Below are 288358 nucleotides of genomic sequence, written 5' to 3'. Positions count from 1 at the left end.
GAAAATGTGCTGCTTTGTGAAAACCTCATTGAGTTTCGGGGACTGTGAGCCGCTCCTAACTGCTTTGAGACGATTGCTTTCTGCACCGATGCACAGATTACCCGATACCTCATGAGGCTGTCATTTTAAAGCTTTAGAGCAGGTTTGTGAGAGAGTTCTTATCTAAAGCCGTTTCATCCCACCAGAACAGAGCGCAGGGAACGCAACGTAATGACTGATAGTCGTCGGAAAACACAAAAATGAAGTTCACAGCAGTGGAGAAATGAGTGCAGCAAAACGAGATAATTGTTTTTATGCACAATGTCTGTTTTCCGAGTAAGATTGAAACAATATAGGAAACGCTACATCATTGCACTATCAATTTATATAAACATATTTATCACATTCCAATAAAGTCAAGCCAAAAGTGGGTCCATGTGGAAACGGCACTTGTTTCTAACATTAGTATATGTACCTAACGTTCCTGGTTAGTATTGACCGTTCTTGAAGTATTTGTGGGCTGTGAACCGCTCTCCGTGTCTCTTTAGTTGAAAACTATATTAAAAGTTCAGCAACTATTAAAGTAATGGTTCTGTTATTTCCCCTCATTGTTTTCTGGCTGCTTCAAACATGACCATAAATGGGGAATAGCCAAAGATATAAGAAAGAAGCGATAACCGGTGTTCCATTCATCGTCTGTGAAATTAACATTTTGAAGCCTGTTCCTTAAAGGGAGTATACGGAGTTTAAAATGTTGTTCCAGCAATGTCCTAATGTGTAGAACAAGCCCAGACCTGTTCACCACAACTGCCTCTAAAATCCTGCACTGTCACTCAAAAAGGTGTTAATTTGGTCCGAAGTGCCGACATGCACGAGCTTAATATAGAAGCTTATTTATGAAATTTATAAGACAATGTCTTCCTCATGCTCCTATTCAGCATTGAATACTTTGCTGTTGCTGTTGTTGTTATTATTGTGTCTGTAATAACGCCATGGCTGAATAAAAAATTTGAACTGAACTGAACTGAACTGAAGTATAGAAGCTGCAGTTAAGCGTAAGACCTGAGGGGGGGAGTAGTGAGTATAAAAATGACCAATCTGTATCTAGTCTCTTTAAAGGAACAGGCCACCGTTTTTACATACTGAGATATGTTCTTAACTGAGCTTAGACGAGTGATGCGTACCAGTCTGGTCTTTGTGCGTGCCCTCAGTCACGCAAAACAACCAAAGATGTTGTTTGCATTTGGCCTCTCCCAATGTATTCCTATAGCTCCAAACGGGGGTGAAGTTGGAAGCGACCACGCTCTTCTACGGGCACAAGGACCAGACAGGTACGTATCAACTCGTCTAAGCTCAGGTAAGAACATATCACAGTATGTAAAGGCGGTGGCCTGTTCCTTTAAAGGGGCAAAGGGAAGCCCCGGCCTTGGGTGGTGGGTGGAGCCTCCACAGTGCCCCAGAGCCTGTCAATCATAGATTTAGGCATCCAGGTTTTATCTCTAATATAACAAAACCAGTGTGGTTATGAATATGACACCTGCCCCAGCGATGTCACATGGGTCATTTGGAGAAAGAAAAACTCTTTGGAGCCAGGCTTTTAAGCAGTGCCAGGGCGGTGAGAAGTCACCATTGGAATCCTGTCAGCTCTCGACCACGAGGACCAAAGAGAAGAGCTTTCCTCACCCATTGGGAAAAACAGACAGCTTTCAATGGACTTATAGTATCTATCCCTAAGTTTGAAATTACATAACTAAACCAAATTGCCTTTTTGCCCTGCAGCACTGATACACACTGAGAGCTTCAAACATTTACACATTATCTTGCAGAACCCCGTGGTCGTGTAATCCCTGTTGCCTCTTTGTGACGGTGGAAATATGAGAAAAGCAGGAGCAGTTAGTAGCTTTGTTATTTCAGTTTAGATTTACATTATTTGGAATATAAACATGATTGAATACGGTGGCGTTTTTGTCATGTGACTCACAAAGCACGATGGAGACATGGAGGACCTAAACTGTGCGGCATTGAAATTTGACTTTTTGGAGTCATTTTCCTGGCGCATATCCTCTCAATGCACCCTGTCTTGAATTCTAATCGGATTGAACCACCTTTGAACAGAAAACCACCATTCAAAAGGTCAGACTCGAGCGCTAAATCAGTCAAGTCTCACTCCGAGCCCCACTGATTCCTGTATTTTCTCCAATCAAAAATCTGTTGATAGGCGGCATCATTCACAGCCACCCTCACTTCATCTTCCTCACAAGGCACGTTTACGGAGAAACCACAGCGCTCACGGGTCTTAAAATCTCTCTCAAGGACAAATATGGCGGCACCAGATGGTCAAACAAATTGAAAAAGCAAAGAGAGCAAGGAAAGAACAAGACTGCACAATTTTAGACCGTTTGCAACAACATACAAACTGCAATGTGTCCCAGAGGAAGCCGAACTCTCTGCTTTCCTTTAGTTGCCCCTTACTGGTGATATTCCACTGTAAATAATCTCAACCAAGGTGTAAACCAATATATCTAAACAAACAGTGTGGGTTTTATAATCAAGCCATAGCAAAGTGTGGTGAAGCATCCACATCTTTAACCCTCGACTGTGTTCCAGTGCTCACCTCTTTGGTCCTGTCCAGCTCGTTGTTCAGGGCCTGTTTGGAGATCTCCACCTCGATGACCCTCTGCCTCAGCTGCTCGTTCTCGTCCTCCGCTCGGCTTCGTTTCTCCTCCACACTCTCCAGCTCGTTATGGAGACGCACCGACACGTCTTTGGCCACCTACCAGCCAGAGAGAGAGACGAGAGAAATGATCAAAATACAAGCCCACAACGGAAAACAGAACGATTTATGTAAACAAGAAACAGCAAACATTTTTTATTTACTGTTCATTATCCATAGATTGTGGATAATGTGGGTTCAAAGCTGAAAATTGGTGGTTCATATTCAATGTAATGCAGTTCATTCTACTACACTGTGGTGGTCAGGGCCGACTTAACCTACCCAAAGGCCCCTGGGCTAACCATGAAATATAGCCTCCTGTAATGTAATTCATAGCCATTCTATGAATTTTACTGTTTTCATGCTCACTTATATTCACAAAGTTGTGTTTCCAATCAGAAAACTACGAAGCCCCTAAAGTTCCCTAAAGGGAGGGAAAAACATTTTGTATGTTTTTTTGGGCGGCTCCTGCCCAGGCAAGCCCAGTGGATCAAGCGGCCCTGGTGGTGGTGAATGGAGGTCCAAGGGTCCAATGGTCCAATGGATTGGTCCATCAGTTGACTTCAAAGGCAGCTGTGGCTACATCTGCTGTGTTCATGTGGACTCGGGAGCTCGTTTTCCCGAGATCTCATGTCATTGTCCTCCGTTGATTTGTGATCATGCGCTTTTTCTGTCGGCAAGCGGGTCTTTTATCACTGATTAAAGTTTAACGGGGCTAACCATTGAAATTTGGCGTTAGCATCTCCAAAGCTAAACTTTGGTTCGTTCATTTTATAAAAAAATCTTTTTTGCTCAAACTAAAGACAAGAAAGTTGTAGAATGTAGCTACAAAGCTCATTTTAGACGGTAAATTATCCCGATCCCGTCGGCTCTCAGAAGCTAAGCAGGAAGGGCCTGGTCGGTACTTGGATGGGAGATACAGTAACACCAGGAAGCCTGGGGTGAATGTAGTGAGTGAGTGGTTGGTGGTGGTCTGAGGGGCCGATGGCACTGACTGTTTGCCTCGCTTCCGTCAGTCTACTCCAGGGCAGCTGTGGCTCCAATCGTAGCTTACCACCACCAAGTATAGAGTGACTCAATAATGCAAGGTAAAGCGTCTGTGAGTGTCCAGAAAAGCGCTATATAAAACCGATGCATTATTAACATTTTTGAACACCTGATTTCTACAGTCAGGTGCGGAAGTCGGGAAGCTTGTTTTGATCCGAGTTTCCCAGTTGTTGTTCATGTGCATTTTCAATTCTCTGGCGATTCAATTTCATGTGGATAAACTGACAATAAAGTGAATAAATACAAATATCTCTAATCTTAATCTATAACAATCTCCATGAGCAAGTGCAGACAACGCCCAGTGAAACCAGACTTCCAAGTGCTTAGTACAGCTGTGGGCAAACCTTTTGACACAAGGCCATATTGGGTTAAACAAGTACAATTCTCACACACTCATTAGGGCTGCACGAAAAAAACCTACCAACTTGCATAACGAAACATCCCAATACAATTTTCTGTGATATATTGCCCTAAGACTCGTCACCTAAACATATACAGAAAACCAAAAAAATAGCTGCTTATATGCTTTACCTTTTATTAAAATATTGCCTTTTTTGACAATGTATTTGGGGCTTGGACTGGTTGAAAGAATTTGAGAATGCTTTTTAATCAATAGAGAAAAGTGGCCATCAGTGCATTAACCAGACCAACCTATCTAAGTACAAATGACTTCAAACAAACCTTGAGGTCCTGTTCGAGGGTCCGGAGCAGCTCCCCGTCCACGTGTCCGGTCTGCGCGGCCCGGAGGCTCTTCTGCTCCGCCTTTCGCAGCCGGTACTGCAGGATGCGGCAGCTCTTGTTGGAGCGGTCGAGCTCGCGCCGCAGCTCCTGGACCTGGTACACCTCCTCCTCCAGGTAGTTGTCCCGGACCTCCTCCATCTCCGCGCGCAGCTCGTCCACTTCATCCTGGAAGAAGACCAAGCTCAGATGAAGCGCGTGGTGGAAAGTAAAGTAAAAAGTACAAATATGTGATAAAAGCTTCATGTCGATGTAGAAAATACAATGGACTCTGTGCCCTTTTGCTGTTATTGGATGGATATGGTCAGGAGGGCGTGAACAGGAGATGCTTTATATGAGCTACTGCAAAACAAAGACTATAAAGAACTGAGGCGAATATTCAACAATCATTATGTGGGTGTTTGCAAACTAACAAAGTACAAGGCAGCACAGATTGAAGATTGAGAGTGTGTTTACACTGAGGAAAACTTGCTAAAGAGTGGGCAGTTTGGATATTTATTGCTGCAGAGATGAAGTAGATTGTTTTATGAAGGCTCTCAGTTATCAAGGAATCAGCCATCGTGGTTTAGATTTTGAAAGAACGTCATCTCGACCAGTGTTAATTTCATCGACTAAAACATTTAGTCAAAATTCTAGTCGTAATATTTTTTGCCAACTAAAATTGGACTAAAACTAAATAAAATGTTTTTCGTGAGACTAAAACTATGACTGAATTGTATTTTCATAGACTAAAATAAGAATAAATAAAAATGAAAAGAAAGAGCAGAATCATCCAAACTTCCAGTGACTCTGAAAGAGCATAATTTTTATTATCTGAATACAATATAAATTTAAATTCAGCCCTCCTGGAACCGCCACCTTAAAGGCCATATACATGATGTCTTCATTTCAAACAATGAATGAGGAAACCACTAAATTGAAATGTTGGTGGGGGTAGAAACTTATCCCTAATCTTCCTAACATATTTGTAGCATCCCAGTTCTTAACAGGGACATGTTCATGGGCACATATCACAACTTGCAGGGTCACTTTCATAAGAATGCTATAAAAAACTATCCTCCAAGTTCATTAAATAGATACAAATGCTTTATAATTAGATCTACAGTGTTTCCCCACAAATGTCTGAGTTTACAATATACTTAAGGAAGACAAAACAAATTTAATTCCAGAACTAGGAAAAAAAAAATCAGGTATAGCTCCTTTAATGTGGAGGGGTTTGAGCACCTGAATGATCCTGGGGTTCTGTTGTCATGGCAAACAGGTCCTATGTGACGGGTCAGACAAAGAGCAGTTGAGAAGCCCCTTATGAGAGACCAACAGGCCCGGTTTGAATCGTGAGGCCGTCCTCCTGTGGACCCACCACCTGCAGGAGGAGGAGCCATAAGGGGCTGGTGCCATGTGAGTTGGGCAACTCCAACAGCTGCCCCCACTGCCCGGAAACGGAAAAGTGGAAGAACATTTTGACTAAATATTGAAACTAAATTAAAACATGTGGTCAAAATGAACGCTGATCTCGACTAAATGAATCACAATAAATCAAATCCGCAAAGAAGCTTCTGAGAATGGAAGCAAAACATTGTCGATCCAACCAACCAGTCCAGTTATTCCAGTTGACAAATGTTCACGACCAAGTGGATTGTTTTCCATCTATTCATGTTCTTCCGTTTTATCCAGGGCCGGGTCACGGAGGCAGCAGCCTGAGCAGAGACGCCAGGACCTCCCTGTCCGCGCACACTTCCTCCATTCATCCATCCCGAGGCGTTCCCACAGAGAGCGTGTCCTGGGGTTTCCCTCGGGGACCTCCTCCCAGTGGGACGCGCCCATAACACCCCTCAAGAGGAGGCAGGAAATACTCAGAATACTGACAGAGGTAAATGCCTTGAGGACAGTAGACAGAAGTTATGCAGCTGCAGACTCCCATCACTTTAAAACTCATTTGTGCTCATTATTAAAAGTTTTTGGCCGGTGAAAAGTGCAAATGCAAATACAAAACCACTTTTTTTTTTTGAATAGTCTGAAACTGATTCATATTATGCTCCATTCTGTCATTATGATCCTCAATGGTGACTCCGGGGGTGCACCGAGCTCCAGACAAAGCGGTGTGACATTTCGGCGGGGGTTACAGGGGGTTAAGTGAGAACCCCAGCTGGCAGACTGATGCCCCGGCAGGAGGAGAGCGAGAGGAGAGGAGAGGGAGCGCACATGGGACGTCCCAGGGCAGGGGTAAAGCTGATTAACCGGCCGTGCCTCGCCGCCCTCACGCACGGGCATGCAAAATCCAGACACTCCAAACTATGAATGTCAAAACGCAAATGACCAGAGAGAGGAGAGGAGAGGGGGGGGGGGGGGCATATACGTTACAGTCTAAGGATGAGTTTGCCGCATTATCAGCGAGCCTCCTCCCCGGGGTAAAGGGGGAGGGGGAGCTGAAAATAAACACCGTATAAACAACAAAGCGCTCGTACTTGCTTTGAAATAGTCGACCGGGCAAAGGCAGAAAAGTGCTTTATTCAGATGAGGCGCCGGTAAAAGTTAAACGCTGCAGGTGCAAGGTGGATGAGCGCGTTTTCTCGGTGCCTCGCTCCACAGGGGGGGGCACTGGCACTGTCCCAAGACAATATGTGTGAGCTATAGGCGGCGCGATGGATTCTAAATAAACAGTTTGAACAGCTGCCATTTGCAAATCACAAAGGACGTGGTTAAATCCTTTATAAACAACAAATGATGGCGTCTTTTATGAGGTTGAATTTGTAAAAACTTGTATATAGACCTCTACAAACATCACATTCTTTTTACTCTTCAGTTCTTGTCTTGATGCGTGATATAAAATGTGCACCGTGAACCTTGATCCTAAAACCTCGATAACAAATCTAATCCCAGTTGCAATGTTTGTTTAAAAAGGTGTGCACCCACAATGTGGCAGTGTACAGCGTGTGAAGGGCAGAGGAGTAAAAGGCACAGAAAGTGAGGAGATGAAAGTGCTGTCAATAAAATTCACTCAAGGAGAGGTCGGATCAGAGGGCAGGAGGGGAAGGGAAGAGTAAAGTGGGTTTGGACAGACAGGAGGACAACATCCTGCCACTGACAATGTGCACCGTCACTGTGCAGGTGATTATCCCTGAGTACAGCACACACTCAGGCTGCACAAGTGGTAAAAGTATAAGGTGGGCTGTAGTAGTAGTAATAGCAGCAGCAGCAGCAGTAGTAGTAGTAGTAAATGTAGTAGCATAGTGGGCCTATTAGCTGTCACCACTTTCTTCCTCCCTGCTGCTGTTCTGCTGATGTCTCGTGTTTACCTTGAGGTAGTCGTTCTCGGAGCGCAGGTCTTCTATCTCCCGCAGCAGCTCCTCCTCTGGAGCCTCTGTGGCGGCTCCGGGCAGTGTTTTGTCGGACTGAGGCGGCGTCTGGGACACGCTGGTTCTGGCACCGGACGGTTCGGCAGGTGCACGTGCCTGTGGATTGTCCCTGTCGCTGGAGCCGGTGCCAGACTCCGGGGCGGAGCAGTCCGACAGGTCCGAGCTGCTCCCCGCTGCTGCTGCTGCTGCTGCTGCGGGCGCGCGGGTGTTATCAGCCCCGGTGGGCACGCGGATAGGGGATCCATGCGCGTGCTTGGCCTTCTGCACTGAGAGCAGGACCGGACTGCTGGGCTCTGGTTTGGGACAGGCCTTGGGGCTCTTCTTGGCCGGGGTTCTGGGGGCAGTCTTTGCGGCAGGAGCCTTGTCTTTGGCCGTTGCCGCGGCGCGTCTCGAGTTGCGGCTCGGGTGCGCGAGCGGCGCCGTAGGGCTCTGTTTGGTCAGTTTGGGAGACTTGGGCACCAGGGAAGATTTGGAGCGTGAGTGAACGTCTTTGATGAACGGTCTGGCCGGGGAGGGGACTCTGTTCAGCCGCTTCTTCTCAAGCTGCGGCCCGTGCGCTCTGTCCGAGCCGCTCGAGCTCTCCATCACACACCGGCACAAGCTCCGGCAGTGACACCGGCCGCGGGGCACGGAGCCGGGCTGTGGGTCCAAACAGGAGACACACGTTTCTTCCGCTTTACCTTCCGCTTCTGTCGCTGTTGCGCGGAGCTCGAGCGCATCCTGTGGCTGCTCTACTCCATCAGGGCGTCAGGCGGAGCGCCGCAGACGGAGGCAGGTGGCACCGGCGCAGTGTCAGTGATCAGCCCGAGCTCAGCGCCATCCTCCGCTCTGCTCCTGCTCCCTGAAGAGCCGCAGTGCGCGGCAGTGCGGGCCGTGTCCTGGTCCTGCTCCCGGGCCGCTCTCCTTCAGACGTGAAGGATCTGCAGTCGCCGCAGACGCTCCGAGGCTCGATGCCTGTGATTTGGCACCATGCGCATGCGCACCTGCCTCACGAGCAGCAGCACACCCCGTGTTTTCCGAGGGACCAGGATTTACACGCTCCGCTGCGCATGTCCAGCCACATCCACGGGTTGCTTTGCGATTCAACTATTGTCAGTTATGAACTCTTCTGCATAGAGTCTGTCTGGAAGCTTCTTCAGGACCGAGTTGTTTTTCTTAGTTTCGGCTGAATCACTGACAGAGCAAATGCACGCTGCAGCATCACTCCTTCAGGGGTTGTGGCTCTCGCGCTGGTTCCCAGACACGCCCCCATACGCTCTGAACTAACCCGTGCGCAGCGTCATCAACACAATCAAAAACAGGTTGTGCGTGAATTAAAGTGTACTTAGCGACGTGTCTGAGAGCCAACCCCCGCAGGGCAGACACACAGACCAGAAACAATAGACTCTTCATGCGCGTGGACTGGCACTTGGCCCATTAGGCTTTACAAAACAGTCATAACACCACACACAACATAGAACTATTAATAAACCAAAACATATGGTCTTTCTTTACGCCATAGCTCTACTTTTGGTGGACAATTTCATGATTATTTCGACTATAATGTCATTCAGCCATCTCATAGAAAACACATATTATTGCATATGTTGTGCCTACATAGCCATTCAGACAGAGACTAAACAAAAAGGCGCAGACACTTTGGTAATAAATATAGACGTCTTTAATTGCATCTCATTAGTCAAAAAATGCCACAGGTTATAAATACCACAACTCTTTTTTTTCACACAAGCCAAACCACTGCGTAACAGGCTTAATACAATGTACAGTTTTTCCGTTTCAAAATAAAAGCGCTTTAAATGTAGATGTATAATAATGAGCAAGAACAATAAGGCTTGGTTATAGACCACAGGGTCACATAAAGAAGACGCGCCTTTTCTGTATATAAATTTATAAGGGAAGACCAGAAGATGACAGTTAGGCTTTTGGGGGAAATTAAAGGCACAATGTGTAGGATTTAGAAGCTAATCACGCTAAAGAAAAAGGTCAAGTGGAAGCGACCTTTGGCCTTTATGAATGAATGAACTTAATAAAATGTGCAAGTCGGAACAGTTTCATCACAAGTCTCCTATTTTACATCTACGAGAGATGGAAGAGCGGTTACAGGGTTTATACAGGAACAAGCAGATCATATTAAATGCTTTAATGCCCTAATACTATATTTTAAAGCAACAAACGCAGGAAAAAAAATCAGCGCTGTCTTGGTGCGTCTCCTCCGTGTGCTCAAGTAACAATTCTCCTTATCTTAATACCGAATTTTGTTGCCTTTCACATCTACAATCTTCATAAACTGTCCAACAAAATGTGCCTTTAACTATTTAAACCAACAATCCTCCTTAAGGCACAACAAAATCCAAAGTCCTCAAAAGGTACGTCAGTGTCAAGTGCTTTGTAACCTCGTCCCACGTCCCTGAATCCACATCGCGACATACAACACAGTAGGTTAGATTGCCTACAAAAAACGAACCAGGAAGTCGACGGGGACGTGCAAGTATACATGCCTTTCAAAGTCATGTGATTTTTGTTGTTATGGCGGCCATTTTGAATACCGAAGTACAATTATGCAGTACTACAACATGTAACAATATCTCTACTCAGGATATAAAAGAACTGATGGACAGTGACATTTTCATGCTCTCATAATCATAATAAGATAACAGTAAAAACACAGCCCCAGAGACGCACGTTTATGTGAAGAAGTGAATCAATGTTTAAGACGCTAGCATGCTACCGGTTAGCATTTAGCTTCAACAGCCCAGCTCTGACCTTGCCAAGAGAAAGCCCTGAACCACAAAAATCTAGCCTTGGATACAACATGTGACAGAGCTAAGCTGTGACTGTAGTATTTTGTCAGTGTTCATAGATGTGAGCCCCATGTGTTTATCGTGTTGAAGCCATTGACATTTGGAGGGCATTTGCTAACCAGTAGCATGCTAGCGTCTTGAGCAGCTTAAACACTCACTCAGAATGAGACTCTATTGACATGACAAACAGTCAAAATCACAAAGAAGGGTTTTCTGTTTTCCTCTTTAATGTGTTAGTTTAGTCTTCAGAGTGAATCCTGTAAATCCTGCTGTAGCTCGACAGACAGAGCTGCTACGTCTGTGCCACATTTGCTGGTTATATCACATAAAAGTGCGTCTCCGGGGCCGTGTTTTTACTCTTATCTTCTTTAGCAATGATTACGAGTCCATAAAAATGCCACTGTCAATCAGTTGTCTTTCATTTTCATCCTGAGATAATGTTGCCTCTTCTAGTACTGCACAATTCTACTTCGGTATTCAAAATGGCCGCCGGAACTATGCGTGATGTCACTGGAAACGCATGTATAGCTAAATGTCCGCGGTTAGTTTTCCAGCTTTGACAAGCTTTTCAAAGCGGATTTCCCCGACGTATTTCAACGCAACAGGAAGCAAAGTTAGTAAAAGCGATCTGATAACATATATATATTTCCAAACTTTCTCAAACCATCCTTTTCTACGCCAGCCTTGCTCATGTTGTCCCCATTTTCTAACTAATCTGTGCACTCGCTAAAACAGCCATTTGAAAGACTACATTACCCCACTGAGACAAGGCAACTCTAATCACAGCTAGTCTCTTTTTCTGTCAGTATTGTGCCGACGTTTCTGCCTCCCAGGAACGTCCGGGAAGTCTGCAAGTTACAACAAGTGCAAAAAACAATAATAGTTAAAAGGATAGAGTTCTGTCCAGATCATTAACACTGAAAGGCAAAAAAACAAAAAAAACAAATAAACAAGCCGTCTCCAGTTCACAGCCTGCTACTGCATGTGTGTCCAGTCATTGTAACAACAGTTGTCCGTTGAAGTCATATTTACATCATTTTTATACATCATGTGCTTTTACTTGTCAACTTGTGGCTGGTTGTTAACAATAAAATGGGTAATCGATGGGGCAGTGGTTCTCAAGCTGAGGTACAAATGTAGATCAAGCTACTATGGAACTTCTAACCGAAAGTAATAGCAAGTTGTACTGCAAAATATATCACAATATTAGGTGGTGCAAAAACCATATCACAAGAAGCCATAAATATATTGCAAAATAACCCTCTGGAGGTAATACTTTAAAATAACAACACCTTATTTAGCCTTAATAAATGATGAATGAACACTTAATTCAACAGGAAGAGTTCTTCACAAACTTCACTATAGAGGTCGTCCGATATGGGTTTTTCAAAGGCCAATGCTGGGGGATATTTTTGGCCGATACTTTCGAAATGTCTTGCCTATAATCCCGCTCCCATACTGTAAACTGTCAGTGTTGGACTGTGACAGTAGGGGGCGCTTTATTGGGGCATTTATGTTAAGTAGGTACTTAAGAGGGAGCTTGTTTGAAAGACAAAAAGCAGATTCCAAAATAAAAAACAGTAAGTCTTCATCTCTCTTCTGGTTCCGAAAGTATAAGCAAAAGTCTGCAACATAAAAATATATAAAATATGTAACCGATATTCACCGCGATGTTTCTCAGCTCGCCCTTTAATCGTTCGATAACTGATATCGGCTGATATTGTAAAATACCCAAATATCGGCCCAATATATTGGTCGCCGTCTACTTCATTTATTCATTGTAGTACTTATAAAGTGTTAGTCACACTTAACCGATCAATTGTTCGTGATGAATTAATGCTGCACTATGCAACTTTTTGATTCTTTGTGTGTATTTGACCTTTTAGTGACTTAGTGGTTATAGGTGCAGCGTGGCACCTTTGCTTTCCCTCACAGTGGCCTCTATGATGCTCCAGAATCAATTGTTTTTGGGTTTCTGGTAGGTTTCTGTTCTGAACCCCTAAACAATTGACCCTGGAGCGTCATAGAGGCCACTGTGAGGGAAAGCAAAGGTTCCAAGCTGCAGCCATAACGCCACTGATTCACTAAAAGGTCAAATATGCACAAATATTAAGGCTTTTCTTTCACTTAAAAAGTTGCATAGCGCACCTTTAAATGTTGACTCATCATTTATTAAGGCTCAATAAGAAGTAGTTGCTATAAAGTAGTTGTTTTAGTGCGGATTTTAGTCGTATCGTGAAATTTTTTGTTTAAATTTAGTGGAATAGGGTGTACAAATTGTTTGGCAAAGCATCACAATAATATATATATTTTTTTTAATCTAATTTTCGATTTCTTTTTCTCTCTTTTTCTACCTCAAAGTCCAATTTGTCAGTGACAATGTGCAACAAAGGCACCTCAGAGTCAGATACTTCTAAATCAGTGGTTTTCAGCCCAAAAGTCCCGGAGTCACACCAGTTGAGAACCACTTTTGAATAGCCAATACTCAAGTCTACTTCATTTCATAGTTTTTTTTTTTTTTTTTCAAATGCAAGCGCCATGAAAAAAGAAAAAAATGTATCTAAACTGTTCCCAAAACTACATCCAGTTAAAACATCTTGGTTTTTGCAGCCCAGTTTGAGAACCACTGAACAAAACTATCACCAGAGCCGTCTACGAACGCTCCTCTACGGTGACGGGCAGGAAGTGGAAGACCAGTCGTTGCGTCGTTTATAAAAAGCGGAACGATAGGATTGGGGCCGTCGAAAATACTTTCTCTTTTAAAATGTGCAACATGTGGCAGAGGGCTCTACCTCAAAGGCACCGGTCCAACGTGTGTGAGGTAGAGAGGGAACAGAGGTGCGGTCGGAAACGGGTCAAAGAGTGTTAGTGTCGCGTATAATCATAGAATTCATCACCACAAATGATAAGATACAGAGTTTAAATGACTTGAATTCAGATATTGTTTTCATTCAGAGTAAATCTGACTGGATTGATTCACTTCCAAGGTCCACATGCTTTGCTTCATTTCATTCAGGCAAAATTAACTGCATGTATGAATGGGAAAAGCAAGGCAGCAGCTTTCGACCTTAGTGAAGCGTTTGCAAAAACAAAATGAAAAGTAGAGTCGCCCATTCACAGAAGAAGAAAATCTCCTAAAATCTCTATTGGTTGGTGTTGGAATTTGTTCCAGTAAAACGCACTATAACAATACAATCTTAAGCTCTAGCCGAGGGGGAAAATAGAATCTTTTGAGAAACACAATTTTCCACTCTTTTTAGCCATTTTCTGGTGGAATATGAACTTATTTATCACATAAATAGAGTGTAAATCGGGCCCATATGGATATTTTCTCACAGCAGATTGTTCAGTAGAAGTGAAGAAACGGCAGTCGTAGCAAGCGCTAGCTGACCGCTAGCATTAGCCCGATGCAAATGTGAAGGATCAGGTTAGCATTCTCCGTTATTTATGTATTTTTGGGCTGTTGAACCACTTTGCTCCTCTCCGTGTCTTTGTATCTTTATTTAGTAGAAAACTATGTTCATAATTCAGCGTTTGTTAAAGTAGTTTTTGAATAATTAGAGAAAGTTTAAATTTTTCTCCAAATTGTTTTCCCCCTTAACTGTTTTTAAAAAAAAGACCATATATGGGCGACTCCAGAGATGCCGTCTGTGTCTATCCCGGATCTGATTTAAAATGAACATTCAATCCCCACACAAATAAATAGGGAAGCCAGGCGCAATACTAACATATGTCGAGGTACGTTTTGTCCTTTTCAAAAAGCAGAAACTTAACTGAATTTGAGTTAGCATTTAGCTCAGAGGACCCTTTTAGACGCCAATTTGTGTCTCAAGTTAAAACTCAAAAGGTCTGTACATTCTTTAATGATTTCTAACTAGGCTTTGACTTCACCTAAATGTGGTCGATGGGTTGACACCTGAAAACATCTGGAACGTTCATAATTTACAATGTTTTTCATGGCTAATGCTAACGGCTAAAGGGATGCTGAAAAGTCAACTGGAATCGCCGACTTGTTTGGATCGAATGCAACTTCTCCTTTTTATTTCTATGGTCGTGAAGCTGAGGTGAGTGTTTTTACTTCACAATGAAAGGATTAGCACAAGAGCAACCACTGGAGAAGATTCTAAGATTATTCAAAGATGTGCTAACGGCTTGAAACACAGCTCCAGGTCTGTTTATGATGGCAGAATAACATTGCAACGTGGAAAATGGCTCTAAAAGTCAGTTTTGCTTAATAACCCCTAGAAAATAAACGTTTTTCATTGGGATTCATTTAGGAAAAATAAATTGCAATAAACCGATATGAAAGATATGACTGGAATAATTTTGATCAAACATAAAACTCGTCAAAACTACTCGAATATAAACTAAACTTCTGAATTCAAGACATTTCCGCTCATGCCTCTTTTTGTGGTGTGATAACAGAACAGTGAAGGAGAAGATAATACTGTTTATGTTTATGGAGTTCATCTGCTGCAGTGTGGCGCCCCCTGCTGGACAAAGGGCAGAGGGGATGATGGGGGATTATGGGAGTGGAAGGGGGATATTTGGGGTCGGCCTCAGCAGCAGCGCATCCGAGGAGGGGGCAGCTCCGGAGGCACGTCTGGTTCGGGCTGAAGGGACAGGACGCTGTTGGAGAGCTCGTTATTGGACATTTCCAACGGCATCTGCGAATACAGGGAAAGAGCAGGAAAAATATTAGTGTATGTTGTACATGAATCTGCACACGCTTATGTAAAAATAACCACAAGAGGAAGATTAAGACTGCACAGTGTGAGAAAGATTTAAGTCGTAAGCATTTTGTTTTTTTCCATCAAATTTGTCAACAATTAAAATAAATAACGTTAAATTTGACTGAAAATGGACAAAACCAAAAAGTCTTTGCTCATTTTCAAGTGAGACTCTGAGTATCTTTTTAATATGTGCTCATAAAAGATGTGTTAATCTCAGATGAAAGACCTCATTGATTTTGAATCTACTGTAGCTTCATACGACAACAATAAATTGGCGATATAATACTGTGCAGCCCTAAAGCCAATTTATCCCCAAATGTAGTTAACTTGGGTTTCTAGGGGTTACTGGACACTTAGCAATGTGAAATTTAAGACTTTTCAAGAGCTTTCTACAACTTGGAATTACAAAATTGAAGAACACAGAACCCTAAATATCACTCACATTTTATGTCAATTGAAAAAATATAACAAACTGAAACAGAACTAATTAATTTGGATAAAATGTATAATTTTGAACAGAAACAAGCAACCAACATAATTTGGGTCAACAAGTGCACCAGGCGCAGACCCTCGGCTCGTTATCAACCAAACATGAAACTCCTGCATTAATTATCATAAATAACTCGTTAGAGGAGTTGGTCTTAGAAACACCGGTTTCAAAGTTAAAGGGATATTTCAGGATTTTTGACATAGGGCCTCATTTCCTAGTTATCCAGAGTGTTGCTGGTTTCTGGAGATGTTTTTTTTTTTGTAATTCATGCAGTTCTTATATTCGAAGAGTTATGCGGTGCTAGGCTAGTGCATTTCTATGGTATCAGCTAGCCTGCATTAAAAACAGTCTGACCCGCTTCACACTCCACTCGAAGCTGGAATCATGTCCGACACGACAGCGCACAGGAACTATCAGCCTTCAGAGTTCAGTTTGCGGAGCGTGCAGGAAAAAGTGTCTCCAAATGCAGCAATACTTCGAACCTCTTGACTCACCTGCGTGACCGTCTCCCACAGCTCTATAGCAGTAAGTTAACGTTGGCGTTTTAGCTGAAATGCTGATGTGGGACTTTGGGTTGAAGGAGAATGTAACGAGTCGCCTCATAGTGCGGCTGCAGCGTCACTGCCAGTACATAAGCCGTGTCCGGATACCTCCGCACGATGGCTCAATGCGTTACGGGGCTCCCGGTGGCAGATTGCGATAGATTCACTCTCGCCGCAGTTTTATGAATTTAATAATGATAGCATTTTCCCCAATCTGCAAAGTGAAAGCTCACTGGAAGGACAACAACAATTTTCCTGATATAGACGGTTTATGTTCGTTTCTGACGCTATAAATAGTCCATGTAATACCCTCGAAACGATCAACAACACATCGTTATAGTTCCCTTACTTTGATGTGAAAAGGCTTTGTCTGTATTTTTTTATGTAGCAAGCACCGTTAAACTTTTTTGAAACGATTTCAGTTTGTGTAGGACTATCAATCCTCTCTGAACATATTAACACACATTTAAAAAAAATACCGCGATAATACTGAAAACCGTGATAATTTTGGTCACAATAACCGTGAGGTAAAATTTTCATACCGTGACAGCCCTAGTACTTGCATTAGCCTAGCGCCACGAAACTCTTCAAATATAAAAACTGCATGAATTACAAAAGAAAATATCTCCAGAAATCACCAACACTCTGGATAAATAACAAATGAGGCCCTATGTCAAAAATCCTGAAATATCGCTTTAGGACCTAAACCTACATCTTATTCCTGTAAAGCTCAGTTCTGGTAGAGTATATTTATTCTTACATCAACAACTGCCTTAAAGGAAATGCATGTGGAAGAAGAAGAAGAGAAATGTTATTTTAGATATTTAAGTTTTGAGACATTGCCATTTTTCTCAGATACTCACTTTGCTAATTATGTCATCAACCAGCTTCAGGAAGATCTCGTCTACATTAAAGTTGTCCTTGGCGCTAGATTCACAAAAACGCATCCCACTTATTCTGGACGCGAACTGAAACAGACACAGAATAACAACAATATGAGATGTGACAGTTTTCCTCAGAGGCCGTGGACTGGAGAAAACCGTCCTAGTGTGGGTCGTACCCGCTCCCCCTGCTGTTTGGAGATGACTCTGTCTGACTCACAGTCCAGTTTGTTCCCGACCAACAGCAGCTCGGCTTCCTCTGAGGCGTACTGTGACAGAGAGCAGAGGGGAAAGGTCAGATCTGGACTTTATGTGTATCATGTTCAGTAGAGCTGCACGATATCAGCCTCTCCACACTCTTTATGAAGGAAATACAAGGATTTTTCCACACGTCAGCATTAAATAAGCTAAATAAAACTGAAATAATAATGAAAACAATTCAGCAACAGTTGAGTTGACTGGCCTAGTGGTCTAATACAATAATCCTTAAAGGAATGAAACTTCACAACTAATTAATTCCGTGATACTTAATACTAGAAAATCAAGGCTAAAACTAGCGCTCGGCAATTAAAGGAACAGGCCACCGTTTTTCCATAATGAGATATATTCTTACCTTAGCTTAGACGCAGAAAAGATATTACTGCACGGACACCGAAGTGCTCCTAAGGTGTTATTACGCCTTACAATATAGTTCCCCCTTTTATCCACTTAGAAAATCTACATGTTTAATTTTGTGTAACTAGACTTGGATCGTGTAACTACTCACGTAACCGTATTTAAAATAGGGGAAACATGGAAGAGCTTGGTCGCTTCTAACTTCACCCCAGTTTGGCCCCATAGAGGAGAGGAGGAGAGGCTAAATGCTAACTGCGTCTTTGGTGTTTTTGCGTGACTCGTCTAAGCTCAGGTAAGAACATATCTCAGTATGGAAAAACGGTGACCTGTTCCTTTAAAGGGGGGGGTATTATGCAAAATCTACTTTTTCAAGCTTTACATCATGTTATTATGTCATTCTCTCATTAAAAACATGCCTGAAGTGTTGCCTTGGCACATTCACGTATTTTTGAGTAATCTGTAAAAACTCTGATGGCAGCCATTTTAGGGCTAGGTTTGCCTGAGTCCTCCTAGGAACGCCCCCACCTCCTGGAGACGCCTCCGAGCTTTCGTCACCAGCCGAGTAACCAACCACTGCTCCTCAGCAGAGCCCCCTCCCCACTGATGCCACAGACAGCGTGTGGAGGGGGCGTGTCGGAAAGAGTCAGAGGTTCTTAAAGAGACAGAGGCCTATTTCAAGACATTCACTACAGCCATTTTGAGAGAGCAATTTTATACAAGGCAGTTATTTTAATTTACTGCATTTACAGACCAACAGAAGGTTTCGTCATCATTGTAGTGTGATATAGACTGGTGCTATGGGATTGAAAAAAGCATAATACCCCCTCTTTAATCAAAACTCAATCAAAATTACAATATCTCAATACCATCTCAATAATCGTTATGGGATTTTATAACTGCCAGGGCTCACATCCATTTCTTTGGCAGAAACAGCGCCTCGTTTTGGAGTTTGTACGAGGCAATGGGAGATTTTTGTGTGTTAAAGGGGCTAGATGCAAGTTGGCCATTTTATACTCACTACTGCCATCTCAGGTCTTACGCGTAACTGCAGCTTCTATATTGAGCCCGTGCATGACGGCACTTCGGACCGAATTAACACCTTTTTGAGTGACAGGATTTTAGAGGCAGTTGTGGTGAACAGGTCTGAGCTCATTCTACACATTAGGACACGGCTGGAACATGTAGGGGGAGGAAAATACATAATTTTGACATTTTTAAACTCCCTATAGTCCCTTTAAATGAACCAGAAGGAAAGCAATTGCTTTTGTTTGAGCTGCTGTTAATATATAAAAGATGTGTCTAAGCCCTTGAATCGGCCACTGTATGTATTTTTTAAAAATTAAATGGAATCAAACAGCAAAATTGATCAGTGTGAGAAAAAAAAAGGCTTGTGCGTGATTTTTCTTTTCTTTGCCACATCGTCCAGCCCTGGCTACAACTGAACATTTGCACATTATTTATCAATACAGGTTCTACGTGCAAGCTGGAAAATTGCCTCTAACTATTTGTGGGCATGTTGCACCTCATTTACCATTTGAAAGTGCATGAGCAACTGCATTAGGACGTCAAATCTGATCTGTAAATGAGAGAACTCTGCGTTCCCTCCCGATATATTGAACACCAAATGCATGAGAGGTTCCTTTGACAGAGTAACATGTTTATTTTCTCTGTCCAACACTCTTTGTTTCTCCTTGTCCCACTTGTGAGCCCGCCCCTACACGATTTTCTACAATTTCGCTGTCCCCATTTCAAGTTGCAAGTCCAATCCAACAGATATCTAAAAACACGAGGATGTCCTACTTTTGAGCAGTCTGGGGTTTTGAATCGCCCCAGTTTCAGCCAATAAACAAACCCCGATGCATTTGCCGGCTCTGTTCATGTTTGATGAGATGCAGTTTTAGAAATAAATGTGTCTAACCTTCTCTACTTGAGGGTCAGCAGTCATGCTCTCTGAGGCTTCAATTCATTATAATAAATAAGTTAGACCCTTGGGCACAACAGTTCTTTTTCTTACATTTTGTCTTCCACTTGGAAACAGATCAAAAGATTCAAGTCAATTTAGATTAAGGACCTAAATGAGTCTCTTAACCTCTTACCCCCCACCTTAACCGAGCACATTTTCTCCAGTTTCGGCTTTACTCAAATCTAAAAGCAACAGTGTAATGCCTCGTTTGAAAGCCAAGACCTACAAAAGTGATCAAAACGTTTTTGTCATGTCGTCACCACGTTTTTATCACATTTTAAAGGGACTAGATGAAAGTTGGTCATTTTATGCTCACTACTGCCACCTCAGGTCTTACGTGTAACTGCAGCCTCTATACTTTTAACTATGCTTTTTTGCCGTGTTTTTGTCTCGTTTTTGTGGCTTTTTTGTTAATTTTTCATCATTTCCATCAAGACCAATTTTGGGAAACAATTGAGGGAAATTGGAAGAATGGCGGGGGAAATATTAGTAATAAAAAATAGGCAGAAGCTAGGGGGAAAAATGGAAAAACAAGAAAGAATATGGGGCTTAAAGGGACTATACAGAGTTTAAAAATGTTAAAATTATGTATTTTCCTTTCCCTACATGTTCCAGCCATGTCCTAATGTGTAGAATGAGCCCAGACCTGTTCACCACAACTGCCTCTAAAATCCTGCACTGTCACACAAAAAGTTCTTACTTTGGGTCGAAGTGCCGTCTTTCACGAGCTTAAAGAGGGGGTATTATGCTTTTTTCAATCACATAGCACCAGTCTATAGCACACTACAATAATGACGAAACCTTCTGTTGGTCTGTAAATGCAGTAAATTAAAATAACTCCCTTGTATAAAATTGCTCTCTCAAAATGGCTGTAGCGAATGTCTTGAAATAGGCCTCTGTCTCTTTAAGAACCTCTGACCCTTTCCAACACGCCCCCTCCACACGCTGTCTGTGGCATCAGTGGGGAGGGGGTTCTGCTGAGGGGCAGTGGTTGGTTACTCGGCTGGTGACGAAAGCTCGGAGGCGTCTCCAGGAGGTGGGGGCGTTCCTAGGAGGACTCAGGCAAACCTGTCCCTAAAATGGCTGCCATCAGAGTTTTTACAGATTACTCAAAAATACGTGAATGTGCCAAGGCAACACTTCAGGCATGTTTTTAATGAGGGAATGACATAACAACATGATGTAAAGTTTGAAAAAGTCAATTTTGCATGATATCCCCACTTTAATATAGAAGCTGCAGTTACATGTATGACCTGAGGTGGCAGTATAAAATGAGAGAGAAAAAATGGGGCAAACATTGGGCAACAAAATTAAAAATATGGGAAAAATTGAGTCCTTAGTCGAGCGAGCTGCAGAAGCTAAATGTACCTTGTCGATCATCTTCATCCATTTGGCGAGGTCTTCGAAAGTCTCCTGTTTGGTGATGTCGTACACGATCACGATCCCCTTGGCTCCTCGGTAATACGCCGACGTGATGCTGTTGAAGCGCTCCTGTCCCGCCGTGTCCCTGAGAGAGGAGATACAACCCAATCAAAATCTCTGAGAGTACTTAATGTTAGTTTTAATCGGAGCTAAAACCAGGAAAAAGGACATGCTACACAGAAAACTACAGAAAAGGCAACAAAGCAATTATTATAACACATCAACAACAGGGGGGAGGTAGTGTAATTAGGACTCGATTTGATCTAAGATTGCTTTTATAGTTTTATTTCACTTCATGTTTAAATCTACTACAGGTAAGTAGAGCAAACAAACCTGAATCCCCAAATTGTATTTAAAGAAGAAAGGATCAAAAATATCTAAAAGCAGCAAGTGGGAACTGAATGTAGAAAGTCTGAGACAGCTGGATCTGGATTTATGAATGTAAATGATTTAAGAAAGTAAAAATAATCGATTAGAACAGTGTTGTTTTCGTCAACAAAGACTAGAACGATATTATGTTGACGCACCTTTTTCAATGACGATAATGAGATAAAAATTGTTCTTTGATGAGACGTTTAGAAGACGAGATGAAAATGGGAGACGTCATGAGACCATTCACAGCTAGGGCTGGGTACCGTTACATTTTGTTTCATACTAGTACTTTAACGATTCTTGGTTTTCGATACCGATACCTGAATGATACTTTTTTCAATACCGGTACGAAAATATTTGTCATCCAGAACCAGAAAACAGAACAAGAATGAGTGGAAGATCTGCAAATTTACAATATCGGGGTCATCTCCAGGTCAAAAAATGAGTGAAAAATGGGGAATAGTTTGGGGAGATATAATTGGGAAACATTGTGGCAAAAATAAGGACAAATTGGCAAAAATAAGGGAACAAATGGGGAATAAATTGGGGGGGGAAATTGAGGGAAATGGGAAGAATGGGGGAAAATATTTGTTATAAAAGGGGAAAAAATGGGAAAACCGAGAAAAAAAATGAGGAAAAAAAGCGAAAAATGGGGCAAACATTGGACAACAAAATAGAAAATATGGGAAAAATTGGGCAAAAAATGATTTGAGCTGAAACAAACAAGTCACTTTCTTTAATGCTGTCCCTGGACCAACAGCATCAAACCTTGGATATAAAGAAGATATGATTTTTTTCAGTATCTGCCTTTGATACTTTTTGATACTTTCATTTTTTTTGATACTGGTAGTACCTAAACCCAGCGGTATTCACAAGCAGCGCCCATCTCTCTCTCTCTCGCCGCACGAAAACTATTTGCATCCAAAAGGACCAAGACTAAAACTAAGAGCTGCCAAAAAACAACACTGCTTCAGGATTGCACAAAAAGGAAAAAGAGCGTTGGATTGGGGGATGACACAGAGGCACGTTGTGATGTTACTGTACCTTGAGTTAGTTTTGTCCCTTCCCAGTGAGTCACAGTCAGGCTTATGATGAGACGCAGCAAACAAAGACATTACAAGGATGAGATTAGGCAAAGCGTGGAGTGATGAGCGGACAAAACGACAGACGAGGCAGGGATTCAGTAGCAGTGTTAGTAGAAGTTGAATTAGTAGTAGTAGTTGGTGATTGGTGAATAATGGAGATGCAGAACGCTGTGATATATTATGTGTGAAAAGCAATGACACACTATTTGATGCAAAGTTAGATCTAGTAGCAGCGTTTGTAAGATAAATCAGTAGCAGCGTTTGTAAGATAAAACTGAGGGAAAGACACACAAGAACCAATGTCAGTGGCAAATTGTTTTCTAATGTAATTGACTGGTGGCTTATTGGAATCACAAGACTGGAATAAAATCATGGATCACATCACTCTTCATACTACAGACAGATACAGAAATTCCTGAGCTAATCTAGTGTGGATGAAAACAGAGATCTGTTCATTTCAAACTGTGTGTCAGTAACATTTAGTGTGGGTTCATTTAAGTCATAAAAGCAAGAACTAGAAAGATTGTCAATAACCTGCCAGTGTGAAATAAAATGATCATGCTTGATTGTCAATTAGGCATTGTTAAAGCAGTACTAAGTCACTCGTTTACCTTAATACATCCTTTCCGTAGTCCCTCTGGGGGTAATACATGTGTTAATAGGACGATTTGGGGGGTCTTTCATCTCCCTATTGTGTCTCTGGCCAGAAAAACACAATTGCAACTTTCCCTGCCACCGAGACGGAGGCGCAATACACACTAATGGAATCACGAAGAAGAAGTTAACAGGCTAACGGACAAGGCTAACTGTGGGCTAGCGCCACTTAAACGGTATTTACAGGCAAGTTTGAGTGAAAAAAAAAAATCTCCATTGTGTAATTGGATGTACAATATCCCTCTGTCCCTTTGTCTTTTCTGTCAGTGTAGTATTTACTCTCACGGACAATTAATGAGTAAAAAAAACAACATGCTACGACACCTGCAGTGGCGCTTATGGCCACTCGGGGCACGAGTTAGTTAGTTCTCCTTTAACCAGTTTTCGAAAAATATACTTTTTTATTTACACCTTTGTATGTACTGACTCCTGAGACAGCTCTACAGAAAGCGCTTATGTATTGTGCACATTTTTGTGCAAACTGTCTTAAGCTTAATATATAAGGTGCAGTTACATGTATGACCTGAGGTGGCAGAGATGAGTATAAAATGGCTAACTTGCATCTAGCCCCTTTAATGACCAAATGCCCGGTGCCCCAAGAGTAATGTCTTGCATGGGATGTCTTGTTTGGACACAATTTGAAGAAAAAATATGTTCCACATCAAATTCGTTTAAATTCAATAGATCGTTCACTGGGTAAAAAACAGTCTGACAAAATGTTGTAATAATATCGTTATTGTTCATGACAGTTATTAAATACTTCAACATCATGCTGCCCTGTATGAAATGTACTTCCTTTTCTTTTTCAGTGAGGTTATGTCTTCAGTTCAGGGCTTGGTTATAGAGGAGCCTTGTTGTGGGACAGACTGAGAAAGTTCAAAGAGCAGAGACTTGTTGATTTTACTCACCATATCTGCAGCCTGATCTTCTTCCCTCGCAGCTCAACCGTCTTGATTTTGAAGTCAACTCCTGTGAGGCAAATAGGAAGAAAGGATGAAAACAAACATGCAAAATGTAATGCAAAGATTTTCTGGATGTGGAGAAATCAGTAGTGCTATCTTTGAATTTTATTTATGCAAGCTTAATTCCAGAGACTTTAAAGTTTAGTTCTATTTGCATTTCCTCCTAGATCTATTGCCTATTTCAGTCCACAATAAAAACTCTTAGACTGTCCTAAACCCCTGTAATAAACTTAGGCTTGTGCCAAATAATTTCTGACATGGTAGCCACTGAAAAGGCTTTAAAATCACGAGTTTCAACATAGTTTAAGACTAGAGGATAAAAACAATGTACACGATATGTTTCCATGCCACACTATGACACACAGGAATGACAGGGCGCAAAGTTTAGCAGCTCAGCTGCCAGACTATTTTGGGACTGAACAACACTATTGGCGCTGCGGTCTCTGGCTGTTTACCCACAAACAGACCATGGGGGTGGTTGTTGTTGTTGTACATATTTTACGTTAAACAAAATACAAGTGATTTTTAAAACGTCAACACACTTATTTCCAAAGGTCAAGTAGTTAGGTTTTAATATTTTTTTATTTGTTTTATTAAAAGGGACACTGTGTAACATTTTGGACTATACTGTTGCCATTAGTGCAAAACATGATCCTACTGACCATCTCGACACAGAAGAAAACTATTACTGCAGGGAATAATCAAAGAATGGATTTGGATGAGAACCTAACCTGTTTCAATCTCAAATTCTACTGCCTTTAGTCACATCTCCATGGAGACGAGCTGGAGACGTACCCACTCCCGGTAAAGATACAGTCATGTCTTAGGAGAGCTGGGCTGCTCACCATAAACACACGTTTGTTTGTGCATTTATGAGGTATTTTTCAATGATGAAATGATCCATCATAAAATAAATGCTAGTATTTTAATTATATTTAAAAGTAAAATTCTACGCGGTGTGCCTTTAACTAAGGCAGCACAATATATCACCAAAATATTGTTATCTCTGTATTAGGTGTTGCAATATTCATATAGCTGTAGACGCAGCTTAAAAATAAATTCATAAAAAACGCTTAGCAACAATGTTCAAAAGTTCAGTTTGAAATTCTTTAGCAAAATATCGCACAATATCGTCATCACAATATTCACGACAGTTATCGAATATCGCAAGTTTGTCCTCATATCGTACAGCGAGTGAATAAGAAAAACAATAATATTACAGTATATGTCCCTCTTTTGACTCACTAAATACGGGATTAGTTTTATAGGTAAATGGATGTGTTATGTTGTAGCATTTGAAACAAGCGGGGTGTCTCTCCGCTAATAATAAACAGGCCGATCCAGGCTAAAAGTGTCAACAAAGTTACCACAACAAACCGGCGCTGGAGCTCACCTACGGTGGACTTGCAGGCTTCACAGAAAGTGTCGTCGGTAAACCTTTCCATGAGACTAGTTTTACCCACTCCACGGGCGCCTATGATGATAATCTGCAGTTTGAAGTCAGCGGGTCTCGGAGGGACCTTCCTGCGGCGGGACTGCGCCCCCAAAGCGGGGGAAGAGTTCCCAGAGCCTCCGCCACCCGCGGCGGCCCTGCGCGCTATGTCATATCTGTGATCCATCAGCAGCGGCACATGGGGACGAAGGAGGAATCAGACACAGGGCGAGCGAACTCCGGCGCGTTTAGAAAATCCAACTTTCTCTTGTCTCCGGGAGAAGTTTGTAAAGTTTGTCACTCACAGATTCTTGTTGTTCAGCCATTACAGACTAACGGCGCCATGACGTCACCGGCCGTACGATAAAACACTTCCGTTTCCGCTCATTTATGACAACCAGCTGTGGGATTTTAGCAACATTTTACTGTCAATATTAAGCATTCTGTGACATCAATATTCATTCCCTTTGTGTATTTCGCATCTTATAAAATATAATGCAAAAAAGACAAAACTATGTCCCACAAATCACATTTTTCCCACCCCCTTTTCTCATATTTACTGTGTGTTGTCCAGTACGACGGCGTATCAGGGCCATCTAGTGACAACAACAAAAAAGAAAGTAAAAAAAAAATAAGAAAGAAAAATCGAGTTTTAACATGCAAATCTATGAGAAAAAAGTAGCAAATTTAAGAGATTTTGAAACATACAAATTTGTGAGAAAAAAAAGCAAATCTGCCTGAAAAAGTCACAAATTGCTAGTACAAAAAAAATGCAAATTCATAAGGAAAGAAGCAGCAAATGTGTTGTTTCCGCTGTGCGCATAAAACTTTGATATCCTCCAAAATAAAAGCAGCTGAATTTTGCTTAGAGCGGTGATGAGGGAAGAGCTGCAGACCTGGGAGACAGATCTACCGTGAAGCGAATCCACCGTGATAGTGCGCCCTCTGCTGGATAAGGCTGATCTAGACCGATCAGCTTTTAGAAAGATTGATGTTGATCTACCTCAGGCATGTGAGGAGTTAGTAGGCTACTTATTTAAATTTCTTCATGAAAACAAAACAAAATTCTTATGAAGATACATGGAAAGTGTAATTAGATTCTGTTGATTGATAAAGATAACATAACTTCGAACAGCATACAAATTGCTTGTTATTTTTGTTCCTAAACGATCCTAATCTTAACCTAACCTAACCCAAATCTTAACCTAACCTTAACAACCCTATCTGCACTATCACGGCTGATCCGCCTCATCTGCAGCTTTCTGTTATTGGCGGTGATACAACAACAACAACAACAACAACAACAACAACAACAACAAAGAAAAGATTTATTTGAGCATGATCATAAACATGAGAAGATGCTTTTTTGTTATTTTTTATTTACCAGACTATAGAGCTCATTTCCTTGCTTGCCTAAGTCAAATGGCAAATTTGCGACTTTCCCTCCACAAATACCTTTTTTTTCTGGCAATTTCCATCACACAAATTTGTGATTTTTTCAGGCAGATTATTATTATTTTTTTCAAAACCTTGCATGTTCCAAAATCTCGTACATTTGCAACCATTTTCTCATAGAATTGCAGGTTTAAAGAGGGGGTATTATACTTTTTTCAATCACATGGCACCAGTCTATATCACACTACAATGATGACGAAACCTTCTGTTGGTCTGTAAATGCAGTAAATTAGAATAACTGCCTTGTATAAAATTGCTCTCTCAAAATGGCTGTAGTGAATGTCTTGAAATAGGCCTCTGTCTCTTTAAGAACCTCTGGCCCTTTCTGACACGCCCACACGCTGTCTGTGGCATCAGTGGGGAGGGGGTTCTGCTGAGGAGCAGTGGTTGGTTACTCGGCTGGTGACGAAAGCTCGGAGGCGTCTCCAGGAGGTGGGGGCGTTCCTAGGAGGACTCAGGCAAACCTATCCCTAAAATGGCTGCCATCAGAGTTTTTACAGATTACTCAAAAATACGTGAATGTGCCAAGGCAACACTTCAGGCATGTTTTCAATGAGGGAATGACATAATAACATGATGTAAAGCTTGAAAAAGTCGATTTTGCGTAATACCCCCCCTTTAAACGCAAAACTCTTTTTTATTGGTTTCCCCCGTCACTAGATGGCCCTAATGCGCCGTCGTAAATAACTGCGCTTTCCGTGCTTTCTGTCCTCCTCGGGCTCCCGCAGTCTGCGACAGGCGGTGACGTTGCAGCAGAGGAGGAGTCTCGTGTTAATCCAAACATCGACAACGTCTAAACACAAAATATCCCGTTTTTACCCGCATTTTCGTGCCGATAGTGTTCCCCGAGTCCCGCTATGGCTGCCCAGAAGATAAACGAAGCCCACGAGCACATCGCTAAAGCCGAAAAATGGTGAGATGATCATTTATTACCCCCCCGATCGCACGTCGATTTGTTTTACTATAAATGCAAGCTAGCTGTGAGGCCGTTTTCATTCAAGGCAATGCGACATTTCAGCAAATTATGTCTGACTTAGCATGAATTGTTGTGCTAGCTGAATATTTAATGAATTGTTGCGTAATCGTGTGACAAAGCTGTATTACGCGTTTGTAAATGAATCGTGTCTCTTTTTGAAGCCTAAAAACCAGCCTGACCAAGTGGAAGCCAGATTTTGACAGTGCTGCATCAGAGTACTCCAAAGCAGGTAAACAAAAATGCACCATAGCCCATTGCCGTGGTTCTGAATTTGACTAAGGGGTTGTTTTATTTTAGCTGTGTGCTTCAAGAATGCCAAGCAGTACGAGCAAGCGAAGGATGCTTACCTGAAGGAGGCAGAGTACCAAACCGAAAACAAGACGTATCCTTAAGTTCACATATGTACGTTTGATTCAACTGATTTTTTTGGGGTGTAGTTTCCTTGACCTTCCCCACAGGCTCTTCCATGCAGCAAAGTAAGTAATTGTCATGCATATTATACTCATTACATGTTTAGTCAGCCTTGGTAAAGTTGATATAAAGGCTTGCTGTTCTGGACACGCAACGCTTATACAGAATAGAAGAGGAACTGATTGCAATCAAATTAAACTGCAACTAGTACTGTATTAAAAACATCACTACTACATAGGGTGAGATAGGTAAACGTTTAGGTACTGCTGGTGTCAAAACATAAAAGTATGGAAATATTACTTCAGGAAAATCCACTGTTACCATGGAGATTCACCATGTTTGTGGCTGTTAGCGTACATTTTCCACAGACTGCATACATTAGCTAAAAACAGTATAGCTAATGTATACAGCAGCTGCTGAGTCACTACTGGTAATCACATCTAATACACTGTAGTTTCCAATAACTCTAGTATTTTCCCTTTTAAAGGAATAGGCCACCGTTTTTACATACTGAGATATGTTCTTACCTTAGCTTTGACGAGTTCTTTAGGACCTGTCTGGTCTTCACCCGTGCCTTCAATCATGTAAACACAGTGTAGACGGCGCAGACGGCGTTAGCATTTAGCCTCTCCCTCTCTCCTCTATAGCTCCAAAACTGGTCAAGATAGAAGCTACCAAGCTCTTCCACGTTTTCCCTATTTAAATATGGTTACGTGAAGTATTCCACTACAAAGTATAATTACACAAAATTAAACAATGTGGATTTTCTAAGCGGATAAAAGGGGAGACTATATTGTAAGGCGTAATAATACCAGGAGTAGTTCGAAATGACATCACAGTCCTGAACTCTCCTGGTGGTGCAGCGGTTAGTGCTCGTGCCTCACGGCTCGAAGGGCCCTGGCTTCGATTCCCACCTGGACGGGGCCTTTCTGTGTGGAGTTTGCATGTTCTCCCCGTGTCTGCGTAGGTTAAAAAACATGTGCAATAGGTGAATCCTCCAGCCCATTCCGGCAGCTCACTGCTCAGCGACATTAAGGATGGGTCAAATGCAGAGGACAAATTTCTCTACAGAGATTAATAAAGTATAACTTAAGTTTTGATGCCTGTTGGGTCCAGGGACAGCGTTAAAGGAAGTCACTTGGTTGCTTTAGTTTATTTAAGGATTAAATAAACATTTTTGATCTGTTTTCTAGTCTAGATGACAAATATTTTAGTATAGGTGTAGAAAAAAAGTATCATTCATGCATTACTACATTTACTACTACATGGTACTCATTTTTTTACTACAACTACTCCTACAGAAAAATTGCATGTGGGTATCCTCCTAAAATCGTGCTGCCTTACAGTAGAAACAGCTTGGAGGGTTAGTGGAACAATTGTGCCTTCCATGAAAGGTTTTCATATATTTTACATGGATTTTTTTTCTCTCATGGGTGTATTCTGTGGTCCTCAACTCATCTATATATTGATTTCTGGAAGGCTAATACAGATTGATGGCTTGTTGCAGCCATCATTCTGCTGCGTAAAGCAATACCTGGAGTACAGGCACTACGTAGGAGCAAACGCTAGAATCCACTGTTGAGAAATGTGGGAAACTTTATACTTAATGAACTCTGATTATGGTGTAAAACATTGTAGTTTCCCTTACTTGATGAAATTACATAGTGTTTCTTTTATTCTCTCCACAGGGCGATAGAACAGGCAGGCATGATGATGAAGGTGAGTTTAGTTTCAGAATCACAATACAAATGTTTTTGAAAGCAGGTCATTTTGGTAACTTGAGCTCGTATTGTCTGCTGTTCAGGAACAAAAGAAGATGCCTGAGGCCATTCAGCTAATCGAGAAAGCCTGTATGATGTACATGGAGAACGGGACTCCAGACACGGCTGCTATGGCTCTGGACCGGGCCGGCAAGTAAGAGCAAATACATGTTTACCATAGGATCCTGCTGTCAGAGGTTACATTAATATAATTACCCAATTACCCATCCTTGAGCAAGACACTTCACCTGTATTAACTGTAGTGTCAGAGTATACACTGTTATGATTATGAAAGATGAGCTTTAAGAACCCCAGGGTGAGACGGGAAACTATTCTTGAACGATTGTGGGATTTTGACACTGATCTTTGTTTTGTGGTGTTTTATGAATGAATTACTCCAGGAAATAGATCAATAATAAATCAACTACTTCCACTAGAGTAAGTCCACTACATTTTGTCACAGGTCTAGAGAGGATTCTTGAAATGAGGGCCAGTCCAAGTCTCGAAACGATGTGGACTTTAACTTTAACTTTTTCAGCTAGAAATGTAATTAAATATTAACACTATATAATATAATATGATCTGGAAATGATGAGTTTAGAAACCAAATTGCATGAAGCTTAACTGGCCTAAGTCGACAAGAGATTATCAAGTTACATAATTATTCAGCCTTTTTGAATCGCATGTCTGCATATTTAAACCATAGACTGGATTACCACACTGATGCTTCGTCCATACATGTTTCTCAGTGACTGACCTGATCATGTTTTAAGCCTTTTGTGCAGAGATTAAGACAAATTAAAATGTGGATCTCAGGGTTTCCGTCTTGGTTGCAGTGAAATTGAGCAGAGGATTGTGGCTTACGTTGTTGCTTCTGCTATTTTTTATTTTATTTTTATTTTTTTACCATTCTGCAACATAACAATACATTTGTTCGCCCTCACAATTCTTCTTCTCCTCCTTCTTATTCTTCGCTTCCTTATTCCTTTTCTTCTCCTTTCTTCTTCTTCTTCTGCTTCTTCTGCTTCTTCTTTCCCCTCCTCCTTTTTCTTCTTCTTCCTTTTCTTCCTCTTCTTCTTCTGCTTCCTCTTCTTTCTCCTTCGCCTTCTCCTCCTCCTCTGTCTTCTTCTTCCTCCTCTGCTCCTTCTTCTGCTCCTTCTTCTGCTTCTTCTTCCTCTTCTTCCTTCTCCTGCTTCTCTCCTTCTTCATCTTCTGTCCTTCTTCTTCTTCATCTTCTGTCCTTCTTCTTCTTCTTTCCTACTTCTTCTCTTCTTCTTCTCTCCCTCTTCTCCTTCTTCTCTCCCTCTTCTCCTTCTTCTCTCCTTCTTCTCTTCTTCTTCTTCTCTCCTTCTCCTCTTCTTCTTCTTCTTCTTCTCTCCTTCTTCTCTCCTTCTTCTTCTCTCCTTCTCTTCTTCTTCTCTCCTTCTCTTCTTCTTCTCTCCTTCTCCTCTTCTTCTTCTCTCCTTCTCCTCTTCTTCTTCTTCTTCTTCTCTCCTTCTTCTCTCCTTCTTCTTCTTCTCTCCTTCTCTTCTTCTTCTCTCCTTCTCCTCTTCTTCTTCTCTCCTTCTCCTCTTCTTCTTCTTCTTCTCTCCTTCTCTTCTTCTTCTCTCCTTCTCCTCTTCTTCTTCTTCTTCTCTCCTTCCTTTTCTCCTTCTCATTTTCCACCTGTCCTCCTTTTCCATATCTTCTCTCCTTCTTCATCTTCTGTCCTCCTTCTTCTTCTCTTCATCTTCTGTCCTCCTTCTTCTTCTCTTCTTCTTCTGTCCTCCTTCTCTTCTTCTTTTACTCTCCTTCTTCTCTTCTTCTTCCTCATATTCTCTTTTCCTTCTCTTCTTCGTCTCTCCTTCCTTTTCTCCTCCTTTTCCACCTCTCCTTCTTCTCCTTTTCCACCTCTCCTTCTTCTCCTTTTCCATTTCTCCCTCTCATTCTCCTCCTTCTTATTTAACCATGAAGTCCCTGTCGCTCATACAGTTTATTGCTTAATAACTGACCTTTCCTAAAATCCATGGTTTATTTTCTAAATCGTTAAACGTTCTTGTCCCAGACTTATAGAGCCCCTAAACCTGGAGAAGGCTGTGGACTTGTATCAGAAAGCGGCGGGAGTTTTCGAGGTGAGTTTCCAAATAAAAAGCAGATGAGAGGCGTCTGCTTTGTATCAGGACTCACACATGTTTCCCTGCAGAACGAGGACAGACTGAGGCAGGCCGTGGAGCTGCTGGGGAAGGCCTCCAGACTCTTGGTGCGGTTGAGAAGGTAACGTTACAGCAAAAAGATGATACAGATTTACATGTTACCGGTTGTTGCACAAACCGTAAACCAGCTAAACCTTCCGATCTCTTGTTTGGTTTTTCAGGCTGGACGAAGCAGCGGTTGCCATACAAAAAGAGAAGAACATGTACAAAGAGATCGAGAACTTCCCCATGTGCTTCAAGGTGAGTCACGCGAGATCAGTCATTTCCGTCAGTGAGCAGCTGTTACTGAAGGAACTTCCTCCTGATTGACAACCAAAAGTAGCTTTGAAATAGGTTGTATTTATATGTAAGAGTGTCAGACAAGAAATATGATGAATAGCTTTCAGGATTGTGTGGTATGTAAGGTTTGTTCTGTAAATATTCCCAAAACACACCAATTTGGCATCTTTTAAAGTGCATATGACACATTAGACATAGTAAACACAATTATATTTAAGATTTTGCTAAAGATTGTACCCAGCTTTCTTTAGTTTGGCCATTTTTGTGATGTTTATACTAGTTTCACTTCCTTATTGGACACTGGCAGGAAGTGACATAGAAAGAGGCAAACAATTTTAAACTGTTGCCGTGCCGACCATGTTAAGTCAATAGAAAATCAGTCAAACTGCTGTGGAGCTTCACCTTTATCTATGTCACTTCCTGTCACTTAAAAATTCAAATAAACATAACTTTGCTGCCCAATATTTCTTCATTTAACTTGCTGCTTCAGTGAGATAGCGTGAGAAATATGCAACTGATGTTATCCTTCTAAATAAGTCATATTTTCAAACGCACTTAAATGAAATACTAGCTTTGTAATGACAGTAATAACTATTGTGTAATGTTGATTTATTTTCAATTGCAAAAACTTTGTGTTTTTGTGCGTTTTTTTTATCATAAGTCAATTGGCTGCATAACATCATATCACAACAACACCGAGATGACTTCCTGTTTCAGTCCAGCACGCCAAGATAAAAGCGGCATCTTATTCATTTGTTCAGCAGTTCATTACTTCAACTTTCTTTCTGCCAAACTATTAACAGACAAAACACTTAAAATGTGTGTATTTAATTATATTCTTGTAATGTTGCAAGTACCAGCTGAACTAATCAATGAGACGAACTGTGTGCTTTTATTTTGGCGTGCTGGATCAAAACAGGAAGTCACTTCTTGGGCGCCGTTGTTGTGATTTGAGGTTATGCACAGAGTCCATTATCCAGTCAGAAATCAGACTGAGCCCCAAACTTAGGGTTGCCAGACACTGTGACAAAAACAAGTCTCGAAATTAACATTAAACGACTTCTTGAGCTCATGCTGTAATGTTGTTCCCTCGTCAAAAACAGACCTGGACTATTTCACTTAATTCATGCTGTTTTGAAATGTATCTTCTATGGTGTCAGCGTTTCGTTCTGTATTTCCTGGATACAATTGTGTCATTGTTAAAACCCAAAACTGTCCTCCACATTTTCAAAACTTGCATTAAGACACATTAAAAAAAAGTCTTAGAATTAATTAAGGCAAAATCAAGGCCTTAAATGTCATTAACAAGCATTGAATTAGATTCTAACTGGCTTTAAATCGATATTTGTTGGAAAATTAAGACATTGCTCAACATTTTTGACTGTTTAAGTTAATAAAAAAATAATAGAATTATGGTCTAAAACATATTTAGGTTGAATTTTGGTTGAAAAGTTGCCAGTTTCATCAAATTCTCTTTCCCTTGTTTGATTAAATGTTTATTTCTGCGTTTGTGGTATTGAAATATAGTATGTGGGCCTTAAAAATAGCATTAATTTTGATTTGCTTCTGTCTGTATTAACCCTGGTCGTAGTTGTTGTGCCTTTTTATTAAATCACAGACTGTATCCTGGTAACATTACCTTCAAGCAGCAAACATCATGTAGGGTTTATTCTAGTGTTGACCAGCAGAGGGCAGCAGTGACTCTGCCGTCTCCACTTTAACAAACTCTTTATTGTTTCAGAAAACCACAGCTCAGGTGCTGATTCACCTTCACAGAGCGGACTTTGTGGCTGCTGACAAATGTGTCCGAGAGAGCTACAGGTCGGTCTATAACACACATGTCCATAACTTCACTTATACTGATCTATTTATTTAGTTTTTTACATTGTCAAATTCTACTTTCCGCCATTATCATATGCATCAGATCATTTAAAGTTTGTATTCTACTGACAATGCATTATTTGTTATTGAAAGAACATTTTTTATTTGAAGTGTCCTGTGGGTTTTGTATCTGGTCACAAAAAGCTGAAAGTTTTGTGACAATCCAGAACTCCAAGATGTAATAACATAATATAATCCACTAAACTCGAAATGAACTCCCCCTTTGATACATTACATCCCACCTCTTCCCCTCTGACGTGCCCTGACCCCCGTCCCGTCCTGGTTTTGACCCGTCTCGTTACCCCTCAGTCTGCCCGGATACAGCGGGAGTGAGGACTGCATCGCCATGGAGACGCTGCTGCAGGGCTACGACGAGCAGGACGAGGACCAGGTTTACCGCGTCTGCAACTCGCCCCTGCTCAAGTACATGGACAACGACGTGAGTCCCCCTTTCGACCCTTTTACTGCAAGCTACGTACTGTGGAAATATATTTTAAATACTGTTTATTAGCTGTTTATTACTCCAAACTGCTCAAGCATGGACAATGACCTAAAGCTAAAAGATTAAAAAACTCACTGCAAAAAAAACCTCACTGATCTGACGACTCGAGACTCGATAAAACTGCATAAGAAGGGGCTCTGTTGGTCCATTTAGACATGTCTTAAAGATGAAAGGAATTTTAACTATACTGAAGACTGCAGTGGCTTTTATGTTTGTTGATTGACTTTCCCAAAGAGCTCCCTTAGTTTTATTAATTTACTCCTTAAAGGTCGAGGAGGCGCTCCTCTATTCCCTTTTTTTAAATGGACCAAGACGTGTGGCTCGACATGGCCTTGAGTGTCCATAGATACAGACGGCATCTCTGGAATCGCCCATATATGGTCATTTTTGAAAACAGTTAAGGGGGAAAACAATTTTGAAAATATGTATATTTTCTCTAATTATTCAAAAACGACTGTAACAAATGCTGAAATATGAATATAGTTTCTACTAAATAAAGAAACAAAGACATGGGGAGGAGCAAAGTGGTTCAACGACCCATAAATACATGAATAACGGAGAATGCTAACTTGATGCTACATGTTAGCATCGGGCTAATGCTAACGGTTAGCTAGCGCTTGCTACAACTGCCGTTTTTCACTTCTACTGAACAATCTGTTGTGAGAAACTATCCATATGGGCCCGATTTACACTGGACTTTATTTTTATGTGATAAATAAGTTCATATTCCACCAGAAAATGGCTAAAAAGAGTGGAAAATTGCGTTTCTCTAAAGATTCTATTTTCCCCCATCGGCGAAGCCACGCCCCCTTCTATGACGAGACGCCGTCTGTATCTACGACCCGGGACTAGACTTGATGCTTCTCCATAAAAAAACATGTTATGAACAGTTTCTCTCTCGCACATTCACACTGGTAAAGCTTCGGTGCTGCAGAGCCGTGTTACCTCAGGGTTTCCGCGGGGCATTAAAAGTCATTAAATGAATTGTGCCAAAATCAAGGCCTTAAAGTATTAAATAGGCTTCAAGCTGGCATTAAATCTGACTTTATTGAAAAATGTTGATATTGCTCAACAAGTTTTACAATTCTTCTTCCTTTCCTTCTTTTCTCTTCTTCTTCTCCTTCTACTCCATTTCTTTTCCCTTTCTTCTTCATCTTCTCCATTTCTACATCTTCTTCTTCTTCTTCTCCATTTCTTCTTCTTCTTCTCCATTTCTTCTTCTTCTCCATTTCTCCTTCTTCTTCTCCAATTCCTCTTCTTCTCCATTTCTTCTTCTCCATTTCTTCTTCTTCTTCTTCTTCTCCATTTCTTCTTCTTCTTCTCCATTTCTTCTCCTCCATTTCTTCTTTTCTTCTTCTCCATTTCGTCTTTTTCTTCTTCTCCATTTCTTCTCCTCCATTTCTTCTTTTTCTTCTTCTCCATTTCTTCTTCTTCTTCTCCATTTCTTCTCCTCCATTTCTTCTTTTTCTTCTTCTCCTCCATTTCTTCTTTTTCTTCTTCTACTTCTACTACTACTACTACTACTACTACTACTACTACTACTACTACTACTACTACTACTACTATTACTACTATTACTACCACTACTACTCACAGGAAGTCCCTTTTGCTCATACAGTTTCTTGCCTAATAACTGACCTTCCCTAAAATGCATTTTTCCCCCAAATTGTTAAACAAAATGACCAAAATCATGTTGTTTTTTGCACTTTCTATTGCCTGTTTACAGCACATGCAATACAAATGAACTTGACATTGATCAATTTAATGAAATATTCCATCCCACTTATATCAGCAACAGCAAAGGAAATGTCCACATCTGAAGTGCAGCGTGTGAATGAGCAGAACGTGAAGTTAGTCGGTGTAAGAGCAGAGGATTCAGAGAGAAAAATAAACCTTTTTTTAATTCTGTATCTCTGCCGCCTCACAGTATGCAAAGCTGGCCATCTCCCTGCGCGTCCCGGGAGGAGGAGGGAAGAAGAAGAAGGCTGCGGCTGCTCCACAGGGGGGCGCCAGCGGTGCTCCGGCAGAGGAAGAGGACGACTACGAGGGTGGGCTGTGTTAACTCTCGGACTGTCCCGCAAACAAAACCACCCGTGTGTTCAACGTGACAAACTTCCAACTACTGTATGATGCCTGTTTTTATTTATTTTTTTGCAAAAACGACAACAGCAAATGGCAGGAGGCGCAACAAAATCCACCTTTTTTATTGAGTTTTGTTTATTTTGATGTAATGAAAATGATTCTTTATTGTTAATAATGCTCAGTGATGTGAGTATGAACGGCTCTTGCTGTAAAGGGAGTCTGGTGTTTTGTAAAAGCGGCTCTGAGGTCTTTGGAAACAGCTTAGGCTAAGTTATAATGAATTTGAAGGTCCCGGGTTGGATATTCACACCAGATAAGCCTTTCACAATGGAGCTTTAGAGCGTAATGACAAGATTACTTTGTCCATGAGCTTTATTTAAGACAAAGGAAGAAAACACATTGATGTTTCTTCTTAATAATCAACTATATGTCTGTCATAAGTTAATACATTCAAAATAAAGTGGGTGTATTATGCAAAATCAACTTTTTAGGGCATTTCAAAGTTGTTCTCTCATCAAAAACAGACCTGGAGCTGGGTTTTGAGTCACTAGCGCATCATTGAGGGATCTTTGAATCTTCCCCAGAGGCTGTTCTTATCTCCATGAACAAACGCAGCAAAAACACAACTTTATCTGAATCTCCTGCTGAAGTAACAACAGATAAAAGGCCAACAACTGTTTGACCTAATTCGAATAATATAGCTCACCATTTCTCCAGGCAAAATGAAGATATTTTTATATATAAATTGACCTTCATTGTGTATAAGGAAAATAATTTGATGATTAATACCAGAAAAGACTTGCTAGAGTAAATGTAATATTTACTCTCAGATGTTTAAAAAGAGCCCTGTTGTCGGCTCTACAGCAGGTTAAAATCAGTAAAATCCCATTATAGTGAATAGGGCCAAAGCTTCATAGTACCCGGAACTATCACTTAACAGACATATAGGCCCGGGGTGGGCAAGTTTGCTCGGTGGAGGGCTCTCCAGTCGAGAAGCTTTTAGATTTGGGTAAAGCCAAACTGGCGATAATGGTTAAAGTGGGGGGTAAGACGTTTTTAAATGGCATTTGATCTCTGATTTGAGTAATAATATTCCTCAAAGTCATTTTGAGGGCCAGAGGCTTCATGATGGGGGGCCGGATTTGACCCCCGGGCCTGGCGTTGCCTATCCCTGGTATAGGCTGTGACCTTTTAGATTTAGGTAAAGCTGAACTGGAGAAAATGTGCTTGGTTAATAAATGTAAAAAGCCTTTGGGAGCTCCTTAGAACGGGCGGTGAACTTGAACTTCACGGTAAAGAGATCCTAGTTGGAGGATAAGCCTATTGTTTTATGTTGTTAGAGAAGCCAAAATATAAAGGGAGAGAATACAAACCCCTGTATGTGCCTCCCTTTAGTTAACTCTGTCTAAGTCACAGTTATAAATGAAGCCCCTGCCTGTTTTCCCAATAGCAATCGAAAGCCTCCACCACTTTTACAAAATACCCCGCTGTCCCTTAATGATATGTAAATGTGCTGTCCGTTTGTGTTCTGCTGTATATTCCGCTGTGTGTGAAAATCGCTATAGATCTATATATATATATATAAGAAATCAAAAGTGCATATCTAAGTGTTGGTTCGTGTATAGACGTTTGTACAAAGTTAATTTATTCAGTATTCACGGCTCTCACGTGGCCCGGCAAAAAAACTAAAATGTTACAGGAGCAATACTACTGGACACTATACAGCCTTGCAAACGCATGTATTCGGATGATAAGTACAACTATCAATCAAGTACTCACATGGGAATGGCGATTATTAACCACATGTAGACTGTTATGATGTTTACCTCGCGCCGCCGCCGTGAACTGCAAATGTCCTTGGAGTCGGTGTAAAAAGGGAACAATGTTTTCATTTGTTAATGTTGTTGTGCATCTGGAACTCTGTAAATTAAACTGGTTGAAATGACTTGAATTCAGAAAATGATTTTAGTGGATTAGATTAAAGTTATACCGAGATATTTGGACTTTTGTTTGGGCACGTTTCTGATTTGGTCTGATTTGTGGAAAAGTAAAAACTTAAGACATGGACAACGTAAACAGGCCAAGTAGAAAATTACAACATTAATTACAAATTAAATAACCTAAAACAGTTCAGCCTTTTTCTGTGGCTGTTGTGTTTAGGACCTAAATACCACAGTCCTCAAAGAAGGTTCTTGAGTCGTCTTCTGTACTCTGTAGTTGAAGTGTTGAACGTTTCGCCTCTTCATCCAAAAGGCTTCGTCAGTGACACTCAAGTTTCAGCTCAGTCCGCAGACTAGACATAGTCCACCCCCCTCTATTAATGGCTACTTTCCCCTACATCTGTGTAGTTCTAAGTCTAAGTCCTAATGACCAAACTCACACCTGTGTTTCAGTCTGAGCGGCCGTTTGGGAAATTCGACATTTACATGGAGATCGGCCATCTTTGCAGTTGTTAGCATACATTTCCATAGACTAACAATAGCTTAAAACAGTATAAAAAGTGGTGAAAAAAATCTGTGGAACAACTCCGTTAGCTGCTGAGTTACAGTGTTAATTTTGTCGACTAAAATATTTAGTCTTAATTTTAGTCAAAGTGTTATTTTTGACGACTAAAATTGGACTAAAACTAAATTAAAGGTTTTTCATGAGACTAAAACTATGACTGTCCAGATATTTTAGTCGACTAAAATAAGACTAAATAAAAATGAAAAGGAGAGACTAAAATCATCCAAACTTCTATTGACAATCTGAAAGAGCCTCAGATCATTTAAATTCACTGCCAAATGAACAGGTCTGAGCTTTGTTCATGTGGAAGCAGCTCCATGAAGTCGAGGACCTGATTAAATATGATTATAATGAACATTATAAATGCAAAGTCCACTAAATTCGTCTTAAATTTAGTCGACTAAATTTACTTGCAATTTTAGTCGACTTAAACTAGGCTGAAATTGAAAAGTTTTTTTAGACTAAATCTCGACTAAAATTAAATTACATTTTAGTCAAAAGACTAAAACTAAAATAAAATATGTTGTCAAAATTAACACTGCTGAGTTACTGCTGGTAAATACATCAATGTCAATGTCAATTTTATGTCTAAAGCACATTTAAAAACAACCATAAACACAATAAAACTTAAACACTGGTAATATATAAAGGCACAAACTGTGTCTGGTCCGTAGAACCGAAAGCCAAAGCAAAAAGATGAGTTTGTAATTTGGTTCTAAACTCCTCTATAGACTGAGCCGAGCGTAGAAGAATGAGTGAGAAGGCTCGGTCACCTCGTCAAATCAAGCACAACATGGTGTTTTAATGTGTGAAAAACAACTCCAGTATTTTAACTTCTAAAATCTCCATAGGTTTATGATTGCTGCTAATCCCATAATGCTTAGCGATATGACATCACATTCCCGAACTCTATTGATGTGTCCTGGGCTGAGTTTCAGCCTCGTTAGCATTAGCGTTAGCATGACAGAGCCCTCCAGGCCGCAAAAATATTTTTCCTAGGATAATTGGTAAATGGTGGTTGCTGCTGTTTGGTTTCTCCAACGTTGTCGTCTTCTACTTTGATTAAATTCAGTCATAAATATCGTCAACGTGTGAAGTCATCTAGATTAGGTCACAAATCTCTCAAAATTGAGGACCTTTTGATATAGGAATTCTCAATAAAATCCATGAAGAGCCAAACTAAGACTATACTCCAGGGGCGGACTGGCCATATGTCCATTCTGGAAGAGCACAGAAGGGCCACTGGCTCAAGGGCCACCGGTCTGGCCTCTCACTTTACCTTACCCCTACCCCCGGGCGAAACCGAGCTTTACCTAAATCTAAAAGCTTAACCTCTTAACTCCCGCCTGAACCGAGAGGATCTTTTTCCTCACGTCATCAGATTTTTTTTCCATCATTTTTTTGTTGGGTATTCAACTCATTTTTGTAACTAATTTTTTTGGGTCATTTTTGTCACATTTTTTGTCATTTTTTCGTTTAATTTTTGTCATTTTTTTGGCAAATTTTTTATCAAATTTTTGTCACATTTTTTTTATTTTTTTTGTCACTTTTTGTGACATTTTTGCCACTTTTTCATCAATTTTTCGTCACTTTTTCGTCAAACTTTTCTCACTTTTTTGTCACATTTTCATAATTGTTTTCGTCTCAGTTTTGTTGCTATTTTCACAGCTTTTTTCCAGAAGCTTTTGGACTGGGGTAAAGCCAAACTGGAGAAAAAGTGCTCGGTTCAGGTGGGAGTTAGGGGCTTAAAAGAAAAGCATCCAAAAACAAAAATGCGCTGGAAAAGCAACAAAAAAGTGACAAAAACACAACAAAATGTGACGAAAACTTGACGACAAAGCAATGAAAAAAAGCGATGAAAAAACAACAATAACATGAAAAAAAAAAGAAAAACAAGAGACGAAAACACAACGAAAAAGTGACGAAAACACGCCAATAAAGCCACAAAAAAGTAATGAAAAAGGAACAAAAACATGACAAAAATGCAGCAACAACGTGCCAAAAAGCTACCATCACTTTTCTAGATTTCTAGAAGCTTTTAGATTTGGGTAAAGCCGAACTGGAGAAAATGCTCTCGGTTAAGGCGGTAAGAGGTCAACATATGTATTTGTGGAAGTGTCGCATTTACGCTAATTTGGGCCAGGCTGACCACACAGTCCAGGGCTGTTTTTCAGTCCCAGTCCGCCCCTGCTATACTCTGAATTCAAGTACTTTTAACAAATACAATCTTATAATCTTTTGCAGTGTTGTGTGATTCCTGAAGGTAACTTAACGAGATTAAATGAAGGGACTTTCCGTTCATTTGCGCGGCTGCTGCTGACCACGTCTTGTTCGCTCCTCGAAGTCCACTCTCTGAAAACTTTGCATCAATAAACATTTCCGTTGCGTGGCGTTCTATGGTCTGTGTACATTTTCTTAAACGAGTTAGCCCGCATCTTTTCCATATCAGCGAGAGCGACTGCAGGTCCAAAAACAGCTCCTGACGGGACGTGCCCCGACTGCGCGGCTTCCTCAGAGCTATTTGTGTTAATGCTTCTCTGCTCTCACGCCGTGTCCGAGACGGACAAAGGCTCTACACACGATTTTCTTTTCTAGTAGTGGAACGAAATTAGTTTTGTCCTCCTTTAGTATATTGCAAAGTCAGACACTTGTGGGAACAACATGATGCATCTAATGATAATGCATTTGTATCAACTGCTCGTAAAATCCTCCTCCTCATCAGCTCAGCGGTCAGTACGAGCTGCTGCCAAACTCCTTTGCACCACACTCCATTATTAAGGGGAGACACTACAGGCAAAACTCAATTTTTTCAGTTTTCAGGTTTTGGGCCAAATTGGTCTCTGAACACATAAGCTTTCACCCGGAAACCAAAAATATACCAAATCTTCACAATAGCATGTTTAAATATTGTGCTGATTCAATGTTCCCCCATAGACTTATGTGGGACAAAGCAATTTCAAGGGCCTTTTTCTCAAAACACATTTGAAACACACTATGTTCACGTCAGTCGGACCTAAAGACTTCAAATTTTCCAGCCTCGGACTGAACAATATTTGGAAGATTTTTTCAGAGGGATTTTTTATTATTTAATCCCTAGCCCCATTTATTGAGCTTTGAATGTCAAAAAATAAGGCGAAAATTACATTTTTATCAATCAATCAATCAATCAATCAATCAAATTTTATTTGTATAGCGCCCAACAACAACCAGAAGGTGCCCAGAGCGCTTTCCAGGATAAAACAAGAATCACAGTAGACAACAATAAATACAAAAACACATAAAAACAGCAGTCGGTGGCTCTGTTTCGAAAGCTTTTCTGAAAAGATGTGTCTTCAACTGTGATTTAAAAACACTCAGCTCTGTGATGTTTCGAAGCTGTACTGGAAGTGCGTTCCATAGCTTTGGGCCTTGCGCGGTAAATGACCGGCCTCCAAACTTTTTGTATTTGAACTTGGGAGTGAGAGGGAGGTGTGTTCAGAGGAGCGCAGAGTTCTGGCTGGTTCGTAGACCGTTACTAATTCAGCGAGGTAGGCCGGGGCCAGACCATTGATGGCCTTAAACACAAACATCAGGACCTTAAAGTCCACCCTAAACGCCACCGGGAGCCAGTGGAGAGAGCGGAGGACTGGGGTGATGTGTGAGCGTCTGGAGGTGTTGGAGAGGAGACGAGCTGCTGCGTTTTGTACCAGTTGAAGCCGATTGAGGAGTGATTGGTTCAGTCCAGTGTAGAGGGCGTTACAGTAGTCTATCCTCGAGCTGATGAAGGCATGGATGGACATTTTTCCCCTCTGAAAAAGTATAGGTAACTCATTTATCAATAAAATTAAAATTTGAATGTAGCTCTATCCATTAGTCAGATTTCGTCGCCGAAAAGATGGGAAATTTGGGGCATTTTTAGGCATAAAACACCATGTTCTTATATGAAAAGATAAAATGACAGAAAACTTGTGATGTATTTTTTTCTCACATTTATGCCAGTGATCTACAGCAAAAGCTTCAAATTGATATTTGTAAATTTAAATTTTTTCCCTATTCACCTGCAGTGTCTCGCCTTAATGAGAACCACTAACATGTGACTGTGTTCAGCCAGGCCACCGCGGAGGTCTTTTTGCAATGTGTTTAAATGGTGTTGTTCAAATGAGGTATCAGCTAAGCCACACATGCCTTCTGTCCCTACTATTGTTCCGGCTAATGGGCGTTCATTGGAGAATAAAACAGGTTAACTGCTAAGATCTCATCCTAGAAGATAATGGAAGACTATTTTGGAACAGAAGGAGCTGCACAGGAGGAAGATGAAGGAGCTGACCAGTGCTTACTTTACTTAGGGCTGGGCGATACATCATCCATCCATCCATCCATCCATTTTCTTCCGCTTTATCCGGGGCCGGGTCGCGGGGGCAGCAGTCTCAGCAGAGATGCCCAAACTTCCCGATCCACACACACCTCCTCCAGCTGTTCTGGGGGGACCCCGAGGCGACACCAGGCCAGCTCGGAGACATAGTCCCACCACCGTGTCCTGGGCCTTCCACGAGGCCTTGTCCCACTAGGACATGCCTGGAACACCTCCCGCGGGAGGCGACCAGGAGGCATCCGAAACAGATGCCCGAGCCACCTCAGCTGGCTCCTTTCGACGTGAAGGAGCAGCGACTCTACTCTGAGCTCCTCCCGGGTAACTGAGCTCCTCACCCGATCTCGGAGGGTGCGCCCAGCCACCCTGCGAAGGAAACTCATTTCGGCCGCTTGTATTCGCGATCTTGTCCTTTCGGTCATTACCCAAATCTCATGACCATAGGTGAGGGTGGGAACGTAGATCGATCGGTAAATCGAGAGCTTTGCCCCCCGACTCAGCTCCCTCTTCACCACGACAGACCGATACAGCGACCGCATCACTGCTGACGCCGCACCGATCCGTCTATCGATCTCACGCTCCATCCGTCCCTCACTCGTGAACAAGACCCCGAGATACTTGAACTCCTCCACTTGAGGCAAGGACTCCCCACCGACCTGCAGAGGGGAAGCCACCTTTTTCCGGTGGAGAACCATGGCCTCGGATTTGGAGGTGCTGATCCTCATCCCGGCCGCTACACACTCGGCTGCAAACCGCCCCAGTGCGTGCTGAAGGTCCTGGTTCGTTGAAGCCATCAGAACAACATCGTCCGCAAACAGCAGAGATGAGACTCTGAGGCTCCCAAACCGGACACCCTCCGGCCCCTGGCTGCGCCTAGAAATTCTGTCCATAAAAGTAATGAACAGAACCGGTGACAAAGGGCAGCCCTGGCGGAGACCAACACGCACCGGGAACAGGTCTGACTTACTGCCGGCAATGCGAACCAAGCTCCTGCTGCGGTCATACAGGGAACGGACAGCCCTTAGCAGAGGGCCCCGGACCCCATACTCCCGGAGCACCCCCCACAGGGCACCACGAGGGACGCGGTCGAACGCTTTCTCCAGATCCACAAAACACATGTGGACTGGTTGGGCGAACTCCCACGAACCCTCGAGTACCCGATGAAGGGTATAGAGTTGGTCCAGTGTGCCACGACCAGGACGAAAACCGCATTGTTCCTCCTGGATCCGAGGTTCAACTATCGGCCGGATCCTCCTCTCCAGCACCCCGGAATAGACCTTACCGGGGAGGCTAAGGAGGGTGATTCCTCTGTAATTGGAACACACCCTCCGATCCCCCTTTTTAAAGAGAGGGACCACCACCCCGGTCTGCCAATCCAGAGGCACTGTCCCCGACCGCCACGCGATGTTGCAGAGACGTGTCAGCCAAGACAGTCCTACAACATCCAGAGACTTAAGGTACTCAGGGCGAATCTCATCCACCCCCGGAGCCTTGCCACCAAGGAGCTTTCTCACCACCTTGGTGACTTCAGCCCCGGTGATGGGCGAGCCCACCCCCGAGTCCTCAGCCTCTGCTTCCTCATTGGAAGACGTGACGACGGGATTGAGGAGGTCCTCGAAGTACTCCTTCCACCGCCCGACGACATCCCCAGTCGAGGTCAGCAGCCCCCCACCCGCACTGTACACAGTGTTGGTGAAGCACTGCTTCCCCCTCCTGAGGCGCCGGATGGTTTGCCAGAATCTCTTCGAGGCCGACCGATAGTCTTCCTCCATGGCCTCCCCGAACTCCTCCCAGACCCGAGTTTTTGCCTCCGCAACCGCACGAGCCGCAGCACGCTTGGCCTGCCGGTACCTCTCAGCTGCCTCAGGAGTCCCACAAGCCAACAAGGCCAGGTAGGACTCCTTCTTCAGCTTGACGGCATCCCTTACTTCCGGGCGCCACCACCGGGTTCGGGGATTGCCGCCGCGACAGGCACCAGAGACCTTACGGCCACAACTACGAGCAGCCGCATCGACAATGGAGGAGGAGAACAGAGTCCACTCTGACTCCATGTCCCCCGCCTCCCCCGGAATCTGGGTGAAGCTCTTCCGGAGGTGGGAGTTGAAGACCCCACTGACAGAGGGATCCACCAGACGTTCCCAGCAGACCCTCACAACACGCTTGGGCCTGCCAGGTCTGACCGGCTTCCTCCCCTGCCAGCGGATCCAGCTCACCACCAGGTGGTGATCGGTTGACAGCTCAGCCCCTCTCTTCACCCGAGTGTCCGAGACACGCGGCCGGAGGTCAGATGACACAACTACAAAGTCGATCATCGACCTCCTGCCTAGGGTGTCCTGGTGCCACGTGCACTTATGGACACCCTTGTGCTCGAACATGGTGTTCGTTATGGACAAACTGTGACTAGCACAGAAGTCCAACAACAGAACACCACTCGGGTTCAGATCGGGGAGGCCGTTCTTCCCAATCACCCCCTCCCAGGTCTCACTGTCGTTACCCACATGGGCGTTGAAGTCCCCCAGCAGAACAATGGAGTCCCCAGTCGGAGCACTATCTAGTACCCCTCCCAGGGACTCCAAGAAGGCCGGGTACTCTGCACCGATGTTGGGCCCGTAGGCCGAAACAACGGTGAGAGACCTGTCCCCGACCCGAAGGCGTAGGGACGCGACCCTCTCGTCCACCGGGGTGAACTCCAACACGTGGCTGCTGAGCTGGGGGGATATGAGCAAACCCACCCCAGCCCGCCGCCTCTCCCCGCGGGCAACTCCAGAAAAATGGAGAGTCCAGCCTCTCTCCAGGAGTTGGGATCCGGAACCCAAGCTGTGCGTGGAGGTGAGCCCGACTATATCTAGTCGGTATCTCTCCACCTCCCGCACAAGCTCAGGCTCCTTCCCCCCCAGCGAGGTGACGTTCCATGTCCCGAACGCCAGAAGCTGTGCATGTGGACCAGGTCGTCGAGGCACCCGGCCTCGACTGCCACCCAGTCCTCTCCGCACCCGACCCCTACGGATCCCTCTGCGGGTGGTGGGTCCACAGGAGGGCGGGCCCACGTCGTCCCTTCGGGCTGGGCCCGGCCGGGCCCCGTGGGCAGAGACCCGGCCACCAGACGCTCGCGTTCGGGCCCCAACCCCAGGTCTGGCTCCAGGGTGGGGCCCCGGCTGCGCCATGCCGGGCGACGTCACGGTCCTTGTATAGTGTACGTCCATGGGGGTCTTTTGAACTGCTCTTCGTCTGACCCGTCACCTCGGACCTGTTTGCCATGGGAGACCCTACCAGGGGCATAAAGCCCCAGACAACATAGCTCCTCGGATCATTCGGGCGCTCAAACAACCCCACCACGTTAAGGTAGCAGTTCATGGGGTTGGCGATACATCAATATTTAAGATATATCTATATATTTTTATATGAGATATGGAATTAGACCATATCACATATATCGGGATATTTCAAATTCAGATAAGCTATTAAGTTAATATAAAGAAACAGGTAATCGCAAGGTGATTTTTAGACAAGTTAATCTCAAACTGAGCACTTTATTTTGCTATCTCTTTATATAAATGCTGCCCTCAGAAAAAGATTGACCAATTTTATTTTATAGGCTATTTTATCCAAGCTATTTTTTTAATTAAATGTGCATCTTATGGAGCTTTGTTATACAGTTTTTATGTTTACATTTTAGAGTGAATTTTCAATAAAACTACTCGTATTTGGCTTTGGCTTTGACTTAACATTTCATTTCACAGCTCTCACTTTGTGGAAACAATATTGCGATAGCAACCTAAATGTATTGGGATATGACTCTTGGTCCATATCGGCCAGCCCTAACTTAACTTACTTTACTTTTACTTACTTACTTACTTTACTTTACTTACTTACTTACTTAATTACTCACATGGGTGCAAATGTGAATGTGGCTTATGTGATATTTATGTAAGTTCACAAAACTAATGGTTTTATAAAGTTGTGTTATATCAAAGCCACATAGTTTTTAAAATGCCCATTTCACAGTCACACTGTCCCGACCAAAAAACAAATATTAAAAATTAAAATCTTAAAGTATATTGATTGTGTCTGGTGAAAGCCAAGGCCTTCTAGTTTCTAAAAATGTGTAAGATCTGTGTGGGTGAAACCCAACTTACATCACATTAGCCGTGCCTCACCCTTATAATAACTCTAAACCCTGACCCTAACCCCCTGATCACGGGGGACGGCAATTAACAGGTTAAAGATACAATGCATAACATTTTGGATTATTCCGTTGCCACCAATACAAAACGTCCAGAAAATGCTTTACCTAGTGTGGAAAGTATTTGGATGAGGGCCTAACCTATTCAAATCACATGTTTGGATGCATTTAATCAACATCTCCATGGAGACTAGATGGGGACGTCCCGCTCCCAGTAAGAGGTGAGCTGAATATCTGAATATATCTGTGTTGTGGCTTTTAAAGGGGTTAGATGCAAGTTAGCCATTTTATACTCACTGCTGCCACCTCAGGTCATACGTATAACTACAGTTTATACACTAAGCTCATGCATGACGCCACTTCGGACCCGAATTAACACCTTTTGGAGTGACAGTGCAGGATTTTAGAGGCAGTTGTGGTGAACAGGTCTGGGCTCATTCTACACATTAGGACATTGTTGGAACATGTAGAGGGAGAAAAATACATAATTTACATTTTTAAACTCTGTATGGTCCCTTTAAGTTGAAGTGTTGCTGTGCAAGGACTAAACCTTCTTGACCTTGGTTATTCCTGACATAAAATTTTGGTTTAATAATTTTATGACTGAACATTTGGAAAAAGAGGCATTGAATTTAAGTTACCAATATAGCAAATGAATTTATGGAATAATAAAAATCTATTTGATAAGGCGTCTTTTCTGAAACATTGGGAATTATCGTCTGATGCAACTTGGCAATGGCTCCTTCAGCTTCGTCGTAGTTGAATGAAAGTGTTGAGTGTAGACAAAAACATTTCACACAAATCAACTTTTAAAACCATCAAATATTTCTTTTTTAATAAATAACATAATAATCACCTTTTGACTCAGTCCACGTCGACCACAAACATCAGATAAATGCAAAGTCAGTACATTTATCAACACAATCCATGACCATCTTTCAAATTTCACATTTCGTTCCCTTTGGACCTTTCTCCTCCGAGTCTATGTACAATGTAACGAAATAACCACGTCTATATCCTTTACCTCTCATGCTACAGTGTCTTCTGATGCATAGTTTGGACCAAAAAGCTTCCGTACTTCAGCCCTTAGAGTTTGTGTGATATAGAATTAAGGATCTTGATAACGGGTCCCTCTAGATTCACTCAGTTTTCTGCTTTGACTTCATTTTGGAAACATTTCTTTAGACGCAACTGACAGTAAAATCCCATGCATCTGAGGACATGTTTGTTTCCCAACCAGGAGGGAATTTTTACTATATTTTCAGTAGAAGGTTTGAGTTTGAGAGTATTTTAGCTTTTATTTAACACTTGACTAATCACTAATAAATCTGAGATTAGTTGATCACTTTGTAAAAATCCTCAAAGTCGGGAGTAAAAATGAATGACTCAAAAAGGAACCAATGGTCAAAACTACAAGGGCTGGGAGTAAATATCATTTTTTGATTCACTACCTTCAATACTTGTATGAAATATTATAAGTTAAAAGGATGAACTAATCTAAATAGTGGTTCTGGAGCAAAATATGGTTTTGCAATGTATTGCGATACTTCTTTGTTGTAATACGTGTATCGTATCGGAAACTATGTATCGAAACACTTTTTATACCCAACTTAGTTATAGACGCTTGAGCTTTTTGCTTTTCTGTGACTTTTGTTATTTTGTGACAAACACATTGCGCAAAAACATCCAGTTTCAAGCAAAGTGAGCTTTCTTGGGCATCACTAAGGCTGTCACGATAATTACTATATCGACTTCAATAAATAACAGATAAACTATACATTTTTGGGTTCAATATTCATCGTCTGCACATTTATTAGCATTTTTCCCCTATTTTTTTCTTTATATAACTTTGATTTTTAACCAAGGGAGTTGGGTTACATTATATTTTAGGATATGATTATCGACTTTTAGAACAAATGTTTACTGTCATTTTTATTCTTTAGAGTTGACAAGCTTTCTTTATCAGTATTGTTTATCGCAATATTTTCCTGCCTCAATGTATCAAACTTCTAATTTGCTATAGTGGCAGGCCCAGGCATCACATTTGTAAATAAAACAGGACACTTGGGATGAATTGTGTAAAACTAGGACAAATTAATGGTTTTGGAGAAATCCACGGGGGACAAAACAGGGATGTCTTTGAGGCGAGAACAGCAAAATGAATGTGTTCTCTGTTTCATTTGCGGGTGTTGAATGTGATGTGTCCCAAAAAGTTACAAAGCTATTAATACAAAATAATACAATCAGATGGAATCAGGGGGAAAAATACATAAAGGCCACTATTACACTGCTGCGGCAAATGCAACTTGTATTTAGTTGATTCGAAACCTACTCAGTCAAAGCCGATGACACATACAGTCCATATCTTCATATAACTTATTTTTCTCACAAAGTCATGCCACGATAATACTCTGTACTTTTACAATCAGTCAAATCTTACGTTAAATACATACTTATTATCCGTACAGTGATATCTGCGCTCCACTCTTCCTGAGAAAGATAGGCGAGTTTGTTTCTCATATAAACGTAAGGCAAGTTCGAGTCTATTGTCCGTTGAGTGGTTTGTGTTGCAGTTTTTAAAAAAAGGGGGGTTTCTCTTGTCTTGTTTTCCCATCTCATCTTTTATTGCACAGCCCCACAATCCTTCGCTTTTTCCAGTTGGACAAAGTCTGCATGTATGAGATTGTGCTCAAGTGATGAACAATTGGTGGGAAGCCCTTATTATTGTTTCGGTCCGTGGAGAAGTCCTTTGGGTGTAAAACTGTACCTTGTGGGGGGGGTAACAAAACAAGCGGCATCTTGAATTGACCGAGTTACCCGTTGAAATCAAAGCAACGATTGTGCTTTTGAGTTACTATTACGACTGTCATTGCATTAAAACATACAAGGCTTCCAAACAAATCCTCGAGGCAGCTCCACCAGCTCTGCGTCTGGTCGTTGGAAACCCGTAGAAACTGGGAGCCATCTTGAACTGACGATTCAATAGACATTCGAGCACCTTTCCGAGCAGCGTTGTGCTTTTAATTTACAACTACAACAGCCGTGTCTGTCATAGCGATGAAGTAGACGGCTTCCAAAGTGAGCCTTAAGAAATCCATCTTGAATTGAAGGTTATCCGTTGAAAACTAAGCAACATTCCAGGCTTCGAAGCTAGCTCTACAATTTTGTCTGTTTTAGTGACTGTAATAAAGTTAACAAGTCTTCCAAAATGGTCAAAATTAGGTGTAGATGAAAGTAGATGGCTTCCAGGCTGTTTTTGCGAGGCTTGCGCTAGTCCTTGATTGACTTTGTGTCTATTATAGTTCTTGCAATAAAGCAGCTGTCTTCAAAAATGTTCAGACTGTCTCCACAAGGCTTGGCCACATGTCTGTAGGAAGCCATCTTGAATTGACCAAGTTTCAAGCACCTTTCGAGCAAGTTACCGTTCTAACTTTTCTCATTGACTGTTTTAGTAGATGGCTTCCCAAAATGGTCTCCACGAGGCTTGGGTTAGTTGACTTGTTTAGCCAGTACCTGTGCTTCTACCATGGCTCACAAACAGGGAGATAACAAAGCCCCTAGTTTTTCATCATTGCGTTTTCTCGCGCGTCCACTTGATCATAGTCTCGGGCGAGCGGTAGAGGAAGATGAGCTTCGAGTACATGTCCTCCTCCAGGTCGAGCTCTCCGGTCTCTCGGACCAGAAAGATGTCGGTGCAGAGCTTGAGGATGCGGTCCACGTTGGGGAGCTCCTCGAACATTATGGTGTGAGAGATTCCGCTGAAGAACTCGCGGACGAACTTCCCGATGACGAGGACCACGGAGGCATACAGGCCCATGATGCTGCAGGGGAAGAGACAAAAGTGTTACACATTGTATGCACAGAATAGATTCATATTGTGGATTATATTGTATTGCCAACTTCACGTTATTGGCACGATATCCATATTGGAAGAAGCTACAATATATCGCAAAAGTAGGTCTTCCTCCTGACTGAGATTAACACATCTTTTGCACAAATCCAGCTGGGAGATTGGTTCCCTGTGCGCTGCAATGAGGTTGCTCTTTTCGGGTTGTCCCAGAAGCATCAAATGCAGTTCGTTTGACAAAAAACTGCCTTGATTTCAATGAGAATGAAAAAGTTATAGAAATGTGTGTCAATGTGTACAATGATACAACATAAGCAGGGATCCCTGTGCCGTGCGAGGAGACATCACCATAAATTGGTCGAATGCAGTCCATACCGACTTGTCTATGCCCGATCACATCAAATCTCGGAGGCTTAGCAGGTAGGACCTGGTCGGCACTTGGATGGGAGACCGTTTGGGAACCAGGAAGCCTGGGTGAATGTAGTGAGTGGTTGTTGGTGGCTGCAGATTGCCAGCTTCACTTCCTAACCTACCTGAGGGTTGACTGAAAGAAAGCAAGGCTGCCAATGGCCACTCCGACCACCGCCATCAACTCTCATTCATTCTGACTTTTTTTCCTAGTTTGGCTGGGGGTGCGTCTTATACTCCGGAGTGACTAATATATATTTTTCTTTTTGTTTAAATTCAGATATATAATTTCACATGCCGTTAGAGGGAACTGCAGGCTAATCTAGGCGGGACTGGCGTAAAGCGGAGGATACTCTTACTGCAATGAAGAAAACAAAAAAAAGCTAATCACAGGCTAAAAGCTACATGGCCACAGCTAGAGGAACGGGTTCGCATATGAGAGCTTGAAAAACGTGCTGCCGGGAGAGGCTCGTCAACGGTGCAGATACGCCTCTGTGTCCAGGTAGTTGCCAAGGCGATTGATTTGGAGTGAGATCGACAGTTTGGTATGTTCTTTATGCTATAGTTATCTGAACTGCTAATGTGACGTTAACATACCGGACTCCAATTTAGTTCGTTGTTTATGCTTCATGTAGCTAACTATCAATGTGCATACCGTACGCCTGTTGTTTTTGTTAGCATACCGTACGCCTGTTGTTTTTGTTAGCATACCGTACGCCTGTTGTTTTTTTCCTCATTAGGCAATTTTTGGTTAGTGCGTCTAATACTCCGGAGCGACTTATAGTCCGGAAAATGTTTTTACTGTTGGGGGAGACGCATGAAAACTCCACACAGAGATGCCCTGTCTGGGGAAAAGACCCAGGACCTTCTTGCTGTGAAGCATGAGCGCCAACTGCTGTACCACCGTGCTGCCCAGGATTGAAAGTCCAAATGAACAGTCATCATTGAAGCAGCAGATGGATCAGACCTTCCTTCAAGCTCAAAATCCAGAGAGAGAAGAGAAACCTTGAGGAGAACCGCATTGAAGGAGAGATCAAACTCCCTTGGACGAACTGGCTCATGGAACTCCATCTGCAGATCGGGTTGAAAACTGTGGCGCTAACATCCAGTCCTTGCTGGTGCTTCAGGATCAACAAGTACAAATAACTACTGCTGCTCACCCGTATCCGGCCAAGAAGCCCAGGCTGGGGGGACTGACTTGGTCGCTGAACACATAGACGTCCAGCCCTGCATCGTCCTTCTTTTTCCGGTCGAGGGGTCCATGTTCAGTCTGATTCACGATCCACCACTCCTGGACCTGTCCCGAGTCGTTGTTTCCGCGCTTCAACCTCACGGACAAGTTAAACATCTTTTCTTCTGCGGAAAAAGAGTGAAACATTTAGACAAACATTAAACCTCGAACTTAAGCTACACTTTATCTCTCGCAAAAAAGGAAAAGACTTAAAATACTTAAAATGAATGTGTTCTTTCAAGCAACACAATCTGACGGTGTTTTTAGTATTCCATGTGTGCTGATCTTGAAACCAGTAAGAAATTGTAATTAAAAATCTGGTTAGCATTTTAGTATAAATTAAAGATGCACTAACTTTTTTGCTTCCTATACCGATACTGGGGGTTTGAGAATCTGCAAGGGAAAATGTTGGTCATCTTTCCCCAACGCAAATATATATATATATATATATTATTATTTTTTTTCAATCAACTGTACTAGAAAAACATTAAACAAAAAAATGACTTTCTACTCGACTTTCTCGTGTCGAGGAAGCTCCCTTAATGTAACCTTTTAGAAGGTGTGATTAATGGTTAATAAAACCATTACAATGTGTGCTGTTTGATCAGTGATTCTTGGACACTTGGACACAGTGGCTGATTTTATTTTATTAGTTCAATATTTTACTAGCTACTTTAGGTTATTACTGTATTTCTGTTAAGTGTCTTTGAGTCTCTTGAAAAGCGCTATACAAATAAAATGTATTATCATTCAATTATTGTTTCTATCCATGCCTTGATAAGTTGATGTTAGCATTAGCAAACCTCCGCTAGCTTTAGCATGCAATTACTAGCTGCGGCATTATGCGCAGATGCGTAGTTAAAACTACCTCGGCGAATAAATTCTCCAGGTTCTTCCCTTTAAAATGAGGTACAGTTTGTCCATATTCACTGAGATTTAGTCGGAGAAAGTTTTGTTTTTAAAGCGTGGAGAGCCAAAACTGGTATCGCTTCAGCATCAGGTATTTGTAGCCAATACCCGATATCGTATGTTTTCGGGTATCTGCTCCTGCTGGGTGCATCCCAAAGTAAACCACACACATGTAATTAAAATGTTATTCCTCATATTATCAAATCTTTGCACATTTAAAGGTAAATTTGCAAATCTATTCACTGAGAAGAGAGAAGAGAATTGTGACTGGGCGGACTTGGAATAAACAAAAGGGTTACTAAATGACGGCTACTTGGCAACATTTGGTAAAATATATGAAAAATAAACCTCTAATATATATTTAGATAAAAATATAATAATAAAACTTTTGCCCAAACCTTCATAAAGATGCTCCACTGCTTTAGAGTCTGAGTCGCTGGGAGCTCTGATGTAACGCGGGAACAGCTCCGGTAGCACCCTGAAAAACAAGAGAACATTACACACACTTTCTGTACATTTACAAATGGATTTATAGTAACTGGGGGTGGGACTTTACCGTTCATTTTGCTAAATTAATTACAAAGATTTTAACGCATACATTTTTTAAACGCAATTAATCGTATTTCCCCCCAACCCGGAACCTTTCTATTTACGTGTTTCTGGTACGCCCGTATATCTGACGCACATCCACCCACAACAGCAATAGACGGAAATGTATATATTTCTATGACGGAGACGCTTCACTCTCAGGCTCAGTTTTGTTTTTAAAAACATCCTGATGGGACGATAAACATCTGTATAGATATAGACGGCATCGCGTCATAGAAGGGGGTGTGGCTTCGCTGAGGGGGAAAATAGAATCTTTTGGGAAACATAATTTTCCGCTATTTTCTGATAGAATATGAACTTATTTATTTCACATAAATAAAGTCAAGTGTAAATCGGGCCCATATGGATATTTTCTCATATCAGATTGTTCCGTAGAAGTGAAAAAACGACAGTCGTAGCTAGCGCTGGCTAGCTGTTCATGTTAGCACAATGCTAACATGAAGCATTGTGTTAGCATTTTCCGTTATTTATGTATTTATGGGCTGTTGAACCACTTTGCTCCACTCCATGTCTTTGTATCTTTATATAGTAGAAAACTATATTCATAATTCAGCATTTGTTAAAGTAGTTTTTTTAATAATTAGAGAAATTTAGATTTTTCTCCAAATTGTTTTCTCCCCTTAACTGTTTTAAAACAAGACCATATATGGGCAATTCTAGAGATGCCGTCTGTGTGCAAGTTGTGCAAAAAAAGAGCTTGCCTTCCACCGCAGTTACTGAAGTCTAAAACACAATCTCAATGCAAAACATGTTGGGGCAAACACAGAGACGTCCTCGATACTAATGTTAGCGTTAGCCTCAAACACAGAGACGTCCTCGATACTAATGTTAGCGTTAGCCTCAAACACAGAGACGTCCTCGATACTAATGTTAGCGTTAGCATCAAACACAAGGACATTATCGATGCTAATGTTAGCGTTAGCCTCAAACACAGGGACGTCCTCGATACTAATGTTAGCGTTAGCCTCAAACACAGAGACGTCCTCGATGCTAATGTTAGCGTTAGCCTCAAACACAAGGACATTATCGATGCTAATGTTAGCGTTAGCCTCAAACACAGGGACGTCCTCGATGCTAATGTTAGCGTTAGCCTCAAACACAGGGACGTCCTCGATGCTAATGTTAGCGTTAGCCTCAAACACAGAGACGTCCTCGATGCTAATGTTAGCGTTAGCCTCAAACACAGAGACGTCCTCGATGCTAATGTTAGCGTTAGCCTCAAACACAGAGACGTTCTCGATGCTAATGTTAGCATCAGCCTCAAACACAGGAACGTCCTCGATACTAATGTTAGCATCAGCCTCAAACACAGGAACGTCCTCGATACTAATGTTAGCGTTAGCCTCAAACACAGAGACGTCCTCGATGCTAATGTTAGCGTTAGCCTCAAACACAGAGACGTCCTCGATGCTAATGTTAGCGTTAGCCTCAAACACAGAGACGTCCTCGATGCTAATGTTAGCGTTAGCCTCAAACACAGAGACGTCCTCAATGCTAATGTTAGCGTTAGCATCAAACACAGAGACGTCCTCGATGCTAAGGTTAGCGTTAGCCTTAAACACAGGGACGTCCTCGATGCTAAGGTTAGCGTTAGCCTCAAACACAGGGACGTCCTCAATGCTAATGTTAGCGTTAGCCTCAAACACAGGGACGTCCTCGATGCTAATGTTAGCGTTAGCCTCAAACACAGAGACGTCCTCGATGCTAATGTTAGCGTTAGCCTCAAACACAGAGACGTCCTCGATGCTAATGTTAGCGTTAGCCTCAAACACAGAGACGTCCTCGATGCTAATGTTAGCGTTAGCCTCAAACACAGAGACGTCCTCGATGCTAATGTTAGCGTTAGCCTCAAACACAGAGACGTCCTCGATGCTAATGTTAGCGTTAGCCTCAAACACAGAGACGTCCTCGATGCTAATGTTAGCGTTAGCATCAAACACAGAGACGTCCTCGATGCTAAGGTTAGCGTTAGCCTTAAACACAGGGACGTCCTCGATGCTAAGGTTAGCGTTAGCCTCAAACACGGGGACGTCCTCGATGCTAATGTTAGCGTTCAGCCTCAAAGAAACGCTCCAGCCACGCCCACTCTGAGCCACAATAACCCTAACCCTTGTCAGGAGATGAAAAAGCCCTTTGATTTCTGTTTACAGCAATTGTTAAACACTTCAAGGTGCTGATTTATGGCCCTTTTGCTTTTATATAAATGTGGCATTATTATTACTTTAATTTACAAGTGACATGAGTGATCAGAGTTTCTTAAAACACTTGAAAGCTAAAAAGCTATAAATGCACTTTGCCTCTGTTACTTGAATAACCATACAGATTAACAATAATAAATACATTTGTTGTTAAACACATGTTTCTATCTAATTATTGAATAATCTTGGTGCAAAAAATTGTTGTTTTTGGTTTTCGATTAAAATGCGATGAATTAATTACAGACCTGTAATTAATTCGATTAAAACATTTTAATCGAGTCCCACCACTAATAATAACGATATTTGATGCCTTAATAATCATTTTCCTTACACATTATTGTCGTCGCTGCCTCTCAGCAACTTAATCAGCTCCTCCTTGGTCTTAGGCTCCAGCGTCTTCACCAGTTTCCCCGACGCTATTTCTGCTTTAGCTCCGAGACTCAGGTTTCTACAGAATCAGTCACAAAAAAAGGAAACATTTGACACTAAAATACGGTAAAAACTTCCAATGAAAGTAGTAGATGTTTGAGAGCGGTGCTGTCGTCACGTGGTGGTTTACCTTTGCACGGACCAGGACACGGTGATGGGGAAGTCCTCGTCTGAGTCCAGCATTTCAATGAGGTTGGTGCGGCTCGGGGGGCTGATGGTCCACAGCGAGTTGGAGCTGCCTTTGAGCTCGGCGATGATCAGGTCCACGGGCATGTAGCCCTCCAGCCACTGCATCGCGTCCTGAACAGAGACAGTAACTATGACTACGGGGACTAGAAAGTTGTTACTTTCAAGCACGGCAAGCAATGTTTATCGAGTCATATATGGGTCGCGGCTCGTCATCCCAGGGTGATTGTGGGTCCTGACGCCATAACAGTTAAGAACCACTGGTTTACGTGGTGTGGGGGCTGGTGAGGGGTGTGGTGGGGGTGCACTGTGAGGAGGGAGGTGCGGAGTTTGTCTTCGCCTCCGTGGGATAAACTTCAGTTTTGAAGGTGCGATGCCATGTGGGAATTGCTGGGTTGCAGGTTCTAGAATATGATGATGTGATCGGACCCAAGGGGTGGCAGGAGCCAGTTTTTCCTATAGAGTTCGGGAATGTGATGTCATATCGCTAAGCATTATGGGATTAGCAGCAATTGTAAACTAATGGAGATTTTAAAAGTTAAAATACTGGAGTTATTGTTCATTGTTAAAACACTTGGACACCACAGTGAGTTAGGTGTATTTACCAGCAGTAACTCAGTAGTTAATGGAGTTGTTCCATGGCTTTTTTCTCCACTTTTTATACTGTTTTAAGCTAATAGTCTATAGAAATGTATGCTAACAGTTGCAAAGATGGCGGATCTCCATGGTAACTGTGGAATTTCCCGAACTCTATTAGCAGCATTACACTTTCACAAGTCGTAGCTAAAAAGAAAATATATGAATTTAGGGCTGTGCAATTAATCGAAATTTGATTGCAATTTCGATTATTACACTAAACGATTACAAAATTGGCATAATCGAGAAAAAAAAGATTAATATTTTTTTTCAATTTTTTATTTATTTAATTTTTTTAATTTATTTTTTTTTCAAAGCAGACTTGCATTATTTCATGGTGCTGGGATTATTTCCCCTTCGCATTTCCCGTGCCGTGGCTCAAACTTTTGCCTGACATAAAAACAAACGGCGCTGTGTGATGATGTCATCAGGCCGCGCTGCTCAGTTTGCTTGCGCAGGTGTGAGGGCTGGCCAGCAGGGGGCAGGTGTGAAACAGAGACCTCTCCTTAATCGAGGCAGACTTGAAATCATTTGTACTTTTATGACTGTTCAGAGAAGAGAAAATATTCAGAATCGTTTTTTTTATTTATAAATATATATATATATACTTTTTGGACAAATGTGACACTAGAGGAAAGTTGTTGTGGTCGAGGAAAAGAGATATTTAACAGCTTTGAAATAGATTTAATTGTTAAGACACCAAAATCAAAGCATGTAGACGTTGCCAAAATACTGTTCAGGGATATTGACGTCATGGTGGATAAAGTGAATGGCTGTAACTGTAATGTTTACTTACATCGTTTCCCAGGTATTTCTTCCCAAACTGTTGAAATTCAGCTGCAGTAACGGTGTGCAGCTGCTTTTGCTGAGCGCTCATGGTGAAAATGGGCTGAAAGAAGAAGTCAAATACAATATGGTATGTTTTAGGGATTAAAATGGAAGCGGTGTGGCCTAAACAGTAGTAGTTTAACCGAGCACAATTACTCCAGTTCAGCTTTACCCAAATCGAAAAGTTCATGAGAGAAGCGTCAATATAGCAGCGAAAACAAGGATGAAAACACAACAAAGAGCGACAAAAATGTGATAAAAAAGCAAAAAGAAAGCCACAAAAAGGACAAAAAAGCAATAAAAATTGACAAAAAAAGAAAAAAACAAAAAAACAAAAAAAACACAAAAAAGTAACACAAAAGCCAACAAAATTGAAACAAAAAATAGTGCAAAAAAGTGACAAAAAAAGCGGAAAAAAAAGAATTTAAATTAACAATAATTAACAAAAATTGACAAAAAGTGACAAAAAAGTGAAAAAATAAACAAAAAGTGACAAAAGAAGCAGCAAAAAAGCAACAAATCGACAAAAGCGTGAAAAACAACAAAAAAGAGGCAAAAAATCAACAATACCACCATACAAAAAAGAACAAAAAAAAAGAAAATTAGTCAAAAAAGTGACAAAAAAACCCCGACAACAAAGCAAAAAAAACAACACAAAAAGCAACAATAAAGTAACAAAAAAGCGAAAAATATTAACAAATAATAATAAAATAAAATAGTCAAAAAAGCAAAAAAAAGTAACAAAACGTAACAATAAGAAAGTAACAATAAATCGACAAAAAGTGACAAAAAATGAAAAAAGAAAAAGTGACAAAAAAATGACGAATACGTCACGAAATCTAGATGAAAATGAGATGAAAACGAGGATAAAAATGCAACAAAAACATTGCACTGAAAAATGGCAAAAATGCAATGCAAAAAAAAAAAAGTCAAAAAAGTAATGACAACGTGAAGAAAAAGATCCATTGAGATCAGTCTTCTAGGCTTTCAAATGAGGCGTAGGGATGCGACCCTCTCGTCCACCGGGGTGAACTCCAACACGTGGCGGCTGAGCTGGGGGGATATGAGCAAACCCACCCCGGCCCGCCGCCTCTCCCCGCGGGCAACTCCAGAAAAATGGAGAGTCCAGCCTCTCTCCAGGAGTTGGGATCCGGAACCCAAGCTGTGCGTGGAGGTGAGCCCGACTATATCTAGTCGGTATCTCTCAACCTCCCGCACAAGCTCAGGCTCCTTCCCCCCCAGCGAGGTGACGTTCCATGTCCCGAACGCCAGAAGCTGTGCATGCGGACCAGGTGGGTCCACAGGAGGGCGGGCCCACGTCGTCCCTTCGGGCTGGGCCCGGCCGGGCCCCGTGGGCAGAGACCCGGCCACCAGACGCTCGCGTTCGGGCCCCAACCCCAGGTCTGGCTCCAGGGTGGGGCCCCGGCTGCGCCTGCCGGGCGACGTCACAGTCCTTGAATGTGTCACGTCCATGGGGTCTTCTGAACTGCTCTTCGTCTGACCCGTCACCTCGGACCTGTTTGCCATGGGAGACCCTACCGGGGGCATAAAGCCCCAGACAACATAGCTCCTCGGATCATTCGGGCACTCAAACAACCCCACCACGTTAAGGTAGCAGTTCACGGGGGTTGCGCAACTTAAATGCAACTTTTAGATTTGGGTAAGGCCGAAACTGGAGGAAATGCACTCGGTTAAGGTGGGGGTTAAGAGGTGAAGTCCTGTATGAACCTGGAATCCGGCCAGTGTGATGGTGAAGGACACGTCTTGGGGCAAGTTGACGACTCCGGCCACAGATTTGACGAGGGACATGAAGAGCAGCGGGAACCACACGATGCAGATGAGCAGCGCCACGATCATGCCCCCCATCCCGTACTTCACCACCTTCTTCTTCTTCTGCCCCCGAGGCTGCGGGTACCTCTGCAGAGAAAACACAGACTTTTTAAGATCCAAGGTTATGGCTCGCCTCAATTTCCAGGTTTTGGGCCTTTTTTGGGAGGACCATGTGACTAAGGGTTACACTGTTACGGCCACAGTGCACATGCTGCTCACAGTGGTCCAAACCTTTTTTCTTCTTCTCAACCTATTCTTTACAAAATACAAAACAACTATTGAAATACGGAATCGTGCGGACCTTCTCGGACTCCCTCCAGCACTTGAGGATGAAGATGTGGGCGTAGATGTCCTCCACACAGATCCAGCTGGACAAGGACAGAGAGGTGTCGGTCCAAACCCAGTCCATCACGGCTCGCAGCTCCGTCAGGAACGGCACCATGCGGAAACTACGGGAAAACACACCCAAACATAATCAAATACACAATATACAAAAAGTCTATTATGTCGACTCTGGCTTCGGATTTTGTCAGATAATCACAAAAACATGGCCAATATTTCAAAGGTCCTATATCATGCAAAATCGACTTTTTGGAGCTTTTAGCCATGTTGTTTTGCTATTTCCTTATCAAAAACACCCCCAGAGTGGTTTTTGGCTTCATTCACGCAGTTCTCAGCAATCCTCCTGAATCCTGCGCCCGGAGCAGCTGCGCCGCCCTCTGCTGGAAAACCACTGAGTTCTGACACTCTGACGTTTTTTACGTCATAGTATAAAACAGGAAGAGCACAACTTCTGTAATGTAATGCCTTACAGCCTGATTTGAATTTATTAAACAGCATTTTTGTTTTGTTTTTTAAAGCGCTTCCAGGTCAGGGCTGAAAACAAACGCACCCCTGAGCGTCTGAACAGATGTCATGTTTGCACTGAAGGATGTGACGATGGAAAGATGGAGCTCTTTCTAAACTATTCTGGACACACCTGTTCTTTATTCTTAGCTAACGATAATATCGCGGATAAAAGCGCGTTTGCCGACGAGGACAGACTTCACTCAACCTTGCTAAACTGTAGACTGTAAAGTAACATGTGCAATAATCTCTGTATCAGCTGCACTTTATTAACTCTGAGTGATCTTCTTGAACGCCGACTGTAACAAGTGTCTCCTTTGTGAGATCAATAAAGGATTATCTTATCGTATCTTATCTTATCTTATCTTAAAGAAGAGGCCACTTGGCAGAAGTTGGAATTTCTTTCCGGGATTCAGCGACTATCAGCCAAAATAGTGTTTTTCTGTGACTGTCTCTGATGGATGTTTGGTGAACCTTTGCCAGAATCAAAGTGGATTAACTTTTATAACCAACGCGAGTCCCCAATGTGATGGAGAGGCCAGGACAGAGCGGTGGTGAGTCAAAACGTGTGTTAGCTTGTGTGTTAGCTATTTATGAAGCTGTGTTGCAGTCCATATAACTGCATCGTGAAGCAACTTACTTTAACACTTATTGCTGTGATATTTATATTTATTTTACTGCTAATATTGCATGGGTAGATCCGCTCGGAGAGAGGGGGCGGAGTTAACTGAATCGAAGCGTCTTCCGGGTTTGCAAAATACCCCCAGAAAACACTTATATTTCTCACAGAAAATAGTTCTCCATAGCAGTAGAGGTACAACATATCATATAAATGCCTATACTTAACTTTGGGATGCCTAAAATAGCATGATACAGATCCTTTAAAGGACTTTTCAGGGCGATTGTCACAGAAACGCTAAACTCGGCTGCAAGTTTATGACATAGAATAAAGCTTTGCAATTGGACAGTGTTTTCCCCACAAATGTATGAGTTGACAAGATTCTAAAGGAGGAGAAAACTAGTGGAATGCATGGAGTAAAAACCAGTGTAAGAAGTGATAACCCCCTTCAGTGTGAGCGTGTTGACCTCTCACCCCTGGAACAGGAAGAGGTTGACGTAGTTGTAGCTCTTGGTGAGGAAGTTCCCCAGGACTCGAGTGGGGTATCCGCAGCGGATCTGGTACGCCGACAGGCCGAAGTAGATGCACTTGACGAAGTACCACATCTGAGCCACGTGGTTCTCACTGAAGCGCCTGAAACAGAGACAGAACGGGAGGAAAAACAGTTACACACTGTAGGAGAGCGGGGACAATGACTACACTTACGGATATTCATTTGAAACGTGTGCTGTGGATTACTGAGGTAAATATGAGAAGAAAATGTATTGCAAGTTTCTGAAATGTATAAAACAAAATAAGTCATTTTATGTAAAAGCGTCAAAACAGCGACAAGAACGAGGAACAAAAAAGCATCAGAAAGTCACAAAAAGAAGTAAAAAAACAATGAAAGTGCAGCAAAAAAGTAACAAAAACGTCACGAAAAAGCAACAAAAGAGAAACAGAAAAATGGTAAAAATGAGAAAGATCTGTCTTAGCTTTCAAATAAGCTAAGACAGACTAGGCCAATGTCACTGGCCTATAGGCTCTAAGCTCCAGTTGAGGAGGAGAAGGGGGAGGAGGAGAAGGAGAAGAAGAACATGGAGAACAAGGAGGAGAAGAAGAAGGAGGAGAACAAGGAGAAGGAGGCGAAGGGGAAGAAGGAGAAGAAGGAGAAGGAGAAGGAGAAGAAGAACAAGGAGAAGGAGGGGGAAAAGGAGGAGGACAAGAAGAAGAAGGAGGAGGAGGAGAAGGAGGAGGACAAGAAGAACCAGGAGAACAAGGAGACAAAGGAGGAGGAGAAGGAGAACAAGGAGAAGGAGGAGGAGAAGAAGAAGAATGAGGAGGAGGAGGGGAAAAGGAGGAGAAGAAGAAGAAGGAGGACAAGAAGGAGAAGGAGGAGAAGGAGCAGAAGGAGAAGAAGAAGAAGAAGAAGAAGAAGAAGGAGGACAAAAAGGAGAAGGAGGAGAAGGAACAGAAGGAGAAGGTGGGGGTGAAAAGGTTAGGAAAACAACCTTACAATTATGCATAAAAAAGGATAAACGTTGAATCGGTGCAATAATAAAACATCTTACTGTAAAGAAGTTATGTATATGTTTCGAGGTGAAAGTTTAAATGTGATTAAGAGCAAACTGGCCCAAAACATACAAATTAGAACAGAACAAAGGAGTTTTGCTTGCAGTGTCTCCAAAGTGTAGCTGTACTTTTGATATTTCAACTAGATGCCTAAATAAATGCTGCAGAACAAAATGGGAGCTTTTATTATGTACAAAACCCGCTATTCCTGTGGTTTTTGGATTTGTTTTTTGCATCAGTTTTTGCATCAGTTTGAATGACTTCTGTTGCTTCATTGGTCTTGATATAAATGCTAAAGTAAGTGGCTCTTACTTGTCGGTGACGCCCGGCAGAATGAAGAACATCCAGAAGTGGATCCCGAACACGAGGATGACCTGGAATATGACCTTCCCCACCACGGACTTCCTGAGGTACAGGGCCCGGTCCACCACCATCGTCCCGAACTGGATCAGCACCATCACCAGGAACGGCCCCGGCACCTGGTCCTCGGACAGAGACGAGGTGATGTCGGCCGCCGAGTGTTTCTGAAAGCATTTACGCCGTGACTTTTACTATTACAGGGAGGGACGGTCAAGAACCACTCATTCAGTTTGTTTGTGCGTGTGCTTTGTTCATTGTAAAAGCCTAAGAAGCCACATCCATGAACAGTAGGTGGCGCTGTGCCGGTGTACTGTCAATGCCACGGACTCACAACAAGGATTTAGGCCCATTTTGTGTGTAGTGGAAGCTACGAACAAATAAGCTAAGACAGACTAGGCCAATGTCACTGGCCTATAGGCTGTAAACTCCAGTCGAGGAGGAGGAGGAAGAAGAGGGAGAGGAAGAAGAAGAGGCAGAAGAGGAAGAAGAAGGAAGAGAAGAAGGAGAAGGATAAAAAGAAGAAGAAGAGGCAGAAGAAGAAGAAGAAAGAGGAGGAGAAGAAGAAGGAAGAGGAGGAGGAGAAGAAGGAGAAGAAAGAGGAGAAGAAGAAGAAGTAGAAGGAAGAGGAGAAGAAGAAGGAGAAGAAGAAGAAGGAGGAGGAGAAGGAGAAGGAAGAGAAGGAGAAGAAGGAGGAGAAAAAGAAGAAGAAGAAGGAGAAGAAGGAGAAGAAGAAGAAGAAGGGGAGGAGGAGGAGAAGAAGAAAGAGAAGGAGAAGAAGGAGAAAAAGAAGAAGAAAGAGGAGAAGAAGAAGAAGTAGAAGGAAGAGGAGGAGAAGAAGAAGAAGGAAGAGGAGAAAAAGAAGAAGAAGGAGAAGAAGAAGGAAGAGGAGAAAAAGAAGAAGGAGAAGAAGAAGGAGGAGGAGGAGAAGAAGGAAGAGAAGGAGAAGAAGGAGAAAAAGAAGAAGAAAGAGGAGAAGAAGAAGAAGTAGAAGGAAGAGGAGGAGAAGAAGAAGGAGAAGAAGGAGAAGAAGAAGTAGAAGGAAGAGGAGGAGAAGAAGAAGGAGAAGAAGAAGAAGAAGAAGGAGGAAAAGGAGAAGAAGGAGACGGAGAGGAAGAAGAAGGAAAAGAAGGAGAAGAATTTGTACTTTCTCATCAGAATACTTATTTATACCAGTACTTTCTTCTTTAGTCTTCATTTGACTGAATAATTGGTTGTTAGCGTTATTGTGACAATGACCCTGACAGATGTAAAACGTGCTCATAAACGTGTGTGAAGAAAGTAGAGTTACAGAGGGATTCTTTACATTGGCCCGTTTGCAGCTAAAATAGTGAAATGCAACAGAACTTACTCCAAAAGCCCAGAACCCAAAGACGATGATGATGAAGTCCACGGTGTCGGCGAGGAACATCATGACGTAGACGTCGGTGACGGCGCTGTACTCCGGGTGGATCAGGTTATAGAAGAACTGCCTGATGGGAAGGTAGATGTCCAAAAGCCTGCGACACAAAACAGGATTAGAGACGTTGGTCAGGGATAAATGAACACCTCAACTACAGGGCATGAGTTACACAGTTCTGCTTTAAGTCTCAGAATGGAAAGTGTGGAGTCGGTAGGAGCCACTAAAGTGAAGATGCGGCTGCAAGAGTGTAAAGAAAACTTCATTTTGAGTAAAAGGGGCACTGTATGTTTCTCAAGTCTTTGCCAATGCTTTACCCACAGCGCTCTCCAAGAAAGGAAATGACCATATTTGGAGTACAGTGCCTTTCATGCTACACGTGGATACCAAACTTGTTAATATTTGTGAATGAAAACCCGAGGGAAAGACAAGGATTTCCTGGAAAACTCGTACCTCCTGATCAAGAAGCCTTTCCCCTTGTAGAACTGCTCCCGGATCTTCTCCAGAATCATCTCTTTGCGAGTTTTCATCTGGACGCTGGCCTCGCTGCCCTCTCTGCCCTCTCTGTGGCTGCTGTGGCTGCTGTGGCGGGACGTTGAGCTTCCTGTGGAAACAATTATCATGACCGAGGCTTAATGACCTGTGAACAGAAGCTAAACGACCGAGCGAGGCCGGAGACGCAAACAGAAGAGCTGCTCAGGGTCAAGCACAAGGAGGAGGAGATTACAGTGTCGTCCATTAGTAAAGAAAACATCAACTTTCACACAAATAAAGAGTGTTTTAACCTCTTAACCCCCACCTGAACCCAGGGCATTTTCTCCAGGTTTACCCAAATCTAAAAGCTTCAAAATGGCAACAAAACCGTGATGAAAAAGTGACAAAAAGCCACCAAAGGACAACAAAACAATAACAAAAAAGTGACCAAAAAGTGACCAAAAACCACCAAAGCGCAACAAAAAAGTGACAAAAAAGTGATTAAAAAAACGGATTAAAAAGTGACAAAGTGATGAAAAAGTGACAAAAAAGGACAAAAAAAGGACAAAAAAGTGACTAAATGACTAAAAAGTGACAAAAAGCCACCAAAGGGCAACAAAACAAAAACAAAAAAGTGACCAAAAACCACCAAGGAGCAATAAAAAAGTGACAAAAAAGTGATAAAAACTGATTAATAAGTGAAAAAAAGTTGGAAAAAAAAGTGACGAAAATATGACAGAAAGCCACCAAAGAGCAACAAAAAATGGCAAAAAGTGACGAAAAAATAATGAAAATTAACAAAAAAGTGATGGAAAAAGTGACAAAAAAGTTACGAAAATGTGACAAAAAGCCACCAAAAGAGCAACAAAAAAGTGACAAAAAGTGATGAAAAAGGGAGAAAAAAGATTTTTTTAAAAGTGATGAAAATGTGACATCAGATGGGAATATTTTTCCCATGTGATGGGAAAAATATTCCAAAATGTGGCGACAACGCAGCAACAACACGAGGAACAAGCTCCTTTTGGATGAGTTTTGTAGGTCTTAGCTTTCGAATTAAGCTTTACAATGGCCTATACTGTAGGCTGTGACCATTTAGATTTGGGTAAAGCTGAACTGTAGAAAATGTACACGGGGGTCAAAATATATATATTTCATTTATCATTTATCATGAGAAAAAAACAAACATCTTTCCAGTAAAATTTAAACGTATTACTTAATTTGAAGAGGAATGGACAGAATTGGGCCTTAAAGTCTCCATCCGTACCTATCTTGGACTGGCCCGAGGAGTGCAATGACTTCTGGGACATGAGGGACCCCCCGGACGTGGAGCTCTTCCTGCGCTGGTAGGTCTGGGGCGGGGGGCACGACACTTGGACCTGTCCCGAGTCGATGGACGTCCCGAAGTTGATGGAGCGCAGCGTGTTCCCGGAGCCCCTGCTCCCCCTGTCGCTGTGCAGGGATCCCGGATTGGACTCGCACTCGCTCTCCTCCGCTTTGGCCTTGCTCTCCTCAACGTCGGACTCCTCCGCGGGGGGAGGAGAGGGCGCGGGCGGGCCCCGCCTCAGCCGAGGGTCGTCGTCGTCCCACAGGCCGTGGCACTAGGAAAGAACCACAGGCTGTTATTAAGAGATGGATGCAGTTCAATTCATTTTGTTACCAGCATTTAAATGAAAAGAGTCGGTAAAATGCACGTTCACATTAATAAACACAGATCTTGGGGGTAGTTCCAATCATCCAATGCATTAAACTCTTTATGGTGTAGAATAATCTCCCTAAAGAAAGCAACAGGGCCAGGTGATCACCAAAATACCTTGAGTATGGATCTGTGGAAGAACAGTGTGAGCAGCTGAACCAGGTCGTAGTGCACGTATCCATCCTTCTTCTCCACTCCGATGATGTTGGGGCCGTAGAAAGGTTTTTTTTGGTCCAGGTTCTGCTGATTGAAGGGGAAGAAGCCGAACTGGAAGAAGTATTTGATGACAATGGTGACCTGCAAAGACAACGGTGACAAGTTCACGGCGAGATCGAGTTATCTCCAGTTCTGCTTTGTTGTCACAAATCACTTTTTCATCGCTTTTGTGTCACTTTTCTGTTTTTTGTTGTGTTTTTTAGTCACTCCTTTGTTGCATTTTCATCCTGTGTTTTGTCTCATTTCTGTTGCTATTTTGACACTGTTTTCAAGAAGCTTTTCGATTTGGGTAAAGCCAAACGGGACAAAATGCACTCGGTTAATGCGGGGGTTAAAGGGATTTTTCAGGATTTTTGACATAGGGCCTCATTTCCTAGTTATCCAGAGTGTTGCTGATTTCTGGAGATTTTTTTTTTTTTGTAATTCATGCAGTTCTTATATTTGAAGAGTTGCGTTGCGCTAGGCTAGTGCAAGGCTAGTGCATTTCTATGGTATCAGCTAGCATGCATTAAAAACAGTCTGACCCGCTCCCCAGAGCACCTGAGGCAAATCACTTATAACGCCAGACTAACCATATAAATGTCTGTCGATAGAATAATTTTTGGAATATAACTGACCCTGCATCACATGAATGATCGCATTTTGAGGGACTATTTTCTAGCAGATCACTCCGCCGCTGCGTAGCTTATACAACCACGAAGCTGATGCTGCTCAAATATAAGTTATTTTAAATGCAAAATGGTTAAAATTACTCTATCGACACAGGCATTTATATGGTTAGTCTGGCGTTATCAGTGATTTGCCTCAGGTGCTCTGTGGAGCGGGTCAGACTGTTTTGAATGCAGGCTAGCTGATACCATAGAAATGCACTAGCATTGCACTAGCCTCTTCAAATATAAGAACTGCATGAATTACAAAAAAAAATATCTCCAGAAATCAGCAACACTCTGGATAACGAGGAAATGAGGCCCTATGTCAAAAATCCTGAAACATCCCTTTCAGAGGTTAAAATCCTGGATAAGAAGCCCATTAGTTCACATTATTGTGCTACTCTGAATAATTTAACATTTTTATCTTTTGAGAACTTCATTAAATTTGCTCAATTGAAGCTAATGTAAATATTTGCATCAGCAGGTCCCACGGGTCCCGAGTGAGTGCATACAGTAGTTCCTCTTAGGGCTAGAGGAGCTCAGAGCGGGAACTGTCCGGTCCAGAGGCGTATCACGTATATTAAACACATTTTGAAAAGAAGAATTAGGCTTAACTTTGACGTTTGCGACTCCAGTTCTGTTTTACCCAAATCTGAAAGCTTCTTGACTGGAGTTTTACGCCTCAGAGTAAAGCCTAGTTTGAAAGCTAAGTCCTAGAAAACTGATAGTGCCTTTTTTGTTGTTGTGTTGTCGTCACGTTTTTGTCACATTTTTGTTGTGTTTTTGTCTCTTTTATTGTCTGTTTTTTGTTGCTTTCTTCATCGCTTTTCCCCCTGCTTTTTGTCGCTCTTTTATTGTGTTATTTTTGCTTTTCTGGCATGTTTTGGTCAGTCTGGCTGTATTTTCTTTCTTTTTTTCAGCTTTTTCATCACTTTTTCATTGCGTTTGTTGCGTTTTTTGTTACTCTTTTGTTGTATTTTTTCATCCTTGTTCTCATCACTGTTTTGACACTTTGTTCTCCAAGCTTTAGATTTGGAAAACTGGAAAAAATGGGGGTTAAGGCGTTAAAATTGTTTGCCTCCATCTTTGTCACTTCCTGTCAGTGTCCAATAAGGAAGTGAAACTATAATCATCACAAAAATGACCAAACTACAGACAGCTGGGTAAAATATTTTGCAAAATGTTAAATATAATTGTGTTAACTATGTGGTAGTAAAAAATTTGTCTAATGTGTCATATGCACTTTAAAGGAGGAGGAAGCAGAAGTACCTCAGTGTAGACAATCGCGGTCATCCAGTAGCGCTTGCTGGGCCGGGGCACGGAGAGCATGGCCCACAGGAAGATGGAGATGGGCAGCACCAGAGTGATGCAGGAGGCGGACACCATGTGGTTCAGGATGATGACCAGGAAACACACCATCTCAGAGTGGGCCACCAGCATGTTGTAGAGGGCGTAGCACAGCTGCAGGATCAGAGGCTGCCCCGAGTAGAACTTTTCCGACTGGTCCAACTCCTCGTCATAGAACATCCTGGAGAGAAACAGAAGTATAAGTGAAACATTAAGAGTTTGAAAATGTCACTTCAAAAATAAAGGTAAGCACGGTTTCCTTGATCCGTTATAGATTTAGGTTTATATTTTAGGGCCTCAAATCGGTAAATGAGAGATTGCTGCGTGAGTTAAAACTGTGCAAATGACTCTGTTGCTGATCTACTTTTGCATATGCTACTCGGTTTTTGCTACTCGAATACACAAACGTTACAACTATTGCATGATTGTCATTATTTGGAGACACAGAGTTAATGAAATTCTTACATACCTCTCCTTTAAAGGAACTATACGGAGTTTAAAAATGTTAAAAGCAAGCATTTTCCTCCCCCTACATGTTCCAGCAATGTCCTAATGTAGCCCAGACCTATTCACCTCAACTGCCTCTAAAATCCTGCACTCAAAAAGGTGTTAATTCTGGGTGGCAGTAATGAGCATAAAAATGACCAACTTGCATCTTGTCCCTTTAAAGGAACAGGCCACCGTTTTTCCATACTGAGATATGTTTTTATCTCAATCAATCAATCAAAACTTTATTTATAAAGCGCTTTTCATACAAGGTTGTAACACAAAGTGCTTTACAGATTAAGAGCAGTTCCCGCCTACCTGAGCTTAGACGAGTTGATGCGCACCTGTCTGGTCTTTGTGTGTGCCTGTAGAAGAGCTTAGTCGCTTCTAACTTCACCCCGTTTGGGGCCATAGGAATACATTGGGAGAGGCCAAATGCTAACAACATCTTTGGTCGTTTTGCATTAGGCCATGCACAAAGACCAGACAGGTACGTATCAACTCGTCTAAGCTCAGGTAAGAACATATATCAGTATGTACAAACGGCGGCCTCTTCTAGACACCGGTTAGTCATTGAAAACCTCTAAAGCTAAAATTAAGCCTTGATTTTAGTGCTTACAAGATGTCACTGCTGCCTCTTGTCAGCTGAGGGACGCACAGCAGAGTTAAGATGTTAAATTGAGACTGAAAACCAGAGCTGCTTGTCAAAGCATACATTTGTGATTGACTGATGGTCAAAGTGACAACCATGCGTCTGTCAGCAGCCAAACCCGCTCAAAAAATACCTCAAAAACCCACCAGAACATGCAGAAATATAGCATGGCTAGATTTTCCAAGGTTTTCTAGAACCACTTTGCAGTAAATCTTAAAAAGCCACTCAACGCCACCATGGGCTTCTGAAGTGCCTCTAAGACTTTGTTTTTGTTTGTGTTTTTGTTTGCTTTTTTGTTGTTCTGATTCTTCACCATAGCTCTCATCTCTCCAACTATTATCGTGGACTTGTTCACAGAGGCAGGACGGGTAAAGTGTCAACAGAAACATGCAGGGTTTGTAGTGTTGAAAGTGTTGAAAGGACTCACTTGTTGAGCAGCAGTTCGCTGGCCGTCAGCTCCGTGGTCATGGACGGCAGGACGAGGTCGGACCGGCTGCAGTCCGATTGGCTGTCGGGCGTCATGATCATCATCCGCTTCCGGTCCATGTCGCTCTCGTCGTCGCTCACCTCCAGACGGTCGAAACTCACGGCTTTGCTGTAGCTCGGAGGCACCTCGACATCGGACGTTTTCGAAGCGTCCGTGTCAGGCGTGTACAGCAGCGCCCCCTGTGTTTGTAAATAGTCCCGCTGTCCCATCCCGTCCTCACTCTCTGTTATAAATCCCTTTTCGTCGGCAGAAGTCACAATCTCCACGTCTTCGAGTTGGAGAGGCGGGACCTATGGGGGATTTGGAAAAAAAACAGATACTAGTATTTACAAATATTCAGCCCTCATATTTTAAATCTCAATTTAGATACAGATTTTATTTTTTCCATAATAAAAAACAAATGCATGTAGCTGATTCAGGAACTTAGACACATCTTTTTAGCTAAAACAAAAACAAACGCTTTCCTCCGGTGTCATTTAACATGCAAAAGTCTTCCGTTGTCCAAACTCCAAAATTATTTGTTTCTGTAAACCTGATGTCTATAAAGTCCCATGACGATTACTGAGATAAAGTTTAGGTGAGTGCTGGAGCTTTCTATGCAGTGCTGGTACATCTTTTTTCTCACACACAACTCTTTCCTAAATAGGTATACATGCTTTTCAGTCATGGGACTTTTGTTGTTATGGTGGCCATTTTGAAAACCGAAGTAGAATTATGCAGTTCTACAAAATGTAGCATTATCTCTACACAAAATTGAAAGACAACTGATTGACAGTGACATTTTTATTTACTCGTAATCATTGCTCCAGAAGATAACAGTTAAATCAAGGCCCCAGAGATCCCACTTTTATGTGAAGAAGCCAGTGAGTCAGTGCTTAAGACGCTAGCATGCTACCGGTTAGCATTTAGCCTCAACAACTCAGCTTTGACCTCTCCAAGAGAAAGCCCTGAACCACACTCCAAACATCTGGCCTTGGATACAACATGTGACAGAGGTCAGAGCTGTTACTGTAGTATTTCCTCAGTGTTCATAGATGTGAGCCACACATGTGTTTATTATGTTGAAGCCATCGACAGTTGATTGATGACAGTTGCTAACCGGTAGCATGCTAATGTATTGAGCAGCTTAAACACTGACTCAGACTGAGCCTATGGTGCCATGACAAACTGTAAAAATCACAGAGAAAGGTTTTCTGTTCCTCTTTGATGTGTTTAGTCTGAGGAGTGAAGCAGATCTTTAGTAAATCCTGCTGCAGCTTGACAGACAGAGCTGCTACATCCGCACATTTGCTGGTTATATCACATAAACGTGCGTCTCTGGGGCCGTGTTTTTACTCCTATCTTCTTGAGCATTGATTACAAGTACATACAAATGCCACTGTCCATCAATTATCTTTCATTTTCATCCTGAGTAGAGATATTGTTACATGTTGTAGTACTGCATAACGCTACTTCGGTATTCAAAATGGCGGCTGGAACTATGTGTGATGTCATTGGAAACAAATGTATAACATAAAATGCTCAGTTCTACCTCACACGTTTCCTCTTCCGTCACTGCAGCATCTGTCTCAGGCACAAAAGGCTCCCATCCCGTCTCCCAGTGTGTCTCGTCCTCCTCCGTCTCCCCGGGATGCTTCGAATCCTCCGGGACGTCGTGCACGTCCGCCTGGGACCCCTCTCTCCCCACATCGCCCCACGGACTCGCCCCCATCTCCGGCTCCACGGTCTGGGACTTGTCTCCGCTGCGGTCCTGCTCGTCCTCCACCTCCTCGATGGTGTCTGTGGTGCCCTGTCTGGAGAACAGGGTGACGCACTGGGTCGCTTCACTGCATGGGACAAAAACAATCAGACAGAGGTTTCTTTTAGCAACCGAATATTGAAATGACGTAACTGACGAGTTGAAAGATATATCTACTGCAAAATCCAAGGGTTCACTTATTTATTCCTCCCTGTCCTGTGAATGTTTACATGTTATGGCCAATAAAAATATGATAACATGTAATTGTTAGGGTGGCATTAGTTTAAGCAGACACTGTTGACTCAATCTTGTGATTTAAATAAAGATCAGACCCATAGATATAACATAATACAGATGAGTGGGTCCCGTTTAGCCCCATTCACGGTCATGGTCCCGAATCCTCCGTGAAACCTTCATGGCTACCTGTACCTTAAAAGGACAAAAAGGCACCTCTACCATAGACTGTAAAAAAATAATAGACAGCTCCTCCTCACTCCTCCCCGTTTGCCACAATGACCACGTTCGAGGGGGATATCATGGCGGATTTACAGACTCCTCCCCTGCTGTGATGTTCCTAAAAAAGGGCATAAGGGTGGGATCTTCACTGTTGACTCGGTACTTGCATGAATTGTAGTTCGCTCACCTCCAATGCTAGCAGTCCAAACCTCATTAGTACGAGATTTCTAAAACGTTTCTTACAAAAAACAGCCTGGTCCCTTTAATTGTAACTAACCCAGCGTTTAACACAGGAGGAATATCTAGCTGTAGAAAATTCCCAAAAATTAGGCACCAGGTTTTGAAGTTATTTTTAACGTGTCTAAAGTGCAATGCTTTCCGATGGGTCACTAGCGGCTGTATGGAGGTACTACAGCAATGGCGGAACAATGGCGGCCTTTAGTGTCGTCGTCATAAAGCAGAGCAGCCAGCGGCCATTGGCCTCCACAGAGCTCCAGAGCTTGATTGACAGGCTCTGGAGTATATATACTGGAAAAATATTTCACCTACCCCAGCGTTGTCACATGGGTCATAGCGACATCTAGAAAAAATAAAACTCTTTGGAGCCAAGCTTTTAAGCCCTTCTTTTTTGATTACAGCAATGTCAACTCCTCGCCCTGAGGATCATAGAGAAACACATTCTTCGCCCATTGATCAGACCACATTTTATGACTAATTTAGGAAGAAATGTGAGAAATTCCAATGGGTTCATATACTTTTCCTCCGAATGTAAATGCATCAGCTTTCAGATTGTCAAACCACATATTCTGGCTCAAATTAGCCCCACATTAGAACAATAAACAATAATCTATGGAATCACATAGCGTCTATCTAAACACTTTAGAATCTGCTTTATGGAAACTCTTTTATCTGATGCAGCTGAACCTCAGATCGCAAGGCTTCACAATTCTGATGAACATCTATCACTCAAATGTCAGAGATAAAAGAAAAAAAAAACCACAGCCTCTTGAGATTAGGTTATTGCAGTAGCTAAACCTCGATTGCTACTTGTTACTTCTTTTGATGAAGAAAGTAGATCTCAGAAACCAGTGAAAAGCTAAGGTTTTGATGCAAATGTAAGTTTTAGGGTAATGCATGAATTATGTTGAAAATCAGAGGTGGGTAGTACACATTTACTCAAGCACATGTAAGTCTTTTTTCAGAAGAATTTGTACTTCAAGATCAAAAAAGCAAGTTAGTGAAGGCTCTCAGAAGTCCATGAATTATCAATCGTGGTTTAGATTTTGAAGGATTGTAGATTGGACTCATTTTTCTGGTTTGTGAGAATTGACTGCCAACAGCTGATGAATATCTTCTGCTTTATTCTTAATCTTTAATCTTTAAGTGCAGGTGTCTAAATCTTGAATTTTGGTCTAGGTAGTTAAGTGAATATGTGGCTACTCTACCCACCTCTGGAGAGAACTTCACGAGACCAAATGTATGAATGAGCAGCGTGGCGTGTGTTCAGTGTGGATGGCAGTGAAGATGACACCTGGACATATAGCTGCTGCCGCTGTCCGCAGACGAGTTGGTCTCATCCAGGACCCGCATCTTCCGGAGTTTGGGCCGGGCGCGCTCGCTGGTTTTGAGGACGCAGTCGGGCATCCCGTCCAGCTCATCCAGAGTGGACTGACGGGAGAACAGCATGGTGGCCTCGGTGTAGGCGCTGCCGGGGCGGTGGAGCGAGGCGGTGAGTGATATGAAACAAACAGGGGATGATCGGGACAGACGTGAGGATGAGGTGGGCTGTATGAAATCACTTTTACTATTTTCATAACAAAGTTGGACAAAGAGAAACATACTATATTTGTACTCTCGTGTTAAGTAAATGATTCCGTTCCTGTCTTGAATGAAGATACATTCTTGGTTTGGTTCTGTTATACTGAGGTGCCACTGCAGGTGTCGTAGCATGTTGCTTTTTTATTTACTCCTTAATTGTCCGTGAGAGTAAATACTACGCTGACAGAAAAGACAAAGGGAGAGAGGGATATTCTACATCCAATTACACAATGGAGATATTTTTTTCACTTAAACTTGTCTGTAAAAACTGTTTAAGTGGCGCTAGCCCGCAGTTAGTTTCGCCCGTTAGCCTGTTAGCTTCTTCTCGGTGATTCCATTAGTGTGTATTGGTCCCTCCGACCCGGCGTAGGAAAGTTGCAATTGTGGTTTTCTGGCCAGAGACACCAAGGGGTGATAAAATCATCACATTAACATTTGTATTACCCCCAGAGGGACTATGAAAAGGATTAATTAAGGTAAACAAGTTACTTAGTTCTTCTTTAAATTAGACTACACTAAATAAAAAGCAGTTCATGAAATAAAAGCCTCCAGATATTTTTGTCAACTCAGAAAAGCTAGATAAAAGTGGAAAGAAGGGACTAAAACAAGTGTAAAGAGCCTCATATCATTTAAACTCACTGCCAAAGGAACAGGTCTGTCCTTTGTTCATGTGGGAGAAGCTCCATGAAGCAGAGAGAATGTGATAAAATATAAATAAATAACTTAAATGTGAAGTTTATTAAAATTGACTAAAACTCGACTAAAGCTAAGAAGAATCACTTGGCACTGGTTTCTCCTCTCCACATAAACACTGATATTCAACAATCTAAGGCCCAGTACCTGGACATACTGTCCCGGGAGGCAGTGGAGTCCTGGCTCTGCATCCTGAACCCTCTCTTCCGTCGGACCCGCCCTGAGCCGGAGGTGGACTCGTCCTCACTCAGCTGGTCCAGGCTGGACTCGCGGGACAGGTTCAGCTTCATGGCCTTCTGGTAATAGACATGAATGCTCTCTCTGGTCGGGACGTTACCCTGAAAGGACAAGGCAAGAGTCAGTCTGTATGAGGTCTATATGGGATTCAACCTGGTGTCTGTAGTCTTCAGTTTTTAGTTGACTTTATGTCCAAAGGCAAAACTCTGTCTAAAAATTGGATGGTAATGGAATAGAATTTAAAACAGCTCCTCTTGTGTACAAGTGTCTTCATGGTTAAGCACCAAAGTACATCTCTGACATGTTAGAGCCATATGAACCGTCTCGAGCCCTGAGAACTTCAGGGAGGGGTCTCCTGGTGGTTCCCAGAGTCAGGACAAAACACGCTGAGGCTAAAGCTAAAATCTGGAAAGTCTTCATGAGGATGTGAGGCAGGCCTCAAATCTGACAATGTTCAAATTGACAAAATATTAAAATTTTCTGAGATATTTTATGTTCACATTCATTCATATTCAAACTCTAATTAATCCAAAACACCGTCCAAGGGTCCCTGAGACTTTAATTCTACAGTGGCTCTGTAGAATTCACCATAATGGGGAAGACTGCTGACCTGACAGTTCTGCAGAAGACCCTAATTGACAAAAGCCTCAAAAGGCAAAAGTAAAAGCAGTTGGATGTTCTCAAAGTGCTGCACATTAATTGAAGCCGCAGGGATGACCGCGGTCTGGAGAGGACTGTCAGGAAAAGGCCATTCAAAAGTGTGGGGGGACTACACAAGGAGGTGGACTGAGGCTGGAGTCAGAGCATCAAGAGCCTCCACGCACAGACAGATCCTGGACATGGGCTTCAAATGTCACATTCCCCGTACCTTTTTGACCTCCCTCGTGAGCATGCACCTCTCGATCCGCAGCACCGTGGAGATGTCGATGTACTCGCGGCACATCTCGTTCATCCACCGAGTGAAGCTGTCCACCGTCGTCTGGAACAGCACCCACGTGAACTTGATGATGTTGAACACTCGCTTTATGATGTTGTCTGTGGGGAGAAAGAATGTTTACGGAAAAAAGTGCTACAAAACAATCTACAAAAAAGTGCCAAAAAACCCAACTCGACCCAACAAAGTGAACTTCTCTGCCCAGCACTGACCTGGTCCGTCCGTCTCCTTGTTCTCTTCGTCACTTTGCTGGTTGTTCAACAGATCGCCCAGGTCTATGGTGACGTGACCCGCTGCAGCGCGAAAACAGAAAGAAAATCATCCAATCAGGACTCGCCGCTTTTAATCCCTATAAGACACGAACGCATCATTTATCCTCGTCTCACGTTCTTTCTTGTTTTTCCGGTTGCGGACCCCTCTGGTGTATCTTTTCCAGAATTTGCGCTTGTCTTTGCTCCGGGCCCTCAGAGCCGCTTTGGGGTCAGTGATCCAGGCGTGGTACAGGAACTGGAGAGGGACAAAAGCAGCCTTTAAAGTGTGTGTTTAAAGTGTCTCATGAGCCTTTTCCACACATGCACTCAACTATTGCAATACCATTTAGGAACATTTAAAAGGTTTGTTAAACAGAATACATTTATGGATGCCAGTCAGAAACATTATATTCCTAGTGGCATTTACATAATAATAATCTAAAACATGCACAATGGGCTGATTTTCCTGCTAGAAACGACTGACCAATATCTCGACTCAGATCCCAGACTGAGAAACAGACATCTTTTGCAAACACGGCCTGAAATAAAAACTATTTGCAACATAAAATTAGCAAATTTTTGTGTCGGGGGAACCCTAATCCGGCTCGAAGGACCAATTTTAAGTATGGACTTGTCGTTTGTTTTATCATGGGAGCACTACAGAAAGATTCCGGCCAGAGACTCCTTTATCAGCTTTATTTCCGACAGCAGGATGTCAATGTACAATTTTGTATGTGTGTGGTTTGTTGTTCATATAACACACGGCAAACAAAGTAAGGAAAGAGGGTCTCCGAGCCTGCTCTCATCATCTCCAAGCACGAACCACTGAGCAGCGCAGTGCATCCTCTGTACAGGCGCAGTTCACATGATGGGGTGTTCAAGTGCACTTAGGAAAACCCAACTTTGAACAAATAGGCTTTCAGACATTGCTCATGACTTTGCATAAATTCAAAGGGTCGTGAGTTGAGATTGTTTGGTAAAATATCTGCAGTTATCGAATATCGCAATCTGTTTTATATTGTGCTGCTCTAATTATTTACGCACACTAACCAACCTCATCTCTTTTGACATTTGGACATAAACTCCTCCGTCCAAACCACCTCAAACTGGAAGCTTTACCAACAAAACATCTAACATGTGTTGTCCCTCTGATATCTGAAAAGCTGAAAGGGATATTTCAGGATTTTATTTGACATAGGGCCTCATTTCCTAGTTATCCAGAGTGTTGTTGATTTCTGGAGATATTTTTGTTTTTTAATTCATGCAATTGAAGAGTTTAGTGGTGCTAGGCTAGTGCTAGGCTAGCACATGTATATGGTAGGCTAACTAGTAGCCTGCATTAAAAACCTCTTCAAAATCATGGGGTCGTCCTCCAAACGTTGCCATATCTGATTTGTAGAAAGCTCCTTTGTGAACTCCACATGTAGTAATGCCGGCCGCAGGTAAACAAACTACCGTAGATCCGGTAACCGAGCAGATCACTCCGCCGCTGCGTAGCTACAACCAGGAAGCTGATGCTGCTCAAATACAAGTTATTTTAAATGCAAAATGCTTAGATAAATGCTTAGAAAAATATTCATAATTTCTGTGTTATAAGTGATTTGCCTCAGGTGCACTGTGCTTGGGTGAGACTGTTTTTAATGCAGGCTACAAGTTACCATAGACATGCGCTAGCCTAGCACTAGCCTAGCACCACTAAACTCTTCAAATATAAGGACTGCATGAATTAAATAATTTAAAAAAATCTCCAGAAATCAACAACAGTCTGGTTAACTAGGAAATGAGGCCCTATGTCAAAAATCCGGAAATATCTCTTTAAAGTGTAAATATCATGCATTTGGCACTATAAAAAAGACTTTAAACATTATTTTGGTGTCTCAGCTTTGGTATGTTATGTTTTATAGTTTGAAATTATGTTTCTGTAAGAAATAAATTGTAATAGCAATAAAAAACAGAGTTGCTGAAGGCTTCACCTGCTGGACACTGTAAGAATAACTATATGTGCTTTTGTTTTGGTCACGTTAAACCAACTACGGCCGCGCGAGTGCCGACCCGCGCCACAGCGACCAGCTGAAGCAACATCTCTTTCTCTCGGGACACAAACATTGTTTAGCTCACAATGAGGTTAAGAAAGTTTTGAGTTTGACCTGTGAGAGCCTATAATGCTTAAGGAGGAACACAAGGCAGCGTGATGTAAAGGAGGAAATGACTGTAAGGCATCGGAGCAACAAGTTTACCGAAAACATGCCCCAGAAAAGGCAGTCTTATCAAAACTGTCAGTGGCATTGATGAAAGAGAAGCTCACAGTGTCTTGCTCGTGCAGAATCTTTTACATCATGCAGAAAGCAAGCACATTAGTGAGTTATTTTTTTTCTAGCATGCATTAGCTCGTTAGCTCGCAGACAGACCATGCAGTTTGGTAAGTGAAGCACTTGTACCTTTCCTATCTTCACTACATACTGCAGCACTGTTTTAGGCAGCTTTATGATAGACCTGGGCAAAGCTACGACAGCGGACACAAACTTCCCGATCGCACGCTTCGGTGAGAGGAGAGAATGAGAAGATTAGTGAAAACACAGTGTTAATTGTAAGAAGAAGATGACAGTGAAGTAAAAGGTTAATTGGTCACATGAGAGTCGTTAGTGTAGTTAATGTAGTGAACAATCTGTAAAAGGAGCAGCAACATTATCCATCATTTCCCACACACAGTAACAGTCCAAATACCTGAAACGCCGACTTCTTTGGTGGCTCGTCGTCCTTTTTCTCCTCCTCCTCTTCCTCCTCTTCACTGTCCGTCTCAAACAAATAATAGTCTCCACTCCTCACCACTGACAGCAGACAGCACAGGTGCAGTCACACACAAAGCAAATCAGCGCTTTTTCAGTAAATAGGCTGCTGTGAGGAAGACACTTTGCTATGAACTATATGATCACAGATTTTACGATTGTAGACGGTGTTAACCTTACACACTGCAAGAAGAGAAATCTACACAAGGAAAACATGACTTGAAATCAGAATATTAACATGTATTTACCTGTCTTGCATTTCAATTGACTTACTGCCTTTTGCTTCTCATTGCTTTTTTTCATCATATTTTCAACTGAAGTGAAGAAGTAGCACTTAAGAGCTTGGTAACAGGATGGAAATAGCACATTAACAAGAGATAATGCATTTTACTGCTCTTTTTCAATATTATTACCAAGAGGCACCTGCCAAATGCGGGTAGACGTTGGCGATTAAATATTCTCCGCCCGAGTGTAGATTGTCCCATTTCATCATTGGGTCTGCGGTCTGTCACATGTTAAATATAAGACATGATAGAACGTTATTGAGCTAGAAATTCAAAGCACGCTGCTTTCGCTCTCTCCTCTTTCTCTCAAGATAAAGGGCCCGATCTTGTGTTTCTAAACGCAGGTGTAGACTAGACTTTCGCGCTGACGAGGGGAGCACTGTGAAATCTTACGCTTCAGACAAAACGGAGTAACTGGGTTGAACAGGGGCTGTACTTGGGCTGGACAGACACATGGCCAATGGCGATGTTACAGTGTGTAAATCAGCAGTCCTTCCCGAGCCTTTTCTTCTTAGGGGTCAATGTTTTGAGGGTGTTGGGGCGGCACATGCTGGTGTTTTGATCACGTTTCTGCTGCATGTAGAGCCTTGTGCTGCACTCTTCAATACCAGAGTCAGCGGTATGTTCTCTTTCTCTCGGGAGATGGCCAATGTTTAACTCACAGTGTTTTTTTCTTGTGAGATCTTGAAAATGCTGAAGGAAGTACATGAGGCAGCGCGATGTTAATGTAAAGATGAGAGTCACACCAGGCCTCAGTGGACCCCTTCTTACCTCCCGCACCCTGGCCACGCAAGCACTGGGTTTGTTTGCACCAATGGGCGAGGAACGCTTCAGTATGGTCCTTATGGTGGGGAGCTGACATTGCTGTAATACCACCCCCTGACTCGAACGACTTGGGCGCATTGATTCTAATGGGACTTCAAACGTCCCAAGAACGGCTTAAAAGCCTGGCTCTTAAGAGTTTTTCTTTTTCTAAAAATCGCTACGACCCATGTGACAACACTGGTGTAGATGAAATATTTTTAACCACGAAATTTAGAAGCATTTTCAGTCCATTGACTGGCTCCAGAGCCTGTCAATCAAGCTCCTTTTTCATTGAATGGGGCTGAATGGAACCCACTCATCTTTATTATATTATATCTATGGTTTGCACGCAAGACGTCGCTCTCTTAGGCGCTAATGCTGTTGTTGCGCCAGGTGGAAGATCAGGCTCAAACTGCAGACAGCAGACAGTTAATGAAGGACTTTAAAACTATGAGGAAAAGAGAGGACACTCTGACGGGAGGAGGAGCTGGTTTCATGATGGACGTGGGATATTCACTTCCAACACTTACCGTTCTAGAGAAAGCTACAAGCTACAAGTTACACTTGACCTAAAGCTCTACAGTTGTGGCTTTAGAAAACTACTAGCAACAGTGGTCAGTGACAAAAAAGTTTATGTCAATGCAAAGTGAATGCTAATCATGCTTCCTTTTGCTCTTTTAGGTGCCATATGATTTCCATCCTATTGCCATGTCTACACTCAGCTGCAAAGCGAAGTGCTTCCTCAAAATTGCACTTTAATTTAACAAATAAACTTGTAGATAATGTCGCTAAACTTACTTATTGTGCTTCTAACCATCCCATACATACTGCTCTCACATGAAAACCCTGGAGTTGTCCATTGTTTCATCCATTTCGAGTATTTCTTCCTCACCCTGAGCTTCACTGAACTCACTCTGATCATTCCATCTCTCAACTTGCCTCCACTACAAACCCTGCTCCCTGCTGTAAACCTTCTCCCTGTCCTCTGTCCTTAAATAATAGGATAACATGTCTATATCCAAAAGTGTCAAATATAAACAGCCCTTTTCCCAAAGCAACTCAAATCCAAAATGTTTTATCATGATTTCAAGCCATATTCACCATTTTGAAAAGTTTTAGAGTGTAACAATGACAAGAAAAGTTAGCAAGTGTGTTAGTGCGTGGCTTGTCAGTGTAGAAATTGTAATGTGCTGCATTTAAACTGTATAGTAAGCTACAGGAGAGCAAGTTAGACCAGTATTCGAGGTGTTGAAGCAATGGGGGCTGGCTTATGTCCTTGAACAGAAGAGCAAAGAGGGGAGGGGGAGCTGGGGGATGGATTTCATGACAAAAATTAGAGAAATCATTTTAAAAAATGTGACTTCGGGGAATGGACCAGAGACATGAGCTCGAACCACACAGATGCCAACAAATTTCCATTCAAATTGTGAGGATTTAGAGTGTAAATTCAACCAGGAAGACTTCATTTAAACCTTGCTCCTATCAGCCTTTCAACTTTGACTTTCAACTCTCAAGACAATTCATAAAAATCACTGTCTCGTCTCTCGTTAAGTCTCTCTACAACTCCCCTCCGTCTGACTCCACCACAGCAGCAAAACCACCGTCTTCTTAAGCCTCTCCATCTCCTCTACTTTAACATCAGTGTCTATATTTTCCCTGTGACAAACCCTCATCATTTTGTCTCTTCAAGTACCAGTATCAGAAAACTCTCTCACTCTGAGTCTATCGAAGTCGCTCCTGGTCGAATAAACAGCGTAGTTTGTCTGGTTTTTGGGGTTGCTCTGTTGGTCGCTCATGTCACAGGCAAAGAATGAATCAAGCCTCTAAACTTCATGAGAGGAAAGTTTAGTCTTATTCATGTCTTTGCGTGATGATAATTTGATGAAAGAGATTCTTGACTGGGGGCTCTTCGGGCAAAGTCAAACAGAAGTCATTTTCCTTTTGGACGTCCGCTCGGGTCTGTTTAAGGCACCTCTGTAGAAAATCGACTCGGTAAATGCATTGTTTCTCGAAAGTGAGTCAGCGTAGTCTTCAATCGAATGCAGCTGAAGTAAAGTTAGGCTCTCTTTGAATCGTTTTACGTCTCTGGTGAGGTCTGTCTATTTCTCACGTTTAACGTTTTGTGATCTTGGCCAGGTCTCTCTTGCAAAGGGAAAGGCACTGTAGCCATTTTTTTCCCATTTTCAAATACATTTTGATACTGTAGAGTGAGATCTGTTTGGATTCCTCGTAGATGGCAACGCATCATACAAGGGGGCGTGGCCTAGTCAAGGGGGAAGAAAACCTCTCATTCGCTACTTGCGCAATACCATAATGCTTTGCGCCTTGGGGGGTTTGCTGCTGTAAACAATATGGCGTTTCGAGCTGTCATGGAAGAGACTAATACCATAAATGCTCTAATATAGGCCGGGGCCTTTATTTACTCAAGGGCATCTAGGACCAGGCCTTTATTGGAACCAGGCCACAATTAGAGACAGGCCTTTATTTCTATTTGACCAGGAAAATGAAGAAAAACGAGATTTGTGTCCATTTTCACCTAAAATATTAGGTTAATTTATTAATAAACATTGCAAACCCTCTCCCAGCAGCTGGAACATTGATGCCTTTTATTTTGTCGGGACAACAGGAAGTGTTTCGTTGCTATTAGCGGAACATTGACATCAATGTCCCTGTAGGTTTCTGTTTCGTTTTGACCGCGGACTGGATTATTTGTTGTTATCTCGTGTAAAAGGCGAGTTTAGACGGAGCGTTTGTGTTTGTGATCGATCATGAAACTGACCCGAGAGAAGACGAGACGCTCGCGCTGATGGGAGGAGTTATTTTGAGGCGTGGGACTGACCTGCACACGGAGCAGCTGGACGTGCTTTGAAGACGCGATGGTGACTTTTCTTAACACCCTGGAGGGTCACACAGCATTTGTTGCCCTGTTTCCAAATATAGTTACAGGAGGTTTGAAAAGTGGCTAAATCTGTGTCAAAGTTACGCTCGGATCAGCTCCTCCGCAGTGTCCCCATCGGCCCGGGTTCCCGTTTGTTTACTTCCTGCACGTGAGTTATCATTTACGAGTATGAGACAAATTCCTAACATGGGGAATATTTCTATCGCTATAGTTTCTAATAATAGCCCCGGCCTGTTTTAGAGACCGGCTTTAATTTGCCTCCGCCAGCCGCGAACCCGGCCACTGTTAGAGACCCGGCCACTAATGGAATACAGGCCAGTAGTAGAGAATTTACGGTATTATTCTTACAAATATGATCAGACCTGTTCACCACAACTGCCTCTAAAATCCTGCATACCTCACATGCATGAGCTTAATATAGAAGCTGCAGTTACACGTATGACCTGAGGTGGCAGTAGTGAGTATAAAATGACCAACTTGAATCTAGTCCCTTTAAGAAAATCTGTACCTTTTTATCTATTGAGTCGATCGGGAAAAAAGCTCTTGTTAACCTCGTGTGCAGAGCTTTGTAGTTCCGGAAACCGTTTTTGATTTGATGATTGAGTTGTTTTTCATCTTTGTTCAAAGGCCTCCAGGTCGTTGCTACCCCCCAAAGTGCAAAGCATTATGGGTTATGTGCAAGTTAGCCGTTTTCTGGCTAGCTTAGTTTAGTTTAGTTTAGTTTATTTATTTATTTGAACAGGGACAGTGTACAATATACATTAACCTCAAAGGCAGAGATGCATTGTACCAGGTTATAGCACTTGTGCTAATTTCCACCTGTAGTCCCTGGGCAGACTGATGTCAACAAAGTCATAAAAATACTAATACAGAATAATACATTTCCCCAAAAACAGCATTAAAATCAACACACACTTCATTCATTCCAAAGCATTAATTTGCACACTGTTGCACACACACCAATTACAGGACATTAGCAATGAACATATTTATCACACACAAATGAGGTCAAGTCAAAATCGGGTCCATATGGGTTTCCTCCGGGTACTCCGGTTTCCCCTACCACTAAAACATGGACAATAGGTTCCCCCCTGGAGCAAGGACTCCCCTGAAAAAGAGATCCTTAATCTCAGTGGGACTATCCTGGTTAAATAAAAGTCAAAAAATGTATAAATTAATAAAAAAAAAAAAAAAATCAGAAGCGAAAAACGGCACTCGTAGCTAACGTTAGCATATGTAGCATGAAACTAACGTTAGCTTCATGGTTAGCATGGTCCGTTTTATACGTGTTAATGGACTGTTGAACCACTTTCCTCCTCTTTATATCTCTGTATCTGAAAAATATATTCATAATCCAGCATTTGTTAAAGTAATGGAGGTGGAGATATGGGAAAAAGTTCATTTTTTTCCCCTTTTTGAAAACTGGGATGCCATTATGAGTGAGCGAAAGGTACGAATGAGCATGGACAACAGCTAGCAACTTAACTACTCCCTTTCTAGGACTTGAAAATGGGTAAAAACTGGGTACAGAGCCTTTAATCTAATTTGGTATTAAAATATAGATAATGTATTTGTTTGGTAAATGCTAATCAAACTACTGCGGAAATAAAATGATTCATATAATTATTTAGCCCACCCTCCGAGGTTGAGCATTCTCTCTCTCGACATTAAACCGATGCATTAGAAGTGCCTTAAACAGAGGCAGAAAATGACTGGAGCCTGTCGCGGTGGTGCCTTCAGAGCCCTAGGCCAGTGTGGGAATCCGTAGCGTTCTGGTCAAGGACACAAGGGCCAATCAGAGAAGAAGAAACCTACTGGACGCATGGTCAACCCACGGCCTCCACCACTGCTTTTTTTTGGTCTTGGCTTTCGCTCGCTGTGCTCCTAAAATTCCACAAATACATCAGTGCAACATTTTCACCACAGAAATAAATCATGTCAACAAATATCTATACAAGTGTAGCACATACAGCTGAACTTCATGACTTCATAAGGCAGAATGTGGAGGATGAGGCTGGAAACGTCAGGCCACTCTTGATTAAACTAGGCAGACATTTGTATAAAAATAAGGCCTAAAAACCTCTTAACCCCCGAGCAGATTTTCTCCAGGATGGCATGAATAAAAACTTGGAAAAAAAGCGACAAAACGAGATGAAAAACTCAAGAAAAGAAAAACAAAAACAAGGATGAACATGAGAATGAAAAGACAACAAAAAGTGTCAACAACACAGCAACAAAGTGAGGAAAAAGATCCATTTCGATCAGTTTTGTGGGTCAAATGAGGCACTGGCGACACTGAAGGCTGTAAGAAGCTTTTAGATTTGGGTAAAGCTGAACTGGAGAAACTGTGCTCGGTTAAGCGGTCTAAATACCTGTAAAATAATGATATTGCTCTACTGTTTTCACTGCACTCAAAAGATAAACTGCAGTTTTGGCTGAGATTGTGCACATCTTCCTACTTGAAAGTTTCATGTTGTGTCCAGTTTGACTTGGAATATTGATTTCCCCTCATTTCTTATTAAAGATTCGCAGAATATGTGTGCAATTGATAAGACATTAAAAAAGCCTAACTGCAGAAACCCAATTCACCACCCTGGGGAAAGCCAGTCAAACACTTTGCCCCATGAGAAGAGATTTGTGTCATTCTCGAAGCGTTGGGTTTCTAAATCCATTCTAAAGTTCAGACCTATTTTTTTTAATGAATAGGGCATTCATGTTGGTTAATTTCAACGTCAGCTTTATTTAAATAGCACATTTTAAAACAACTATTTTTGCGCAAAGTGCTGTACAAGGTGGGTTATAAAGTGAGCAATAACAAAGAAATACCTGCTCAGGCTGTGTCGAAAACCAGTGCAGACAGACATGTTTTTGACTTAAAGGAACAGGCCACCGTTTTTCCATACTGAGCTATGTTCTTACCTGAGCTTAGACGAGTTGATACGTACCTGTCTGGTGTTTGTGTGTGCCCTCAGTCACGCAACACGACTAATGATGTTGTTAGCATTTAGCCTCTTTCAGTGTATTCCTATAGCTCCAAACGGGTTGAAGCGAGTTAGAAGCTCTTCCACGGGCACAGGTACGTATCAACTTGTCTAAGCTCAGGTAAGAACTCAGCATGGAAGAACTGTGGCCTGTTCCTTTAAAAATATTGAGAGACTTCAAGGGCAAACTGTTCGAGAGTCTCGGAGAAACTGCCCGGTCTCCTGTTTGAGCGAAACAATTATCCTTCAGAGCAGTGGCTCCCAACCTAGGGGGCAGGGCTCCCCGGGGGGCACCTGGGATTGCAGCGGGGGGGCCCAGAGCTTTGCCTGGTCAGAGGGTCGGGTCATAAGTGATATTATTTAAGTTATAATAAGTTAAGAAATAAGAAAATATGACTAAAATAAGACGACAGGGTTAATATTCACTCCAAGTTTATTTGTTTAACCTCTTAACCCCAGCACATTTTCTCCAGGTCGACTTTAACCAAATCTAAAAGCTTTTTGGAAAGAAAAAAAAAGACAAAATGGCGACGAAAACAAGATGCAGCAACAAAAACGCAGCAAAACAGGAGACAAAACAGTGATGAAAAAGCAACAAAACAGGAGACAAAAAAGTGACAAAGTAGCACCAAAAATACAATGAGGCGGCGACAACATGAGGAAAAATCTCAGATCATTTGTGCAGATCTTAGCTTTCAAATGAGGCGTTACACTGGCCAATAGGCTGTAAGCTCCAGTCAAGAAGCGTTTAGATTTGGGTAAGACTGAACAGGAGAAAATGCGGTCGGTTATATACTATACTATACATTCATGTTATATTGTTTTTCACAGTGTATTGTTGTATATTGTGTAAATACCAAACAATAAGTAGTTCAGCCATTACTAAATCGAATCCCTCCGGCCGATACATTCCAGCATCATCCTCTTATTATGAACTACATGCTACTTCGTTACACGTTGTTTTCCATCTCAATACTACCATCGTCGTCGTCGTCCTCGGGCTGGACCAGGGTGTGCCCCTCTCCCGACTCCTGGGCGATACTCAGCATCTTCTCCTTGCCCCGTTTGAACTTCTGCTGCCGCACTTTGATGCGCTCCATCCTGATTGCATTAGATCAGACAGAGGCGCAGGAGACGTGAGAGACTGTGCGTAAACAACGGCGGTCAATTACAGGAAAACGCAGCCCGCGCTACACGACTGCGAGGGGGGAGCGAGTTTGAGGAAGAAGAGTTCATTCTGGTTGTAAATACTTTTGTGCTGATCTTTTCGGAAATTGAGGTTCAAATACAAGAAACACACACTTCTGCACTCTAGACAAAGAATATCTAAGTTAGTTTAAATAATATATAATAATACATTGAATTGAACTTGTTTTGACTGCACTTTCAAGTGAGATGACCTCAGTACTGGGCTACTAGATTATTGAAAAGATAATAATCACAATTATTCTTGTCATAATTGAAATCACGATTATTCAAACGTTTATTTGTTGCCTTTAAAAAAAAATCTATCTTTAATTTTATTTATTTATTCATGAATCAAAAAACTATGCTGAATGTTTTCTCTTTTCTGAACATACATAAAAGTACAAATGATTTCAAGTCTGCCTCGATTAAGGAGAGGTCTTTGTTTCACACCTGCCCCCTGCTGGCCGGCCCTCACACCTGCACAAGCAAACTGAGCAGCGCGGCCTGATGACATCATCACACAGAGCTTTTTTTTTTTTTTTTTTTATGTCAGGCAAAAGCATGAGCCACGGCACGGGAAATGCGAAGGGAAAATAATCCCAGCACCATGAAATAATGCAATTATTTATATATTATATATATTATATCGTAATAGAATTTCGATTAAACGCTACCAGTGAAAAATGTCCTCAAACAAGCAACAAGTGAGTAAACTTGGTTCGATCAGAAGAAAAGGACTGCCTTACAAGAGCATTACATATCGGGCTGATATTTGGACATTTTACAACGCAAAATGGACGTTTCCCGGAGATAAAAGCCGCTATCTCCGGGAAACGAGTCCTTCCACAACTTCCTAGGCCTCAGGGAGAGAAACGGGTCAGGCCTATGTTTCCCGGCACCTACGTACGGGGGACCGTCAATAGAAGTGAGGGAATTTAAGATTAGGCACCAGCCCACTCTCCTTAAGGTCAAAGGTCCTTTAGTCAAAGTGATATTTTTGACGACTAAAATTGGACTAAAACTAAATTAAACGTTTTTCATGAGACTAAAACTATGACTAAAATGTCCAGATATTTTAGTCGACTAAAATAAGACTAAATAAAAATGAAAGGGAGAGACTAAAATCATCCAAACTTCTATTGAGCGTCTGAAAGAGCCTCAGATGTAAATTCTCTGTTAAAGGATCAGCTCTGAGCTTTGTTCATGTGGAGCAGCTCCATGAAGCAGAGGAACAAGATTAAATATAATTATAATGAATATTATCAATGCAAAGTCGACTAAATTAGTCTTAAATTTAGTCCACTAAATTGACATGCAATTTTAGTCGACTAAAACTAGACTAAAATTGAAAAGATTTTTTCGACTAAATCTCGACTAAAATTAAACGACATTTTAGTCAAAAGACTAAGACTAAAACTAAATTAATATATGTTGTCAAAATTAACACTGATGCTCAGTAGTACTTCAATCTATCACCTTTGTATATAAGGCTCTAAAGTATCCTCTATTTTCCTTTGTAAAGCCATGAAACCAAACCACATTGATTGCTGTGCCAATGTATGAACAAAATGAACTGTCTCCTCACTGTCTTTTGAGTTGCTCCACAGATTTGCTCTCCTCCTCCAGTCTCGCTCTCACGGCTTTGACGATCGTGGCCTGGAACAGCTCTGCTCCTCTGTCATAAAAGACAACAGGCAAATTTAAAATGGGTAAAGCAACGCTTGCTGTCAGTCCAAATACATCAGCAAACATCTTCAGATTTCATACACTTATCGTGGGAAATACCTGGACGCCAGGATCTGTGAGGCCCTGACGTCCGCCACCACGTGGAGGAAGTAGTAGCTCATGAAGACTCGTCGCTGCAGCAGCAGAAAAGCAAAGCAGATGCTGTCCCAGATGATCCCGGCCTCATCTTGGGGCACGTTGCAACGCTTCTCCACCGCTGCACAGACACGTCAGGAAATGGGTTTAAAACGTGCAACATTCAAAAAGTTCATTATACAAAACTGCATTAATAACAGTCTGACCCGCTCCACAGTGACCCTGAGGCAAATCACTTATAACGCCAGACAAACCATATAAATGTCTGTGTCCATAGAATAATTTAACCATTTTGCATTTAAAATAACTTATATTTGAGCAGCATCAGCTTCGTGGACTAGAACAAAGACTAAACTCGGACTAAACCAGGTCTGAGATAGGACTTAACTCGAACTAAACCAGGTCTGAACTAGGACAAAATCAGGACAAGAAGAAAGACTACACTCGGCCTAAACCAGGTCTGAGCTAGGACTAAATCAGGACTAGAACAAAGACTTAGCTCGGACAAAACCAGGTCTAAACTAGGACTAAATCAGGACTAAATCAAGACTAGACTTTGACTAAACCAGGTCTGAACTAGGACTAAACCAGGACTAGAACAAAGACTACACTCAGACTAAAGCAGGTCTGAACCAGGACTAAATCAGGAACAAACCTGGACTAAGCCAGGTCTAAGCAGCTGGTGAGAAGCCAAATATATTTCATTGAGGAAACAAAAACAAAAATAACAGGATTCATTAAAAGTATGATCCCCATAAAAGCGTGACTTGATCCTGTGAGTTCGGGACCTTTGTTGGGTTTAAGTTCAGGACTCCTGCTCTATCCTCATAACTCACGGACGTCGTCCTGTTTGATGTCGCGATCGTAGTCTTTGATGGTGCAGGCCAAACTGAAGAGCTGGATGACCCAACACTGGTGCTTCATCAGATGCTTTAAGTATCCACAGGCCAGAATCTATGTTGAAATTAAATAAAGTTAGATACAGCCACATGTTTACATACACTTTATAAAAACACACATTTGCATTTTTCCCTTACTGTCTGACATGCTTTTACTTTTTTAGGACAATTAGAGTTTTAAAAAAATATTTATATTTGCTAAGTGCCAGAATAATGAGAGATTTTTTCTTTGTTTGGAATTTTTTTTGTTACTCAGAAGTTACACACTAAGATTATACCTTAAACAATTTGGGAAAGCCCTGATGAAGACGTCATGACCTTGGAAGCACAAGTCTGGTTCATCCTTGTGTAATTTCTAGACACTTGAAGGTCCAGGTTCATTGGTTCAAACAATGATGGAAATGACCAGTCGTCATACAGATCAGAAGGTTCTGTGTCCCAGAGATGAACGTGCTGTGGCTGAAATGTGAATATCAACTGAAGAACAAAAGACCTGGTGAAGATGCTGAACCTGGTAAGAGTTTGTCATTATCCAGAGTGAAACAAGTCCTGTACCGACATGGGCTGAGAGGGAATTCTGCCAGGAAGAAGCTCTTACTCCAAAAGAAACATCAAAAAGACAGATTGGAGTTTGCAAATAAAAAAGGATAGAGATTTTACATATCCTGTGTCTTCTTGGCCATAATGACCATCATCACGTTTTGAGGAAAAAAGTGAATCTTGCAGCCTGAGAACACCGTCCCAACTGTGAAACACAGGGGTGGCAGCATCATGCTGTGGGGTGGTTTTGCTGCGGGAGGGACTAGTGCACTTCACAAAATAGATATCATGAAGAAGAACACTATGTGAAAGTATTGGAGCAACATCTCAAGACATCAGCAGGAAGTTAAAACTTGGGCGCAGGTGGGTCGAAATATACAATGACCCAAAGCAAACTGTGTGTGCAAAAAAGTGTCTTAAAGGGATATTTCTGGATTTTTGACATAGGGCCTCATTTCCTAGTTATCCAGAGTGTTGCTGATTTCTGGAGATATTTTTTTTGTAATTCATGCAGTTCTTATGTTTGAAGATTTACGTGGCGCTAGGCTAGTGCGCATTTCTATGGTATCAGCTAGCCTGCTTTAAAAAACAGTCTGACCCGCTCCACAGAGCACCTGAGGCAAATCACTTATAACGCCAGACTAACCATATAAATGTCTGTGTCGATAGAATAATTCTAACCATTTTGCATTTAAAACAACTTATATTTGAGCAGCATCAGCTGCGTGGTTGTATAAGCTACGCGGCGGCGGAGTGATCTGCTAGAAAATAGTCCCTCAAAATGCGATCATTCATGACCTTGCATCATGTGATGCAAGGTCAGTTATATTCCAAAAATTATTCTGTCGACACAGACATTTATATGGTTAGTCTGGTGTTAAAAGTGATTTGCCTCAGGTGCTCTGTGGAGCGGGTCAGACTGTTTTTAATGCAGGCTAGCTGATACCAAAGTAACTCTTCAAATATAAGAACTGCATGAATTACAAAAAAAAAAACCTCCAGAAATCAGCAACACTCTGGATAACTAGGAAATGAGGCCCTATGTCAAAAATCCTGAAATATCCCTTTAAGGATCACAAAGTCAATGTTTTGAAGTGGTCATCACAAAATATTTAGACAGAGCTGAAAATGCAAGGTGGCCTACAAATGTGGCTCAGTTACCACAGTTCTGTTTGGAGGAATGGACAAAAATTCCTACCAACTATTGTGAGAAGCTTGTGGAAAGAAATCCAAAATGTTTAAAGGCAATGCTACCAAATATTAATGAAATGTATTTAAACTGTTGGTTTTGCAAACAGTAATATAAAACCGTATAGGAAATTCTATCTCTCATTCTTCTGGCTTTTGACAAATAGAAGTCATTTTCAAAATTCAAATTGACCTAAAAAAGTAGTATGTAAACATCTGGTTCCTACTGTAAATACAAAGTTCACACAGCCAGACAGGATATGGAGAGATGTCAAAGTGGCCCCTGGCGAGTCAGTTCCCACAGAGACTCACCGAGAGTATGTTCTTCACGGTGATGACGAAGATGTTGTATGCGATGAGGAAGTCCCAGTAGTGCAGGATCTTCTTGATCGGCTTCAGCAGCAGCTCGCCTCCGAACAGCAGGAAGTAGAAGCAGGCGACCAGGTACCCCATGCAGAAGACGCTGATGCGTGTGGTCCCAGTGATGAAGATGATGGTGAGGACGAACCAGAAGAGATAACTGAACGTGATGACCTTCAGCATGTCCAGGTACGACCTACAGGACAGAGGAGACAGGGAAGACATGACACTTTCCATCAGTGTGTCTTCAAATGAAACTGCAATTGAGATTAAAGATGGGTTGGGTTTTTGGTTCATGTGTGTGGATCATGGCATTCTTTTATCCCGCCTTGAGCCGTCTGTGGGACTCAAAAGCACTGTTCTGAAATGGTTTGACTCATACTTAAAAGATAGAAGTTCTTCAGTTAATGTTGGCTCATGCTTCTCGTCTGTGTCACCCATTCATTGTGCAGTGCCCCAAGGGTTCATTTTAGGCCCTTTGTTATTTTCTCTGTATCTTCTACCCCTTGGTCTGATTTTAGAGAAACACAAAGTTGGTTATCATTTTCATGCTGATAATTTGCAGATCTATTTGCCACTAAAGTCTTGCTGTAAGGGATCATTGAAGCCTTTGTTGGACTGTATACAAGAAGTTAAGATATGGATGGAGGCCAACTTTTTAAGTCTTAACAAAGATAAGACAGAAGTTTTAATATTTGGAAATTCTGATTCCAATGTTCTCGACAATTGTGACACCGCCATTGGTTAGTGCTTTGCTGCTTTTATTTTGTGTTTTGTTTATTATTATCATTATAATATTTTTTTCTGTACTGTACTCTCATCTGGGCTGGCTTAAGGTGAAAGATCAAGCTTTAGGTTCATTGTTATTCTCCACTTGGAAAATATTAAAACTCAATAATGTTTTTATTTAGTCAATTTAAAAACAACAGAGAGTCACATGGTTATAACACTAGACATGCATCACAAGGACGGTTTTTAATTGCCAAATCAAATTTTCTCAGAAGCACTTTTGTCTATACAGCTATGAAGGGATGGAATGTCTTGCCACTAAACCTGGTTCAAATAGACCACAAATCTGTTTTTAAAGATCAATTGAAGAACTATATTGGTGTGGAATATCTTTGAGGATGCAGAATGATGTCAAGTTCACATTGTACTTGTTGTATTTTCTTTTTATAATGTATTTTATGTCGGTTGTCTGTCAAATTGACAATATGGATGCTTTTAACAAGGACCCCAGGAAGACTAGCTGGCTGTAAAGCACAGCTAATGGGGATCCTAATAATAAACTAAACTAAACTAAACTAAACTAAACTAAACTAAACTAAACTAAACTAAACTAAACTAAACTAAACTAAACTAAACTAAACTAAACTAAACTAAACTAAACTAAACTAAACTAAACTAAACTAAACTAAACTGTAGACCTTTTTGTGAAGCACTTTGGTCAACAACAGCTGTTTTAAACGTGCTATATAAATACATTTGATTTGATTTGATGAAAAATATGTATTTCATTTTATTCTCTAACAGTGACTATCGAGTGAATTCTCTTCTGCTCTCGCTATTTCCCCAATAGCTATTTATTTATTTGGACAAGACACTGCGACTAACTCAAAGGGACACAACAAGTCACATGTTGCTTGTGTGCGTATAAATTATAACCCATTAAATCAGTTTGTGGCTTGGTTCGGTCAGTGGTGGTTTTATGTGTCTTTACACTCACATGAGAGGAGACAGAAAACTTTTAACAGCCTACTACACTATTGTAATTGTTTGCAATTGATGCTTCCAAAAACCTATGGGTTTTCTCTGAAATTCTTCTGTATTGTTTTGTTTTGACAGAGTACACACACAGAGTACACTGTCCCGTAAAGCCTCATTGTAACCGGAGTCTCGTCACTCAGCACAGGAAGCCCCCGGCTCTCATTATGTCCCTACATGCGAACAACATGCGTTGAGATCCAGTCTGTTAACGCATAGAAAACAACAATTACTCATTTGATCAAGAGGGAGGATTGGGGATTAGGATTGTAACAATAATTGAAGGCAAGTCTGTTTTATTTATTCATCTATTTCTTTACTTTTTGGTTTTATTTGACAAAACGATTGTTTTGCACAAACCAGAGAGTGCTACAAGCTTACCTGCTGTCCCAGGGCAGATTCATAAAATGCTTACATGGCTTTATTTTTGCAGCAACTCACAAAAAAGTCTGGGAAAACTACAAATACTATGGTCCTGTTCTACTGTACATTCCAGTGCAGCTTACATGAATATATGAGACAGTAACGATAGGACCAAACACTCGTCAGTAATGCCCGATTACTGACGGGCTTTGGGGTTCGATACTGATATGAAGGGGGTTGGCATGGCCGATAACCGATATGTAGGCTGATATTTTAGGTAATTTAATTTGATGTCCTTTTTTTGTTATCTCTCAGATAGCCAATAGTTAAACATTCATTTTATTTTATACATTCTCTTGCAGTCATTATTATAGTAAAGTTTCAATCATAGAAATATACAGAAATATATCTGATAGAGGTCGACCAATGTGGATTTTTCTTAAGCTGATGTCGATATGCACCGCTGATATTTTTTTAAATGTCTCATCTATAATCCTGAGTGTGCATAGACCTAAATAATACAGATCGGCGGGTCCCATTCAGCCACATTCATGATAATGAGGTGTCTGTGAAAGTAACATGGCAGCTCAATGTTCTCCTACGAAGCCTGCTGTTTATCATATTTTATTTTATTGTCTAATTTCACTCTTTAAGTGGAGGAGTTCAAGTATCTCGGGGTCTTGTTCACGAGTGAGGGGCGGATGGAGCGTGAGATCGATAGACGGATCGGTGCGGCGTCAGCAGTGATGCGGTCGCTGTATCGGTCTGTCGTGGTGAAGAGGGAGCTGAGTCGGGGCAAAGCTCTCGATTTACCGATCGATCTACGTTCCCACCCTCACCTATGGTCATGAGATTTGGGTAATGACCGAAAGGACAAGATCGCGAATACAAGCGGCCGAAATGAGTTTCCTTCGCAGGGTGGCTGGGCGCACCCTCCGAGATCGGGTGAGGAGCTCAGTTACCCGGGAGGAGCTCGGAGTAGAGTCGCTGCTCCTTCACGTTGAAAGGAGCCAGCTGAGGTGGCTCGGGCATCTGTTCCGGATACCTCCTGGTCGCCTCCCGCGGGAGGTGTTCCTGGCATGTCCTAGTGGGACAAGGCCTCGTGGAAGGCCCAGGACACGGTGGTGGGACTATGTCTCCGAGCTGGCCTGGTGTCGCCTCGGGGTCCCCCCAGAACAGCTGGAGGAGGTGTGTGTGTGGATCGGGAAGTTTGGGCATCTCTGCTGAGACTGCTGCCCCCGCGACCCGGCCCCGGATAAAGCGGAAGAAAATGGATGGATGGATGGAATTTCACTCTTTAATTTATTCATCTTAATCTTCTTTATGCATGCCCTAATAGCCTTACAGCTTTCAAGTTTTATAGCTTATTTTTAATCTATAGTCTGTGTTATATGTTTCATGTTTCATGTTGCACGATTGTATCGAGAAAAATTCAAACCTGTTCTCAAACAACAGCAATAAATACTATTGTGATTCTGATAGTATTCCGATATTGAAAATATTGGCCCGATATATCACTCGGACCCTACTCGCCAGGGCACTTGAAGAGAAGAAGAAGCTACAATACTGGTGCTCATATTGTTTCATCAAATTAGGATATTAACTTCAGTGTCTCTTATTGCAACAAACATGGCAGATCTAATAAAAAAAAAGAAGAAGAAAAAAAGCCAAAGCAGTTGCCTATAGACAGAATGTTAAAGCCCCTTTTTCATCAATGGTGAGGAAAAAATACCTTTCCCACTTAGCAGCTATTTATTGAGTTTAGAGAACAAGGCCAACGTGTCTGCGCTTTTTGACGGACAGGGCGTTTTTGCGGAGTATGGATTTTTCTCTCCTCTCCACTCCCGGCGTGTAACCCGATCCTGTTGAGGAAGGGGGTGGGGGGGGGGGGTCAAAAGGCTGGGGTGAGTGCGGTGCGGACAGACGGGCCAGAGGCAGCTTTTCCTGCGCGCTCCGCTCTCTCCGGGTCTCGGCTCGGGCGCTTGTTGATGGACGCAGAGTGCGTTAATAAAAGACTTGTCCACTTTGCACATCACAACAGCGCAATGTAAAGAGAGCAGGCGATCGATCGGCAGGTGAGGATGCTGCGCTTGTCCTCTGATAATGCCCCGCTTTGTACAACACGTGCACTACACAAAGGCCTGGATCTTGATATGGAGTCTAGGCATGAGCTTTTATGGACAAGACATTAAAGGGATTTTTCAGGATTTTTGACATAGGGCCTCATTTCCTAGTTATCCAGAGTGTTGTTAATTTCTGGAGATATGTTTTTGTTCTTATATTTGAAGAGCTTTGTGGCGCTAGGCTAGTGCATGTCTATGGTATCAGCTAGCCTGCAATAAAAACAGTCTGACCCGCTCCACAGAGCACCTGAGGCAAATCACTTACAACGCCAGACTAACCATATAAATGTCTGTGTTAATAGAATCACTAAAACTGTTTTGCATTTATATCTGAGCAGCATCAGCTTCGTGTTTGTATAAGCTACACAGAGGCGGAGTGATCTGCTAGAAAATAGTCCCTCAAAATGCAGTAATTCATGTGATGCAAGGTCAGTTATATTCAAAAAATTATTCTATCGACACAGACATCTTGAGCCAGGCTTGGTCAAGAGTATCTAACTGGAGGAAGTCAGGGGTAGGCAATGTCAGGCCCTCCATCATCAAACTCTGGCCCTCGAGATGATCTTGACAGACAGGTTTCTTCCAGATGCTGCAGTTTCCCCAACCTTCAAGGTCATGCGGGTCAGGACTGGCACCTGAACACTATTTCGTTGTACGGTTGTAGAATGACAATAAAGCACTTACTTACTCTATAGGCTAGGCTGAAAGCTCGATGGCCACAGCTAGAGGAACAAGTTCGCAAATGAGAGCTTGAAAAACGTGCTGCCGGGAGAGGCTTGTCAATGGTGCAGTTACGCCTCCGTGCTCAGGTCGTTGCAAAGGTGAGTGTTCAGAAGTGACACAGAGGAGTTTAAAAAGTTAAAAGTAAGTATTTTCCTCCTCCTACATGTTCCAGCAATGTGCTAATGTGTAGAATGACCCCAGAACTATTCACCACAACTGCCTCAAAAATCCTGCACTGTCACTCACTAGAAGCTGCAGCTACACGCATGACCTGAGGTGGCAGTAGTGAGTATAATGTGATCAACTTGCATCTAGACCCTTTAAGTAGTGATTTTACACTTTTGATATCTAGTTTTAATTCAATCTTCTATCTGCAGCTTACAGATGATATAGTCCGGTAAAAGAGTCTATACTCAAACAAACAAATCTAAACAAGTCAAAACTTCTCAAATTAAGAAAGATCTTCTCAATGCTCAGAGCACGGTTGACGTCCAAATGTCCGGCACAGTGACCCAAAAACAACTCACTCCAATCTGCTGATATGAGCAACAGCCATCCATCATCTCTCTGACCTTCATGAGGAAAACAATCTTTGCTGACAGAAGAAGTTTTTTTGCTTCACCACCCATCTAAGATTTCCGCATCGACTGGCTTAAATCAAATGTCCACAGATATTGTTCTTTTTTTATGACCGCTCTTATATTGGCAAATTGCAACGCCACAGAGAATGAGCGCTGTCATCGAAGCCAAAGTGTGACCTCTTTTGGGGAGCGGCGACTTTGGTTTTGGCCCGACTGCTGTATATTTGTTTAGTTGCTTCTTTTATAAGCACAATGCATCCAAGAGGAACCGTTTAGCTGCAGCTCGAATTTTACTAATTCTAATACAAGCAAAAACCATTTTGCTGTGACAGAACCTAAACAAAAGGTGGTTTCATGATGTATAAGATTGAAAACTATACATGTTAACAAAAAAACGCTGAATAATAATCATCTGTAATGGAATGGAACCACTTTAAAGGAACCGGCCACCGTTCTTCCATACTGAGATGTATTCTTACATGAGCAGTTACACGAGCCAATTATAGTTACATAAAATTTAACTATTTTTCGAAGCGGATAAAAAGGGGAACTGTATAGCTAGAGACGGCGTCTCTGGCATCGCCCATATATGGTAATGTTTGAAAACAGTTAATTATTTCTCTAATTATTCAAAAACTACTTTAACAAACGCTGAATTATGAATATAGTTTTCTACTAAATAAAGATACAAAGACATGGAGAGGAGCAAAGTGGTTACACAGACCATAAATACATAAAAAAAACAGAGAATGCTAACATGATGCTACATGTTAGCACCGGGCTAATGCTAACGCTAACTAGCACTTGCTATGACTGCCGTTTTATCACTTCTACTGAACAATCTGCTGTGAGAAAATATCCATATGGACCAGATTTACACTTGACTTTATTTGTGTGTGATAAATAAGTTCATATTCCACCAGAAAAGGGCAAAAAAGGGTGAAAAATTGTGTTTCCCAAAAGATCCTATTTTCCCCCTCGGCAAGGCCACGCCCCCTTCTATGTCGAGATGCCGTCTGTATCTATTATTAGGCACAATAACACATTAGGAGCACTCCAACGTCTGCACAGAGTGAAGAAACAATATAGTTCCCCTTTTTATCCACTTAGAAAATCAACATGTTTTGTGTAGCTACAAAATGTAGCATTTTGTGTAGCTACTCATGAACCGTATTTAAATAAGGAAAACGTGGAAGAGCTTGGTCGCTTCTAACTTCTCCCCGTTTGGGTTCATTGGAATACACTGGGAGAGGCTAAACGCTAACAACATCTTTGGTCTTTTTGCGTGACTGAGCGCACGCGTAAAGACCAGACAGGTACGCATCAACTCGTCTAAGCTCAGGTAAGAACATATCTCAGTATGGAAAAACTGTGGCCTGTTCCTTTAAGGCAAGACACAATAAAGATTTTTTTGTTTGTTTGTTCCCAGGTGAATGTTTATATGTTATGAGACCAATTTAGCCCAAAATCTGAAGAAAAAGAAAAAAAGACAGAGTTTTGCCTGTAGAGTCTCTCCTTACCTGGACTTCCCTGTAGTAAGAGGTTGTGGCAGCAGGATAATGTGAAAGCCAGTACCTGCAGTGTATGAAGTCAGGCACTGGGTTGTGAACGCTGAACGAAGCGGCGTCCAAATCTCTGCAAATCTCCACGTTGTCTCCGGCCATGATCCGCACGGCCGCTTTGTTTTCATCGTCGAAGATGTGCTTTTGGAAGGCGGCGCACAGCAGCAGCATGTAGTCATCTGACAGCAAAAACACACCCTTTTATTAACGTTTGTATTACTATGGTGTCAGTAATGTCTGAAGATGTGACGCACAGATGAGGAAGGAAGGGTTGGGTTGTGTTAGGAAATCGGGGACGTAGAGCCACTTCACCACTTTGGAGTTGGTGCTGGAGTTGGGAAACCTCCACGGATAATCTGAAAAGGAAACGTGGAACATTATTTGACATCAGTGCCTTACTTGAGTAGTGCTTGTGTTGAGAGAACTTTTTACTTTTACTCCACAACATTTAATAGACAAATATAAAACTTTTTACTACACTACATTTTAGGGATGGGCGATAAATCCAATTAATTAAATTAATTCATGCTTTTAAAAACAGACGGTTTGGAAAATGGCTAAATCGTAAAATCGAGTCCGCCGCTCCATGTCCCCCCAATGTGTGGCCAATTTAGCAGCGTTTTAGCAGCGAAATGACACCAGTGGAGAAGCGGCGACTTTCTGACGATCTGCTGCTTCACAAAGGCCTCGTGTTGTGTTTTAAGAGAACACGGTGGAGTTTTCTTCCGCTAAAACAGAGTTTCCCACTTTCCTCTGGCCTGCTCCTGTGCCTTTCTCTCACTCTGCTCTGAGCGGACCATTTAACTCCGCCCCTTTCCCTTGAGTCTCCATGGAGACGGTTGTCAATCACAGCAGAGGCAGGAAGACGATAAAACTAAAACACTTTTGAAAATTCCAAGGCTCATCAAGAGGTTTTACTTTTGAGAGCAGACGAGGAATATCTAAAACAGAAATAACATTTTTTAAATAAAGGATTATGTTATCTTGAAGGGGCAAGTTGACCATTTAATACTCACTCCTGCCACCTCAGGTCATACGTGTAACTACACCCTCTATATTAGGCTTGTGCATGACGGCACTTCGGACCCAAAGTAACAACTTTTTGAGTGACAGTGCAGGATTTTAGAGGCAGTTGTGGTGAACAGGTCTGAGCTCATTCTACACATTAGGACATTGCTGGAACATGGAGGGGGAGGAAAAATACATATATATATTTTTAAACTCTGTATAGCCCCTTTAATGGGCCTAATTCTACATTATGAAATATTAATGAGCAGGACTCTGAGCAGCTTTCTTCATATGAAAGATCAGGAGACTTTAGAGTTTAATAAAAATAAAAGCGATTAAAATCGTAATCGTCCAAACTGAGTGGCCCAGCCCTACTACATTTATATGAAGGTGCCAAAGTAAAGAGTAAAACGTGGCCCAGGTTTAATAAGAGTTTGGTGATTAAAAGAGAGATTTAAGAGTTAAAGAGATTTTCTGTTTTGTTTTGTAATAGGGCACTATAATGTAAGACACAGACAATTTCAAATAAAATAGTCCCAAACATCAATATGCTTGCTATTGTGGACTCTGTGTAATCTTCAGCTACAGACTTGACGAGTAAATGGGTTGATCGGGGGCTGGACAGACACCCATGGCCAATGGCGATATTATGTACAACAGTGAAACTACAAATAAAGTTTGTAGTTTGTCGTCTGAGAGATGAAAAGGGATGGAGCCTAAATGTTGAAGGAAGTGCATGAGGCGACGTGACGATGGAAAACCATGGTGCAACAGTTGCGCACATGCAGGATGACAGATCGGGTCCTGGATCTTTTGGAATTGCTAAAGCAAACAAGGCCAGAGCAAATGCATGCTCTAATCAAAGCTAAAGGCGGCCCAACATGTTACTTTTTTTTTGGTCAGGCAGTGTACAATGAAACAAATCACTAATCAAGTCAGTTTACAGTTACAGTATATAGGCAATTGTGCTATTGTGTATTTCCATTGGTATCGCCCCATAAATCCAATCGCTCGGGCCGTGTACGTGACATTACATAACAGGTGTAGCTCTCCAATGGGAGCCACATGTCTTTTGCCCAGTTAAACCCAGCTGGTGTCTTTAGTTGTCGGTCCGTGTTTACAGGCCTATGAACTGGCTATATTTAGTTTCTGGGTCAGAGTTGGTTGAAGAATGCCGTCTGGAGCGCACCCACCTTTACAGGCTGCAGGTGGGATGCCGATGCAGACGAAGTACTGGAAGGTGAGCATGCAGGCCAGGAAGAAGCAGTACTTGGGCCAGATCTCAGCCATGGCCTTCCTCCGTCTACGGTACATGACTGCGATCAGGGCGACCGCGTGCAGCATGGAGTAGAAGTCCATCCTCTGCCCGATCACGTTCACGCCCAGCAGCAAACAGGTCTGTGAGGGCAGACGGGACACGGTTAGGGCTAGTATAGACTTTACTGCAATGAAGGATTGGTCAGCGTTCATTTTAATCGTCATAGCAGAAGTGTCCTGGCTCTGACCTCCAGTCCAAACTTGTAGAAGAAGTAGTTGACGAAGTATTTGATAAAGTGCACGATGCCGATGTCCAGGTGTTGCCTGGTGACGTCGTGGAAGATGATGTGAGCGGCCGGAGGGCACAGTTTGTTCCTGAGTCTGAAGTACAGCTGGTGTCTGTAGATGGTCACCTCGAACAACAGCACCGCCAGCATTAGCAGATTATTCTGAGGGAAAGCACAACAAAGTGTGTCAAATACATTTCTTACGGCTTGTAAAAGGGATATTTCAGGATTTTTGACATAGGGCCGCATTTCCTAGTTATCCAGAGTGTTGCTGATTTCTGGAGATATTTTTTTTGTAATTCATGCAGTTCTTATATTTGAAGAGTTTCGTGGCGCTAGGCTAGTGCAAGGCTAGCGCATTTCTATGGTATCAGCTAGCCTGCATTAAAAACAGTCTGACCCGCTCCACAGAGCACCTGAGGCAAATCACTTATAACGCCAGACTAACCATATAAATGTTTGTGCGCTAACCTTGAACTAGCCTAGTGGCACGTAACTCTTCAAATATAAGAACTGCATGAATTACAAAAAACAATATCTCCAGGTCTCAGCAACACTCTGGATAACTAGGAAATGAGGCCCTATGTCAAAAATGCTGAAATATCCCTTTAAGTCGAATATTAATTTAGTTGAATATTAGACTCATTCTCAAAGCTCATTCTCACCCGGAGGTAAGCAAGCACGTTGCCGTCTTTCGCCTTCGTCAGACCGACCCAGTTGGCTGGATCCACTGGCGCTCGGTACAAGAGCGAGCCCCGCAGCTCCTCCTCCTGCTCCGCCGAGTAACCGTTGGGCTGAAGAGGAAATCAAAAAGTTACAGCTCAACATCTGAAACATACTGTACATAAAACTATAATCCTTGGCGATTAAAAGTGAGATAATAAGTTAGTTTCCATAGAAACACATTCAAACTCAAGGGAAGTAAGAGGGGCTAACTCATTTGTTGCTCAGAAAATAAATGTGGCTTTCTAAAGAGATATGAAACACGTTGCGCTTTTTCCTGTGTTTTTATTATGCAAATTGTATTTCAGTGTCAAAAAGGTAAAAAAAAAAAAAAAAGGTTTCAGTGAAACTCATGGATGGTTTCGTGTCTCGGGGCTCTATGAATCACTGACATGAATCTCAGAGACCTGGGATGAGTAGTTGTCAGGTTAAGCCCAGTTTAGGGAAAAAACTACTGAAAAAGGACGTTCCACATTATTAAGCAGATCATCATTTTTAAGCAATATAGGAAAGATAAAGGATCTCTCTGCTGATGAAAAGCGTGCAATAGTTGAATGCCTTGGTCTAGGTAAGAAAACCTTCGATATTTCATGAAAGATTAAGCTAAATCATCACACTGATAAGAGATTTGTGGATGATTCAGACACACACAGGTTTGTGCAGATAAAGGCACAACATGGATGGTTTCAGCCAGACAAACACATCAGATGAATAGAACAGCAGCTACAAAGCAGCATACAGGTATTTGAAGCTGCTGGTGCCTCTGGAGTCTCCTGAACATCAAGGTGTAGGACCCTCCAGAGGCTGCAGTTGTGCATAAACCTTCTTTCCGGCCTCCCCTAAACTGTTCATTGAAGCTCATGAACAGAAACGGCTGCAGTGGCTCAGAAATACATGAAGACTCATTTTCAAACAGTCTTGTTCACTGATGAGGCCGTGTAACCCTGGATGTTCAGATGGATGGAATAGTGGATGGTTGGTGAATGGCCTCTATGTCCCAACAAGGCTGTGGCATCAGTAAGGAGGGGGCGGAGTCATGTTTTGGGCCAGAATCAAGCTGGTCGGCCCCTTTAGGCTCCCTGAAGGTGTGAAAATGTGGAGTTTCTGACTGACCACTTTCTTCTATGTTACAAAAAGAAGAGCCGTGCTTTCCCAAAAATTTTAAAAAGCTTTTGGTGCTAAGAATGACACAAAGAAGCAAAACTAATAATGCTTTGATTATGGGTTATAATCAATGCAGCACTGACCATGGAGCAGTTCTGCGAGTAGGACGGCGGGTTGATGGAGTCGAGCTGGTACAACATTTTGCAGATGATGATGACACAGGTCCAGACGGTGCACACGCTCGAGGCCAGGGGGCGGTACTGACTGTAGGGCAGCGCGAAGGCCCAGGACGCCAGGAACACGTAGTTAAACAGGGAGACCTTCAGAGTTCAGGAGGGAACGTCAAACAATCATTAGCACAAGGTCCAAAATGTTACCTTTTCTTCACAACTCAAACAAACATATACCGTATTTTCCAGATTATAAGTCGCACTTTGTTTCATAGTTTTGCAGGGTCTAATACTTCGGAGCGACTAATATGTGATTTTTTCCCCCCTTTTTAAATGCCACTAGACGGCACAACAGGCTAATTGAGCAGCAGAAAGAAAGTTTGGAGTGAGCAAGAAGAGGTTACTCTGAGAGAATAAAACAAAACAAAGCTAATCGCGGGCTAAACGTTAAATGGCCACAGCTAGAAGAACTCGTTCGCAAATGAGAGATTGAAAAACGTGCTGCTGTGATAATACCAGGAGCACTTCGGCGTCTGCACAGTAAAGATATCACTGCACGGATTTCGGACTACTCCTGGTGTTATTACGCCTTACAATATAGTTCCCCTTTTTATCCGATTAGAAAATCCACATTGTTTAACTTTGTGTAATTATACTTTACAGTGTCACACTTCACGTAACCATATTTAAATAGGGAAAACTTGGCAGCTTCCATCTTCATCTCGTTTGGAGCTATAGAGGAGAGGAGGAGAGGCTAAATGCTAACGCCGTCTGCGCTGTGTTTACGTGACTGAGGACACACGCGGAGACCAGACAGGTACACATGAACTCATCTAAGCTCAGGTAAGAACATATCTCAGCATGTAAAAACGGTGGCCTGTTCCTTTAAGGCGGGGAGTAAGAGGTTAATCTCATGAACTGTCAGGCTAGTTTTCTCGCATTTCTGTGTTATTTACCCTGAAAAGTGACTCTGCAATGTGCCTATGAACTCGTCCTCGTGAAGAATCGGGATACAGTGGTCCCTCGCTGTAACGCGGTTCACCTTTCGCGGTCTCGCTGTTTCCGCAAAAATAAACACCGCTAGCGTGTGGCGCTCGCCTCAGCTAAACACTCGCCTTCTGAAGCCTGAGACTGATACCATAAAACTTTGGTCGAAGCAACGATTGTCTCTTAGTTTGAACAATTGCACAGCGGAGACGAGAGCAGCTCACGATGTTTCCATCCCCATGACTGTAATGTGGATCTAAAAATCTTATTTGACAAAAGAAATCACACACTGAACACCAGGCATAAGGGAGAACCTGTGTGAACTAGTGAGAAAAGTGTATAAAGTGTGTGGTGAGGGGTTTTACTGCCTTAAAACATATAAACGAGGGACCAGTGTATTACAAAAATGAAAACTTAGGAATGAGTTTGGACACAGTTATATCATTTAACATCATCAGCTTAAAAACCAAGGGTGAAAACATGTGAAAAGTTGGGTAAATTAAACAGTAAATGGATAAGATAAGCCTTTATTTATCTCACAATTGAGAAATTCATGTGGAGAGAAAGTGGCAAAAAGAGCTTAATGTGCAATGCTATTATCGGACAGTAGGAAAAGCAAAGGCGGGTTACCTCTCTGACTGTGACCAGGATGATGTAGCAGGCCACGATCTTGATGATGTGGATCTCCAGGAGCCACCAGATGAACAGCTGCAGTTTGTGGAAATACTCCAGGAACTTGAGGAAGAGCACAGTGAGACGATCCACCACCAAGTGCCACTTATTCCTCAAATCTGACACAAAACATAGACAAAGAACACAATTAGACAATACAGTCAGAATGTTGATTTTATCAGCACAAACAAAAAAATAAAAGATGAAAGAGTAGCACACAGTCCATAAATATACTCCATCTAGTTCAATTCTGGATTAAATTTATTTGAATTCCTTGTGCGCAGTTTATTATATTTTCATCCAGGACACACCTCATTTTTCTGTGCACGGTTCGGCGAAAGTGGTAGAAAATAGTTTGGACAATCAACAAAGTCAGACAAAGCGCAGACATGTTTTAAAGAGGAGGAGAGTGCTTCCAGGTGTCGGCAGATCACAGCCGTCTGGCCCCGCGATCCCACAGAGCGTCTACGGGAGATACCTCACTGATCTAAACCAGAGCACATTGTTGGTTTAGTCTCCGCAGATGAAAAGGTCAGTATTTGAAGCGGCTGTCTTCCAGGGTGAAAACACAAAGGTAAAAACAATCTGAGTCGAGCTGTGATGCTTTGAAAGAGGCCAGGAGACTGCGGGGCTCGTCTTGTGTCTGGGTGGTTTCCCCCATCAACTTAAAACATGCACAATAGGCCAATCCTGCAGCTAGAAACTCCTGGCTAAAGATGTAGGAAACAAAATTCCTGAACTCTGTCTCCTTCCACGATATTGATGTATTTCTATTATTCCTTTCTCATCTTCTTTATTCCGGGTTGCTTGGAGGATGATGATTTGGTGGATGTTTCCACAATATGGACGTCTTGCTCAGGGACACAATAACAAAAGCATAGAGACTGTCCAAATTAGGGATGCACCGATACCGATACCAGTATCGGGTATCGGGCCAAAACCACATGCTTGTACTCATACTCGTACTCATTCATCAGGTCCCGATACCAGAAACCAATAACACATGACGTGTGGCGGCCGCCCCTACAGGACTCAGCTCTCTGCTGAGGAGAGAAAATAGCAAAAAGCTGGAGAATTCTTTAGTGGAAATACAATATTCCACATAGAGCTGACTTTATTATAGACGACACTCCCTAAATATCTGTGCTGGATTTAACCAGAGCTAAATGTTGTTAGTGCTGCAGCGTGGAGTCTGCAGTGTTTACATGATACAGGCTAATGTTGCTAAACTAGTCGCTAACTCACAGCTGTAAAACTAGCCCAGCGACTATTAGGGCTGCTCAATTGTTGAAAAAATAATAATCACGATTATTTTAGTCATAATTGAAATCGCGATTATTCAAACGATTATTTGTTGCCTTTAAAAAAAGTCTTTATTCTATATATATATATATATATATTTTAAAACGATGCTGAATGCTTTCTGTTTTCTGAACAGTCATAAAAGTACAAATGATTTAAAGTTTGCCTCGATTAAGGAGAGGTCTCTGTTTCACATCTGCCCCCTGCTGGCCAGCCCTCACACCTGCACAAGTAAACTGAGCAGCGCGGCCTGATGACATCATCACACAGCGCTGTTTGTTTTTATGTCAGGCAAAAGCATGAGCCACGGCACGGGAAATGCAAAGGGGAAATAATCCCAGCGCCATGAAATAATGCAAGTCTGCTTTTCAAAAAAGAAATGTAAATTAAAAAAATTATGCTCATTTTGTAATTGTTTAGGTGTAATAATCGAAATTGTAATCGGATTTAGATTAATTGCACAGCCCTAGCGACCATAAAGTCCTCAGAAAATCCAAATTAAAGAGATACAGCATGTCCATATTGAGCGAAAATGAGCTGCAGCAAAACAAATGCTGTACTCGCTGAGTTGCTATAAACACACGGGAAAATCTACACGGAGCTGAAGTAAAGTAATTTAAGTAACATCTCAATACTATTGTTAAATAAAAATAGATACATGAATAAAGCACAGGCATTGAGGAGCTTTTAGACCTGGGCTGTTAATAAGTAAATAAATAAATAAATAAATAAATAAATAAATAAATAAATAAATAAATAAATAAATAAATAAATAAATAAATAAATAATAAAAATGTAAAATAATACTGAATGAAAAATTAAAAAAAAAAAAAAAAATGGCATCTGTCAAATTCTAATATAACTTCTATTAAAAGTGTAGCCTGCAAAAAAAAAAAAAAAAAATAAGTTATGAGGAATACTTTGTAAAAAATGTTTTTAATGTTTATCATTAATGTGTTTCCTCAATAAACAAATTCATAAAAATAAAAAAAAGTGTAGCCTGCTTTACTGTACATGAGTAAATTAACCAATCTGCTGTGAAAAAGTCAGTCTGTTCAATTAAAAAGTTCATGAGAGAAAATGCCTTGTACTCGTATCAGTATTCGGTATCGGCAAGTACTTAAATCAAAGTACTCGTATCGGTGCATCCCTAGTCAGTTTTGCCACGCACGCTCTATATTACTTAACCTCTTAACCCCCACCTGAACCAAGCACATTATCTTCAGTTTGGCATTACCCAAATCTAAAAGCTTCAAACTAGCAACAAAAAAGAGAAGGAAACGCAACAAAAACAGCAAAAATGTGACACAACAACAACAACATGACAAAAAAGTGACAAAAAAAAGCTAATTTTAAACTGAATGATAAAAAAGAAGATGAGATGAAAAGCAAAAGTGAAAGAAGAGACAATAACATGGCAACAATTTTGTAGGTCTTAGCTTTCAAATGAGATGTTACACTGTAAGCTCTAGTAAAGATTAAGAAGCTTTTAGATTTGGGTAAAGCCGAACAGGAGAAAATACATTCTGTTAAGTCGGGTGGCTAGAGGTTAATAGGTTCAATCCACATTATAATAAAATATCACTATCTCAAAATCTAAAGTGGAGCACGGCGGCTAAAACCAGAAAGGAAAGGGCATTTATTCATATCGCGCTTTTCACAGTTACAGGTCACACTCCAGGGATCGTCATTACTCATTCACTCCATAAGCTTCACATACAACATTACAGCTCAAGTTCAAGTTTTGATCCATGTTGGGTGCAGGGACAGCATAGGTATTGAAAAAGTATTGTTCAGTTATCGGTATCATAAACCAAGTATCGTTAAAGTATCGTTAAGTTGTTGTTGAGGCCAGAGCCGCCCTGGGGCAGACTGTCCCTTTACCACGTGGCTATATAATGTGGTGTTCATATCCTGAGCTCTTTTGTCAGTGCCCTCTGCTGGACACATGTGGAACTCTTTCCTTTTTTTACATTTAAGGCCCCCTAGTGGCGAGAATGAGCATTCTGTTTTTTCTTTAAAAAATCATAACTCCGCACAGGAATGGGCTCGAGACTTACTTTTTTTTTTACATACTCTGGAATTTATGCTCTACGGGGCAGGGGCCCGATTAGGCCCGTGGGCCGCATGTTCGACACCCCTGGTTTATGTGACGTTAACATACTAGATGCCGATTTAGTTTGCTGTTTAATGTGTGACGTTAGCATACTGTGTGCCGATTCTGCCTGTTGTTTTTTTCTCATTAGGCATTAGGAACGACTTATAGTCTGGAAAATTCAGTAAATGCACTTAACTCGAGTTACTTAAAGGCACACGAGTAACATTTTGGACTATAGTGATGCGGCAAAACAAAAACATGCCCCTATTGACCAGCTCAACACAGAAAATGCCATTACTGGAGTGTGTCATAAAAAAAGTGGATTTGGATGTGAACCGAACCGGTTTAAATCTGAAATTCTACTGCCTTTCGTCACATCTCCATGGAGACGAGCTGGAGACGTACTCACTCCCGGTAAAGTTTACAGTCATATCTTAGGAGGGATTAGCCTCATAAATGTTTGTTTGTACATTTATGAGGTATTTTTCATTGATGAAGATATCTGTCTTAAAATTTATTATTTGTATTTCAATTTTATTTATTGGGTAAATTTCTACACGGTGTGGCTTTAAATTGTAATTGCTAATATATTGCTGTATTTTGTGTAAAAAATATGTTACATTCCTTGAAAAAAGTAATATATTTCTGTAACTTGTTACTTTTGTAATACGTCACTCCTCACACTGCTTACAACTACATGAAACGCCTCTTTGCCTCTTGCAGATTTGCTGCATAAAGCTGAAATGCAATCACTGACTAACACTGTACATCACTTAGTATTTACTCACATTAACCAGGGCTGACCCTGCGTTACATCAGAGATCTGAGGAGATCGGGTTTGGCTGCTGTGTTGTATTGATAGAACAGACATTAAACCGTGTGTTAGCTTTTGTTTCATGTGGATAGACCGAGCAATTACAGAAATATTAACCAGGTCAAACCACAGAATTCTTACTTAACATCTCCATCATATGCTCTATGTTCTGATGTCACATGAATAACTGGGGAACCCTGCCTCCATCTCAGTTTTTATTATCTCACACATGTATTTTAAAATCAGGCAATAGCTCATACAAAAGCTTTATTATCTGGCATCTAACAGTGGTTCCATTGTTTGGACTAAAGCAGAAGCATATAGTTCATACGGGCAGCAGCTCATTACACACGGAGAGCTCTGGCAGTCGTGTTTTATCACCTATTTCATTTTCTGTGTATATACAACGCTTTAATTTAGGAGCGGCGCGTCTCTCCGCGGAGGAAACTCCGAGGCCCGGCGTTTGTTGGTCGTACAAGGACAGGGAGGAGAACGGGAGCTCTCGAAAAGTGACTTATGGGTTAAACTCGGAGTAAATCAGCCCCCGACCAAAATCTCTCCAGAACGCCGGGATTTTACGGCGGCTGTCTGTGAAGATCTACAGCTGGACGGAGGAGAGGCGTGGGGTCGGTACTTGAACAACACAAGGGAGGAGGGCGGGATCAGGGCCCCGGGGAACACCGCAGAGAGGGGTCTGAAGAGGAATGGCTGCCTTGACAGTGAAAGGTTTAAAACATGCACAATAGGGTGATCCTTCAAGATAATGACTCAAGATCTGGGGGGTCTGTGGGCACTGCCGACCCGTGTGGTATGAAGAATAGGTGACTTTAACAATTTTAAGTTCTTACAATACAGGAAAGTCCATCTCTGTTGGCAAGAACAGGTGATCCCACACACATCTGTCTTTAATACCAGTACTTTAGCGATACTTGTTTCCCGATACCCATACTAAAATATTCGTCGAGTGATAATGTGTGGAAGAGCTGCAAATGTACAATATTGGGTTCATCTCCAGTGTCAAGAAATGTGTAACAAAATGGGGGGAAATAGGGAAAAAAATGGGGGGAGAGAAAATACTACTAATACAAATTTGAGAAAATATTGGGAGAAACGGGGACTAAATTGTTGGGGGGGAATGGGAAAATGAGGCAAAAAATGGTAAAATAGTAGTAATAAAAATAAGGGAAAAAATTGGGACAACAAGAAAAAGTTGGGGCAAAAAAATTGGGAGAAAACTACGGGGGAAAAATAGGGAAATACTTGTTGATTGTGAAAAAAAAGGGGGGAAATAGAGATAATATTAGTAAATTTGGGGAAGTGGGGAATAAATAGTTTGGAAAATGGGGAATACATTTGTGGGGGAAATGGGAAAATGAGGCAAGAAAGGGGAATCAACTTTGTAAAAAAATTCAGTAAATATAGAAAATATTAGTAATAAAAAGGAAGGAAAAAGTTGGGGCAAAAAACAAAAAAACGGTGTAAAAAATTGGGCAAAATGGGGCAAAAATGTAGAAAAAAAGAATAACTTGTGTGAGAAAAAAAAATCCCACAATTTATTCTTGTTTTTTGGGGGGGAAACACAGAAAATATTAGTAATAAAATTGGGAAAACAAGAAAAAATGGGCTAAAAATAAACAAAATGTAAACATTTGATAAAATAGGGGAAATAAATATTATGGGAAAAAACCTGAACCAAACAAGTCAGTTGCTTTAGTGCTGTGCCTGGACCAACAGCATCAAAACTTTTGGTTCCTGCTTTCGATACTTTAACTTGTTCAGTGACAGTTTAACAGTACCCAGCCTTATCACACACATCTGTGTTCAGGGAAGAAACTGTGGAGTTTCTGGGCCAGGTCCAGTTGATGAAAACCAGCTTCAACCATGATACAGACCGTCATTGAGCTGAATAGAGACACGGAAATCCGGTATCATAACGGCCCCCGGGGCCACGTCTGCCAGTCCAGCTGATAAGTGCCAGCCTTCACGGTCCCCTTATCGGTGCTGAGGAGTCGCTCTAATGTCATCCAGCCAAAACACCGTTATAATAAGGCTCTGTCCCCTGTCATAGCACTCCCTGCATCTGATCTGTTCATCCCGGCTACCTGTCCTGACAGTACGCTGAGCTTCCCTTCTCACAGGCCTCTTTGCATACAGAGCACAGCGAAGGAGCAGACCTCACTTGTGTCTTTCTTACCCAAAGGACATCATTTAATGGAATATTTGACCATGTGACTGAGGGCTGTAGCTGTGGACGGTAAGTCTGAAACTGCTTTTCATCATTGTCTGTTTTCTGTGTGGCTTCATATCGTTTCAGTATCTGTGGAGTTAATAAAGCCCTGTTTGTTGAACACAGCAGCAATTTGAAGTCACTCAGAAGATTATGATAATGCGTTTAAAATATAAAGTCAGTGGCAGGCAGGTCGGCTGGTTGTTTTCATCGCTATTTTGACGCTTTTAGATTTGGGTAAAGCAAAACTTTAGAAATGAGGTTAAATAGTGCTCAGTCGTTATCATTTCTATCTCTTCAGTACCTGAACTCTGCTCCGTGCTCTGCTCCGGCTCGGTCTTGGCGCTGCAGTGGTGGCTCTCGGTGCTCGTCTGCCGCCTCAGGTCTTCCGCCGACAGACTTTTAGCCTTAAGTCCGCCGGTCTCGCTCTCGTCCATCACCACCACCAACGTCTGCTCTTTCTCCTTCTCCACCGAGCCCCAGTCCTGCTCCTGCCGGTCCTGCGCCTTCTCCTCCTCGTCTTTAGGGGGCAGCACGGCGTCCAGGGAGGTCGCGCTGAGCATGGTGAGGTCGGCCAGGCTGCCCTCCGGATGCGCCAGTCTGGAAAAACAAGACGCAAGTCAGAATCCCAGATATCTCTATGCAAAGGCTTTTGTATTGATATACTTATGAGGAGCTGTACGTGAAGTGCAGTGGTTCTCAAAGCATGTTTCAGCTCACAATGGCGGCTTTTAGCAGTTAGTAAAATCCAGGAAAGTAGTTTTAGATAAGATACAGCTTATAGATAGTAGATTATAAATTATAGCAAAGGGACCAACAGCAATCCATTTTTTTTCTAGTTAAAGCAGAACTAAGTAACTCATGCCCCTAGAGGCCAAAAGCGCCACTGCAGGTGTTGTAGCATGTTGTGTTTTTTACTCATTAATTGTCCGTGAAAGTTTAGTTTAGTTTAGTTTCATTTTATTTGAGCAACTACATTTTCCTGATTTACAAACACACATTAACCAGTCACAGATGCTCAAAAGGAGTAGGCTGAAGCGAGAAGCTTATGAGTGCCTACCCCACAGAGTAAATACTGCACTGACAGAAAAGACAAAGGGAGAGAGGGATATTGTACATCCAATTACACAATAGAGATATTTTTTTCACTCAAACTTGGCTGTAAATACTGTTTAAGTGGCGCTATCCCCAGTTAGCTTTGCCCGTTAGCCTGTTAGCTTCTTCTTCATGATTCCATTAGAAGAAGTGTGTATTGCTCCTCCAACCCGGAGGCAGCAAAGTTGCAATTGTGGTTTTCTGGCTGGAGACACCAGGGGGAGATGCAAGACCCCCCAATCATCCCATTAACACTTAAGTGCCTTACCCCCAGACGGACTACGGTACAGTTGTCCATGAATAGTTCAGTTTTCGTTTGCAACCTTGCTGTTATTTGCTCCATATGATACACTTCTTTCAGTTTATTTTTCCATTGGGTAATGGTGGGGGCTGAGGTTTGAGCCAAGAGGTCGTAATCATTTTCATTGCAATTAAAAGTTTTAGTATTTTTACTTGAGAAATACTACTCTGGGGTTGCTAGGGAATATTCCCAATATTATGACATTCAGTTCCCATGGAATGTAAACACCTAAACAATTTGATTTCACTTTGTCTTTCCAATAATTAATTAATTTTGGACATTACCATGAGTGTGGTCTCCCATCTGACCACAGCCCCTCCAGCATTTGTCTGAGGTTCTTCCAAACTTGGATGTGACAAAGGGAGTTCTAAAAAAATCAAATTTTAGTTTTCCACTAGCCTGGTTTTACCAGACCCTCGTACTTACTTCGTTTCGTAGAAGGTTCTGGACTTTCTCAATTGAGCTCCGTTATCAGGTGGGAGGGGTGAACTCCTTTGAAATGATTGGATCTGATTTTCGCTAGCGTTTAGTCGTGACTTATGTGATGCGTGTGAGTTAAGCGAGCCATCATAACTCGGATTGAAGAGCTTCCATTACTTTCGTATCCGCCACCATTGCCAAACTACAACCAGCAAATCCGGCACAAATGCTTGACGTCACCTTTAACCCCCGCCTCCCCGCTCACTGAATGGTAGGTAGAAAGTCAACCGATGTAACGCAGCCACTGAGCTCAAGCCCAGACGTACATGCTGGGCAACTATAATTGACCGGAGTTTATGGATGGCTAAGGCCAGGCTAGTTTTCCACTAGATCCACTAGAACTATTAGATATTTCTTTTAAGGTATTTCCACAATCAGTTTAGAATCCATAATTTTCTGTTACAAATTTGGAGGATATAACAGTGAAGCACATTGTGTTTCTAAACTAGACCTTTGCGCTGACGAGGTGCTGCTCCAGACTTGTAAGTGGGTTGAACGGGGGCTGTACGTGGGCTGGACAGACACATGCCTAATAGAAAAGATATGTACAACAGTGATCCCTCTCCAAACCTTTTCTTTCTGCAGACCAGTGTTTTCCGTGGAGCTGGGGGTGGCAGTGTGTATGGAGGGGTGTGGGGAGGGGTGCACATGCTGGTGTTTTGATCACGTTTATACAGCACCGCGATTGCCCTTCAATGACTGAGCCAGCATTATGCTTCTGTCAGGACAAGGCCAATGTTTAAGTCACAGTGGAATAAAGTTTGTAGTGTGTAAAGATGACCCCACTGTTGTTGCCCCAGGCAGAAGAGCGGGCCCTGTTTTGTATTCTCCCTTTCAGGCAGAATTGAACTTCATTATTACCCTTGCATGTTAAGTAGTATTACGCTGTGACGCTATTGCTAATTGTGTTGACTCACTTCTGTTCCACTGTGAAATGCCTTTAGCCAGAAACGAAAATCAATAAATATAACATCTCATCCAAAAAGGAAAACTTTAGTCGTTGTTTTTGACCTAGTTTATTACCTGCCAAGGCGAGGCATTGCATGTTTCCCCATGAGGAACCTACACATTTTGAGAATCACTGCATTAATCTGCAAGTTTTACCCAAATCAGCCCCCATAGATGCTGTTAACTCCACACAAATGTTTAAGAAATAACTCTATAAAGGCTTTATAGTCCTCAGCAGTATAAATACAAGACCGTCCAAACCAAATGTTCTGAAGATGCAAAAGGTAGAAGGGAGTTTTTTTCGTTTCCTCTGTCTAAAAATGCACGAATAGAGCTTTAAATCAGGCATTGTAAAGGTAGTAAGAATAAGCAGTGCACATTCCTTATGCATTCTCTGAGACACATCTCTCTTTGCTGCAGACAGATGCATGGATCAACCTCTCTGAATGAAACGGGGCTCTCAGGCAGTGCTTCGGGCTTTCGCTTTTGGTAGAAGTGACCAATCATCATGTCAAAGCAGGCATTGGTTTTTCCCTGTGACTCATACTTACTTCGACTGCTGGATAGGAATTCTTTTCTTGATGCTGCTCAGGGACAATAGGGTTAAACACACACGAAGAGTGAAGGGAGGGGCTTGACAAGTGTGAATAGTGTACAACATCGTGGAACATTGGAAACAACAAGCTTTACTCGGGTGAGGTGCGTTTTAAGGGGCGCCTGGCCAGCCATATCCGACGTACATTGCTTTTATCTTTCAAAAGGGTAAAGATATACATGCGTTTCCAGTGACATCACGCATTGTTCCGGCGGCCATTTTGAATACAGTAGAAGTAGAACTACACTACAACATGTAACAATATCTGTACTCTACAGCTACAGCCAGTGTTTAAGCTGCTCAAGACGCTAGCATGCTACCGGTTAGCAAATGTCATCAATTAACTTTCAATGTCTTTAACACGATAAACACATGAACACTGAGGAAATACTACAGTAACAGCTCAGCTCTGACCTCTGTCTGTTCTCATTCGACCAGGAAGTATTGATTGTAATGAAGCTTGAAGATTTAAAGGAACAGGCCACCATTTTTCCATACTGAGATATGTTCTTCCCTGAGCTTAGACAAGTTGATGCGTAACTGTTGAACATATCTCAGTATGGAAAAACTGTGGCCTGTTTGTTTAAGCTTAATATACCCCTTTGTACTAGAGCCGGCCCTGTGTCAAGTAAACACTAATGAGCGCTTGTCAAATACCTATCATACATCCAAATTTCTCCTGCATTTCCGTATATAATGGGTTTAATAATACAGCAGAGATCTTGGTCATCACAGTGATCTTCAAAGCTGGTTTTGTTTAACTAACAAGGTCGACTGCAGACGCAAAAGTGCAGTTCTTGACACCTTGTAAACAACAGGTGGACACGTTTAAAGACAAACAGTAAAGCAACATCTTAAGAATGGCTGACCACGCATTTGGGAAGGAATAGAGTGGTGGACAAACTGTATTATTAAAGAACACAAGCTAAAACTATGACTAAAGTTAGTGCTGGAAAGAAGAACTGAAGACTTTGTGGGACAAGAATTGTTTAAAAAAAAAAAAAAGATATACTTGGTTTTTAAGAGATCTGGGGAAAGAAGTAAAGAAGAGAAGGCAACAAGCAAAAAGAAGTTCATTTAGCAGTTTCTATTAAGAAAGTTTAAACAAAATCAGATCGAGGGCGGTGTTGGGGGAGAGATGAGAAGCAGAGAAAGCAAGCAGCGCACCCACCTACTCATGATCATATACACACGCCCATTGACTTTAGCATGGCTGCGAGAGAGAGAGAGAGAGAAATGGCAGCGAGTGATGGAGAAGAGGCGAGCCAAGCAAGCCGACATAACATCAGAACAGTGGCGTCGATGTATGTATTCAGCAGATTAGCCACAATGGAGTCATGGAGGAAAGCGATGTTACAATGGAGTTAGAGCAACAGCGATGTTAGGACAGGTCAAGAATAATGTGAGAGCTCATTAACAGCGTGGATTTGAACACAGGGTTTCTGCAGGTGTAGCATCAGGGCAAAATTTGCTTTTTCAATCTAATTTTAAGTGGCAAAAAAGTGGCAAAAAGGGACAAAAAAGTGATAAAAAAAAGTCACATACAAGTCACAAAAAGGGACATAAAAGTGACATAAAAATGACAAATGTGACATAAAAGTGACAAAAACGTGGCAAAAAAGTGATAAAAATGTCACATAAAAGTCACAAAAAGTAGCATAAAAGCGACAAAAAGTGACAAAAAAGGGACATAAAAGTCACATAAAAGTGACAAAAAGTGGCATAAAAGCGACAAAAAAGTGACATAAAAGTGAAAAAGTGGCATAAAAGGGACAAAAAAGTGACAAAAAAGTGACAAAAAGGGGACATAAAAGTCACATAAAAGTCACAAAAAGTGGCAAAAAAAGTGATAAAAAAGTGACAAAAAAGTAACATAAAAGTCACAAAAAGTGGCATAAAAGCGACAAAAAAGTGACATAAAAGTGAAAAAGTGGCATAAAAGGGACATAAAAGTGTCATAAAAATGACAAATGTGACATAAAAGTGACAAAAAAGTGGCAAAAAAGTGATAAAAAAAAATAACATAAAAGTCACAAAAAGTGGCATAAAAGGGACAAAAAAGGGACAAAAAAGGGACAAAAAGGGGACATAAAAGTCACATAAAAGTCACAAAAAGTGGCAAAAAAGTGATAAAAAAAAGTGACAAAAAAGTGACATAAAAGTGACAAAAAAGTGGCACAAAAGTCCTTTTTATTGTGAGGAAAAATATTGCAATTTTACGATTATCAAAATTAAAGAAGAAAATACTGAGAATTTCTCAAAATCTCTACAATACTGTCTGAATCATCACAAAAAAGAAATAAGACATTAAATGCACATTCTTATACTTCTTTAAGGGTTATTTTAATTGCAAACCTCCTGAACTTTTAGCCTAAGTATTCTTTTATCTTATGCTTAGGCTATACCTTGGCAAAAACAATAAAAAAGAAATAATATTATGATTTTACTGTTGGTTTTAAGTTGTTGTGAATGTTTTCAAAAGAAATTCCTCAGATCTGTGTCTCAAGAATCACTATAATTACAAAAGAGTTCCTAAACAAATGAAGCCCTCAGCTGATTTCCATGCACTGCCTCACACAGTTTCACTTTCGTTTTGACCGACACAAACGCAGCTGCACATGGTTCTTTGGGACTCTTCCCTTGGATCAGATTTGCTCTCTCTGCACTTTGGATTATTGAGCTTTCCGCTGACTTCATGTGTTTTGGGGTGGATTTAACACTGGACGCTGTTTCACCTTTGCCTTTACCTTAAAACTCAAAGAAATTCCTGCAAAATGTTTCTATTTTTACAAAACATGTCAAATGAAAAACCTTACTTTTGGCAGAATGAACTCGTTTTTTAACTTGTATAAATGCCCTGCGGAATCCCTGGAACAAGACTGTGCAGTAAACACAACTAAAGTAAAAAATCCAGTTATCATTTTTCTATAAATCAAATTCAATTGAAATTTCAAGTGTTGCTTTCACAAGGTGACTCCCATTGTAATAAATTTAGCATGATCGCATGTTTAATTAAGACAGATTATTATATAGTGACCAGTAAGTGTTGGTCACTTTTACAATAATTGTGTTAAATATGACTGATTTTTCATTCAAACAGAGACCGTTTGTGGAGCCCGAGTCTCTCTGTACCTGTAAATGGTGCTCTGCTCTTTGGCCACCACCGCCTGCAGGTCCGTGAGCCGCAGGAAGGGCTCGTGGAAGTAGTGCAGGTGCAGGATACACACCAGGAGGAAGGAGGTCGGGATGAAGATGCGAGTGAACAGCTGAGCCAGAGTGAACTGCTCCAGGCCCAGGTCCCTCAGACTGGAACAGAATCAACACATGTGTTAAACTTTACAAGTAAATCAGTCGGACGCAAACAGATCTATGATTACATGAGGATCCCTACAGTCAATGGTCAGTATGAAGGACTGGACGGAAGAATATGTACTTTAAGTGTCAATAATTGCTTTGGCGATGAACTACATGTCATATAAAGGCTGCGATGTGATAATCTCCTGTGGTCGAGCTGATTGTGGGAGGACAGCTGTGTTTTGTCATGCTTTATGAACAGTACACTGTTTTATCAACCAGCCTGATAGTGACAGAAAAATGAATAAAAAGGCGATGGGACTCTGAAAACAAAACTTACAAGCTCTCTGAGACTCCCACAACAAGGCGATTGAATGACGACTGAGGCATTTTTCTGACAGCTAGACGCTTAACATTTCCCAAAATTTCCCCCAACGTCACTGTTGTGAGGGTTGGTCTGGGGGTTCAGGTTGCTTCAGTGTAGATGTTGCTCTTAAGCAAGGCAACCTGAGCAGAAAAATAGTCTCCCTGTCCCCCCAAACAACGACGAATCCCTGACAGTGGGACAGGAGTCTGACAGTGGGACCAGAGTCTGACAATGGGACCAGAGTCTGACAGTGGGACAAGAGTCTGACAATGGGACCAGAGTCTGACAATGGGACAGGACTCTGGCAGTGGGACAGGACTCTGACAGTGGGACAGGAGTCTGACAGTGGGACAGGAGTCTGACAATGGGACAAGAGTCTGACAATGGGACAGGACTCTGGCAGTGGGACAGGACTCTGACAGTGGGACAGGAGTCTGACAGTGGGACAGGAGTCTGACAGTGGGACAGGAGTCTGACAGTGGGACAGGAGTCTGACAGTGGGACAGGAGTCTGACAGTGGGACAAGAGTCTGACAGTTGGACAAGAGTCTGACAGTGGGACAGGAGTCTGACAGTGGGACAGGAGTCTGACAGTTGGACAGGACTCTGAAAATGGGACAGGAGTCTGACAATGGGACAGGAATCTGACAATGGGACAGGAGTCTGACAATGGGACAAGAGTCTGACAATGGGACCAGAGTCTGACAATGGGACCAGAGTCTGACAGTGGGACAAGAGTCTGACAGTGGGACAGGAGTCTGACAGTGGGACAGGAGTCTGACAGTTGGACAGGAGTCTGACAGTGGGACAGGAGTCTGACAGTGGGACAGGAGTCTGAGCGGGCGACAGCCTCTCACCCCTTTACATCCATGTTGAGCATGTTCTTCCAGAAGTCCAGGGAGCTCGTGAACTGGAAGGTGTAGACGAGGGTCAGGACCAACATGGTGTATACCACCACAGACATCCAGAAGTACTTCAAGATCCTCCTCCAATACTCGAAGTGCACCTGCAGAGGACAGGAGGCTCAGATAAGATCGAAATACAAACAACGCTGGGGTTTCAAATGCGGTGCAGGAACCATTGGTGCAGTTTTCTGAACTTGTGAATTTGTCTCGACCCCAATCTAGTCCAGTTTTGATTGTTCCGTCTTGGATAAGTTCTGCGTTAGTCCTAGTTCAGTTTAGTTTCAGCCCAGAATAGTCTTTAGCCCCAAACAGATGGCACATGATGGGAATGGTCTGGTAAAACTTTTGTAGATACAAGTGTTTCATTTAACCATCGCCCTCACAGCTCTCAAGCTGCAATGTTTATATAACATTTTTTTTTTTACGCCACCACAAAATTACAGCTTACCAAGGCTTTATAGGCCGTAATACATAAAGATACGCAGAGCGAGGCGTCCGTTTTAATTTAGAAGGGCCTCGTTTTTACTGTGATCGCGGTTGTAAAACACACCACGGATTATGAGCCTGAGGTACACAAACTTTATGGCACACGTTAAATTGTCTCCGCTCTCTGTTTTTAGGAAAGTTTGTCTGTAACGAGCAGAAAAAGCAGTTAAAGTCCTCACGTGGTCTGTGTCATGGGACAGAAACATGATCATACATAAAACATAAAAAAACCCACATAATATCACAAAATGAAAGTGAGTGACCTGGTAGAGCGCGACGCAGGACAGGAACATCATCATGTAGATGATCTTGTACATGACGATGTGTCCTTCAAAGCTGACGATGAAGAACATGCCTCCGCAGATGTAGATCCAGTATTTGACCAGGATGGCCATGACCATGCTGCCCAGCACCTGCATCGTGTCCGGCTCCGCCCCCTCCTCAGCGGCCTTCTCCTCTGACACACAGAAACACTGACGTTATTCTTTTGTTTGGAGATTAATGGAACACAATGCAGGATAACTCATTATGGTCAATATTTAGGCTCCTTTACCTCACAATGAGGTGTTTAACTCATTGACTGCCAGTCATTTTCAAATCAGAGAGCTTCCCACTGCCAGAGATTTTTCAGGATTTTTACAGTTTTTTCAAGACCCACAGAAAATTTTGGTCTAGGTCTATGTCACGAAACCCACCAAAAGAAGGATTAGACTCTCTTCTTTCATCTAAAAACAAGTTTGTTTGTACCTCTTTCTATTCATTAGTAATCGTTAGTAGAAAATAGGTGAAATCACCCAAAATGCTGTTTTCTGACCAAAAAGCTGAGAAAACGAATGAGCAATGCTGCCACCTAGTGACTAAATAAAATAACTTGTAGTTCTTTTATTGAGTCACTAGGTGGCAGCCTTAGGCAGCACAACTAAGACTTTAACACCAGACATGCTCAAGGCTTTGCTGCAGCTGTTCCCATTGAAAAACCTAATTGACGTCTATAGCCGTCATTGGCAGTCAATGAGTTAAAAATATTTTGACGGTTTCTTCTGAGGGATTTTTCCATGTCTAATTCCTAGCTGGATCTATTGAACTTTGAACCCCAAAAACAAGGCAAAATTCCAAGATTCCACTAGAGCAAATCTTTTAAAATAAAGTAAAACTATTAATTTAAACCTGACTGTATCCATTATTAATATTTGATTGTCTCACATTTTAAGTGTATAAAATGCCTGAATTTGATATGAAAACACTGAAAATTTGCAATACATTTTTTTCTCTTATTTATATCATTGATCTAGCAAAAGTGTCAAACTGATATCTCTAACATTTACTTTTTTCCCTATTCGCCTGCGGGGTCTCGCTTTAAAGGCGAAACATCCTCAACTCAAGCAATCCGGTCCAGTTGGCGACTTTGTAAACTTCTACCACAGATCAGTTTAACATGTGTGTCTAATCCATGTGTCTGTGCCAACACTTAAAGACATTCAAACAAATAGCCAGCGCGTCTCACCAAATTATTGGTGGTATAGACTTAGTGCTTTTAGAGGAACTTAATATCTCAAATAATCCTCTCATGGACGCACCTTTCTTCTTCTGGTCCTCCACGTGGACGTCTGAGAGGCCGGCGCTGTCCTGCTGAGCTTTCTCCTGCCGCTCGGTCAAAGTCTGTCTGAGGAGCAGCCAGAAGGTCAGCAGACACATCGCCTACGAGGGAACAGACACAAACAAACATACATAACATGTGGCTAATAGGGCCTTCATGACAGGGGTTAGTGTTATGGTATGAAGGATGTCAAGTGTTTGGGGCTAAAACATCAAAAGAAACGGTGCATATGGAAGTCTTCATCTAATATAAGCTATAAGAGGGTTTCTACAGGTGGCAGCAAGTCAAATTCAATGCCACTTCAGTGCCCAGATACAATATATTCAATACCACAACCTCAAAAGATGTGTGCATCATGTTTAAAGATTTGACACATTAACACCAGAGGAATTTGATATTTAAAAGCACATTGGACTCAAGATGCAAATTTTCAGCTGAACCTTAAAGGCACACTGCGTAACTTTTTGGACTAAACTGTTGCCACCAACACAGAACATGCTCCCAATGACCAGCACGTCACAGAAAATGCAGTGGGTTATCAAAGAATGGATTTGGATGAGGACCTAACCTGTTTAAATCTCAAATTCTACTGACTTTAGTCACATCTCCATGAGACGTCTCCACTCCGAGTAAAGCTACAGTCATGTCTGAGGAGAGTTGAGCCGCTCACAGCAAAGACACATGTTTGTTTTTACATTTATGAGGTATTTTTCAATGATGAAAATATCTGTCATAAAATAAATGCTTTTATTTAAATATTTTTTATTGGTTCAAATTGTCCACCGTGCATCGGTGAACATTTATGGAAAATGTATATGTAGATATACCTTTTGCGGAGAGTGTCTCTTTTTAATACTTTGGTAAAGTCAAGCAGTGCCACTATTTTCAAAAAAAATGTTAATTTAATGCACGTGGGAATCATATTCAATGCTTTAGGCTTACAGTGATTAATTTCAATAAATTTCAATGCTTTTTCTAGTCCCACAGAAACGGCATATACTGTAATTTCTTTTGTTCGTCCGATCTATGGCTGGGTAAAACAATACCAGTACGGTTTTGAAAAAAAAGTTAAAGGGATTATACAGAGTTTAAAAATATGTATTTTCCTCCCCCTACATGTTCCAGCCATGTCCTAATGTGTAGAATGAACCCAGACTTCGCCACAACTCCCTCTAAAGTCATTCAAAAAGGTGTTAATTCGGGTCCGAAGTGCCGTCATGCACAAGCTTAATATAGAAGGTGCAGTTACACGTATGACCTGAGGTGGCAGTAGTGAGCATAAAACGGCAAACTTGCATCTAGCCCCTTTAAGGTGCTACTGGTATCAACCAAATAAAAGCACTGAAAAGGAAGCAACTTTGTTGTTTTGGTTCAAAAAAGTTATAACTTTATTAACTTTATTGTTCTAATTTATGGTTCTAAATGACAAATATTTGAGCATAAGTATCGGAAAAGGCATCGATGTCGAAAACCAAGTATCGTTAAAGTGCTGGTATCAAAGTAGATGTAACGTCCACAGCCCTCGTCCTATCACATCCCATCACATCACTCAACAACAAAAGAATCCCATCCTCTGATCCAAAAACTGTGCCTCTGATTCTTTAAAACACGTTGTTTGTGTAGAATGATGGATGTAAAATGCGTTTGTGAGTCAAGCGTAGAACAACGTGTCCAGTGGAGCCGCACCTTGGAGGAGAGCGAGTGGAAGGGGTTCTTCTTCTCCACAAACAGCCCCGATATCGGACTCATGCCTTCGAAGCTCCAGATGTACTGCAGCACAATGACCAGGTCCCCGTACGCCACCATGAAGGGCGAGGTCAGCATGGCGTAGCGCCGCCGGTCGCGCACCATCCACAGCATGCACGACCACATCAGGAACACGAAGGTGAGCCAGCTGACGTACGTGATGCTCCAGGCCTGAGGAGGAAGAGCGGCCATCAGTCAGTGTCATGGTTTGGGGCAATTTAAACATGGCTGACTCTCAAATACATGACATCACTATAGATACGACGACATCTCTGGGAACAAAACAAATGGTCACGTTCGAAGCTGCCAGAGGAGAAAGAGGGAAAAGAGGGAAAATAACTGCTTTCACTTGTTACTATACCGTTACATTACTACTTTGCTCAACTACGCTGAATTATGTATTTGTTTTATGTATTTTCTGCCAAATAAAGACATAGAGAAATGGAAAGGAAATAGCATTTATGGATGAAGGCCATGTAGCCCTACATGGGTATTTTCCAATATCAACTATCGGTCAAGAGCATGCTGATAAAAGACCGGAACCAAAAGTGATTGATACTCCTCGTTTTGTTGGAAAAAGCTGTTGTGACCAGTTTAGTTAGTTAGCTAGTTACCACTAAAACTAGTCGCAGTGTGAATAAGCCAAATCAGCATTGTCAGTACGCATGCGTAGCACTCACTCACTCACTCACTCACTCACTCACTCACTCACTCACTCACTCACTCACTCACTCACTCACTCACTCACTCACTCACTCACTCACTCACTCACAGGTAGGCAAAGTGTCTTGCCCAAGGACACAACAACAGCCTGTACCTGCAGAAGCATGGATTTGAACTGCCAACCTTCCGGTTAAAGGACAACCCACTCTATCACCCTAAACTACTGTTATAATTGGGGGTGTAGTCTGGCCTGGGGGGGGGTAGGAAATAGCCTAGGCCATAATATACCCCGGGGTACATTATGACCTTACAGAATCTATTATAGAAAACGCTATCTCAATGGCCGCCGCCTGGGCGCCGCCATGTTTATTTCCCATACCGACTTTGAAGCTAAGCAGGGACGGCCCTGGTTAGGACTGGGATGGGAGACCGTTTGGGAACACCAGGAAGCCTGGCGACAGTAGTGAGTGTGTGCGTGGTTGGTGCTGCTGTGCGTGTGCGCGCATCCAAACAGGGCGGTGTGTGCGTATGTGTGTGTGCGTATGTGTGTGTGCGTGTGTGTGCGCGCATCCAAACAGGGCGGTGTGCGTGCGCGTGCGTGTGCGTGCGTGTGCGCGCATCCAAACAGGGCGATGTGTGTCATCGTCACTCGCCGCTAACCTGCAGACGCTCCGCACAGGTACAGTTACCTCCTCCAAAAGACATCTGCGGGTCTTTGTTTAAGTACACGCAAAACATTGCCCAAAACCTGCTCAAACAGGAGCCTCTAATGAAACGCGCTGCTCCGACTGATTTATCCTCCGTGTGAGTAACAGCGAAAATGAAACTACAACTTAACGAGCGCATGGCCTGCACTGCGTAGTTTTTTTTCTTTCTTTTTTTTTTACTTTGCTGCTGTACCATTTCTTTTCTATTCTGCTTTCACGTATTGTGAGCCCAGAGGTACATTTTATTCTAAAGCAGCTTGGAAAGCATTGCCAATTTTATTGTAAGGTTATAAATACTGTCTAACAACGATCATTAGGCTATTTCAGTTCAAAACCTACTCATTATTTGTTTTATTGTACACTACCGTCATGCACCAAACCACGGGTCCTGCACCGTCACCCAAACCGTTACAGCTGAACCCCTAATATTTATCCATAATTATCCCACTTTCTCTTGAATTCTATTCCCTGAGTTTAGCGAACATATTGTCGTTGTAGTTTATAAGAAAGGAGTACGGGTGCATCAAACACTCCAATTGCAGTTGGTTTGAAAATATTTTTGGCATTCATTATTTTACACATTTGTAGTGGCCATAGTTTTTGGAATGGGTTGGGAACCACTGGTCTACAGCTGAACTGTGTGACGGGTTGGACATTTCTTTGTACTCACTCATAATCTCAGAATATCAAATGTGGAGACTAGCGAGGCCCGGCCCAAGGCCGGGTCTCAGCTAGTTTCTTACAGAATTCTTTTAAAACATTGATTTTAAACGCTCAAAATATTCTATATCTGTGTCACACTCGGTCATGTAAACAGTTTGGGATACGATCTGTGTAGTCCTGACCTTTAACCTGGACCAGCATGCTTTGCGCACGGTGAGATGCCGAATCCGCTTATACACAGTGTCCTGCCGCCTGGTGACCCACCAGTCTTTTAATCAACTGCTGGAGAACACCGGTTTCTTCCTGCATCCCAGACAAGGTCCCTCTCACACCAAAGACAATGCACCAAAAGGCCTGTCCCTTAAACAAAAGGCCTTTCCTGATTGCTTTAACGTCCAGTTGTCTGTCTCCCATGTACTTCGCCTGTATTCACTGTTTCCTGTTGGAGCTTGCCCAGCAGAGCTACCATAGCTGTGACTGTGCTACGTCCTCCGTATGCATATGTAATAAACTTCACACTTGATCGGACATTTCTTCAGTTTTTGCTTTAGATTGGTAAGAAAATCCACAACAGAGCTCAATCAGGGCAACTTTCTCGGCCTCAGGGGATCTGGGAAACATTGCTGTGAAAATCAGTCAGAAGTTTGTACAACTTGGAGGCTCAGATTGTTGTATTTTATGTTGCAGACTTTTGCATATAATTTCGAGACTTAGAATCTGCTGATTTTTGTCTTTCAAACGAGCTCCCTCTGAAGCACCTACTAAACATGAACGTCCTGAATAAATCAGCCCTATGCCTCTAATAAAGCTCCCCCGTCACAGTTTGAAACTGACACATTTTACAGCTTAGACCAGGGGTGTCAAACTCACTTTGGGTCGCGGGCCGAAATTCAGCTCCCACGGTGGGTCACGGGCCGCATATAATAGAGAAAAATGTTCCAATAAATGAATAATGATAAGCTGTGATTTGGTCAAAGCCCCAACTTGACTGTAGAAACATTGAAAACAACGGCTTACACTTGTATTGCACTTTACAAGCCTGTAAAGCCCCTCAAGGTACTACATAGTATTTATTCACTCCACACGTGGCGGTGGTAACCTGTTTTTGAAGCCACAGCCACCCTGGGGCAGACTGTCCATTTGGCTTTATAATGTGTTGTTCATATCCTGAGCTCTTACTATGTCAGTGCCCTCTGCTGGACACGTGTGGAACTCTTTCTTAGCCCCCGAGTGGCTGGAATGAGCATTCTGGTTATTCTTTAATATTTCATAACTCCGCACAGGAATGGGCTAGAGACTTTTTTTTTTTTTTACATACTTTGTAATTTAGGTTCTACAGGGCATGGGCCGGATTAAATCATCTCGCGGCCGGATCATATGTTTGACACCTCTGGTTTAGAAGCTTCATACACAGGAACATAGACAAGACATTTTTACAAATCGGCCAAAAATATCGGCGTCGGTCTTTGCCTTACTGATATCGGTTGACCAGTAAGGCCTACATAAATGCTGGAGAATGCTAGCCATACCGCTAACGTTAGCGTCATGATACATGCTAACAGCTAGCTATGAGTGCTAACAGCTAGCTATGAGTGCACAATATATGCATACCCTATAAACACTGGCAAACATGAATCATAATTGCCTTATTGATTTAAAAAAAAATAAAAACCTATGTATTTATGCTGAAGTCTACTTCTTTTAAAATCACATTTATAATCTTCTTCATAATCTTGTCCGTAATGATGCCTCGTTTACCTATTGCTAAGAAACAAGCAATTCGTTAAATTAATGAAACAATATATAAGCTCTGTGTCATGTCTGATATGTGAATTCTTTCCCTGTTACAGCACACCCGACCTGGGGAACATAGGGTTGACCCCCCTTCATGGAGTCATGTCTCACCATCATGGCGATGAGGGCGCAGATGTAGCTCTGTTTCATGATGAAGTGGAAGACTTTGACCATCGCGCTGAGGCGAATGTGAACCACGCTGTCCGAGTCCTCAGCCTCGTCCTGCTGCTCCTCAGAGTCCGAGCCGGCGTCGTCTGGAGGCAGAGTCACCTCCAGCACACACTCCTTCTTCTTATCTACAGTGATGGAAAGTAATGAGGCAAAAGTAGTTTAAACACAAGTAAAGGCCCTATACCTGATTTTCTTTAATTATTATTATTTATTTACAATACTATGGTAAATGCAATCAATTTACATTATATAATAAAACATAAAAGAAAGTTGATCAAATACATGTGAAGAAGCATTTTTTTCATATCGAAGTCGTACCCTCGCCGTCCGTGATGGGGTCGAGCTTGTACTGAGGGGTGGAGTACATGTCCAAACACACCGGGCCGTTCTCCGTCGGGACAAAGTCAAACGATGTCCCATTCGAGGTGGGCACAACCTGAGGGGATCCAAGAGAGGCTTTAGGAGACGTTTACTGAATAAGAGCTTTGTTTTGAGAATAAATATTAAAAAAGGACCGAAATTATCACTTGTATGAGGCAACATTGAGACTGCAGCTCTCAAAAATAATAAGAAAATTAAAGCCGCAAGCGGCATCGAACGGCCCTCGCGGGCCGTGCCTCCTTTAGCGCCTCTGTTGCCACAACCCTACCAAGGGCGCCAGCGTTGCCACACTGCATTTTATTGCCTTGATGTGCCATTAATCGTTGTCAGTAAACATCAAAACAACATTTTTAGCCTCTCCATGTGAATAATGGCTCCAGCCTGCAGAGGGCGCTAGCGCGCCCGTAATCTTTTTAATTTCACAATTAGCGTCAGACGGCCCTAACGGGCCGTACTTCCATGACCACTGTCCACAAGCTCCTGACAGGGGGCGCTAACGCGCTGTAATGTTGTATAATGTGAAATTTATGTGTCAGCCCCATTGGATAACATGGGGGGCCCCGGGCGTCACCATGGCAACACCGTACAAAATACGATATGGGTCTCATTGGCTTTTTGGATTGGGACGCCATCAACTATTTTTGTACCGACTTTTATCCATTTCTGAGAAACTAATTTTTTTCCCATAATGCATTTTTTCTTCTGCACCTGGAGGGGGCGCTATCGCGCCCAATGTCACTTTTTCACATTTGTTGTGTCCAGGGGTGAAAGGTCAATAAAATGTATATTTCCGATTTTTTATCGGAGTTTGTTTGTGCGAATGGGAGCAATTTTTAGTTTTTGATGAATAGCAAAATTCTTCGTAAAGATTGCGGCTTCGCCGCAAACAAACCGTAAAACATAGGCAAATTATTTGAATAACTTTTGATGCCCCACATCTGGAGATGAGCTGGAGCGATTTTGAGCTAATTTGGTGAAACGCCCTAGGAGGAGTTCGTTAAAATGCGACGTCAGCGAAAACGCTGACTCAGCATTCTCCGGCCTTCCTGTCAAAATGGCGGACTTCCGGTTTGTCAGGGGGCGTGGCCACAATAATATTTTTTGTTTGTCGTCACATGACGAATGTCTGTACCGAATCTCGTCGCTCTACGACAAAGTTTACTTCGGCCCCTCCCCCATTGGCGTAATGTATTTTGATTTTTGTAGGTGGCGCTGTCGCGCCATTTTTTATTTCCCCAAAATAAAACACACATTTAAATTAATTTTTCACCAAACCTGAATTTTGGGCAAAGTTTGGTGAGTTTTCGACAATGTTCAGGGGGTCAAATTCCTGCTCAAAGAGCAGAAGAAGAAGAAGAAGAAAGAAAGAATAATAATTAAAGCCGCAAGCGGCATCGAACGGCCCTCGCGGGCCGTGCCTCCTTTAGCGCCTCTATTGCCGTGCCATAACCATACCAAGGGTGCCACACTGCATTTTATTGCCCTGATGTGCCATTAATCGTTGTCAGTAAACATCAAAACAACATTTTTAGCCTCTCAATGTGAATAATGGCTCCAGCCTGCAGAGGGCGCTAGCGCGCCCATAAACTTTTTAATTTCACAATTAGCATCAGACGGCCCTGACGGGCCGTATTTCAATGACCACTGTCCACACGCTCCTGACAGGGGGCGCTAACGCGCTGTAATGTTGCATAATGTGAGATTCATGTGTCAGCCCCATTACAATAACATGGGGAGCCCCGGGCGTCACCATGGCAACACCGTACAAAATACGATATGGGTCTCATTGGCTTTTTGGATCGGGACGCCATCAACTATTTTTGTGCCAAATTTCATCCATTTCCGAGAAACTAATTTTTTTCCCATAATGCATTTTTTCTTCTGCACCTGGAGGGGGCGCTATCGCGCCCAATGTCACTTTGTTGCATTTGTTTTGTCCAGGGGTGAAAGGTCAATAAAATGTATATTTCCGATTTTTAATCAGAGTTTGTTTGTGCGAATGGGAGCGATTTTTAGTTTTTGATGAATCGCAAAATACTTCGGAAAGATTGCGGCTTCGCCGCAAACAAACCGTAAAACTTAGCCAAAAAATTTGGATAACTTTTGATGCCCCACATCTCGAGATGAGCTGGAGCGATTTTGAGCTCATTTGGTGAAACGCCCTAGGAGGAGTTCGTTAAAATGCGAAGTAAGCAAAAACGCTGACTCAGCATTCCCCGGACTTCCTGTCAAAATGGCGGACTTCCGGTTTGTCAGGGGGCGTGGCCACAATAATGTTTTTTTTTTGTCGTCACATGACGAATATCTGTACCGAATCTCGTCGCTCTACGACAAAGTTTACGTCGGCCCCTCCCCCATTGGCGTAATGTATTTCGATTTTTGTAGGTGGCGCTGTCGCGCCATTTTTTTTTTCCCCAATATTAAACACACATTTTAATTAATTTTTCGCCGGACCTGAATTTTGGGCAAAGTTTGGTGAGTTTTCGACTATGTTCAGGGGGTCAAATTCCTGCTCAAAGAGCAGAAGAAAGAAAGAAAGAAGAAAGAAAGAAAGAATAATAATATTTCCGAGAAAAACAATATCGTCGCTTTCGCGACGATATCATATTATACATTTTTGGAAAGCTCTAAGCGATCCGCACGCACCCGTGTGGTTCCTGGGTGGATGACGAGCGCTTCGCGCTCGTCATCCACTATATACCCCCATTCACACTATATACCCCCATTCATTTTAATGCAATAATAAGTATAAAGGGCCCACACCTCCGGTGTGGGCTTTACTGTTTTACATGGTGAGTTTACGGTTGACATGGGGACAGCGCTTCGCGCTGTTTTTGTGCGCTCCGCGCACTTAGGTTCAGTGCGCTGCGCGCACTGCGCTGTGATTGCGATTACAATAGGCCCTTGCGACGGCAGGCCGCTCGGGCCTAATAATATTTTTTACAAAAACAATATCGTCGCTTTCGTGACGATATCATAATATACATTTTTGGAAAGCTCTCAACGATCCGCACGCAGCCGTGGGGCTCCTGGGTGGATGACGAGCGCTTCGCGCTCGTCATCCACTATATACCCCCATTCACACTATATACCCCCATTCATTTTAATGCAATAATAAGTATAAAGGGCCCACACCTTCGGTGTGGGCTGTCACTGTTTTACACGGTGAGTTTACGGTTGACATGGGGACAGCGCTTCGCGCTGTTTTTGTGCGCTCCGCGCACTTAGGTTCAGTGCGCTGCGCGCACTGCGCTGTGATTGCGATTACAATAGGCCCTTGCGACGGCAGGCCGCTCGGGCCTAATGACACAGCAGCGCTTGAATTGAAAGAATTTATGTTGATGTTGAGTAGATTTGACATTTTCTAAAAGTAAGACTGCCAACGGGACAAGCATATTATTTGCCTTCCACTTTTTTGTCTCAATTCAAGTGTAGCACAAGTCACTTATTTCAAGTGAATTAATGCTTGCACTTCCTAAGCCATTTATCTTATTTAAGACGGCCATTTTTTCCAGCGCAGACTTTATGTGAAGACAGGTTTTTTACTGTTCACATTTAAAAGAGGGCACGATTTGACACAGTGTGAGCCATAGCGATGTGATGTCCGGGACCTAATCGGCTCTTTTAAAGTGGTTTGACCTTGATCTAATTTTTTTAAAAGATTGGAAAGACAATTTCGCACAAATGTTATTGGTCAAACACTAGAAAACAGCACATGAGCAAGAGCAGAAACCATGAGTGAAAGGTTTTTGGGAATTGTAGCCTCTTTTCATTAACTGTGGTACTAAGTTAAAGGGACATTTCAGGATTTTTGACACAACACATATATATATATATATATATATATATATATATACACATATATATATATATACACACATATATATATATATATATATATATGTATAGATATGGGAACGTTTGGAGGACGACTCCATGATTTTGAAGAGGTTTTTAATGCAGGCTACTAGTTACCATGGACATGCGCTAGCCTAGCATTAGCCTAGCACGATGAAACTCTTCAAATATAAGGACTGCATGAATTTAAAAAAAAAAAAAAAAATCACCTATAGCAAAAATTCTCTATTCTTTCTCTATTCTCTAATTCTTTATTTAGCCTTAATCCCTAAATCATAATGATTAGTTCTTCACACACACTTCTCTTATGAGTCACACTTAACTAATGAATTGTTCATGATGAATTACGTGTTCACTCATCATTTATTAAAGGAACAGGCCCCCGTTTTTCCATACAGAGATATGTTCTTACCTGAGCTGAGACGAGTTGATACGTACCTGTCTGGTCTTTGTTCGTGCCTGTGGAAGAGCGTGGTAGCTTAACCCTGTTTGGAGCTATAGGAATACATTGGTAGAGGCCAAATGCTAACAACATGGCCGTTTTGCGTGACTGAGGGCACGCACTAAGACCAGACAGGTACGTAAGCTCAGGTAAGAACACATCTCAGTATGTAAAAATGGTGGCCTGTTCCTTTAAGTGTTTCCAGCTTTCTTTACATGACACACATTTCAAAATAATCAAATAAATCCCACTATAAACAAAATAGATTATCAATCCAAATAGGTCTCATACCACAACAGGACAATATGGGTTTCCTGTCAGGCTTGTTAAAATGTCAATTTGGTATCGTGTGTCCAGGGGTGGGTTTGATTAATGCAACCTGGTCATTCAGCCTGAAGCCAAAATGCATAAACACCTAAAACATGTACGATTTAGGAGCACATATGAAAGAGGCCTGGTTCACACGCACATATATGTTGCTAACACTGATGATACTTGTTGCACATGGGCAAAAACATTGAATCTTGGTCACTTTGGGCTGCAGTCTGAATGTTGCCATAGATTGTTCAAATGAATCATCAAATAAAATCAACAAAGGAAGACTTTAAATGTTAATCCTGGGGCCATTGTGCGCCTTTGTCATGCAGTGAAACAAAGCTTTTCGTCAAGCAGAGAAGTCGCACCTCGTGGGTACTGATGCAGTCCTGTGTGGAGGAGAGCAGCTGAAAGGAGCGCAGAAACAACAGCAGGTTAGTGATGAGAGTCTGAGTAAAAGAGGCCATTGCTCAGTGAAGATAAGAGGAAACAAAGTGAGAGAAAACTCCAGACTCAATCGAGACCATTATTTGTACGTGGCAGGCGATTCTTAAAAGGTTTTACAGCTCAGAGCACTCACAATAGGCCTTAAAATAGGAACGATGTCAGAGTGAGTTTGCTGAGTCAGGGGAGCAGGGGGCGTGGCAGAAAGAAGACGTCGCAGAAGGTTATAGTTTCGATTCACTGATGCTGTGACTTTGGGAAAAAGTCCCCGACCTTGTGTTAGCGAGTGGGCGTCCATTACTACTTGGTTTAAAGTGTTAGTGGGAGAAAAATTAATCCAGTCTTTCTAGATGGAAACACTAACAAATAATGCATTGTTTTTTACACAGCGATTGATTGCTCTAAATTCTGATTGTCCTCAGTTTTGTAGCTTGTACTGGTTTTGCTAATGGACTATTGCATTGCGCCCGTGTTTTCGGGGCGGTTCATAACATTAATTTACATGTTTAGCTCCGTAGGCAGAGCGCCGGGCTCAAAACCACGATATTGTAAGATCAGTCCTGACCCCCACCCACTGGGAAGAACATAAATCGGCGTCTATGGTATGACTGGTTTTATTGAGGGCTGGTCTTGACCTGAAAGTTCCGGACCGATTTTTTCTGCCAGTCCAGCCCTGCCCACACACTACACTCAAACATAGCAAAGGTCAGTGAAGTGTCTTGCCCAAGGACAAAATAATATTTGTTAGCACACACTACACGACTTTTCTAGCCGTAAACGATTTTATATAGAATGGGGGGTCCACACTACACGACTGGATTCAGTGCGATTATAGAATGTCTGGGGGTTCACACTTAACGACTGAGAATCGTAAGAGCGAACACACAACACGATTCTGAACAGCTGATGTTTTATAGCACAGCACGTCTGTCCTCTCCACTCCATCTCCTCCGGCTTGGAAAACTGAACCCAAATCTGCAAATATAGGCCTGTGTTTGTGAGCGTGGGAAAACGTGTGTGTCCCGTTTGGTCAACGGTGTCAACAATGTCACAACACCCCAGCGCTAGGCTACTGCTACTACGAAGCCTTCAACTTGGCTAAAGTTCTGTCAAATGGAGATAAAAGTCAGCGTCACGAAGAAGCGGGATGTATTTCAGTGGATTTAATAAGAAAAGGAGACGAGATGGAGGAGGCGGAGGAGACAGTGGAGAAAGCTGAGAGAGGCTCGCCGCCGTTAGTGGCGGGGGGAAGCTGAACAGTTCGTCTCCAAACTCAGTAAGTGCCGCTAAACTCTGTTTGCGGTTGAAATGTAGCTTGAAAAGGTGGTTCTCGTGAACTTTTGGTGATATAAAGTTGTGCTGTTTTGTGTGGGGCTGTGGCCATGAAATGAGTTGTTTATGCCGCTGGTTTAACAGTGAAATGAAAAAAACGGAGGCACTGCGGCGTTTTTCTCTCTTTATTTCACTCTGTCATTGGCTGCTGCATTCTGTGTGTTCACATTTGGGACAGTAAAATCACCCACGTTTCTCCCGTGCGTCCAAAATCGGGCTTAAAAATCAAACATGTTTGATTTCCTACGACTGGAGTCTAGTCGGGTCTTTCTGCTTCCCACATTACACGATTCGAACGTCAGTCCAGTCGTGACCCCCCCACACTACGCGACTCGATTCCGTGCAACGGTCTTCGCCTAGACGCGACTCGAGAAGACTCGGAGTGACTGAGAATTAGAGCAAAATCGGACAGAAAAGTCATGTAGTGTGTGCTGACCTGTAAATATTTTTCTGCTTATGACACACACTGTACTGCTTAACCCATGGTCACCCCAATAGACCATTTTAATTTCTATTCATTCTAAAGCTGTATTGGTCATTTCCCCCTCTCTCTGCAGCCTTACGTTCTTCTCGTCGGTGCCTTGTGTGGACTTCCACCACAGCTGCCGTTTCCTCTCCGCAGAGTTATTTGTTCCGTTTCCGTGCGTCTCCTCCTCCTCGCACATGTCCTCCTCTTTCTGCTCCTGAAACAACACAGATAGACTCTTCACATGTGGCAGATCTGTCCCGGGGGCTCGGAGGCACAGGACACTATTGTAGCAGACAGGGATGGGACGAGAAGGATCAAAAGTTCAGCTTGTTTTCATTACATTTCATTGACAGTATCTTGAGAGTGAGTGGAAATCAAGCTGTAGCACAAAAGTATTTATTTGTTTAAAGCTTTTCACAGACAATGTCGGTCACAAAGCACTTTGCACGACATCATGGTGAAGCTGACTGGAATACAATGACACTATGCATTATGGGCAAATGCTCAAACCTCTGGGCCACTCTTTCAATATTTATCAACTAAAAAGTAAGAAAACACGGCTTGAGTCTGTACATGACAGGCGTGGCAAGTCGTAGGATCATTATTTCAGGTTTATGAGGTTATTCAATGGTTAATTGTACAAAAATCCATGGAGAAATACGTATTTTTACATTATTTTTAAGACGAAGATACAAACAGTGGGACAATCTTGATCAAAAAGTGCTTGAATTAAAACAATTATTAAAATATCATTGTCAATGGAACAAGCATTTATTGAATTGTGTAGTATTTTACCCAATAAATAAAACTAAAAAATACAAGCATTTATTTTATGACAGATATTTTCATCATTGAATAATTTCTCATAAATGTACTGTGCTTTTGCTGTGAGCGGCTCAGCTCTAAGACATGACTGTAACTTTACCGGGAGTGGGACAGGAGCTCGTCTCCATGGAGATGTGACTGAAGTCAGTAGACAGGTTAAGTCCTCATCCAAATCCATTCTTTGATAACCCACTGCAGAAATAGCATTATCTGTGTTGAGCTGCTCATGAGGAGCATGTTTTGCACTCTTTGTGTATTTTTTCCAGCAAGTATTTTATCATTTAGAATCATTCTGTTTGGTGGGTTTCAGCTTGTTGTCCTGATGTCGTGATGCCACATTGGTTGAGAACCACTGCTAACGCACAGGCAGCCCCGCCCCGTCCGAGGTCCTGAGAGTCGGGGCCTCTACACTTGCTGTTCACAACAATTATGTTGTTGCCTCTACATTGGGGACAGAGAGCGACGATGCCCTTCTACGTGACACACCCCCTGCCATTTAGTGAGTGGGTGAGAAGCTCGAGCCGATGATAGTTGGTCAATAGACTTAAGACCTATTTCACTGCGTGGTGACTAACTGGAGACTAGTTGGAGACTCGAAGACATCCTCTGGAGACAAAGCGATTCTCCAGGTAGTCTCGGTGAAAATAAACATGTTCCATTTCAGCAGAGACTTTTTCAAGTCCCCATGCAGTCTCCATGTGGGTGCGGTCTCAAGCAGTTGTGTCACGAATGCCATTTGTTGAGACGTTTCTGTGACGTCCCTGCAATGTCTCCAATACCTGTCGGATACCAAGAGATCTCAAGGAGTCGTATGGAGTCTCTTTGAGATCTCCTTGGTCTCAGACAGATCTCGGAGACATTGCAGGGATGTCACAGAAACGACTCACAGCTTTAGGACAACAAATAGTGTTTGCAATGAGGCCTCAGCTGCTTAAGACCGCGGAGACCATGCGGAGACTTCGCTGAAACAATCATGAATCGCTGAATCAAACATGTTTGTTTTCACCGAGACCTGGAGACTTGCCTTATTTCCAGGGCCACCTCCATGACCAGCAGCAACTCTAGTCTCCAACTAGTCTCTAGGCTGGTGAGATAGACCCTTTGTGTGGGCGCAATCAGTCCAACCAGTCTTTAGGAGTTTATTTAAAGCCAATGGACGCCTCTACCTCTTAAAATAATCACATCTCGTGTCATTCTTCACCAGAACCACCATCAGCCTCTCCATCTCCTCCCCTTAACCACCAACAGTCTCTCGACCCCAGGAGGAGATGCCGTTTTTTGTCAGTTTTTGTCAATTGTTAATGCCTCTGGACATGTTAAAAGTGCTCACTATATCTCATAATCCCCAAAACCATCCAGCCCTTGTCCCAGTCATAAATATTTAGCGTGTACAGTTTTCACAAGCACAAACAAGCTCAAAATTAGCTGAAACAAACACAGTGGTGCCATCAGCGCTGTGCGATAGTAATGGTTTATTCTTGGCCTCCGCAGTGAGTGCAGGTGAAATGGCAGCGCTCTGTGGTGCGATCGATGAGGCCTACAGACCTGTGGCTTTACAGGGAAGTATTGACCCCTCTATAAAAACTCCAATCCATAAGTCCATTATAACACAGAGCAGCTGGAGCGATGAGGAAGAAGAAGAGGGCGCACAGAGAAGGTACAAAATCACAAAGGGATTCAATCAAACGCAAGAAGTGCAGCGATGTTATCTGTTACATGTGAAGGCGGCTCATTAGGACAACTCCCTTTTCCTTTTCAATATAAATGTAACAAAATGTCGACATAAGGCAAGTCTATTATGCATGATATGTCTCCATTAAGCGATGAATGAGACGTGAATGGGTTCGATGGACACAAAGCGCCTCGTGATTACGATAATAAAAATGGATTTGTGGAGCTTATTGACCGTGCAGAAATCTTTCGACCGTAGGATCACAAAGTGGAGACAACGCAAAGCTGCACATTCTTTTCTTTCCTCGTTTCTACTAATGGGCCACTGTACGATCTTCAGTCTGAGCCACTCCCCTGCATCCTCTTCCTTGACTCTACATATATATTTGACAAACGGACATGGACATTTCGGGCCCGATCTTCCACCTGGCGCAAGAACAGTGCTGCTCAAGGCGAGGTTGGCATCTCGCGTACAATCAGTGGTTTTACCGGTCGCCTGAGGGAGTCGCTTAGAGAAAAAAGGGGTCGGCTGGGGTGTAAACAGGCGTAAACTGCTGCTTCAAACATTTGCGATTCTGACACGTTTATGTGTTGACATGGAGCAAGGGCAGGTGGGGTCGTTGTGGGGGTGAAGCTGTGCAGAACTCGTCTTTGCTTCACTGGGACAAAGTTAACCTCTTACCCCCCACCTTAAAAGAACAGGCCACTGTTTTTCCACACTGAGATATGTTCTTACCTGAGCTTAGGTGAGTTGATATGTACCTGTCTGGTCTTTGTGCCCGTGGAAGAGCTTGGTAGCTTCCAACTTCACCCCCGTTTGGAGCCACAGGAATACATTGGGATAGGCTGAATGCTAACGACATATTTGGGTCGTTTTGTGTGACTGAGGGCATACACAAAGACCAGACAGGTACGCATCCACTTGTCTAAGCTCAACATATCTCAGCATGGAAAAACGGTGGCCTGTTCCTTTAACCAAGGGTGTTTTCTCCAGCTCGGCTTCACCCAAATCAAAAAGCTTCTGGACTGGAGAGCTTATATAAATATATAAATTATATAGGCCAGCATAACGCCTCATATTAAAGCTAAGGCCAGCAAAACAGATCTAAACGGATATTTTTCCTTGTGTTGTTGCTGCCCTGCTGTCACATTTTTCATGTTCTTTTTTTATCTCATTTTTGCCACTTTTTTGTTCGGTTTTTGTCACTTTTTTGTGGCTTTTTATTGTGTTTTTTTTGTCACTTTTCTTGCTGCACTTTCGGCGCTTTTTTGCCACTTTTTTGTTACGATTTGTCAAATTTCCGTAGCATTTTTTTGGTCACTTTTTGACGCTTTTTTTGTGCGTTTCATCCTTGTTTTCTTCTCGTCTTTGTCGCTATTTTGAGGCTTTGTTTCAAGAAGCATTTAGATTTGGGTAAAGCCAAACTGGAGATAATGTGCTCAGTTAAGGTGGGGGTTAAGAGGTTAACTCGCTGTTTCAAAGGTGCAATGTGGGAATGCAGCAATTCTGGGCCGGCAAAATGGAATAGCTGAGTATCTCGTATTCATTCACAAATACTGAAATGTTTGTTATCCATGTGATGATGCCGTAATCCATATATGGCCTTTTCCTTTCTGGGAAACAGCTGGGGGTAAACACCGGAGAAAAATACTATACTGACAGCTCTTATAGACTCCAAAATGACTAAACCAAACTGACTATAGCTACAGCTGATTCAGATATAATGGTGTATACATGTAAAACTGCTCTTATTATTATTGATAATCAGATATTTAATAATTTCTATTGGGTGCATGGTCCTCACCGTCAGCTCCTCGATGGGCTCCTGCAGCCACAGCCGGATGAGCGTGGCCAGGGTGTAGTAGAGGATGAGCAGCATGATGGGGTTCACGAAGTGGAACCAGCGCCGTTCCGGGTGAAGAGACAGCCTCCAGGTGCACGAGCAGTTACTGTGGATGATCGGGGAGATGCCAAACACTCTGCAAGACACAGGGAGCACACGATGAGAAAGAGATAGAGTGACAGCGGTCGTGATAGCAGGACGAGTGCGCACTTTCATTAACGACCGTGTCCCCGATCCCGGTCCAACAATGTCCACTGTTATTCTTACACTTTATAATGACTACAACTTATTCAGCCTGAATAAATGATGAGTTAACCTCTTGACCCAACCTGAACCGACCAGTTTCTCCAGTTTGGCTTTACTCAAATCTAAAATCTTCTTGAAAAAAACTGTGTAAAAATGTGACAAAAAACAGACAAAATGTGGAAAAAAAGCAACAAAAGACAAACAAAAAAGTGAGAGAAACACACTGATGAAGTTACACAAGAGCAACAAAAGCCCCAAAAAAACGTGATGAAAATGTGACAAAAAACGTGACATAAATACAACAAAAAGTGACAAAAAACTGATAAAAAGTAAAAAAAAAGTGACTCAAACACGGAAACATTGTGAGGAAAAAGATCAGTTTAGATCCATTTTGTATCTTTCAAATGAGGCGTTACACTGGCCTATAGGCTGTAAAGTCGAGAAGCTTTTAGCTTTGGGTAAAGCCAAACTGGATGAACTGCACTCAATTAAAGTGGGGATAAAGAGGTTAACTCTTAATTCATCATGAACAATCCATTAGTTAAGTGTGACTACAGTGTAACAGTTAATAACTACTTAAAGCAGTACTAAGTAACTCTTCCCCCTAGAGGCCATAAGAAAAACTGCAGGTGTCGTAGCAAGTTACGATTTTTTAACTTATTAATTGTCTTGAGAGTAAATACTACGCTGACAGAAAAGGCGAAGGGAGAGAGGGTCACTGTGCATCCAATTACACAACGGAAATATTTTTTTTCACTCAAACTTGGCTGTAAATACTGTTTAAAGTGACGTTAGCCCGCAGCTAGCTTTGCCCGTTAGCATGCTAGCTTCTTCTTCGTGATTCCATTAGTGTGTATTGCTTTCTCCGGACCGGTGGCAGTCAAGTTGCAAACATGGTTTTCTGGCCAGAGACACCAGGGGGAGATGAAAGACCCTCCAATCATCCCATAAACACTCGTATTACCCCACAGGGACTACGAAACGGATTTATTAAGGTAAATAAGTTACTTAGTACTGCTTTAACTACTGCAGTTAATGCCTAATTCATAATGCAAAGTTCTTCACATAGTTCACTTATTTATTCCAGTAGATATTAAGTGTTAATCACACTTAACCAATAATTAGTTCAGTGTTATGGAGCTTCTCCCACATGAAAAAATCTTAGGCTTAGGGAGGTCCTTAAAGGAACAGGCCACTGTTTTTACACACTGAGATATGTTCTTTCCTGAGCTTAGAGGAGTTGATACGTACCTGTCTGGTCTCTGTGCGTGACTGAGCGCACGCACAAAGACCAAAGATGTTGTTAGCATTTAGCCTCTCCCAGCATTTTCTTATAGCTCCAAATGTGGTGAAGTTAGAAGCGACCAATGTCCACGGGCACAAAGACCAGACAGGTACGTATCAACTCGTCTAAGCTCAGGTAAGAACATCTGAGTATAGAAAAACAGTGGCCTGTTCTTTAGAAAAAAAAAATACAAGTCTGAACATTTAAGCTCCAGCCCTTGGAATTCATTGAAATAGTCAAGAAAACATTCCTGGTGAATTTTTCTTTCTCAATTGGAGAACAATACCCTGTGGATTCCATAGAGGCGCTTTATATATGAGAATATATAGATTATCATTATATGGATTGAAATAAGAACATTTAAAAAAAAATAAGAAACAATGAAAACGATCTCTGGAGCAATTTATAAAGCACTATACTAAGTTTTCACGACTATTTAAATAAAGCTTCAATGTTCAGAATGGACAGTTTTCCTCTGTGTCGAATCAAAGTGTTTTATAATAAGAGATGGTATTATCAGCCATGAGCCTCTTTTTACAAACCATCGCACTGCCCCTTTAAGAACAATTGGACATTTTTCACCACTGTGCAGCTGGGCCCAGTGGCTCCTGCAGTGTGTTTGTTTCCGGTGAGAAGTCACATGACCTCAGTGAATAATACAGGTCACTCCTGAAGCGGGAAGCGTCGCGTTCCCCAATGACATGTAAAAAGGGATGTAGGAACTTCCTGCACTGCACAAAGTAAATATTTACAATTAGGATGATTTGAATGTGTAACCTCGGGGCGACAGAGGCTCAGGTGAACTCATGCTATTACTTAAAATCAGAATTTAAAAGTGATCTACTCTTCTGTCAGTATTTACAGTGAAGTGACGAATAGATTTATGAGCGTCCTGTCTGAGTTGTTTCTTTGAATTCGTCCGGCTGGAAAAAGAAGAAAGAGCCGCTGGCGGTTTCCAGTCTCCTCCCGAATTACACAGGGCAAGGCCGGCGGTGACATGAATGGAGAGAGTCCATTGTGAGGGCGGGACAACGGGAAACAGTGAGGAAACAAACAGACCCTCTGGGCCAGTGAACCCTGCGCCAAGGCCACAGCGCTGTCAACAAACCCGCGGAAACACAGACGCATGGACATGAAACAGTTATGGACTTGATTTGGATAAAGTTTGGGGTTTATTGACATTTAATAAGGGGAGAAAATGTGATCATATGACGTCGCTCCACTGGCTTCCTGTTGAGTCTAGAATCAAATTTAAAATCCAGGAAGAAAGGAACAGGCCACAGTTTTTCCAAACTGAGATATTTTCCCACCTGAGCTTAGACGAGTTGATACGTACCTGTCTGGTCTTTATATGTGCGCCCAGTCACGCAAAAAGACCAAAGATGTTGTTGCTCTCTTCCTCTCCTCTATGGAGGGAAGTTAAAAGCGACCAAGATCTTCCACGTTTTTGCTTTAAATTTAAATTTAAATTTAAATAACATCTTAGGAGCAATCTGACGTCCGCGCAGTAATAGATACAGACGCTATCTGGAATCGCCCATATATGGTCATATTTGAAAACAGAAACAGGGGGAAAACAATTTGGAGAAAAATCTAAACTTTCTCTAATTATTCAAAAAACTACTTTAACAAATGCTGAATTATGAATCGAGTTTTCTACTAAATAAAGTACAAAGACATGGAGAGGAGCAAAGTTGTTCAACAGCCCATAAATACGGAGAATGCTAACATGATGCTTCATGCTAGCAATGGGCTAATGCTAACGGTTAGCTAGTGCTAGCTACAACTGCCGTTTTTTTTACTTCTACTGAACAATCTGCTGTGAGAAAATATCCATATGGCCCATGATTTACACTTAACTCTATGTGTGATAAATAACGTCATATTCCACCAGAAAATGGCTGAAAAGAGAGGAAAATTGTGTTTCTCTAAAGATTCTATTCTCCCCCTCGGCGAAGTCCCGCCCCCTTCTATGACGAGATGCTGTCTGTATCTATGTCACTTTACAGTGCTCCTAAGGTGTTATTACGCCTTGCAATATAGTACCACTAGCCTGGTTTTACCAGACCCTCGTAGAGGCTAAATGCTAACAACATCTTTGGTCTTTACACGTGCGCTCAGTCATGCAAAAAGACCAGACAGGTATGCATCAACTCGTCTAAGCTCAGGTCAGAACATATCTCAGTATCGAAAAACGGTGGCCTGTTCTTTTAAGCTTAACATATCCCCCAAATGTGTACTGGAGCCGGCACTGCGTCAAGTAAACACTAATGTGCGCTATAAGCTATTTTTCTATCATTATACATCCAAATTTCTCCTGCATTTCCGTATATAATGGGTCCAATAATGCAGCACAGATCATGGTCATCACACTGATCTTCAAAGCTGGTTTTGTTTAGCTAATAAAGTCGACTGCAGACGCAGAAGTGCTTAACACCTTGTAAACAGCAGGTGGACACGTTTGATCATTTAGCCACAAGACAATAATGAGTAAAAAAAACACAACATGCTACAACACCTGCAGTGGCGCTTATGGCCTCTAGGGGCATGAGTTACTTAGTTCTGCTTTAAAATGATTTCACCCAAATAGAAGTAAAAAGCAGTGACCCTGAATAGTTACTTAAGTAAAAGTAACTTGGTAAAAACACAACTTTAGTATTGTGAGTAAATAGTCTGGTTCATGTGTTAGTGTTGATGTATAGGAAAGACAAAATGATGCTTACAAAAAACTAATTTAATTTATTCAAATGTATTCAGTCGTGGTCAAAGTATAGGATGTTCATAATTATGCATTATCGCTGTCTAATAAAAACGATTCAAATTGCATTTCCGCTTGAGCAGCGATTAATATCAGCCCGAGTTCCAAGAATCCTCTTCCCGACGTTAATGCACGGACTTCCCACAGCAGAGTGATATTTGTGTTTGCTGAAGTGTGGCGTCTCGTGGTGATAGATGTCAATGATAATAACTCCTGGACCGCTGCCTGTTTCCTTTTCCTCCGCTCGGCTCCTATTTACAACTATTTTAAGGTCAACACACCTTTAGCTCCCGGTTTAACTTCAACAAACACGTCCTGAAATGATTCTTCTTCTTATTGGTTGAGCAGTTTATAACTCCTTGAAATATAATGTTATAAATGTCAACAAACAGCTTTGAAACTATAAGGATTTATCACTCATTTATCACATAACACTCGGTGACACGACGACTCCTCATTTTTGTTTACTCTACGGCAGCCTCTGTGGGTCAGAACTCAACACATAAATTCCCCCCTGGGTTTACAGAAGAGATTAGCCTCGTCGCTCCTGCATTTTCCATCATGTTGGTCTCACAGGCGAAGATTAACTATTTCTATGGAGCTTTTAAGAAATATAGCAAACATAATGCAATTTTAACATTTGATTTGACATATAACAATAAATACATTTATTAGGGAAGTCTAATGAATGATTATTACACCAAAAACAGCAATAAAAAAAGAAGTAGTGACAAAAAAATATATAAGCAGTTTCCTTCTTTTTTCTCTTGGCTGACCGCATAGTTGTAGTGCACTATACAATTTTGAATATTTTACATACTTTTTCATTTCATTTTCAAAGACTTGATAATACACTAATACAATCTTGGCTTTGACAGCAGAGAATTTGGATTTCAGCTTTTCCAAGCAGGCATTGTGTCTGTGGGTAAAGCCTCCAACTTGCGACGGCGCAAAAACATAATAATCAGCCAAACTTATAAAGATAATAAATGAAATTCATCAGTTAATCAAAACAACTTGAGGATAAAAATGTAAATATAACATACAAATATTTTAAAATGGAGTAAAATCCAATTTACTGCTTCGTCCTTGAGTTCTGCACCTTTTTAAAAGAAGCCACATTTTGAAGCTCATATAACAGTCTGTGCTCCTTTACGGCTGTGTGGTGACGATTCACGGGACTTATTATATTATCTTCACAATGCAAGTAGGACGCTCCATTGACTTCAATGGGATTCTCCAACATTCTGCCGGTCATTATTTTCTGATAGAGGACCTCTAAAAAAAATTATGACCTCTGTAGTAGCGACACTATCTCTGTCCCCGTCCCTGCGAGTGAAGTTGGGGGAATCGATCGTGAAGTTAACGGCAGTCCAACTTTCAACTTACCCCAAGATTCACCACCATTCCTCCAACTGCACCTTCAACTAAGTAGCTAGGCTAGCCACTAGCTTTGCTGCTACTAGCTTAGCCAAACATTGCCAAGCAACGCGCAAACTTTTGGGAACTTGGCGTGGACATCATTAAATAAACCTTTCAGCCTTCATAAAAGTGTATGAACTTTATGTTGTGTGTGTTCAGTTGGCAAATAGTCGTATAATAAGCGGGATAATGTACAGAACACTGGTCATTATCGGGAAAATAAGCACCTTCAGGGCGAAACAAGACCCCTCCACTTCGGTTCGCCCTGTCTGTACTTATTTTCCCAATAATGACCAGCGTTCTATACATTAGAACATATGACACTCATGCACGTGAACATATTTATTATCATGTAGCATGTATGCATAATATTATGGAATAAATACTGGCAGTGACTCCTGTTTGCAGGAACATGTCAAACTTTTCTAAAGTGCATAAAATAAAATGTAAAAAGTCTGGAGCCCTGACTTAAAGGGACATTTCTGGATTTTTGACATAGGGCCACATTTCCTCGTTATCCAGAGTGTTGCTGATTTCTGGAGATTTTTTTTTTGTAATTCATGCAGTTCTTATATTTGAAGAGTGAGTTACGTGGCGCTAGGCTAGTGCAAGGCTAGTGCATTTCTACGATATCAGCTAGCCTGCCTCAAAAACAGTTTGACCCGCTCCACGGTGAACCTGAGGCAAATCACTTATAACGCCAGACTAACCATATAAATGTCTGTGTCGATAGAATAATTTGAACCATTTTGCATTTAAAAGAAGTTAGATTTGAGCAGCATCAGCTTCGTGGTTGTATAAGCTATGCAGCGGCGGAGTGATCTGCTAGAAAATAGTCCCTCAAAATGCGATCATTCATGTGATGCAAGGTCAGTTATATTCCAAAAATGATTGTATCGACACAAACCTTTATATGGTTTGTCTGGTGTTATAAGTGATTTGCCTGAGGTGCTCTGTGGAGCGGGTCAGACCATAGAAATGCACTAGCCTTGCACTAGCCTAGCGCCACGAAACTCTTCAAATATATGAACTGCATGAATTACAAAAAAAAAAATATCTCCAGAAATCAGCAACACTCTGGATAAACTAGGAAATGAGGCCCTATGTCAAAAATCCTGAAATATCCCTTTAAGGACTTCATTTGGCACAATTTCTCTAAGAATTGAATCACAATCAAAATTAATATGATTTGTATTTGTTAACCAAGCAACACATAGCTCTGTCTTCTGAATCCATTCAAAGTGACACAAAAGCCACCGCACATGATGCATCGCTGCGTCTCCGATTGTGCTGCTGCTGCTGATGTGGTGCAACACGACTCCATTAATCCTGATGAGTTTGTTTTTAACCAGAAAAACTGTCAATGCCACGCTGTAATTACGGCTTATCTGATCGGGCCGAGGAGGCGGGGGCGAAGGGAGCGCCGCGGCCTAAACATAGCGGTAAAAAGCCTCGGATACGCGCGCAGCTTAAAATGAGAAACTGCCCGATCGATGAACTCCGCAACATCAAGGGCAACAAAACAACGGGCGCAGCAGCAGCAGTGACTGAGAGGCGAAGGCGGAATCATTACTACTGTGAAGAGAGTTACTGTGGCACTTACGACTGCGATTAATGCCCTGTTAATCCACCGGGGGAGGAGAAACCACCAGCTTTGTTTTGGAGAGCTTTTAGAGCCGGGTGGCAGAGCAAATACCTCAGGAAAGTAAGATCACAGGAGGAGGAATAAATCTAACAAACTACAGTTATTCAGGCCGTACAGCATCCTCTAAAACGGTGTTAATTACCTCGACTAAAATATTTCATCATAATGAAAGTCAAAGTAATATTCTTTCAGTTTATGGCAATACAACGATAACCAGCATCTCCAGATATTACTGTGCGGCGTCCACACAGTAAAGTGAAGATATAGATACAGACGGCATCTCTGCAAATGCCCATATATGGTCATGTTTGAAAACAATTTGGAGAAAAATGTAAACTTTCTCTAATTATTCAAAACCTACTTTAACAAACGCTGAATTATTGATGCTACATGTTAGCATCGGGCTAATGCTAACTGTTAGCTAGTGCTACCTACAACTGCCGTTTTTTTGCTTCTACTGAACAATCTGCTGTGAGAAAATATCCATATGGGCCCGATTTACACTTGACTTTACTTATGTGTGATAAATAAGTTCATATTTCACCAGAAAGTGTCTAAAAAGAGTGGAAAATTGTGTTTCTCTAAAGATTCTATTTTCCCCCTCGGCGAAGCCACGCCCCCTTCTATGACGAGATGCTGCGCAGATTTTGAACAACTCCTGGTATTACTACGCCTTACATTTGAGACTCAATTAAAAAACAGGTCGAAATCCAATCAGCGATGCGCTCATTAGACCCTGGACAGATCTTGGAGCCGAGTGTCAGGATCCTCTGCACAGGTGCTTTCGTGTAAATAATAACTGCACATATTGATCCTTATAATGTCATATGTTTGAACTGTGTGACCTGCCCTTGCACCAAAAATCTCATTCTATTGTGCAGGTCACAGAACGAACATTTCAGATACTATCAATGTATGAATTGTGTCAACATGTGTTATGTAAGTATGTAGCCTCAACTTTTAAATTGTTTTGTTTTTTATAACTGTTGTTGGCATTATAAACCTTGCCCAGGGACAACAGCTGAAAACTAGCTCTGCAGCTAATGCTGACACATTTACAGAAATGTTCATTAATGTGCAATGTGCACTGTCCCTGTCAAATAAACTAATAATGAATAAATTACAATATAGTTCCCCTTTTTATCCGCTTAGAAAATCAACATAGTTTAATTTTGTGTTGTTATACTTTATCGTATAACACTTCATGTAACCATATTTAAATAGGGAAAACGTGGAAGAGCTTGGTCGCTATAGTGGAGAGGAGGAGAGGCTAAATGCTAACGACGTCTGTGCTGTGTTTACATGACTGAGGACACGCGTGAAGACCAGACAGGTACAAATGAACTCGTCTAAGCTCAGGTAAAAACATATCTCAGTATGGAAAAACGGTGGCCTATTCCTTTAAGCCCCGCCTTAACCGAGTGCATTTTCTCCAGTTCAACTTTACCCAAATCCATAAAGTCACAGACTATTTGCCAGTGTAATGCCTCATTTGAAAGCTAAGACCAATAAAACTCATCTCAGTGTCGACACTTTTTAGTTCGGTTTTCATCACAATTTTGCCTTTTTTTATCGCTTTTTCTCACAGTTATGTTGCACTTTTGCTGCTTTTTTGTCACATTTTCTTCACTTTTCGGTTGCTCTTTATTGGCTTTTTGGTAGTGTTTTTTGTGACACATTTTGTGACTTTTTCATAGTTTTTTTTGCCTCGTTTTTGTCTCAATTTTGTTGCTATTTTCACACTTTTTTCAAGAAGCTTTTCGATTCATTTGATAGGGACAAGTGTGAACAGTCAACATGCACCACAACATTTATAGCCAAGGCTAATTTGCAATGTCCGTCCCGAGAAGGGCTTTTCAAATGCACACAAAAAAACAGATTTGAGTAAAGACAAACTGGAGAAAATGTGCTCGGTTAAGGTGTTTAATATTGGAATTTTTCAAAAAATCAATGCAAAAGAATGGGATTTTTACTTCTGGACCCCAGCAGTGACCAGAACTATACTGTTGAGCTCAATCCCTGATTTCTTTTTGTGTTCACTTTATGTGCTTCCTTTGTTTGTGACGTTTCCTTTGATACGTTTTCTTCCTGCTCTCATTCATAATAAAACAGTCGGGAAACATTATCGCACCGAGCATAGATGAGGCCTCCCCTGGTGGAGTCGGCGCATGAGTTACAATTGATGTTTGCCCTGTTCGTAAATGTTTAAAATGACTTAAACAAACGCGTCGCTGCATCATAAACTTCCCCGCTGTGTCGGAAGTGTGGTCATAAAGAGAACACTTAAACAAACGGGACAATAACAACTCTTTTCATTCATTGATTTCACTCTGTCTTGTAAATCTGTAGCATATTTGGCTTTTTTTCGCTGTGGCAATAATTCAGCAACACGACTCCAATATATATACTTACAAGTGAAAGTATGGAAGTAGAAATTACTTCAGTACTCAAAGTAGAAAGCACAAATCTGTTTAAATAGATAAAAAATATTTGCGCTCAAATTCACCCTTTCTACGGCAACACAATGGGGTCAAAATATCTTCCTTGCACATTGAATGAACTTCTCCACAGCGCCACCTTCTGTTCATAGAGTGTTCATTATTTAGCAGAAAACACATGGACACATTTCCTGTTTACTGTGGTGCATCATAGAAATGTAGTGGATTAGAAAGTATTATATTCATCGTAGTAAAGTAAGCCAGGGGTGCCCAAAGTGGGGCCCGCGGGTCAAATTTGGCCCGCCAAAACAATTGTATTGGTCCACCAGAGTAACCTACTTTTGTGCTGCGTGTAGTTAATACTAACTCCCTCCCATTCATTCTCAATGGTGGTAAATATGGATGCAGTACACTGTTTGGCCACCATCTCAAATTGTTGACACTCCTGTTTCACTCCTTTCGCAAAGGAAACACTGCTGTGGTGTCTTGGTATTTATCAATCACAGAGCGTTGTAGCATCAACTTTCACAGTTTTCCAACTTTATTGCAAAGGCTGTTTCAAAATGGTTTCAAAATGATCTAATGTGGCATTTTCTTTGAGTTAACAAATGATTGAGGTAAAGCCACTATAAGTCCTGTAAAGGTGTTGTTGCTTTTTACATTTTGCACTATATTGCTACAATAGTTGATTTTGTAGGATTTATAGTAGGATTTTGCCATAGTTAACATTTGTTTTAATGTAACATGTTATTTGCATAGATAGACTCAAATGCAAATGTATACCAAAAAATAAAATAAAGTCACTTTTATTATTTGCAGTTATATGTATTTCACGCTTGACATCGCTGTGTTTGGCCCGCGACCCACAGACACTTTTTCATTTTGGCCCTCGGAGACAAAAAGTTTGGGCACCCCTGTGGGCACCTCAATAGGTAAAGTGCAGATCCTCAGTCGATAATGCCACTACAGGAAATGCCTCGCACAGATACTCACTTGGTGTAGCTGTCTCCCGCAGGGATGGCCTCCTGGAAGAACTGGAACTGGTAGAGGTAGAGCACGGTGATGTGTCCCGCGCTGAAGATGGCCATGAGGACACACATGCAGCTGAACAGCAGCGTGTCGAACGTCCGGCACAGAGACCACCAGGTGCAGAGGAACAGGAAGATCAGGAAGTACACGGCGGAGGTGAGGGAGGGCAGCATCATACCTGAGGAGAGACGGGAGGGGTGATGGTCTAAGGTCAATGCCACATCCTTTCTACAACCAACCAACACACTAATCCTCCAACCAACCAATCAAATAAGTAAGTAATTTCTAATTTCTTTCAGTTCTGAGCCACTGCGACTGAGCCACTCCACCACTATGGGCCAACCTGAACAGTGTGTTTTTGGAGCTTGGGGAAACTGTAGCACCCGGAGGAAACCTGGCTGGCTGCCTTCAGTTTCCTCTGATCCTCTGAAACGGTTCAGCGCCTCCAGGGTTTGTCCCTGTTTCAGAGCGTGGTGTCCTGCACTGGTCAGCTCCACCCCCTCCTTCCTCTTCCTCCTGCAGCTCCCTCCGCTCCACAACAGTCTCTCACCATCTTCTGGAAAGAGCTTATCAACTAACCAACCAACCAATCTTTCAACCAACCAAACAACCCCAACTAACCAACCAACCAACCAACCAGCGAACCAAACAATCCCAAACACCCACTCACCCAACCAACAGACCACCCCAACTCCCACTCACCCACCAAGGACCGACCAACCAACCAACCCCAACAAACCCCAACAAACCAGGCAACGAACCAAACTCCCACTCACCTAACCAACCAACCAACCAACCAACCAACCAACCAACCAACCAACCAACCAACCAACCAGTGAACCAAACACTCCCCCCCCCCCCAAACACCCACTCACCCAACCAACCAACCACCCCAACTCCCACTCACCCACTAAGGACCGACCGACCGACCAACCAACCAACCTCAACAAACCAGGCAACAACCCCCCCAAACACCCACTCACCCAACCAACCAACCAACCAACCAACCAACCAACCAACCAACCAACCAACCAACCAACCACACCCACTCACCCAACCAACCAACCAACCAACCAACCAACCAACCAACCAAACACCCACTCACCCAACCAACCAACCAACCAACCAAACTCCCACTCACCCACTAAGGACCGACCATCCAACCAACCAACCAACCAACCAACCAACCAACCAACCAACCAACCAACCAACTCCAACAAACCTCAACAAACCAGCCAACCACCCACCCAAACAAACACCCACTCAACCAACCAACCACACACCCAAACACCGACTCACCCAAACAACCAACCAACCAACCAACCAACCAACCAACCAACCAACCAACCAACCAACCAACCAAACAACCAACAAATACCACCCAACCAACCCACTCCACAAACCATCTATAGTATCTATCCATTTATTTCAAATGTCAAATAATATTATATATTATTATTTATTAGTCAAATAAATAATAATATATAGTCAAATATTACTCTAATAAAAGTTAATGTTGCTCTGTCAAATTATTAGTTAAGGGTAAGCAAGTAGAAAGTGCCAATCCATTTAAATAAGTGAAGAAAAAAATGTCCGACAGCACGACGAGGACAAACCTTATTCCTTGATGAGTCAGTGGCATTGACCAAATAACTGCACAGCGACGCCTACTGTTTAGAGAGGGTGCATTGCATGCTTTTAAAATGAACATGTGGACACATTTACTTTTTACTGTAGTGGAATAGAAAGTGTTATATTTATCTTTCAAATGTAGTGGAGTAAAAGTAATTTGTTATCAACATAAATCACTGATGCTTCCAGCTCAAAATATGGTTTGGTGAACTATCCACAAGTTATAAACATTAAGATGTATTCTTTTTGTTTTATTTCACAGAAGCCCCGGAGCATCTGTCAATAAACGTTCTGGCCGTTGCGTAAATGTAATCGATGACTCACGCGTGACGACAGCGGCCTCACCTGTCATGCCCAGGAGAATAGTGACCACCACTTTCCCGGCCGTGGTGATCAGGTTTCCGATGATCTCCTTCACTTTGGAGGCCACTTCAGCCACGAGCCGCAGCGCCCGCAGTTTAGCGCTCTCCTTCTGATCCTCCTCCTCTTCCTCCTCTTCGTCGAACAGCTCCTCGTCATCCTCGTCCTCCTCGTACCCCGCCTCGTATCCCGCCTCGAAGTCGTCCAGCAAGATGTTGTCGTCGTCCAGGCTCAGCTTCTCCTCCTCCTCCTGCAAAGGAATCGACAAGTTATTTTCAGGCCCATATTTCAGCGTTAAATGTAGTACTTTTCCACCAAATACAAAAAAACATCCATTCTATGATTTCTTCAGATTTGTAAACAATCGTCTAGCAGGGGGGAAAAAGGGACATTTCAATTATAATATGGGCATCTTTTGAGCAAACTGACTGACTGAAATTTACAGAATTTTACCAAAGCCTGCAGTAAATATCTGAAAACAAATTAGAGCAAAGCGAATTTTAGATGCCTTCATTTTGGCACAATTCATTTTATGACTGTCCCTGTAAATAGAAAATTGGCTTTTTCAATCATGTTTTTTTTCTCTCAGGGATTTTCTATCATATTTAAAGTTTCAAGTTTAATGGTTTTGTATAGCCCAATATCACAACTGAAGTCGCCTCACAGGGCTGCACCAAACATCAAGGCAATAAAACAGAGCAATAAATATGACAATTAAAAGTTCAGGTAAATATAATGGCAAATATAATGTCCAATAAGAGGTAGCGATGAGCGGCGTGGGCGTCCCCCGTCCTTAGACTCTCCAGCACGGCAAGGAAAAACTTGGGGAAAACCACAGAAGGAGAGATCCATTCCCATGGACGGACAGGCTATAGAGACCCAGGCCGAAGGATCCCTCAGCAGACGGGCCAAGATCACAGACTCTCCAGTCCTCAGATTCCAGAATGTGGACTGGATTGGGCAACCGTTTTCCTGCTGTTCTCATTTATGAAAGCCATATATAGAGGAGAATCAGGGGAATCAAAACGTTTCACTCTTTTTAACCGTTTTGCTGGCAGACCATGAACGTGTTTATCACACACCAATAAAGTCAAGCTAAAATCTGGTCCATATGGATGTTTTTTCACCCAAAAATGTCAGTAAGAAGCAAAAAAAAACAGCACTCATTGCTAACATTAGCATATGTAGCATGAAGCTAACGTTAGTTCCTGGTTAGCATTGTCCGTTTTTATGTGCTGTTGAACCACCTTGCTCCTCTCCATGTCTCTGTGCCTTTATTTACTAGAAACATAGCTGTCAAAGTACTTCATTACTTCATTACTGGAGTAAAAGAACATATACTACAGGTGGCAGTGGAGTATTTGGTGTATTCAAAGTAGAAAGCACAAATCTGTTTTAAAAGCGTTGTGAATGATACATTTGCGTTTTCAAAAATATAAAAACACGGCAACACATTTTTGTCGTGTGTCAGTGGAAATGACAATACATCTGCACAGCGCCACCTACTGTTCAGGAATGTGCATCATGAGGATTTTACCTGTGCGGTCAACTTTACACTTTGTATTCTTTATAGAAAACTAGTGGAGTAGAAAGTATGAAATTTACCCTTCAAATGTAGAGGAGTAAAAGCAGTTTCAGGTCCTAATGTATAGATGGATAAGTGATGTATACATTGAGATAAATATACACATGTAGATCCTAAACCCTACTTAACTACAGGGCTTCTTTAAGTTACTGACCACCTGTGCTTTTATGAAACCCTGGACATAGACAGTGCTTCCCATTCTGCCGCCGTCAAAATGAATAGCTTTCTCGTAATATCATTTTTATTTTACGGATTCACTCGTTTAGTTTTACTGTTCCATTGCTGCCTTTACTCTTCATGTCATTGCATCGGATTCATCCTCCATGACTGTCTTGTATTCTAGACCTCAGGCAGACAACATGGACGACTGCACATTAACCTGCACCCATTAAAACGTACGTACTCTGCAGCGTGAACCATCGCCCGGATTTTGGCCTTCGCTCAAATCCAAATAGAGCTTCGTTGGCAGCTGCGTCTCGTCACTCACTCTATTTGGCGAACGGTGTGAAAACATTAGCAGCTTTGCATTGTTTTATTGCCGTAAGTATGAGAAAACCCGCTCGGCGTTGGTTTAAAATCTCATCTGAGTGCAGTAAAACATTTATATTGGACACTGGTGCTGCTCTGGTCCAGCCTATAGATGGATTTCTGCTTTTTCTCAGCCACGGGGCGAGATCTGCCCATCTGTGCCAACGCGAGCTGCGAAGCTGAGCCGAAGCTGATTTAATTAACAGAGAGTTGTAAAGAGGGAGAGAGAGGGGGGGCGCGAGTGCCAAAGGAAAAGGGCGCCGGTCCAAGTCATCAACACCGAACTCAAACTCCTGCAGCCGGAGGAAATTCATCGGAACAAGGTGGAAAGCATGGGATTCTGGATAAGTCGGACCCGAAAGACCGGGTAATATCTGTTTAATTATCATTTTATCTGGCACTACCGAAGGCGGGTGTGGCTGCTTGAGGACTAAGGGGCCATTCAGTGCCTTATGTCCATTAATTACATCCATCCATCCATCCATCCATTTTCTTCCGCTTTATCCGGGGCCGGGTCGCGGGGGCAGCAGTCTCAGCAGAGATGCCCAAACTTCCCGATCCACACACACCTCCTCCAGCTGTTCTGGGGGGACCCCGAGGCGACACCAGGCCAGCTCGGAGACATAGTCCCACCACCGTGTCCTGGGCCTTCCACGAGGCCTTGTCCCACTAGGACATGCCTGGAACACCTCCCGCGGGAGGCGACCAGGAGGCATCCGAAACAGATGCCCGAGCCACCTCAGCTGGCTCCTTTCGACGTGAAGGAGCAGCGACTCTACTCCAAGCTCCTCCCGGGTAACTGAGCTCCTCACCCGATCTCGGAGGGTGCGCCCAGCCACCCTGCGAAGGAAACTCATTTCGGCCGCTTGTATTCGCGATCTTGTCCTTTCGGTCATGACCCAAATCTCATGACCATAGGTGAGGGTGGGAACGTAGATCGATCGGTAAATCGAGAGCTTTGCCCTCCGACTCAGCTCCCTCTTCACCACGACAGACCGATACAGCGACCGCATCACTGCTGACGCCGCACCGATCCGTCTATCGATCTCACGCTCCATCCGTCCCTCACTCGTGAACAAGACCCCGAGATACTTGAACTCCTCCACTTGAGGCAAGGACTCCCCACCGACCCGAAGAGGGGAAACCACCTTTTTCCGGTGGAGAACCATGGCCTCGGATTTGGAGGTGCTGATCCTCATCCCGGCCGCTACACACTCGGCTGCAAACCGCCCCAGTGCGTGCTGAAGGTCCTGGTTCGTTGAAGCCATCAGAACAACATCGTCCGCAAACAGCAGAGATGAGACTCTGAGGCTCCCAAACCGGACACCCTCCGGCCCCTGGCTGCGCCCATTAATTACAACAAGTAGCAAAGAGTTTTAAGTTTTTTTTTTTCAGCCTAGGATAAGGGGCCAATTCAATGCCAATTCAATGGGCCAGTGCCAGCACAGGCTCTAGTCCTGGGGTAGACTATCCTCCGCCCCCCCAAAAATGTGAATACAAATAAATATCCGTACTACCAGAAACAACTGGATCAATGTTTATGATAATGCTGTTTATCTGTTACATTAACCTCTTAACCCCCGCCTGAACCGAGCACATTTTCTCCAGTTTGTCATTACCCAAATCTTCAAAAGCTTCTTGAAAAAAAAGCATCAAAATAGCGACGAAAACGAGGATGAAAAGCAACAAAAAAGTGTCAAACAAGCCACAAAAGAGCGACAAAAAACTTGACACAAACATGACAAAGAAACTGAAGTACAGTGACGGAACAACTGACGAAAACAAGACAAAAAGCATCAAAAAGGAATGAAAAAAATTGAAGGAAAAGCAACAAAAAGACGATAAAAACTCTGAAAATACAATAGAAAAAAGAGATAAAGAGATGAAAACATGACAAAAACGCTTCAAAAATGTAATAAAAACGTGCCCCGTTGCAGCGCAACAAAAGAAATCAGTTTTGCAGGTCTTAGCTTTCAAATGTGCTGTTACACTATTTAAAGCAGTACTAAGTAACTTGTTTACCTTAATAAATCCTTCCCATTGTCCCTCTGGGGGTAATACACGTGTTGATGGGATGATTGGGGGGTCTTTCATCTCCCCCTGGTGTCTCAGGCCAGAAAACCACAATTGCAACTTCACTGCCACCGGGTCGGAGCCGCCAATACACACTAATAGAATCATGAAGAAGCAGCTAACAGGCTAACGGGCAAAGCTAACTGCGGGCTAAAAAAAATATCCCCATTGTGTAATTGGATGTTCAATATCCCTCTCTCCCTATGTCTTTTCTGTCAGCCTAGTATTTACGCTCACGGACGATTCATGAGTAAAAAAAATGCAACATGCTACGACACCTGCAGTGCCGCTTATGGCCTCTAGGGGCAAGAGTTACTTAGTACTGCTTTAAGGGAGTTTTCACACTGGCTCTGGTCTACATAAAGGAGCTCTCGGCCCAAGAGCAGTGATCTTGTAGGTGATATTTGTAATTAATACGTGCTGCATTACATGACGTTTGGTTTGCTACCCTAATGAGGCAAAATAGAACTTTATATGTATGTTATACAAAATAGAACTTTATATGTTATACAAAATAGAACTTTATATGTATGTTATACAAAATAGAACTTTATATGTTATACAAAATAGAACTTTATATTCTCTCCATGTCCCAATTAAAGTGCATTTCACGCATCAGCCTCACTGCATTTAACCATGAGAGAGAAAAATGAACACAGTAAATACAGTTGAAACTGGAGCGGTCTCGGGTCGGCCCACAAAGCGCTCCAAGTCTGAACAACAGCAGCAGAATCTGACCTGCTCCTCAGGCTCGAAGTCTGCGTTGTACTGGCCCATCTCCTCTGCAGGTCTCTTCTGCACCAGGCTGCGGCACAGGAGCCAGATCCCCAAACCGGCCACGAACATCCCGATGTCCGGGATGAACACGCGGATCCCATTCCCCGCGTCCGCTCCGATCACGCTAAACACCGGGGGAAAGAGGGAAAAGTGTTACTGACAGTGGCTCAGGAAAGAAGTATCTGGTAGTAATCAGTAAAATGCTGCAAGTTGTTTCTTACAGCTTAACAGGTTATATTTCAAATGGACGGGTTTAAAATCGGCAACATATTTTTCCAAACTTTTCAATTAATTTAGGTGGCCCTTCTGCATTCTTCTGGGTTCTGGGAACGACTGACAGAGGGCTGGCTTTAGGCGATATTGTTGTTTGTGGTGTGTGCTGCCCAAGGACGCAATGCCCCATTGGTAGGAGTCACCGTAAGGCAAAACAACCGGCGATATAATCAAAATGGGACAGTTTCAACATGTTACTTTGCATCAATATGTTTGAGTAGACTCTCAGTCATACAGAGGTTTCACATCTAAGAAAAAGGATGACAGAAAACTTAACAAGACTTTACCCCTGCCTTGAGCTTGGTACAAACTGTTCGTTCAGAGATGTTTTTATGTCTTCAGTCAATATGATAAGATTCAGCTTTTTTTGCATAACTGTGAGGAGTTCTGTTCTCGTTTCATGCTGTGAAAGAGCCCAGTGTGGACTAATCGGAGGCAGAAGCTTCTCCCCCTCAAGGGCAGAGCATAAAAACTATTGTTACAAAGCAGCATGAGGGTGAGTTCATCAGTGAGTCGGGTGCTCTTCGAGGACAAGAAACTAATGAGACAGCAGGAAAAGCTCTTGTCAAAGGTGAATCAGAACAGGCATGTTATTGACGGTACATTTTGATCCACCCACAGCTTTTACTGCGGTCTCATTTATAACAAACTAATATAACAACTGTCTCTTTAGTCACATGTCAGACTTAAACTGTGTATTCAATTGATCTTGACCTTCATCTCATTTTTCGATGGGTTCTCAAGGCTTCCTTTGTAGGTTTAGCGTTAAAAAGGAAAAACACGCATATCCAATCTTAATAGTGTGCAGGACCAAAGTCGACTATGAAGATGAAAAAGAGAAAAGTCTGCACAACTAAGTAGCTCCCAGAAAAAGTGTTTATTACTTACACCACATGTAACAAATACACACAGTGTGTATTTGTCCTAGTCCTTCATGTCTGAGGAAGGGCCTAGGCCAGAAATGTTACATGTGGTGTAAGTAATAAACACTTTTTCTGGGAGCTACTTAGTTGTGCGGACTTTTCTCTTTTTCATTTCCTTTGTAGGTTTGCCAACTGAAGAGGATTCAGCAGCAGAAAAAGTTGCCAGCCCAAAAAAATAGATCACACGCTCTAATTCAACCTGGATAGACTCAAACAGACAAAAGCAGTGATTAGGAAGATTTATTAACATGTATATTAGTTTTAGCGAGCAGAACCCGGCGGTATGTCGATGTATGTATGGACACTGGTGGTGGTACAGGAGACCCATGAAGATGCAGCAGGGAGAAGCATGTTTCTGCTGCACTGTTGTCATTATTCATTCTCCACACTGTCCATTAACCACGTGGCTATAATGTGTTGTTTATATCCTGATCTCTTATGTCAGTGCCCTCTGCTGGACATGTGAGGAATTCTTTCCTTTCTTTCTTTAAGCTGCCCCCTAATGGCTGGAGTGAGCATTCTGGTTAGTTATTTAAAACCTCATAACTCCGCACAGGAATGGGCTTGAGACCCACTCTATTTCTTTTGACATACTCAGTAATTTGTGCTCTACAAGTCAGGGGCCGGATTGAATCATCTCCATGTTGGAGACCCCTGCTCTAATACTTCCCTAAACCACCTTTAGCGGTGATAACTACTACTATATCCACTTATAGTTCAATGACGGAGAGATAACCAATACACTTTGGGCACAAAAGTATATTTACAAGCATCTTTTCCCCATTTTTCTAAAGTGATGCATTATTTTTGAAGTAAGTTGTGTCTCATTGTATTTCATGTTCATTGTGGGATATTTTAAGATTAAAAGATTAAGATTAAGATAAGATTTAAAGGGACTATACGGAGCTTAAAAATGTCAAAACTAAATATTTTCCTCCCCCTACATGTTGTAGAATGAGCTCAGACCTGTTCACCGCAACTGCCTCTAAAATCCTGCACTGTCACTCAAAAAGGTGTTACTTCAGTCCGAACTACCGTCATGCACGAGCTTAATATAAAAGCTGCAGTTACGCATAAGACCTGAGGTGGCAGAAGTGAGCATAAAATGACTAACTTGCATCTAGCCCATTTAATGTTAACCGTCATGGTCTGGGCTTTGTCTGCAAAGGAGCCTGAGAAACGTCCTCAATGCCCCAACAAACCAGTATAGATGACGATTTCTGAACCTTTATCTGTATTTGACTCAAGCTGTCGCCCACGCTGCAGCTGGTTTTCGAGAAAGTCACTGCCGAGTCTTTCTAAACTGAGGCTGTGACGCTCTTTACTTGGGAATGGCTCAGCTGCTGCATTACGCGACTAAAAACAGCAGTTCTCCACACCAAACATCTAAACTCTGCACTTTAAGTAATCCCGGGTCATAAAAAAACACTCAACTGGATTAAATCTCTTTTTATCGTGTTTTTGGCCATAATGGCTGTAAACAGGGCCATTCACATGAACTGGTGGGAATCCTGACTTTTCCCTCTGTTCTCCAGAATCGTGTGGAGTTTTATATAGAGTTCCACCCTGTAATGAAATCAGGCAGGTTATAAATGCTGAGCCATTAGGCAGTGAGTAAAATTCCATTCAAACGAAAAGGCAGAGAGAGACTGACAAACATGTTTACCACTGAAAATATGCCGCTCGTAACGGGGAGAGGAAGGCGAGAAGAGACTTTCATAACAAACTTAATACATTTCAGTTTGAGACGGCCGGTCACACTTTCACAACGTCACGAATCCCTATTCATAAATCCTTGTTTCTGCTATGTAAACTTACACAGGCTCCAGAGAACACTGCAGGATACAAACAAAGTCTCCCCCACCCAGGCTCCTCTTCTCTTGGCATTAGTGACATAATGTAAAAACCCAATAGCAACAAACACATTTTCTTCAAAGACCGAGGGCCGTCCCTGCCAATTTTAGCTCAAAGTAAAGCACCACTGTCTACATAAGCCAGTATTGTGCAAAATAAAATACACAGAAGGCTTCATCTTCAACTGGACATTTTTAAAGTTGCCGACGTTTTGAGAATCATCATCATCATCATAGAAGGGGGCGTGGCCTCGCCAAAGGGGAAAACAGAATCTTATGGGAAACACAATTTTTGACTCTTTTAAGCCATTTTCTCTTACTTATCACATACAAATAAAGTCAAGTCTAAATCGGGCCCATATGGATGTTTATTCACAGCAGATTGTTCAGTGGAAGTGGAAAAACAGCAGTCGTAGCTAGCGCTAGTTAACGTTAGCATTAGCATTCTAATTATGAGCTGTTTAACCACTTCTCTCCTCCTCATGTCTTTGTAGCTTTATATTTAGTAGAAAACCATATTCATAATTCACCATTTGTTAAAGTTGTTTTTGAATAATTAGAGAAAGCTTAGATTTTTCTCCTAATTGTGTCCCCCCTTAATGTGTTTACCTTAATAAATCCTTTCCGTAGTCCCTCTGGGGGTAATACAAGTGTTTATGGGATGATTGGAGGGTCTTTCATCTCCCCCTGGTGTTTCTGGCCAGAAAACTATGTTTGCAACTTGACTGCCACCGGACAGGAGCCACCAATACACACTAATGGAATCACGAAGAAGAAGCTAACATGCTAACGGGCAAAGCTAAAGTCACTTTAAACAGTATTTACAGCCAAGTTTGAGTGAAAAAAAAAATTTCCATTGTATAATTGGATGTACAATATCCCTCTCTCCCTTCGCCTTTCCTGTCAGCGCCGTATTTACTCTCCAAGACAATTAATAAGTTTAAAAAAATCATAACTCTAGGGGAAAGAGTTACTTAGTACTGCTTTAACTGTCCAGGCCCTGAGGCAACAGAACAGCCCCAGACCATGATCCTCCTGCTACAGATTTCACAGTGATCATAGAGTAAAGATGTTGATGTGCTGTTCCATTTGTCCTCCACATATGGCGCTGTCTGTTCCTCCCAAACTGTTCAACTTCAACATCTTTACACTATCCTCACTGTGAAGTCTGGAGCAGGAGCATCATGGTGCGGGGCTGTTTTGTTGCCTCAGGGCCTGGACAACCTGCTATCATCAATAGAAGAAGAATAGAAGAATTTATTCACAAGTTTCTCAAGATATTTTGCAGAAAAACCCGAGACATTCACAACATGCATGGGATAAGTAAGTGAACCCCTGTATTAAATATCTGCTGACTCTTCTTTTGCTGCAATATCTGTTTTCCTGTAGTTGCAGATTAGACGCTCACAACGATCAGGATGAATCTTGGATCATTCCTCTTTACAAATCTTGCTGCAGTTCAGTGAGATTTCTGGGGTTCACTTACTTATTCCACGCTGTCCTGTGAATGTTTACATGTTGTGGCCAATAAAAGTCTGATCAAATGTAAATGTTTGGGTGGTATTAGTTCAAGCAGACACTGTTTAATAATTCCTGTGATTTTAATGAAGATCAGACCGCATTAGTGACCAGTTTAAGCAGAAATGTGAGAAATTCCAGACGGTGTACTCACTTTTCTCTACACTGTACACAGTAGTTGTTGAATAAAGGTCACCGGCCCCGCGTGTTGCTTTGTTGTTGGTTCAGTCTGTGCACATTTAATCATCTTTGGATTCTTACTGCTGAGAAAGAACGTGTCTCTTTTTAATATAAGTAATAAAAGTATCTGGCGTTAAGGTTTGGAATGTTTTGTTTGGCTACTCCTTCTTTCATAATGGGAAAAAGTTGCCATAAACGTCAAGGCTTCAAACCCCTCAGCGTGATGCGTTCACTGCCCCTGGGACAACTCCTTTTACGAGGTGTCATGATTGCGCGTCCAATTAAACCAATAAAACGTGTCCTTGAAATGGCTAACAGCTTTTAAAAAACACTTTAATTTTCACAAAACCAAACTTCTATTTTTGTTTTCCCCGCAGCATCCCGTTTCCAGCCCACCAAAGTGTTTCATTATTCCGCTGCTCCGGCCGTCATCGAACTGGTGGGTTAATTTTCGAGTTCAAAGTCCCGTGGTTTTCTCGAGTAATAAACAACTGGCCGCCGCTCGGACGCGCCCGCATTTTTGGGACGTGTGTCAAACGCTCACTTTGAGGAGAGAAGTGCGGTTTTACGGTGAAGATGCAGCTGTGACACTGGACACGAGGGACTTTCCACACGAGGGGAAGGACACGCAACAGGACGTCCTCTGTGGTTTGATGATAATACAGTATCTCATAGCTTCTAATAAGTGCTTCTTTCACTTTACATGATAAATACAATTATCTCATTGTGGATTCAGTGCTTTACATCCCAAACGTTTAAAGGGATATTTCAGGATTTTTGACATAGGGCCTCCTTTCCTCGTTATCCAGAGTGTTGCTGATTTCTGGAGATATTTTTTTTTGTAATTCATGCAGTTCTTATATTTGAAGAGTTTTGTGGCGCTTGGCTAGTGCAAGCTAGTCTGCATTAAAAACAGTCTGACCCGCTCCACAGAGCACCTGAGGCAAGTTACCTATAACAACCAGACTAACCATATAAATGTCTGTGTCGATAGAGTAATTTTAACCATTTTGCATTTAAAAGACCTTATATTTGAGCAGCATCAGCTTCGTAGTTGTAAAAGCTACGCGGCGGCGGAGTGATCTGCTAGAAAATAGTCCCTCAAAATGCGATCATTCATGTGATGCAAGGTCCGTTATATTCCAAAAAATATTCTATCCACACAGACATTTATATGGTTAGTCTGGTGTTATAAGTGATTTGCCTCAGGTGCTCTGTGGAGCGGGTCAGACTGTTTTTAATGCAGGCTAGCTGATACCATAGAAATGCGCTAGCCTTGCACTAGCCTAGCACCAAGTAGCTCTTCAAATATAAGGACTGCATGAATTACAAAAAAATATAATGAGGCCCTATGTCAAAAATCCTGAAATATCCCTTTAAAGCCACGATCACTCAACCAACAACTTGGACCACTTCTGTAAAATGACATTAATAATTTAAGGTACAAAACATTTTACATCTAGTTTAAAGCCAAACCGTGTAAAATGTTACCCAATAAAAAAAATTGAAAAACAAGTATTTATTTTATGACAGATATTTTCATCATTGAAGAATAACTCATAAATGTACAAATAAACTCTCATCTCTCCTAAGACATGACTGTAGCTTTACAGGGAGTCTTCATGGAGATGTGACTAAAGTCAGCAGAATTTGAGATGTAACAGAAGAAGATGATCTTTATTTATACAGGTCAAGTTCTCATCCAGATCTCATCCACCCACTGCAGAAACAGCACTTTCTGTGTTGAGCTGGTCATTAGGAGCATGGTTTGTACTGATGGCAACAGTACAGTCCAAAATGTTACGCGTTTTTATTTGGATGATGTCTGTTGATATTTGGCTTAATTTCACAAAAATATGTGTAAAACTTCAATGAAAAAAATATTACCTCAAAATAATCTTGCCACCCCCACTTCAGGGTCCCGTGACACTTTGGGAACCACTGCTTTAGATGTCCTAAATAGTTTTTTTGTGATTTGCTGACAGATACCAAAACAGATGCTACAACAAAGAGGCGTGAGCACATCACTCCTGTTTTCTGCTCCTTATGACAGCTGTTCACTCTTACAAATTATCCTGAAACGCATGGAAGTATCTTGAATATGGGGTAGGCACTTACATGCTTTCTTGCTTTTCCTACTCCTTTAGAGTTTTTCTTTTTGGTTTCACCTGACAATGTAAATATAAATAATGTAAATAATTGCTCAAATAAATCAAGTGAAATATAAAAAATAAAAAAACAGTTCAAGTCCAGACTGAAAACACTTCTTTTCCCTGGCCTTCAACACTAGCCAGAGTGTACAGTATCTTGGTCTGTTATCTTTTATTTGTATTTTATTTCTATGTGACATGTGGTGGAGGGGTTTGAGCACCCGAATGATCCTGGAGCTCTGTTGTCGGGGGCTTTGTGCCCCTGTAGGGTCTCCCAAGGCAAACAGGTCCTAGGTGACGGGTCAGGCAAAGAGCGGTTCAAAAGCCCCTTATGAGAGACCAACATACCCGGTTAATCGTGAGGCTGTCCTCCTGTGGACCGACCACCTGCAGGAGGAGCCTGCAAACTCCACACAGAAAGGCCCCGTCTTTGGAGGGAATCGAACCCGGACCTTCTAGCTGTGAAGCACCAGCGCTAACCGCTGTACTACTGTGCCGTGGTAGCGCAGTGTCAGATGTCAAGTGTGTTACAGATAAAATGTATTATTAATAAAGCGTTCCATTAGTTATTATTGTCAGATTCGGCCCCTCATGTTTTGACAATGAAGAAAATTGGCCCTACAAAAACCAAACCCGACGACCCCGGCTTTAAGGCGAGGCACTGTAGATGAACTACAAAAGCATTTGTCAAATGAAAAAGGAAGTTGCAAAATCACCATTTCATTGGTGTCAAAGCTGAGTTAATTGTCAGATATTGAGTTGTGTTTCTGTCTCTTCTCCGCGGGGTTTTCTCTGTGTTTGGGTTTTCCCTGCACCTACAAACATCTGTCCCAAACACAACAGGAGCCCCTTTAAACCTCTCAGTGGGAGTTTCCTGATCCAATAAAATGTGTTACAACGACAGCCCTTTGTATTCAGGAAATCATAATCCTCCAATAAAAGTCACTGTAAAACACACATATTCAGTGCTGTTACAAAACAAAAGTATGATCACAGCGCTCTGTAAGAATCCTACAACATCCTGTATAATTTAGCAGTTTTGTAGGAACTATATATAACTATTTTTGTGCCAAGATGATATGATAAGTTAATCAAAAGCACAGAACTTAAGTTTCAAAAGCATAATATACTTTATGTACTCTGCCCCATTGAAACAAAATAGAAACCAATCGACACAGGTGGATGTTTTTATACTAATGTTGCTGATGTTTTGGAAATTCTCTAAAGCATTTTGAGGAAATTACGGAAATTACGGATTTTTTTTTTTTTTTTTACACAACCAATCATAAAACGATGCAGGCTGCACGAATCAGGCTTACTTTATCACAAACTACTTCACTACTTTTATCGGGCTAAATAATGTTTCCCTACAATGAAGCTAAAATTAGGAATTGGGTCTTTAAATTCCATCTGGTGCTTAAGTGGACAAACCACAGTGCACATGTGTTTAAAGTTGCAGAGTCACCAGGGAAAACAAAACAAAACTGGAAAAGGTTTGACTGTTTTCGAAGACTAAAAATGTCCAGCTGTGTTGATTGTGTGGACTTTAAAAATCAATAAAGTTGTTGACGAAACTTCATAAAGGAGATACTCGCTTTTGCCATTGAACTCTTCCATTGTTTGTAGCCAATGTACTATAGCTCCAAGGAGTAGTTCAACATCCGTACGAAAAAGTGAAGTTATAACTGCACGGATGTCGAAGTACTCCTGGTATTATTACGCCTCACAATATAGTTTCCCCTTTTATCCGCTTAGAAAATCCACATTGTTTAATTAGCTTCTATCTTCACCCTTGGAGCTATAGTGGAGGAGAGGAGGCTAAATGCTAACGCCGTCTGTGCTGTGTTTACGTGACTGAGGGCACGCGTGAAGACCAGACAGGCACAAATGAACTCATCTAAGCTCAGGCAAGAGCATATCTCAGTAAAATGTAAAAACGGTGGCCTGTTCCTTTTAAAGGGTCTTTCTCTGAGTGAAAAATGTAATTTACTAATTTCTCCATTTTAAGATCAATAAAGTCATATTTTATTGTCATGATGTTACAGATCAATGATCAATAATTTATCTATTGATAAACTAGTGGATGAACATTAAACAAGGATCACTAGACTTTTGGCCTCTAATTATCCTTGGGTACATGACAGGCTTTAGATTACATTAATATAAACTGATCTCATCGTTACAAATATCATGTCAAATGTCAGATACATTTTTATTAAACTAAAATACAAACACTTGGCTTCAGCAGTGGTTATTTTATTCTACTAGGCTTCTTTAGGTATTTCTATTATAGTTTCTGACTCAGCCTATTAGTTTTCATTGGCATAAGCATGGACCCGCTAGCTTTAGCATGCTATTGCTAGCGCAGCATATTGCGCGGCGATCAAAAATACATCTGCGGAGGTAAAAACTAAATCAGCGATTGAATTCTCCAGGTTCTTAGCTTTAAAATGACACTCATAATGTCCATATTCACTTACATTTAGGTGGCAAAAGTTGTGTTTTTAAGGGGTTGAGAGCCAAAACTGGTATTGGTTCAGTATCGGATATTTGTAGCCAATACCTGATAAGGTATCCTAGTCTTAACCTCTTCATCCTTAACCAAGTATCTTTTCTCCATTTCGACATGACCCAAATATAAAAGCTTCTTAAAAAAAGTGTCAAAATAGCAACAAAAACAGGATGTAAATGAGGATGAAAATGCAGCAAAAAAGAAAGACAAAAAAAAAAGTGACGACAATGCAAGAAAATTTCTTTAGATCCATTTTGAAGTCTTAGCTTTCAAATGAGGCATTACACCTGTAGATGACACACTTTCAGATTCGGGTAAAGCTGGAGAACTGGAGAAAATGTGCTCAGTTCAGGTGGGAGTTATGACCAAAAAAGTTAAAATTCACACAATCACACAATGTACAGTAAATAGTGTTGAAAATAAAGAAAAGCTGATTCATAAAAACTACAACTGAGAGAAGCAGTGGGAGAAGATTCTATACAATACGACAAATCTCAAACACCGTCTTCAAAATCTATTAAATATTTGTCGTTTCAAAGTAACATTTGTGACCGAGATCCATCTCTTTGACAGCGGCAGCAGCTGTGAGATGAGATTTCTCCTATACGCCCGAAACTGAAGGCAAACATCCGGCGTGCGCGTAATATACCATCTGTAAATACTGTATATGCAGCGACTGAGGCTTAACACAAACAGGTAAAAGCCAAACGGGATAAAATGTTTACGGCCGCACTTCCGCCACTTACTCCGCGAGGGCTCTGAGTACTGGAAAATGCACAGGCCCCGCAGCGGACATTCCCGTAGGCTCCAAACCACAGATAATATGATCATACGAGAGAGAAGGGGGGAGAGAGGGGAGGGAGAGAGAGAAAGAGAGGGGGGAGAGATGGAGAAGAACAGGACAGTGAGAAAAGAGAATGTAAGAAAGAGAGAAAGAAAGGAAGGGAGAGGGGAGGAGGCGGGAGAGAGGGAGTGAAAAAGAGGGAAAGAGAAAGAAAGGAAGGGAAGAAAGAGAGGGGAGGCGGGAGAGAGAAAGAGAGGGGGGTGAGAGATGGAGAAAGGGATGGATAAGAACAGGACAGTGAGAAAAGAGAATGCAAGAAAGAGAGAAAGGAAGGAAGAGAGAGAGGGGCAGGTGGGAGAGAGAGAAAGAGGGAGAGAGAAACAAAGGAAGGGAAGAAAGAGAGGGGGAGGCAGGAGAGAGAAAGAGAGGGGGGAGAGGAGAGAGATGGAGAAAGGGATGGACAAGAACAGGACAGTGAGAAAAGAGAATGTAAGAAATAGAGAAAGGAAGGAAGGAAGAGAGAGAGGAAAAGAGGGAGAGAGAAAGAGAGGGGGAGGAAAGAGATGTAGAAAGGGATGGAGAAGAACAGGACAGTGAGAAGAGAGAAAGGGACAAAGGAAGAAAGAGAGAGAAAGAAAGAAAGGAAAGAAAGAAAGAAAGAAAGAAAGAAAGAAAGAAAGAAAGAAAGAAAGAAAGAAAGAAAGAAAGAAAGAAAGAAAGAAAGAAAGAAAGAAAGAAGAAAGAAAGAAAGAAAGAAAGAGGTGAGAGGGAGAGAAAAGAGAGGGGGAGAGGAGAGAGATGGAGAAAGGGATGGAGATGAGAAGGACAGTGAGAAGAGAGAACGTAAGAAAGAGAGAAAGAAATGAAGGAAGAGAATGACAGAGAGGGGGAGAGAGAAAGAAAGGGACAAAGGAAGAAAGAGAAAGAAAGAAAGAAAGAAAGAAAGAAAGAAAGAAAGAAAGAAAGAAAGAAAGAAAGAAAGAGGTGAGGGAGAGAAAAGAGAGGAGAGGAGAGAACAACAGGACAGTGAGAGAAAGAATATAAGAAAGACAGAAAGGAAGGAATGAAGAGAGAGAGAGAGAGGAATGGGTGAGAGGAAGAAAGAAAGAAAGAAAGAAAGAAAGAAAGAAAGAAAGAAAGAAAGAAAGAAAGAAAGAAAGAAAGAAAAAGAAAGAAAGGAAGAAAGAAAGAAAGAAAGAAAGAAAGGGTAAATAGAGAAGAGAGAGAAAGAGTGAGGAAGAGAGAGAGAGAGAGAAAGTGTGGGGAGCCAAAACCATCTGTCCACTCAGCTGTTAAAGATGAGACTGAGCAGACAATAAAGCTTCGATTGAGAAGGCAAAAGAAATTTTATTTGAGCAAATGAAATTGGCAAAAATCATCACATACTGTATGACCAATAAAGGACTCCCAGTGCAAACACTCCAAATGCTGTTTATTTGTTTGAAAGTTAAACTGTCTGACCAAAAAACAAGTCCTGCAAAGCCATTTGATTTTTGATTCACTTTGTCTGCTTTCATTGTCTGTAAAGTCATAGTCGTGTGCAAAGTCATGACTCCGTCTCACATTTCTTCACAGGAATGAGTTCATGTGAGCATTTCACAACTTTCAGGGTCATCCTCCCAACACTGACAAGTTAGTCATTCTAGTTCTTGAGAAAAAGAAAAAAAAACTTTATAATTTAATGCACAGTGTTTTTTTTCGGAACCACTGACACACATGGGGCGACAGTGGCTCAGATAGTAGAGAAGGTCGCCCTATAACACACTGTTTAACTTTAATCTTTTACCACATAGTGACTAAGCAAAGTTGTCCTATGAGTTTTTTCCTACAGCATTTACAAACATTGCTCTAACCTGGTGATAAATATGGCACAAATTCACACCCACGTCCGCACAAACCTCCTCGTGGAGGGAGAAACAAACCAGACTAAATCTTACCTTTCAAATCCGATCTGTCTAATGGACTTTTCCCACGTCGAACCTGGGAAACACAGAAGCACAGATTGAGCTTTTTTGGCACAGACTCTCCCTCACACCTTTAATAAGCCGCATTAACGTGTTTATGAAATCTGTCAAATTCAAAACAGATCCGCGGCTTTGAACCAGCAGCGCGTTTCCACAGCAGTAAAATATTTATCGAAGCTATTAAATATGGGATTACATTTATTACAATAACAGTCCTGAAACTATCAGCCATTATGATTACTAACTACCTGAGAAAGTCTGTATAGTGTACTGTGTAATCCTGTAGTTATCGCTGTATCGGGGCCAGGCACAAAAATAAGGCTGGCAATTAAATCAAACCACAAATGAAATACTTTAGGTAACATGATATCCTGTGCAAACAATAAAATATGAGGTTATGTATAAAACCTGTTAACTCTGAAGTTTAGACCTCAACAAACTTTTTTCTTCCAAATCTGTCTGAATTGGCCGTCTTCTCTCAAATGTTAATGTTTCAATTCCTGATTTTCACACTAAAGCCCCTCCCACAATTTTGCTCCCCTTTGCTCTGCAGCTGTTTCAATAAAGAGGGAAACAAAGTCTGCGTGGCTGTAGTGAAGTTATGGCGAGTATTTTCACTTTACAGTACGATAAGACGATTGAAGAGACTGAGAAGTGAGGGAAGTATTTCCTGGATGCGTAAGAACCGCAGAGCTGTCGACGTGCTGCTAAGAATCACTATTACTGAAGATCCAAAGATTACTCAAAGATGTGCTACAGCAGCTCCAAACACAACTCAGGAATGTTTTTGACAAGAAAACAACATTGTAACATAGTAAAAAGATAAAGAGAAAAAAAAGTAACTAAAATTGTTGTTCTTTCCAAAGTTTTACAGAAACTGAAAGAAATATTTAATATATATACCGTAAATTTCGGGCAATTGAACGCACCTTTCTACTGTATAAGCCGCACCAGCTAAATGTGCGGCCTTGTTCACATACAATATAAGCCGCAGGTTTTTATAATGCTGTGCATCAGACGAGGAGGAAGAGACGCCTCATCCCAGAGAAAGGTGCAGTTGTAGGCAGAGGGAGGACGGCAGTGATAAACGTGCAAAAATGCAGGCCCACTACAAAAAGTACATATCAAGCATTGGCTTAAATGACTTGAATTGAGGAAATGCATGTTGTTTTGAGGGGTTTTCACTCATTAAGACCTTTTTCCTGATCTGACCAAGATTATTTTTGCTAGTTTGAGGACATTTCAGACTGGTTTTATGGTAAATCTCAATTGAAATAAGAAAGTAAAACTGCCAATGGGACAAGACATTTTTTCTTACTCCACTGGTAGAGAAACTTACTTGAAAAAAGGCAAAATATATTGAAACGAGTCAGAAACCTCTCAGAACAAGTGAAATAATCTCGGTCAAATGCCCAACTAAATCTTAACTAGTCAAAACAACTAAAATGTGGATTATTATGCTCAAACTGAGACATCTAAACTAATCTAGTAAATGATGTGGAAGTGCAGGGATGTGACGTGTGACCCGTGAGCCTTCATCATCTTAAAAGTTACTCATCTACTGTTCCTCAGCCAAGAGCAGCATTGGTTAGAAGTTCAGCCATAATCTTTCACAGAGCCCGTCTCACTTTTGGAGACGCCTCTAGCGCCGTCATATTGGCCGCAGGGTTCAAAGCGTGGGAAAAAAGTAGCAGCTTTATGGCTGGAAATTACGGTATATACAGTGTACACTACTGCTCAAAAGTTTGGGGGTCAATCCACTTCTATAGCTTCTCTAATCAGCACAAGTTTTCAGCAGTGCTGCAGTATAATTGTTCAAGGGTTTTAATCGTTTTAATTAGCGAACACAATGTACCATTAGACACTAAAGCATTGGTTGCTAAAAATGGGCCTCTGCACCTATATAGGTTTACCAGTAAAAATCATCAAAAGCTGTGCTTTTCTTTGAATAAATAAGAACATTTTACCTAGAACTTTTGAGCAGTAGTGTATACTATTGATTAATCATTTTGTGGTAAATACAGACTAAAACAATGAAAATGTACTATTTTTGATTAAAAACTACTACTTTTTTTGAAGTCACGGTATGCAGTGTTTTGTTTGTTGTTAATTTCATAAATATCTGTCTGTCTCGTCCAATCAGAAAGCAGAAGAGCCTCCTACAAACTTTAAGTTTACTCCATCAACATGTCCTCAAATGTTAGTAGTTTTATGCGGGGAAAAATATTTTCACAGCCAAGGATTAATCATAAAAATAATCTGTAGATTAATCTATTACCAAAATAATCATTAGTTGCAGCCCTAATTATGTTCTTTGTATTTATTGATTTGTCAATTCCCCGCTCCATCCTCTCAAGACCCTGCCCCAGACTCTCAGTCGGGATCAGGGTCCCGGCTTAAATCTCCTGGATCCATAGTTTCACTGATAGATTGTCATATTGTATCCAAAAACAATGTATGTCCACTTGGCCGTGCCCGACAGAAACCCCCGAGATATGCAGGCACTCTTTCCTTGAATACAATGAAAACAATGAGTAATGTCGACGTATATAATGTCCCTGGGTCAGTGTCTCTCTGGCACATTGTTGCTTTTGAAATGTCACTGCTGAGATTTCCAGGCATTGAATTCGAAGCAGACAGATGTGCGAGGCTTTTGTTTCGAAGCTACAGATAAAGTCATGAGTGGAGTTAGAGAGACAGATATACAGTACGCTACAGTTATTGGAGAAAGACCAATTATTTGAAGTTTGGCAGGTTAGAGCCGCACCAGAACGCAGCCCGGTCAAGGCGGGGGTTAAGAGGTGAAGATCTGGACTCTGATTTGGCCAATATGTATATCACACAAAGTCAGTGCACTATGGCTTATGGGTGGCTGGGCGCACCCTTCGAAATCGGGTGAGGAGCTCAGTTACCCAGGAGGAGCTCGGAGTACAGTCGCTGCTCCTTCACGTTGAAAAGAGCAGCTGAGGTGGCTCGGGCATCTGTTCCGGATACCTCCTGGTCGCCTCCAGGCATGTCCTAGTGGGACATGGTCTCGTGGAAGGACACGCTGGTGGGACTATGTCTCCGAGCTGGCCTGGTGTCGCCTCGGGGTCCCCCCAGAACAGCTGGAGGAGGTGTGTGTGGATCGGGAAGTCTGGGCATCTCTGCTGAGACTGCTGCCCCCGCGACCCGGCCCCGGATAAAGCGGAAGAAAATGGATGGATGGAAGGAAGGAAGGAATAAAAGCCAGTATCGGGATCAGAACAACCCCGGTGAAAATGATGTCTCATGCTCCCTGAATCACTCTTTCACAATGTGAGCCCGATGAATCATTTTGGAATATGCCAGTGCCATCATGGAAGAAGAAACCCATTGATCGAATAACCTGGTCTTTCAGGATATTGAGGTCGTCAGCTGATCTCATCCTTTGGGCAGAAAGTGTTGCTGAACCTCGACCTGACCGACTGCAGCAACCCCAGATCAGAACAACTGGTTAAATCCAGGTGTTAACTTTTTACTTTTTTGGTCAGGCCGCTTACTAAATCGTTTTAGGCGCTTGTTGTGAAGTTGTGTTTTTAGATTTCTCTGTGATTGGCTGAAACAAGGTGCTCTTAATCCAATCAGCCGTAAATTATCCGCTCAAAGTCAATCCTCTTCACGGATGATTTAAACCAGAGCCGTGCAGATTATTACTGTAATATCAATCTGGCTTTACCCAGGTTATACAAGTTCAGAAGTTCATACAGGGCATCAAAGCTGACAATGATGACCGGCATTTCGAAGGCTTTTAGGAAATCAACCTCAACTTACAACGGCAGGAATCTGTTAGACAAGGAGATGTGAGAGGAGGAGGTTTTCCAAGGAATTTAGCAACAAGAAGAACATGCAAACTCCACTCTGCCACCATGCCTCAACATTCCTGCAGCCCCTTAACGTCGCCGTTGTGTAGCTCGTAAGTCTAAGACACGGTGCCAAAAACTATAGGCAAACCTGGCGATGCATGAGCTCTTACACACACTCACAGTGACAAAGTAAAATATACAGGAATCTGCACGTGTGAGGTCAGGCCAGTGCAGCAGCCCAGAGGAGGACAGGCCCGAGTCAGGTAGAGAATCATAAAACCTGTGCTATTTCCTAATCGCTGACGTGTTTTAAAGCAGTTGTTCTGTATCGGTGCAAAGTAAACAATTCTGTCAACTTAACAAATCAACTTGCTATTTTCTTCTTAAACATCGACCCGGAGTAATGTTTTGTTCCGTAAACTGTTCATTAGTGTGTGTTCAAAATGCCAGCCCAGAATCTATGAAGTTCTGGCGTGTTGTATTAACTCCATTTTACGACATCCATAAACCTAGGGGTATTTTCTCGACACAAAACCCATTATTTACAGTCAGATCGCAAAAAAAATACCAAGAGTAATGGGTCTAGAGCAGCTGTCACAGTCAGAATAAAGCAGTATATAAGAGCATTGACATAAGATGATAAGAGGAGAATCAATAACCATCATTCTTGAGAAAAGCCCACGGCAAACATTTTTAGCACAACTTCAATGATTAGAGCAAAACCACTAAAGAGGGGGTGTAATGCTAAACACTATGCACTTTGTTGGTTAGAAAATGCAATATTCTTCGCTGCACGGCTGTTTCTATAAAGAGACACAAAATTAACCTCGCAACCACAACGAAGCTACGACAAGTGTTTTTACTTTGCAATGACAGGATTAATCTTAGAGAGAGATTGAGAGGAGAAGGAGGAGCAGGAGAAGAAGAAGAAAAGGAAGACGGAGAAGAGGAAGAAGAAGAAGGAGGGAGGAGGAGGAGAAGGAAGAAGAAGCAGAAGAAGGAGCAGAAGAGGAAGAAGAAGAAGACAGAGGAGGAGGAGAAGGCGAAGGAGAAAGAAGAAGAAGAAGCAGAAGAAGAAGAAGAGGAAGAAAAGGAAGAAGAAGACGAAGAAGAAGACAGAGGAGAAGGTGAAGGAAGAAGGAGAAGGAAGAAGAAGAAGCAGAAGAAGAAGAAAAGGAAGAAGAAGACAGAGGAGGAGGAGAAGGAGAAAGAAGAAGAAGCAGAAGAAGAAGAAGAGGAAGAGAAGGAAGAAGAAGAGGAAGAAGAAGACAGAGGATGAGGAGAAGGCGAAGGAGAAGGAAGAAGAAGAAGAAAAGGAAGAAGAAGACAGAGGAGCAGAAGCAGATGAAGAAGAAGAAGTTTATTTGTATAGCACCTTTCACCAACATGGTCACAAAGCGCTTTACATGAAACAGTTTTACACTGACTCCTTAATCTGCGCCAACGGTCCCTCTGACCACCATCATTTATTCACACACTCACTCACATCATAGATCTCTATTGTACATGTTTTTAGTGGTAGGGGAAACCTACGCAGGGAGAACATGCAAACTCCACACAGAAAGACCCCGTTCAGGTGGGAATCGAACCCGGGACCTTCTCACTGTGAAGTACAAGCAAAAGGATTGTTTAAACTCCAGGTGTGTTTCTTCATAATGGTTAAAAGCTTTATAAAATGTCCCAGAATCCGCTTGTTTGAGGTAAAGTCAGGCCAGTGCAGCCCATAGTAACAGGACAGGGGCCGATAGATTGTGAATTTAACACGCGGGGCCTCAGGAGGTGATGGGACAGCAAAGGATTCAGGCAGAGAACCAGAAAGTACCTGTGTCAGACTTTATATGGACATAAAAACCCTCCGTACGAGCCGCAGTGAACCTCGCAGCTCTGAGCTCCTCTCATTCGGCGGGTCACTTCAGAGGACGACCCCGGGACATTTTCAACACAAACCAGGGCCATATTTCCACATTACTCGACATGTAATTTCAGAGTTTGAGCGTTTCACTGGACTGAGGCGTGTGAGGGAGGAGATGCTAGAGCAGACCTGGGCAAAGTACGGCCCGCGGGCCACATCCGGCCCGCGAGATGATTCAGTCCGGCCCATAACTTGTAGGGCATAAATTCATAAGCATGTCAAAAAAAAAAGTAAGTCTCTAGCTCATTCCTGTGCGGAGTTATGATTTTTTTTTTTTTTTATTACCAGAATGCTCACTCCAGCCACTAGGGGGCAGATTAAATAAGAATAAAAGTAAAGAATTCCACAGGTGTCCAGCAAAGGGCACTGGCATAATAAGATATAAGGATATAAACAACACATTGTGTGACTTGCAAGTGGGAAATGGACAGTCTGCCCCTGGGCAGCTGTGGCTACAATAGTAGCTTACTACCACGGAGTGCGGAGTGAATGAATATTGACTACAAAGTAGCAGAGACTTGTGACACAGGCTTGTAAAGTGTAAGCCGTTGTTATGAGGCTACAGTCCTGCCAGACTCATCATTATAGATTTATTGAAAAAAAGTCCTCAATGTATTTTCCCAATCAAAACATTTTTTTTATTTTGGAGCTTTTGTTCATGGACCCCGGCGATACACTCCCGATATATTATACTTATATCCCGATATAAGTTTGAGTTATTGTTGGTGCGGCCCTCCGACTCAATTCAGGCTCCTCATGTGGCCCCTTTTGAAAATGAATTGCCCACCCCTGTGCTAGAGTGTATACCAGGGTCCCCAACTAAACCAGCTCCAGGTCCCCAAACTTTTCTTTCGCAACTTTCAACATATGTCCGGACATGTGCAGTCATTGCTCTTGAAAGTCTAGATAATTTTTAATTCAGCCTAAGTATATTGATAGGATGGCTTTGAGGTCCGGACTAAAGCCTCTGGAGGGCCGGATCTGGACCCAGGTCCGCCAGTTGGGGACCCCTGGTCTACACCAAAGTCTATAGTTGGTGAAATTCATAAAAATGTTGATTTAAAACTTGTTACACATGTGATTATATAACTATATGTGTCTTCTTCTTCTTCTTCTTCTTCTTCTTCTTTCTTATCCATCTTCTTCTCCTCCATCTTCTCCTTCCTAATTCTACTACTTCTTATTTCTTCTCCTTCTCTTTCTTCTCCTTCGTCTTCTTCCATTTCTTCTTCTTCTCCTTCTTCCTTTTCATCTCCTTCGTCTTCTTCCATTTCTACTTCTTCTCCTTCCATTTCTTCTTCTCCTTCTTCCATGTCTTCTTCTCCTTCGTCTTCTTCTCCTTCGTCTGCTTCTCCTTCGTCTTCTTCTCCTTCATCTTCTCCTTCGTCTTCTTCTCCTTCGTCTTCTTCTCCTTCGTCTGCTTCTCCTTCGTCTTCTTCTCCTTCATCTTCTCCTTCGTCTTCTTCTCCTTCGTCTTCTTCTCCTTCGTCTCCTTCTCCTTCTCCTTCTCCTCCTTCTTCTTCTTCTCCTCCTTCTCTTCCTTCTCTTCCTTCTCCTCCTCCTTCTCTTTCTTCTCCTTCTAATCATTCTTTCTCATCCTTCTCCTACTCCTTCTTTTCCCTCTCCTCCTTTTCCTTCTCCTTCTCCTTCGTTACTTTCTCTTTCTTGTCCTCCTTTTCTTTCTTCTTCTCCTCCTTCTTCTCCTTCTTGTTCTTCTCCTAATTCTCCTTCATCTCCAGATGGTAGAGCGGGTTGTGACAAAAACACAACAATAAAAGTGACAAAAACATGAAAAAAAAAACGCTTTAAATATGTGACAAAAATCTGACGACAACGCGACAAAAAAAGTTCACTCAAATCACTTTTGTTTTGCTCTCCAGTCGAGAAGCTTCTAGATTTGTCCAAAACCGAACTGGAGAAAATGCACTGGGTTAAAATCAGATCTCGCTGCCTCCTCCAGTCGTCTCTCCGTCGCGTTCATTCCTTTGATTTCGACTTCAAGCTCTTCTGTAAATATCCAGGTTCATTACGTGGGAGTTTGGCTCTATCTGTTCCCGCCCTTTGACTCATTTCACAGGAATGACTCAGGAGCCTGAAGGAGTGACCAGTCCCTGACCCACAGCAGCTGCACCTACTTCTGTGACCCATCTCTCTGATTATTCCTCTACCTGGATGTTTGCTCACTCTTTAAATATAACTTGTCGTTAAATAACAAATTCTCAAACGCATCATTATTTTGCTGCCATCTTTATTCCCTTCTTCGTAGCGACTTCAGCCTCCTCTAATCTCTCTGTTTAGACGCAGCTGACAGCTCAGAGGAAATGGAGTTTATCTGGAGGCGGGGCTTAGAAGGAGGCTCATTGTTTGCAGAGCGACGGCGAAAGGAAAAGAGTGTCACAGACCATCTCAGAAACACTGGACAGAGATAAGACCGGCTGACTGTATTTACAACAAGGCGGCTGCGCAGAGGCACAATGAGTAATGCTTGATTTCCTCTGTTTTAAAAATAACACACGAATTACACAAGAAGCGCTTTGCCTTGGCGTGAACTTGCGAGGAGATTATCCGCCGTGATCATGACAGACCAACCAAGGGAAGATTCAGTAATTATGGTTCAAATCTATTAGGAAACTGGCTGCTATTCTGTGCCGACGGCTTCTCCTCACCAAACAAATTCACAGACAAGACAAAAAAGTATGAATGGAGCTGGCAACAACTGCAGCACTTCCTGAGCAGCTGCCACATCTGACCTGCATCATGGGTCAATATTCTCTAAACCAAAGGAATTCATTTAGTTTCATAGACAAAAATAATCACACTGTGTCTTTAAAGGTGCATTCTGAAACTTCAACCTTCATTTGACTTTTTAGTGACTTTCTGACTTGTTTATAGGAGTTTCTGGTAGGTTTTTGCTGTTGATGGACCTACCAAATCCTGGAGTGTTGAACAGATCACCGTGATGGAAAGTAAAGGCGCCACACTGACCACCAGTACAGCCACTGGGTCACATAAAGGTCAATTACGCACACATATGAAGTTTGTTTTTTCACTTAAAAACTTCTATAATGCACCTTTAATAAGAATCTATAACAGCAACATAATCCCGATATTTTAAAGGATCTCAGGATCAGGAGAAGCTGGTTTCACAAACTCACTAAAATCTATGGCACCTGTTTCAGATACCTCCTGGTCGCCTCCCGCGGGAAGTGTTCCAGACATGTCCTATTGGGAGTCGGCCTCGTGGAAGACCCAGGACACGGTGGTGGGACTATGTCTCCGAGCTGGCCTGGTGTCGCCTCGGGGTCCCCCCAGAACAGCTGGAGGAGGTGTGTGTGGATCGGGAAGTCTGGGCATCTCTGCTGAGACTGCTGCCCCCACGACCCGGCCCCGGATAAAGCGGAAGAAAATGGATGGATGGACAAAAATCCATCTTCTTGTTCACTGATGGTTTTAACCAGTTGCGCAGAAATGTTGTGACGACTTTTACATTCATCAAGAGCAACACGCACTTTTATTGCTAATTGCTAAAAACACGGCACACTAAATCATTTTATGATCCTTCACAGCAGAAAAAATACTTAAAATTTCAGTCGATAATTAAAATATTTGCCAATGGAATGGGTTGGGGTTTTTTGCACTTAAAGGAATAGGCCACTCATCAAACTTGATGATTTGTTGATGCTCCAATAACCCACACTGGGAAGATCACTTGACCCCTGTTCTCTCAGCTTCTGTCCTGTTTGGCAGTATCTGCTCAGTGTTATATGGCAGATCCCATGTGCCATCGCCCTGATCTGACTGGCTTACTCTTATTTGTGACTTCATCACATGCTTTTTTTAAAAACATTTGAAGGCACCTCAGTCAGTCTTTCTTCTCCACTGCCTCGGCATCAGAAAAGCATTAAAATCAAGAAAGTGTCATTAGTTGTATGTAAGGGGATAATTGTATTACAACCCACCCCTGTCAGCCATTGTTTAGCTAGCTGTATTAGCATAATGGCTCGATATTAGGAGGGGAAATGTGCATCACATTATAATGTGAGTCATATGGTTTTATGTGCAATGATATTAGCGCTAAACAACATATAGTCTTGGCGTAAACGCTCATGTAACCGTATTTAAATGGGGGAAACGAGGAAGAGCTTGGTCTCTTCTACCTTCACCCCGTTTGGCCCAAAAGAGGAGAGGAGGAGAGGCTAAATGCTAGCAACATCTTTGGTCTTTTTGCGTGACTTTGACACGTAGACAGGAACGCATCAACTCGTCTAAGGTCGGGTAAGAACATATCACTATGGAAAAACGGTGGCCTGTTCCTTAAATATAATTAAATATCTTATTGCACATGAAAGTTGGACAGTAAATCTCATCTTACTTTAAAAAAAAAAAAAGTTTTAAATGGCATGTCAGAAATACGCAAATTAAGCTAAAATGTTGATAATTTCACAAATTTTGACATATTGCAATAAATATACTGCATATCTTTGCTTGATCAGCGTTTTAGCTTTTGCTGTGATTGGATGAAGCTCATTGTGTTTTGGTCAATCAGCTCCACAGAAAGTCCGTCCTCATCACAAACTATTGACGAAACATAATCTCAGATTAATACGACTGTCCTAATGTGATCCGCACCAACATAAATCTGGCTTCAGCAGGTTACGGCACGTTAACCCTGTCAAACATCAGACATTCTGCTTCCATACTTGGTCATTAGGCTCATTTTTCTCCTGAGGTTCGGCCGTCAGATCGGTTTTATTTAGTTTGGTTTCAGAAAAGTCAGACGGAGATGCCACTGATAACACACGACTTTCATGTCATCATTTATTCCGACTAAAGCTGGAGACAAGCGCTATTTTTGCAAACCAAACATCCATCTGTCTGAAACATTTAAACCGGCAAACTCGATGAGGCCCATAATGATTATTGATTGATGCCACAATGGATGTTATTGACACACTTGACTCGAACCCTTTGACATTTGGTTAAACGTTCGGGCCTTAGTCGCTCAGAGGCGCGACTAAAAACAACAGTCTGGGCAGTGTTAGCGTTTATTAGCAACAGCTGTTTCCGCTTTTCAAGAAGTTTACGTTTTTTGCACATTTTTCTTTGTTAATTGAAACCATCTTCTCTGTGTCACTAATCTGACTGGGCACATACGCAGAATCACTCTCTTCCCCGTAGTCATGTAAAGAAGAAACCTTATACGCCATGAACCATAAAACACTCCTACCAGAAAAAAAAACAATACCAACGAAAGCCAATATCTCCGGGACCTACACAGATCACATTATTGCATTGGAAAGAGCGAAGTCAGGGCTTCAAAACGAGTGATCCCACAACTTCCTCGGCCTCAGGGGAACAGAGAAACATCGTGATGAAAATTGGTTAGCTACAAGTTTGTTAAATACAAGTCTCACAATACCTCAGTCAGTTTGGACGTGCTGCAGGTCATTTAGAAGCACAGAACCAACCAGGAGAATTCAATTACTGGGCTCGTTTGAACCTCAGTATTTGTGATCTCTGTCAAAATGCCGCGGCTAGCAACAGTACGCTATTGCTAACAACAGAATGCTAATGCTAATAGCAGCGAATCAAAGCTGGGACAGAATCAGAATGAATTCAATCACCTGGTATTTATGTTTTTACGGGATAGACCAGACATTTGGAGACAAAATATCGATCAAAAATATCGGCCGCGCATATCGGTCGACCTCTATCTATCTATCTACAGACGGCATTGCGTCATACAAGGGGGCGTGGCCTCGCTGAGGGGGAGGAAAGTATATTTTTGGAAACACATTTTTTTCTTTTTAGACATTTTCTGGCAGAATATATTATTATCACACACAAATAAAGTATAAATCGTGCCCATATGGATGTTGTGGTACCGCAGATTGTTCAGTACAAGCAAAAAAACGGCAATCTTAGCTAGCGTTAGCATGTAGCATCCGTTACTTCTACAACTATGGGCTGCTGAACTACTTGGCTCCTCTCCATGCCTCTGTATCTTTATTGGGTAGAAAACTATATTGATAATTCAGTATTTGTGAAAGTAGGTTTGGAGAAATTATAGAAAGTGTAGATTTCTACTCTTTGTTTTCCTCCCTACCTGCTTCAAACATGACCATATATGGGCGATTCCAGAGGCTGTGTCCAAAACCATCCGATTGTAGCCTCTAAGCACTAACACTAGCAACTAATCCTTAACCTTTCATGGGGTCGACTGTTAGATCTCTATGCAGTTAGTGAACTAGGGCTTCAGAGCTATTTTGCACAATTCGACCGTCCTTACCCAGGGGAAGGGGAAGTGACATCACCAACAGCTGTTTTCTTCTTCTTTAAAGCTATTGGTGGAGTGCAGGCCAAACATAAGTGCACGTCGCCCCCTACTGTGTAGTGTCCAACAGTGTTGTAGGTTAGTTAAGCCTTAAGCTGCCGCAGAGGCCCCGGTACTTACAGTTGAAGTTTGCAGGGATGGAGTTGGAGGCCAGCAGGCTGTGGATGGTGATCTGGTAGATGATGTGCAGAAGCAGGAAGGACAGACTGGTGAAGCACAGGGACTGCAGCAGGCGCCCCGTGTGACCTGAAGAGACAGAGACGGGCCAAGGCAAACAACTCAGTGAGGGCTCATACACGGCACCGGGAAGGAGTGAGAAAACAAACATTCATATCAAAAACAAGCCAGAAAAACATGGTGAGCTTATGATGACTTCAGGAGAAACGATCCCTGTGACAGGCTCAAAACTAGGGCTGCACGATATATCGCGATATTAAGTGATTCAACATCCATATCGCAAGAAGCCACAATATTTCGCAACATCACTAAAGTCTTAAAGGAGTGCATTTTCTCCGGTTCAGCTCAAATCCAAAAGCCTATAAGCCAGTGTAACGCCTCATTTGAAAGCTAAGAAGGATTAGACCAGAAAATATAAGGTATATGAGCATAGAGTTGCATTAACCTCTTAACCCCCACCTGAACCAAGCACATTTCTCCAGTTCAGCTTTACCCAAATGTAAAAACTTCTTGACTGGAGCTCACAGCCTCATTTGAAAGCTGAGACCTACCTCTAGAACAGTGTTTTTCAACCACACTAATGTGTCTTGAGATATTGTCTAAAAAAATTTTTTTAGAAAACAATTAATCATCCGCAAATAACATGCTGTTGTTGAGTCTCTGTGCTGTCTCATTTCTTTGAGCCAAGAGTGATGCATGGATGTGACATTGTGGCATTGTGTTCCTATTCAAGACACTTTGATGAGAACGACTTTATATCGTAAAAATAGTTACATTTTTGAACATTTTCTGCTGGTGCTGTGCCTCGTGATTTTTTATATGAAAAAAAAAGTGCCTCGGCTCAAAAAAGGTTGAAAAACACTGATCTATGTCACTTTGACATATTGTTTTATCGCTTTTTTTGTTGCGTTCTCTGCACATTTTCATCACTTTATTTTCATTTGTCACTTTTTTCATCACTTTTTCATCACTCTTTTGTCACATTTTCAAGGCTTTTTTTTGCTACCTTTTCATCCTCGTTTTGTCTCGTTTTTGTAGCTGTTTTGACGCTTTTTTCAAGAACCTTGCATCACAATATGACGATTTCCCTGAAAACTGTTTCTCGTTCCTAGCCTAGGAGCGCCCAGGCTGCTGTGTGCGCTCGAATCATTTCGAACTTCACAACAGTCTGGGGACCATGGCTCAAATATTTGCATGGATTTGGGGACCAATCACAGAAGAGGAGGGACGGCAAGACGATGATGAGCTATTCAACATACGGAAGCTTGGACTTTGTTTACAGATCCAACATGACAGCAGCTGCCGCCATCTTTGGATCAAGCCTTAGACCGTGTTCTAAATAGTTTAGCTCAAGTTCACAGCGGGTGCGTCATATGTCATCTGTACAATTGATACGATTGGCTATGGCTACATGCACACCTCTCCTACGAGAAAGTGAATTGGTGGTGCCCAGACTAAATATAACTTCCCGCGATCAGCTTACAATTTAATTTTCATCACTCAGCCTTAACTCAAAATCTTTATTTACCTTAGCCCTCAATAAAAATAAAGCTTAATATATTAGCTCTGCCGATGCTTTTGAGCACTGCCTGTTCCTAACAAACGTGAGAACGCCCGGGGGTATTTTCAAACGATCATGATACATTTCCTGGTTAATGTTGGCCGCACTTCCTCTGAGAAAATCTGTTTTGCCACAAGTCAAATAAACATCAGGGTGAAGCAACGTTACACACACCATCACTAAATTAATGACTGCTATTGACTCGCAGGTCCTCAAAACACAAGACTTCCCAAAACACATTCTAAAAATCGCTTTTGCCTTACACTCCGAAAACTCCAAATTAGTTTAAACGTCTCAGGTTGAGTTGTTTTGACGAGTTAAGATTTCGTTGATTTCACTTTTACTGAGATGTTTCTGACTTGATTCAATACATTTCTTCTTCGTCTTTATTTCAGGTTCTTTTATCGGTCAATTGGGTGAGGAAATTGCACTTGTCCCTGTGGCAGTTTTACTTACTCTTATGTCAAGCTAAATGACAGGAAATGTCCTCAAACAAACAAAGTATAATCTTGGTGCCATCCATCCATCCATCCATCCATCCATCCATTGCATTGTGCATTTCGAACACAAGGCAACTCAATGTGCCTTAATATTCTCAATTCAAGTCATTTAAACCCACACTTCATATCTAGTTTTTGTAGTGAACATCGGAACAAATACGCTCTTGAATAAGATGAATGAATGAATGAAGGAACTTGTGTGACAAAGTGGGTTTGTCCCATTATTTATTTTGGACACTTTGTTTCATTTGCGACATCCATCAGTGAACAACAACCCGCTATTTGTTTTGTTAATAATTACACTTCACATTGTCTGTTTTAAACGTTGCTTTATTTGTGAACCTGTCAGGATACAAACTTACCTGCATTACATGGTTGGAACAAAGGGAGGGTGTGGTCTTTGTCGGCCATTTTAAAATCTCAGGCTGAACCATGTGGCAGGGGGGAAACTGGTCTGAACTTTTCAGTGAATTTCCTTTGTGTATGATTTTTGGTTTGTATGGTCTTTATTAGTTTGATTTGAACAGTTATAATTTTGGACCCAACCTATTTGTCTTATGTAAAATGAAAACTTACCAGCTAAACTTATCTCTGGAATTCACCCATCAAGCTAATGGTACTTACCTGTGGGAGGTCTTCCCATTAGGAGAGGTATAAAAGCTAAATGCTGTAGTCAGTAAGGGATGCCATTTTGTTCATGCAAGAGACATTTGTCATTGAAAAGTTGTTTGTTGTGGAGAAAAAAAAGGCTCTAACCACACGAAGACAATGCCCTTATGTTTTCACCACTCGTGACCAGATCCCCCACACCAAGATAAAGTACTTATGCCAAAGGAACAAGCATAAATCCCACCTGAAATCAGACAAATTCACCTGTACATTTGTAAAATAATCTTTTTCACTTGACACAACTCAATTTTTAGATTTAACCTCTTAGTTCAAGCAATTCAATTCAATTCAAAGCACATTTCCTCCAGTTTGGCTTTACCCGAATTGAAAAGCTTCTTGAAAAAAAGCACCAAAATAGCAACGAAAGCCAGGATGAAAACGCAACAAAAATGTGACGGGCGGGGGGAAAAAAACATGTCGGGAAAGCACCAATAACATCTTAGAAAGGTGACAAAAGCGCAACAAAAACGTGACAAAAACGTAATGAAAAAAAAGGCTGCAAAAAAACAATATAGCCGAAACTGAAAAGCGAGAAAAACGTGTCTGAAAAGCAACAATAACACAACAAAAAAGTGACAAAAAAATTGCAAAAATACAACGAAAAAGTGACATAAAAAGAGACGAAAGCAAGATAAAAACTCTTTACACTGTTGCTGTTCAGTCGAGAAGCTTTAAAGGAACAGGCCACCGAGTTTCCACACTGAGATATGTTCTTACCTGAGCTTAGACGAGTTGATACGTACCTGTCTGGTCTTTGTGCGTGCCCTCAGTCACACAAAACGACCAAAGCTGTTGTTAGCATTTGGCCTCTCTCAATGTATTCCTATAGCTCCAAACGGGGTGAAGTTGGAAGCGACCAAGCTCTTCCACGGGCACAAAGACCAGACAGGTACGTATCAACTCGTCTAAGCTCAGGTAAGAACATATCAGTATGGAAACTCGGTGGCCTGTTCCTTTAAGGTTTGGGTAAGGTCGACCTGGAGATAATGGGTTCGGTTCAGGCGGGAGTTAAGAGGTTAAGAGGTTAAGATGTCTTTTTCCAGTGTATAAAAACCCAATTCTGCTACTCTCAGTTCAGAGATTTCTCGATCAGCCTTGTTGATGACGACCTCACACCCTCACCCCCTCTTTTCTCTCCTCAAACAAAACCAAAACAACACATCTCCCCAGTCCCTCCTCCTGCAGACCCTAAATTTAGATGGCCCGTCCCGTAACAGTAAGTCGCCCCAGCTGCTCCGCACATGTGCTCTTTACGGTGCACCTACAGGTATTTGGGATAATTCTGCTGCTGTTGTTGTGGAGATGGTTCCTGGTAATCGGATCACGCTCGCACCTCGTTAACCGCGTTCATTTAAACCGAGCGGACATACTTTTCTAATGACAAGCACTATCTGCCTCTGTGGTCTGGTCCCGGCCCCCAAATGAGACGAGGAAATTACTCAAGTGATGGCTTTTCCAGACGCTACTACTATTACTACTACTACTACTTCTGACTACCGATACAACTACTGCTGCTGCTACTGTTACTACTTTAATATGGCACATGCTAATTCTAAGTGGCTGGCTGAGCAAATCAGGCCCTAAATGTCTCTTGTCATGAATGCAGAGTCTGTGGTCTTCCTCCTTATACACCCAGAATAATATAGTATGATAAGAGTGATGAAGAGTAAATAAATAGGGGCTGAACGCACATGAGATGCCACGTGTGTCCAGTTTGGTTTCACTTTCCTAAGACCAGAGTTTAAAAGAAGTGGCACACGTTGTATTTGATTTGTGGCTTGTGTTGGAATCTTTCAGGACAAATATTCTTTTACTCGGAAACAATGTGTTTACAGTTATTTAGGCTTGTGTGATGAAGCCTAGAGATGGTATTACAGCTAAGGAGAGTCTTTGGGATCTGTTCAATTCAATGAGCCGTTCAAAAGCCACTGAGAAAACTATTTTCGGAGGTCTGATTTGCTGAGAGGCAACTTCTGATTAAAATTACTAATGCTTGCAATATTAATGGATTTTTTCCTTAGAAATCTGTTAGAGATGGACTGATTTGATTGGCACGGGAGGGCAGTGATTAGCGCTCGTGCTTCACAGCTAGAAGGGTTCGATTCCCACCTGGACCTTTCTGTGTGACGTTTACATGTTCTCGTGTCTGTGTAGTTTATTCCTCTGGCTACTCCGGTTTTCCTTCCACTAAAACATGTTCAATAGGCCAGGATGAATGAGAATGTGTTTGAGAGTGTGCATGCCCATGGCTACAGTCCGGTGTGATGTGTTTAATGCATGAGACCCATGTATGTTCATTAAACGGGCTAGATGTAAGTTAGTCATTATATACTCACTACTGCCAACTCAGGTCTTATGTGTAGCTGCAGCTTCTATATAAAGCTTGTGCATGACGGCACTTTGGACTTTTTTGGGGGGGGGATTTTAGAGGCAGTTGTGGTGAACAGGTCTGGGCTCATTCTACACATTAGGACATGGCTGGAACATGTAGCGGGAGGAAATACTTACTTTTAACATTGTTAAACTCTGTATAGTCCCTTTAACAAGCACTGTCCCGACCAAATAAACCAATGAATAAAAGTAAAAAATATCTGACATCGGAGCTGATATTAGAAAATTCAATATAGGGCATCGATTCCAAATATCTGATACTGAACCGATGCCTGTTTTGGCTCTCACCATTTTAAAAACAAAGATTTCACAAAACAAACCTCAGTGAATAATATGGACACGCTGCACCTCACTTTGAAGCCGCACAAAACAGTATGCTAATGCTAGCGGCAACTAATCAAAGCTTGGACAGAAACTACTACTACTACTACTACTACTACTACTACTACTACTACTACTACTACTTCTACTACTACTACTACTACTACTACAACCCCCAGTATCTGTGTGGGTATCGACTGGTGGATCTCTAAAATCTGTGTCATGTAATTAAAACTAAAGGTTGCGTTCACGGGACGTCACAACATTCTAAAGAGCCAATCGTTTAAAATTGAGGTGGAGGGCGACTGAAATCCCATGCTGGTAACCATGGTAACTGTCAAAATGCAGATTCCTACTCTTAGTTTATTGCTAATTTCTCTGTAGTTCCTGGGACAATTCACATGAAGCAAAAACTGTCACAAAGTTCAAACTCCTCTCTTCTAGCACATATGGACTAAGGTCAGATTATTTCCTCATAAAGGCGTCCAAATGTGTGACAATATTCAAAAACATGTGCGTGATGTTGGTCAGTAGAAATAACAGTCATGGTTGTCCTCAGGAGAACCGAAATCTGAGCTGACTTCATGTGTTTATCTGGAATTACAGCTTCTTAATTCTCTGAACCATTCTGTCCATGAAAGCTACCATGTCGTTGCAGGGGGTCGTCTAATTTTTTACGCATTAGGTCACAATGTCCTGGCTTAACCAGGACGCTACTTGGGGCAAACTTCTCTTTTTCACTTTTCAATGCACCTCGACAGGCTCATTAACCACCAGAGTGAACACAATTTGTGCTAATTTCCCAAAACGATCGCAAAAAGAGCGAGGAATGCTTGTTAAGCGAAGTGCAGTGAAGTCCTAGGGCTCGGGACAACTGGCTATAACCTCTGTTTCTTGTCCCGTCCTGGCCGCGTGCGTCAAATGCCACATCTTAAACCGTTTATTTTCCTATAACTGAAAAATAATGCCCCCAGAGAAGAAGAGAAGAAAAACAAAAGGAGTACAGAGTATTTTTTCCGAACATTTTTGTCCAAACAATTGACGACAGCAGCGTATAATGAAGCCGCGTTGTCCGGCCAAGACTCAATCTATGAGACGGGCAGCGTGACAACAAGAACACGATAACTCGGTTTGTTAAACAAGACTCGATGTCCGGGAACAGAGGGGATAAAAGTGATAATGTTTATTATCAGCACTAAAGGAAGGAGCCAAAGCGTTGTCCTTAAAGTGGACTAATCACCCATGACATGAGACAAGGGCAAAGATGATCATAGGCTATACAATACAACGTGGCAACAAAAAGTCCCAGTTTATGTATTTATATAATCAAATATTAACAGTTTGTATTAATATTAATCTGAAAATGAAATGCTGCTCCGACCATCATCCATATTCTAGTCAACCTTATTAGACAACGTCTCTGGTACAAATGGTCCTGTTCGAAGCTGCCAGAGGGAAAACAAAGGAGGAACTACCGGTACTCTTTCACCTATTACTTCATCACTAACAAACACTAAATTATGGATGTATTTCTACCAAATAAAGAGACAGAGACATAGTGTAGAGCAAAGTGTTTCCACAGCCCATAAACACATAAATAACAGTGAATGCTAACCATAATTCTAACGTTAGCTACATGCTAACGGCTAGCTCCGATTCTCAGTTATTTACTTCTATTGGACAATCTGTTTATCATCTAATGCAAGAATGAGACAATAAAAATGGCGGGATCTTCACTGTAGACTCGGCCCTCGCGGGGCGTGTAGTTTGGTCGTAACCGCGCCCACACCATTAGCTCTGATGCTAACGGCCTGTCAATCTTTATGTTCTGTAGCAAAACATGAGTCAGAAGCTTGTTCAGATTTAGTTCAATCAGGACAACATTATTGTAAACCAAGGAAAATAGTTGTTTAAAACGCGTGTAAAGAGCAATGCTTTCCAGGGCAAAACTAGCGAGGAAATGGGGAGGAGATACTATTTTGAGTGACCATTTTTTGTTACATAAATTCATTGAAGTCTACTAGATCTCTGCTGTCACGCTGTTATTTTAGTGAGTTAAAAACCTCTTCTAAACCTAAACCTACCACTACACAGGGTTTCCCGCAGCGCTTTCCTGTTTAGGCGGCCGTCTACACAACACTGGGCTGCCACCTTAACTAACATCCTCGACAGACACCACCTTAATTACCACTTAAAATTTCACCGCAGTTAATTTATCGAAGCTCTCAAGACAGGCCAAAGCATGTGTATCTACCACACAATTCTGCCTGGCTTCTAGGGCTGAGCGATATTGACAAAAACGGAATATCTCATATTTTTGGGGACTTTCTTCGGGAAAATTCACTGTTACCATGGAGGTCCGCCGTTTTTGTGCAAGCATACATTTTCCATAGACTAATATTAGCTAAAAATAGTATAAAAAGTCACAACTGGTCACAACATGTCACTCACACAGTGTCTTGATGTGAGCAATAGCTTCAGTATTGTAAGCAGTACTAAGTAACTCATGCCCCTGGAGGCCAAAAGCGCCACTGCAGGTGTCGTAGCACGTTGCAATTTTTTTTACTTATTAATTGTCCGTGAGAGTAAATACTACGCTGACAGAAAAGACAAAGGGACAGACGGATATTGTACATCCAATTACACAATGGAGATTATTTTTTTCATTCAAACCTGGCTGTAAATACTGTTTAAGTAGCGCTAGCCCCCACAGTTAGCTTTGCCCGTTAGCCTGTTAGCTTCTTCTCTGTGATTCCATTAGTGTGTATTGGTGGCTCCAACACGATGGCACGAAAGTTGCAATTATGATTTTCTGGCCAGAGGCACCAGGGGGAGATGAAAGACCCCCCAGTCATCCCATTAACACTTGTATTACCCCCAGAGGGACTACGGAAAGGATTTATTAAGGTAAACACGTTACTTAGTACTGCTTTAAAATCTCCATTGGTTGATTATTGCTGCAAACCCCATGACGCTTGCAATATGACATCATAACCCTGAACTCTATACTTTTGCTAGTCAGCAAAAAATATTCAAAAATTTGCTGCAAACATAAAAATTGACATTGCTTTGTCGCTCTATAAGATAATTGTCCTGAACAGACCATTGACTAACCTTATTCTGTCAATGGAACAGACTAAAAGACACTTTTCCCCCACATTTTTCCAACCCCCCCCCCCCCCCCAAAACATTTCCCTACCTTTACCTTTCTTGACACTGGAGATTAACGCAATTTCAATATTATCTTGCAGACGATATATTGCCCACACCTGCCTTCAGCTCAACCTTACACCGGCCTCTCCAGACTGTCATAACATCACGTGCACACAACCTATTTGCGTGGCCTAATACTTTCTAATGGGGCCGAGGGACCAGGATGTTTCTAAATGCCTCCAGTGAAGAGACATACAAACAGCATATGCCCAGGAAGTCCGCAATAATCATATATACATTACATGGGCTCACGGCTTTACTAGAAAACTGCACTTAAGTATTTATGAGAAGATAAGTGGCTCTCGCTCGCTGTCTCTCCGTCTGCACCTCTTTACTTCCTGGTTGTTTCTTCAGCTGCAGATGCTTTGATATAGGCCCCATCTATTATTAAAAACGGTCCCGGGGAGAGATTGGTCTGGGATGGAGGTGGTAGGTTTAGGGTTTTGTGGTTTGAAAGAAATCGGCTGTGGTTTTTGAGGCCGCGTTCCCACATTGAAGAGAGGAAAGGAGCAATGCTACCTCAGTCACTGCCCAAAAACCCACAAAGCGTCTGTTTTAATTAGACAAACCCTCTGAGGACGTGGGGTTTTAACTCTCCTTAAAGATAACAATACCAAAAATGCCAAAGTTAACACTTTATGGGAGGGATTTAAGCCAAACTAATACAGAAATACAAAACCAAAACCGATGTATTAACTTCAGCACATTTCCCCACGGGTTGCAGCATTTTTTGGGCCACTAGCAAAAGGATAAATTAATAATGACACTTACAGTTGCACTATTATAGGCCTATAGGCTTTTGCAGGGGTTAGGGCAAATGTTTTTTAAAAGTTGAGGCATAAATAAAGTAACAGAAAAGCTTTTTGTCATGTGAATCTATGAAATAATGATTGAGGTATTGCAATCAGAAAGCACTTTTGCATCATGCTTTTCTTTTATTTATAATAGGCAGATACCATTTGACCTTCATACAACAAAGAAGTGTCCGTGTGAGTAAAAAAAAAATGGACAAAGAGGCAGGTAGGGCAACCAAAAAAATCACAGAAACACCAGAACCTGTGTAAATTTAGATTTCTATCCCCATACAAATGAATAGGGAAGACTTGTCGCTACCTTTAGCATGCTGTTGTTAGCTGCGGCATTTTGCGCGGCAATCAAACATACATTTGTGGAGGTTACATGTATTTTAACAAGCTGAATTCTACAGGTTCTTAACTTCAAAATGATCTACAGCATGCCCATATTCACTTAGATTTAGTTTGGTGAAAGTTGTGTTTTTAAAGCGATGAGAGCCAAAACTGATATTGGGTCAGTATTGGATTTTGTAGCCGATACCCGATATCGTAATTTTTCTAGGATTATCATCGTCATCTTCTGTGCTAGGATTTCCCCTCAACCAGTGCTCCTCCGGGCCGTAACCAAAACAGTGAAGATGGCGGCTGTGACACGATCTTTGACCAGCACCCTTTCTTCTGTTTTAAATGAGCTGGAGTTGTCCTTAAAGCCACAGCAAGAAGCTGCTCTGAGGGCTTTCATCGGAACATTTACTCGACGTATGCCGCTTTGTGTTTGATTGGTTCGCTCTCGTTCAAACAGCGATCGTTAGCCCCGCCTCCAGCTATCTGAGCCTATTCCTGTAAATGCGTACTTCTGTAGCAGCAGACGACTTCCAGAACCTGTGTACCTGTGCACCTGTGTACAATAGGGATGTCAGGCACAATACCAACGTATTGTCTTTTCCATGGCATTTATATGGTGTCCTTATCATTAACATATTATAGGATGATGTTTAGTGGCCATTGGATGTGTATCTGACACCACAAAAAGCAGAAACTTAACTGGATATGTTTTAGCACTTAGCTTAGAGGACACTTTGATAATGCTATTTTGTAACTAAAGTAAAATCTAAAAAGGTCTGTACATTCATTAATGATTTATAACTAGGCTTTGACCTCACCTAAATATGGTCAATGGGTTGACAACGGCTGAAAACATCTGGATTGTTCATAATTTGCGATGTTTGGTGCTAATGCTAATGAGTATAGGAAAAATACATTGAGAAGGCTAATGGACGCTATCCGACCCCACAAAAAGAAAAAACTTAACATTAAGCTAAGAGGACACTTTTAGACGCTAATTTGTATCTACAGTAAAATTCAACAGCTGAAAACATCTGGATCATTCATAATGTTTGATGCTTCATGGCTAAATGCTAACAGATATAGGAAAAATACATTTGTTTCTCAGCCAGATTGCTAACAGTCCGCTTGTGTTAGGATCAAACGCTGCTTTTGAGTTTTTTACAATAGTGTCCCATGTGTAAAAAGTTGAAAGGCTCAAATTAGATGCATTTCATTTGTGTAACTCGGTTTGCAGACAGTAGAGATGTTGCAAGCTCATCATAGAACACACAAACATGTAACACAGTACATTTATGCACATTTCACTGCTTCTCCTACCTTTGATGAAAACATTCCTCCTGCTACTATTTAATTCCTTGATCCTACTTATTCAGTGCACATTAAGCTATAGAAACTACAGCCCAAAGTCCCGTGGCTTTCATACCTAGACCTGCCCAAACCTGATCATTTTTCTTATAATAAACATTTCTATTCCCTGCATGGCTGTGGGATTCCCTATCCCACAGCCATGCACATCCCGGGACGCTGAAATCTGCCGGTTTGTGTTACAGAGAAAAACACGCTCTCAAATTGGAAACAGACTAAACTCATGAGTGTGATGCCGTGTAGTAGCGGCGTGTGGAGGCTTACCCTGCATCGTGACCGCTGTGGGCTCCGCGAACAGAGGGATGAGCAGGAGGTAGATGAGGTAGACGAAGGACAGGCCATTGTACCTGAACGCACAGGCTGCAGAGACACAGGGAGACAGTCGGTCAGTCATTATGTGCAACTATATTTATCACATTCCAGGTTACACTGTATACTATGTTACAATAACTATCCTGGAGAAGGCTTTGCAGGAGCTTATTGAAAGAAGGAAACAGGGAATGAGTGCTGCAATTAAAGCTAAAGGCGGCCCAACAAAATATTAGAGCATGTGAGCTTTTTATGGCAACTTTTTTTTAGGGGGGGGGGGGCAGGAAGTGTATTTTGTAGAGGAATTTTCATTTTGTTCTAGAGATCTAGAGACCGAGCTTTTTGATACCGATACTGTGGGTCTGAGTATTGAGTATGTGCCGATATCCGATGTTAACATAAGTGGCTTCTCTGAGTGAAAAATGGTCCTCTTATCTCCAGTGTGAGATCAGTAAAGTCTTATCTCTTCTTGCCATGGTGTTTCCGATCAATTATCAATTATATAAAGGAATACTAATGGAAAAGCATTTAACATTTCAACACTCTCCTCCGTCTGTTTTGTTATAACCTCTTAACCCTCACCGAGCACATTTTCCCCAGTTTGGCTTTACCAAAATCTAAAAGCTTCTTGAAAAAGTGTCAAACTGCAACAAAAAATTGTCAAAAAGTGACCAAAAAAAAGCGATGAAAGTGCAGCAAAAAAGGAACAAAAATGTGAGGAAAACGCAATGAAAAACGCACAAAAAGGCAACAAAAATGTGACAAAGAAGCGATAAAGTTACAAAAAAGTGGCAAAAATGTGAAGAAAACGCGATCAGTTTTGTAGGTCTTTGCTTGCAAATGAGGCATTACTCTGGCCTATAGGCAGCAAGCTCCAGTCCAGAAGCTTTTAGATTTGGGTAAAGCCGAACAGGAGAAAAAACACTCGGTTAAGGTGGGTGGTAAGGGGTTAATATAAACAGCTCACATAAAGTGATCTGATCACTACAACTTCCATCCATCCATTTCTTCCACTTTTCCGCTGCCGGGTCACATTGCCCCTTATGGCTCCTCCTGCAGGTGGTGGGTCCACGGTGGGTCCATGGTTCTAACCGGGCCTGTCGGTCTCTCATAAGGGGCTTCTGAACTGCTCTTTGTCTGACCCGTCACCTAGGACCTGTTTGCCATGGGAGACCCTACCAGGGACCCGAAGCCCCCGACAATAGCTTCCAGGACCATTCGGGTCCTTAAACCCCTCCACCACGTTAAGGTGGCGGTTCCAGGGGGGGATCTTTACAACTTGTGCATTACAAATATCAGTTATTCTTTAACAGCACTTCATAAAGATTATATTTTCCCCCTCGGCGAGGCCACGCCCCCTTCTATGACGAGATGGCGTCTGTATCTATAGGTGCAAGTTCCTACACATTGTTACAGAGCACATTCCATTGTACTAAATTTAGTTAGGTAGAATGTATCAAGGGTACTGTAAAATATAATATAAATAAAAGTGTTAGTGTCTTTCTACCTGGGGTCACAGCAAAGAAGTAGCCGGGTCTCAAGTAGTGGGCTGATGGTATTTTTCACAAATAAAAACACCTGCCTTGAATTAATGCTTGTATTTTATTCTATTTACAGAGTGAATTGTTGCACAGTTTGGCTTCAAGTTATATTTACTGTTATAAACTGTCTTCGTGGAGGTATTGGTAGCCCCATAAAAACAGAAAAGAAGAAACAACCTGGTTTTAATGAAAAAAATCCCTCTCCTCTCACGATCGGACCGAGTGGTAAATCTGACATCATTTTCAGCAACATTCCAGATAAAATGATTATCATCAATATTTCACTCCTGCATTCAGATTAAAAGTGAGTTGGTTTGGACACAACAATGGTGAAACGATGCTGAAAGTTAAACTGGAGGCCTGGAGGAGATGAAATGTTGTGTCCATAGAGTTTACAAAGTTTGTGGGAAGCGTCTTTTGGTTGTTATAGCTTCCAGTATTACCACTCTACAACATGTGGCTCATCATTAAAGCCATTAAAAGTTTCACGAGTCGGAAACCTGATCTCGCTCGTAAAACATACCACAGAAGAACCACACCGGCAGCTAACCCCGAACGCCGGTCCCGCCCACGCTTCATTATCTTTATCACAAACTCCCTTCACGATGGCGCGCACTCCAACACTCAACTCCAGAGCTGTACGCCAGAGATAAGGCATTTGTACTTAATGTAGTGAAACAATTAACAGTCTGAACAGCTGCATGGTGTGTGAAAGGAGTTAGCAGGAGAGCCGCCATTTTGTTGAGAAGAAAAAGAGATTTCACTTTTTATGTAAATTGGTGGCTTTGATGCACATGGACTGAAAAAGACACAGTACTACAAATAAACAAGTATACTGTGACTAATACTAGTTTTAACCTCTTAACCCGTCACCATTCTTTGATTGCTTTTTTGGGTAACATTTTATTTAACACTATACATTGTACCTGCCATATTAAGAACAATGTAATGTGCTATGTAACAGTGTGTAATAACTTGTACCTACAGGTTACATACACAATGGAATAATGTGTATTAGTATTTTGGTGGTACATAATTAGGGCTGCCACGATAATTACTATATCGACTTATCGTTCAATAAAAAACAAACGATATATTTTGGCCTCGATATTTATCGTCTGTACATTTCATAGCATTTCCCCCTATTTGTTTTTGGTAGAAGCTAATTGAGTTTATTATATTTTGTGTTTATTGCAGCTTGTGTGGTGTTTTAGGAAATGATTATACACTTTTAGAACAAAGGTTTACTGTCATTTCATGCCTGAGAGTTGACAGTATCTAGTATCGTTAGAGTCAATAATATCGTTTATCGCAATGCTTTCCTGCCTCAATATATCAAACTTTAAAATGTTATCATGACCGGCCTATGCATAATCTAATAAGACATAAGACCCAAACTATAACCCTAACCTTAAGTCCTAACCCTTACATCTTGTTCCTCTAAAGTACAAATACACATTATTCCATTGTGTATGTACTGCATAGGTATAAGTTAATATTGGATATTATCCTCTAAACCAGTGTTTCCCAACCAGGGGGTACTTGGAACTATTTCAGACTGAAAAAAGGGGAAAATGTAACATCGTTTTTTATAGGAAAAGCTATATTTTTCCGTGAAATGTGTTGCTTTGGGGAAATTGTAGGTTTGTTTTCACTGCAACATTGTCCTTTTTCTTACAAATACCACTTTTAAGTAAGTACTTTTTAAATAAACTGTAACACTCTTGAGGTAGGGGGTACACGGTTGACCAATGAAAGGCCAAAGGCAAAAGACAAAAAACGTTGGGAACCACTGGTCTAAACGATATATCTCCTACCTCTAAGGTGGAGGGATCAAAGTACACACTGGGTATTATACAGAATTGTCAAAATATCTACCCTTTACAATTCAAACATTATAATCTGAATCACATATGGTTTCCGGTGACAACTCATTTTAGTTTAGTTTGGTTTATTTGAGCAGCTTACACATTTCAAATTTACAAAATACACATTAAAGGGGCTAGATGCAAGTTGGCCATTTTATACTCACTACTGTCACCTCAGGTCTTATGTGTAACTGCAGCTTCTATATTAAGCTCATGCATGACGGCACTTCTGACTCGAAGCAACACCTTTTTGAGTGACAGTGCAGGATTTTAGAGGCAGTTGTGGTGAACAGGTATGGGCTCATTCTACACATTAGGACATGGCTGGAACATGTAGGGGGAGGAAAATAATTAGTTTTTAAACTCTGTATAGTCCCTTTAAACAGTCACAGATGCTCAAAAGGAAGGAGGCTGAAGCAAGAAGCTTATGAGCGCCTATACCGCACATTCAACATAATGAACATTTTACATTTCACACAGGACTGTAATGTGAAATAAGCCAATAACTAATGATTTGTTTCTAAATGTATGGATTGTCTTTTTCGATATTTCTCATCAAAACATGCTCCTGCCGCTCCTGTGTGTAACATCAGAGTCTAAAATCTGAAATTCTGTAAATGTTAGATGCACCAATTGGCTACAACAAAGAGCTGCCTTAAGATTAAACAGACAAACCTTCACTTCCTGTTTGTTTGTTTGCTTCACCAATGAAAAAAGTTTAGTCTTAATGGATGCTGGGACATAAACTAGTTAAACCAACTTTGAAACCTTAACTGATTTACCAGCAAAACCTTTCACCAACCAAACAGCGCTGGAGCCATGTTAACCCATTAGACGCGCAGCTCACACTTTACAAACAACATAATGACAAAAAGAGAACGTCCGTAAAAGGCTTAAAGTGACTTCACAAAAGCATCGACTGTATTGATTTAAAGGTTCCCGTCTGCTCCCGCGGGACGTTCTCACCGTGGACCACTTTAACCAGAGCAGGCCCATCACCTGCTGCATCATTTAACACGTCCCAAACGGAGCGCCGCAAAGCCCCATTTACCGCTGCACCCCGGGGGCCGCACCCACGGGACGCTTTCACTTTTACTGCACAACAACAGTTTGACACATGCTACTCGAAAATACACTTCAGGATTATCTTCTAGCCATGCACAAGACCTTATAGAGGCAATATGATGGTGACTTTTACTACACTAATTATTCACACAAAAAGAAAAGATTTAAAAAGGGTTTAAATCAGGACGTTGGACAGTAATTCTGGTGTTTTAGGGCAGGCCGAGTCTAGATATTGTACATGTCATGTATTTGCCTTTTTTAAAGCAGTGCTAAGTAACGTGTTTACCTTAATAAATCCTTTCCGTAGTCCCTGTGGGGGAAATACAAGTGTTTATGGGATGATTGGCAGAGGTGGGAGACTCGAGTCACATGACTTGACTCGAGTCAGACTTGAGACTTACTTGACCAAAGCTCCAAAAAGACTTGACTTGGGACTTGCTGTTTGTGACTCGAGACTTAACTTGGACTTGAGGCCAATGACTCTCAATGACTTGCTGTGACTTTATAGCTATTATTCATTTGAGTGAAACTGTCGAAAGATCAGGATTAATTTCGTAAAAGCGGTGCATCTATGTTTACATTATGGTAATTAGCCACATGCGTTTTTGATTTCCAGACGGAGCGTCTAATCAATACAGCGCGTAAAGGAGGAAATACGACGTGTTTCTTTGGATGCATTAAAAGTTTTCTAAAGACAGTGAAGGGGTGGAGATTTACGGACAGGAAAACATTTGAAACAATGGACTGAAGCAGCGCAGACGGAGCCTCCAGAACCACGATGCGTAAGAGCTGATTAATCAACAGGAATCTCGGGGCTTTTCGATGTTTCACACAAAGTTTACAGCATTTAGTGACTCCGCACACAGAGCCCAGTGACAGCGGGACTGAAGGCTACGCAGAAGCTATTTTGAGCAGGGGCGAATCCGAGTATACAGGGGCTGGGGCATTACAGGGGAACCACTGACAGAAAAACTGCCAGAAACGAACAAAAATAAAATATTATTTTATATTTATCTTTCAGACTGCAGGAAAAGCAGCTCATGTTTGAAAGACTCTGTTTCATTTTTGTTTTAAGTCGCCCCCCCCGGGCCCCCTTCCTTAAAATGCTGTCCCAGTAATTTTGCACATAGACTGGAGCATTTAAAATATATATAGTTTCAAACTTTATATATTTTAAATGCTCCAGTCTATGTGCAAAAGTATTGACTAACAAACTATTAGTTTGTTAGTCAATAACCCTCTCTCCCTTAGTATTTATTCTCCAAGACAATTAATAAGTTAAAAAATCGTAACTTGCTACGACACCTGCAGTTGCGCTTATGGCCTCTAGGGGCAAGAGTTACTTAGTACTGCTTTAAGAAACAGATTTTGTATTTGTAGTTTGCAAATTGAAAGCAAGTGAACAGAGTCCAGTTCACGGTTTTAATGCACGATGCGTTTATACCATGGTCCCACAAAGTTAAACTTTTAATTTGGGCCAGTTTGCTTTTTTTTAAAGTCCTGGGCAGGAGTTATTTCACTTTTAAGCCGGTTTACCTAAAGCTAGTTCCAGTGCAATTGTTTGTCGTTACTATGGAAACAGCTGCAGTGTAGTGATGTATGGTGCGTTCATGTGGTCCCGGGAACTCGGGCGAATGAATTACCCAGTTGGGAATGCAGGTGAGCGCTCGCTCAGCTGGGAAAACGACTGGAGAACTCAGGTCAAGACGAGCATCCCGACCTCCGCACCCGCCTGCGAAATCAGCTGATTTGTTCTTTTATCGTCTCATGTGAGCGTTTTAGTTAAACATTACTACTTTTTTGAGTTTAGTGTGAGCTGTCGTCATCCTCGTAGTAACAAAACTGCAAGTGAAATGCCCGACGTCAATGTTAACAAAAAGTAAATTTACGTGATATATTTTTTTAAACTAACAAACTAAGGTTTAGCTTTTGAGATGCTAATACATTTAAATGATTAGCTCAGCTAAAAGACCGTTTTTATTTGATAATATCAAAATCTCCACTTTCCCACATAAAACCACATGAACACAAAGTGGGGACAATGACGTCACATTTCGGGAGAACGAGCTCTCGAGTCCACATGAACGCACCGATAGAACGTGATTTAACTGTTGCCGGACTGTTGCGGTTAGCGTTAAAATTCCCACGACATGTTATGGTAAAGACTGCAAGTAGCAGGTGGCTGAACATCTAAATGACCCTTGACCCCGGCCAGAGACTTGGTAATCGTTTCAAAATTAGCCTCGAGCTTAAGTTACAGAAAGTATTCTGTGCTTGAACCTCACTCAAGCCAAACTTGAACTTGGCTTCTGAGATAAAGACCTTCTTTATCTAATAAAATCTGCTTGATTTTATTTTTAGAAATAAATGTATTGAAATAATATATTGAAATAAAAAACAATACAATTAAAGTTTTAGGAGTGGGCTTGGGGGAAGTTTGGGCATCTCTGCTGAGACTGCGCCCCCGCGACCCGGCCCCGGATAAAGCGGAAGAAAATGGATGGATGGATGGATGGATGGAGTGGGCTTTGAATAACAAGTGACAAAAGGCTGACCGATGCCTCTATATTTGTCATTTCACCTGTTAAAACGGTTCACACTGGCCTCTTATAGCAAGAAGGCTGCAGGTTCAAATCTGTGTGTGCACTTCGTGTGTGTTCGCAAAACTCCAGTTTGTTTCTTTAATGAGGTTTTGTTCACTAGCCAGCCGGAGATTTCCCGGGAAAAACTACAACATTGCGGCACATGTACTAGCATGAAAGACGACCAGGATGATGTTGTGATCCAAATATATTGCCATTTCCTTTCTGGGAGAAAGACGGAAAAGAAATATACTCAGACATTGCAAAACTTAAAGGCTGTTTTCTCAAAAATTTGTTTTTCTTTCCACCCTCGCAACAATATGTCGGGTGTACACTGCACGATTTTGGCCGTCTGCAGCAAACGAAAATTGTAAATCGATTGTCGTACAGTGAGACGGGGACAGTGATATAAAATAGAACCGTCGTACAACCAAAGAGGAGCTACGACCGATATCAGGCAGTGTTTGACATTTTGGAGCCAATCGCAGAGCGAGCAAATAGGATCTCAGTCGGTGTCCTGTCAACACGGCACGCCGCCAGAGTCACAAGTAACAGAGCCATGAGTGGGTCTGACTCCACATTTTACAGAACTTTCCCTGCACTTTTCCACAGAAATAAACACATTTATTTATTCAACACACTCGCCTCAGCTAAACACACACCGTCTATAGCCTGATGTTCGCTACAATAAACTTTGGTGGCAGCTACGATTCTCTCTTTAAACTATCACACATTGGAGACGAACTCACGATTTTATGGTAAATGGACTCGCTTTTCTACCATTATCAGGCCCAAAGCGCTTTACAGTAAAGAACCAGTCACACATTCACTCTCTCATTCACACACCAGTGTACGCAGACACTGGAGGCATGTAGGGTGAAGGACACAATGACAGTGTGCATTTGCAGGAGCAGGGATTCGAACCCACGACCTTCTGATCACGTGAGGACCCACTCTACCACCTGCTCCACTGTCGCCCCCACGTCGTACAATGTGACATCTAAAAATCTTACATAAGCCATAAGATGCTCAACAATATTTGGATGTTTTTCTCTGAGGATTTTTTTTTTTAAATATCTTATTCTTACCCTAATTTATTGAGCTCTGACCTGCAAAAATCAAAGCGAAGAGATGTTTTCACTGATCACTATTCAAACATCTTTGTGACTAATATATGAACAAAATAAAACCATACATTTAAATCTGGGTTCCATTATTAATATGATATAATTTAGGACATTTTTATGCATAAAGTGCCTTATTTTTATGTGAAAACATTAACTGACAGAAAACTTTCATTACATTTTTTCCTCATATTCATGTCAGCACACTACAGCAAAAGATTCAAATTGATATCTCTAACTTTAATATTTTTCCCTATTCACCTGCACTGTCTCGCCTTAAAGGAACAGGCCACCATTTTTCTAGACTGATATATGTTCTTGCCTGAGCTTAGACGAGTTGATGTGTATCTGTCTGCCTCAATATGTCAAACTTCAGATTTTGTTTTCGTGACAGGCTAAAGTCGGGAGCGAGCGGTTTGACCCGGAGCGATGAATAAATGAAACTAAATGCTCGTCTAAAAACGCTCTGCGAATCCAAGCACATATTTCAAGCTGCATTCTTGATCGGCGCTCGAAGCCACAGCCGAGTGAGAAGAACATCCTGTCCGGGGGCAAACATGAATTTGACCCCCGACCCCTGTTTCACGGTTAGACAAACACCAAAGTCTTAACGTCGTCCCGCAGATCCACCGACGCGAGCTCCCACGTGGGTCGGGCCGCTGAAAAATGACACTTAACTGCAGAGAGAGAGTGTCTTTTTCTGTATCTGCTCTCAATGGGCTCATTCATGCGCCTGAGCCTCGGCCTCCTCCTCCTCCTCCTCCTCCTCCTCCTCCTCCCGGGTTTGGACGCAGAGCAACGCGAACCCGAATGACAGAGAAAGAAAATATCAAAAATGTGGTTATATCAACGCGAAACATGTGTAGGGTCGAAATCGGACACTTTCTCAAACAGGAGGTTCCGATAAAGGATGTTTTAAAACCGCAGGGCTCACTTATCGCGCTTCGCATTTGGCTTTTTGACTTTTCTCACAAAGATAAGATTAGATTGTCAAAGTTTATTTTACGGATAACTTCTGCGCGGCATATGTTTTGATAGAGTATTATCAGTAATGACGTACGGCCGAGTCCGAACACTCTGCAGTTACGGGGCTGTGAGGGGCCTGTCTGTGTTTGCATGTTCTTCATGTGTCCAGATGCTCTTCCACAAAAACATCTACAATAGGCTCCCCTCTGGAGCCAGGACTCAGCTGAAAAGAGATTCTTGATCTTATTTCAAGATGGCGCTGTCCGAAGAGCTGCACATGACATCGGCTTGTTCACTGTATACATGCCTTGTAATGTAAATGTGACCTTTGTTGTAATGGCGGCCATTTTGAATACCGAAGTAGCATTATGTAGCACTACCACTTGTAACAATAGGCTATTTCTACTCTAGTGTGAAAATGAAAGACAACTGATTGACAGTGGCATTTTTATGTACTCATAAACTTTGCTCAATATAACAGTAAAAACATGGCCCCAGAGACGCACGTTTATGTGAAGAAACCAGTGAGTCAGTGTTTAAGATGTTAGCATGCTGCCAGTTAGCATTTAGCTTCAATAGCTTAGCTCTGACCTTTCCAAGAGAAAGCCCTGAACCAAACTCCAAACGTTTGCTACAACATGTGACAGAGGTCAGAGTTGAGCAGATGCTAACCACTAGCATGCTAGCGTCTTGTGCATCTTAAACACTGACTCAGACTGAGACTCTGTTGACATGACAAACTGTAAAAATCACAGAGAAAGGTTGTCTGTTTCCTCTTCAGTGAGTTAGTTTAGCCTGCATAATACTATTTTGGTATTCAAAATGGCCGCCAGAACTATGCATGATGTCATTGGAAATGCATGTACCGGTATATAAAATAATCCTATTTTATCCCTGATTGTTCTTGAGATCTGATGTATGAATTTCTCCATTATGTGATCAATAAAGTTCTATCTTATCTTATGGAGTCAAATAAATAAGTTAAAATGACTCAAATTAGCACATTGAGTGCCGCGCTGTTTTGGGGATTTAGCTGTAGAGAACCAACAACAATCCTTGTTTGAAAGGGGAGACGCTAAGCTCTCTGTAGGTGAAAACTGTTTAATTCTACGTGCCTCGGTTTGTGAAAAATCAGAAGCTAAACAGAGGCTAGTTTGGTCAGATTTTTTTCTAGAAATGGAGATATTGTGTGTTTTATGAAACACTTTCCTTTCTTATTCACTCCTCTCTCCTCTCTGGACAGACACTTATGTTATGGGAAGAGGCAAATGCCTAAATATCTCAGTTTCAGCCTGGTTCTTGGATTCAAGACTTTAACAGGATGTTTCTCAGTCGTCCTTGGACCAATTTTAACCATTTAAAAACTCAGAAACGTTGAAATCTCAACTGTTTTGATGTGAAGCCGCTCTGCTTTGTCAAAGGAGCTCCAGAGAGCGAGAGGAAAGTGTCGGGTTTACAGCTGTTCACTACACAACACCGCGCCCCCTCGGACTAGAAAAAGAGAAAACAAGAAACACAATGATATGAAATGTCCAGATCGTGACTTTTCACAAGTTTTTAATCGTCATTTATTTCACTTCCTCATCACAGAGCTGCCAAAATCACACATAAGGTGTATTCGAGTGTCTAGTTCCGTAATAAAAAAAATCAACGCATAGGAGCGAGTTTTCCTGTTTATGGCACTCAATGTGTGCAGAATACTTGATCTAGATTTTGAGTTGTCCTGGTTTGCCGAGTATTTTTATTATAAGTATTATAACATTTTAAGTGCAATAAGATGTTTTTTTCATAATTTAAGTGCAAAAGCATTTGTTCCACAGGCAGATTTAGTTTTACTTAGCGACTCAAATCATTTACTTTATTTATTTTTTGGTTTATTTGGTCCAGACAGTGCATGTCAATCATTCGGGCTGTGGTGACAAGATCCTGTTATACCGTGGTCTGGGTGAATACACGACACTGATTGGCTGGAGGGCAACAGTTAAATCACATTATGTATTATTCCATGCAGCTGTTTCCATAGTAACGATAAACAATTGAGCTGGAAATAGCTTCAGGTAAAACAGCTGCCCAGGACCCAGAACAGGCCCAAATGAACAGTTACAGCAGTAAGCGGGATAATGCACTCCGAGGTGTCCATTATCAGAAAAAACTGGACTATCCCTTACTTGTAGCCACAGCTGCCCTGGGGTAGACTGACGGAAGCGAGGCAACCAGTCTGTGCCATCGGCCCCTCAGAACACCACCAACAACTTACTCACATTACATTCATTCTGGCCCATTCTGGCCTATTGTGCATGTTTTTAGTGGTTGGGGAAACCGGAGTACCTGGAGGAAACCTATGCAGACACAGGGAGAACATGCAGAACTCAGTCTGCCGATCAAAGGGTTCTGGACGTGCCCAGGTCCAGTGCAAACAGTGGGGTGATCGCTCCTTTGTGGAACAGTCTGCCTCTTAGTATGGATGTAAAAATGAATGTGAATGACTTTGGTTCTCCTGGTGCTGTTGTAAAGTGCTATAGAAATAAACTTTGATTGATTGATTGATCCTCCAGGAGCCGCCACCTTAACGTGGTGGAGGGGTTTGAGCGCTCGAATGATCCTGGAGCTCTGTTGTCGGGGGCTTCGTGCCCCTGGTAGGGTCTCCCAGGGCAAACAGGTCCTATAGGTGACGGGTCAGACAAAGAGCGGTTCAGAAGCCCCTCATGAGAGACCAACAGGCCCGGTTAGAATCGTGAGGCCGTCCTTCTGTGGACCCACCACCTGCAGGAGGAGCCATAAGGGGCTGGTGCAATGTGATTTGGGCAGCTCCAACAGCTGCCCCCACCACCCGGCAACGGACAAGTGGAAGAAAATGGATGGATGATTGATTGATGCGACACAGAAAGATCCCCTCAAGCCGGGGATGGAACCGGGGCTTAAAGTTGTGAAGCACGAGCGCTAACCGCTGTGCTACCGTGCCGCCCAATACTGAACAACATTCAAGGACTAAAAAATGATGTATTTATTTATCCGTTTCTACAGTTATTGTTTGTTTTTCTCAAAGACATCATGGAAGTCTCTGTGATGCGTTTGGAACAAAGACCTGACAGTCCTGAGTGTCTGTTTTAACTAAATAATCTGCAGGTCTGGCATAAACACAGTGTAAAACACAACCACATGTTAGCAGTGGATTGGGACGTCTTTGTTTGGCACATCTGTTTTAAAACAATGTTGAATTGTTGATGTCGTTTCGAAATCTGCACCTGAATAGACAAATATGAAATAGACGCTGAGCGCAAAACTCTTCAAGTTTAGGGCCAGATTTATTTCTTTTAGAAACGGATAAATTGCCAAATCTTCACAATAGGGTTTTAATTACTGCATTGTTTCATTTTATCTAAGCAGATTAATGTAGAAAAGGGACACTTTCTCAAACGCACCTCTTCATAAAGTAGCAGTCATCAAATATGTTAAATTTAGTCAAAAGATGCAGGTTTTTCTAGCGCCGATGCCGATAAACTGTAACATGTGTCAGGGCTGAACTGTGACAGCAGGTGGCGCTTCATTAGAGGCATAGGGTTGATTCATTCAAGACATTCATGTTCAGGAGGTTCTTCAGAGGGAGCTGGTTTGAAAGACAGAAATCAGCAGATTATTATTTAAAAAAACAGTAAGTCTTTATCTATTTTGGTTCTGAAATGATAAGCAAAAGTCTGCAACATAAAATATCTAAAATACGATCAGAGCTGCACAAACGTAATCAGTTCCCCTGAGGCCGAGGAAGTTGTGGGAGGGCTCATTTTAAAGCTCTGACTGAGCTCTTTTCAAAAAAATCACTTTCGGTTCTAGATTCATCAGCTTTTATCTGCATCAGTGTTGGTTTTGGCAGCCCTTTTAGCTTTAGTCCGAGTCTTTTGGAAGAAAATTACTTTAGTTTTAGTCATTTCCAAATGTGATCGTTTTATAGTCGCGTCTTAGTCAGTTTCATTCTAAAAAGTTATAATAAATTTTGACAAGTTTTGGAAATTGGGATAAAAAATAATAATCTCTTGGCTTTACAGATGACACCACAATAGGCTCTGGCAGAAGTGTCATTGTGAACAGGACTTTCCTCGTCCTCTGATCGTCGCTTCAGCGCCGTCTACACATTCGTTCAACAACATGCTTTCTGTGTTCATACACTACGGCAGGGCTTCCCAAAGTGGGGTCCGGGGCACCCAGGTGGGTCTCAAAGGCAATGCAGGGTGGCCCCCAAAGCTAGTCTACAAAACAAGTTCATTGAAAAAATCTATATTTTTAAAGGAAATGTACATTTATTTGCCACATTATACTACTTTACCTTATTAATTAAACACTTTCCGTAGTCCCTCTGGGGGTAATACAAGTGTTAATGTGAGGATTGGGGGGTCTTACATCTCCCCCTGGTGTCTCTGGCCCGAAAACCACAATTGCCACTGGGTCGCAGGCCCCAATACACACTAATAGAATCACGGAGAAGAAGCTAACAGGCTAACGGGCAAAGCTAACTGCGGGCTAGCGCCACTTAAACAGCATTTACAGCCAAGTTTGGGTGAAAAAAAATATCTCCATTGTGTAATGTGATGTACAATATCCCTCTCCCCCTTCATCTTTTCTGTCAGTGTAGTATTTACTCTCACGGACAATTAATGAGTAAAAAAAACGCAACATGCTACGACACCTGCAGTGGCGCTTATGGCCTCTAGGGGCATGAGTTACTTAGTACTGCTTTAAAACCAGTACATTCGTCTCATTGACGTAAACACATCAACATCTCGTCATGTTTTAGTCCACAAAGAGCTACTTTGAGCTCGTCATCGCTACGTTATCGTCATTTGAAAAAGGTGCATCAACAAAATGATATCGTTATTGTCTTTGTTGAGGAAAACAATACTGATCTGCATTAAATCGGCCAATAACCAATATTGTAAATACCCAAATATCAACCCCGATATATCGACATCTATCGATATCTACATATAGCAAAACTATCAAAACCCACTACCCTGCTCTCAAATGTTCCTATAACTGCACTTTCTCTCCCCTCCCCTGCCGTTTTAGCCACTCTCCCCCTCGTCTCCACCACAGCAGCAAAACAAGCAGACCCTCCACATCTCTTCCTCTTCATCACCATCAGGTTTTGCCCAAGATGGACTTTCAAAAATCTGTCTATAAACCTTTCATCGCACCTCATTTGTCCACGTCTGCTTAAGCCGTTTGTTGTTGGACTTATTTGAAATTTGGCACAAAAGTTCAAGGCGAACGTCTCAGAAAGATAGTGCAGGACAGTTTGTTAAGATGATTTACTGGGAGCTGATTAAACGAGCTTCTGTTTGGACATTTTGTCTTTCGGCACATACATTTTCAAGGGCCTATTGATAACCCGCCTCTGCATATTTGTCTCTCTCTCCCTCCCTCTCCAGAGCCGCGAATCAAAATAAACTCCCGTTGTTTTCGAGGCGTCAAATTACTGCACGGAACATAAACAGCACCACAAGAAAATTAGTTTAATGCTCAGGATTAAGGATGTTTTCAGCAGTTTCAACAAGATTCATTTAATTAACCTAGTTCTCTGTTGTTCATTAGAGACTTTGCTTTAAAACTGCAGTGGATACGAGAGCAAAACTGGCAAAAAATAATATCTCAATACTTTGGGGACTTTCTAACCATGATGATTTTTTGAAAAACATCAGAAATGTGCAAAAATTAGCTGTTTACAATGGTCGCTCTAACAGATAATTGTCCTGAAAAGACTAAAAATACTTTTTTTTTCTTTTCCAAATAATCCCACTTTTTTCAGATTTTTTTTCAGATTTTTGCCCTTTTTTAATTTCCACTTTCTTCATCTCAATTTGCATATCTTCCTATATCTTTCAATTTCAGTATTATGACGATGTATTGCCCATCAGACTTCCCTTAAATGTCAAAATGTATAGGCGGACGTTGACCCCGTTATGGTTAATATCCCTATCCACATGAAACAAAAACTGACACAAAGTTTAACGTCTCCTCTGCCGGGACAAATTAAATGCTGAACTGATTTCCTCACAATTACTGGGCTGCAGGCGACATCACTGCATTCTAAAAATCTATAATATTATATCAAGATAAAATTATTGTGTTTTTGAGGAAATGTTTGGTCTTGTACAGAGAGATCATGGAATGCTAACACCGTCTGTGCTGTGTTTACGTGACTGAACCGACTTATTTCTCAGACTCATTGGCCAAAAAAACTGCTAAAAAAGTAATATTTACTAAAGTCGCTACTTCCGGGGTTAGCGTAGCAGCTGCGCCGTTAGCATTTATCTCCACTGACCCGGATGTAGCGATTTTGGTAAATATTACTTTTACAGCAGTATGTTCAGCATTTTTGGCTAATGGGCTTGATAAATAAGTATGTTCAGTAACTTTCTGTTGAGTTTCAGAAATATTGACTGTGGTATTGAAGAGTGTTTTTTTGTAGTTTCTCGCACATCTGTGGACCCGGAAGTAGAGCTGTGACGTCCCCAAGTAACAAATGTATATCAATGTCACTTCCTGTCAGCGTCCAATAAGGAAATGAAACTATAAACATCACAAAAAATTGAGAAAGCTGGGTTAAACTTTTAGCTAAATCTTAATTATAATCATGTGAGCCACGTTTTAGCAAACACTGTGCTTAATGTGTCATATGCATTTTAAGTATTCAAAGTAGAAAGTACAAATCTGTTGAAACAAGCCCCTGTTGTACATCTTCTTTACTAATTCACATGAACAATCAGAATGTGCAGGAGTATTATAAGAGCTAGAAACAAGTTTAACAGCTAATACTTAACTACCTCCTCTATTCATGGTTTGACAATGATAAAAGTCTTGTCATAAATGATCTTTGGGCAGTTCGTGTTCCTTTTGTGCAGTGTATTCCCCTCACATGGGCGTATCGTCACAAAGGTTGAACAAAGGGCAGAGAAATAAAGTCATAATGCCAGGAGTTCAGAGTTTTAGCCCAAAGAAAAGCGTAAACGTCATGAAAGATGATAAAGTCGAGCGGTGCCAGGACAAACCGAGCACGAGGAGATAACAGAGGAATTCGAACCGCTCCGAGAGGAATAATAACGACCACATCAAGGTCAAATCCACACACAACAGACCAATGTGAGGCTTTCACTGCGAAGAATGCAAATAAAACTACAGCCAACGCTTCAGACGATGGGCTCCCGACTGCAGCCAGCGCCAAAACATCAGTTTAGTGGTTTATACATTACATCTACTATGGCTCTGCTTCATGAAAATGACTGCCAGGCGGAGGGTGAAGCACGATGTTGTGAAATACTGGCTTTATCACGAAAAATATGTTTACATCAAATCCAACGCACGGTATCCACTGGGTAATGGCAGGGCAGGGAACAATAATGCCATCTTATCTATAAAAGGCTGAGAATGTGCTTGAATTAAGACAATTTACAATGATTTTGAGTGGGTTTGGATTGTCTTGAAATAAGATTGCTAAAGGAACAAGCATTGATTCGATTAAAAGAAGAAAAACTAACTTAATAATAATAATAATGATGCATTAGTCTTATATGGGGCTTTTCCAGATGCTCAGTCGCTTTGCAGTTTTGGTTTTGACTGACGGAAGAGAAGCTGCCAATCTGCCCCTCTGACCACCACCAACCACTCACTCACAGTAAACTGGGTGTAAGATTGATGTAAAATAGATCTTAATAGGTATAATTTGTGCCTTTATTGAGTGCAAACCATGTCTTTATCAGCAAATCCCAACTTTAAGGTCTTTTCTACTGGACTGTTCGACTCTTCCCCCTTCAGGGCTAAGGAGGGAACATTACATTTTGTACTTTCTCATCTAATAGTCATCCGGTATTGATTGTATATTTATTAATTGGTGTTTATTAATATACATATATAGGGTAGACCGGGTATGGTTGTTGTATCACTTTTTGCTTCAGCACCTGTAACTCGCTGGATTTTGAGCTAGAGTTCTCAAACTTTTACACAAAGTGCCCACATTTGTTTAATACAGATGGCACCAATTCAAACCTCTGCAAGAAAATCACAAATCACAGACCTCGTGAGTTGATGTCAAATACGTGGTGTTCCTGTGTTACAACATACCCCACTACCTTGTAAGGTTGTCACGGTATGAAAATTTTACCTCACGGTTATTGTGACCAAAATTATCACGGTGTTCGGTATTACCGCAGTATTTTATTTAATGTGTGTTAATATGTTCAGAAAGCATTGATATTCCTACACAAACTGAAATAGTTTCAAAAAACTTTAACAGTGCTAATTACATCTAAAAAAAAAAATACAGACAAAGCCTTATCAAAAGTGCAACTTTTCACATTAAAGTAAAGGAACTATAACGATGTGTTGTTGATCGTTTCGATCGAGGGTATTTACCGAGGTTTACCACTACACCGGTAACCGTGACATCCCTAGTTGTAACACATGCTGGGGTAAGTTGTAACAGTTAGACAAAAAAAGCAAAAACAGAGGCCACGTCATGTGATCGGCTTCAAATAGAGGTTCATTTAAATAAAAAAGAACAATCCAGAACCATGTCTCTCTCTCTCTCTATGCTTAACCTCAGGTGGAGTCAGTCCATAATACAGGTCTGCTGCCTGAGTCAAATAGTCGGTCAACACTTCCTCCTGCACCTCAGAGAAAACATTGTTGATGCTTCAGTGTGACCTGCACTATGTGTATTGGGATAATGGTTTGAAATTATCAAATTACAATTTAATCTCATGTAAGTCATAGTTTAACGTGCAATAGTATAGCACTAAACAAAATATAGTCTTGGTCAAAAAATGTACGTTCCTAAAAATATTGTTTTTCTTATAGAATCTGCATGCACTTTACATGAATGAAGAAAACAGTCTGGATTATTCACCTTTTTGTCCGAGCTAAAGCAGCTTTTTTTCCACCGTAACCATTGTATTCAAGTCGTTTATTCATGAGAAAGATGCCACAATCGACTGAAACAGCTGATTTCATTCAGTCGTTTGATGTTTAGTTCCAAGACCTGTCACTGTCGGCCATCTCAATGCATCTGTATTGACCCGTTTAGTAACCACCGCTGCTCAATACTTTGCAGAATGCATTGTGGGAAATTTTGAGAGCACCACTTTTGTTCTTTCTGGACATTCGGACACCCCTACAAAATGGCGTGACCACTAGTGCACTATATCGGGAATAGTGCGGACATTCGGACACAAATCTTCTTCCTTGTCGTGAGTCGTCGGTGTTGACAGTACATCTGCACAGCGCCACCTACTGTTCTGGAGTGTGCATGATGAAGCTTGAAATCGGACAAAATTTGGGCCCAATTTTTGCTTTTTACTTTGGAGCCTTCATAGAAATGTAGTGGCGAAATTAACTTTCAAATGTAGCAGAGCAAAAGTAATACGTTCTTTTTAAAAACACTACTCAAGTCAAATACATAACAGATCCTGAAAAATCTACAAAAAAGTACAATACTTGAGTCACACCACCTCTGATTCTGAACATTGTGAGATTTAACACCTTTGATGGGACACTCCTGCAAATCCAGTCATTACTGCAACTCTTCTGAGGAAAATCTCAATGAAATTTCCTTCCGAAGTCTTTCAGGCCTCAACGCAAACATCCCCAAAACACGTAAACATGGCGCCCGCTGAGTGAGCTGGGGGAGTGTGCGGTAGCGTGTGCGCGTGGGGCCAGCATGCGTTTAGCCCCAGCCTCTATGTACACAGCGTTTGAATAGAGGCGATGTCAGACGGGTGCAGGAAGCCGCCCCGCAGCCCTTTCACCGCGCCACATGCCGTATATCGCCCTCACACTAGTTACAGTAAAGGAGCAGACAGGCCAAAAGATCCTATTTACTGCCACTGGGCCTATAGTGTTGGTTCAGCGCTGAGAGATCAGAAAATGATAATGTAAAGAGAGAGAAAGGGGAGCGTTGTGACCAGCGTGATGCAGCAGAAATGCACAGTAACCTTAAAGGATCCCAGACAGATCAGAGAGGAGGGAGCAGAGTAGACTTAGCAAGAATATATTTAGGGCTGAAACAATTAATCGCTTATTGAAACTCTTTTAGTAATCCATTCATCGTTTTCCTGTATTCACCAGTGTGAATTCTGACAGATTTACATTTAGTTTTAGTCAAAGAATTCTCTTAAATTTTGTCTAGTTTCAGCCGACTGAAATTGCACTTGAATTTAGTCGACTAAATCGAAAATGAATTTCCATTTATGATGTGTGATATTTGCTCACTGCTAAATGTTTCTTCTCCCACATGAACAAAGCTCAGAGCTGATTCTTTGGCCGTTTGGATGATTTTAGCCTCTTCTTTTCACTGTGTCATTTTCAGTCTGGACACTTTAGATGAAATATTTCAGTCAACGACATTAACACTGGTATTCACAAACGCACTCGTGATGAAATAGTACTTTTGTTTTGTATATTGTAAACTTCATAAATAATAACTGTGTCTCAGGACCATCATCCAATCAAAAGAATGAGCTCCACTTATTGTTGTCAGAGCCAATTGTGTAAAACCAGTTTGGAAATAAACTTCCTCAATCCCAGCTCCTGTCCCAGTCAGTGCCAGGGCAGCTTCTATTCATAAAAGCTCAGAGTCTGAACTCAGTAGGTTCTTAGCCTTCAAATGAGGAATGGCCATTTTTTTTGTGTCCTATTGCAAAGCCACTTCTTGGCTTTAGCTAAACACTTTCCAGCTGGAAACCATTACCCTAAAAAGACCGACCATGAGCCGATCAAGGCTGAAATTGTTCAATTTATGCAGATTTCTTTCCTCAACATTAAAGGGACTAGATGTAAGTTGGTAATTTTTGTACTCACTACTGCCACCTCAGGTCTTACGCGTAACTGCAGGGTCTGTATTAAGCTCATACATGACGGTTCTTCAGACCCGAAGCAAAACCTTTTTGAGTGACAGTGCAGGATTTTAGAGGCAGTTGTGGTGAACAGGTCTGAGCTCATTCTACACATTAGGACATGGCTGGAACATGTAGGGAAGGAAAATAACATAATAATAAATTTTAACATTTTTTAACTACATATAGTCCCTTTAAGCATATTCCGTCAAATGAATTCACAAGGGGAAATTTCAAAATTCAAAAGGGAAACAACAGCAATCATTTGAGTTAAGGCAGAACTAAGTAACTCTTGCCCCTAGAGGCCATAAGCGCCACTGCAGGTGTCATAGCGAGTTGCGTTTTTTTACTCATTAATTAATTGTCCGTGAGAGTAAATACTACGCTGACAGAAAAGACAAAAGGAGAGAGGGATATATTTCACTCACACGTGGCTGTAAATACTGTTTAAGTGGTGCTAGCCCGCTGTTAGCTTTGCCCGTTAGCCTGTTAGCTTCTTCTTCGCTCTATCATTAGTGTGTATTGGTGACTCTGACCCGGTGGCAGTGAAGTTGCAATTGTGGTTTTCTGGCCAGAGACACCAGGGGGAGATGAAAGACCCCCCCAATCATCCCATTAACACATGTATCACCCCAAAAGGGACTACGGAAAAGATGTATTAAGGTAAACAAGTTACTTAGTACTGCGTGTTTTGTATTAAAACTTCAGCTGAATGTGTTTGACCATTATTTCGTTTTTTCAGATGAATTTATGCAGCATATTTAGTCTAGCAATGTCGTTATTTTCAATCAAATTTTGATTTAATCCCAGTTTGAATCAAATTTAATGTGTTTTAATTAAATTTAAGACCTAAATATTGACACAGTTCATTTAATTACTTATACTAAACCCTGATATTGAAAGAAATGTTCCCAGGGAGAGCTTTGCAACCCACTGTAATGTTTCCCCGACGCAATTATTATTAATTCTAAAGTCTCAGCGTGTCAGTCAATCTTAGCCAAGGGAACCTCCACGTCTCCACATCCCAAACCCTTGTCCCGGCCTGATCCCGTGCCTGTAATCCCCTCCTCTCGGCGTTTCCATCCCGCTGTCAGTAACATCCTCGGGCCCTGACTGACAATGGCTCATTTGCACTTTGAAAAAACATAAAATATTAACGGTACGTTTACGATAAAAGGAAAAGCGGCCATCCTTCTGCTCTCTCCTCGCTGCCGCATTATTAATTCATACTGTTAAAACGACTTTCCAACAATTAATGGCAGACAACTCGTGGCGCTGGGCGATTGCTTTTTGGAAATAAAGCGGGCGTCGGTCTGTCAAGCAATGCATTACGGGCCATACGGGCTGGGGCTTATCTATAGAAAGCGTGCTGTTAGCGTTAAAAGTGCAGCCGCGGAGTCTCGCAGTAGCCGGGGGTTTGGAAGTGCGGTCGCGGGCTACCACACGATTACTGAACCAAAACACCAAAGTGAGGCCCATTTAATCGACTGCGCTTTTAAGGTGTCGTCGCAATAAAGCAGGGAAGCCACAACTGCCATGTAAGCATCCGACTGTGGAGAGGGAGATCGGAGCCGCGGGGGCAGGAGGGGAGAGGCGGGGTGTCGGTGTCCGGACGCTACAGCAGATGGATCATTCTTTTTTTATTCGGATTCAAATTTTGAATTCCTGTAATTAGAAAACATCTGTGTGACTGATAATAAAACTACAGTTCGGTTCATGATAGTTAGAGCTGAAGTTTTAGGGCAGGAGGAGGCGACATCAGGCCTTCCAGCCTCGAAGCTCTGGCCCTGAAGATGATTTTAAGAAATAACTTAACACGTATCAGTGATCAAAGGCCTGTTAACCTCCTAATCCCCACCTGAACCAAGCACAATTTCTGCAGTTTGGCTTTACCCAAATCTAAAAGCTTCTTGAAAAAAGCGTCAATATACTGTAGAAACGAAAACAAGGATGAAAATACAACAAACACAAAAAAGAGCGACAAAAAACGAAACCAAGACAAAAAAGCAACGGGAAAAAAAACGAAAAAGCAACAAAAACACACACAAAAAACAGAAAACACGACAAAAGTGTGAAAACACGCGCCAGCAATTCAAATGAGCAAGAAGGACCAGGTTCGATTCCCACCTGCTCGGGGCCTTTCTGGGCCTAAAACATGCACAACTGACCTTTATTTAATCAGGAAAGTCCCACAGAGATTAACAATCTCTTTTTCGGGGGAGTCCAGGCCCCAGAGGGGAATCTATTGTGCATGTTTTAGTGGTAGGGGAAACCGGAGTACCAGGAGGAAACCTACGCAGACACAGGGAGAACATGCAAACTCCACACAGAGGCCCCCGTCCAGGTGGGAATCGAACCTGGGAGCTTCTAGCTGTGAGCGCTAACCGCTGTGCCACCGTCCCACCCAATAAATAAAGGTAAATAAAACATGCACAATAGGTCCCCTCTGGGGCTAAGACTCCCCTGAATAAAGATTCTTAATCTCAGAGGACTTTCCTGGTTAAATAAAGGTAAAGGCCTGACCTATAGGCTGTAAACTCCAGTCCAGAGGCTTTTAGATTTGGGTAAAGCCGAACTGGAGAAAATGCGCTTGGTTAAGGTGGGGGGGCAAGAAGTTAAAGTACTCAAAAATGTGAAATATACAGTCACTTCCTTTAAATTTCTTGCAGAACACCCACTGGGGGCCATGTTTATTTGGGTGCAGCGATTACACTACAAAAAGCTAAACTGAGAATATTAATCTTGTTTTTTCACTCATTTAGTCGGTGTTTTACAAAAAGTGACAAAAACATGACAAAAAAGCAATGGAAACAAGATAAAAACGCAAACAAAAACAACTATAACAAAAACAAGGTAGACACTTAGATGAGTTTTATAGTTCTTAGCTTTCAAATGAGGCGTTACACTGGCCAATGGCCTGTAAGCTCCAGTAAAGATGCTTTAAGATTTGGGTAAAGCCGAACTGGAGAAAATGCTCTGGGTTGAGGCAGAGGGTAAGAGGTTGATGTAAACTATAACTGTTGATGACTTGTATAATATTAATATTTGTTCATTAGAGATGATAAAGCTTGAGTCACTTCTGTGTCGGCCTCGCCAACAGTTACGCTGAATGACCTAATCATCTAAACAGTAAAGGGTCTAATGGCCATTACAGAATAATGTTTACAACGAGCACTTCCAGGTAATTACAATACAATTCATCTGTATGCAAAACTGCATTTTAATATGTTGCATTTTGTTCTATAATGTGTATAATTTTAAACAAACTTCATGAAGGATTTTACTTGCTTCACATTAACATTTTATTTTGGGATAGAGATCTTTCAAAATAAACCTCAATCATTTATTCAAAGCAATTTACAGTTTATTCCTTCAAACTCAAAGCAACTGGTCACAGGACTGAATGTGCTGTTGCACTAAATGTCAGTGTAAGGATGCACCGATACCGATACCAGTATCGGGCCGATACCACATGCTTGTACTCATACGCGTACTCATTAATGAGGTCCCGATACCAGAAACCGATACCACTTGACGGCCGGCGCAGCTCTCCGCTGAGGAGAGAAAATAGCAACAAACTGGAGAATTCTTTAGTGTAAATATAATATTCCACATAGAGCTGACTTTATTACAGACGACACTCCCTAAATCAGAGTCTGTGCTGGATTTAACCAGAGCTAAATGTTGTTAGTGCTGCAGCGTCTGCAGTGTTTACAACATACAGGCTAATGCTGCTAACTAGCCGCTAACTCGCGGCTAACAGTTTTGGTGATTCTTGCGCCGTTTTATAGAGAGATAAGAGAGATACAGCATGTCCATATTGAGCGAAAATGAACTGCAGCAAAACAATCAAAATGCTGTAGCTACTGTTTAAGTTGCTATAAACACTCGAGAAAATCCACACAGAGCAGAAGTAAAGGCGTAAAGAAACCATTTAGCTGCAGTAATAAGCAACATCTCAATACTACTGTTAAATAAAAATACATAAATGAATAAAGCACGAGCATTGAGGAGCTTTTGGACATGGGCTGGTCTGTCTATGATGGACAGTGCAACCAAATAAATACTATATTAAAACAAAAATTTGAAAAAATAAAATGGCATCTGTTCAATTTTGATTTAACTTCTCTTAAAAGTGTAGCCTACTTTACTAAAGGAGATGTAAATGAGTAAATTGACTAATTACTAGCCAATCTGCTGTGAAAAAGTCAATCTATAAACCGTCTATTCAATTCAAAAAGTATGTTGTAAGTATGTTGAAGAAAATGCCTTGTACTCGTATCGGTATTCGGTATCGGCAAGAACTTAAATCAAAGTACTCGTATCGGTTTTAGAAAAAGTGGTATCGGTTCATCCCTAGTACTATGGTATCTGGGGTTGGGGGAGAATTGGTGCCGAAACCCGTTTTTGACAACAGAGAAAAGCACTAGAAGAAAGTTACTTGGTTGCTCCAGCTCAAATAAATGATAAAATAAATACTGTTTTTGGTCCTTTATGGTGTTTTGTGACACTAGATAAAGTTGTATAAGTACATGAAAGGTAAGTAAATGCTGAGCGCTGACAATCCTCACTCTAAAGTTTGACGCTGCGACACACCTATAGTGTGCGTGCTCATGGCAGGACTCAAACACAACTTAAAGGGGCCTATGGAGACTCGCTGTTCTATAATGTCCAGCGCTAATTAACAGTAATGACCGTGTAAGTGCAGGGTTTGTCCCGGTCAGCTCCTCAACAATCGATACAGTCTTAACAGCTTCATCTGAAACCACAACGGCCACAACACAACTCAAATTAACAGCGATGAAGGGACAGAGATTAATACATTCCGGAGAGCGAAGACTGAAGATTCGTAAAGTTCTCTCCACAAGAACCAGAAGGACTGAACGCTGGGTTTAAGCCATGTCTGAAAGGTCGAGACAAGAGGAGAACATGGAGACGTTCTTCCTCGTCAAAGGCCAAGTGGACAAAGCTCCTAATCCTGGCCCAATGTAAAGCACTTATTTTCAGTGAAGCAGCAACTTCAAATTTTCACATGTTGGGCAGAAAAGTACAAATAAAAACAAGGATGAAAAAACAAGTGACCAAAAACCTAATAAAGTAGCAACTAAAGAGCGACAGAAACGCCCATATTTTCAGAAACTTTCTTTGTAAGCACGAAGCAGCTCAGTAAATGTGTGAAACTTTTACACTTTTCATTCCTTTTTTTGTATAAGATATGATTGCATTTTGTTCCCAGGTTACATCAAAACGGAAAAACGGGACATTTTGCAAAACTGGAAACAACAGACAAAAAAAGTGACCTTGTGTGTCGTAGAATTGACAATAAAGCCGATTGAATTGAATACATTTTGGCACAGCGTGTTCAAGAACTTTTAAAGTAGTACTAAGTAACTCTTGCCCCTAGAGGCCATAAGCGTCACTGCAGGTGTCGTAGCATGTTACGGTTTTTTGCTCATTAATTGTCCGTGAGAGTAAATACTACACTGACTGAAAAGACAAAGGGAGAGAGGGATATTGTGCATCCAATTGTTTATTGTTTATTGTTGTTTATTGTTAAGGAACCGCATTAGCTACCACCGTAGTGGTTGCTAGTCTTCCAGGATTAAAAAGCATTTACAATCAAATAACATTAAAATGCATTAAAACAAACAAGGCACAACAGTAATACATGACAAGATATAATTACTAAAACCATACTAAAGATTTTAGTGTATTTTTGAAAACATGTAAATTGGACGAATCTCTGAAATTCACAGGCAGCTTATTCCACAATTGCGACGATCTAAATTCAACAGTTTTTAGCAGCAGACTTGTTCTAGGTCGATTTATTGCCACGTCGTCACTGCAAGCACGCCGCGAATAAGAGCGTGTCTGCTTCACATATAAATATTACACAATGGAGATTTTTTTTTTCACTCAAACTTGGCTGTAAATACTGTTTAAGTGGCGCTAGCCCTCAGTTAGCTTTGCCCGATAGCCTGTTAGCTTCTTCTTCGTGATTCCATTAGTGTGTATTGGTGACTCTGACCCGGAGGCAGCAAAGTTGCAATTGTGGTTTTCTGGCCAGAGACACCAGGGGAGATGAAAGACCCCCCAGAGGGACTACGGAAAGGATTTATTAAGGTACACAAGTTACTTAGTGCTGCTTTAATGCCCCCGACTTATTTTCTTGTAGTATTGAGTTTTCTTTTTGAATGTTTAAAGCAGCAATATCCCTTTGTCTTTCTGTTCTTTTATTATACATTTTCACTCAAATGTGCACTTGAGCGCAGAAGTTGTAGCCAGATATTGTTGCACTAAGTTTCATCCATCCCGTATTTCAAAGTGTTCATAATCCTCTACAGAACTTGTGCCTCTCTGCAATTATTTTTTTTCAGATAATACGATTTATTAGTCTGGGTTTTTAGAATAATAAAATCATCTCCGCGCCCACAGTTCAGCTGACTTTTATCGCGCACAAACATGGGGAAATATGGAGACTGCGGTGGAGCAGTGCTGAGTGGGTTTAAACCTCCTCTTTGTCATTTATAACCAATAACTCTGCGAGTGGAAATGACGCATTCAGTTTTATCTGGGGGCGCTTTGAAACCCCAGACGTCAGCAGAGAGGAGCGGCGACCCGCGAACTCCGGACCACGGGGTCAACGGCCAAACCATGTAACAATAAAAAAATGTATTATTCTATTCATGCAAGTGTACATTTATTTACTCGGGGAAGGGGAAGGAAGGGAATCTGATTTGTATAGTTTCCCCTGGGGCAGACTGACAGAAGCGAGGCTGCTCACATCTGCCCCAACGGTCCCACCAACCACTCACACATAGGCACTGGGAGAAGTGTCTTGCCCAAGGACAGTTCCCAAACCAAATAAAACGTATTCATGAAGACGCCACATATCACAAACCCACTGTCATTCATCCTGGCTATAGGGCTGCATGGGGAACGTTCATTTTTTTCTATACTGGTACTTTAACAATACTTTTTTCATTACCTATTCACCTTTTTCTGCCCCGCCCACTTTTGACACTTTTTGCTTTGTCTCAGCACACACCTCTGGTCCCCCTGTTCATTTAAACAAGGGAAAATATTGATTGATTTGTGTAAAATGGCCAATGTTCATTTGCACCAACATGTCAACACTGCACCGTTTCTCAGCGCAGCCGAAAAACGGCTTAGTTTTCATGTAGTGACTGATTTTATGTGGACTTTTCCAGTCCTATGTTAACAGATTGGAGAAAAGGGGCGGGCACTATTCCGGAATAAGGTGAATACTAAAATATTTGTCATATAGAACCATAAAACAGATTAATAATGTTAACTTATTCCTTTTCCTTGCGGACATTGAGAATTATCTTTTGGCTAAAATGTTGTAGTATGTAACATGAGTTTATGTGACATACTTCAAATAAACTTAAATAAAAAAACAAAAAAAACAAAAAAATGTAATTACTTTTGCATTTGCATCACTTGTTTCAGGTGAAACAAAAAACAAACTTCCTTTAACCACAAAGGGCGAAGAAAAAAAACTTTTTCTTATTTTTCCCCATTTTTAAACTTTTTTTCCCCACATATTTTTCCCAAATTTTCCATGTTTTTTTTCTCTAAATTTCCCAATTGTTTTCCAATTTTTCTATGTGTTTTTTTCCCCCACATTTTTTTTCATTTTTTTTTTTATTTTTCCCACATTTATCCCAATTTTTTTTTTTTTTTTTTTACAAAAAAATGTTCAACTTGTGTTTCACTTTTTTGTTCATTTAAAACTTTGATACCAAAAGAAAAAAAATACCCAAACCATCAAGACTTGAATACAAAGATTTTACATTTCTTTTCAGTACCTGCTTTCGATACTTTTATTTTTTCCAGTCCCACGTGTTCACCTTACACCTGTAGAACCGACACCTTTTTTTTCTTAATACCAGACTGGTATCATTTAACGGTGCCCAGCCCTAATCCTGGCCCCAGAGTAGACCCTATTGTGCATGTTTTCGAGGCAAGGGAAACTGGAGTGACAAGCTTCAAAAACGTCAGCAAAAGTGTAAACTGCCGAGAGAAATAGATCCTTATTGATGAGTAATATAGAAAAACAGGCAAACTGTGACAATGGAATCCCTTACACAATAAATCATAGAGGCTGAATGATGAATGAAAAATGGCTTTAGCTCATATACTTCATGAGGCTCGAGCCTGCAGTATCATGTAAGGGGAGACACACTGCAGGCTAAACTTTTTATTTATTCATTTATTTCAAGCTTTGGGCAAGTTTGGTCTCTATATATATAAACTTTCACCGGAAAACAAAGAGAATCCTACTCTTCACAATAACTTCTTTGAATATTGCACTAAGTCACAAAATAAAAGCATCAATTTAAGCTTTAACCCCCCATGAACAGAGCACATTTTCTCCTACCCAAACCTTAAAGTAAAAAAATAGCAAATGAGCAACAATAACACAATAAAAAGAGACAAAAACACACAACTAAAGAGTAACTAAAGAAAATGAGATGAAAAAGTGACAAAAGCACGACATAAAAGTGATTCAGGAACATCTCCAAAATGGGACAAAAAACGCAGCAAAAGAGCGACAATAACACAACATAAAAAGTGACAAAAACACGATACTGATGAAAAAGCAACAACTAATCAACAAGAAAGCCACAAAGGAGCTACACAAGGGTGACAGAAATGCGACAAAAAAGTGACGATCAGTTTTGTAGGCCTTAGCTTTCAAATGAGGCGTCACACTGGCCTATAGTCAACCAGAAGCTTTTAGATTTGGGTAAAACTGAACTGGAGGCATACATTTGGTTCTCATATTTATGTCATAAATCTACAGCAAAAGTCTCAAAAGTGACGTCTCTAAATGTAAAAGGTTTCCCTGTTCGCCTGCAGCGTAAAACACAAAACCGTTTCCATTTTACTCCCCAAACACTGAGCTGTTTCTGCCACAGGAGACAAAAGCCCCGAGCCAGGGATGACAATGATACGTTTCAATTCATCTCACGGCCATCGTTTTTTCCCATGACTCGCAGAACAACACGTTTGTTTGAAATAGATGCTGGAAACTGAATCACCGGATCATCCTTCTATTCTGACTTACAACATTACAACCCCACAGCACCGGGATTTCAACACCTGCCATGTGCTTTATTATTCTATTATACACACGCATGACCCGATTAGGAAAATAAGAGGCTTATTTTATGTTGCCAAATCCATTCATTGGCATGATTTTACATTTAAAAGGGGGCTGGATGCAAGTTGGCCATTTTATACTCACTACTGCCACCTCAGGTCATACGTGTAACTGCACCTTCTATATTAAGCTCGTGCATGACGGCAATTCGGACCGAAGTGACACCTTTTTGAGTGACAGTGCAGGATTTTAGAGGCAGGTGTGGTGAACAGGTCTGAGCTCATTCTACACATTAGGACATGGCTGGAACATGTAGGGGGAGGAAAATGTGTAATTTTAACATTTTTAAACTCCCTATCGTCCCTTTAACTGTGCTGCACGTAAAGTTCTGATGGTTTGGTGTTGATGAGCAGAGAGAAGGGACTTTAACCTCTTAACCCCCACCTGAACCGAGCGTCTTTTCTCCTGTTTGGCTTTACTCCAAATCGAAAAGCTTCAACAACATAAAAAAAAGCATCAAAATAGCGACGGAAACGATGATGAAAATGCAACAAAAAAGTGACAAAAAAGTGCCAGAAAAAGCAAGAAAGAAGCAATGAATAAAAGAAATGAAAAAGCAACAAGAAAGCCACAAAAGAGCAACACAATCATGCCGGAAATGCAACAAAAATGTGACAAAGAACAATGAAAAAGCCACAAAAATTGACAGAAAAAAAGAACAGTTTCGTACACAGGGCCATCGGGAAGCTGAACTCCCTGCCCTCCCTCCCCCCGCTCCACAATCAAGGCTGAGAGAAACACAATTTCAAATCATTCACATGGTTTGACAAATTAAAAAGATCTTGAATCTTGAGAAACGTGACAAAAAGCAACAAAAAAATAAAAGATAAAGCAACAATAACCGACCAAAAAAACTACAAAAATGTGACTAAAAACTAAAAAGGCACCATCGCTTATGTCGGTCTTAGCTTTCGAATTGCTCTCCAGTCGAGACGCCTGTAGATAAATGGGGTAAGATAGACTGGGGTAAAGCCGATGCTGGGGAAAACGCACCGGGTTTTAGTAATAACGTGAAAATCCACACACAGCTCCTGGCACTCGCGGGCGGCTCCGGCTCCTCGTGCGTGGCTGTTTGGGAGACAAGCAATCGCTATTTTTATCCAAAGGTATGACGAGTGAAGAGCGCCGGCCGCACTGCTGGGAAACGGGCCCAAATGTGCTCACGCTGTCGAACACGGCTCAATCAGGCCTTTACACAGTGTGACAATTACACACTTTCAATGGAACAACACATAGAGCCCTGTTTTCTGCACTTAAAGTTACTGCACAGCCCTTTAAGTACCTGTATTGGTGAAGGAAAAGCTATTCTTAAAGGTTTACTCGTATCTTATAATATAAAGTCTAGACTAGTTGTTGTAGTAGTAGTAGTAGTAGTAGTGGAAGTCATAGTAGAAAAAGGTCATCACCAAATATGAATAAGATGATATAATGTTACAACTTTTATCACTTCAACACAAATTAATTTCAATTATCAGGCTATTACATTAAACACAGTGATGCTACTTCCAAATAAGTCATTTTTTGTCACTCTAAGATTTCTAAATGTCTGTTAAAGCCTATACAATAAAGAACATGCCTAATTGACCTTGTACACTGCAAAAAGTAATTTACTTGATTAGTTTAGATGTCTCAATTTGAGCATAATAATCCAAATTTGAGTTATTCTGACTAGTTAAGATTTAGTTGGGCATTTGACCTGGATTATTTCACTTGTTCTGAGAGGTTTCTGACTCGTTTCTATACATTTCGCCGTTATTTCAAGTACGTTTCTCTGCCAGTGGGGTAAGAAAAATGGTCTTGTCCCATTGGTAGTTTAACTTTCCTATTTCAAGCGAGATTTACCGTAGAACCAGTCTGAAATGTCCTCAAACTAACAAAAATAACCTTGGCCAGATCAGGAAAAAGGTCTAAATGAGTGAAAAAGATACATTTCCTCAATTCAAGTCATTTAAGCCAATGCTTGATATTTGCTTTTTGTAGTGTAATAAAAGAAGAACACATTCTCCAACGCTTTTACACTCATGCCCAAACTATGAAGTTGTTATGACCTTATAACTCACTGTATTGACTGTGTTCTGGCTTGTCTTAACCCCACACTGGAAAAATAATAATCTAAAGGAAGAAATGACATGAAATCACTGAAATAAAGGAGCAAATCTGAAGTGTGAGTAGGTTGTATATAAGATAAAAGCCTCTTATTGCCAATGGAACAAGCACATTTCTTCTTGTTTTGCATCATTTTAAGTGTAAGATAACTCTTTTTAATGCAAAGGTGAATTTGTCTGACTCCATTCGTCTAATTTAAGACCATTTATCCGGTGCTGAAGTTTGTTTATAATAATGGATGCCTTACACTTGTCAGATGAGCCAACTTGTGCCAATTGAATTTGAGTAAACCGATCTACTGCGTGTTCCTCCTTCCCCTTCTCCTCCTTGTTGTTGTTATTTAGTTAACTTACCGGTTGCGAGACACAGCGGCAGGAGCAGCCTAAAGACGAGCCCGCAGACCACCTCCGAGGCCATGGCTCCCCGTTATAAATCCCGGCCAGGAGCGGAAAAGGGATGGAGGAGAAGAAGAAGAAGAAGAAGAGAGATAAAAGTGTCTCTAAAACGGCCCGCGTCGCATCCTCCTCCCGCGATCCCCATTCAGTGGCACAGTGGGTTAGACAGACGCGCCGCCGCTGCTGCTGCTGCTGCTGCTGCTGCTCGTCCGCACGTCCCCACATAGGACCTCCAAACGTCCCGTAACTCTTCGCGACCTCTTCTCCAAATGACGCATGGCACCGGTGTTCACGGGATGGCACCGCGTTAGTTTCGTGCGTGCGTAAAAGTAAAAGTCATGCCTGAGTCTCCTCCGCGCTTGTGCCGCAAAACTCGGAATTTGCCAACAAGTCCTTCAATTTTTGTTTCCAATTAAGAGCGCGTGGGCTGAAATAAAACGCTCACACCGACAGTAGGAGCGCGTGCGCGGCTGGAGAGGCGCGGGGTGATGAGCCAAAAGTAAATGTGAGTTCTTCCCGGTGAGTCCCGTGGCTAGAAATTTTTTGACTTTCTGACTTCTGCTGAGTGGACCGCTTCACCCGACAGGACGCGACCGTGACGGGCTCCCGCTTCAGCCAATCAGAAGTGGCCGATATGAAGGTAGTCCCGCCCGCGTTGGGATAATTGGAACCAAGAGGTGGGCCTTGTTTATCCAAAAAGCCCCTGTTACAGAAGATAAGGCGGCGCGGTGGTGATTGGCGGCTGCTAAGGCGCGCGGAAGAGCGAAGGCAATGCGTAAAATCCTAAAATATGGCGGTAATTTGCGTCTAGGTGCGCCTCTGTAATGATTACACCGACTGGCACTGTTGATTGCGATTGCATCCCGCAGGTTCAGAGGTTTAATAGAAACAAACAGCGACCCCTAAAGGTAGAAAGTCAAGTTGCGCCGTGTCGTTCAGAGTCAAGGAAACGTCTGGCATAAAGTATATTTTTGGATCAGCCAGAATTAGATGAATTGCGCTTGTGTTTCATGTGGTTTGGCTAAAGCGCGGTGATAAATGCCGTTTTCTTCACGAAAGTTAGTTAGAAGACTTTTGTTGTGATTGAACAGTAAATGAGGAAGCGAGTACATTTTATGTCGTTTGTCGTGGTCCAACTTATAACACACTTTATTGACGCATATATCTGAGTTTTTACTATAGTTTATAAGCATGTTTGACAACTAGGTGGTACTATCTCAGTAAACAACAATACTGGAAAAAGAATAATAGTTTTAAGGAAGAAAATACATAAATCTACTTCAATTAAGAGACTAAATCTAAAGTTTGAGCAAATTTGGTCTGGTCTTAAATGAGATAAAACCTCTTATCGCCAATGGAACCAGTGCATGTTTTATTCTTAATTCAGATTATTTTGTATCATTTCAAGTGAAAAATAAATGTGCATTTTTATCTGATCTTAGATTAGGCTCGAATTCAAGCGATTGTTACAGTGAACTAGTCCCTGTACACATGCTTTATAATTGAATAGTACACAAAAGTCTGCATTATACTGAAGGCCAAAACAAATTGTGTTCCATTACTTGAAAATAAAATTCAGTCGAGTGCCGGTGTGACAGGCCAGAGTAGATCCGGACTATCCCCAGGGTTAAAGGGGCCTAGACCATTTGATACCCCGGGGTATGTTATGGCTTAGACTATTTCATACCCCCCAGGCCAGATTATACCCCCAATGATAACAGTTATGTTAAGTGATACAGCAAGAATTATACAATAGCTTTGGGTAATAGAGTGTTGTCCTTTGACCGGAGGTTGGCAGTTCAAATCCATGCTCCTGCAGGCACAGGCTGTTGTTGTGTCCTTGGGCAAGACACTTCACCTACCTGTGCATGTATGAATGCAGTGAGTGAGTGGGTTTGCAGCTGTGACCATATAGTAGTTTACCACCATCAGGTATGGAGTGGATAAATAATGCAATGTGTCTTTCAGTGTCCCAAAAAGCACTAACCAGTGCATCACATTTGTCAATGATTAATTGTTTGATTTAGGTTCACTATCATCAAAATTATGAAATGAAAATGATGATTTCCTGTAGCATTTCAATGGTTCCAAACAGAAATCAGAGTAAATTATTATAGTATATTATCATTAGATGAGATTAGACCTAGCTGGGTCTGCTATTGTATTTAATACTTGCAACACATAATTATAACATCAAATATTTTATTCAATATTTTTGTTCAGATTGTGCAAAGTTAGACAGGTATATTCTGGCCCAGAGGGGTATAGTCTAGTCATAATATACCCCGGCCAAACTATACCCGGGTTTAATCTGGGCGGGGGTTAATTTGGCCTGTTACACCAGTGTCACCAGATGAGATGAGCTACTGCTGCGCCTCAAAAAAAAAAAAAAACATGTAGACTTAAAGGAATAGGCCACCGTTTTTACATACTAAGATATGTTCTACCTCACTTTAGACGTGTTAATATATCCCCGTCTGGTCTTTGTCCGTGCGCTCTGCCAGGCAAACGGAGCACATACGCAGCCTCTCCCATATGTCACATAGCTCCAAAAAAGCTCACGATAGAAGCTACCAAGCTCTTCCACGTGTTCCCTATTTAAATAAAGTTACGTGAAGTGTTTTCATGCGAAGTATATTTACCCAGAAATGTAGCATGTCGATTTTATAAGCAAATAAAAAGGGGGACTATATTGTGAGGCGTAATGATACGAGGAGTAAAACGTCCGCGCAGTAACTCCTAAAGGTTATTGACGGAAGTGAGCGGGGGAAGTCTTTAGGAGTTACTACGCGGACGCTGTGCTCCTCGTATCATTACGCCTCACAATATAGTCCCCCTCTTTATTTGCTTATAAAATCGACATGCTACATTTCTGTGTAAATATACTTCGCATGAAAACACTTCACGTAACTTTATTTAAATAGGGAACACGTGGAAGAGCTTGGTAGCTTCTATCGTGAGCTTTTTCGGAGCTATGTGACATGTGGGAGAGGCTGCGTATGTGCTCCGTTTGCCTGGCAGAGCGCGCGGACAAAGACCAGACGGGGATATATTAACTCGACTAAAGTGAGCTAAGAACATATCTTAGTATGTAAAAACGGTGGCCTATTCCTTTAAGGCTATTTAATTGCAGTATATTAACCAATGAATGTGACAAATAGTGAGGACACTGGGAATGAGGAACATGGGGTTGTTGACTCCTGGAATATCTTTCTCTTACTGATACCTCACAACAATGAAAATAGGGACAGGTTTGTGTACTTCAGAGCCTATTGTACATGTTTTATTACTCATATTATACAATTTTCACTCTCTCGTCAGATCTGGAAGCTAATTATTTGGTATACTTTAAATGCAACCCCAAAGTTTTGAAGAGCCTTTTCTGACTCACAGCCTTAAATGTATTGTTTACTCTGTCCATTGTTTCTTAGGTCACTGTTTTTAACCACAAAACTCCAAAACATCTCCGTCAGAAGAAGTCTCCCCTCGGCCTGGACACGCATTCGAGCAAAACGTCTTGAACTCATTTATAAAAGTCCCTGTTGATTGTGTTTGATGCCTGTGTGTGTTTTGACTTGGACAGTGATGTAAAAACAATTGAAATGGGCAGAGTTTGGACGGCGCGGCTGGAAAAGACATCAGCGTGACCCCAGCTATGCGTGACATTTGAACCCTGACCCCGCCGGCCGAAACACATTACACGGTCTGGGATTGCGGCCACAAGGTTTTCCAAATACCGGGTCAGGCCCCAAAAAGTGTCACACACATCGAGTTTTGGTTATTTGCACTGGGCCTAAGCCGTACCATCGATATTCTCCAAACGCTGCTGCATCTTTAGGAATCTGTATCAGCCAGTTATGAACAGTGTTGGGCAACAAGTAACTTTAAAATTGTAATACATTCTACATTAGTATTCACAGCTTTAAAATTGTAATACATTCTACATTAGTATTCACAGCTTTAAAATTGTTGTATGTTTGTATTATTACTGTTTCAAAAAAGTAGCAGAGTTACACTACTTTGAGTTACTTTTGAGTTACTTTTGGTAAAATATAAACTGAAAATAGTAATAATGCCAGACAAGAAACTTGTGTAGTCAAAGATTTCCATTTCCTTGCTTTTTGTTTTGTTTTGACAACATTAACGTGGTGGAGGGGTTTGAGCGCCCAAATGATCCTGGAGCTCTGTTGTCGGGGCTTTGTGCCCCTGGTAGGGTCTCCCAGGGCAAACAGGTCCTAGGTGACGGGTCAGACAAAGAGCGGTTCAGAAGCCCCTTATGAGAGACCAACAGGCCCGGTTAGAACCATGAGGCCGTCCTTCTGTGGACCCACCACCTGCAGGAGGAGACATAAGAAGCTGGTGCAATGTGATTTGGGCTCCAACAGCTGCCCCCACGACCCGGTAACGGACAAGTGGAAGAAAATGGATGGATGGATTTTATTTGGCCAGTGTTTGACAATTTTTGTTCATCAATACAAATTTAAATGCTCTTAAAGGTCCTATATCATGCAAAATTGACTTTTTGGAGCTTTTAGCCATGTTGTTATGCTATTTCCTTATCAAAAACACCCCCAGAGTGGTTTGTGGCTTCATTCACGCAGCTCTCAGCAATCCTCCTGAATCCTGCTCTCTGAGCAGCTGCTCCTCCATCTCCTGGTGAACGACTGAGTGTTCAGTTGTGTCGTAACAGCGGAACGGAAGTGCTCAGCGCCTGTAATGTAATGTCTTAATTCTATGCTTACGGCCTGATTTTAATTTGTGAAACAGCGTTTTCATTATTTCTGTCGTAAGAGAGAAACAAAGAGGGAAAAAAAATAAAAAAAAGAATAAGAAAAATAAAAAAGGATGTGCCTGAGGTGCTTCCAGGTCAGCTGTGGCCAAAACAAACACATCGCGTCTGAACAGATCAGTCATGTTTGCGCTGCAGCTGTGAAGATGGAGCTCGTTACCTACTCTGGACACACCTGTTCTTATTCTTACCTAACGATAATGTCACGGAGAAAAAGAAGCGCGTTTGGCTACGAGGACGAGGAGTTTATTCAATCTTTTTTCAGGAAGAGGCCACTCAGCTGTTTTTTTCTCCGGGATTCAGCGACTATCACCAAAATATTGTTTTTCTGTGTCTCTGATGGATGTTTGGTGAACCTTCGCCAGAATCAAAGTGGATTAACTTTTATAACCAACGCGTGTCCCACTATGTAAACAGCGATGGACCAGAGCGGTGAGTCAATCCAAACGCGTGTTAGCTTGTGTGTTAGCATATTAGCTTGTGTGTGTTAGCCATTTATGAAGCTGTGTTGCAGATGACAACTCTGTATAACTGCATCGTGAAGTGACTTCACTTATTGCTGTTTATTTATATTACGGTAAAGTATGCGCAGAGAGAGGGGGCGGAGTTAACTGAATCGAAGCGTTGTGTCTTCCGGGTTCGAAAAATACCTCCAGAAAACACTTATATTTATCACAAAAATGAGTGCTCCATAATGGTAGAGGTACAATATATCATATAAATGCCTATACTTAACTTTGGAATGGCTAAAATAGCATGATATAGCTCCTTTAAATTGTAATGACATATGACCATAATTACATATATTTTGTTTAGGTTATATGTTTTGTTCCTTAGTTACTGAAAAAAGTAATAGATTTTGTTATCACTTTATTTTACAGTACCTTGATACATTGTACCTAGCTAAATTTAGTACAATGTAATGTGCTCTGTAACAAGCTGTAATAACTTGTACCTATGGGTTAGATACACAATGTAATAACTTGTATTAGTACTTTGTAGGTACATGATGTAATAGGCCACGAGACCCTTAGGGTTAAGTTAAGTTATACTTTAGAGAAATGTGTTCTCTGCATTTGACCCATCCTCAATGTCGCTGAGCGACCTGTAAGAGCAGTGAGCACATGTTTTTACCACTAACCTACGCAGACACGGGGAGAACATGCAAACTCCACACAGAAAGGCTCCGTCCAGGTGGGAATCGAACCCGGGACCTTCGAGCTGTGAGGCACGAGCGCTAACCGCTGCATATATGCACCGTGTACTCGCTCCCTTTCGAGTATGTAATCAGAAGTCGTGTTTTTTGTCATCTGGAGTTGTTGCATATTCATAATAAATAAAGAAATAATACTGCTGCACCTCCAGCTACCAGGAAAGCTGATCAGGCTTGTGGGCAACACCTCCTCATCCTCATCAGGGACCATCCTGGACAGAGATGCGAACGTAATATCCCGTGTGTATCTATCAATACATTTCGTAAGGCAATGGAAGTGAGTGGAAGTGAGTGAAATGCAGTGTGTAGGGGACAGGTGAGGGTCAGAAATTGGCAGCCACCAAAGCTCCTCCAAAGTTACAGTGTATTACTGAATTAATAATGCAGTGCAAAGGGCTGGGGGTATCTGGAAAGGTGCATTAAAGTGTCAGGCCTCGTAGTTGTCGTATGCCGCACTTTCACTTCCAGCACTTTCTCTCTGTTCTGAACATTTTGTGCAAAAAAAATCAGTATAATGTATTTTCTGGTGTATTTATCAGCCAGCAGGACATGGCATGAGTTCAAAGTGGCCTGCATTGAAAAGGAGGGAAAGTCGGTTTGACCCCATGACAGCGGATGGTACTGGCCTGGTCTAAGAAAACTCCTGTAACAAAAGGAAACTTAGCTTTGCGAAAGGAGCAGCTGTAATGGACTTGTATATGGAAGAAACAGTGTGACTACTAACAATGTATCTTGAATTAAAATTGTCAAATACCACAAGGAATAATTACAAGATGCATACAAAAATACCTCTTTAAAAGCATCACTAACCACTGAAAACGCTGTCTCCTCCTTATCTTGACAAGAATATTGTGTCCTAATGTTTTATCGTTAAAGGAGGGAAAGTCTTTAAGATACCACAAAACATTTCAAGACAATCAGCCCCATCTTTATGAGTCAAACATTCTGAAATTTCATACCAATGGCGCTCGATACTAAGCTAAACCTATTAAACTGTATTGTACAAACTGAAAGGAAAAAATGAAATCACTTTTCACTCCCGCAAAGTTTTGTTTTACTTTGTCTCGGGGCTATTTACGACCATTGTAAGAAAGCATTTTTAAGAGAGACGTGGGGGAAGCGCTGACCTCATGTTTGTTTACAGCAGAAAGAACAGTTTAAGCTAAATCAGTGCCATCTGAATACAAGCAGGAATCAATCATTGTCCATTGTTTTGTTGATTATTGGCGTGTTACCGATATCTTAAGTGCATTAGGAAAGAGTTCTTTAGACGTGACCAGGCCAAAAATATATCGACTTTTAGGAAAGAGGGATGGGGAGAGCTTCTTGGCTCTCCGGGTTAAAAAGTCTGACCAGTTAAGTGCTCTTTGGAAGTGCAAGTGGTTGACTGCATGACTTATATCTACAAAGCCTGACCAAATAAGAGAAGTCAGCACCTGGATTTCACTGACTTTTGGTGGTCAGGTCTAGGTTCAGCAAGATAGAGATCAGCGGACTACCTGAACATGGGTTTCTTCTTCCCTGATGGCACAAGCATATTCCAAGATGACAATGCCAGGATTCATCAGGCTCACATTGTGAAGGAGTGGTTTAGGGACCATGAGACATCATTTAGGCCACACAGAGTCCAGATCTTAAAGGAACAGGCCACCGTTTTTACAAACAGAGATATGTTCTTACCTGAGCTTAGACGAGTTGATGCGTACCTGTCTGGTCTTTGTGTGTACCCTCAGTCACGCAAAACAACCAAAGATGTTGTTAGCATTTGGCCACTCCCTATGTATTCCTATAGCTCCAAACGGGTTGAAGTTGGAAGCACAAGCTTTTCCACGGGCACAAAGACCAGACAGGTACGTATCAACTCGTCCAAGCTCAGGTAAGAACATATCTCAGTGTGGAAAAACGGTGGCCTGTTCCTTCAGCACCATTGAGGCTTTGCGCAGTGCTCACACTATCCCTTCATCAATACAAGATCTTGGTGAAAAATAAATAACTGGATCTTTTGATATCGCAAAAGCTTATTGAAACAATGCCACAGCTGTAATCAAAGATAAAGGCGGACCAATAAAATTGTAGTATAAAGTTGAGGATGTAACCTTTTATGTGACGACTTTGTTTTTAGTCAGTCAGTGTTTAAGACTATTACATCATTGAAACAAGTAAAAGTATAGCAGGTCAGATAGAAGAGCCGGCCCAAAAACTCTCATGCACTCTGAGAAAGCAGAACTGTGTATTTTTTTCCCACAATATCATGATGCATTAACTAATAAAGGCTTAATAAATGTAATCATCAGGAGTCATTTTAAAGGAATAGGCCACCGTTTTTCCAGACTGAGATATTTTCTTACCTGAGCATAGACGAGCTGATACGTACCTGTCTGGTCTTTGTGTGTGCCCTCAGTCACGCAAAACAACCAAAGATGTTGTTAGCATTTGGCCTCTCCCAATGTATTCCTATAGCTCCAAACGGGGGTGAAGTTGAAAGCGGCCAAGCTCTTCCACGGGCACAAAGACCAGACAGGTATATATCAACTCGTCTAAGCTCAGGTAAGAACATATCTCAGTATGGAAAAACTGTGGCCTGTTCCTTTAAGTTGTTTTAATCCACCTTTTCAGTCACTAAGGAGTAATGAACAGATTATTCAGAGTGGGGGAGATGGAGAGGCTGAGGAGGCTTGATTGTTCTGCTGCTTTGGGGCAGAAGAAGGTTACGGTCACGCCTGAAATGCAAGTTGAAGCAGGATTAGAGATTAAACTACAGGCGGCAAGGTTTCTCCGATCTTGGACTAATTTTTCTCCCACTTTTTCAAAGATTAAGCAGAGACTTTGCCCTCGCCATTGAAATACATGTTGTGCACGTTCTCGAATTCGAGCAGCAACAAACCCAACTTTCCGTCTTGTTGAAGTCACGAATGAGTCACAGAACTTCAGTCAGTGAAAATCAATGTACTCCTCACATGGTGGATTTGTTTACACTCCTCTGCAGCGCTCCCCGATGGACGAGATCTGAAGTAACACTTGTCTTTGTTTCATTATTCATCCAGATCCTGAGGAGAGTATTGATGGGCGAGCGGCGTGGTTTGGACACCATTACTCAACACAGAAACCATCCCTTTGCTTTATTTTCAATTGGCAACATGCTGCAGGGCAAGACAGTCACAACGACTCTCTGTGACATGGAAAAGGAATTGCTGCAGATGATTGAAAGGCCATTTTAGTTGTTGTACTGGCTACTGGTTTGAAATACAACGAACGCATTGATAAACTGTATAATAAACCATTTTTCGTCCTTGTGGATTTCTTTCCAAAGTCTGAATTCTGGAAAGAAATGTCAAACCACTTCCTTTCCTACTATTTCACTGCTCGTTTTCTAACTAAACTTGGATAAAAATCATACTTTACAACTAGAGATGCACCGATCCAGCTTTTTTGCTTCCGATACCGATGGGTGACTCCGGGATTGAGTATTAGCCGATATCCGATACTAACCGATAAGAAGAGACTTTCTTAATAATACCTTTCTCTCCGTGAATGGTCCTCTTTTCTCCATTAACAGATAAATAAAGTCTTATCTTTTTTTTGGTCATGATACAGATCAATTATGATGGAAAATTGATAAGCATTTAACAAGGATCACTGTACTTTTCTGCACTATCCTTGAGACAGGCTATTTTATATTGATATAAACGGGGTCAGCCCTATGTTCCCCTGTCAATAGAAGTGGGGGAATTTAAGATTAGGCCCCAGCCCACTATCCTTAAAGGAATAGGCCACCGTTTTTACATACCGAGATATGTTCTTACCTCACTTTAGCCGAGTTAATATATCCCCGTCTGGTCTTTGTCCGTGCGCTCTGCCAGGCAAACGGAGCACATACACAGCCTCTCCCACATGTCACATAGCTCCAAAAAAGCTCACGATAGAAGCTACCAAGCTCTTCCACGTGTTCCCTATTTAAATAAAGTTACGTGAAGTGTTTTCATACGAAGTATATTTACACAGAAATGTAACATGTCCGCGCAGTAACTCCTAAAGACTTCCCCCCGCTCACTTCCGTCAATAACCTTTAGGAGTTACTGCGCGGACATTTTGCTCCTCGTATCATTACGCCTCACAATATAGTCCCCCTTTTTAATTGCTTATAAAATCGACATGCTACATTTCTGTGTAAATATACTTCGCATGAAAACACTTCACGTAACTTTACAGAGCGCACGGACAAAGACCAGACGGGGATATATTAACTCGGCTAAAGTGAGGTAAGAGCATATCTCAGTATGTAAAAACGGTGGCCTATTCCTTTAAGGTTAGTGGCTATTGGGCAGGGTCAGGGTTAAGCTGATTGAAATATATATATGATGGTTCACTCTCATGACTTGTGATTGGTTGATGTACCAATTCACCTACAGAAAAAAAAATCGCACCCGGGGAACATAGGCACGCACCCGATATATAAACAACTCACAGAAAATTCATCTGATCATTACAACTTGTGCATTACAAATATCGTATTGGCTGTCCTTCAGCATTTCATAAACTAAAACAAATACTTGGCCACGTCAGCAGTGCATGGTTATTTATTTTGTTAGGCTAGCCTTGATTAGTTGCCGTTAGCATGTTCCTGCTAGCTTTAGCATGCTGTTGATACCCGCAGCAGTTTATGCAGTGACCAGAAATACATTTGCATAGGTTAAATTAACTAAGCAAATGAATTCTCCAGGTTCTTCAAAATGACATACAGCATGTCCATATTCACGTAGACTTAGGCTATATCCACACGAAGACAAAATGCTTATGTTTTCAGAAACTTTTTGAGCACGAAGCAGCTCAGTAAATGTGTGTGTCCACATGGGTCGACTCAGGTCTGTGAAAACGGCGCAATTCATCTTCCAGGCCTGTGTGAGGCGCTGTGACGCTAACACAGATAATAGAACAATATGTGGAGGCGCAGGCGCAGTAAACTTTTGTGGAATGTAAACAGTGAAAATGAAACTGATTCAAGGATTTAGGATCTAAAGAAGAGACGAGGAGTCGAGTTTATTCTTCAGACGTAACGGGATTAAAGCAGAAAAACCTGTCAGTGACTTTTACTATCAGTCCAAAAACACAGACTGACTCGGCCGTGTTTTTCTACTTGTCACCTGTGGCTTGTGGACGGCAGTGGAGCAAAGAGGAGCGCAGTAAAACCATCATAGATCCATGAGTCAAACTCATTATAAGGTCAGAAGGTTATGGATAACAGACGCCACTCTGGTGCTGTGACGTCATCGTTTTAGTAAAAGTTAGGGAGACGGTGCAACGACGGTGCCACGTAAACAGCGTTTTGAGATCTTTCCACTCTGGGCCCTAGTTTGTAAAATGTTCGTTTACAGACCCCCAAAACACCGAGTTCATATGGACGATACACTGAATTGATCCTCAGCTTGACTTCGTATGGACAGGGCTTTGCATTGTGAAAGTTGTATTTTTAAAACATTGACAGTGTGAAAGGGGGGCTTTCACCCCTCCTCTCACTGTATGTGGGAGTGGTCTGTTATTTTACTTTTTGTATTGTTTGGTCTAATTTAGTTTGTTCTGATTGGTTTAGTGCTGTCAGCTCAGCTGGGTGATCAGTGGTGACACCTGGGGATGTTGGGCTGCAGCACTGGGATTGATTTAAAGGGGGGGATGTTATGTTTCATTTGTTATGTATGGTTTCTTTAAGGTTCCTGTCGTCAAGTATATTGCTTTAATATGATTTGATTATTGTTTGTATAAGTTATGATTGTTTATTGCTTATCTTTGTTTTGGTTAGGTTATGTTAAAGACCACTTGCCCACCTCCCTTCCCTGTGGAGTGGTTGCTACCATACCAGGTGGGTGAGGTGGGGCACTACTAATCTTGGTAGGTTTTGATTGTCAAGGGAAGAGCAGCTTGCCGTGAGGCTGCACCCAGTTTTTTGTGTTTGTCTCCTTTGTTTCTTTAAGTCCTAGGCTTTTTGTTTCGCTTTATTTTGCATGTTTTTTGTAAATAAATCATTTTTTGAGCACGAGTTTGATGCCTCCTTGCCTGCCTTCACGGGACAGCCAGTAACATCCCTACAGACAGCCAAAATGGATATCTGTTCATTATTGGATATTGTAGCCCATACCCGACATCGTATTTTTTCCGGTATCAGCTTTGATATCGGTGCATCCGCATTTACACCTTCATTATATCACCAGAACTTCATCACCAGCTAAAATTATTTCACACTACATTGATGGCAGTTTGTTTTTTAAAGACATCTTCGGACACAAAAGTTCTCTACGTCTCTATTTTCTATAGCCTGAATGTGTTAACATCAATCCAACGCTATGACCCCAAAATATTTTCTGAGATATTCTAATCCATTGCATCCCTCTGTCAGTTTGCTCCAGGAGGAAAACAAAGAGGAATGTGATTAAGCGGCAGATCGCTGTGGTATTGATTGAAATCCACTCTCTCTGTGTTTAGTGGTAACATGGCTGCCTCTCTCGCTCTGTCTTTCAAATCCACTGGAATCCAAATACTGTAAAGCAGCAGTTCTCTATCAGCGGCTCTTTACAAAGGGGCTGGAGTGAAGAGCATAAACGACAAGGCAAGTATATTTGTAGATAACAGTTCATACACAAGGTAAGTCAAAGTGCTCCGCAGTTGCATAAAATTGCAACAAGGCAGATCACATCAATCCATAAAACATCAATCTAGTCATTATATAACAGTGTTAGAAGCAAATAATTTGATAAAATACTTTCACTTGTCATATGCACTGCTAAAAATAACTGTTTTCAGCCTGGACTTGAACATTGTCAGTTCGAGGCCTGTCTCTCGTCTTGCTGAAACTGAAAACCAGTATTGTGTTTAGTTTGGTTTAGTTTATTTATTTATTTGAACAGGGACAGTGTATGATACACATTAACCTCAAAAAGAAGAGATGCATTGTAACAGGTTGTAGTGCTTGTGCTAACTACCACCTGCAGTCCCTGGGCAGTCTTAAAAAATGCACCGGTTTAAGGGACTATACAGAGTTTAAAAATGTTAAAACTAAGTATTTTCCTCCCCTACATGTTCCAGCCATGTCCTAAGGTGTAGAATGAGCTCAGACCTGTTCATCACAACCTGTACTGTCTCTCAAAAAGTTGTTACTTCGGGTCCGAAGTGCCGTCATGCACGAGATTAATATAGAAGCTGCTGTTACACGTATGACCTGAGGTGGCAGTAGTGAGTATAAAATGGCCAACTTGCATCTAGCCCCTTTAATAACGCATTTCCCCTAAAGTCCTGACTCTGGGAACGAATCTCAGGACCCAAGATGGTTCATATAGCTTGAACATATCGGAGATGTATTTTGGTTCTAGACATTGAAGAGACTTGTACACAAGCAGCGCTGTTTTAAAGAGGGGGTATTATGCTTTTTTCAATCACACAGCACCAGTCTATATCACACTACAAAGATGACGAAACCTTCTGTTGGTCTGTAAATGCAGTAAATTAGAATAACTGCCTTGTATAAAATTGCTCTCTCAAAATGGCTGTAGCGAATGTCTTGAAATAGGCCTCTGTCTCTTTAAGAACCTCTGGCCCTTTCCAACACGCCCCCTCCACACGCTGTCTGTGGCATCAGTGAGGAGGGGGTTCTGCTGAGGAGCAGTGGTTGGTTACTCGGCTGGTGACGAAAGCTCGGAGGCGTCTCCAGGAGGTGGGGGCGTTCCTAGGAGGACTCAGGCAAACCTATCCCTAAAATGGCCGCCATCAGAGTTTTTACAGATTACTAAAAAATATGTGAATGTGCCAAGGCAACACTTCAGGCATGTTTTTTTTTTTTGATGATGGAATGACATAATAACACTATGTAAAGCTTGAAAAAGTCAATTTTACCCCCCCTTTAAATTATATACTCTGAGGGACAGGAACCTAGTGCAGAGACCGGAGCACTGGAGTAATATGGTTGTATTTCCTGGTTGTTGTCTGGACTCGAGCAGCAGCGTTCTGGATGTACTGCAGTTGTCTAACAGCTTGTTTAGAGAGGCCAGTGAGCAGGTCATTACAGTCGTCTAACCTGCAGGAGACCATCACATGGATCCGTCGCTTGGTTTACACCAGGAATCTGCAACAGGTTTGGGGTTTTTACAAGCTGTAAGCCAAAAATCATCATGCAAAGTGAGACATACAAGCTGGCTCACAGCTTGTAAAAACACCAATAAAACATTTCAGAAAATTAGACTATTTTGAAAATGGACTGTCTATATTATATATTAGTTTCACATTTTAAATTGTATTACAGAAATAAATTAACTTTTTCCACGACATTCTATTTTCCGAGTATCACCTGTATATGTGGAAAATATAGTTTTACTGCATAACAGACTGCAAATATGAGGTTCTAAAAGATATTTTATTTACAATTAGAGATAAATATACACATGTACAATACTGTGAACAACATGAAGACAAACAGCTATATTTAACACATTTTAAAGTTTCTGATGTAACTATTTTAACATATTTACACTCATTATAAATCTTTATATGAACAAAAAGAACACATTTCAAAGGTTGTTTACATGTTATTTATAAGGGCGAGTTGGAAAAAGTCAAGTTCTCACTTGTAATTCTACAAATCAATTTGGTTCAGAAGACATAGAACAAAAAGTAATTTAATTAGTAAATCATGTACAAACTAAACAGAGAACTATCTTAAAAGTTTCCATCGAGTAGCACGTTACTCTATTTCATATTCAAACAGTCAATCAGTGAATTAAATGATGATTAAATGTGTTCAAGCTCTGTGAGTGTTCATGTGTGTTTTCATATACTATGTTTCAAGGCAAATGTTTCTCTGTTGTGTGTTTTATTATGGTGTTTGAGGTGAGAGAGCTGTGCAAACGGCTTCTTGCAGACGGAACAGCTGTAGGGTTTTCCCCCGTGTGTTCTTCTGTATTGATCGAGATGACCTTTCTGGGCAAATGTTTTATTACAAATTGAACAGATGTGTGTTTTTTCCTCCTATCATACCTAGATCACACTTTTGGGTGAATGTTTTGTCACGGGTTTAACAGTTGTGAGGTTTCTCTCTTGTGTGTGTTCTACTGTGTCTGATTAGATCACACTTTTGGTTGAATGTTTTGTCACAGGTTGAACACTTGTAAGGTTTCTCTCCTGTGTGTGTTCTTCTGTGTGTGTTTAAATGACCCTTTAGGCTGAATGTTTTGTCACAGGTTGAACACTTGTGAGGTTTCTCTCCTGTGTGTGTTCTTCTGTGTCTGATTAGATCACACTTTTGGCTGAATGTTTTGTCACAGGTTGAACACTTGTGATGTTTCTCTCCTGTGTGTGTTCTTCTGTGTGTGTTTAGATTACACTTTAGGGTGAATGTTTTGTCACAGGTTGAACACTTGTGAGGTTTCTCTCCTGTGTGTGTTCTTCTGTGTGTGTCTAGATTACACTTTTGGGTGAATGTTTTGTCACAGGTTGAACACTTGTGAGGTTTCTCTCCTGTGTGCACTCTAGTGTGTATTTTTATACACTTTTTTGTGCTGAATCTTTTGTTACAAACATGACACTGGTACTTCTTCCATTCTTCTCCTCCATCAGCTCCGGATGTCTCTCCGTTGTTGACCGTAGCGCTCGTCTCTGGTTCAGACTTGTTTTGGGTGGAGTCTTTGGTGTTTCTGTCTCTGCTCTGGACCTGGCTGTGATGATCTCCGTCAGCCTCTGTCTCCATCTGTGCCTCTGAGCGGCTGAATGGAGGTTCCCAGACTTCATCGTCGGTGTCAGTCGAGTGCTCAGTTGAGGTCTCAGTGTGTCCCTCTGTCTCTGAGTGGAAATGTGGATCTGAGCTGATGTTCCTGCGCTCAGTTTGTCTTTGTTGAAGCTCTTCTCTATTCACGCATACACCGCTGGAGTCTGGGAAACACCTGGAATATAACTTAGATATAAATATACTGAAGAAATAAAGTGACTTTGAAAGTGCTTGAGCCTACACTGGCATCTGCTCCTCCTCCTCCTGTTTGATCCTGTGTTCCTCTGGCTCGTCTTTAATCCTCGGAGTCTCTCTGATTTCCTGGTTCACTCTAGGGCCAGGACTTGTTGGGGACGCCTGGACCCTCGCTCTGACCAGTATGACTCTCGGGCTCAATATCTGGTCCAGGCGCCGGTGTCTTCTCTGATTCTCCTCTTCGGAGCGACGAAGTTCCTCCTCACACTCCGCTGTCGTCCTTTCAAACAGCGCACGTATCTCTGCAGCCGCCGCAGCCAGCCGCTCGTTCACAAAACCTCTGAACGTTTGGCCTTCACACATTTTTACAAACCGCTTCAGCCCTAAACAGAGACAACAGAGAAACAATGAGGCTTCATCTGATCATTTACATGTTACTCTCCTGTCAAATAAAGCTGGGCCTAGACTTTTAAACTGTCACCAAATGATGGAATGTGAAAAAAGCATAACTAAAATCTTTATTTTAACATATTTGTGTGCAGACTGACCATAAAGATTGCACATAAATGTTACTTTCTCATATTTTTGCTGCTACAGAAACAGTTACTCTCCTGTCGGGTTAACTGCCGATTAGCCGCTAGCTCCTGAGAGATTATAACTTCAACCTCATCGTGATTAAGGCCAACAATAAAGAAAACTAATCCTTAAAGCAGAGTTAAACAACCTTTTAAACCGTCATAAAACAAATTACTCACATTTACCTACCTGTTCTGTGTCTAAAATGAATAAAAATCAGTTGTTAGCTTCACACAACAGCAGCAGACTTTGTGAAAGAGCAGAGGGGAGCTGCGTTGCCGCGGTAACACACTTAAACAAATCAACTGAGCTTTAAAATGCTATGACAGGTTGTTTTTCTTCTCCCTTTGGTGAGATGATACCTGTGGTAAGCGGGGGGTAATGTGTTTAGTTTGGTTTAGTTTATTTATTTATTTGAACAGGGACAGTGTATGATACACATTAACCTCAAAAAGGAGAGATGCATTGTAACAGGTTGTAGTGCTTGTGCTAACTACCACCTGCAGTCCCTGGGCAGTCTTAAAAAATGCACCGGTTTAAGGGACTATACAGAGTTTAAAAATGTTAAAACTAAGTATTTTCCTCCCCTACATTAGTCCATGGGCCAAACCCCAAAATCTGGCATATCGGTACCGAAAAGGTGGCAAAGGCTATCGTTGATTTTTAAGTAGGTCCATGTCTGAGGTTTATATTTTTGTATGATAGCCTTTTCAGAGTTACAGCTTTATCATAGTTTTCAGCTGTTGAAGTGAACCACCCCCATGTCAAAAAAGTCGCTTTTGACACTGGTCCATATTTTGGTTGAGGCCATTTCCAGCCCATTAGATAATGATTTACACCATTGTATTTGGTATCATTGTAAAGAAGACATTTTCATGTTTCATTTGAGCCCAAATGTACTACACTGTGACTATTACCGTGGTAACCATAGCTCCTCAAACTCAAACCTGAGGACATTTTTTCACAATTTTCACAAAAACAGTTTTACTATGTTTAACGCTGTTTCTTCAAGGAACATCACAGAGACAAATGTTTGATACTGGGTAACTCTCTAGACTCTGAGGATTCAGGAAATGTATAACATGTCAGAACTTTCTCAGCTTAAGGCCTCACAGTGAGCCACGAAGTAAAAGAATGTCCACCTCATATGAGCCTCTCCCATTGAAATAAGCCTATATCTGCCATTCTAAGGTTGGAACAGCTGGTGAGACTTTCTGTCCAGGACAGGCCAATGCAACTTTAAATTACATTTATAAAAAATACAATTATTCTGTATAATACTCTGCTCACAAAAACTTAGGGCACACTCAAAAAACACATCCTAGATGTCAATCAATTTGATTTTTTGGATGAAAATCTTTATTCATAGTGTAGGGCAATGTGTTGAGAACAAAATAACATAAGAATGATAAATGGAAATCAAATTCTCAGCCCCTGGAGGTCTGGATCCAAAATTATAGTCAAAATCAAAGTGACAAATCAGGTCACTGGTTGATCCAGATTCTGTAGAAATTCCTCCAAACAAGTCTGTATCATCCTCAGTAGTGTGTGTGGCCTCCACGTGCCTGAATGCACTCCCTACAACTCTTGACACATGTGGCCTGGCATTATCAGGCATCAGAAGGAACCCAGGGCCCACAGCACCAGCATATGGTCTTACAATAGGTCTGAGGATCTCATCCCGGTCCCCAATGCCAGTCAGGGAACCTCTGGCTCGCACATGGAGGGCTGTGCGGCCTCCAATGAAATGCCTCCCCAGACCATCACTGACCCACCACCACACCGGTCATGCTGGATGATGTTGCAGCAGCAGAACGTTCTCCAGGGCGTCTCCAGACTCCGTCACGTCTGTCACATGTGCTCAGGGTGAACCTGCCCTCATCCGTGAAGAGCACAGGGCACCATTGGCCAATCTGCCAATCGCTGTGTTCTCGGGCAAATGCCAATCGGGCTGCACGGTGTTGGGCAGTAAGCACCGGCCCAACCCCCTCATACCCCCCTCATGGAGTCGGTTTCTGACCGTTTGAGGACCAACATGCACATTTGTGGCCCTCTGGAGGTCATTTTGTAGGGCTCGGGCAGTGCTTCTCCTGTTTCTCCGTGCACAAATGAGCAGATAGCGGTCCTGCTGCTGGGTTGTTGACCTCGGTCGGCTTCCCCCAGGTCTCCTGGTGTACTGGCCTGTCTCCTGGTATCTCCTCCATGCTCTGGACACTGCGCTGGGAGACACAGCAAACCTTCTTGCCACAGCACAAATGGACGTGCCATTTTGGATGAGCATCACTCCCTGAGCAGCTTCTGTGGGTTGTAGATGCTCCTCATGATACCTCTAGTGGTGAGAACACTGGACAAATGCAAAAGTGTTCCAAAAATACGGTCCAAAGGATGAAGACAGGGAAATGGTCTGTGGTCACCACCTGCAAAACCATTCCTCTTTTGGAGTGATCTTGCTAATTGCCTCTCATTTCCACCTGTGTCTGTTTAATTTCCACAACACCAAGTGAAATTGATTCACAATAAGCGTGGCTTCCTAACTGGACAGTCTGATATCCCAGAAATTTGACTGACTTGGAGTTACATTGTGTTTTTGTGAGCAGTGTATAAACTGTATCCTAAATTGTAAGGGCGGCACGGTAGTACAGCGGTTAGTGCTTGTGCTTCACAGCAAGAAGGTCCGGGTTCGATTCCCACCAAGGACGGGGCCTTTCTGTGTGGAGTTTGCATGTTCTCCCCGTGTCTGCGTAGGTTTCCTCCGGGTACTCCGGTTTCCCCTACCACTAAAAACATGTACAATAGGCCAGGATGTATGAGAGTGTGTTTGAGAGTGCGCATGGGGGACGACGGATGAAAATTAGCCTAAGGCTACAATCCGGTGTGGCTTGTTCATTAACTTGCACTGTCCCTACCAAATAAACCATAAATAAACCATAAATAAATAAAAAAAATATCCATATGATGTAGCCTACACAATGCACTCACTGACAGTCTCAATCACTTTCACTCATTCACTACTGAAACCACATCATTTTACATTTGTATTTGGTAAATGAATAACATTTCTAGCGATATAACATTGCAGACACCATTATCTTTTGCTTCTAGAGAGTTGTGCAGTCGAATAGCCCTCGGGACAAAGACAAAAGGGGGTTTACTATCGCTAGATTTTGAGTCAAAAGCTAGGTTAGAAGTACCAAGGTGTTCTACCATACTAGAACTGGATTCTACAGAAAATTAACTCAGGGGACATGAAATGAAAAGAACAACATGCAAACTCTGCACAGAAAGGTCCCACATGGCCTGGGATATCGAACCCAGGAACGTCTTGCTGTGAGGTGACAGCTAGACATTCAGTCACTCTTGAATCCCCTTGTACAAAAACCATTATGCTGATAGAAAAGGGCGAAGGGAATACCTTTATGTCCAAGAAGACACACAAACTGCAGTTGGTTAGACGGTTGGTTATCCAAGAACCAAGCTTTTCCTGCAACAGATGACAATGGCGACTCGTGACCAATGGCAATGTTATGTTTTCTTCCAACCAGACTCCGCGACCGGAAAGGGGCGAGGGAGAAAGGTGGTGTAAGAGTGGGGGTGAATTACGGCTGAGTGCAGACTGGAAACATAGCAGGACCGGCTTCACATCTTTTTCTCTCAGACACGGACACTGGTTAACTCAAGTTTTTAGTTTGACCTGATAGAGCTAATAGAAGCCCATAACACTAAAGGAAGAACATGAAGCAGCACGATGTAACCTAGGAAAAGAATGTGGGTCTTGTCTTGTTTGGAGCAGCGCTGTCCTTGCGCCAGGTGGAAGAACTGGCCCAAAAAGTGTTGAATGCGCAGGAGAGATTGCATGCCCCCAGTGGTTAGTCTTAGTGTTTAGCGTTCCCTTGCCTGTCAGCATGAAGCTCAATTTAGGTGTTTTTGTGTGGAGTTTACATCCTCTGTCTGTGTCTGGACAGATTTTTTTGGGGTGCTTTGGTTTCTTCCATCAACGTAAAAGATGCACAGGAGGATAATCCTCTAACTTGGTGATTCTGCACATGAGCATGGCTGTCCACTGCTCCTGACATGTTCCAGGGGCAGATGGATGGGTTAAATGGTTAATTATTGCAAAGGGACAAAGACGTACAGCTTCGATCTGTGGCTCTAATTGAAATGCATCATCTGCAGTTCTACAGTTCACAAACAGTTGTAAAAGTTCGGAATATCCATAAATCTTCACTTCGTTGTCTTCTTCTGGACCTCGATCCCTACTCTGTGCATGTCCAAATCTAGAATCAATCGGCCTCAGACCCTTGTTCTTCTGCATTGTCCTCACCACTTCCCTATGCATACTTGCTGTTTTTCATCTCCTCATACAACATTCATGTGCACCTTGTTGAGTCCAGTCTGAGCATATGAAGTATCTTCAAAAACACAAATTTCAACAAAGGGTCTCTTGTGATACATTCCTTGTGCTGGATAAAGTATTCTCATGCTACAGTTTGCATGTTCTTTTTTCACTCTACACTTGTTGAGGTGTTGAGATAAAATGTGCACAAGAGGCAACAAGAGATAATCCCAAACAGGAATGGTTTCAGAGGTGGAGCCTGCTGAGTTTCCGAGAGACAGTTTTCTAGTTGCATTTGACTGGGCTCGATATAACTATTGTCAGCCTGAGGTGATACTGAACCCTGCAGAGGTGGCACAGTCCAGGAAGACAACTCAATAAGTGCCATCGCCAAAAGATTTGTTCCCAGCATATTCTGAAGAGCATGAAGAATAATTCAGGAAATGGACACAACAAAGCAGCGGCTCTACTCCAAGCTCCTCTTAGTTGACTGAGGAAACCCATTTCAGCCGCCTGTATCTGCGATCTTGTCCTTTTGGTCATTACCCAGATCTTATGACCATAGGTGAGGGTAGAACATACTGTAGATCGATCAGTAAATCAGCTCCCTCTTCACCACAACAGTCCAATACAACGATCACAGCCGATGTCGCACTGATCTGTCTATCGATCTCACGCTCCATCCGTCCCTCACTCGTGAACACGACACTGAGATACTTGAACTCCTCCACTTGAGGTAAGGCCTCTCCACCGACCTGGAGAGGGGAAGCCACCCATGGCCTCGGATATGGAGGTGCTGATCCTCATCCCTGCCGCTTCACACTCGGATGCAAACCGCCCCAGGGCAGCTGAAGGTCCTGATTTGATGAAGCCAACAGAACAACACCTGAGATCCTGGGGTTCCCAAACCGGACACCCTCCGGTTCCTGGCTGTGTCTTTAAGTTCTGTCCATGAAACTAATAAGTAAACTTTTGTTTATTCATTTATACAGCATATTTCATGTGCACAGACTCAATATGCCTGGGAAGAAAATAAATAAATTACACAACATAAAAATTAAACTCAAATACGTTAATACAGCACATACACACAAAAAACAATTTTAAAAAATCCATGTACAAAGAACTTAAAATAACTTCAGAAAAGCTGGAGAAATTGTTTAATCAAATAAAAATATGGACTGTTTTGCTTAGTCGACTGCCTCTGTGATTTAGTTCTGGATGAGGCTAAGCTGTAGTTTTGTGTTGACTCTTCATGTCCTGGTTTTAACAACTCACACCTCACCATCTTTATACTACTATATTTGCTTTATTAGTAATGAAATAAAACAACTTTACTGAAATGACCTTACAAAATTATTTACTTTATTAATTTACTAATCAGTAAAAAAGGGTGTTGTTCAAATGTGTGGTTTATGGCAAATTCAGCTTCAGCTTCAGCTTCATAACCATGTGGTGTCTACAAACACAAACCTTTGGAATTATCTTGGATTATTGAGACATTTTAGACAAATGTACAGGACTACGTATAGTAGTGAAATAAACAGAATGCCATTGTGTGTATGGCATAGTATATGATAAATAGCTATAATATATAAAATATATGAACAACTTTTTGCTGAAAATACAGAACTGTTCTTCTCCACAAATATATTTTCAAGTTGCAGTGGCCTGTCCTGGACAGAAAGTCTCACCAGCTGTTCCAACCTTAGAATGGCAGATATAGGCTTATTTCAATGGGAGAGGCTCATGTGAGGTGGACATTCTTTTACTCCGTGGCTCACTGTGAGGCCTTAAGTTGAGAAAGTATTGACATGTTATACATTTCCTGAATCCTCAGAGTCTAGAGAGTTGCCCAGTATCAAACATTTGTCTCTGTGATGTTCCTTGAAGAAACAGCGTTAAACATAGTAAAACTGTTTTTGTGAAAATGGTAAAAAGGCTATCATACAAAAATATAAACCTCAGACATGGACCTACTTAAAAATCAACGATAGCCTTTGCCACCTTTTCGGTACCGATATTTGGTCTGGCCCATGGACTACATGTTCCAGCCATGTCCTAAGGTGTAGAATGAGCTCAGACCTGTTCACCACAACCTGTACTGTCTCTCAAAAAGTTGTTACTTCGGGTCCGAAGTGCCATCATGCACGAGATTAATATAGAAGCTGCTGTTACACGTATGACCTGAGGTGGCAGGAGTGAGTATAAAATGGCCAACTTGCATCTAGCCCCTTTAATAAGTCATTTCCCCTAAAGTCCTGACTCTGGGAACGAATCTCAGGACCCAAGATGGTTCATATAGCTTGAACATATCGGAGATGTATTTTGGTTCTAGACATTGAAGAGACTTGTACACAAGCAGCGCTGTTTTAAAGAGGGGGTATTATGCTTTTTTCAATCACATAGCACCAGTCTATATCACACTACAATGATGACGAAACCTTCTGTTGGTCTGTAAATGCAGTAAATTAAAATAACTGCCTTGTGTAAAATTGCTCTCTCAAAATGGCTGTAGTGAATGTCTTGAAATAGGCCTCTGTCTCTTTAAGAACCTCTGTCCCTTTCCGACACGCCCCCTCCAAACGCTGTCTGTGGCATCAGTGGGGAGGGGGTTCTGCTGAGGAGCAGTGGTTGGTTACTCGGCTGGTGACGAAAGCTCGGAGGCGTCTCCGGGAGGTGGGGGCGTTCCTGGGAGGAATCAGGCAAACCTATCCCTAAAATGGCTGCCATCAGAGTTTTTACAGATTACTAAAAAATATGTGAATGTGCCAAGGCAACACTTCAGGCATGTTTTTTTTTTTATGAGGGAATGACATAATAACACTATGTAAAGCTTGAAAAAGTCAATTTTACTCCCCCTTTAAATTATATACTCTGAGCGACAGGAACCTAGTGCAGAGACCGGAGCACTGACCAATATGGTCATATTTCCTGGTTGTTGTCTGGACTCGAGCAGCAGCGTTCTGGATGTACTGCAGTTGTCTAACAGCTTGTTTAGAGAGGCCAGTGAGCAGGTCATTACAGTCGTCTAACCTGCAGGAGACCATCACATGGATCCGTCGCTTGGTTTACACCAGGAATCTGCAACAGGGTTGGGGTTTTTACAAGCTGTAAGCCAAAAATCATCATGCAAAGTGAGACATACAAGCTGGCTCACAGCTTGTAAAAACACCAAATAAAACATCTCAGAAAATTAGACTATTTTGAAAATGGACTGTCTATATTATATATTAGTTTCACATTTTAAGTTGTATTACAGAAATAAATTAACTTTTCCCACGATATTCTATTTTCCGAGTATCACCTGCTGTATATGTGGAAAAGATAGTTTTACTGCATAACAGACTGCAAATATGAGGTTCTAAAAGATATTTTATTTACAATTAGAGATAAATATACACATGTACAATACTGTGAACAACATGAAGACAAACAGCTATATTTAACACATTTTAAAGTTTCTGATGTAACTATTTTAACATATTTACACTCATTATAAATCTTAATATGAACAAAAAGAACACATTTCAAAGGTTGTTTACATGTTATTTTTAAAAGCGAGTTGGAAAAAGTCGAACAATTTTCTCCCTTGTAATTCTACAAATCGATTTGGTTCAGAAGACATAGAACAAAAAGTAATTTAATTAGTAAATCATGTACAAACTAAACAGAGAACTATCTTAAAAGTTTGCATCGAGTAGCACTTTACTCTATTTCATATTCAAACAGTCAATCAGTGAATTAAATGATGATTAAATGTGTTCAAGCTCTGTGAGTGTTCATGTGTGTTTTCATATACTATATTTCAAGGCAAATGTTTCTCTGTTGTGTGTTTTATTATGGTGTTTGAGGTGAGAGAGCTGTGCAAACGGCTTCTTACAGACGGAACAGCTGTAGGGTTTTCGCCCGTGTGTTCTTCTGTGTTGATCGAGATGACCTTTCTGGGCAAATGTTTTATTACAAATTGAACAGATGTGTGTTTTTCCTCCTATCACACCTAGATCACACTTTTGGGTGAATGTTTTGTCACAGGTTTAACACTTGTAAGGTTTCTCTCTTGTGTGTGTTCTTCTGTGTGTGTTTAAATGACCCTTTAGGCTGAATGTTTTGTCACAGGTTGCACACTTGTAAGGTTTCTCTCCTGTGTGTGTTCTTCTGTGTCTGATTAGATTACACTTTTGGTTGAATGTTTTGTCACAGGTTGAACACTTGTGAGGTTTCTCTCCTGTGTGTGTTCTTCTGTGTGTGTTTAAATGACACTTTTGGGTGAATGTTTGGTCACAGGTTGAACACTTGTGAGGTTTCTCTCTTGTGTGTGTTCTTCTGTGTCTGATTAGATTACACTTTAGGGTGAATGTTTTGTCACAGGTTGAACACTTGTGAGGTTTCTCTCCTGTGTGCACTCTAGTGTGTATTTTTATACACTTTTTTGTGCTGAATCTTTTGTTACAAACATGACACTGGTACTTCTTCCATTCTTCTCCTCCATCAGCTCCGGATGTCTCTCCGTTGTTGACCGTAGCGCTCGTCTCTGGTTCAGACTTGTTTTGGGTGGAGTCTTTGGTGTTTCTGTCTCTGCTCTGGACCTGGCTGTGATGATCTCCGTCAGCCTCTGTCTCCATCTGTGCCTCTGAGCGGCTGAATGGAGGTTCCCAGACTTCATCGTCGGTGTCAGTCGAGTGCTCAGTCGAGGTCTCAGTGTGTCCCTCTGTCTCTGAGTGGACATGTGGATCTGAGCTGATGTTCCTGCGCTCAGTTTGTCTTTGTTGAAGCTCTTCTCTATTCACGCATGCACCGCTGGAGTCTGGGAAACACCTGGAATATAACTTAGATATAAATATACTGAAGAAATAAAGTGACTTTGAAAGTGCTTGAGCCTACACTGACATCTGCTCCTCCTCCTCCTGTTTGATCCTCTGTTCCTCTGGCTCGTCTTTAATCCTCGGAGTCTCTCTGATTTCCTGGTTCACTCTAGGGCCAGGACTTGTTGGGGACGCCTGGACCCTCGCTCTGACCAGTATGACTCTCGGGCTCAATATCTGGTCCAGGCGCCGGTGTCTTCTCTGATTCTCCTCTTCGGAGCGACGAAGTTCCTCCTCACACTCCGCTGTCGTCCTTTCAAACAGCGCACGTATCTCTGCAGCCGCCGCAGCCAGACGCTCGTTCACAAAAGCTCTGAACGTTTGGCCCTCACACATTTTTACAAACCGCTTCAGCCCTAAACAGAGACAACAGAGAAAACAATGAGGCTTCATCTGATCATTTACATGTTACTCTCCTGTCAAATGATGCTGGGCCTAGACTTTTAAACTGTCACCAAATGATGGAATGTGAAAAAAGCATAACTAAAATCTTTATTTTAACATATTTGTGTGCAGACTGACCATAAAGATTGCACATAAATGTTACTTTCTCATATTTTTGCTGCTACAGAAACAGTTACTCTCCTGTCGAGTTAACTGCTGATTAGCCGCTAGCTCCTGAGAGATTATAACTTCAACCTCATCGTGATGAAGGCCAACAATAAAGAAAACTAATCCTTAAAACAGAGTTAAACAACCTTTTAAACCGTCATAAGACAAATTACTCACATTTACCTACCTGTTCTGTGTCTAAAATGAATAAAAACCAGTTGTTAGCTTCACACAACAGCAGCAGACTTTGTGAAAGAGCAGAGGGGAGCTGCGTTGCCGCGGTAACACACTTAAACAAATCAACTGAGCTTTAAAATGCTATGACAGGTTGTTTTTCTTCTCCCTTTGGTGAGATGATACCTGTGGTAAGGGGGGGGGGGGTGTTGTGTTTAGTTTGGTTTAGTTTATTTATTTATTTGAACAGGGACAGAGTATGATACACATTAACCTCAAAAAGGAGAGATGCATTGTAACAGGTTGTAGTGCTTGTGCTAACTACCACCTGCAGTCCCTGGGCAGTCTTAACAAAGGCACCGGTTTAAGGGACTATACAGAGTTTAAAAATGTTAAAACTAAGTATTTTCCTCCCCTACATGTTCCAGCCATGTCCTAAGGTGTAGAATGAGCTCAGACCTGTTCACCACAACCTGTACTGTCTCTCAAAAAGTTGTTACTTCGGGTCCGAAGTGCCATCATGCACGAGATTAATATAGAAGCTGCTGTTACACGTATGACCTGAGGTGGCAGTAGTGAGTATAAAATGGCCAACTTGCATCTAGCCCCTTTAATAACGCATTTCCCCTAAAGTCCTGACTCTGGGAACGAATCTCAGGACCCAAGATGGTTCATATGGCTTGAACATATCGGAGATGTATTTTGGTTCTAGACATTGAAGAGACTTGTACACAAGCAGCGCTGTTTTAAAGAGGGGGTATTATGCTTTTTTCAATCACATAGCACCAGTCTATATCACACTACAATGATGACGAAACCTTCTGTTGGTCTGTAAATGCAGTAAATTAGAATAACTGCCTTGTATAAAATTGCTCTCTCAAAATGGCTGCAGTGAATGTCTTGAAATAGGCCTCTGTCTCTTTAAGAACCTCTGACCCTTTCCGACACGCCCCCTCCACACGCTGTCTGTGGCATCAGTGGGGAGGGGGTTCTGCTGAGGAGCAATGGTTGGTTACTCGGCTGGTGACGAAAGCTCGGAGGCGTCTCCAGGAGGTGGGGGCGTTCCTAGGAGGGATCAGGCAAACCTATCCCTAAAATGGCTGCCATCAGAGTTTTTACAGATTACTCAAAAATACGTGAATGTGCCAAGGAAACAGTTCAGGCATGTTTTTTTTTATGAGGGAATGACATAATAACACTATGTAAAGCTTGAAAAAGTCAATTTTACCCCCCCTTTAAATTATATACTCTGAGCGACAGGAACCCAGTGCAGAGACCGGAGCACTGGACTAATATGGTCATATTTCCTGGTTGTTGTCTGGACTCGAGCAGCACCGTTCTGGATGTACTGCACTTGTCTAACAGCTTGTTTAGAGAGGCCAGTGAGCAGGTCATTACAGTCGTCTAACCTGCAGGAGACCATCACATGGATCCGTCGCTTGGTTTACACCAGGAATCTGCAACAGGGTTGGGGTTTTTACAAGCTGTAAGCCAAAAATCATCATGCAAAGTGAGACATACAAGCTGGCTCACAGCTTGTAAATACACCAAATAAAACATCTCAGAAAATTAGACTATTTTGAAAATGGACTGTCTATATTATATATTAGTTTCACATTTTAAGTTGTATTACAGAAATAAATTAACTTTTTCCACGATATTCTATTTTCCGAGTATCACCTGTATATGTGGAAAAGATAGTTTTACTTCATAACAGACTGCAAATATGAGGTTCTAAAAGATATTTTATTTACAATTAGAGATAAATATACACATGTACAATACTGTGAACAACATGAAGACAAACAGCTATATTTAACACATTTTAAAGTTTCTGATGTAACTATTTTAACATATTTACACTCATTATAAATCTTTATATGAACAAAAAGAACACATTTCAAAGGTTGTTTACATGTTATTTTTAAAAGCGAGTTGGAAAAAGTCAAGTTCTCACTTGTAATTCTACAAATCAATTTGGTTCAGGAGACATAGAACAAAAAGTAATTTAATTAGTAAATCATGTACAAACTAAACAGAGAACTATCTTAAAACTTTGCATCGAGTAGCACTTTACTCTATTTCATATTCAAACAGTCAATCAGTGAATTAAATGATGATTAAATGTGTTCAAGCTCTGTGAGTGTTCATGTGTGTTTTCATATACTATATTTCAAGGCAAATGTTTCTCTGTTGTGTGTTTTATTGTGCTGTTTGAGGTGAGAGAGCTGTGCAAACGGCTTCTTACAGACGGAACAGCTGTAGGGTTTTCCCCCGTGTGTTCTTCTGTGTTGATCGAGATGACCTTTCTGGGCAAATGTTTTATTACAAATTGAACAGATGTGTGTTTTTTCCTCCTATCATACCTAGATCACACTTTTCAGTGAATGTTTTGTCACGGGTTTAACACTTGTAAGAATTCTGTCCTGTGTGTGTTCTTCTGTGTCTGATTAGATTACACTTTAGGGTGAATGTTTGGTCACAGGTTGAACACTTGTGAGGTTTCTCTCTTGTGTGTGTTCTTCTGTGTGTGTTTAAATGACCCTTTAGGCTGAATGTTTTGTCACGGGTTTAACACTTGTAAGGTTTCTCTCTTGTGTGTGTTCTTCTGTGTCTGATTAGATCACACTTTAGGGTGAATGTTTGGTCACAGGTTGAACACTTGTGAGGTTTCTCTCTTGTGTGTGTTCTTCTGTGTGTGTCTAGATTACCCTTTTGGCTGAATGTTTTGTCACAGGTTGAACAGTTGTGAGGTTTCTCTCTTGTGTGTGTTCTTCTGTGTCTGATTAGATTACACTTTAGGGTGAATGTTTTGTCACAGGTTGAACACTTGTGAGGTTTCTGTCCTGTGTGTGTTCTACTGTGTCTGATTAGATCACACTTTTGGCTGAATGTTTTGTCACAGGTTGAACACTTGTGAGGTTTCTCTCCTGAGTGTGTTCTTCTGTGTGTGTTTAAATGACACTTTTGGTTGAATGTTTTGTCACAGGTTGAACACTTGTGAGGTTTCTCTCCTGTGTGTGTTCTTCTGTGTGTGTCTAGATTACACTTTAGGGTGAATGTTTTGTCACAGGTTGAACACTTGTGAGGTTTCTCTCCTGTGTGTGTTCTTCTGTGTCTGATTATATTACACTTTAGGGTGAATGTTTTGTCACAGGTTGAACACTTGTGAGGTTTCTCTCCTGTGTGCACTCTAGTGTGTATGTTTATACACTGTTTTGTGCTGAATCTTTTGTTACAAACATGACACTGGTACTTCTTCCATTCTTCTCCTCCATCAGCTCCGGATGTCTCTCCGTTGTTGACCGTAGCGCTCGTCTCTGGTTCAGACTTGTTTTGGGTGGAGTCTTTGGTGTTTCTGTCTCTGCTCTGGACCTGGCTGTGATGATCTCCGTCAGCCTCTGTCTCCATCTGTGCCTCTGAGCGGCTGAATGGAGGTTCCCAGACTTCATCGTCGGTGTCAGTCGAGTGCTCAGTCGAGGTCTCAGTGTGTCCCTCTGTCTCTGAGCGGAAATGTGGATCTGAGCTGATGTTCCTGCGCTCAGTTTGTCTTTGTTGAAGCTCTTCTCTATTCACGCATGCACCGCTGGAGTCTGGGAAACACCTGGAATATAACTTAGATATAAATATACTGAAGAAATAAAGTGACTTTTAAAGTGCTTGAGCCTACACTGACATCTGCTCCTCCTCCTCCTGTTTGATCCTGTGTTCCTCTGGCTCGTCTTTAATCCTCGGAGTCTCTCTGATTTCCTGGTTCACTCTAGGGCCAGGACTTGTTGGGGACGCCTGGACCCTCGCTCTGACCAGTATGACTCTCGGGCTCAATATCTGGTCCAGGCGCCGGTGTCTTCTCTGATTCTCCTCTTCGGAGCGACGAAGTTCCTCCTCACACTCCGCTGTCGTCCTTTCAAACAGCGCACGTATCTCTCCAGCCGCCGCAGCCAGACGCTCGTTCACAAAAGCTCTGAACGTTTGGCCTTCACACATTTTTACAAACCGCTTCAGCCCTAAGCAGAGACAACAGAGAAAACAATGAGGCTTCATCTGATCATTTACATGTTACTCTCCTGTCAAATAAAGCTGGGCCTAGACTTTTAAACTGTCACCAAATGATGGAATGTGAAAAAAGCATAACTAAAATCTTTATTTTAATATATTTGTGTGCAGACTGACCATAAAGATTGCACATAAATGTTACTTTCTCATATTTTTGCTGCTACAGAAACAGTTACTCTCCTGTCGAGTTAACTGCCGATTAGCCGCTAGCTCCTGAGAGATTATAACTTCAACCTCATCGTGATTAAGGCCAACAATAAAGAGAACTAATCCTTAAAGCAGAGTTAAACAACCTTTTAAACCGTCATAAAACAAATTACTCACATTTACCTACCTGTTCTGTGTCTAAAATGAATAAAAATCAGTTGTTAGCTTCACACAACAGCAGCAGACTTTGTGAAAGAGCAGAGGGGAGCTGCGTTGCCGCGGTAACACACTTAAACAAATCAACTGAGCTTTAAAATGCTATGACAGGTTGTTTTTCTTCTCCCTTTGGTGAGATGATACCTGTGGTGAGGGGGGGGGGGGGTATTGTGTTTAGTTTGGTTTAGTTTATTTATTTATTTGAACAGGGACAGTGTATGATACACATTAACCTCAAAAAGGAGAGATGCATTGTAACAGGTTGTAGTGCTTGTGCTAACTACCACCTGCAGTCCCTGGGCAGTCTTAACAAATGCACCGGTTTAAGGGACTATACAGAGTTTAAAAATGTTAAAACTAAGTATTTTCCTCCCCTACATGTTCCAGCCATGTCCTAAGGTGTAGAATGAGCTCAGACCTGTTCACCACAACCTGCACTGTCTCTCAAAAAGTTGTTACTTCGGGTCCGAAGTGCCATCATGCACGAGATTAATATAGAAGCTGCTGTTACACGTATGACCTGAGGTGGCAGTAGTGAGTATAAAATGGCCAACTTGTATCTAGCCCCTTTAATAAGGCATTTCCCCTAAAGTCCTGACTCTGGGAACGAATCTCAGGACCCAAGATGGTTCATATGGCTTGAACATGTCTGAGATGTATTTTGGTTCTAGACATTGAAGAGACTTGTACACAAGCAGCGCTGTTTTAAAGAGGGGGTATTATGCTTTTTTCAATCACATAGCACCAGTCTATAGCACACTACAATGATGACGAAACCTTCTGTTGGTCTGTAAATGCAGTAAATTAGAATAACTGCCTTGTATAAAATTGCTCTCTCAAAATGGCTGTAGTGAATGTCTTGAAATAGGCCTCTGTCTCTTTAAGAACCTCTGGCCCTTTCCGACACGCCCCCTCCACACGCTGTCTGTGGCATCAGTGGGGAGGGGGTTCTGCTGAGGAGCAGTGGTTGGTTACTCGGCTGGTGACGAAAGCTCGGAGGCGTCTCCAGGAGGTGGGGGCGTTCCTAGGAGGGATCAGGCAAACCTATCCCTAAGATGGCCGCCATCAGAGTTTTTACAGATTACTCAAAAATATGTGAATGTGCCAAGGCAACACTTCAGGCATGTTTTTTTTTTTTATGAGGGAATGACATAATAACACTATGTAAAGCTTGAAAAAGTCAATTTTACCCCCCCTTTAAATTATATACTCTGAGCGACAGGAACCCAGTGCAGAGACCGGAGCACTGGAGTAATATGGTCATATTTCCTGGTTGTTGTCTGGACTCGAGCAGCAGCGTTCTGGATGTACTGCAGTTGTCTAACAGCTTGTTTAGAGAGGCCAGTGAGCAGGTCATGACAGTCGTCTAACCTGCAGGAGACCATCACATGGATCCGTCGCTTGGTTTACACCAGGAATCTGCAACAGGGTTGGGGTTTTTACAAGCTGTAAGCCAAAAATCATCATGCAAAGTGAGACATACGAGCTGGCTCACAGCTTGTAAATACACCAAATAAAACATCTCAGAAAATTAGACTATTTTGAAAATGGACTGTCTATATTATATATTAGTTTCACATTTTAAGTTGTATTACAGAAATAAATTAACTTTTTCCACGATATTCTATTTTCCGAGTATCACCTGTATATGTGGAAAAGATAGTTTTACTGCATAACAGACTGCAAATATGAGGTTCTAAAAGATATTTTATTTACAATTAGAGATAAATATACACATGTACAATACTGTGAACAACATGAAGACAAACAGCTATATTTAACACATTTTAAAGTTTCTGATGTAACTATTTTAACATATTTACACTCATTATAAATCTTTATATGAACAAAAAGAACACATTTCAAAGGTTGTTTACATGTTATTTTTAAAAGCGAGTTGGAAAAAGTCAAGTTCTCACTTGTAATTCTACAAATCAATTTGGTTCAGAAGACATAGAACAAAAAGTAATTTAATTAGTAAATCATGTACAAACTAAACAGAGAACTATCTTAAAAGTTTGCATCGAGTAGCACTTTACTCTATTTCATATTCAAACAGTCAATCAGTGAATTAAATGATGATTAAATGTGTTCAAGCTCTGTGAGTGTTCATGTGTGTTTTCATATACTATATTTCAAGGCAAATGTTTCTCTGTTGTGTGTTTTATTATGGTGTTTGAGGTGAGAGAGCTGTGCAAACGGCTTCTTGCAGACGGAACAGCTGTAGGGTTTTCCCCCGTGTGTTCTTCTGTGTTGATCGAGATGACCTTTCTGGGCAAATGTTTTATTACAAATTGAACAGATGTGTGTTTTTTCCTCCTATCATACCTAGATCACAATTTTCAGTGAATGTTTTGTCACGGGTTTAACACTTGTAAGAATTCTGTCCTGTGTGTGTTCTTCTGTGTCTGATTAGATTACACTTTAGGGTGAATGTTTTGTCACAGGTTGAACACTTGTAAGGTTTCTCTCCTGTGTGTGTTCTACTGTGTCTGATTAGATCACACTTTTGGGTGAATGTTTTGTCACAGGTTGAACACTTGTAAGGTTTCTCTCCTGTGTGTGTTCTTCTGTGTCTGATTAGATCACACTTTTGGGTGAATGTTTTGTCACAGGTTGAACACTTGTGAGGTTTCTCTCCTGTGTGTGTTCTTCTGTGTCTGATTAGATCACACTTTTGGGTGAATGTTTTGTCACAGGTTGAACACTTGTAAGGTTTCTCTCCTGTGTGTGTTCTTCTGTGTCTGATTAGATCACACTTTTGGCTGAATGTTTTGTCACAGGTTGAACACTTGTGAGGTTTCTCTCCTGTGTGTGTTCTTCTGTGTGTGTTTAAATGACACTTTTGGTTGAATGTTTTGTCACAGGTTGAACACTTGTAAGGTTTCTCTCCTGTGTGCACTCTAGTGTGTATTTTTATACACTGTTTTGTGCTGAATCTTTTGTTACAAACATGACACTGGTACTTCTTCCATTCTTCTCCTCCATCAGCTCCGGATGTCTCTCCGTTGTTGACCGTAGCGCTCGTCTCTGGTTCAGACTTGTTTTGGGTGGAGTCTTTGGTGTTTCTGTCTCTGCTCTGGACCTGGCTGTGATGATCTCCGTCAGCCTCTGTCTCCATCTGTGCCTCTGAGCGGCTGAATGGAGGTTCCCAGACTTCATCGTCGGTGTCAGTCGAGTGCTCAGTCGAGGTCTCAGTGTGTTCCTCTGTCTCTGAGTGGAAATGTGGATCTGAGCTGATGTTCCTGCGCTCAGTTTGTCTTTGTTGAAGCTCTTCTCTGTTCACGCATACACCGCTGGAGTCTGGGAAACACCTGGAATATAACTTAGATATAAATATACTGAAGAAACAAAGTGACTTTGAAAGTGCTTGAGCCTACACTGGCATCTGCTCCTCCTCCTCCTGTTTGATCCTCTGTTCCTCTGGCTCCTCTTTAGTCCTCGGAGTCTCTCTGATTTCCTGGTTCACTCTAGGGCCAGGACTTGTTGGGGACGCCTGGACCCTCGCTCTGACCAGTATGACTCTCGGGCTCAATATCTGGTCCAGGCGCCGGCGTCTTCTATGATTCTCCTCTTCGGAGCGACGAAGTTCCTCCTCACACTCTGCTGTCGTCCTTTCAAACAGCGCACGTATCTCTGCAGCCGCCGCAGCCAGCCGCTCGTTCACAAAACCTCTGAACGTTTGGCCTTCACACATTTTTACAAACCGCTTCAGCCCTAAGCAGAGACAACAGAGAAAACAATGAGGCTTCATCTGATCATTTACATGTTACTCTCCTGTCAAATAAAGCTGGGCCTAGACTTTTAAACTGTCACCAAATGATGGAATGTGAAAAAAGCATAACTAAAATCTTTATTTTAACATATTTGTGTGCAGACTGACCATAAAGATTGCACATAAATGTTACTTTCTCATATTTTTGCTGCTACAGAAACAGTTACTCTCCTGTCGGGTTAACTGCCGATTAGCCGCTAGCTCCTGACAGATTATAACTTCAACTTCATCGTGATTAAGGCCAACAATAAAGAAAACTAATCCTTAAAACAGAGTTAAACAACCTTTTAAACCGTCATAAAACAAATTACTCACATTTACCTACCTGTTCTGTGTCTAAAATGAATAAAAATCAGTTGTTAGCTTCACACAACAGCAGCAGACTTTGTGAAAGAGCAGAGGGGAGCTGCGTTGCCGCGGTAACACACTTAAAACAAATCAACTGAGCTTTAAAATGCTATGACTGGTTGTTTTTTGGTGAGATGATACCTGTGGTGAGGGGGGGGGGAATCATAGTTTTGTATCATTAAAATGCCAGTTTGTGAAGTAAAGTGTAATAGCAAGTTGAAAACTATAGATACAAAGCAGATTGGTCAGTAGAAGTGAAAAACGGCAGTTGTAGCTCGCGCTAGCTAACCGTTAGCATTAGCACAAAACAGACGGCATCTTGTCATAGAAGGGGGCGTGGCTTCACCGAGGGGGAAAATAGAATCTTTAGAGAAACACAGTTTTCCACTCTTTTTAGACATTTTCTGGTAGATTATGAACTTATTTACCACACATATGTAACAGTAAAAGTATTGTATTCCACTTGATACTGGTGTTAATCGTGGGGCAGCGCCCTCTAGTGGCGGCAAATTCTGAGCCCGGCAGGGCCGGCACCATAGGCCCTTTTCACGCTGACGTCACGAATCCGCCATGATACTTCCGTGCAGTGTAAAACGACGCTTGCCGCTCAGAGGAGGTGGCAGTGATCTGCATCGGTCCTTAATGGTCTCAGGTTGATTGATGAGGTTACATGTGTTTGCGCTAAAACTGAATGACTTTATTTTACATGTGGCTGATGCGTTTTGGTCGCTATTTGCTTTGATGCAATGAACTTTTTTTTCCTTCTCCCCCACAATTCTGAGTGTGATTTGGGAAGATTTTGACAACTATTTTAGTTTCACCTCAAGTTTTGTTTTGTGAAGTTTTATATTGAGTTATGGAGAGTTCTCCTGTTGGAAGAGGGAGGGGGCTTCCAGTCTTCACCTCTAAGCCTTTAGCTAGTATAGGCAGAGGTGCTCTTTTATATTATCCAGAAGCATCCACACCAAAGCTGAGCTATGGCTTAAAACAACCTGGTAATGTTTCTTCTGTGAATGTCAGGAGGAGAGGACACATAGCGCGGGGTAGTTTTAATTTTGCTTTTGTATATGCGTTGTTTCTGCATGTTTTGTTTTCCTTACGGGATTTGAAGTGTTTTTAGTTTAACGAACCCCTGCCGAAATGGATTGATCCTCCCGCCCAGCCAATCGGATTACGGCGTAATCAGTGGACAGTGTTTTTAAACGAGGAAGTGGGACTGGAAGAGCAGAGAGTCACCGGTGGACGTGGGGACCGAGGGACAACTCGACGCCGCCGCCCTATCGCAGCAGGACCGTGGATCCAAGGCCAGCAGCAGCAGCAGCAGCAGCAGCAGCAGCAGCAGCAGCAGCAGCAGCAGCAGCAGCAGCAGCAGCAGCAGCAGCAGCAGCAGCAGCAGCAGCAGCAGCAGCAGCAGCAGCAGCAGCAGCAGCAGCAGCAGCAGCAGCAGACAGCATATTGTTGTCAGCCCATTTTCGACAAAGTATTTAAGCGCTTTCTTATTGTTGGTAAATGGTTCACTGTAAATAACAGTATTTATTCATCTTTTCGCTAAATTAAACACTGTCTTTTTATAATGGAAACCGGAAGCGCGTCCATCACGTGACCTTTTGATGCTAGTTTAAAAGAGCTAGGCCCACAGCCTCAGGGCAGAAGCTGTGGCGCAGTAGTCGGGCCGTGGCCTAAGCCTTGTTACATCTGGGACGTGTAAGTGTCGTTTTATCTGTTTATCCATTTTAACTTTATCCATAGTACGCTAAAAACTATTTTATTCTTTGTTCACAGGGGACCTATGTTTACCCTTTTCTTTTCTGTAATATTTGAGCTCGAAATAAACTTTGAAAAGCCGACTGATTCTCCCTGGTGATTTCGAGGGGGCAACAATATGATACGCCCTACAAGAGCTAAGTGAAGGGACGAACCCATGATTATCGCCGTAGGCGTGTGTGTGTGTGTGTGACGGGTTTTGACGAGCGGTTCACTGACGGCTACTGTGTCGCTGTTTCCAGCTGTGCTTCGCCTGGTCGCACGGAGGGGTGTCGCGGACCTGCGAGGGGATCGAACCACGGGACGTATACGGAGCTCCACGCAGCAGAGGCGCAGCGCCTACCCGATTAGTCTGCCGGGACGGCTCCAGGCTGGTGACGCATACCACGGATTATCATTCCCCGGAAATCGTTTTAACCTTAGAGTTTTTAACGAACATTTTATCTGAACAATTATTTTTATCAGAACAATTTTATCCAAAAAGACTTTTATGAGAATAAACTTTCTAAAACTTTCATTTGTGTTGTGTTGTGTTGTGTGGCCCGGGCTCAGAACGAGTTTCAAACTGCGACATGAACCCAAACTATAATGTGCGCCCTGATGCACAAGGAAATGAGGGTGTAAATGAACAGCTGCTAACTGATATAGCATCACATATTGGGCTTTCAATTGGTGAGAGTATTGCATCCTGCATTAAGTCACGTCTGAGCACTGCGCCTAGTGCAGTGGGGGCATCGATAAATGACCCTTCTCTACTGAATGTCATTGTGCGCCAGGACGTTAAAGAGCCTGTGAGTTTTAAAGGGGATGACTCTGTTCAGGAGTGGGAGGTTTTGATGCTGTCATATATGAAGAAAAGGGGCATCCCTGTCAAGTGGATGAGGTGCTGTTGAAGCTCACGGGGAGGGCGCGTGAAGTGGTTAAAGTGGGCATACGTAGTAAGCGCGTGTTGACCCTGACTGACGGCCCGGAGCCCATTTTTGAGATGTTAAAGCAGCACTTCAGTGACACACTGACCTCTCGTTTACCATTAGCTGACTTTTATGCGACAAAACCCCACTCTGGTGAACAACCCCTTGACTACTGGCTAAGACTAAACAGAGCCCTAGAGGTGACTGAGGACTCTTTGAAAAGACAAAGCAAAACATTTGACTATCTATTACGTGATTTGGCTGCCATGTTCATTCAGAACTGTCCTGATACTGAACTGTCACTCATTTTCAAGTGCAGACCACTGCAAGAATGGACTGTCGCTGATATTCATGATAAGTTGGTTGAGCACTGTAGAGACCATAAGCAGGCATCTAAGCAGAAAATAATCACTGTCTTGTGTTCGCAGCGCCAGGAGGTTGCTGCTCCTGCCCAGAGGGCGAATCCCAGTAATGCAAAACCATCACAAGCTGCTGTTGTGTCGCCGCCGTCTGCACAGCAGGCAGAGGGTTCACCTGACCGCCTGGACAGAGAACTTGCCCTGCTCGAACGTGTACTTGCTCAACAATCACAGCAGCCCAGATATGTCAGTAAGTACAATGCACGCGGCCAGCCCTCCAAAGTCAAGCCTCTAGCGCCCTGTGCCGTGTGCAGTGATAATGGCCACACTACTCAGTATCACTGCAGGTCCGAACGTCTGTGCTTCACCTGTTTTGCACCTGACCACACGCGCGCGGAGTGCCCAAATGCTGTCAGTAAGCCCGGTGTTGTTAAGTCCACAGCGCAGCAGCAGGAAAACTAGCTGGCCTGCATGTGGGAGGGGCAAGTGTTAGGCCTAAAAATGATTCCCCTAATGTTAATGTGAGTGATGAAGAGGAGTTTATCTATCAAAGTATTTGCAAACTACACCCGTAGTTCAAAATGTTCAGAGACTTCAGCAGCATGATCAACTATTCTATGAGAATGTAACACTGAGCGGGAAAGTAAAAGTCTCTGCTTTACTAGACAGCGGTTCAATGGCCTGTACTCTAAGTGCTAGTGTAGTCCCCCAGTTGCTGCAGCAAGGTGTTATAGACCCCACCCTTGGTGAAACGGACACTGTATTAATTGGGTGTGGGGGGTCCAGAACTCTACCTGTGAGTCTGTGTGATCTCACAATGGAAATCTATGGCTGCAGTGTAATTGTCCCGACTCTTGTTGTCAATGGCCAGAGCGAAGATCTGATTGTTGGCAGTAACCTGTTACGGTACGTGATCAGTAGACTAAAAAGGGATTTCCAGAGCCAATGCCCTTCAGTGCTCACCTGCGGGAGTGATGCAGAACGGAGACTGTTGAGTTTAATGGCAGGAGTGGAAACTGAGGATGTCTCGGATGTGATCGGAACTCTCAAACTCCTGAAAGCTGTTACTCTGGAGCCTATGACAGAGCACCTAGTGTGGGCAAAGCTGCAGTACGTGGACAAACAGTTGGCTGGTAGTGAAGTTATTGTTGAGCCAACAAGTGCTAAATCCAGTCCGAGAACAGTCATAGTTGGTAGAGCCGTTGCACTTTTAAGAGCTGATGGCTGGCTGCCTCTCAAAGTAATAAACCCGTCCCACAAATATGTCACTCTCAAACGTAATGCTAAGATAGCTGACGTCTCTTTATGTGAATCAGTGGAGAAGTTTGGTGCTCAGTCTGTTCAACAACAGGTACAGATTCAAAGTGCTAGATCAAATGTGCCCAGTCTTGTTTCAGACACCTCCACTTTACCGGACTGTCCCCAATTTAAGTCGCCGTGTCCTGACTCTAGTTCTCTCCCATCTAAGTTAAGTGAGCTGGGTCTGTCAGACATTGATGTTGAGTCATGTCAAGTTTCCCCTGAGTACAAAGCTAAGCTTGCTGAGCTCATTGTGGAGTACGAGTCAATTTTCTCCAGAGACAAACTAGACTGTGGCAAGGCTACTGATTATCTGCACCGTATCAGAGTCCTAGATGAAAAGCCTTTTCGGCTCCCATGCAGGCGCATACCACCAACGCAGTATGAAAAACTAGGACAGGCCTTGGATGAAATGGAGGAGCGTGAGATTATAAGAAAGTCCAGCAGTGAGTTCGCGTCACCCCTCGTGCTAGTCTCAAAGAGATCAGGAGACTTGAGAATATGCAATGATTTCCGCTGGCTCAATGCGTGCACAGTAAAGGATGCGCATCCGCTCCCTCATCCCGCCGACGCCCTAGCCGCTCTAGGTGGTAATGCTTTCTTCTCAACTATGGTCTTGACCTCAGGAAACTACAATGTGGAAGTGCCTGAGGAGGACAAGAAATATACAGCTTTTTCATCACCATTCGGATTGTACGAGTACAATAGGATGCCGCAGGGCCTTTGCAATAGTCCGGCAACGTTCATGAGGATCATGTTGAACATCTTTGGCGACCAGAACTTCATGAGTCTTTTATGCTATCTGGATGATGTTTTAGTGTTCGCCCCAAATGAAGATCTGGCCCTCGAACGTTTGCAAATGGTGTTTGATAGGCTCCAGTCCCACAACCTCAAACTCGCACCAAAGAAATGCAACTTCCTGCGAAGCTCAGTTAAGTTCCTTGGTCACATCATTAGTGCCAATGGTATCCAGTCTGACCATGACAAAGTTGCTGCCATAACCTCCTTAAAAGAGTCAGACCTTATGGAGGATGGCACTTCAGTCCCCTCACAGTGTAAAGTCCGCTCCTTTCTTGGTATGGTTGTATATTACCAGCAGTTTATTGAGAATTGTTCAGCCATAGCCAAGCCGCTGTTCCGACTCACTTCAGGGTCCAAAGGTCCACGTGGAGCTGGTAGAAAACGCCACCGGACTCGTCAAAAGTTAAGAACTGACGACTGGACTGATGAATGTAAGCTGGCTTTTCACAAACTGAAACAGGCCTTATTAGACCATGGGCCAAACCCCCAAATCTGGCATATCGGTACCGAAAAGGTGGCAAAGGCTATCGTTGATTTTTAAGTAGGTCCATGTCTGAGGTTTATATTTTTGTATGACGGTACTTCGGACCCGAATTAACAACTTTTTGAGTGACCAAAAAATAGCCATTTCTACTGTCCCGTGTCAGTGAACAAGTGACACAGGATGGCGATGCTTGCAGTATCTGGGGTGATCGTTAGCTTACAACAGAAGTGCATCATTCAGCAGCGTGTTTCCAAATCTCCGCCAAAACGTCATCTTTAGACCTTTATTTTTGGAGCAATAAAAAGACCAGGCATCAAAACAGTGTCTGGTTACAAGAAATGTGCCAGAAAAGCAACAATAATACAAGAAAAGGGTGACTGAAGAGCGACAAATAAGTGACAAAACCACAACAAAAAAGGCACAAAATAATGAAAAAAAACAGCAAAAAAGTGACAAAAACATGAATAGAAGATTAAAAAAAGCACACAAGCGCAAGTGAATGCTACTTTTAGTGAGTCCACGTCGGAGAGCCACAGTCTGGAGTGTCTGGAGTGATGTCATCATTGTGAAATGTGCGCTCAGGTTTGAAATACTTTATTTAAACCACAAACAGAGACAATCCTGCAATCAATATCGAGGGTGTGGCGGTCAGTCTTCAGTGGTCAGTCTTCAGCGGTCGGTCTTCAGTGCTCTTTAATGATTGTAATTTTTAAATTGGGCTACGCGACAAAAATGTGCCAGAAAAGCAACAGAAAATGACAAAAAAAAGCCACAAAAAAATGATGAAAAAGAGACAAAAACACGACAAGAAAAACAACAAAAAAGTGACAAAAAGAAAAGAAAAGAGCACAAGAGCAAGTGAATGCTAAGTGTTTATTGGCCGTAGCCTGGTCATGTGACTCTATCCCCTGCGGCGGCCTGTCTGCGCCTGCCTGCGGCGGGGACGACGGGGGCGGCGGCCGCGGCGGCGGTTGCCGCCGGTGGCCGTGCCTTCGGGGTGCGTCGCGCGGCCGCGCCTGCGCCTGATTGGGCGCCTGCGTCTGCCTGCGGATCCACCTTGGAGAACCATAGTAACCAGTGCCATGGCAACGGCACATGACAACGCTAGCTGTATCTGGAGTGATGTCATCATCGTGAAATGTGCGCTCAAGTTTGAAACACTTTATTTAAACCACAAACAAACAGAGACAATCCTGCAATCAATGTCAAGGGTGTAGCGGTCAGTCTTCAGTGCTTTAACTGAAACTATTGTGTCAATAAATATTCACTTGTTTATGACATTTTCTGACATTGAGGAGGTGGACAGTTTCCTGGGTGTTCACCTCAACAATGAACTGGACTGGTCCCACAACACCAACTCCCTGTACAAGAAGGGCCAAAGTCGCCTCCACCTTCTGAGGAGACTGAGGTCCTTCGGAGTGAGCAGGCCTCTGCTCAGGACTTTTTAGGACTCTGTGGTGGCCGCTGCTCTCCACTACGCTGCCGTGTGCTGGGCCCCGGGCAGCACAGAGCGGGACAAGAACAGACTGAACAAGCTGGTCAGGAGGGCCAGCTCCGTCCTGGGCTGCCCCCTGGACTCTGTGGAGGAGGTGAGGGACAGGAGGGTGTTTGCCAAGCTCACCTCCATTAGTCCATGGGCCAAACCCCAAAATCTGGCATATCGGTACCGAAAAGGTGGCAAAGGCTATCGTTGATTTTTAAGTAGGTCCATGTCTGAGGTTTATATTTTTGTATGATAGCCTTTTCAGAGTTACAGCTTTATCATAGTTTTCAGCTGTTGAAGTGAACCACCCCCATGTCAAAAAAGTCGCTTTTGACACTGGTCCATATTTTGGTTGAGGCCATTTCCAGCCCATTAGATACTGATTTACACCATTGTATTTGGTATCATTGTAAAGAAGACATTTTCATGTTTCATTTGAGCCCAAATGTACTACACTGTGACTATTACCGTGGTAACCATAGCTCCTCAAACTCAAACCTGAGGACATTTTTTCACAATTTTCATAAAAACAGTTTTACTATGTTTAACGCTGCTTCTTCAAGGAACATCACAGAGACAAATGTTTGATACTGGGCAACTTTCTAGACTCTGGGGATTCAAGAAATGTATAACATGTCAGTACTTTCTCAGCTTAAGGCCTCACTTTGAGCCACGAAGTAAAAGAACGTCCACCTCACATGAGCCTCTCCCATTGAAATGAGCCTATATCTGCCATTCTAAGGTTGGAACAGCTGGTGAGACATTTGTCCAGGACAGGCCAATGCAACTTGAAAATATATTTGTGGAGAAGAACAGTTCTGTATTTTCACCATAAAGTTGTATATCTATTTTATATATTATAGATATCTATCATATTATATGCTATATACACACAATGCCATTCTGTTTCTTTCACTATTATACGTAGTCCTGTACATGTGTCTAAAATGTCTCAATAATCCAAGATTATTTTATTTTATTTTTCACATTCTTTTAATATATTTTTTTTTACACTGATTTTTTATATACACTGAATGGTAAATGGACTCAACTTATATAGCGCTTTTCTACCTTTATCAGGCCTACTTACTTTACAGTAAGCAACCAGTCACCCATTCATACACCAGTGTACGCAGACACTGGAGGCAATAGGGTGAAGTGTCTTGCCCAAGGACACAGCGAGGATTTGAACCTGCGACCCGCTCTACCATCTGCGCCACCGTTGCATTAAATTCAGTGTACGAAAAACGCTTTGACGATAAAAACACAAATCAACCTTCATAGTTCATAGAGAAAGGTCAAGCTTTAAAGATATTTGATAAACATCCTCACGACCTCATGCTTCACAGACAGCTGAGCACTTTTTATAGTCGTGTTTGCGATGTTTGTTGGCATCTGTCGTCTGTTTACGGAGAACGGGCGGACAGCGCACGACAAGGTAAACATGAGTCAGGTTTGGTTTACACTGTTTAGACTGAGCTTTGGGAGTTTGTACACTTGGCTCGGTTCAAATGGTGCTTTTCAGTGTGTTTCCAGGCCGCTTCAGTAAACTGTCTTCACCTTTGTGTTTGTGTTTGTTTCTTGGGCTTCAAAACTGATGATAAAGCTTAGAGAACTGCAGCTCACTCCATAATTATAACACTATATGACACTGTATGTTTTGACTGGTGTGATAAAGTTACATTTTCTTTCATTGTCCTCACTGGGGAATTTGTCTTCTGCATTTTGCCCATCCCTCAAAGCCGCTGGGCCAACCTGCCATGGGTGACCGCAGTGCAGCGCCCGAGGACCCATCTCACAATCGATCCCATCAGGTCTCCAGTTTCATCCCCACCTGTTCCCTGTGTTTGGTCTTCAGTAATGATGAACAAGTCCTCGGCTTCTCTGAATAGATTATGAAAAGGGCAGCACAGTTACAGCTCATGCTCAACTGTGGACGGGGTTTTTCTGTGTGAGGTTTAAATACCACTTGGAAATGCATAGAATAGGCTACTTTATAGGGCACCGTAACTAAACAATGTAGGATAGACGGAACAGTGTTATATGTGTTATATAACGTATAATATTTATGTATGTTCTGTGTTTTGTGGTATGTTTTTACCCCATGTGACTGCGGAGGGAAACTAGCTCTGGCATATTTACTTGTTTCCTATTCATTAATATGCATTGTCCTATTCAAATTAAATGAATATTAATTTGGGAGCTGAGTCGGGGCAAAGCTCTTGATTTACTGATCGATCGATGTTCCCATCATATGGTCATGAGATTTGGGTAATGACCGAAAAGACAAGATCGCGAATACAAGCGGCCGAAATGAATTTCCTTTGCAGGGTGACTGGGCGCTCCCTTCGAGATCGGGTGAGGAGCTCGGAGTAGAGTCGCTGCTCCTTCACGTCGAAAGGAGCAGCTGAGGTGGCTCGGGCATCTGTTCCGGATGCCTCCTTGTCACCTCTCTCGGGAGGTGTTCCCATGGATCTATTATAAACGTTCCAGGCATGGAAGGAGGGACTATGTCTCCGAGCTGGCCTAGTGTCGTCTCGGGGTCCCCCCAGAACAGCTGGAGGAGGTGTGTGTGGATCAGGAAGTCTGGGCATCTCTGCTGAGACTGCTGCCCCCGCGACCCGGCCCTGGATAAAGCGGAAGAAAATGGATGGATGGATGGATGGATGGATGGATGGATGGATGGATGGATGGATGGATGGATGGACGGACATAAAATGACTGCGGAAAGTAGGTCCTGGGTGGAATTACCAGATGGGCCCATATGACCATTTCCGTGGGGAGTTTGCATGATTCTCTCCCCGTGTGTCTGGATGGGTTTCTTCCGAGTTGGATACAGTTGGATTTACATAACAGCTCCCCCATCAACCAAAAACACGCACAACAGGTCAATCCTCCAAACATGTGATTCTGACCATCAGCCTGGCTCCACATCTGGAGATGGGTCCTTGAGTGTGGCACTTCAGTCACCTACTGCTCCTGACCGGCTGCCACAGAGGGTTCGAAGGACAGCTCAAATTCCACCACAGGGCATCTGTGGCTGCAGCTTATACCCCCACAGGCTTGTGAGGAGCAATGTCAGTCATTATTATTATTCATGTGTTGACTTGTTTTACATTGTATGAAGTGTGGCTGAACGATGGCTGTCATTAAAAGTTGACGCCACATTTCTGCGGAGGTCGACTGCTCTCACATACTTGACTTTACATTAGGCCCATGCTGTTAATGCAGGATGTACATAAAGAGACGCAGTATAGTGTCGTTTGCCTGTAGCACCACATTACCCAGAATGCTTTGTGCTCTCAGACTCAGCTGCCTCCTCTGTTCTGGGCACACATGCATTATTTAGGCAAAAGAGCTGCTTTTAGCACAAACCCAGGAGACAAAGGTCAGTGTTGAGTTTTTGAAACAACTTTGTCTTTTCCTTGTTTAGTCAATATTCAATCAATAATAATTTTTCCTGGGGATCGCAACTAACATAATTACTCACAACATGATCTATATATAAACTTTACTAGACATTTTGAATCCATCTCCAGCTCCACTTCCTTCAGTGAGGTCCAGATGCTTCAGCGTCTGTTTGCTGCTTCCAGTTAATAGTGATAAATAGATAAGTGGTGTCATGAATATTTTAAATTCAAATGCTATTGCAGGCATAAAAGTAGAGTTATAATGTGAACCGAATTATAAAAGCACTGACCCGGCTTTATCGTTCCTGCTCGAGTGGCTTGTGCTTTTTTTTTTCTTCACAACAAGAAGGTATCGGGTTCGATTCCTAGACCACGTGAGGCCTTTCTGTGTGGAGTTTGCATGTCCACTAATCCAGATACTAATCCAGATACTAATCCAGATACTATCCACCGGGGAGACGTTGGCATTTTTGGGTCCTGACCCACCAATTGAGAACCACTGGTTTAGAATTTTTGTAGAAGTACCAAGATTATATGGTTTAAATACAGAGGCTACATGGCATTATGTAAAATGTTCATTAAACCTAATATGTGGTTCCCAGCGTTTCAGTCAGAAAAGGTCATGATACAATATGAGAAACATATCAGACCTCTGATAGCCTAACTCAGTGTTTCCCAACCTTTATTGTCCCACTTAACACCCTTGAGGCATTAATTTACCCTCCTAGTACCCCCCTAACTCAAGGATCCTGCATGCCAACATTTTAAAGGAACAGACCACCGTTTTTAAATACTGAGATATGTTCTTACCTTAGCTTAGACGAGTTGATGTGTAGCTGTCTGGTCTTACGCGTGCGCTCAGTCACGTTAACAGAGCACAGACGGCGTTAGCATGTAGCCTCTCCTCTTCTCATCTATGGATCCAAACGGAGGTGAAGTTAGAAGCAACCAAGCTCTTCCACGTTTTTAAATATGGTTACATGTGCACAATCTAAGTATAGTCACGCAAGGCTATATGCTAACGCTGTGCGACTGATCGCACGCGTAAAGACCGGACAGCTACATATCAACTCGTCTAAGCTCAGGTAAGAACATGTCTCAGTATTTAAAAACGGTGGCCTATTCCTTTAACAAAGAGAGCAACTAAACATAGATTATTCATTCAACAAACTGATTTTCTGTGAGCGGCTCACCTCACCGTGTCCAGCTCGGCTCCATGGAGATGTCGACTAAAGACAACCAAAAGTTAGTAATCAACTAGAGCTTACAGACTACAGTTATAGGCCAGTATGCCTATAGCTCATTTGAAAGCTGAGACCTACAAAACTGTAACTTTTTTGTCACATTTTTGAAGTGTTTTTGTCTCTTTTTTGTCTACATCTTTTCGTATTTTTGTTATTTTTTGTTGTTGCTATTTAGTCATGTTTTTGTAGCTTCTTTATCGTGTTTTTGTCACTTTCATCCTCTTTCCCGGCACTATTTTGACGCTTTTTTTCAAGAATGTAGATTTTGGTAAAGCCAAACAGGAGAAAATTCAGATGGGGGGTTAAGAGATGAAACAGATGAATTAGGTCCTCCTCCAAATCCATCCTTTGATTACCCACTTTCTGTGCTGGGCTGGTCATATGTTTTGTTTTAGTTATTTGTTTGGAGTATTTTCAGCTATGGTCTCACAAGAAAGGCTTAAAAATCCGGATCAAATCAGGATGAAAACAAGGATAAGATGGAACTAAGATGGAGCAAAACAGAAAAAAATACTCACGATTTTGCCCAATATCGCCATAACAATAATTTAGCGATATATTGATCCGCCCTAGATTCGATTCTGTTACATGACTAAGAAATAACCGACTCTTGTGTTGCCGCTGACGGACACGGCATCAAGCAGCTTTTGTTTACCCGCTGCTTTTACACTTCCCATTTGAAGTGCGATTATGCAACGAATCTGGAATGATTTATGCGGCCTCCTGCTGGGGGTTCTTTGTTTGGCTAATGCACGGCTAATCACATTCTAGTTTTAGTCATTAAAAATAAATAGCAGCGCGTCCATCGCTAAAAAAACAAGCATCAGTTGGAGTCTCTTTGTTCTAACCTTGTTTGGAGCCGTGCATTATCCGCGTATAAAAACATTAGGCTGGTCATAATGAGATTGTTACTAAGTATGTTATTGAGAAGTTTCCCGCTGACACTGCCGACTCAGCATCACTCCTGTTTTACTAAAGTAGGAAGTTGGGCATCGATCTTACAGAGTTGATTAACCAAACAAGTATTAATATGATTTGGAAGACAGGAAGTTAAATACAGGACCGTGTAAAAGATAAATCACTATTATTCATGTGCTCTTCCAGCCAACTCCAGATGATAACTTTTCAGTTCAGGAAGCTCCATTGTCAATACCTCATTTAAAAGAGAGGAGAGGGGAGAGTTCAGCTTAGATACAGCCTCTTGGGGAAAAAGTGTGATTGTAGAGCTGATCATCCTCATTACTTTTAACAAGCACTTTATTTGTTATGGGAAAAATATCTATAAAAACAAATTTGCTTTCACTCCCAAGCCATGTTTAAACAATACATGTTTTGTCCCAAGTACTCCTTGATGCATTAATTAATACTCCAAGTACTCCCTAACTTCAAGATCCTACCAAAAGTTAAACAAAGTGAGAAACTAAACATAGATTATTCAGTATTAACTCGAATGTTGCGTTCAAAATAGCTAAAAATATGTTCAACGTCAAACCTTTTACTGAAAAACACCAATAAATCTCTTCACCCCCCCTGAACAGAGCACATTTTCTCCAGTTTGGCTTGACCCAAATCTAAAAGCTTCTTTGGAAAGGGACAAAATTGAGATGAGAATGAGGAGGAAAATGCAGCAAAAGAGCAACAGAAACGAGACAAAAAAGTTATGAAAATGTGGCAAAACGCAGCAAAAAAGCCACAAAAGAGCAACAGAAAAGTGGGGAAAAAAACACACAAAAAAAACGCAGAAAAAGTGACAAAAATGCCACAAAAGAGCAATAGAAAAGTGACAAAAAATGTAATGAAAATGTGGCAAAAATGTGACGAAAACACGTACATAAGCATTCATTCATCAATCCATCCATCCATTTTCTTCCACTTTATCCGGGGCACGGATCCAAATAAGCAATAAAAAAAAAAAGGCAAAAGAGCGACGACAATGTGGCAACAACGCATGGATAATGATCTATTTAGCTTCACTGTTTTCTTCTTCTTTTCTTCTTCTCTTTTAATCTGCTCCAGTGCCCCAGGGGTCCCCATACCCCGGTTGGGAAATTCTGCTGTGATGTACTAAAACACAAGACGCCAAACTATCCCTGGTTAAAATTGAATCAACCACCCGAAAGACTGAGAATTTGCACAGCTTTATTATTATTTTATTCATGTTATTGTATCTTGTTGTAGAGCATAGTCCTTTAAATCCCAAACTTAAATGTTTTAAGTTTACATGCTTTTCACACAAAAATTTGCTATTTCACACAACATTAATTTCAATAAAATATGCAGTTATGTCAGTGACTTCACCAAATTGCTTCTAAAATGCCAAATTGATAGCTTTACACGAACTTGCTTAGTACTGAAGTTGTTTGGGTCTTGTCCTCCAGAGGGCGATGTGGTTCTGCGGAGAGAGAGGCCGCGGGAGAAGAAGAAAAACATCCAAGATGGCGGCGTTGTTTACGTTTTGGACGCTGCTGTTTTGTTTATTGTCATGTTTTAAGGAAATTACTTCATTCAAACTTTTATCGGAGCCTTGCTACAAACCTATCCAAGACGACAGACCGGATTTCGTGAGGTTAGTGAATTGTTTTTGCTGCGATGATGAGAAAACGGGTGGCGGCTGCGTCGTGTTATGATTTGTGACGAATCTGCCGCAAAGGTTTTTTTTTTATTTTTTATTATTATTATTATTATTATTATTTTGTTTACACATTGACATTCATATCTGGTAAATATGGCAGTGTGGCATTATTATTATTATTTTTATTATTATTATTATTATATACACTGAGGAAGCGAGGAAGCATAAAGGTGATGTAGGTGGCGGTAATGTGCCGAAATCAACAGAAGAAGAAGGAAGGCGGAAGGCGAGACAGTGTAGTTAGCTCGGTGCTAAAGCTAAAAGCAGTCCGTAAAAATGTCTAAAAGCCACACGCTGAGAGCTTTGGTGAATGAGCGGCTGACTGCGGCTGCGGAAGAGATATTTGCTCTGGTTGAAATGACGATTGTGGAGTACGAAGAGGAGCTTTGTCGGTCCAGAGAGGAAAACATCCGGAAACAGGAGCTTCTGGACAAGGTTCTGAGCCCGCAGGTCCTCGTCAACAGAGTTCAAGCCAGCCCCGAGCCCTGTGAATGGCAGGAAATCTTTGCGACCCCCCAGATTAAAGAGGAGCCAGAGGAGCAGAGCATTGAGCAGCAAGAAGAGCAACTCCCCGAGGTGACTGTCTGTGTTGTGAAAAGCGAAGAAGAGCAGCCCTCCTTCTCTGCGATGACACAAACTGAGCTCAAAGAGGAAGAACAAGCGGAAGCAGACATCAGCTTGTATCTTCATGGACCTATCCTCTCCGAAAATGAGGTGCAGACGGAGGACTCCTCAGACAGTGACCTCGAAGATGATACAGACTGGGAACCTCCACACAGCAGTTCACCAGCTCAGATGGAGACCGACGAAGACCAACGAACATCTGCACACCGCTCTGGCCTCACCAACACACAGTCACCAGAGACTAGTCCCACTGTCGAGGATGGACCCGTGCCTGGTCAAGAAGATGGATGGAAGAAACACGAGTGCTCTGTTTGTAAAAAGAGATTCACGACATGGCGGCGGCTTGAAACGCACAAAACCCTTCACGGTAAAGACAAACCTTACAGCTGCTCAATCTGCAAGAAAAGGTTCTCCCACACGGTTTATCTGGACGTGCACAAGAGGATTCACTCAGGAGAGAAAGTTCACAGCTGTTCATTTTGTTCGAAGACGTTTTACCATAAGGGTAATCTGCTGGTTCATCTGAGAGTCCACACGGGAGAGAAGCCCTTCAGTTGTACAATGTGTGCGAAAACATTTTCCCGAAAGGATTCTTTGGAAGTTCACACCAGGGTTCACACGGGAGAGAAGCCTTACAGATGCACGATATGCGGGAAAGCATATGCTCGAAAGGGTGACTTGGATGTTCATATGAGATCTCTCACCGGGGAGAAAACCTGCAGTGGTGCCGAGCGTGTGAAGAAAGGTGCGGGGGATGAACATGCGGGAGGGAAAACCGGCGGCAAAGCAAAACGTGCAAAAATATCTATGGACGAGCATATGAGATCCCTCGCCGGAGAGAAGCCTTACAAATGTACGATCTGCGCAAAGACGTTTTCCCGAAAAGGCGCCGTGGATGAGCACATGAAGGTTCACACCAGAGAGAAGCCTTACAAATGTTCAGTTTGTGAGAAAGCGTTCGCGAGGAAGGGTCACCTGAACGTGCACATGCGAACCCACACGAAAGAGACGCCCTACAGGTGTGCGGTCTGCTCGAAAACCTTCTCCCAAAACGGCCATCTGACCGTGCACATGCGCATTCACACGAGAGAGAGAGCCTACGCCTGCACCGTCTGTGGGAAAGCGTTCACCCAAAGGAGCCACCTGACGGGACATATGAAAATACACACGAGACCTTTCAGGTGCCCGGTTTGCGCCAAATCGTTTACCCAAAAGTATCAGCTGGATGAGCATATGATCACTCACGCAGCAGAGACCGTGCAGCTGATTCTCCTGTGATGAAAGACTGTCGGAAAGATCGCTCCCACAGACACTAATACAGGAATCTCAAATCTATACTAGAATAAGAGATCTGTGCTATATATTCTACAATAAAGGACTTAAAGACTCGGACCAAAGGATTCCTCTAATGATTTTTCTCGGGTGTTAACATGAGATTTTCCTTCATGGACTAACTTGGTGTGTTATTTACATTGTGTTGTCTTGATATAAGGAAGAATGGCTCTGAATCTTTACTGTATTCTGTTTGGGGTTTTGTTTAATAAACATTAAAGAATGCTGGTTTTGTCTGCAGCCTGTGTTCTACCTACAGGGTCATTGGTGCATTGTGTGTGTACATTTATACTGGGCAGAATATACAATCAAACTGGTTTTTCAACTCAGACATTTGGTCGGCTGCTCCTTTTATGTAGCGTGAATGGAATTTACCACAGACTTAAACGTATGACGGTGTAAGTCTGCAGCATTAAGAGTCATTAAAGGAACTGTGCTAAAGTTAAGATCATTTCCCCTGGCATTAAATCAAAATTCTTTCGAGAGGAGTGACATTGCTCGACTCTTGACTGCTAAAGTCTGTGGGAAATACAGGAATGATGAATGAATATACGAATTGTTTTTTAAATATTGAGATTTCAACAGACCCTCCTGTAACCACCACCTTAACGTGGTGGAGGGGTTTGAGCGCCCGAATGATCCTGGGAGCTCTGTTGTCGGGGGCTTCGTGCCCCTGTAGGGTCTCCCAGGGCAAACAGGTCCTAGGTGACTGGTCAGGCAAAAAGCGGTTCAGAAGCTCCTTATGAGACCAACAGGCCTGGTTAGAATCATGAGGCCGTCCTTCTGTGGACCCACCACCTGCAGGAGGAGCCATAAGGGGCTGGTGCAATGTGATTTGGGCAGCTCCAACGGCTGCCCTCACGACCCGGAAACGGACAAGTGGAAGAAAATGGATGGATGGAGATTTCAACCGACAGATTTGAGGCATTAAAGTGGCATTAGTACGGTACTGATTTGCTGCTATCCTACCTAAACCTTCTTGTAGTAGTATAATGTACTGTGGGTTCTGAATATTATTTTAATTTTCATTTAATATACCAAAGAGAATCAATTAACCGCTTACCTACCGGTTTAATCAAGTGCATTTTCTCCAGTTCGGCTTTACCCAAATCTCAAAGCTTCAGTGTAACGCCTCATTTGAAAGCTAAGGCCTAACTGATCATAATGTTTTTGTTACAATCAGTCACAGTTTTTTTATGTTACATATTTGTAGCGTTTTTCTCCTGTTTTCATCTCTTTTTGTTGTGTTTTAATTTTTTCTTTTTTTGTGTGGTTTTTTGACACTTTTTTGCCATGTTTTCGTCACTTTTTTGTTGTGTTTTTGTCACTTTTTCACTATATTATTGTTGCTCTCCTGACATATTTTTGTCACTCTTTTCTCACTCTTTTGTCGCTCTTTTGTTGCATTTTCCTCACGTTTTTGTCATGTTTTTTGTCACTCTTTTGTGGCTTTTACATCACTTTTTAGTCGTGTTTTTGTCACTTGCTTATTGTGTTATTGTTGCTTTTCCGTTGCTTTTTTGTCGGTCTTTCGTAGCTTTTTTTTGTTGCGTTTTCAATCCTCATTTTTGCCGCTATTGAGACACTTATTTTCATTCAGCTTTTAGATTTGAGTAAAGCCAAACTGGAGAAAATCTGCTCGGTTCAGGTGGAGGTTAAGAGGTTAAGATTTGTTTTATCAACAGACTAAACCACAGCTTAGAATAATGACTTAACACAGATCTAGAACATTCTGAATCCCCAAAGGCAGTGAACTCGTCCTGTGGCCTCGTGTTTCCCTCCAGGACCCGCAGTCGTCCTCATGAGGTCATCGACCCCTCGGACCTGCCCGAGACCTGGGACTGGAGGAACATCAACGGGAAGAACTTTGTAAGCGTGACCAGGAACCAGCACATCCCCCAGTACTGCGGCTCCTGCTGGGCCATGGGGGCCACCAGCGCCCTCGCGGGTGAGTGGAGTAAATGTACACACGGTTATGGAGACTACAGGTATTTTACTGCTAAAGTGAACGTCTGAATCCCCACCGGAACGGAGCCCGTTTTCCCCATGACATGACAAAAAAGCGATTAATAAAGCAACAAAAAACGTGACAAAAACTCTTTCAAAATGTGACATAAACATGGCGACGCCGCAAAAAAGTTACGATCGGTTTTGTAGGTCTTAGCTTTCAAATGAGCCTATAGACTGTAAGCTCTAGTCCAGGAGCTTTTAGATTTGGGTAAAGCTGAACTGGAGAAAATGGTAAGAGGTGAAAAAGTGATGAAACAGCAAAAAAAAAGAAGCAACAAAAACGTGCCAGAAAAACAATACCACAATAAAAAAGTGACAAAAACTATAAAAATCAAAACAAAAAAAGTATAAAAATCAAACAAAAAAAGTATAAAAATCAAACAAAAAAATATAAAAATCAAACAAAAAAAGTATAAAAATCAGACAAAAAAGTGATAAATATCAGACCAAAAAATATATAAAAATCAAACAAAAAAACTATAAAAATCAGACAAAAAAATACTAAAATCAGACAAAAAAACTATTAAAAAAATAAGAGAAAAAAATATATAAAAAACAGACAAAAAATTATAAAAAATCAAACAAAAAAACTATAAAAATCAAACAAAAAAATATAAAAACAAGACAAAAGTACTATGGAAACACTACAAAAATGTTTTAAAAATGTGACAAAAAAGCGGCGACGGCGCAACAAAAAAGTCATGATCAGTTTTGTAGGTCTGAGCTTTCAAATGAGGCGTGACACTGGCCTATAGTCTGTGAGCTCCAGTCGAGACGCTTTTGGATTTGGGTAAAGCTGAACTGGAGAAAATGTTCTCGGTTAAGGCGGGCGATAAGAGGTTATAGTAAAGTGATGTGTATTTCTGTGAAATGGCGTATTGCACAAAGCTCACCAGGCAAACACTCTGCTGCCCTCTACTGGTCTCTTTTCAGGCAGGATTTTTGTTTTTGCTGGATCATGTTTTGTAGCCAAAGAACCAAAGACACTAATAAAATACCTTAAGTAGTTTCATATTATATTAGTGATGGTGGTATCATCTCTCTCACTGTTTTGGCAACATTTTGAGACATTAAACCTGACGTAGAGACAATCTGACGTGCCCTGACGCCGTTGTTTCCTCAGATCGCATCAACATAAAGCGCGGCGGCTCCTGGCCCTCCGCGTACCTCTCCGTGCAGAACGTGATCGACTGCGGGAGAGCCGGCTCGTGTTTCGGAGGCGACCACCTCAGAGTCTACGCCTACGCCCATCAGAGGGGCATCCCGGACGAAACCTGCAACAACTACCAGGCCAAGAACCAGAGTACGTCCCTCTCTACCTCCACGCTATGGGGTCCAGACGAGTTAAAGTGTGAGAGTCTGTGTGTTGTGGGGGGACAGACCTGAGAATGGGGACATTATCTAAATTGGTGGGACAGGAGGACAAAATTAAAGTATGATGTAAAATATTTAAGTATTAATGTAAAGTACATTGTCTACTGTTAAAAGAACAAGGCACTGTTTTTCCATACTGAGATATTCTTGCCTGAGCTTAGACAAGTTCGTGTGAACCTGTCTCTCCTCCTCTCCTCTATGGGCCTCTAAGTGTAACAATGTTAAGAATCGCACTTGTTAGTTTAGAAATGGTGATATATCGTAAGTTATTATTTATTCCTATCGATTATATTCTGAGGTTATCCTTATCATGAGTCATTTATCTCAAAACTGAGGTCATTGTTTTTGGCCCACAGACACAAAGGGAAAGTGTTATCAGTCACCTTGAGTCTCTCTCTCTAAAACCAAAAAATCAGGTTCGAAATCTAGGAGTGATCCTGGACTCAGACCTGAACTTAAACAGCCACATCACAGCAATAACATCAGCAGCTTTTTACCATCTGAAAAACATCACTGAGATCAGAGGAATAGTGTCAAAATAGTGTATGAACCATCTCGGGCCCTGAGAACTTCAGGGAGGGGTCCCTGGTGGTTCCCAGAGTCAGGACTAAACCATGGTGAGGCTAAAGTCTTCATGAGGATGTGAGACAGGCCTCAACTCTGACAATGTTCAAATCCAGGCTGAAAACACATTTTCTCCAGTTTGGCTTTACCCAAATCTAAAACTTCTTGAAAAAACTAGCGACATAGTAGTGTCAAAAATTAGATGAAAACAAGGATGAAAACACAAAAGAAAATTGACTGAAATGTGACGAAAAAGTGACAAAAATGAGAAAAAAATTACAAAAAAAGTGACAAAATTTACACAAAAAAGTGACAAAAATGAGACAAAAAAGTGACAAAAATGAGAAAAAAATTACAAAAAAGTGACAAAATTTACACAAAAAAGTGACAAAAATGAGACAAAAAAGTGACAAAAATGAGACAAAAATGAGACAAAAAATTACAAAAAAAGTGACAAAATTTACACAAAAAAGTGACAAAAATGAGACAAAAAAGTGACAAAAAGGCAACAAAATGAGACAAAAAATGTGACAAAAATGAGACAAAAATGAGACAAAAAAGTGATAAAAACGCCACTTGAACGCCAGGAAAAAGATCAGTTTAGATGAGTTTTATGAGTCTTAACTTTCAAATGAGGCATTACACTGGCCTATCGGCTGTAAGCTTTTATATTTGGGTAAAGCTGAACTGGAGAAAATGCACGCATCGGTTTGCGCTTGTGCTTCACGGCTAGAAGGCCCCAGGTTCGACTCCCACCTGGACGAGGCCTTTCTGTGTTGAGTTTGCATGTTCTCCCTGTGTCTATGTCGGTTTCCACTACCTCGAAAAACATGTACAATAGGCCAGGGTGAATGAGAGTGTGTTGGGGGACGACAGATGGAAATTATCCCAGTTTTCTTGTAATTTTATGCGACTGTGAAGCACTTTGAATTGCCTTGTGTGTGAATAAAGTGACCAGAGCTTCCCCCCATTAACAATGATAATGTGACTCCGATAACGACCTCCACACCCGGTTTCTTTAGTCTCATCCCGCTCAGTTTCCCTCCTGCTTTAATACTGATCCCGCTGCTGTATTTGAGAGGCATCAGCACGATCACCTGAAACGCTAAAACCTTCTAACTGTGAATGTCTCTTAAGTGCCGATCGAGAGCGTAGCTGTGCTTTATCCGTCTCGCTGACAGAGATGAGAGCGGCCCGTACTTTCTCGCTCATTTGGGCTGCGCTCCGACAGGGGCCCGGGGCTGAAATGTGCGTCTCTCTCTCTCTCTCTCTCACTTTTGTTGAAAAGCAGCGTCAGCGTTTAGCTCCTCACTCCGCTGCGAAACGATTCATCTTTTTGTGCTTTTTAGCTCAAAAGCACTGACGTTTCCGGGAGGACTTTTTTGCTGGAAGTGCTGTATCTTTTCAGCGCAGCCGTCACACAAGTATATGCTTTAAAATGGGGAATGTGACATCAAGGACAACGGAGACAAAGCGTTACAGAGATATCTTTTTCTATATGGTGTTTTAAAGCTGTGATTCTGAAGTGTGCGACAAAACAGAAGAATGTAAACTTCATTTCAGTTGGGCCTGTACAACTCTACAAATGTTTTCCCTGGTCATTGTTAAGTTACAGTGGGAGGAAGAAGGATGTGAACCCTTAAATTGCTCATAAAATGTGGCCCGATCTTTATTAAAATCACAAGAATGAGTGAACAGTGTCTGCTTTAACTAATGCCACCCAAACCTTTACATTTGATCATATTTACATCGGCCATGACATGTAAACATTCACAGGGCAGGGAGGAATAAGTGAGCCAACAAATTCACATAGACATTTAAATATATATGTTTTTCAATAGAAGAAGGAGAAGGAGGAGCAGGAGGAGAAGGAGGAGAAGAAGGAGAAGAAGAAGGAGATGGAGGAAGAAGAGGAAGGGGAAAGAGGAGAAGGAGGGGAAGGAGAGGAAGGAGGGGAAGAAGAAGGAGATGGAGGAAGAAGAGAAAAGGAAAGGAGAAGAAGGGGAAGGAGAAGAAGGAGATGGAGGAGGAGAAGAAGGAGATGGAGGAAGAAGAGAAGAGGAAGGAGAAGGAGAAGAAGAAGATGAAGAAGGAGGAGATGGAGGAAGAAGAGAAAAGGAAAGGAGAAGGAGGGGAAGAAGAAGAAGGAGATGAGGAAGAAGAGAAAAGGAAAGGAGAAGAAGGAGATGGAGGAGGAGGAGGAGGAGGAGGGGAAGGAGAAGAAGAAGGAGATGGAGGAAGAAGAGAAAAGGAAAGGAGAAGAGGGAGAAGGAGAAGAAGGAGATGGAGGAGGAGGAGAAGGAGGGGAAGAAGAAGAAGAAGAAGAAGAAGAAGAAGAATAAGAAGGAAATGGAGGAGGAAGGAGATGGAGGAGAAGAAGGAGAGACTGACAGAAGTGCTGTCACGACTGCACACATCTGCGCCAACAGTCCCTCTGACCACCACGTGCACACATCATCCATCCTGTCCTATTGTACATGTTTTTAGTGGTAGGGGAACCCGGAGCCTATAGGCCAGCGTAACGCCTCATTTGATCGCATCTTTTTCCTCGTATTGTCACTTTTTGGAAACGAAATTCTTTACTTTTTTGTTTGCGTTTTCGTCACACATTTTCGTCACTTTTCTGTTACTCTTTTGTGAGGGGTTTTGTCACATTTTTGTCAGTTTTTCATTGTTTTTGTTGCCCTTTTTCATTTTCATTCTGATTTTTGTCTTATTTTACTTATTTACTTTACTTATTTCAAGAAAATGTCTCTTATTTCTAGATTACTTTTTACAATTTGTGCAGGAACAGGAACACCCTGTCTGGAACCGCGGGTGACCCCAGTGTAACCCGGGTCATAGTCTGGATTACAAGTATCTGTGGTGAATCTGAGCTCCTCCTCTTTGCGTCCCCAGAGTGCGAGGAGTTTAACCAGTGCGGCACCTGCTCCTTCTTCCAGTCGTGCGCCGTGGTCCGGAACTACACCGTGTGGAGGGTGGGAGACTACGGGGACGTTTCTGGACGGGACCAAATGAAAGCAGAGATTTATGCAAACGGACCCGTCAGGTACAGACTCCACTGTGACCCGTCCTCCCACGGCCGCCGCGTGATTCAGGAGAGGCCGCCCACGCCGCACAAAACAAGCGTTAGTCACAGGAGTGTGTTCTCCTCACGCATATGTTGAAAACTTTATAAGAAAATCACAATGAGCGGGAATTCACTTTCTTTTTGTTGCAAATGTCTCTACAACAAGTTCTAACAGCACAAAGTCAGTTCAAATGGCTTTACTGTCAATTGAGCTTTTGCAAAGCCCCGCCCCCAAAACGCTCATCGTCCAATCACACGGCAACCGTCGCTACCCAGATCTCCTCCCATTCAAACTAATGGTGGGAAACAATGTATGTATATATATATGTTTTTATGCTGTTGGTCATCAAAAATTGGGGGCAAAAATGGGGGGGGGACAAAATTTAAACACAAAAAATGAAAAAAATTGGAAAATTTAGGGTGAAATTTTGAGAAAATTGGGAAAATGTGGGGGGAAAATGTGGGAAAAACAAAAAAAGGGGAAAAAAATTTTAAAAACTAAAACAAAAAACGTAGAAAATGTGCTGCTATTTATTTTTCATCACAAAGTTAAAATGGCGCTACTTGAGGATGTGTTGATGGAGTAAACTTAAAGTAAATGTTTGTTGGAGGCTCTTAGTGCTAATTCTGCTTTCTGATTGGATGAGACACAGATGAGACAGATATGTCGATTTTCATAGAAAATACAACATTTTCATGTCATTTTTACTTAATTTGAGTCTGTGTGAACCAGAAAACGATTCATCGATTACTAAAATAGTCGATTAGTTGTTTCAGCCTGACTTGGTTTTTCACCACAAACAAATTATACAAATGCAGAAGAAATTAAATGAAAGGAAAATAAATAAATTAACATTATTAATCTGTTTTATGGTTCTGTATCACAAATAGTTTAGTATAGGTATCAAAAAAAGTATCATTGAGGTATCGTTTAAGTACCGGTATTGAAAAACATTAACTGTTCCCAGCCGTGCGGGGGAGACAAAGCCACTGCAGCTTCTCTCTCCTCCTTTACTAGATTAACATAACAAGAAATAAACTTACCAAGAGCAGGACTGGTCCACATGACTGTGCCAGTTGCATTTAAGCTCCGAGGATTTTTTATTCCCCAATATAGCGCACTGGTGCTTTAGTCACATTAATGAGGTGTTTCTCTATGTTGCATGTTTTAAATACATCCCTCCACTGCACATCGCAAACCGTTTGTCCACAATCTGAATGATATTGCACCGGTATTGCACCAAAAAGAGTCACTTCTCCCCATTGTGATACGTGATTAACACCACTTCTTGATGGAACCAGCAAAGCAAAGGGGGCGGGGCTTTGGGAAAAGTCAATTTAACAACACATAAAGCAACATTATACACTGTACACATTTTTGCCGTATCCTCCAGCCTTAATCTGTTTGTTATTTTCTAATCTGACTGTATGACTGTCTGTGAAGTCTGTGGCGTTGGGTCGAGCTCCGTCAGCCCACTGTCCGTGTCTATTTTTAAAGCTCTCCTCCCTCTGGTGCAGTTGTGCGCTGATGGCCACAGACGGCCTGGAGCAGTACTCTGGAGGGCTGTTCTCCGAGTTCCACCCTCTGTCTCTGCCCAATCACATCGTGTCCGTCGCCGGCTGGGGCCTGGACAACGGCACGGAGTACTGGGTCGTGCGCAACTCGTGGGGAGAGTTCTGGGTACGTCACACGAGCAAATGAAGTGTTGTTTAGTGAATCAGCCTTCTTCAAATTCGATTTAAAAGAGCTAAAACAAAATATCCTGTAGTCGCTATGGTGCGTGTTTTTACTTCGCGATGAAAGGATTAAGCTCAGCAACAGATGAAGAGGTGAGGAAAGCAGTTTCTGGATACATAGGACCACAGGAGGAGGTTTTTCTCTGTGTTGCCGCTGGAGAAGATTTCAAGATTTCTTCTTCCCCTTCTCCTTCCTCTTCTCCACCTCCTCCATCTCCTTCTTCTCCTTCCCCTCTTCCTTCTCCTCCTTCTTCTTCTCCTTCATCTCCTCCCCCTCCTTTTCCTCCTCGTCCTTATTCTTCTCCTTCTTCTCCTTCCCCTTCTTTTTCTCCTTCTCCTCCTTCTTCTCCTCCTCCTTCTTCTCCCCCTTCTTCTTCTCCTCCTCCTTCTCCTCCTCCTTCTTCTTCTCCTTCTTCTCCTCCTCCTTCTTCTCCTTCCTCTTCTCCACCTCCTTCATCCCCTTCTTCTTCCCCTTCATCTCTTCCCTTCCTCCTCCTCCTCCATCTTCTTTTTCTTCTTCTTCTTCTTCTTCTTCTTCTTCTTCTCAAAGCTGTGCGAGTGGATAAAAACACAACTCCAGGTCTGTGTTTTTTTGAGGGAACAACATTGTAATATGTTAAAAAAAAAAAAAAAAAAAAAAAAGTTATATATAATCAAAAAGCATTGAATTGGCTTTGAGTCTAAAACGTCTTGGAAAATAGTGACTTTGACTCAACAATTTTTCTTGCATAATTAGTCAAAAATAGAAAAAAAAATCCAGTCTAACACCCATTCACTGCAGTTTTTGGCTGAAATTACACACTCTTTTTTCCTCTAAAGTTTCCTGTTGCTTCTGGATAACAAAATGACCCCTCGTTCCACTGTTCGATGGATTGTTTACCAATCTGTAGTAATGAAATGTGCACAGATTTTGTTTGTTTGTGCCTATAAAAATAAAGTATTTTGAAAGTATTAAAATGGCATTAAAAAGCCTTACATTTGACTTCCTGCTCCCTGTATAAACCCTGATAAAATACTATTCTAATCTATATTGTATAATCTAATATCCAGCCATTTCTTTTGCGTTTGTGTCCAATTTGGGCATTAACCCCTTAAAGCAGTATTAAGTAACTTGTTTACCATAGTAAATCCTTCCCGTAGTTTCTCTGGGGGTGATACAAGTGTTAATGTAATGATTGAGGGTCTTTCATCTTCCCCTGGTGTCTCTGGCCAGAAAACCACAATTGCAACTTCCCTACCACCGACCCAGAGTCACCAATACACACGAATAGAATCAAGAGGAAGAAGCTAATATGCTAACGGGCAAAGCTAACTGTGAGCTAGCGCCACTTAAACAGTATTTACAGCCAAGTTTGAGTGAAATAAATTATCTCCATTGTGTAATTGGATGAACAATATCCCTCTCTAAGTTTGTTTTTTTCTGTCAGCGTAGTATTTACCCTCACGGACAATTAATGAGTAAAAAACGTAACATGCTACGACACCTGCAGTGGCGCTTATGGCCTCTAGGGGCATGAGTTACTTAGTGCTTGGTTCATGTGGGGGTTAAAAGGTTAAAATGGCATTTAAAACCATTCACTTTGTCTTGCTATATCACCTGTACAAACCATGATTTAACTTAGATGTTT

At 41.9% G+C, this 288358-nt stretch overlaps 5 protein-coding genes across 8 annotated transcripts in view; 2 read left to right on the top strand and 3 right to left on the bottom strand.

Moving 5' to 3' along the window:
- The window catches only part of mtcl1 (microtubule crosslinking factor 1), a 111062-nt gene extending 102010 nt beyond the window's left edge, over positions 1–9052 (bottom strand). For all 4 annotated transcript variants that reach the window (XM_079569654.1, XM_079569655.1, XM_079569656.1 and 1 more), the window contains exons 1-3: positions 7774–9052; positions 4421–4645; positions 2594–2752 (exon numbers count right to left, since the gene is read on the bottom strand). In XM_079569654.1, coding sequence (XP_079425780.1) covers positions 2594–2752; positions 4421–4645; positions 7774–8418 — 1029 coding nt within the window. In that variant the 5' untranslated portion in view covers positions 8419–9052. The remainder of the gene's footprint in view (positions 1–2593; positions 2753–4420; positions 4646–7773) is intronic.
- Positions 9053–14396: 5344 nt separating this feature from the next.
- rab12 (RAB12, member RAS oncogene family) lies at positions 14397–26130 on the bottom strand. Its single transcript, XM_079569897.1, has 6 exons — positions 25747–26130; positions 24300–24360; positions 21227–21365; positions 17460–17549; positions 17263–17367; positions 14397–15301 (listed from the first exon to the last, which is right to left on the bottom strand). Exons 1-6 carry the CDS (start codon positions 25970–25972, stop codon positions 15194–15196), a joined length of 729 nt encoding a protein of 242 aa, XP_079426023.1. The 5' UTR covers positions 25973–26130; the 3' UTR covers positions 14397–15193.
- A 1834-nt stretch (positions 26131–27964) lies between these two features.
- On the top strand, positions 27965–37401 carry napgb (N-ethylmaleimide-sensitive factor attachment protein, gamma b). Its single transcript, XM_079569874.1, has 12 exons — positions 27965–28153; positions 28378–28445; positions 28514–28598; positions 28675–28692; positions 30316–30346; positions 30432–30541; positions 32432–32498; positions 32570–32640; positions 32741–32819; positions 34600–34679; positions 35049–35178; positions 37169–37401. Exons 1-12 carry the CDS (start codon positions 28098–28100, stop codon positions 37301–37303), a joined length of 930 nt encoding a protein of 309 aa, XP_079426000.1. The 5' UTR covers positions 27965–28097; the 3' UTR covers positions 37304–37401.
- A 14046-nt stretch (positions 37402–51447) lies between these two features.
- On the bottom strand, positions 51448–226941 carry piezo2b (piezo-type mechanosensitive ion channel component 2b). Its single transcript, XM_079569635.1, has 54 exons — positions 226610–226941; positions 194890–194985; positions 183407–183532; positions 171190–171232; positions 159021–159183; positions 154082–154346; positions 152069–152282; positions 141243–141417; positions 137036–137155; positions 130019–130136; positions 129641–129825; positions 125643–125873; positions 123937–124057; positions 122623–122816; positions 121826–121974; positions 120441–120614; positions 114194–114489; positions 107407–107567; positions 105763–105939; positions 104458–104586; positions 103754–103954; positions 103442–103646; positions 101495–101596; positions 101254–101419; positions 94077–94320; positions 91974–92091; positions 91102–91258; positions 90902–90991; positions 89108–89229; positions 86963–87031; positions 81099–81202; positions 80813–80911; positions 78510–78630; positions 78336–78416; positions 78058–78224; positions 77100–77290; positions 75973–76146; positions 73779–74073; positions 72188–72537; positions 70545–70803; positions 68527–68706; positions 67981–68314; positions 66696–66846; positions 66195–66342; positions 64799–65010; positions 63410–63568; positions 61772–61919; positions 61369–61557; positions 59609–59701; positions 58121–58290; positions 57893–58009; positions 55153–55232; positions 53775–53970; positions 51448–52180 (listed from the first exon to the last, which is right to left on the bottom strand). The coding sequence occupies exons 1-54, from the start codon at positions 226671–226673 to the stop codon at positions 51928–51930; spliced, it is 8946 nt and encodes a 2981-aa protein (XP_079425761.1). The 5' UTR covers positions 226674–226941; the 3' UTR covers positions 51448–51927.
- A 48867-nt stretch (positions 226942–275808) lies between these two features.
- The window catches only part of LOC306972592 (cathepsin Z), a 13171-nt gene continuing 621 nt past the window's right edge, over positions 275809–288358 (top strand). Inside the window, exons 1-5 of the mRNA XM_079569255.1 lie at positions 275809–275953; positions 279760–279923; positions 281109–281288; positions 284822–284972; positions 286512–286674. Of these exons, the coding sequence (XP_079425381.1) occupies positions 275823–275953; positions 279760–279923; positions 281109–281288; positions 284822–284972; positions 286512–286674 (789 nt within the window). The 5' untranslated portion in view covers positions 275809–275822. The remainder of the gene's footprint in view (positions 275954–279759; positions 279924–281108; positions 281289–284821; positions 284973–286511; positions 286675–288358) is intronic.

Source organism: Gobius niger (genome assembly GCF_951799975.1).
Source record: "Gobius niger genome assembly, chromosome: 13".
NCBI classification, from domain to species: Eukaryota; Metazoa; Chordata; class Actinopteri; order Gobiiformes; family Gobiidae; genus Gobius; species Gobius niger.
The sequence above is the reverse complement of the archived record's forward strand: the minus strand, read 5'-3'. Positions and strand labels throughout refer to the sequence as shown.

What these genes read in the sequence shown, in the direction of transcription:
- napgb (XM_079569874.1), top strand. Translation starts at nt 28,098, where the DNA reads ATGGCTGCCCAGAAGATAAACGAAGCCCACGAGCACATCGCTAAAGCC. An exon ending in ATCGCTAAAGCCGAAAAATG is followed by an intron (nt 28,154 to 28,377) that starts GTGAGATGATCA and finishes CTCTTTTTGAAG; the next exon opens with CCTAAAAACCAGCCTGACCA. An exon ending in TCAAGTACATGGACAACGAC is followed by an intron (nt 35,179 to 37,168) that starts GTGAGTCCCCCT and finishes GCCGCCTCACAG; the next exon opens with TATGCAAAGCTGGCCATCTC.
- rab12 (XM_079569897.1), bottom strand. Translation starts at nt 25,972, where the DNA reads ATGGATCACAGATATGACATAGCGCGCAGGGCCGCCGCGGGTGGCGGA. An exon ending in AAGATCAGGCTGCAGATATG is followed by an intron (nt 21,366 to 24,299) that starts GTGAGTAAAATC and finishes CTCCTCTCTCAG; the next exon opens with GGACACGGCGGGACAGGAGC. An exon ending in GGATGAAGATGATCGACAAG is followed by an intron (nt 17,550 to 21,226) that starts GTACATTTAGCT and finishes TCTCTGTCACAG; the next exon opens with TACGCCTCAGAGGAAGCCGA.
- piezo2b (XM_079569635.1), bottom strand. Translation starts at nt 226,673, where the DNA reads ATGGCCTCGGAGGTGGTCTGCGGGCTCGTCTTTAGGCTGCTCCTGCCG. An exon ending in TATTCTCCTGGGCATGACAG is followed by an intron (nt 152,283 to 154,081) that starts GTGAGGCCGCTG and finishes GTCTCTCCTCAG; the next exon opens with GTATGATGCTGCCCTCCCTC. An exon ending in GGCAGCGACGACAATAATGT is followed by an intron (nt 55,233 to 57,892) that starts GTAAGGAAAATG and finishes CTTGTTTTTCAG; the next exon opens with GGTGCTACCGGAGCTGTTCC.